At 49.8% G+C, this 288,358-nt stretch overlaps 3 long non-coding RNA genes across 3 annotated transcripts; all 3 read right to left on the bottom strand.

Annotated features, from left to right (window-relative positions):
* Positions 1-64,562: 64,562 nt before the first annotated feature.
* Positions 64,563-259,264, bottom strand: LOC139361568 (uncharacterized). The gene is made up of 5 exons (XR_011619120.1): positions 258,707-259,264; positions 163,094-169,235; positions 87,785-94,822; positions 74,757-74,939; positions 64,563-66,811 (listed from the first exon to the last, which is right to left on the bottom strand). It is a non-coding gene; the product is annotated as an uncharacterized lncRNA (long non-coding RNA).
* LOC139361566 (uncharacterized) lies at positions 181,740-206,001 on the bottom strand. Its single transcript, XR_011619118.1, has 3 exons — positions 204,645-206,001; positions 182,687-182,804; positions 181,740-181,962 (listed from the first exon to the last, which is right to left on the bottom strand). It is a non-coding gene; the product is annotated as an uncharacterized lncRNA (long non-coding RNA).
* On the bottom strand, positions 214,864-253,154 carry LOC139361569 (uncharacterized). The gene is made up of 3 exons (XR_011619121.1): positions 252,957-253,154; positions 244,208-244,242; positions 214,864-215,114 (listed from the first exon to the last, which is right to left on the bottom strand). It is a non-coding gene; the product is annotated as an uncharacterized lncRNA (long non-coding RNA).
* Positions 259,265-288,358: the final 29,094 nt, after the last annotated feature.

Below are 288,358 nucleotides of genomic sequence, written 5' to 3'. Positions count from 1 at the left end.
CTTGTCCACCTGGGCAATTAAAGTACTGGGAACCCAACCGCGGGCGGGTGCCTCCCGACATGGGAGCTGTCTTTTTTATCCAGGGCCCTGTGGCGCTGCAGACCCCTGCCGCCAGTCTGAGCTCACAAGGAGGTACCGGAGGGCTCTGCTGGGGCATGGAGGTCCCTGAGCAGGTGGTCACTTATTGCTTGTGGAGTGGTCCATGGCCTGTGAGTTTATTCTCGGGGTTTGTGTGGGCGAGGTTAACCAGTTCACAGCTGGGCACTTACCCCTTACACAGGTGACACTAGTTAAAGTGGAATCTATATTAGCTCACACGGGAGTGTGTGAGGAGCTGGGAGGGTGGGGAGGCTTGGCCCTAGCACTAGATCCCGGTCTCCTGACGTTTCTGCGTCTTCCAGTTGAGGGGCCGTCAGGGCCGCTGTGGGTCCTGAAAATAGTGGATGCCATATGGACCAGGGGATGCGGAAGCCTCTAGAGGCTGCGGGAGGCAAGGAGACGGTCGCTTCCCCAGAGCCAGCCCTGCCGCCACTTCGACGTTAGATGGTGGGACCTGTTTTGGACTCCAGCTTCCAGAAATGTGAGAAAATAAGTCAGTGTTTAGGGCGCTAAATTTGGGGTGATTTAGTGGAGAAATAGAAAACTAGCCCACAAAGGTGCACGCATTGAAATGTGCTCGGTCCAGGTGTTCACAGTGGTGTGAGGGGGATGGCATCGGGGTTCTGGGAACTGTGCAGTTTTACTGAAGGAAGGGGGCTCGCCACGCCTTTCCTCATATAACGGAAGGTATGTATGCCTGCCACACTGCCCAGGAGACAGGGACTAGAATTCTGACTTTATTTCTTATGGGAACCAAGCCACAGTCAGAACACGGTGAGGGCCGAGACGAGCTTCCTACAGCCTGAACTGGGAAGAGGAATCGCAAGTAGTTTGTGTTTTTCTACACAGACCTGTCCTTTTCAGGTTTTGTTACGTTTTGGAAAAAGGGAGAAGCCAGGCACACCTCGGCGAGGGACAGTGTTTCTGGAGGTGGTGCGGCTTCAGCCTGAACGTGGCCGTGTGGTTGGGAGGCTCAGAAACTGCCCTCCAAGGGCACTCATCTATTCCTTATTGCAATAATACCTCGTTTACAGAAATCCACAGAAATTACAGTGTGGGAGGCTTCTGGTCTGGATGGGTTTGTGTGGACCGAGGTCACGGGGTGTTGTCCCAAGTGCTAATCCTGATCTGGCAGAGGCTCTGTTCCCAAATAATTATTCCACAGTTTCAGAGCCTATATCTGAGTGATAGTCTTTTAACTTTGTTGCATAAAAGGAAACAAAGTATGTCTTGAGGGTCCAAAAATCCATGTGGTAATCATGGCTGTAAACTCATACCTGGGGCTTTGGGATGGAGTGAAAACCACCGTCACCTGGCGTGGACGCTGCGTGGTATTTTTAGCGTGGCGGCCTGCTCGTGCCTTGAACTCTATCTGCAGTGTGAGCAACAGCTGTGCATTTGAGAAATGTGGACAGGTCAGCTTGCTCCTCCAGGGGCCTGCAGGCATCCGGGTGAGGGGCCTGGGATGAGGCCACATCAGTGGGAAGGAGCTTGGTTGTGTCAGCAGATCTGTCTGTCTCTACAGGCCCGCAAGCCAGCCAGAACCCAGTTTTCCTTTGGTTATCTAATGCCAGAAAAAACCTGTTTCTTAGAGATTCTCATAATTTATATTAATGAACCATTTCACCGTACATAAAATGTTATAAATGCATGAGGCTTTACAACTTGGCAGATGTGTTACTCACATGTCGTTGTATCAAACTGTTGAAGATATTTGTTTCACTTGAAGGTTTTTAACATTTTATGTGCAAAGCAAATGCCAGTAGCATTTTGCAGGAGTATTTTGGAATTTTAAACACAGTGGGATAGTGCTGGGTCTCTGGGATACTGGTGAGGTGGACGTGACCTCAAGCTCTTGTAGCTTGCAAGCAGGATTGCTAAATTGTCACAAGTGCAGTGCTGGAAAGTCAAAGTGGATTTCTGTAAATGAGGTATTAGTGCAATAAGGAACAGATGAGTGCCCGTGGAGGGCAGTTTCTGAGCCTCCCAGACACCCCAGGAGGAAGCGGTGGACGGGGGCAGTTACCCACCAGAACCTGGACGGTGAAGCTGGGTTTGCTGGTGGCCCTGCTTGGCAGGTCATTACGTGCAATAAGAAACAGGTGAGTGCCCTTGAGAGCGGTTTCTCGGCCCCCTTCAGAACCGCAAGTAGAAGACGCTCCAAGATGGGTGGTGGGGGTTCGGTTAATCCACAGGAGCCTGGATGGTGGAGCTGGGTTTGCTGGTGGTCCTGCGTGGCAGGTCATTACATGCAATAAGGAACAGGTGACTGCCCTTGAGGGCGGTTTCTCGGCCTGCTTCGGAACTGCAAGTGGAAGACGCCCCAAAGTGAGGGGGGGCTGGTGGTCGGTTATCCAGTGGGGCCGGATTTGCTGGTGGCCGCTGCGTGGCAGGTCACGGCGTGGAGCGATGGGAGGGGAGTGGAGTGGGAATAGAGGATGCACCCTCCACAGCTACTGCTGGGAGTTGGCTGTGGTAGCAGAAGGGGCATAGATAGAGGGATTCCCATCAGGGGCAACACGACTGGGGTCCCACGTGTGGTGGGTGCCGAGGTGTGGCTATAAGTAATCTCAGTCTGCACAGTCATCCTGGTGAGTGGGTTCAGTTACCTTCCCATCTCACATTTGAGAAATCTCGGGGGCTCACATCACAGCTAGGTGGGTTGGAACTAATGTCTCAGGCAGGACGTTTGCCCCAGAGCCCAGATCTTACCTGCCCCCGCTCTTTTCAGTCCACCAAGCTTGTAGAGAGGGTTGTGTGGTGGTGGGTGGCGGCTGAGAAACACAGTAGAAGGCGGGGAGGAACTGAACCAGGCAGGAGACACAGGCAGTGCTTGGGAGGTCTGCACGGGGTGTGGGTGTGGGAGACACCTCTGGGCCAGTGAACCCCGTTCTGTGCTCCTGGCTTGCCCAACCTTGGCCCTCAGCCACATGCTGCGTGCTTTAGGTGAAATCTCAGTCGCTCGTGTGGTGCGGGCATCTTTTCTCCCTGGCTTTGCCTCTCTTTAAATCACGGAGTCTCAGTGTGGATGGCGGGGCGGATGGTGGTCCATGGAATTTGCCCTCCACCTCCCCATCCTTGTCCTGTCCTGTCTGGCCTGTTACCTGAATCTGTGTCTCTTCAGAGCCTGCAAATGAGTGGAGGCCACGACAGCCTCTCGCTGACCGACCTCTCAAACTTTTATTCATCAGAATAGTGTTAAATGCCGATTCCTAGGCACCCCCATTGGACTCTACGCCTGCCTAGCATGGGTACTTTGGGGAAGGTAGAGGATTACTGGGCTGTTCCAGGGGGGAATTTGCATTGTTGAATGTCTATTGTGTTCCTTCCAGCACTCTACTTTCCACGCACACCTGGCATTAAACCTGGAAGACCTCTGGGTGCTGTGCTGGTGAGGAAGCCCTGGCTGGACGAGGGGCTGCTGGGGCTCGGACTTGATTCTTGGGCTGGGGGCTGGGGGCTGGGGGCTGCGGGCTTATTCTCTTCAGTGGGTCTGCTGATGGGATGCCCTGAGAAGTCCTGCTGTGCACTCAGGGGAAGGTGCAGAGACAGGCTCAGAAAAGACAGACCATGGATTTAAAAATTCCTACTGGAAAATCTTTTATGAGCAAAGTAATTTGCATCTAACTGAAGACAATCATTGCTTGAATAATTGGTTTGTTTACAAAGTTGGTCCTATGAACAGATTAAAGTTTTCATTCATGCCTTATCTATAATGTGAATAGGAGCTATTACCGCAACTTAAATTAGCTTTAAATTTCGTATCAGATTGCAGTCCAGATTACAAACGGCTGCTTGATAATCTAATTGATAAAACGGAGGAATTTAGTGCTTGGAACCCAGAGTGAAGGGAACAGAATTGTTTTGGTTTCTCGAAAGGGTGTTGACTGAGTGGTGACCTGGGGTGAAGAGAAGTGGCTAGAGTCATTACACTCGAGGAGATGAACTGCCCCCGCCTTTCTCAGCTGTCTTCTGGACAAAACAAAGGGTGATAAATGGAAAAAATTCAGCACTGAGTTCGTCTATGCCCTGAGCTTCTCATCCTGTCATTAATGGGCTGTATCTGTGAAGCCTCCATACAGGCACAAAGGAATTAGGCTAGAGTAAGGCGGCCGGCGACCTCTGGCGTCTGGACCGCGTGTCACTTCCTAAAGCCCTTTTGGGTGAAATGACAGTGGCAATGTCGTTGTTCAACGACATTGAGGAGTGTAATCTCACGTATGAGATGCAGATTTTAAATGATGCAGATTTTAAACACCAAAGTCAGGAAGCTTGGTGGGAGTGGCTGTCTTCCAAGTGGTTTTCTGTGCTGCCATGGATGAGGCGTGGATGTGTCATCTGTTGGTGAGATCCACTGGTGAAGGGGCTAAGCAAACCATGGAGGTCGGGGGTGTGAAGCTGCATCTCTTCTGGCATCCCAAGTAAATACATCTTGTAAAACTTGTGAATTTGACCCTGACCCTAACCCCAACCCTGAGTGTTGAAGTCTGGTGCAGTGTCTTGAGCCCTCTTCTGCATTGAGGGTGAGTGACTGTAAATGACCGATTCCTCAGTGGTGAAAGTTCAAATGTAGCTTCCCTGAGGAAGCCAGACCTCGGTCACCTGTATCTCCATTGTAAACACTGCGGCCCCTACGCGGGTGGCTGCAAGTTTCCAGGCCTTCCTTGGAGAAGCAGCCGTGAGGTGCTTGATGATTTGATAACATCAGCCACCTTCTGTCTTCTGTCTAATCATGGTACAAATGATTCTCCTACAAGGAAATGGATCTGGTTTCTTCCCGATCGTTGGAAGAAGCAGCCTGCCTAGGGACTCCACTGTCCTCTGCACTTTCATAGCGAAGCCTGTGTCTGTCTCCAAGGAGTGTCACGTGTGTCGTGGGAATCGCTTCCTTAATTCTTCCTGCTTTTGATAGCTCGGGTAGCTCTGCCTGTTTCACCCGGGATGAGCAGCGGGTGGTCTCTGGCTGCTGTGGGACTAGGGCTTGGGGGTGCATCATCCCATCCGGTGGCCTGTCCAGGTGGGCATCATTGTCTTTTGCCTGTTGCCTGAGGCAGCTGTGATGCCATGGGGGTCATGCTTGTCAGGGCCAACCCAGTTCTTCCCGTGTACACCTCTCCTGCTGGAGTGCCTTTCCTTATGATGACTTGTTGAATTAACGTGGAGAATGCAGAGAGGCTCTGGGCCTCTCTCTCTCCCATTCTTACTCCCTGGAGCTGTGAAGCCCGAGAAGGGAGCCCATAGCCAGAGGCTCCTTTAAATTTAATTAGAATAAAGATTTGATTACATAGCTAAACACATTTGAAAAGAACTTCACAGATTAAATTCCAGATTCAACCCTTCAGGCCCAGTGGCCACGTTTCGGGGCTCAGCAGCTGTAGGTGGCTGTTGTCTTTCTGTGTTGGCTGAGCAGATTGGGGCGTTTCCAGTTCAGCAGGCAACTCTCTTGCATGGCTCTGCCTGTGGTGAGGGCACCTAGGCTGGAGAGCCTCGTGGGGATCCCTTAGGCCTCTGGCTGCAGCCAGGCTGCACGGTTCCTGTGCCCCGGGTCCTCTGCAGGCCCAGATGGATCCCACCACAGAGCCAGCACTGCTAGACTTGGGTACTGTGTGCAGACAGCAGAGGGTCACGTCCGGGCCTTGCAGGGGCTGGGGTGACTGGCCTCCTTGGCCAGGCTTCTGTTTCCGAGTCTTCAGGGGAAATGCATCCACCATCCACCATCCACACCGTGCACCAGAGGAAAACTGTAGGCTTCTCTGTGGATGGTGAATTGAGATCATGCAGAGTGACTAGGTTTGGGCTCCTGACCACCGTGGAACCTGATACCTTTAGGTGGAACCTGACATGCCTCCATGTGTACATGGCAAAGAGAATGCAGCATTGTCAGCTTGAATCCAGATGTGCTCCCGTTTTGAGGTGGAAGGTTCTGGGAGTATTGGCCATTGGTGATTGTGGTGCCGTGGAGGACTTTGAATGCAGGCACTGGTTTGGGATAACCCTGGTTTCCTGGTCCTGTATGTGGGCATCCCTGAATATCCCGGACTGGAGGAAGGCAGGGCAGATGGGAGGGTGACAAGAGGTGTCAGGTGTTTCCAGCTTTGGGGACTGATGCCATCAGATGGCCGAGATCAGGATGGTGGTGGCCAGGGACCAAAGCAGGGGTGCGTGGAAATGCCATGTTCCTCGGAGCATTGGGAGGACCTCTTGAACTCTATTCCTGGGCAACAGTTCTTCCATTCTCAGGAATCTGTGCCATTGTAATTGAGTAGCAAATTCTGTAATTGCTCTAATTACTTACTGTTAAGTCCCCATGCCAATTACCATAAATTAGCAACAGTGATAACAGTTTGCCTGGTCAAACCTTACCAAGAAAAACCAGTGGACCTAGTTTTAGTTGCCTCCAGTTCCCTCCAAATCAGATTCCTTAGCGGCTTGTGTCCCCACACTTGCTGCAGTTCCTCCTGGGCCTGGCAGGCACATTCCAGACATTCACATCTCAGCTCAGATGCAGGTGTGCACATTATTTATAGAAAATCGCACTGCGCTGTGATCGGCTTGAGCTGACGTTCTCTAGGTGGGAGGTGGAGGTTCAAAAGTTCTAATGGGATGAAATTAGAAATATGAATTTTAAAAATTCACGTGTTATGAACTCTGTTCAGTGATTTTCTCTGAAATGAGAGACTATTTGCAGATGAGGCAGTCAGCCTGCAGCTCTCCTTAAATCTGTCCTAGACCTCGATGCCATCCTTCGGCCTCTTCCTGGGTGTGGGGTGCTCTGCTTGAAGCAAAACCAAAGGAAAGAACGTGGTCTGCATCACTGCAGCCAGCTCAACGCGCACACCCACTAGGAGGGGCGTTTGATCACTTAACATTTTAAATGCATTTAACATTAAACCAGCAAGTCAGCCAGTGCTTTCTGTAAGCAAGCTGCCTGGCTCATGGGAACCTGACACTTGACTTTTTGGAAGAGAGTCCTTGCTTCTGTGGAGTCTCAATATTTGTCTCATTTCTTGAGACTCTGCTCAAAGTGATGAACGTGAGTAAATTAGGACTTTTTTTTTTTTTTTGTAAATTGGGCCACAGAGCTCTCTAGGCACAGTCAGGGGAGTAAACGGCTGTGAAAGATGCCGCCTGATGTGAGCCACGGCCAGGCACTGTGGAACCTGGGATCCCATCTCCAGCCTTTCAAAGGACACAGACGAATATAAAATGCAGATGGGAGAGTTCATAATTTGGGCATCTCTGTTCTTTTGAAATCAAAGTGCAAAGAAAAAGTTTTGCCTTGAGGTCTTAACCCATACTTGTTTTTCTCCTGAGGTTTTAAGATTTTCTTAACTGCTTTTCTCTCCCCCAATCCTTGAGGAAGTTCTATCTTCATATCTTCTTAAAAGGTATGGTTAAAAGATATGGTTAAATTCAACACTGAAATATAAAAACATGCTTTCATATTTTTCTTGAAACTGATGTATCTGACATTGGTGAAGAACTAACTGGGAGTATTGGTTTATTTTTATTTTTTTGAGACAGTCTTGCTGTGTTGCCCAGGCTGGAATGCAGTGGCACGATCTTGGCTCACTGCAGCCTCACCTCTTGGTTCACGCCATTCTCCTGCCTCAGCCTCCTGAGTAGCTGGGATTATAAGTGCCTGCCACCATGGCTGGTTCATTTTTGTATTAGTAGAGACGGGGTTTCAACATGTTGGCCAGGCTGGTCTTGAACTCCTGACCTCAGGTGATTCGCTCACCTTGGCCTCCCAAAGTGCTGGGATTACAGGCAAGAGCCACCACACTCGGCCTGGGATATTCTTGATTATAATTGTAACATATCCCTTTAATAAAAACAAAACAGAACAACAACAACAACAAAACAGCTGTCTGAAAAGTCTCGAAATTAAAGAGCTCACTTGGACAGGGATTTGGACACCAGTTGAATGGCCCAGCACACCATAGTTACATGGGCCACTCGGCCTGTTAGGTCCTTAGGGTATTTGAAGTCATATGGATATTTGCATTTCTGCCTCTGGATATCGTGTTAGTATTCGGCTAGTGTTTGAGGGCCAGGCTCAGATCCGGGAAAACAAGAGCCCCTGCCCTCACGGCACTTCTCTTCCATGTGTGTGTGTTAGGAAAATAGAAAGCATAAGATATTTTTTTCAATGAGCTGGGAAGATGGAAAAACAAGCTTAAGATGTTTACTTGTTCAGAAGAAGGGAAGTGCAAGGAACACTCAGCTTTGTTGCTGCTGAAGGAGGCCCCTGGTGGAGGCTGTTTCAGAGGTGGGGTTTCTCTGAGAAAGGTGGTAAGAGGCCAATAGGATGCCCCATCTGGTTTGCCAGAGATGGGGAAAGTTAGTATCCCCAAAACAGCTTCAGCATTCTGGCAAAGCTTTGGAAAACCAGCTACGGTGTAGGACCTTGTTGGCCGCTGGGTAGAAGGAAAACATTGCTGGTCCTGAGGACTGTACTGTTGTTCCACTGCTATAAAGAACTATCTGAGGCTGGGTAATAAGGAAAAAAAATGTTTAATCGGCATACAGTTCTGTGGGTTGTACAGGCTTCTACATCTGGGGAAACTTACAATCAGAGTGGAAGGTGAAGGGGAGGCCGGCATGTCTTCACATGGCTGGAAGGGGAGAGAGAGTGAATGGGAAGGTGCCATGCACCTCCAAACAACCAGATCTCAGGAGAACTATCATGAGGACAGCGCTTGGGGGATTGTGCTAAACCATTAGAAACCACCCCCATGAGTCAATCACCTCCCACCAGGGCTCACCTCCAACATAGGGTTAGAGTTCAGCATGAGATTTGGGTGGGGACACACAGCCACACAATGTCAGGCTTCCCATTCTTCTCCTGCACGTGCTTCGCAAATGGTTCTGTCATTGGTTTTTGTTTCTGTTGATACATAATATACGTACATATTTTCAGAGTGCATGTGATACCTTGATTCACCCCTATATTGATGAAATCTGTGTACTTGGGATGTCTTTCACTTTAAATAGTTTCTTTTCCTTGTGCTGGTTATGTTAAGTTATTCTCTCCTAGCTGTTTTGAAATACACAGTAGATGACCCACTGCCATCCCCCTGCTGATTTATCAATAGTAGGTCTCGTGTTCCCATTAGGCTGTGTGTTTGTGCACATTACCAGCCTCTGCCCATCCTGCTTATGAGTGGGCTCTGCTGGGCCCTGTTGACCACCTACTTTTGGCCTCCATGAGATCTGCTCTCAGCTCCTGCTTATGCGCCGTTTCCTTGCTTGACTCGTTTGCTTAACGTAATGTCCTCCAACTCCATCCATGCTGCCGCGGATGACAGGGCTCTCCGCTGTGTGGTGGAGTATTGCTCCTGTGTGTGTTCGGGCCACGTTCCCTTCATCCCCTGTTGACGGGCACTCAGGTGATTCCAGACTTTGGCTACTGTGGATGGAAGCTGAGAGCAGTCACTGGCTTTATACTCGGGGGACGTGAGCCACTTTGATGTTCTCAAGCAGCCTATCCCCAAAGCCCTCCGTAGAATGCCGCATTCGTTTGTACTCATGGCTTCTTCCACTAGGATGAACAGCTGGGAAGGGGCTTTGAGTGAATGCTTGGGTTTCTGTCTTTAATTGGTACCCAGCTACACTGGCCAAGTAGGGGTCCCAGTGACCCTGGACACTACCTCACATAAGGTCCAAAGATGCAGTTAGGTTCTTTTTTTAACACGCGGTGGCTCACGCCTGTAATCCCAGCACTTTGGGAGGCCGAGGCGGGCGGATCACAAGGTCAGGAGATCGAGACCACGGTGAAACCCTGTCTCTACTAAAAATACAAAAAATTAGCCGGGCGCGCTTGTGGGCACCTGTAGTCCCAGCTACTCGGGAGGCTGAGGCAGGAGAATGGCGTGAACCCGGGAGGCGGAGCTTGCAGTGAGCCGAGATCGCGCCACTGCACTCCAGCCTGAGCTGGGCGACAGAGCGAGACTCCGTCTCAAAAAAAAAAAAAAAAAAAAAAAAAAAAAAAAAAAAAATGCTTTTGACCTGGGTAAGCTATGGCATTATCAGTTAGAGTTTTTTCATATTGGAAAGGTGTATATTTTATTTTCTAAGAAGGAAAGAAATCCTCTTAAATACTCTAACCACAGATTAAATCATGTCAAGGAAAGAGGTACTATTTTGGGGGAAAATGACCCCTTCATGTCAAAGATCAAGGAGATGACTTACATTGTTTAATTGAGTTAATTATGAAATCTTAAGTGGTTTTAAGAAGATGAGCTGTGGCTCCTACAAGACATGAGACTGATACTGATTTAATGTTAGTCAGCCCTGACAGAATGTGGCTAATATTTAAAGCTTGCTCCAGTATTGCTTGATAGATTGTAAGTTAATGTAAAGATCTGTTTGACGCTTTTATTTTACAAAATATTATTGAGAAAAAGTTTGACAGCCAAGGAACGGCCTTCAACCAATTTCTTCCTAATTTCTATCACCAGAAAATTTTGTCCTGTTAATTCCAGAATTTACTTTTGGAAAGTTCCCGTAAGGAGAGCAGAGGTATTGGTGGTTGAATGGTGACTTGAATTTAGGTGAAGATCGTTAAATATTTCATAGTCATGTTTGTCTTGGTGGTTTTAGCAATTTTATATTAAACTTAGAACTGTGAGTCAAACCAAATGTGTTCTTTTGCTTTTGTGATACTCCTTTGTATGACTATACTGGTAAAGAATGATAAAATGTGTATTGGGTATTTTTTCTGTGTAGATATTAGGATTTTTAGGGGAACAAATTAATCATTCTTCTAATATACACTGCTGTGTGTTGGGTCCTTTGTATATTAGTTGAATCACTCTAATGAGGACCACTTGAAAGTCTGTTTCTATAGCAGATGTTTTATATGTTGACTTGTGTTATGCAAAATCCTTCATCCTCTAAGAAGACTAAGCAATGGGTTGGAGGAGAGATTTAATCACCCATTAGGTCTATTCCGAATGCTCAGAATTGAATGCAAGTACTAATTATGTTTTTGAAGTGAGGTGTGTGTGTGGTGGACTCCTTTTTAGGTCATGGGAGGGAGGTAAAGCAAAGATGAGATTTGCTGATGAACATTTGTGCATATGCTAGTAGAGAAGTCATATGACTTGACTGCACCTGCGTACTCTGATTTTGGTTTCGTTAGTGTCCGTAGCCACAAGCCTCAACTGCCTCTGGGACCCACCCTGAGGGGCTGTGGTGAGGGTTATTACAGAGTCGTGCGTCTTAGTGAAGGGCACAAACGGCCTTGTGGGCCTACTTTGGCTTTGTTTGAACGTCTAGATTGTTAAACTAAGTTTAACATTTTGAGGATTATAAATTGTGATTCTTGTCTAAGAAGAGGTTTCTGTTGTCTCTGAAGACAGGAGCCCCAATACAGATGGTCCCTGGCTCCCAATTGTTACATATCTGATTTTTTTTTTCAACCTTGTGATGGTGTGAACTAGTCACACTCAGTGCATTGTTTGGCCCAAGATGGGCTGCCTCTGGATGAACCCGTTGTAAGTTGAAACTATGATGTCAAATGCACTTTCTATTTAGGATATTTTCAGCTTACGCTGGGTTTATTGGAACAGTTTCATCCCATGGTAAGTCAGGGAGCATATGTGCTCATAAAAGTGGAGACAATCTCATAGATACCGTGAGATATAATGTCTCTGATGTTATAGAGATACGATGAAAACAATCAAGTGGGACTTGGAAGCCTTGGAGGGACTCACATGGGCGGCTCCTGGAATGCAATCTTGAGCGCCACTGGCTTCTGGATGTGACATCTGTACCTTCTGCTTAGCCCAGTGTTATCGGCTGCTCTCGAGGGCAGAGAGGTCCAGCGTTCCTGTGTTTAGGTATTTGAGCTGCCTTAAGAGGCTAGGTCAATTCTCACTGGTGTCTTCAGGGCTTTAGGCCTTCTGAACAAGCAGGAGGAAGCACGACTTTGTAGAGCTTTGGAAATCTCAACGGACTTCAGGGCCATCCCCTTTGGCAGGAGAGAGCCCCACTGGAGGCGAGCAGGGTGCCGTGCGGGCCTCTGCTGGGCCCAGGCATGTACGGACGTTGTGAGGGCCACAGGACACAGATCGGTCTTGGTTCACAACTGGTGTCGATGGCCACGCAGCATTTCTGCCAGGTACATGAGTGCGGGGACTTGGGTTTTGGGGTGTGCGTCCTGGTTGCCTAGTTGCTTGGAAGACCCCCATTCAGACCCCAGCCTGAGTCACCGTGACAGGCCTCCTGCTTCACACGCCACACGGAAGCCGTGGCGTCGGTCACTGACGTCCACCAGCTGTCAGATGTGCGTGTGTATCTTCCTTGGTCTCGGGATGTGTCTTGTTTTGAGGTTATAGTAAACGTTCTTTACAAGGGGTTTTGGATTTTTTATGTTGTTTGCAAGGAGGCAGCAGGGAGTGCTTGAGCAATGAGATCCCCTTTCCAACCAATACAATTTCAGATCCCAGCAGGTAATTTAGGCAGCGGAGCTGTGGGATCACCGTTCCAACCAATGAGAATTCAGATCCCAGGAGGTAATGACGGCAGCGGGGCGGGTGGCAGAACCCTGAACTGTGGCTGTTTCTGGTGTCTTGCCCCGCGGACAGAGCGTGCTGGGGCCTCTGTGGGGTGAGTGGAGCGCATGAGCTGGGTGCTGCTGGGCCCTGGCTGGCTCCCCAGCCCGTGGTTTATGCAGGACTCGTTAGACAACTTGGAACCCAGAAAGCAGCACGAGGAGAACGGGATTGTGCCTTTCTGGATCCTTGGTGCTTCCCAGTCTCAGACACTGAGTAGGCTCTGAGGGGTCTCGCCGGGAAGACTTGCACAGTCGGCCCCCAGGATGGAGTGGGGCTGCAGCGGGTCTTGCAGGAGCTGGAAGTGGGGGTGAGTGTCTCGCAAGCGGGACCTTTCAAGTGGGCCCAGCAGGATGCATCTGTGGAAATCGTGCCACCTAACGCAGGGCTGCGGCCAGCAGGACCTGAAAGGCTACAGCGGGCTGTGTTTCTGCTCTCTCTCTCGAGTCTCTGCACGGTTTTCCTTGGTTTTTGTCTGTTTGGAGGACGCTTCCCCCTTTCTTGCGCTTACCTAGCCTTCTGAGCTTCTCTGTTGAGTATGACAAAGCCCTGAGAAGGCATTTTTATCGCATAATTGTGTTATCCTGGTGGCTGGATAAATGACCTGCAAATGTGGGTGACTCAGTAGCTCTGAGGGTGTTCAATATCCAAGACAGAGGTGGGAAGGAAATGTTCAGGCAGGCATCAGAGGATCTGTTCTCTGCTTTACACTGGGGCCCTGGTTTGCTGACAGTCTTCACACTCGATCCAAAATGGGGGATAATGAAGTCTCACGGATTCGGCTTCAGCTGAGAGCTGCCTCCAGCACAGTCTTGTGTGAGTAACAGTTTCTGTGTTTGGTGCGAAGGGCGGGCGTCAGTCAGTTGATCTTATTTGTGGTGGTGCTTATGGTGGGTTTTCCGTAAGGAATGTAGACTTTATTAGCTTTGGCAAGGGAATCCTGAGTGATAAACTGGAAGAATGTCTCAGGAAATTCTGGAACCTGCAGTGAATCTGGAATCTGTATGAAATTGAGATTTGGATTCTCACGATTTCCTAATGCTACCCCGAAACCCAGTAGTTGAGACAGTCGTAGAGCTTCAGTTGTGCTGCCCCGGTTCCCCATTTTAAAAGGAACACGTTGCTTTCCTCTAGAATGTTCTGAGCTCTGAGTGCTGCCGGCAGAGTGACCAGCTCTCTGCATCAGAGGGGAAGCCAGGGCTGCGTTCACGGCGTCGCGGCAGCCGGGAGCTGACCCTGGACCTCAGGCACGTGTGATGCTGACCATTTTCTGTAAACTCCAAGGGTGTAGTGGTCTCCTTGGCCGCTTACAGTCTTCTGAAGCTTTTGATGTGTCTGCACTTTGTAGATTTTTCAGAAGTAGACAGCCTTTTCCCACACCCTTGGGCTGAGTTTCGTCAGAGGCTGGTGTGTGGGAAGCACCACACCCACATTCTGACAGGGAAGACTCTGGTGCCCAACTGAGGTCAGAGTGGAAATTTGTTCTTCCTTCCCTCCAGTCTGGTCCAGCTGCTCCCTGCTTGGCCAGAAGAAAATCATGCTTATTCAAGTCGTAGGCAAACCCCCGAAGTCAAACATTTGTCTTTTTTCTTTTTTCTTTTTTTTTTTGTTGAGACGGAGTCTCGCTCTGTCACCCAGGCTGGAGTGCAGTGGCCGGATCTCAGCTCACTGCAAGCTCCGCCTCCCGGGTTTACGCCATGCTCCGGCCTCAGCCTCCCGAGTAGCTGGGACTACAGGCGCCCGCCACCTCGCCCGGCTAGTTTTTTGTATTTCCTGACCTCGTGATCCGCCCGTCTCGGCCTCCCAAAGTGCTGGGATTACAGGCTTGAGCCACTGCGCCCGGCCTTGTCTTTTTTCTTTAATATGCCCATTTAGTTTATATGGAATGATAGCTAGAGAAATGCCTTTTAGGGGAAAATTAATTTCCTTAATTACAGAGAACTTTTTGGATAAAAATCAGGAGGCTATTTTGTAATAAGATCTAGTTAAATACTACAGTGGAAAGCTCCTTATATTTGATCTTACACTTGGGCCCTGTGTGCGTGTCCGCATGCTCGTGCTCATGACGCCAGGCGCAGATGTGAACTACAGGCACAGTACATACTTTCTGGTTGCTTCTTTGAACGTCTTATTGCTTGACCTCTCCGACTCAAATGTTGAGTTATGTTGATTCTGTTCAGAATGTTTATCCCTCCGTCTAGGGTCGAGTCGTCTTTCAGGGAGGAACCGTCTTCCTCATCTCTGTCTCCTACAGTATTGTATATTTAATAGTCAAATATTTATAGGTTACAAGGGTGACTGATCTGTTCATTAGGAGGAAAACAATGCCAATTTTCACATCATTAGAATGGACTTGTTAAATGATTGTTAGTATAATGAAGTTTCCATGGCAAAAGAGGCTTTGCATATGTGAGTGTAACGGACACTGAGATGGGGGAGGACCCTGGGTTGTCCAGGTGGGTCCAGTGTCTTCACATGTGCCTTTTGAGAAGGCAGTACGAGGGTCTGCCTCAGAGGAGGAGACCTGAGGACGAGATAGAGGCCAGAGGGCTGTGGGGGTGAGGGCAAGTGTGGGGCAGGGGCAGGGTCCGGAGGGGTGCAGGGCTGAGGCCGGGGCAGTGGTAGGAGGGGTGTGGGGCTGTGAGCCAAGCTGCATGGTGGCTTCTATGAATTGGGAGACTCCAGGCAGGAATACAAGCTACTGACCCCTTGACTTCAGCCCTGGGACTCCTGACTTCCAGGGCTGAGAGGAGGTTTGCATTTGTGGTAGTTTGTTGCAGCAGCAATAGGAAGCTAATGCATTGTATCTGTTCTTCACCTCCAAACCTTTGAAAAGTAACCCTGTTGTATTGGCCTTTTGTGTGCCCTAAATTCTAATGAGATGGTTTGTAGGAAATAATGGACACAAACGATGGCAGAACACAAAGTTGGACAGAAGCAGTGTCTTCTGTGGTTCTGTAGTTTGGGTCTGGGAAGTTAGATTTCGGTCAGAGTGTGTGGTCTTGTTCAGCGTATACCTGGAGTACTTGTTCAGAGCTCCTGGGGGAGTGGTCTTTAACACTGTTAGGATTAAAACTCCAAGCACATCAGGGCCAGAGTTCCTGAGTCAGTGTTAGGCGACCATTGAATAAGAGTTGGCATGTAGAGTCTGCCCACTTTACTAGTATGAAGCAGCAAAATCTTTTTTTTTTTATTTTTTGAGATGGAGTCTCGTTCTGTCACCCAGACTGGAGTACAGTGGCGAGGCCTCGGCTCACTGCAACCTCCGCCGCCTGTGCTCAAGTGAGTCTCCTGCTTCAGCCTCCAAATTGCATGATTTATTTTCCTGTTTTATATACTTAGTATGTGAAAACTCTGCAAACTTTATTAATACAAATGACATGCCAGAACTTAGGAGAATCTGGCATTTTCCCATGCAAATTAGTAGTGATGTGGAATTCCTGGGCTGATTTGGTTTTATAAGACATGGGGCAGATTCTTTGCCTTATTTCTGTGGAACTAACAATTGTTAATCACCCAGCACTCTTACCTCCCCCAACAGCTCAGGTGAGGGGGGTGTTACCCCCACTGTCGTGATGAGAGGCAGGAGACTGAGGCTTAGATGAGCAGGTGACACATTACTGTCCAGCCCCACCCACCCTGTAGTTTCCTGCCATGGCTCAGCTGTCTTCCTGCAAGAAAGGACAGACACCCTGGTGCTGGGTAGAATTCCTTGTGAACCCCTTTCCATCCTCCAGGGAGTTCTTGCTTTACAGTGGTGGCTCATGGGGAGTCCTCTGGCCCACTGAGAAAGTGACTCATGTTGTGACATTACTGTCTCTGTCCGGCTGCTGTCGATTGGGTGATTTGTAAAGAGACATTTATTGCTCACAGCTCTGGAAGCTGGAAAGTCCAAGGTCAAGGCAGTCCAAGGTCAAGGCACCTGCACATCTGGTGCCCCAGGGCCTGTGGTTCACAGACGGCAGCATCTCAACAGGTGTTGCGTGGCAGCGGTCGTCTCGTCAGAACTCACGTGGTGGAGGAGCAGGAGGGCTCCTCTAGGCCTCCCAACAAGGACACCAACCCCAGTCCTGAGAGCAGGACTTCCCAAAGGCCCCACCTCTTAATGTATCCCTTCGGAGATGGTTTCAGCATGAGGTTTTGGGGACATTCAGGCCAGAGCCATTGCTCTGCTGTAATGTTAGGGCTGCATGGCGTCATTACTGCAGCAGAGCCACAGCTTCTTATCTGCATTTGCTGAAGGAGGAAGACACAGGTGCCTGTGTAAGTTGGGGTTCGGTGCAAGAAGTGGAGACCCTCTGGGAATCTTTGCAGGAGGAACTTAAGGGCTTTGAGAACTGACACCTTAGGACTGTAGTTTTCTTCAGACTGTAAAAACCTTGGTGTGTGACAATACTGAACATTGCCTGAGCCCTGTGATCCTGTAAAACAGTGATTGTTAAGACATTCCCCCTCCCCACAACTGCGACCCCACTTTTACTGCAAGAAGCCCCTTCCCATGTGGCTTAGGCTGACTGGCGGATGACCATTTACCGAGGACAAGACCAGATACAGGCCTTCAAACCCCACTTCTCAGCCTTATAAGTGATTAGCTAAACTGCCTGTTCCCACTGATCAATCACTTCCCACCTTGAAATGGTTCTTCGTGGTGCAGTTGCGACTAGGGCGGTGGACTTGTCTTTGACTGTCGCCTTCCACGGAGGACAGTTAGGGTGGGCAGGAAAGAATTCTCTGCTACAGGTCTGCATTCCTGGCTGTTTCCAGAAGTGGGATTTCTGGTGCCCTGGAGTGTGGGAATGGATTTCTAGTGTCCCAGCTTCAGGTGGAGTTGAAATTGAGTGAGGCAACCCACCACACCCATCTGGAGCCAGGAACTAGAGCCATTTTTAAAGTGGCAGTTTCTCCATAAGATTACCCAAAAAATGCGCTCAGCACGTTTCTTTCTTTCTCATATGCATTTGGCCATCTAAAATGGGAATGGTGGTTTTTTAAAGCATGGATGTAGTTTTAAAATTTGAGTATTGTAAACCTTAATGTAGCTTCTTAAAATGTTTGCCTGATTATCTGGAGATTTACTAAACCTTTGGAGTGGTAATAATGAGTTGATCTATATGACTTTGCTTTCTATGATGCAATGAAAGTACTCTAATTAAAACCTCTGCAGTTGGGTCAGCAGGCGATTGGCCAAAACAAATTCTGCTTTTTGGGTTTCTTTAACCAAACAAGGGAGTAGAGTGTAGGCTGAAGTGGCAAATTCATTTCAGAGCACGCCAGAGCCCTCAATGATTCAGCAGCCTTCTCAGGTGAACATGTAACGTGCCGTGAGTCTTGGCAAGCCTGGCTACTGAAGTGTGCACGTGACACCACAGAGCCACACCTAGGAAGATGTGGTTTCTGTAACAAGCTTTGGAAAATCAAAGTTCAACTAAATTATCCAACTTTGTTACAGAAAAAGCTTAGACCAGATGGCCAAAGACCTGATTGTTTCATGGTTGAGACATGGTTATAAAATCGCCCTTACTTGGTGCCAATCAGTGTTGGTCCACAGTGATACTCCTCCAACCTCACTGAATAGTTTGGAGACTTATATGAGACTATGAAAATCTCCTTAAGGTGAAAAGGGCTCTGGGGCACCCGGGAATATCCGCACACCCGTGGCCATTCCCCTATAAGGTGGAGAGGACGGCTGGGTCACGCGGGAGCATCAGCACACCCGTGGCCATCCTCTTTAAGACGGAAAGGGCTGCTGGGGTGCCCCGCAATATCTGCACACCGGCGGCCATTGTGGCTGTCCCCCTTTCTGCTCAGTCACCTCTGTGTTCCCGCATTCAGGCTTTGGGACACTCATGAACAGCTCATCCCCTGGGCTGGTGAGGAAGGAGTGGGAGGTTGTTCTGAGGTTCTGTCACTGTCTGCCCTGTCATGAGCTGGGCAAGGCAGTGGCAGTGACCCTGGAGGAGTCTGGTCAGTGAGGGCTCCGGCAGGAAGTGCTGAGGCTTGAGGTGGCTCTGCCAGTAGTAACCAAATGTCTTCCCTCTTATTTCCATGATTCCTTCTAGTTCTGCACCTTGCACTGCAGAGTCTCTGTATGTCTATAAATACACATGAGTTACGATACAGGTGTCTCTTTCCCCTCTGTCTGCGGCTGGGCCCAGGGAGTGAAGTGCAAGACCCCCTTACTGCTGGATGCCCACCAGCACGAGGCACTGCCTGCCCTGCTGACGAATGCCTACAGCGAGTCCTGGAAGCCGCCTCCTGAGCACCTGGCCTGTTGACGGTGTATACGGGAGACAACGGAGCTCCCCTTGCCCCACCCTGAGCAGAGACTGGGGAGGCGGCGGCAGCACTGCCCCCATGGTGCATCCTTGGTGCATGCAGGAAAGTCTGTTCATGCTTAAAACACAGCCCATCCTCTCAAAAGCAGGATGACAACCACATTTACTTCTGGAATCTTAAAAAAGGGCCCGTCTCTTTGAGAGAAGAACATGGCATGTATGTGTGTACCTCCTTTGTTTTTTTTTTTTTTTTTGAGACAGTTTCCCTCTGTCACCCAGGCTGGAGTGCGGTGGTGAGATCTCAGCTCACTGCAAGCTCTGCCTCCCGGGTTAATGCAATTCTCCAGCCTCAGCCTCCCAAGTAGCTGGAACTACAGGCACCCGCCACCACGCCTGGCTAATTGTTTGTATTTTTAGTAGAGAGGGGGTTTCACCGTGTTAGCCAGGATGGTCTCGGTTTCCTGACCTCGTGATCTGCCCACCTCGGCCTCCCAAAGTGCTGGGATTATAGGTGTGAGCCACCACGCCGGGCCGTATGTGTGTACTTCTTTACAAGTCTTGCCTGACCTTCGCATTTAAAAATTAGTGAAAAACTTAAGGATGTAACTGACAAGAACTTTATAGGTTTCTCCAAGTAAAAATTTGGAAAAGTTAAGTGAACCCATAATGTGTTTTATTTCTATGAGTCCCACACTTGGATTTTTAAATGTGGGCAAAACATCTGTATGTTCTTCAGCCTGATTTCCGTGGAATCGTGAATGAAACGTGCTGAAGTTGCCGTGCGGATTTTGTTATGTGGCGGTGACAAGTGGGGCTGGTCATTAAACAACTGGAGGAACCCTGTCCTTTCTGTGCTCCTGTTGGACACTAGGCACGTGCTTGGGTGTTTTCTGTGTGTGTGGACAAGATGACGACAGAATTTCCAGATTCACACGGTGGTATCTTCTCCCTTTTCTGTTAAAACGTGTCTTCTGCTGCTTCTACATAGACCAAGTGTTTCTTTCTCTCGCCTGTCTACATAAACGCTGTTTAACAAAAACCGTATTGTAGACATGTGAAGCTGAATTCCACATGATCAAGCAGATAGAGATGACTGAGTATACTGTTTTGTGGAAGGAAGGTTTAAAATGATTTTTAGCTTTTTCCCTGAAATAGGGAATACTTTTAACTTTTTCCCTGACATAGGGAATAATGAAATGGGAAAATAATTAAATTTTCCCATGTAATTGTTAGATTATATTTAATTATTAGATTATTCATGTATTGCAAGGGAAAAAGGAACTAAATCGCCCCATGTACCCAAATGAAAATTTAAAGGGTATGAGCGAGTTCATTTGAACTCCTTTAATTTGTTTTTGTTTGTTTGTTTTTGACAGTCTCACTCTGTTTCTCAGGCTGGGTGCAGTAGTGCAATGACAGCTCACTGCAACCCCAACTTTCTAGGCTCAAGTGATTCTCCTGCCTCAGCCTCCCCAACTGCTGGGATTTACAGGCGTTAACCACCACACACAGCTTATCACCTCTTGGAGACTAGCTTTGAGTTTGGGCATTCACTGAACTATATTTTAGTTAATTCTCAAAGTTTGTCACTGTTTATCTTTAATTTGCTAAAAATCTACATGTATTGTAAAATGCGTTACATTTCCTTAGCATTCACGGATTCCCTGTTAGTGGGGCAGAGACACAGAAGGGCAGAAGGCGTTCGGACATCATCAGGGTTGCAGTTGAGTCCTTGCCCCGAACACACTGGAGCTCTGGGCTCTGTGGTCCCACGGGGGTCCTCTGTTCACTGAGGGGGACGGGTTACATGGAAGGTCCCTCCAGCCTCTGCAATTTTGCCCTTTTCAGGTTAACATCTCATCGTTGTCCTGGACAGCACTGCCTTTCGTTCACTGATCCACGAGTGAACAGCTGGTCAGTGGCCAGTGCTGCTTCCTTCAGCTGGGAGGTGGTGATGTGATAACACTTCCGTGGAATTTGGTTCTTGGTGTATTAAGGGTTCAGTTGTATGTTTATTTTAAATCTGCACCTCTGAATTGGTCTTTTGATTGCAAAGAGATTGCTTACTGGATTTGTTTCTGAATATTTGGTGGATAACAGGAGAACCTTGCTTATCTGTGTGTTCATTTAGTGTGTTTTTGCCAGGCATTTATATGATAGTGTTAGCCCTCAGCCCACTTTCTGTGTGTGGTGGAGTCATTGAAATCATTTATGTGAAGTCTCTCCTCTTTTAAGGCCAGAGGACGTGGGGTGGTGTCTCCCTAAACTAGGGGGAAATGGCATTGTTCTGCCCTCCTCCCTGGGAATGCTGGTGTTTCCAGGTCTCTGAACTTGGCTCCCACACTGGGAGAGTAGCTGTGGCTTCTGGAGCCCGTTTTGTGCGGGACTGACTCCTTCACTTGCTTTATTCCCCACTGCCTTTGCTGCTTTATGACGCAGGGATGAGGGAGTTGGGCCCGGGGGCCTTGCCTGTGCCTGAAGGGCCCGATGCAGAAAACTCCTCATGGGAAGGATGTTCCTTGAGGGCAGCTTTTGGAGTCTTTTCCTACTTTTAACTGAGAAGCAGCTATTCACATGGTTCTATTCTGCTGGTGTGTTTCAAAATAACTGGTGTAGAGTTGTGAAGATGTCCGAGACACCCATGATCCACTCCGGGCCAGTGCAGGACATTGAGCTCAGAATCCTTCAGACCATTCAGATGCCAAAGATTCTTGCTTGGTTATTCTCAAACTTATGAGAATCTAAAACGCGAGCCACGGTATGGATTTTCTTTTGAGCCCCCATGACTTTGCCTTGTATTTTGGGCATGAATGACTTCATCAAGGGGAAAGAATTTGAGGAAGGAGCCTCTGAGGCTAGGAGGGGGGTGGGAAGGGGCTGGGGGAAGAGGAGGGAAAAGGAGCTATAGAGGGAGGAGCCAGGCTGGGGCTGGGGCGTCTCCCCATGATGCTCCCCCACCCCTGGCGCGAGGCCCCAGAGACTGACTGATTTTCCCACAGGAAATGTGTATGATTGCATGTCTGTTTTGTGGGCTGGCCATTTGGATTGAGGGAATGTCTGTGTTGTGATTCCTTATTGATTCGAAGGTTGGAAAGGTTTGTGCTCAATACAGGGGTCTCTTGGTGCGATGGGAAAATGTGATCGCAGCCGCATTCGGGGTGGGGAGAGCCCTCGAGGCCCTCAGTGGTGGCCGGCGTCAGCCTTCGCTTCCCTGGGTGAGCTGCCCTCAGGGTGGGAAGGGAGGTCCTCGGTGGTGGCCGCTGTTGGCCTTCGCCTCCCTGGGTGAGGGCTGCTCCATCCCCGGCTCTCCGACTCCTTGCCTGGCACCTTCCTCGTTGGAGGCCGTGATCCATCAACTTTGTCCACGCGTGTCCTGCAGACTAATGCTGACTGGAGGTTCAGGAGTGGTCAGAAGAGGCCAGAGGAGGCCCTCGTGATGCGAAGCTAAACGTTTAATGATGGCGCTGTTGAGTGCATGAGCCGCGTCAGCCCAAGAGTCTGGGTAAGAGGGAACCCCGCGGGGTGGAGGGAAGACTGGACAGATGGGTGCTTTCCTCGGCCCCTGGGAGCCCGGCCAGGTCCACGCTCAGACCTCCTGGTTTCTCCCATATTTCCATCAATAGCAAGGGAAGGACTCGGGGCAGAAGTAGTTCAAGGGCCTCTAAAGACTTATGTAATTGTTAATAGGCCTACTTTTATGCTTTCTTACGTATTAAGAGCAAATCATGATACAAACTCATTTCTGTTTGAAGAAATCTTTACTGCTCTCATTTTTGTGGCAAGCAACATTGATTCTTTGCTTAGTGAGCGTTAGTGCCCTCCTGCCCAGTGCTGCTGCCTGGCGTGTCCTCGCACACACCTCTGTCCATTGGTCTCCATTCACCTTTCCGCCTAGAATTGTAGGAGGGGCGCTGGGATCTTAGGGCTAGAAAAAAATTCTGAAGACCACTTTTAGGGGCGGCTTTTAGTCAGGGCTTCCAGAGAGACAGCCAGCCGGGTGTGCGTGTGTCTCCAGGGCGAGGCTTGCTGCAGGGGCTACAGAGTCCAAGAAGCCCCAGGACCCACAGGCTGCAAGCTAGAGTCCTGGGAGGGTGTGGCTTGAAGACTTGAGAAGCGGAGGGTGCAGATCCCACCGGGGTCTGAGGAGCTGAGACCCAGAAGCACGGGCTGCAGAAGACGGATGTCACTGGCCCATCAGCCAGACAGGTGGAGTGAACCCAGTTTTCCCCGCCTTGCTGTTTTACTCGGGCCCTGGGTGGATAGGGTGGTGCCCCCCACACCGGCGAGGATGGGTCTCCACTCAGTCCAGAGGCAAACATGCATCTCACACAGAAATAATGCAGAACCAGCCATCTGGGCACCCCGGGCACGCTCAGGTTGATGCACAAAACCAACGCCGCGCGTGGCCCTGACATCTGCGTGTTCGCATCACTCCACACACATTGCTCAGTCATCGCCTCGGTGAGTTTGTAAGCTCGTTGTGTGGTTCTGGGGCTTTTTGTCCTTGGTGATGACAGGCTCCCCACTGCCCCAGCTCAAGTATGGAAGGTGATGGCACCAACGGCTCCTTGTTTCTCAGACACTTGAGTGGGTGCTCTGTGCAGCCAGTTTCACCTGCAGCAGCATCTGTTCCCTATGCCGATTCCATTCGGAGTATGTGCCTCCCTTCTGTTGAGGGTGCAGCCTTCTTTCAGGGAAGAACTGTGTCCTGTTCGCCTATATCGCCTGTGGTGTATCTCATGGCTGAATAAGTAGCTATAGGATACCTCGGTGGCTGAATGATAGGTTCATTGGAAGGAAAACTTTATATTTTTTTTTCTTTTTGGGATGGAGTTTCACACTCAACGCCCAGGCTGACGTGCAATGGCATGATCTTGGCTCATTGCAAACTCTCCCTCCCGGGTTCAAGTGATTCTCCTCCCTCAGCCTCCCAAGTAACTGGGGCTACAGGCTTCCGCCACCATGCCTGGCTAATTTTCGTATTTTCGTTAGAGAAGGGGTTTCACCATGTTGGCCAGGCTGGTCTTAAACTCTTGACCTCAGGTGATGCACCCACCTCGGCCACCCAAAGTGCTGGGATTACGGCCATGAGCCCCTGCACCCAGGAACTTAATACCGTTTTTTTTTTTTCCTTTAAATCGTAATGGGCTTGTTAAATGCTTACGTGTTTTTTTTTTTTAATTTATTATTATTATACTTTAAGTTCTAGGGTACATGTGCATAACGTGCAGGTTTGTTACATATGTATACTTGTGCCTTGTTGGTGTGCTGCACCCATCAACTCGTCAGCACCCATCAACTCGTCATTTACATCAGGTATAACTCCCAATGCAATCCCTCCCCCCTCCCCCCTCCCCATGATAGGCCCCGGTGTGTGATGTTCCCCTTCCCGAGTCCAAGTGATCTCATTGTTCAGTTCCCACCTATGAGTGAGAACATGCGGTGTTTGGTTTTCTCTTCTTGTGATAGTTTGCTAAGAACGATGGTTTCAAGCTGCATCCATGTCCCCACAAAGGACACAAACTCATCCTTTTTGATGGCTGCATAGTATTCCATGGTGTATATGTACCACATTTTCTTAATCCAGTCTGTCACTGATGGACATTTGGGTTGATTCCAAGTCTTTGCTATTGTGAATAGTGCCACAATAAACATACGTGTGCATGTGTCTTTATAGCAGCATAATTTATAATCCTTTGGGTATATACCCAGTAATGGGATGGCTGGGTCATATGGTACATCTAGTTCTAGATCCTTGAGGAATCGCCATACTGTTTTCCATAATGGTTGAACTAGTTTACAATCCCACCAACAGTGTAAAAGTGTTCCTATTTCTCCACATCCTCTCCAGCACCTGTTGTTTCCTGACTTTTTAATGATCGCCATTCTAACTGGTGTGAGATGGTATCTCATTGTGGTTTTGATTTGCATTTCTCTGATGGCCAGTGATGATGAGCATTTTTTCATGTGTCTGTTGGCTGTATGAATGTCTTCTTTTGAGAAATGTCTGTTCATATCCTTTGCCCACTTTTTGATGGGGTTGTTTGTTTTTTTCTTGTAAATTTGTTTGAGTTCTTTGTAAGTTCTGTATATTAGCCCTTTGTCAGATGAGTAGATTGCAAAAATTTTCTCCCACTCTGTAGGTTGCCTGTTCACTCTGATGGTAGTTTCTTTTGCTGTGCAGAAGCTCTTTAGTTTAATGAGATCCCATTTGTCAATTTTGGCTTTTGCTGCTGTTGCTTTTGGTGTTTTAGACATGAAATCTTTGCCCATGCCTATGTCCTGAATGGTACTACCTAGGTTTTCCTCTAGGATTTTTATGGTATTAGGTCTAACATTTAAGTCTCTAATCCATCTTGAATTAATTTTCGTATGAAAAAACTGCTTTAAAGTTCATATGGAACCAAAAAAGAGCCCGCATCTCCAAGACAATCCTAAGTCAAAAGAACAAAGCTGGAGGCATCACGCTATCTGACTTCAAACTATACTACAAGGCTACAGTAACCAAAACACCAGGGTACTGGTACCAAAACAGAGATATAGACCAATGGAACAGAACAGAGTCCTCAGAAATAATACCACACATCTACAGCCATCTGATCTTTGACAAACCTGAGAGAAACAAGAAATGGGGAAAGGATTCCCTATTTAATAAATGGTGCTGGGAAAATTGGCTAGCCATAAGTAGAAAGCTGAAACTGGATCCTTTCCTTACTCCTTATACGAAAATTAAATGCTTACGTTAATATTTATTTTTAAAAATGTTATCTGTGACCTTTCAGCTTTTCATAGCACTTCTCATGTGAATATTTTAAAAAGGCCCTTTAGTCGTGGGGGAGAAGGAGGTTATCCCTTTCAGCAGAGGGAGATGGAAGAACAGGCCCTGGTGGGTCTGAGCACAGGCAGTCACCCCAGCCTTGGTGTTGGCTTAGGTCTGTTCTCCGTTCACCGTAGCCGCATCCACTCTCATTGTCAGCTTAAAAATAAGCTTTTTCCTCTTTCTAATCGGAACAGTTAGTTTGTTAACCATCACATTAAGGTATCGAGAATGATGGCTTTTAGGCCTCAGATATGACACAAGTAATAAATGCAGCTGACCCTGAACAACATGGGTTTTGAGCTTCGAAGGATCACTTATGTTAATTTTTTTTCCAACCAAACCCTTATTGAAAAAACCTGGCTTTGTGGAGGGCCGACGTTTCCTACATGTGGTTCCATAGGGTGGCCGTGGGGTCCTGTGGATACGTAGATTTGGGTAAACTCGGGGCATGTTCTGGAATCCATGTCCCTGTGTATACAGAGGGACAATTGCAGCTTTTTAGAAGTTTGTGTCCTGCCTTGTCCTAAAAAGGTTCCAAGGTGGATGCAAAATTATTTCATTCCTTTGGTTTTCTTGGTGGGATATTGATGTTTATTCTTCAGTGTCTAATATCCTGAGTGAACAGAGTTACCGCTTCAGGAACAAAGCCAGTCTGGAAACACATATTGAGATATCCACCTTTTCTTCATGGTTTCACAAAAGGCCATGATCATATTTTATTCAGTTGAACTGTAGGAAACTGCCAATATTTGCTGTTTTTGGCCTACAAAATGGCAAGTTCGTACGATATTAAAAACAAAGGCTTCCTGGATGGGGAAAATAGGAATCGGTAAGAACCTGAAGTTCTCTGTCATGGCCTCTGAGTCACAGGTAAATAAACCTGCGTGAGGGGGAGTTGACTGTACAGTATTTTCCTTCTGTTTTGATACTGTCAGAAAAAGGTCAGTTCCAATGTGTTGGGTCCCTTTGCCTCAGCTTTGCTGCAGAAGGGACTTGCCATTATACCTCTTGTTCCCAGTGCCCAGGAGGCTGATGCCACATAGAAGACCTGCAGGTCGGTGGATGTGAAACAGGCATCGGACACGCTGTGCACCTTGGGACGCATCTGAGAAGTGTGTGCTTGCAGCAGATCTGAGGTGAGGGCGTATTCCATCTCCTCTCCCTTCTCTGGCTTTACAGGCCTTTGAAGTCGGTCCTGGAAAGTGAAATTAGTTAATGCTGATTTAAGCTCCAGGTCAAAGCCGGGGGGCCAAAGAGACCCGCCCTTCACTAGGGGTGTGAAGCATTGGGCCCTCCCATCAGGAGGCAGCAGGGACTCGAGAAAGCCCCACATGCCCTCCAGTTCCCTTATGTTGAAATTTTTTGTACTCGGCCATGGCGGGTCATTTTGGGAGGTGAGTAGGGGATTCACATGGGGGTGTGCAGTATTCTTAGGTGTCAGGTGCGAGAGTTGAATTTGTAGAAGCTGTGCAGATAGGAAAGGGCCTGGCAGGGAGTGCTGTTTACACGGAGCCGATTTAACGCGAGGTCTGTGCTCTGCCTGGGTCCGTGTCTGACTGCTGTCTCCCAGTCTGCAACAGGACGTTGACGTGACTTGGCGCCATCGTCCCACTCTGTGTAGATGTCTGAGGATCTGTGCGCAGCTGCTCTGTGAGAATGCGTTGTGATAATGAACTGAGAAACAGTGAACAAACCCTGAATTGGTTAGCACTGGTTCCACGGCCACTTCTGCCGTGGTTGGAGTCATTCATAATAAAGTGTGCTGGACTCCTTTGCAGAGCTCTGAATTTCAGAGGCCCTTCAACTTGGCAGCTAACCAGCTGCTTCCTTCAGAAGACATTTGAGTCCCCTTTACCTGCCAGGGTGACCCTGGGAGTTTGAAGATGAGTGAGACAAGCCCTCCGTGTCTTGTGGATTTTACTGTCCAGAGGGGAGACAGATGTGGATGGTGAAGGAGGCCCTATCAGAGGTCATCGCATGTCAGTTTTATTTCTTCAGCACTTGCTGTGTTCAGGCGGTGCCCCGGGCCATGTGCAGAGCATCTGTGGACCCTGCCCTTGGCATCCCAGGCACAGCTAGCGTCTGCGCCATCTTCATACTTGGCCTGAGTTTTGAGGAAGTTACCGAGGACGGCTTCTGCCTTTGCTGGAGAGAGTTGGAAGTCAGGGCAGCCCTCCACAAGGAGATGATCGCCAGCTGATTCCTCAAGAAAGAGAGGTGGTCCCCACATGGGTAGAGCAGGGCAGCATGTACAGACCTGGGTGTGGGTCTGGGGCATGTGCATCTGAGTGGGTTCTGCTGGGAGACAGCAGGGGTGAGGTGTGAAGGCAGTTGGAATTTACAGGATAAATTATCACTAAGGCGATGCCTGGAAAACATAAAATGGGGACTCTCTGGGGTAAACGTGGACTTAGGGTGACCCTGGGCGTGGGTGTTTTCAGGCTCTGAGGGCAGAGATTTAGGAAATTGGGGCAGAGCTAAGCCCCAGACGAGAATGAAGACCACCCTTGGGATGTTGAATGAGACAGGGGTGGAAACCCAGTGAATGTCCTGGGGGGTCAGTCCAGCAGGCAGGCAGCAGAGGAGACCGGTGTCCTCAAAGGCCCCTTGGGCCTGCCTCTCAAAGTGCTGGGATGACAGGCATGAGCCACTGCTCCCTGCTGATACTTTTAAAATTTCTAAGCTACTCTCTCTCATACCCACTCCCGTATTTTTTTTTTTTTTAGACCAGGTTTATGGGTATATTTTTTCCAAGGGAATCAAAAAGTTACCTGTTTGAAGTACAAATAACACCGTGTTTAAAAACCGAAAATGCCACTTTGCATAGAAGTTTCCAAATACCCAGTTGGTTTGAGCCTTGCATTGCAGTGTCACTACCTGCTCTTAAATTTCTACCCGATGTATAGATAGCGAGACAGGGACGGCTCGTACATCTTCAGGTTTCAATTCTACTACCTTGGGCTATATTTTCATTTATTTTGGCACAACTGTGGGTGTGGCAAGCAATGCCAGGGTATTTATTTTGAAGCGTGTCCAATAACAGTTGGGAAGATTTTCACATTTTTAGAATTTTCATAGTAATAGTTATAATTTACAAAGAATTTAAAATTGTGTAGTCATTATTTTGCTTTTTTCTAGATGTGCCCCGAAACAGGGTTGCTAACTATCATTCTACATCACAGGATTAATAACAGTACCCTTTTGGAGCAGATGCCTGTAATCAAGGAATTCTGCCTAGTCAGTTCACTTTAAGCGTGTTTAAAAGGTTTTCTTTATCCTAGTTGGCACCTGTGGCTATAGTTTGTTTTCACTGCTGAAGAATATTCCACGATGGAAGCCGTAATTCATCTGTTTTTCATATCGGTGGACATTTGGATTATTTTGGGAGGGTGTGTATGTCTATTCAGCCTTCATTTTTTTCAGGATTTTTTGTAGAAGATAATGTAACAGTGTAACATCCTCTGCTAGGGAACCAACACGAACCCTGATTACAGCCACACTGACTCTCACACAGACTCTCAGGCCTTGTTACCAACACACAGAACCATTTTCTTAAGTTGAAACACAGTAGCAGAACCTGAAGCCATGTGACCGGTTCCTCCGATCTTACACTTGGAATTCACTTTTTATTACTATGTCTGCTAATTAGGAAGCATATCAATTATACAGAAATCTGAGAATGTAAAATTATACGTTTATAACAGAAAAAACCTTATTTAATAGCCCAGAACACATGGCTATGTTTTTCCCTCATGCCCCGTCACTGTTTTCTTTGCTTGAAATGGGAAATGACACTTGAATGCGGTTTTCTAGCGACTGTTAGCCTGGCATAGTTCTTCAGAGACAGAGGATGTAAAGCACATGGAGAATTTCTGTTTGTGGAATGTGATTTCCCGGTCGCCTCATTCAGGCTGCCGCCGCCTTCCCCTCTGGCCGCCTGCATCGTGGGACGTCTGAGAAAGGTCCCTGTTTCATCCTCTGGAAATTCTGAAAAGGAAGGAGAGGAGGGTGTGCAGGGTGTGGTGCATTTGTGTTGGTCTTCCAGCTTTTATTTGGAGTCTCCGCTACCTTGGTTCCTGCCTTTATGTCCCTAGCTCGTGGCTTCATCCTTGTGTCTAACTCACAGGCAGACAGATGGAAAGGGAAGTTGTATTCAGCCAACAGCTTGATGTTATTCTCAAGGCTTAAATCGACTGGGTATTTGGAGACTTCTGTGCAAATGGGCATTTTTGGTTTTTAAACACCATGTCTTATTTGTACTTGAAATGGGGTAACTGGTTCTCTTGAAAAAAATATAGGCATAAAGCTGGTTCTTAAAAAAAAAAAAAAAAAAAGGGAGTGGGTGTGAGAGAGTGGCTTAGAAATTACACCAGTAATGGTCGGGAGTGGTGGCTTATGCCTGTAATTCCAGCACTTTGAGAGAAGGAGGCAGGTGGATCCCCTGAGGTTAGGAGTTCGAGACCAGACTGGTGAACATGGTGAAACCCCGTCTGTACTGAAAAGATGAAAATTAGCCGGGCATGGTGGCAGGCACCTGTAATCCCAGCTACTTGGGAGGCTGAGGCAGGAGAATCACTTGTACCCGGGAGGCAGAGGTTGCAGGGAGCCAAGATCGCACCACTGCACTCCACCCTGGGCGACAGAGCAGAAACTCCATCTCAAAATAGAAAAAAAACAAAAAACTAAACAAAACAAAAACCCGGTAATGAAAACCTGATTGCATCATCTGTGATGGAGATGGCGGATTATTTCATTTTTAGTGACAGGATGAATTGGATATGTTTGCAGTATTGATTTGACAAGGGAAATGGTGAGAACCAAATGTGCCGCCCAGCTTGGGCCTCGTCGTTGGCAGAAGACCGTGGCGGGCAACAGACTGGAGATTCGGAGACCGAGGGGAGAATTCTCACGCCTTGACCCTGGTGCAGTGTGTGCTTCTGGACTCCTGCTGGAGGGAGCTGCCCCTTTGCCTTGCAGGCTTTGGTGCAGTGGAGACCTTAGGACCTGCCCCTCCTGGCACACCTGTGGGTGTGGCGAGCAGTGCCAGGGCTGAGGCACAGGTGCTGAGCCCGGAACGTGGGACGGGAGAGGCTGCACACGCCGGCAGGCGTCTGCTCCAGCAGCCGGGGGTTTCCGCAAGGGGGCGGGGCGTTGGTTTTCCTCCTTGAATTTCGGTGGAGAGGGTGTCCTGGGGTGCTGTCTCTGCACTTGTGTTGCTCTGAGGTCAAGTTGTGGCCCCGAGTCCCTGTCCCTCTGCAAAGTGAGGGTTTGCCCATTTTCAGGTCAGATTTCCCTTGGGTCCGGGTCTCTAGGAGTGGGGCGCATTCCAAGGGGGCATGAGCTTTTTCAGTTTGTGTCAGGACATTTTAGGCAGAAGGAAAAGCTTGCTAAGATAATCTTACAGAAATGTTTGGTGCAGTGCCATTAACTCGTGGAATAAATGTGTAACTTTGCGTGGTGGCCCTCTGGAAAGAGATGCACTTTGAGTGCACCCTGGCCTGCTCGCTACAAGAATCGGCCGTGTCACCCCGCTTTCCGTGGGTCTGCAGGTGTGCGTGGTCCATTGCCCTGCACTGTGGCCATGGAAGGGAAGATGATCTGGAATGCTGGCGACAGTTATCGGTGCGTGTTGGTGTGTGCTGCTTTCTACAGGGGAGAACATTTCTGTTTAATAAACATCTCATCTCGATGATGACTGCAAGATATTTGAGTCTCATTCAGTAGTGTTTCTGGGTTCCTTCTGTTTTTATCTGCTTTCTAGCACTAGGCAAGTGAAGACATGGAAAGTAAAAACCCATGGAACTTGTAGAGACATGGTGTTGTGTAGGAGCAGACTGTAGCCTCTGGCTCTGTTTAAAGATTGTAGTAAACCTCTTACCTGGCACGGTCAGGGTGTAAATTATCTTGTTTAATCGAAATGTGTATGAGTCAAAGCTGGCGCCTGCATTGTTGATGAAATACCAGATTTTAAGGGAACATGTCAATGTGCTGTAAGATACCAACAAAGTTCCTCACTGAGGTTCTGCGCGGGTTCGGAGCAGCTGGGCCTTAGGTCACCAGGGTCGTCTCTGGGAGCAGATGCTCAGTGTGGGCATTAGTCACTTAGCCTTTCCAGAGCCGAGGAGCAGCTCTCTGTGGTGGTTTTTGAAACCTGTATTTTGAGTCAGTTTGTCCCACTTGACTCGAAGTTGCCGCGCGATTTCAGACCTTTGCCTCCACCGTGCGCTCGTTTTCTTGTCCCCTGATAACTGCCTCGGTTGCCCCGGCCTGACATTTGAGCCTCGTCGTTTATGGACACAGGTTCCGTGGTGGGGCAAAGGCCGCGACTCCGGCTTGCACAGTTCTGTGCCTCTCACCATGGCTTATCACATCACTCCCGGGATCTCCCGTTTAGAGGAAGAGTGTCCCTTTCCTGCAGGCCCTGTGTGGTGTGGAAACCACCCCTACCTACCTTTCTCCTGTTTGAACTGTACCGTGAAGCTATTTCTGTTCTAGTCAACCGTCAGAATTTAAGGAACAGTGATTTATGTAACTTATCACACGCTTCTGAGCAATTCTTTATGAATTTCATTCTGTTGTGAAATTATTGCAGTTTTCATGGCTATGCTGGTCTCACGTTGTGGCCCTTGAAATGAATTCCTTTCCCCATTGTTTGTTAAGGTTGTGCCTGGGAGCTGTTGAGGCCTCACCTCTGCTTAGGGCAGTGGCTTTGCTCTCCTGACAACAGGAAGAATCTTATTTAGAGCACTTCTAATGTAGTTTTTGCTTCCAGACAGAGTTACTTTTTTTCACAGAGACAGCCACTAAAGTCATAAATTATGCTCAGGATGCACACACACGGGTCAGCTGACAGAGTGGAGTCAAGAACAGATCCAAAGACGCAAAAGCAGTTCAGTGGAATTTGAGTCTTTTCAACAAATGGTGCTGGAATTATGGGACAGCCGTATGCAAAAGAGTGAAAACAGGGAGTAATTTCTGTATGAAAATTAAGGTGGGTCATAGCCCTGAATGTAAAATACCAAACTACAAAACCTGCAGAAGAAAGGGAAATTGTGGAGACCTAGGGTGAGAGCTCTTAGCCATACCATGATCCATAATCAAGGAAGAAAACAAGTAGGTAAGACTCATCAAAATTAAACTTCTAATATAAAAGACACCCCTAGGGAATTGAAGAGACACATTTTCGATAGATGGGGAGAAGATGTCCACGAACCATGCAGCCGGCAAAGGACTCGTATCCAGAATGCACAGGACTCCCACGGCTCATGACAGAGAACAAACCACCTGACTTAAAAGCGGAAGAGACCTGAACAGATGCTTCGCTGAGAAGGACGGGAGGATGGCCCGAAAGCATCTGAAATGACCTTCAGCATGACTGGTTGCACCGAGATGTGCACCGAAGCCGCAGTGAATTTGTTCACACCCCTGCTGGAGCGCCTGACTAAGGTCTTCCGACAGCCCCAGGTGCTGGTGAGGACAGGCAGTCGGGACTCCTGTGCGATGCTGGGGTTCAGCACGGTGCAGACAGCTTGGCGGTTTCTTACAAAACTGAACTCACACAAACGTGGGTCCCAGTGACCCCAATCCTGGGTATTTACCCTAGAGAAACAGAATCTGATGTTTAAGAAAAACTGTGCCCAGATGTTAATAGCGCTGTCTATAGTTGTCCAAAACAAGTTACAATGTGCCACAGCCATATGTGGAATAATAAATACCCAGCAGCCCCGAGGCCTGGCTGTTGATCACAGGACACCCTGGGTGCACCTCCAAGCACGATGCCCAGGAAATTGTGATTTTGCGAGTGTTTTGCCACAACGCTCGCAAAAGATAGACCCGAGTCATGGGAGGACACGGAGAGGGTGGTTGCTGAGAATGGGAGGGTATGCTTATGAGGCCCCGTGAGTGGGTTTGGGGCTGTTGGACTGTTCTGCTTGTGTGATGATGATTATGGGAATATTTGTGCCGAAATTCACAGAACTGAACACTGTCCACTTTACAGTAATTTTTAAAAAGTGGTAATATGCTCATTTTCGGTACTGTTTTTAATGGAAGATGGAGTTTGCAGATGATTTGTCAGGGCAAGCCTGTTTCAAGAGTTTGTAGACAATTCGTTAGGGGCCTGTCTCAGGGCCCTTGGGTTGGGTTGGGTTGGGTTGGGTTGGGTTGGGTTGAGTTGGAAAAGCCTTCTCTGTTGTGGGCAGTAGTACGAGGCGTGGAAAGGATATTGCCAAGGAAACATGTAGAATCCTTTGAGGAAACGTGTATTTCTAACTTGCTATAAGATAGAATTGGAAATTGTAATGGTTTTGTTTTCTAGAGTCTTGGTAGAATAGGGAAGACAGTGTAATAAAAGCTAATTTTGAAATGAAGAATTTTAAAGATTTTCAACAGCAATTGCTCTAGGAAGTCACCCTGGAAATGTTTTTAAAGATGTTCAATAGCAATAGCTCTAGGAAGAGTCACCCTGGAGTTGCCTCTTGAGCATTGGTTTCCTGGCTGTATCTTCCAACTTTCATTTTTAAGTTTTGCTGTGAGTTGGGGATGTGTGGGAATAGCCATCCCAGCCCTGCAGGGGGGTGCATGTGCCCCGAGGCCTGAGGCACTGTTTCAACCTAGCTTGCAACATGGGGACTCTTGTCAGTGGCTGGAGTAAGAGTACCAGCCTGGCAGGCTGGGGGGAGCCCCAGGGTGGTCTGGGCACTGTCCTCCCTGCCTGCAGGATGGCAGCTGGAGGAGCTCGAAGGCTGCCTGCCTCGTGGCTGTCAGCGCAGCAGCCCCTCCTGGCCCTGGAGCAATCTTTGGGTCCATGAGTCTCTGCACCGGGACTTGCCTCCTGGGACCTCCGCCACAGTCCTGAGGGCCCTGGTGCCACTTTCCCGGTGGGACCCAAGCCTCAGGCAGCTGCGACCCCAGATTCGGTTGCTTTCCCTGCCATCTCATTGCAGCACGAGTGCTCATCTCACTCAATGCAGAACCTCAGGTTCCTTCAAGATCCCCAGAGATGGAATCTCCCAATTTAACAAGATAGTTGGTGACAAGATTTGAGCGGCACTGATTTAACTCAGCTTCCAGAGTTTAAGTTCCCAAGACACAGTCCTGCTCCTTCCCTGGCCTCATCCTGTGTGGCTGGTGTGGATCCGGGGTTTCCGGAGGGTGGGGCTGAGGCAGGTCAGCAGCCAGGGGGATGGCTCATTATTGATCGCTCAATGCCTTGATGATAACTAGGATTAATGACCTTTATAGGGCTGTAGGTTTGGAGTATATATATATGTGTGTGTATATATATACATATTTAAACGAGGTGGACACGGTTATCACTGCATTTTTCTGACATGAAACTTGGAGAGCAGAGGGTTTAGGAAACTCCTGAAGCCACACTATCAGCGGGACTCGGGCGGTCTGGCCTTAGACCCTGCACTGTTTGCCCCTCACCACGCTGTCAGCAGACCCGGGTGGTCTGGCCTTAGAACTCACGCTGGTCGCCCCTCCCTGCCACGTTGTGGGGTTTTTCCTGCTTCTGGGCAGCATTTGATAGCTTGTGAAACAAGACCAAGACTTACTATGAGTGGATTTGCCATTATCTGAGATCCAGAACGTTTCCTGGACCTGGCGTTGCCGATGTCACGTAAGGGAAGGTAAAAACATTTTCATTGTGGTCACTGGGGCTCCTGAAATGGTATTTTTCCCAGTGAAAGTTTACTCATAAAAATCTTTTAACTCAATACTATGTGAACAGGAAGAAATGTGTTGGGCTCTAGTTAAATGTCTCAGAGCCACAGAAGTAAATGAGGGCACCTTCCGAGCACAGCCTCCCGGAAGAGGCCAAGGACGTTTGTCTGGAGGGTTTGCCATGAAGTAGGACTTGGGCAGGGCTGGTCTGCCTAGGGAGGCCTCTGCCATGATGTAGGTTAGTTGAAGTAGTTGACGGGTGGTGGCTTGAGGTCGGTGGTCCCCGAGGAAGCCCCTACCAAGGCCGGTTTCCGTGGGATGGAAAACTGCCGTTCAGTGGCTGTAATCTTGGCTTCACGGGTCTGACATAAAATCCTGCCCTCGGATACTTGGATCCCAGCCAGGTCAGATGGCCCTGAAAGGACATTCGGACTGTGATGGCTGCACCCATTCTCAGCATCTGTAGGGTCTCCTATGTATGTCTGTGTTTCCATTTTCTTTTAGCACAATTTCTCCCAGTGAAGTCGTGAGAAATAGAAGGAAAGGTGGAATGAAGATGTGATTGAGGAAAGTGTGGTGTGGTCTTCGACCTTATTTTGCCTTGGTTGGTGCTCAAGAACTCCACCTGACCTCAGAGCTGAGCGTTTCTGCCAGGAAGTCCTGCCTTTTATCCTACCTCGAGGCCTGTTGAGACACTCCAAGAAGCTTCGTTAACAAATTGCCTTTTCCTTTTACAGCAGTTGGATATATTTGCAGCAAAACAAAGGAATAACCCCCCAATATGGTGATGAAATGCATTTAAGTATAGATAGCATTCAGTCTTGAAGGGCCTGGGATTTTAATCATCTTTGGGTCATGTAACAAGTGGTGTTGGTGATTAAAATCTCCTGACAGCTTTGTTCTGCCACGTTCCTCAGTTTTGAATGATGATCTTCCTGGTGTTGTACCTTGGGAGGGGCGTTTGTGTCAGTAGAGAGCAGAGTGGTGGTTCCCAGAGGCTGCGAAAGGACAGAGGTGAGGCCCCTGAAGGACACTGGTCTTCCTGGTTTAGGGGTTTGGGGCTCAGCCACCTTCCTGTGTCCGTGTAAATTATACCCAGGATCATTTTCACTCGCCCCACTTTAGTTGAGTATTGGAGCTTCAGGATACGTGTGCCCACGTCACCTGGGCTGTGATCCTGGAGTTGGGTGAGGCTGATTCCCGGGTTTATAGAATTACTCTGGGATTATTGAAAACAGAAGCACTTGAGGCATTCATAATGCTATTTCCTGAACGTAATTTATGTTCAGTTCTTCAGAAACATTTATCTGAGGAAGCATCTATATTTTTGTTTTCTGCCACTCAGTGCTAGAAAGAATTGTGCAACACTCAAGTGAGTGGCATTATTCCTCTCCCTCCACCATGCAAGCAAGATTAAAGGTACCTCTGGCTCCCCTCAATCTTCTCATCTGCAGGGTGCCTGGCATGGCAGTGTGCTGCCTTCCGTCTTCTTTTTGGGGAGAATTAGTTGTGTTTGTGTGTACTGCTCAGCTCAGCCTCGTGCAGTTGTGTGGGTGAGGAGCTTGGATGCTAGGTGACCCTCCCAGGCCTGCCTCCCACCTCCCTAGGCCTTGTTCTAAACTGACAGATAAACAGTGTGTTTTGGAAGAGGACAGCAGCAGGGCAGGAGAGAGTTTGTTCAGACTTTCTCCTTGCACTGACGTTTGAGCCTTCATCCAGCCTGGGCACTTTTACAGAGCTGCGTTTGTGTGTGGCAAACCATTCCCTCCCAGTAACCGTGCTTTCAGAGGTTTGGAAATGTGACTTAACTCATCTTCAATTTAAAGCATACTATCAAATTTTAGTGTTGAAACTGATGTATTTTATGGCCTTTATTTGATTTCTCTTGATTTTTTTTCCCATATGAGACAGGGCATCTTAAGGGACACAGCCTGGTGTTGGCCCCCTTTCCTAAGGATGGAAGTGAATTCTGAAAGCCCTTTATGTAGGCAGCGAAGGCCTCTTTTATTTTGGCCTAGTCAGGTATATAATTCTTTTTCTCTTTGGTTTTTTTGAGACAGGCAAAAAAACCTTTTTGTTGCCCAGGCAGTGGTGTGAGCACAGCTTACTACAGCCTCAACCTCCCAGGCTCAAGTGATCTTCCTGCCTCAGTCTCCTGAGTAGCCAGGACCCACAGGCACATGTTCCATGTGTCCCCATCCCTGACTTAGTTTTGTATTTTTTGTAGAGATGGAGTTTTGCAATGTTGCCCAGGCTGGACTTGAACTCCTGGACTTAAGCAGTCCAGCTGTCTCAGCCACCCAAAGTACTGAGATCACAGGCATGAGCCACCGTGCCTGGCCAAGTGTGTTTCTAATTTCAAAATTAAGAGGACACCCATCCAGTTAATTACATCTCTATTGGAACATGCTGCTTATACTGCATTAGGAAAAATCATCCAGAACTTGGAAAAGGAGCTGGACAGACACAGCCCTTCGAGGTTGTCCGATGAACCCCTGGGGTCTTTAACTATCTGGAGGGATGTACCATGTCAGACTCACTGTTGACCGGCTGAAGCCTAGGTTTCATGAGGTTATGTGTCAGCTTGTAGTACTTTCTCTGGCAGAGATGCGAGTGACTTCTGCTCAGTGACAGGCTCATCTCAGGGACTTCATGGCCTGAGGGACGGCAGCCTGTTTGAGCTGATCGAGCAATCTCGCACTACCCTTATTTTCTGAAACGCCTATGAGTGACTTCTCACACGGTCTTTGAAGCGGCTTCATGCCCGCGCTCCTTGGTAATGATCGAATGCTTTTTTTGACCCCTCATCCCTTTCTTTGGGGTGTTCCAGTCTCAGTTCTCATGATGTGTTCTGCTTCTGCAGGAATTTCTGAAGCTGCTGAGTGTAGAAAAGCACTGAGGAGGCTGTGCTCCCACCCCTGTGAGCCTTCCAGGCATCATCCTCTCCCCTTGGTGAGGCAGCGTCCATGACACACCGAGGAGGCTGTGCTCCTGTCCCCCGTGAGCTTTCCAGGCATCCTCGTCTCCCCTCCAGGAGGACAGGAGGAACCTTTCAAACCCTTCTTAAACTTGTTTTCATGTCTTTGTTTTAACAGTTTTCTTTGCATCGTCTCCCTTATCCAGAAGTGAGGGTGAACGCCGAGTTATTCACGGGAGTCAAGAAACCACACGCAGCCCAAAGTGACGTTTGTTTCCCTGAAATGATTTGTGTGTGTTCACCTTAAAATGCAACTCAGTAAAACAGGTGTGTTTTGAGGAATGATTTTAAATTACCTAGGTAAAAATGTGACAGTTAAATTTCATCATCTGTGTGGGTGTCCACAACCCCCTTCTGTGATTGCGTGTGAGTTTGTGACTTGTGGTTATTTTTGAAGAAAGAAAATCTGTTGTTGAGGACTTCAGATGGTGTGCTGGGATTCTGTAGGGTGGACATCGGGGGCTTCAGTGTGTGGCTTCCTTGAAGAGGTTCAAATTAAGGCTGAGAGTCCCTACTCCAAAATGCTCCAAAACCTGAAACATTCTGAGCTTCCTCATGACACTCGAAGGAAATGCTCTTTAGAGCACTTTGGATTTCAGGCTGGGGATGGTCAACTGGAAAGTGAAATATTGCAAGACCCTTCTGGCCCCAGGAGCTTGGATAAGGACATGGAGGGGGCCTGTGCCAGGTATCCCTGGAGTGCGAGGCAGCCTGGGCTCTCTGACTGGTTTTTTGTAGGAGCCACAGAAGGGAAAAGAGGGTCAAAGTGGCCACGCCTGGCTCCTGAGAAGGCTGGACCAGAAGGAGGTGGATGCGGAGGACAGCAGTTGAGTCCCCAGCGTCCGGGACTCCTGTCCCTGGTGGAGTTGAGAGCCTCCTCTAGTTGTGGCCTCTCCGCTGTCAGCAGCCACTGAGGCCTGAAGGGAGAGGGGGCTGAGGAGAGGAGGAAGGATAGGCCTGCTTCTGGAGAGGGCCAGCATCGGCCTGTGCTAGCCTCGTTTGTTACTCCTGCGTCCAGTGTGCACGGCCGTGCCTCGTGGTGTAGCGGTTCCCGGGATGCACAGCGCTCTTGTCTGCAGTAACGTCTTTGTCTCCGACCCTTGGAGGCAAGTTACCTTTTTCTCCAGTGAAAAGAGGTAGAAAATCTTACAGAAATGCATTTGCTCTAATGTCTGTTTTCCGATAAGACATGGTCGCTTAGGCTAAATCTTTGTGAGGTCAAGACAGGAGGATCACTTGAGGCCAAGGGGTTGAAGACCAGCCTGGACATCATAGCAAGACCCCATCTGTATAACAGAAGTTAGCTGAGTGTGGTGGTGCGTGCCTGTGGTCCCTGGTACTCTGGAGGCTGAGGTGGGAAGATCACTTAAGGCTACAGTGAGCTGCTATTGCTCCACTGTACTCCAATCTTGGCGACAGAGCCAAGACCCTGTCTCAGAAAGAAAAGTTAAAAAAAAAATCCAGAAATGTCATTTTCTTTTAAAATCATCCCAAAAGAAAAATCGTTTTTTTCTAAGAATGTAAAGGGTAACTGATACGATTCTTTCCTTGCATTGTTTCTCCTTTTCGAATATTTACAGTAGTCCGTCCACATCGTCTCTCATCTCATTACAAAGCAGCAGGTGTCTTTGAGGTTAGTGGTGTTTCTCTGTGTCGCACCTTGGAGAACAGCCAGAATGAAACCTCTTACCACACATCGTGTGTGCACATGTGTGCACATCGTGCACATCGTTTGTAGTCCCAATTAAAATCCTCTCCAGAGACGCCTGTGCTGCTTATTATAGCAGAACTTTGGTTGTGCTGAAATGTGCATTCAGCTAATGGTTTTAAGTTCATATCTGAGATGATGCTGTATAATTCCTGAAGCATATGGGATCAGTAATGATTGAAGATAATTCTGGCTGATGTCATTTGGAGGATATTTTTCACTTCAAGTTAAAACTTCCTTCGCGATAGTCATTTTGGGATTCATTTAACTATGTGCTTTATTTCATAGCTCAAATTTTCATTAGTCATTTCATACCATAGGATTTTGAAAGCAGATTTGGCAAAACCTTTCTAACAAAATGTTTGCTTATGATGTCCCAAGGAACAGCACTCAGAATTGCTGGTAACTGTGGTACATTTTAAGGCTGATGATAGAAGTCACTTGAATGGTAAGGGCTGCTTTGTGAGGCAGATGGGGTTTGAATCCCGAGCCTCCTGATATGCAAGCCCTGACCGTGGCCTTCTCTCCTCTCCCCTGGGAGATGGGAAGGTGCCAGCATCTACCTCACAGGCCGTCCTGAGAACCTGGGACTAAGGGCTTGTGTTCCTCTTGCAGGTGGCACAGACGTGGGGGCTTGACGATACACACACTGCAGGCTGCCAGTGTCAGGGTAATCCAGTTTTAGCCATAAAGGTGGGATTTGCTTTGCTCCCCTGCAGACCAGGTGCGGTGCTGCTGTTGTAGCAGGTGTGTGGATCCTCTTGGGTGGTCCTCAGGTGGACAAGAAGTCACCGATTCGGATTCCCAGTGTTAGATGTGAGGGGACCATGGACCTCATGTGTTCAGAGGGGAGGAGTAAAAAGCTTCCCTTGTATTTCCAGAACTGTCTATCCCAGGAATGCCAAACCACTGGCTTTCACCTGACGCTATTGTAGGTGACACTGTCTGGAAATGAGGACTCATGTTCCGCATACTTGAGCCAGTACCCGTCTCCCTCCAGGGCCGTGGCCCAGCCCTCCTCATTTCGCTGGGTTGCCAGCCTGGGGATCTGTAAGCCCAGTGACGTCTCCGGTCTCGGCCCCCGCTCCCCCTGGGGACAGGAGGTGGCTTCAGGAGGCTGGTGATGAATGCCTGAATGAAGCCGACTTGTGACTGCAGTTCTGTCTAAGGGCCTCCCCGGGTGTTAGATGTCAGTAAATGACACCTGTGTGTGGATCTCATGTGATGAGAGAAACAGTGGGGGAAACCAAAGCTTGTGGAGTCTACAGGTTCTGAACTTGGAGGTGTGTGCACCTGTGTACTTGGTGAGGGGTGTGACGTCCGGAATGAGTGTGCACGTGTGTCACGTTTGTGCATGTGTGGTTGAGTGTATTTAGCAGGTGTGGGTGGAGTGAGCATGTTCATGTGTGTCGTATGTATTTGAGGGTGTGTGTGGAGTGTGTACACGCATCATATTTGGTGAGTGTATTTGAGGGTGTGTATGGAGTACATACATGCGTTTGCGTGTATACTGTTGGGTGAAGCGGTGGCATGTGTGGAGTAAGCATGCACACGTGTATGCTGTGTGTGGGGTTTCTAAGTGGTCCTCCCCTGAGCCTGCTCCTGGGCCCTGCTGTCCTGGCAGCTTTACAGTTTGGTGCGTCTTTGATTCCGGAAGATTCTGGAACCAAATTCTGAAGCTGTGATCACAAACTTGCAGCCCTGGAGGACGCTGGCCTGTGGAGCCGGCACGAGGGTCTCTGTGCTGGCCTCTCCCTGGGCTCTGTCCACAGAAGAGCATGTCCGATGATTGAGCTGTGCGGGTCTGTGGCTCCCCAGCCTCGAATCAGCCCTCGGTTCTGTCCCACCTCTGTTTTTCTTGCTGAGGGGCTCCGGGAAGTGGTGCCTGGGATGGCATTTTCACCCTGGGGTTGCTTCGCCAGCTGCCCAGGTGCTGGCTGCCTGAGCCCTGCTGCCGTCCTGGGTGGACGGGGCTGTCGCGGGGACATCCCTGAGCACCCGCGGGAAGGCAGGTTTAGGAAGTGCCAGAGGTGAGTGGCTTCCTCTCACACTTGATTTTCTGGAAAGTTCTGGGTCTCCTGTTTTTCCCTAAGGGAAGTTAGAAACTGAGTTTCTCTTTAGGGGAACGTCTTTGCAGAGTCTGCTGTTTGAATGTTCCCCAGGTGTGGAATACTCGGGGCCATATGTGTTTGGGAACATCCGTGTCCTGAGCGAATTCAGTAAGGAATGGAGAGAGGCCTCCTATCAGCTTGGCCTCTGTTTCCAGCTTGTTGAGGGTTGACGGCTGCTGGTATCCCAGGGAGAGTTAAACACTGGGCGGTGTGGGATGGGAATGTTTGCTCTGACAAGGACAGTGGGAAAGCATCTAAACAAACGTCGCTGTTCTCCGGGCTCCTCGGGGTCGAGCTTGTTTTGTGGTGTTGAGGGAAAGCTACCCTTGTTCCTGTTCCTCACCATTTGAAAGGTGTCCAGGACACGTTCCTCTGGAAAGGTGATGTGCGTGAGTGGGGGTCAGGTCGCAGGCTCCGAGGTTATTTGGGACCTGTCAACTGATTTCCTGAACACACAAGTGCTTGGTAAAGATGTTCCTGATTAGCTAAAACATTTCAAGAGGACGTGATAGCTGGTGGTTGTTTAAAGACTATCACAATTTTCCTGTTACTTTTTAAATGCCTGTTGAATAAGGGAGGTTTCACGTATTTTTCTTTTCCTGTCTGCATACTTGATATTTTGTTTTTTGTTTTTCATGTGGGTGTGCAGTTAACAGGATTTAGAAACAGTCTCAGCCCTGGGGAGACTTCAGGGCCGCCTCAGTCAGTGCTGAAGGGAGGCAGGGATTTGGGGGCTGCTACCTCCACAGGAAGGGACACCAAGGGCCAGAGGTCAGCAATCTCAGTGAGGTCACAAAGACGGGCACACCCAGCACCCTGGCCCATGTGCCTCTCCTTCACCTTTGTCTCTGCTCAAAGCTGCTCTCCTGGGTCATCACGGGTGATCTTTAGGCACGTGATTGGTTCTTGCAGAAGTGGTGTCAGGCTGTGGTCAGTGTGGGCCCTCAGGACTTCCCTGTTTTTGGCTCACATCAATATTGGGCAGTGGTGTATGTTTGCTTTGGAGTGGTAGATCCGGTGGATTTTGGCTTTGCCAACTCATTTAATACCTGTTCTCCTAGGTGCTGGGACCCTCTCCTAAGCCGCCTGTTCTCCTAGGTGCTGGAGCCCTATCATAAGCCACATGTTCTCCTAGGTGTTGTGACCCTATCATTAGCTGTGTGTTCTGCTAGGCGCTGGGACCCTATCGTAAACTGCTTGTGAGAGATCTCGGAGGTGCTCCTTATGAGGATCCGCTGCCTGACCTGAGGTGGAACAGTTGCAATTCAAAACCACCCCCCAGAAAAATTGTCTTCCATGAAACCCATCCCTGGTGCCAAAAAGGCTGGGGGACAGCTGGCCTAACGCGGGCTAAGATGTCAGTAGATTTTTGGACTTGGGCCTCAGTTGAAGAGGATTAGATTTTGAAAGGTGGGGTTTGAAGGCTTCTAAAGGGCAGGTTTTCATCTCCAGTGGGGCCTGGCCAGAACTGGGTAGAACTGACCCAGAAGCTGACAACTAGTCAGGCTGGCTCACTGCCTGTGTCCTGTGTGTGCAGCCTTGCTGTTTATTCAATTGTCTGGTGGTGGTGTGGATTCCATCCACAGCCTCAGAGTAGTGGAAGCCATTACTTCAAGGCTGACCTTATTTAACTTTATCAAAAAGACATGAAAATCATTTAGTATAAATCTTCCAGATACCTGTATCCTTTCTTTTCCCAGAGGCTTTTAAGTATTGCAACTTAAAAATCTTCAAAAATAACTTGAAAGGAAAACCTCTAAATATATTTTTGATGAGCACCCTTGAGAGCTTTAATATGTGAAGTAAATTCCCTTGACTTTTGTATTCCTAGAAACTCGTTCATGTTTGCAGATGACTTTGTATTTTGTCAACAGTGGCCACTGGTTGGTGACCATCAACACCTGCCGTGTATCATTTAGAAAGTTGGATGTGGATGTATTCACTTTTCAGACACACAAACACATGGGCTGTTTTTGGTTTTGATTTTTTTGGTTTTTTTTTCTCCCCCCAGCTGAATTCAAGAAAGGGAAACAAGCAGACAGAGTAAGTACCAGAAAGCGTCTAAGTGGCTGGGTGGGGGATCCTACTATGGTGTTGGATTGTGTTCTGCCAGACATCGCTCCTCGAAAAGCTGACCCTGAAACGGCTGGCATTGTCCTCACCCTGGGACATTCGTCTGTCTCACCAGAAAACGAAGAATCTGCCAGAGTACTGTGAGTCAAATTCAGTCAGAACTCGATTAACTAAGAGGCTTTGTCTCAAAGGCCAAAACATGAGGACACATTTTTAATTTTTAGGGAGTGCTTCATTGTGAGTCAGTTCTGATGTGTACTGCATTAGGAAACCTCTGAACTTCCACGGTCAGGCCCAGAACTCTGAGGGAAAGTGGTTGTGCCCTTCCCACTGTTTTTGTCACTAGCTGTATTGATTTCCTTAAAACCCTTTTTATATGAGTTCTATTATAGTTTGAAAAAAATTCACTAGGTAGAACTGGAAGCGTTTGCGCTGTGTTAATACTCATGACCCGTTCTGGGTCTCGGTGTATGTGTACTGTATAAATGTACATGTGTGTATGTGGTGTACACATACTACGTGTATTTCCACTGCATGTATTTACAGTGTATAGGTATGTACACTACATTTGTGTCCTACACACGTGCATGCTGTAGGCATGCATGTACATGTGTATATGTGTGTATACGGGGATGATTATATGCACACTAGTTGGACACCTATCTGTTCTACATGTGTACATACATGCATGTATTTAATGCCATATACATACCTGTGTACGTGCACCATGTGGGTATGTGCACATTATTTCTGCAGATGTATATATACATATGTGCACACAAGCATGCATGTACACTATGCACACTGAATAAACTTCTGGATATGTACACAATAATACGTATACATGCTGCATATGTACGTACACTATTGCATATGTGTATACGTTTTATACGTTAGTGTACTGATGTACATTGTATACATGTGCATATGTGTACACTGCACATGTGTATGCATGCTGTAGTGCACCTACGTACATTGGATAAGAATGTATGTTATATGCATGTGTATACATATAGCAAATAGCATACCTGTGTACATACGGATGTGCATGTGTATGCCATATACATGTACATACAGGTTATAGTATACCTGTGTACACTGTATGCATATAGACGTGTGTACATGCTCTGCATGTACATACATGTTAGCATACCTATGTACATTTGCTATATGGATGTGTGTATGCTCTATGCTTGTACACACGTAGTGAACTTGTTTGTACACTATATATATTTGGATGTGTGTACACTCTATGCATGTACCCTACATGGATCTGGATGTGTGTGCACTCTGCACGCACGTAGTGCACTTATGTACACTCCACGTATTCGGATGTGTGTACGCTCTATGCAGGTACACGTGTTACAGTGTGCCATATACGTACATTATGTGGATGTAAATGTGTGTGTGCGCTCTATGGCACCAGGAATAGGGCTCCCGCAGGGATCCAAGAACGCACCATCTCGCTGGCACCGGAGCGTGTAGGATGAAAACAGTTGTTTGTTACAACCTAGTTGAAATTTGGCAGGTTACTCTACCCTTTGCAACGATTTAGGAACAGTCACTTCATTGATGTGTGTGTTCCTGAAATCATAAACAGCTCTGTGAGGTGTGTCTCATCCCCAGACGAGAGAGGGAACTGAAACAGCAATGACTCGGTCACTTAAGTGAGGTAGAACTAACACAGCAGCTGTCTAGCTTTCCGTATTATAACTTTGTCAGCAGCTCAATGAGAAATCGGCACTCATCAGGAAATGTGTCCACTTTCTACTGTTCTTTATTCGTGGCGTATTAACTGCCTCGTGTTATTCCTCACAATGTAGCAAAATCCCTCCTAGAGTTGTGAATATAAACAGTTCATGACAAATGTAGTATCTTCTTTGTAACATTGAAAACGATATGTAAGTTCATCTTCAGATATTGTTTGGAAGGATGAGAAGGAAGATGTTTAGGACAAAAGAATAGAGAGCTTTCAAGTAAACAGGGAAAATAAGGACTTTGTGCAAAATATTTCCAAATTTGGAATTTGAGAATACTAAATCTCACATCTAAGATCATAGGTAGTTTTTTTTTTTGGGGGGGGGGGTTAAAATTAGTACTTGGTTTTCCATGCCTTTGGGAATTTCAGTCCTGATGGAGGATTGCAAGAATAATCTGATTTTTCAGAACAGAAGGGCAGTCTGTCTCAAAGGTAAATTCCAGGTTGTACCATAGAGAAATAGAAATTGCTGTCAACTTTCTGTAAGGTTCTTCAGTTCTTTCCTCTTCTGTGGTTAAAAAACCATCTCTGGGTTTAGTCTCAGCCAAGTTCCTCTTATGAGGTTGCCTTACATTTCGCACAGCTGTTGAGAGTCTTCATCATTCGTAGTTAACTTGTTAAAAGCAAAACCTTGTACTAGTTAGATCTGGGCTCCTTGAAGGCAGGGGTTTGTTTTATATTTTTAATAAGCAGCAGGGTGATGGCAGGGCTAGGGCCCTTCATCCCATCATGCATTCCTCTGAGCTTTCAGAGCTCTCACTGCATGCTGAGTGGTGTTGGCTGTTTAGGGTTTAAATAGGAAGACGAGGCTCTGCGACTTGGGACGCTCTTACTACCTTCATAGAGAGCTTGGTGACAGTTCAGCATGACAGTTTGTGCCCCTGCTGTGTATACTTTGTTACGGCCTCACAGAAAGGGTATTGATTTAAACGTGACTAATTTCTTCATGTTTATTTTTGCCTTTATTCCTAGTTACAGTCCTGATAATTTTTCTTCCTTTAAAATCTTGCTAATGGCTAGTGAATTAGTGATAAACTATATTTACGTGTTCTCTAAATCTAGCGATTTAATTGGAGGTCATTCTTCTTGCACCATGTGTCAGTGCTATGTCAGGATGGCTCAGTTTTACATTGTCAAAGGATTAACTAGAGCAGGATGCAGCCTTACTGGAAATTGCTCGTTTGTGAAATACAGGCACTTTATTTTTTGTTATACTCGAGGTGTGTTCAAATGTAAACATTTTGAGCCGTGTTAGAAGGATATACAAGATTGTAATGAAGAAAGCAGCAACTTGATCAAGTACTAGCTAATGAATTTTATGTTTTAAGTATATGGACTGTGGACCTTGGCAATCAGTTCTCATCTTGACCTTTTATTGTTTTATTAGAATCTTGCTCTGTCATCCAGGCTGGAAGGGTAGAGCCCAGGAGTACAATCTCCATTCACTGCAACCTCTACGTCACAGGTTCAAGCGATTCTTATGCCTCAGCCTCCCTAGTAGCTGGGGTTACAGGGTGTGTGCCACCATGTCTGGATAAATTATTTTTAGTAGAGATGGGGTTTTGCCATGTTGGCCAAGCTGGTCTGCAACTCCTGACCTCAAGTGATCCACCCACCTCAGCTTCCCAAAGTGCTGGGATTACAGGTCTGAGCCACCATCGCTGGCCTGACCTTCTGTTCTAATATTGGTTATTCAGTCTCGATGATAGCACCTGGTTGTATTAACTTGGGGTAGAAAGCACAATTGCAATGAATCTGGTTGTGTATATACGTGCTGACTTAGCGTTCATGGCAGCACTGTGAGGTGGGCATTGTTCCTGAAGGAAGGCCGATGGGCAAGTCGGGGCTTAGATACGGGACTTGTGGGTAATCACTGCTGTCCCATGGCTGAGATCAGGCCTGTCTGTCGCCTGTACCCTGAACTCTGAACACACAAACGAGCAACTGTCAAGAGTCGGTGCTCGAGTGTGATGTGGCCTGTGGTGTTTGCCTCGCAGCGCTGCTTTGGCTCGGGGCAACAAGGCAACAGCTCCCTCCCTCGTTCGGCTGCCTGGGAGTCCCAGGAGAACCCACTGATACCGTTTATAAATGCCGGACATCGAGCGTTCTCCTTGGTACCAGCACATCTGGAATTGGACAGCTCGGTTAGATTCTCGGCCAGCAAACCTGTACAAGAGTGTGTGAACTCTGCGTTTGCTTCGCCCGGACAAAGGTGAATTCGTGGTCACTACTGGATGGCAACAGGTGTGGCCTCAGGAGCAGCACGGAGACAGGCACCCGGGTGCAGGAAGAGCATCTGCAAGAGGGGGTGGGGAAGGTGACAGACGCAGGTGCGAGTTTAGCTGTTACCGTGGATGGGGGGTGGTTGGGTAAGACCAGATTTTCTCATTGTTGCCCCTTTCTGAAAAAGACCCTGAATTGACTTCTCTGTGGCTCCTCGTGCCTCCTTGTCAGGTTGGAGGAGACTGCTCTCCTGGCTCAGGCCCTGCTTGCGGCATCACGGAAGCTGCTGTTGCTTGCCCTGCCCTCCCTGTGACGTCCTCTGTGCTGTTGTCCGGGAACAGTTCTGCCGAGCAAGCTTGGACTCTGCTCCCTTCTGCTCTTGGATTTCCTGTCTGGAAAGCTTGTGTTCTTTCCTGATTTTTGATGATGCTGAGCTATGTTTTTGCAAGGATCACGCGTGCCTATAGCAGGGAGAAGCCCCTTTGCAATTTTAACATCTTGACGCTCTCAAGCAGAGCTTGCTATCGAAGTTGACAGCCTCCTGTGTTTTTGTTTTGGCAGAAACTGAATTTCAGTCCTAGGACAGCTTCAGCACACTTGATCCTAGCTCTTCTCTCTCACTGCTCCCCTCGTGTGTGGCAGAAATCATATGCCCTGAAGTTTACCAGTCCCTTCATTTGAAAATCAGTTAGTGTATGTGATCCTCATGAGAATTTTACTTTTTATAAAAGCAATCGCAAAGACTGGGTTTTGCGAAACCAGTGTTTTATGTGTATATTAATTGCACTCACAATAAGCTTTGTCTTCTAAATATTTCATGTTTCAGATTAGCCCTGGAATCATGCCCTGGAGTAGTTTTGCTATTCCGCTTTTATTTTTGGCTAAGGTAAAGTTGAGAACATTGTGATATTAGATGTAGTGAGTCCTTTTAGTTTCTTCTATGTCTGTTTTCCTTTAAGCCAGAACCAGCAGACTGATACAAGTTTGTGAGCACCTGGCATCTCCCAGGCCTTTCCTGGGTCTTCCCTCCGCAGTCTTGTGGACAGAGCGCAGTCATTGGTGGAAGATGAACTTGAGAATCTGTGTGTGGAATTAAGTAAATGTCGTAACTCTCTTCTGTGACAAACTGAATGACATTAAGCCCAGTAAATTGTAACAGCAGACTTTGCACATACAAAGCATTGAACACCAGGAAGGTAACCAGGCTGCGATGCTTCTGGTCCTGCACAAGACCTTCGGTATCACAGCGCATTTAACATACTGGCAGCATTGAGCGTTTGAAAATGTTGTGTATGTACCATGTCCGTGATTTTCGAGGGCCTGGATAAACACCTCTGGTTATCGCAATCTTTATCAATGGGAGCTTAAGGTTAGTACTGGGGCAGACTGTGTTTTAAAGAATTAAGGTGTCTCGAGTATGTTTCAGTTTTCCCATGAAGAAGAAACATGTCAGCTGTTCTTTCCTGGACTGTGGCTATCACAGTGCCCCACCACGGTCGGTCACATGTTTACTTCCCCTCCATTTAACCGGGCTGGGCTTGGGCCAGAGTACTTCGGTTGTCAAATGTCATATGAGGCTGAGGAACTGTCTTCTGCTTCATCATTAGCTTATGGAAACACTGTTTTCCAAAGCATACTCTCCTTTATCATTTGTGTTTATATAAAATAATGGAATGGTTATTTTAACTGTGCAGTTTCCTATGTTTGGTTATTTAATTGCAGAAAGATAATGGTTTTATTTTGCTAAAATCTGTGCTAGGAATTGTGCAAAATCTTTGTGAAATGCCCAGTTTACTAGCTTAAGTTATAGATCTTTGTATAGAAAAGAAAAAGCCTATTGCTACAAGGAGCATTGTCTTTATCGATGCAAAAAGCTTTAAACTTATTGGCCGTGTAGTAGGTAAAAATGCATCAGAATGTGACGAAAATTGAGAAAAGCATTGAAGTTTTAAAATCTGCTCTGCAGTTTTCTTCAACTCCCTTGCAAGATACTTAATTTGAATAAAAGACAGAATAAAGTGTTCCCACTGAGGAAAGTGGCAGGAGGACTGTTTAGAATGTGTTCTGAATCTGAGCAGTCCTGCCACACTCGTCTGTGATGTGGTGGTGTCCATAGTGTCACTTTTACAGAACTTTAAGAATGCCTCTGTGAATAAAATACATTTTATTCTTAGTATTTCTGTTTTGAGTTTTGAGGTGTGTAAAACGTGTTAATGGTTTCTTTCCCTTACAGAATTTGCTTGTTCTTTTTTTTTTTTTTTAAATGCCTACAAGACTCTGAAGCACATTAATCGCTTAAAAAGGAAAGAAAAAAAGGGCCAGGCGTGATGGCTCACGCCTGTAATCCCAGGGCTTTGGGAGGCCGAGGCGGGCGGATTGCTTGAGCCTCGGAACTCGAGACCCAGGGAACCAGCCTGGGCAACCTGGTGAAATCCCATCTCTACGGAAAACACACAAATTAGCTGGGCATGATGGCTGCACACCTGTAGTCCCGGCTACTCCAGAGGCTGAAGAGAATCGCTTGAGCCTGGGAGGTGGACCTTGCAGTCAGTGGAGATCACGCCCCTGCTGTCAAGCCTTGACAGAGTTGGGACCCTGTCTGAAAAACAGCAACGTTCATAACGTATGGGTGAACTGCCCGGCTGCTCTGTCTAGAGTAGAATAAATCTAATTATGTTTTTGCCTTTTATTAGCATTGAAATTTTCTTAATTATCCCTTTGTTTTCATTACATTGTAGCAATATATTGCCGCTTAGAGTCTGGAACAAGTAGGCTTCTCTGGATCAGGTTCTTACTGGATGGCTAAAACTTAGAATGATTTTTCCCTTCCTTGGATGCGACTTATAGAACTTTGCCTTTTGAGGTGATGTGCTGCATTTGATAGCGGACACAGGAATGCCCGAAGAATTCACTTACAGGGCTAAAATATACGTGCTTTGTAGTGTTTCCCTCCTAGAATGAAAACGGTACCTCTCATTTGTGGGTCGATGATGCTATTTGCTGAAAACTTTTAAAATTTTATTTATTTTATTTTTTTCAGACGGAGTCTTGCTCTGTCGCTGAGGCTGGAGTGCAGTGGTGTGATCTTAGCTCTCTGCAAACTCCGCCTCCCAGTTTCACGCCATTCTCCTGCCTCAGCCTCCCGAGTACGTGGGACTACAGGTGCCCGCCAGCACGCCTGGCTAATTTTTTGTATTTTTGGTAGAGACGGGGGTTTCATCGTGTTAGCCAGGATGGTCTCGATCGCCTGACCTTATGATCTGCCTGCCTCCTTCTCCCAAAGTTCTGGGATTACAAGCATAAACCGCCGCCCCCGGCCAAATACATGTTTGTTTACTGCCTCAGTCCTCCGTTGGGTAGCCCTGTTCTTCGTCGGATATTCAGGGAGCGGGGGCATCTTGAGTCTTGAAAGGTGTGCTCTGCGAGATGGGAATCTTCCGGCTGCTTATTTAGGGAATCCTGCCGGCTGTCATTTACTGGAGAGCGCAGTTTCCTGGCTGCCCTGGTCTTTGAGGGGAGGGAGACTGAGGGGTCATTTTCCCACCTGGACCAATGTGTTTATTAAACCTGGTTTGTGTATCATTTGGATCTTTTTATGAAGGAAAAGCTACATCTGTGACTTTCAGATGAGTGGAAGTCATGTTAAAAAAATATATATATAAATATATATATATATTGGCTACTATGGAGAAGTTTTGTCCTTGTGACCTGTGAATACAGTCACAGGAGAGCAGAATGTTCACGGTGTGGGTGCTTACAGTGTACATGCAGAGTCACATTCTTCACTAGTATAACGTTAAAAAGTGACAAATAAGAGAAAAATATTTTGCTCATTACAACGTCGGTAAGAAGCTGGCAGCACTCTTGTTTTTGGAGGGGTGTGAAGGGAATATTGAGAAAGTGTCATCAACATTAGACTCGCCCACTCTGCAAATCCTGTGCCAGCTGGAGTGAGGACCCCGTGATGGAAAGATGCACCCCTCTTCCCGGAAGGAGTTGAATCTTTGTAGCGCTCAGGACGCATGGTTCATCTCTATATAAAGGCAGAGTGTGAAACGCCGTGGAGGCTGAGAGAAGCGATGTGGTTAGCAAGTATGAGTGAGACGTTTGGGGCTTGTTAGCACCTGGCGTGTGTGCAGCAAGCTTTGCTATCTGCACATGTGTGATTCTTAGAACACTGGCGTCTGGAACCGTGGGGGCTGTGGAGGGCCCCAGCTCCTGGCGGGCTGAGGAGTTCCCTGTTACCACCAGGATAACCGTGATTTTTGAAGGCTGTCACTCAATCCCAAGTCCTGGAAGGGGGCTCCTTTCAGAGAGGAAAACACCCCTAGAGCCTCAGGCAGAATTCAGTGATTTTTCTTATAATGTTGCTTAGATTTCGCAAACATGAAACCAATAACATATTTCAGAATGCTTATGGTTCTTTTGTAACCATGGAAACAAAGTAAGTTGCAGTCGATGGACAGTTTGCGGAAGCTGAACTGCCTACATCGTGAGCACGGCGCTCTCCCTACCGCCCTGGGCCTTGCTCCGGTTTGCTGGGGAGGCTTTGCAGGGCCTCTTGTCTGGGATACCTCTCTCATGTCCCATGTTGCTACCCCTGGTCACAGCCATACTGCTGGGCACCTGCGACGTGAGGTCACTGAGTGGACACGGAGCCGCGGGGCAGCAGTTGGTCAGGAGGTGGCATCCACATGGTCCGAAACAGGTTTCTGTTCATTAAGAATGATCATTGCAATAAAAACAGAGTGAAAGAAAACTCTACTGACCTGAGAATGCGTCCGCTGAGTTGCATAGGGAAGTGCAGTGAGGAAGGTGAGGGCTGAAAGGAAATGAGGGAGGGAGAGGAAAGGAGAGAAGGGAAGCGAAAGGGGGGAGGGCGGATGGGAGTGAAGAGGGAGATGGAGGAGGAAGAAGAGAGAGGGCGGTGGGCAGGAGCCTGGGAAATGTGTCCCAGAGCCGGTTCCTGACCGTCGTGGGTGCGTCAGAGCTGATCTTCCAGGAGAGGTGGCCTGGGAGGGCTGACCCTTAGGAAGTGAGGGCCAGGGGGAGCTGATTTTTTGGCCCTCAGCGGGGCTGTTGTTGACCTGAGATACAGTCGATAGTTTTCCTGAAGAGATCGTCTGCACAGCCACCGTTTGCTGCCAGGTTGGAGACAGAAGTGCTCCTCCCCATGGATTCTTTCTAGTTTGTGGATTTTTCCCAGTTTACCTGAGCAGCCTGTCAGTGGAAATGTCGGGGATTACTAACATGTCTCCATTCTACAGAGCAGTCGACCAGCTTCCAATCCTGTAGTTGTTGGGGGCACCATTCCGGTCCTGTCAGTGCCGGCCCAGCGTGGAAGCCGCAGCCCGAGGTGCTGGGAAACCTGCGGGGCTCTCACTGCCAGGGTTCTGATGGGAATCGAGCGCTGGAAGAAAGATGTCCTTAGGGCAGAGCCTGGCGAGGAGGGGGTGCTGCTGTTGCAGCAGTACATGGAACTTCAAATGACAAATGAAACAAGCTTTATGACCAGAGCCCTATGCTCTGCGTTTCTTCAAATGGAAATGTTGTGCTGAAATGAAATTGCTGTTAATCGGTTGCCTCATGCAAGACGCAAGACGGAGGGCTGGGAGCAAAGTAGAACGTGGACTTATCTACAAAGCTTCCTCCTCTCAGACTATCATCAGTTGGATGGTGCTACACAGGAATATGTGAGAATTCGTGTGAGAAAGGTGATGGGTGCAGACCTGTGTGACCGGCAGGTGTGGGGAGAGGTTTGAGAGAAGCTTTTGGCTGAAGTGATGTCAGATGCAGGTGCTGAAGTGTGATGTCTGTCTGGATGGAAGAGCACACACGCCTCTGGGCTGCGGGAAACAGATAAAGGAGGAGGTGGGCAGACGTGAGTCGTGTCTTAGGAATGGTAGCAATTCAGGCAGACCCAGGATCAGGCTCCCACGGGGGAGGAGTGGATATCAGGACCCAGGGAGCGTGGGGCGGGGGTCATGCCCAGGCCTCTGCGGGTCTTGCTCTTGTGTCAGCAGGGCCCTGTGCTTGCCCTCCTTAAAACTTTCCTGATCCATAAAACGGGCACGACAAAATCCACCTTGTGACACTGAAGCTTAAATGAGATGATGTACATGGTGTCTTCCTTCCCTTCCTGACACATCCTAGACTCACAGCTATGGTAGCAGCGACAGACTGGATGGAATGCTGGAGCCGCTTTGCGCCTGGTGAAGCCACATGGATTTGTGCAGTGCTGGCGACTGTCTCTGAAAGCCTTTGGTCATGGCAGTGGCAGCCTGGAGTGGCTCTTGGCATACTTGAGTCTGTGGAGTGCAAGGCTGACTGGAGCTCCGAGGCCATTGATACTATCCAGGGGTGAGCTGATGAGGCCCTAAAACATGGGGGAAGGCCGAGAGGACTTGGCTGCCAGAAGCATTGTAGATTTCTGGCTTCGAGAACTGGCTGACTTATGGACATAGGAAGGTAAACCCAGATGGCTCCAAAATTGTAAGTCCAGAAGAAAGGTGGGAGGGTACAATTGCTGACTAGGTCATGGTTGCCCTGTCCCTTTGTTTCTGGCCATCGTTTCTCCTCCCTCCCCCTGCCTTTGTGGGCTGGAGGGCCTGAGCCTGCACAGCGGTCTATTTCATGATGACAATGGCCGATTATTACCCTGCAGTAAGAAGTCTCTCCATTTTATTTGGCAGCAGTAGTTAAATAAATTTAAGGAGTGATGGTGTAGTAGTATTTGTTTTATTTGTGCTTTTTTTTTTTTTTAAGTGTCATTTAACTGAATGTTATTTCCAATTTCACTGATCACTTTGAGAGGCCAAAACATGCTTTGATTTGTTATTTTGTGTTTGAGCTAGTTTATTGCCTCACAGGAATGCCAAGTATTCTGTTGTCACACATCATTAAGTATCTCAAATTGTGTTACTATAATACTTAGCTGAATTACCTCCCTTATTTTGGCTTTTAAAAATCTAAAATCTGTGTGAAACACAGGATGGTGCATCTCCATTGAGGGTTGTTTAGAAGTGTGACTTTTCCTGGCATGCTTGAGAATCAGTGACATTATTTTATAGAAACACTTTGTAACTGACAGCAAAGCTAGAAGCTCCTGTAAAGGGCAGAGTAGGCAACGTGTTATGCTTTGAGGGCCACAGAAGTCTCTGCATATATTTCTTTTGTGAAAACTTCAACGTGTAAAAATCCCTGGCCAAGGCTCGGTCGGGGATCATGGTTTGCAGACCCTTAACAGCAGTTTAGCTGAAAGCTGGTCTCCCATGCGGTGAGCAGGAGCCCACCTCATTGCTTCAGCCAGGAAGATGCTGCCCTCATGCTGGAATTTACTTCAAAGAAACTGGAAAGCTCTGGCACCGCTGCTCATTTCAATACTGTTGCAGGCTATCTAAAATACGGAGGATGCCTTGGCGTTTTGATTTTGTTACTCCTCTTGAACGGCTCTGAGATGGCTCATCGCGAGTTAGACATTTGCAGAAATGATCAAGCAGAGCTGCAGTCATCTTGCAGATAAAGTGAAGTTTTTTCTGAAAACTCGTTACAGGCTTAAATTTCTGATCCCGTTCCATCCACTGATCTTGTATGATTGGTTTCTTTTTGTACCCATTTGGGTCTATGAAGCGTCTCCCCACCGTGGTAGAAATTTAGCTCTGATATTGTGCGTGAGTCGGTATCCTCACTCCTCATCTGCGAGGAGAAAGTGCTGCAGGTCCTGTGTGGTTTCCATCCCCTCCCTGCACGCGGATGGATTGGGAGGTATTTGTGGTGTGTGAACTTGCTACCCCCAGAGCCTTCTGCTTCATTCCCTGGACCGCTTTCCTCCCTCCTCCCTCCTGACTCATTCCCCTGGACCACACTTCTCCCTCCTGGTTCACTCCTTGGGCCGAACTCCACCCTCCTCCCTCCTGGTTCACTGTCCTGGGCCCCCACGCCTCCCTCCTGGTTCACTCCCCTGAGCCCCCACGCCTCCCTCATAGTTCACTCCCCAGGGCCCCCACTCCTCCCTACTCTCCTGGGCCACATTCCTCCCTCCTGGTTCACTCCCCTGGGTCCCCAATCCTCCCTCTTGGGGGCTTGGTAGTTTCTGATATGCTTGTGCCAGCACGATAAGGCTGAGTGGCAGCTCCAGGGCTGCGGCTGCTCACGCAGCTGTGGCATGAGTGCAGAGAACTGCGGGGATGCAGCTGCCCTTGCTGTGAGGCTTCGAGTGTCATAGTCGATATGGGAAACTGGGTGGGATGTGGATGTCCCAGGAAGGGACAGGAGCCTCCCCTCAGCCTCTGTCAAACAGTTCTCAGCCAGGCGTGGTGGCTCACGCCTGTAATCCCAGCACTTTGGGAGGCCGGGGCGGGCAGATCACCTGAGGTCAGGAGTTGGAGACCAGCTTGGCCAATGTGGTAATTTTTGACGCATTAAGGATTAAGGAAAATGACTCACACTAGTTTGCCTTGCTTTTTAATTGATAATTGGTATACCCCAGTAGTCTGAACTTGTTAAGCAACCATTCTTACCGAAAGACTAATCTTTAAAAGTCTCTTCCTCTTGACACGTCTTTGGCTGCTGTAATCAAATGCAATGTAATCAGCACTGGTTAATGGCTTTCCTTGCTTGGCTAACAAATGCTCCTCAAAAACTTTGATTTCTTGTTATTTTCATTTATAATTATGTTTTAAGCCTTCTAATTTTTCTAGCTTTCCTGCAAGTTGGGAATAACTGTGATGGGTGCTTAGTTTGGGATGTTGACGTACACTCTATGCCCAGCTACTATGCCATTGTGTGAACACTGATTTCTCACTTTCTCATGAAGACTGATTTCACCTAGTTTGGTAAATTCTATTAATTTTAAGGAAGGGGGTGGAATGCAACTGCTGTTAGGAGGCTTTTCTAAGGATCGAGGAAATGTTGCCATGATTATTACCATTACAGAAGGCACATAAAAATACGTGCTGCCTTCAGTCATGATGAATCTGTAAGTCCGCATCTGTGACTGCAGAAAACGGCAGCCCCAAATCTTAAAATCGTGTGGATGCACCAAGCCCATCTGCAGGGCACTGTGGAGCAGCCTGCATTAGCCGAAGTTGGCCCACAAGCCCTGAGGGATGGTGTCTGAGTTATGATAAGGCTCTGACTTGGGATTAAACAGGCCTCCAAATAGTGTGATATTCTAAACAAAGACATGATACTGCCCAGGGAGCCCAGTGGGCACCTGTAGGCAGTGTAGGTGAGAAAAGGTTCCAAAGAAGATTCCTGCAGCTCAGCTAGGAGGATTCTGTAAGGCAGTAGACACATCAATGTTCACATAGGAGTGTTGAGCTATATTCATTCCTTTTAAGCAGCCAGGCTTGTGTGTGTTTTTAGGGGCACTCACATGGCGCCCTTTCCACCCTCATTGCCGGTTGTGCCTGTTTGATGTTGCGGACTTCTGTGTTAAGTGTGTCCACTCTCCAAATGTATCTCTGTCTCTAGAATATTTTAGAGTAGACCATTTATTGTTTAAACGCTTGTTTTTAGTGAGGAAGAAATCTTTAAAATGGGCCATACAGACCCTGCTATAAATGTTGAACAATGGCACGTGTAATGTTTAACACGTAGTGTTTAAAGTAGAAGACAGTTTAATTTAGAAATCCTGTTGCAATGCCAACTTAAATTACGACCATCTGTACACATATGGAAAAGAATGAGAGTGAAGGTACAGAATTGGAATTTTGTCTATTTTGTAGAGATTCTGTAATGTATCAGGTACAAGTCTCACTTCATGATTTAAATGCATGAAGCTGAAATTAGAAAACTTGACAAAAACATGCCTTTGAATAGTGAGCCTTTATCCTCCTTGAAATAGTGATTCATTCACTAAAACGTCCACCTGCAACTTTGTCAAATACATTTGTTGCATTAGTCCTCCAGTGAGCTCAGTTTTCCAGACAGACAGATTATTACTGTTTAAAGTTTGTCCTGATGATGTTGGTGAACAGGGAAAATCCTTTGACGTGGATCCTCTGTGTGTGTTACACATCAGACGCGGCCTGCCCAACCCTCTGCCTGTAACTGGGAACCTTGACTGTCAGGATCATTGTAGAGAACCTTGAGGAAAGCAAAACAAGCCTCTGGAGTAGCAAAAGATGTAGCTGATTTCATGCAATAAAACTTACACATTTTTCTTTAAAATGCTTCCTTCGGACCGTCAGCTTGCTGACTATCTTAGAATCGCTGTAGTCCGCTGACAGCAGTCGTGGGAACAGGTGCATGGCCTGGCTGATGCAGGAGGGTCTCAGAGTGGAGCCACACTCCTGACACCGAAGGAGGGGCTGGAGCCATCACGCTCGTGACTCGTGCAGATGGCCTTGGCTGACCTCCAGAAGAGAAAACGTCAGTATCCAAGGAGGAAAAAGTCTATTAATTTCATGAGTGTTTGCCTTCGCAATGGCTAATACCCTGAGTTTGTGGCACCTGCTGTCTCTGGAATGAGGAGTCTTCCCTTCCTGGCAGACAAGCTCTAGATGGGAACAGGAGCTGTGGTTGCTGGATTGAAGAGGTTTCCTTCTTGGGGAGGTGGTCTTCGAGCCTGACATGAAGGAAGCTGTGACTGGCGGGAAAGGGCCTTGGAGACAGTGTATTTACCAGGAGGGTTGGTGACTGAGAACCATCCTGTTCCGAGTGTTGCCATTCTGGTTCTAGAGTAAACTTGGGGAGAAACAACAGCCAAAAGCCTCGAGGAATATTCTGTGATGTTGATGACATTTGGTAGATTTGTTGCTGAGACTCTGAAATGAGAAGCCCTGGAGGTGCAGGTCTATCAGGCCGTGGGACGTGGGAGAGCTGCTGCTTCAGGGGTTGGAGTCCCCGTGCCAGAGGCTCAGTCCTGCAGAGACTTCTGCACAGTGGGCAACTGATGCCTCCGGTTGATTGTGAGTCCCCCAGATGAATACCCATGAAAGGTACCGTGTCAGCAAAGAGTCAAACTCTGTGAAGCATTCGGAGATTTATTCTGAGCCAAATGAGTTACCATGGCCCTTGATACTGCCCTCAGGAGATCCTAAGAACGTATTCCCAAGGTGGTCAGAGCCCAGCCTGGTTTTATAGCTTTTAGGGAGGCATAAGACAATCAATCAAATAAATGTAAGATGTACATGGGTTTGGTCTGGAAAGGTGGGACAACTGGAAGCAGGGGTGTCCAGGTCATAGGTAGATTCGAAAATTTCCTGATTGACAGTTGGTTAAGAGAGTTGTCAGATAAGGGGTTGTGGAGACCAAGGCTTTGTCATGTGGAGGAAATCCTCCAGGTAGCTTTGGAGAGAATAGATTGTAAATGTTTCCCATCAGACTAAGCGTCTAAGTTCTGTCTAATTCCAGAAGGGAGGTAGGGTGATGAGGCAAGTCCGACCCCCCAGCGATCATGGCCTGGACTAGTTTTTCAGATTAGCTTTGGAATGCCCTTGTCAAAAGCCGGGGCTGTTCAGATGGGCAAAGGGTCTTCGAATTCTAATGTTTTTAAAACCAGAAAGTGATTGTGTTTTTTTCTGTGGATGACAGCCAGTGTAGTAATTAATATTTTATTAGCAGATTAATTTGGAAGTCAATGTGTTTTCGAGTATGTTAATTATTAAATCATCAACAAACAGAGAAGGGCTTACTTTGAAACCAGCCTGAGACTCAAGAGGCTCATCAAAGAAAACGATGGACTTGGGAGAACTGATTCACGTGTTTACTGTGCCAAGTTTCAGACATTATGAGAAGTCTGTGCTGATACATTGTGACTTGAGAACTTAAATCTTGATGGACTCTTAAGAGTGAGGCTTTTTTTTTCTTTTCTTTTTAAATGGTCAGTGTTTCTGTCTCCTGTGTTTTGTCTTCCAGCCGCTGAGCACTTTAGCTTTGTGTTCACGTGGCCTTGTTCTCCGAACCACCTGCTTTGTGGCTCCTCTGTCCTGCCCACCTTGATCACGTCTTCCCTGCCCCGTGGGTTTTATCCCAAGGACTGTTCTCCGCTGTGTGGAGTGGAGGATCAGTGGACACTGGCTTTACCGACTCATTTTCTGTGTAGCTCCCAGTTTCTCAAAATCTTAATTGTCTTGGATTCCCTGTGAAACTGGGAGTCAGGCCTTGGGCGCAGTACTGGGGCAGGAGGGAGAGATGAGAACAGGAAGGATGGGTTTGTCAGGGGAAGGAACCCCTTGCCAAATTCCTGTGTCTGTTTTAGGTTAAAGATGAATGGCCGGATGGTGGATGTCTCACCTGCTGTGGCTGGACCTCGCTGTGCTGAACCCTGAGCAGGGGCCCCAGCAGCTGCCTCCTGCCAGGCCGGGGCCACAGGGCTGGGCTTCTGCCTCTGGGAGGGCTCGTGCCAAGGTGCAAGGGTCTGCACCGCTCGTGTGTGACCTGAGGGGCATGTGGGAAGCTTTTCTGTGCTCCTCACCTGGGAGAAGTTGAGCTCATCTGGGCTAGAGCCTCTGGGGAGGTAGGAAGGCAGAGGCCTGGAATTCCTGCTTTCCCCAGACAGCAAGAAAGCTCAGCGTTGCACCTGCTCTGAGATGCCCTCAGCAGCCATATATAGTTGATTTTAACATGACGGAAGGTGCCAATTAACCCGGCTCTGTGGAGAGCTTTGAGGAGTCCAGGCCCTGGGCCCCGGGCTTTTTAATATGTTCCTTCCTGAACAAAAAACAACAAAAGATCCCTCTGGCTGATGTCGACTGCGTGGGGTTGGACATGCCGAGCTTGGGTGGGGCTTGCCCCTGAGTTTCCTTGGTGCTCCTCCCAGCCCCCACAGACACCAGCCTCTCCAGGCCGAGGCTTGTCCTGTTTAGACCCTCGTTGGTGGGGTCTGTGGTCCTGGATCGAGGGCCCAAGCACTTCTTTCATATTATTATAAATGATTCACCAGAGATGCACGGCTGTGCCCAAACATCTCACGAGCATGAGATACAGCCAGTGTCGCTGCCGCAAGCTCATAATTCTAGTGGAAAGAGGAAATTTTACTTTTAATGTGCTCGTGTGACTCAGATGCAAATATTCAATTCTCATTAAACTTTCACGACCTTGAGATCCTCTGAGATTCCTTGGAAAGCCGTTCCTTGTCCGCACGACTAACTCTCCTGTGGAAGGAGGCTGGGGTGGTCCGCGGGGTCTGGGATCCTGCTGCGTTCTCCAGGATTCCTTAGGTTTCATCATTAGTCCCAGCTCTTCAGCAGATGGAGCTGATTGACTCTGACATTTCCATTATATTGTTCTTGTGTTGCCTCAGTTAACTTAGAATAACCAGTATTTACCAGAAATAATTGATGGCGAGATGGGAATTATTGGTGATTCCCTGACATATGGCAGCCTGTATAGATAAGCGTGTTACACGGTGTCTAATTTCTGAGATGTTGGTCCACACCTTCTCAGGAGCACACTTTCAGGGGTAGATTCCTGTGCAGGAGAAGCTGCTTTTCCCCGAGACGTGGTGGCGGCTCCTGCACTGGCATGGCAGGGTGGCTGTGTGACTGGGCAGGGCTGGACATGCTCCTGCGCTGGGCGCCCACCTCCGCCCTACATCTGTGTCGAGGGTGCCTGCCTTTGTTCCCCCAGGTCGAACTCATAGAATTGTATACCTTCCTGACACATTCTGGGGGCTGAATCTCAATCTGACACGCATGTAGGTAAATTATTGACGTGAATGACTTGGGTCCTCCACCTTCAGGGTCAGGAGGCACGAGGTGGGTTTGGAGACAGCTGCCTGGCTTCAGGAAGTTTCTCTCAGAGCCTGTTTCTTTCTCTAGCAAAGTAAATGATGCCTACCTCACCGGGCTTAACACACGCTCAGTACTCAGATGCTGTCTGATCTTTGTTATAGTTAGTATTTGGGGAACAGCGTGGCTGGTAAGAAAATGTGTTATCTTTACAATTTATACAATGTCATACAAGGCAAGCGTGAAACCGGGACACTACCTTAATCTGAAGATGCTGGTGCTTAGTCTTCTCCTCAAGCATTTTGTTGTCATTCTGGCGTGTGTCAGCCAAGTCATATGACGGTACCGCGTGCGTGATGCCAGCTCAGTTACCTTGGAATGGGGAACCTGAGGCTGCCAGGGAGCATCCCTCCTGCCTCCAGTCCTCGGGGGTTTCTCTCTCTCTCTCCTTTCCTCTGTCCCTCCCTATCCCCCAATCTTCCTCACCACTCCTGCTCCCCTCCCTACCCTCCTCACTTACTCTACAACAGAGGTCCAGACTTTGACAAATCCCAGCTGGGCCTATTTATCGCTTGGCTGGGAAAGCAGAGGGAAAGGGCCCCAGTTACTACAAAAATAGAGAATTGAAATAGAATGTGAGCTATTTTTGCGTCTTGTTTTTTATTTTATTCTGAATATAAAAGGCAAGTGTCAAACAAAATCGGTGCTAACTGCGCCACTCAGCTCCGAGTCTGCTTTGTCGGGGCTCCGTGGGTTCCCACGCCCTGGCCTTCTCCATGAGCGTCTGGACACGCCGTGGCTGTGAAAGGAGCATTCAGTTATGGTCCTTTGAATGTTCCAGAGTCATGTTTAATAAAAATCTTCACGTTTACCCACAGCCAAGTCTTGATTTAATAATAGGTACTGCAGGTCTCTGGGTAGGGCTGAGCCTCTGTTTTAGAAGCAGCTGCACCATCTGAGGGGCAGGTCCGTATGGGCTGGCAGGCGGCCTGGTCCTTGGAGCACAGGGTGTACCAGACTCAGTCCTGGCAGTGGGGGGCCTTGCAGTTCTAGGATGTAGTGATGCAACCTGTGGCATAAATAAAAAGCCTCATGTGCCCCCATGAGAAGCTGGGGCTTCCCCTCAGTAGTGTGGTGTGCTGTGTTTGTGATCGTGCAGATGTAAAAGGGTGAGGGAGATGTCTAAAAACCAGGCTCCCAAAGACAGCCCTTCATGTCTGGTGCTTTCATGTGTATATGCACACGTGTTTGACGCGTGTACACCTTCACACGTTCACCTCTTTCATGCATGTACACCTGTTCCTGTGTTCATACACCTGTTTCGCGCATGCGCCTGTTTCGCCTGTGTATGTGCCTGCGCGTTCACCCTGTATTGCGTCATACGTTGTATTTTACATATTGGGTATTTTCAGTTTGTATCGTGAGCTTGTAACGACGTCGTGAAGAAAAGAGGGGGCCCTGGCAGCCTTTGGCTCTGAGAAACGTGATGTCACGGGAACAGATGAGACAGCCCGGGTGAGGCCGGCAGAGGCCATCGTGGCCTTGGGAGTCCGTGCACATCCACTGTCTGTTGCTGTGTGACAAGTGACCCCAAAACCTAGGGGCTTAAGGCAACATAGACGTACGACTGTACAGCTTTTTCAGGTTGGAAATTCAGGGCAGCCTTGCTGAGCGGCTCTGGCCCAGTCCCCCGGGTCACTGTGAAGATGCTGTCCAGGGCTGCAGCCATCTGTAGGCTCAGCTGGGCTGGAAGTTCTGCTCCAGGATGCCGTGCTGACGTGTCTGCGGGCAGAGGCCTGGTCGTCCACACCTGGCCACTCCCCGGGGCTGCCAAGTGCATTCCTGCCCAGGGCCGCTCCTTTCCCCAGAGACGTAGCAGTGCTGGTCTTATGCCCAGCGTCAAGGTGGCCGGGTCAGGAGCAAAGACTTGTTTCCCCTACTCGGCGGCTACTCCTGCAGGGCTGGGAGACAGTGGAGGTCGCGCAGGAAGGTGTTCGCTGAAGACCGTGCTCTGTGACTTGACGGGTGTTCCTCCCAGGAGAGTGAAATGGAGACTGGACGCCGGAAGCAGCATCCTGCGTGACCCCATGTGTAGTGGGGTCACAGCAGAGCTAAGTCCTTCCTTTACAGATACTTTTCAGAGTCTACCCGCCTTTAGATTCTCTGATTAACGTGTCTGAGGAGGGTCCCAGGAGTCTGCCACCTGCCAGGCCAAGGAGGTTCCCTGCATGTGGCTCTCCCCTGACACCTTGAGAAACGTGACTCGAGAGAATCACCGAAGTTTCCTAAATGAGTCACCTGCTTTCTCTTCTCTTTGCTTTCATGCCCCCCCAGGGTAGGTCAGTCCGGTCCGCCACAGCGATACCTGCATGCTGGAGTTCCAAGGAGATTGGGGGTGTGTCGGGTCCCCCAGGGAGATTCGGTGACTGAGGATGCTGTCATAGCAGCCAACATGTCCTTATTGTTTTCACTTTTAATGAAGTTCAGTTACTAGGTTTTCTGAGGCACAATGATGTCCTTGTGAAAAATTGGTGATCAGGGAAGTAAGCAAGTGTGGGAAAATGATCCTGCCCTTAAATCTAAAAAACGATGAAACAGCAAAGAGCCCTGAAGAGCCCATGAACCTCCTCATGGGGCGGTGAGGAGACACCTCAGTAATGGCTTAAAAAAAAAGTGATAATACTGAAGAAAAGGTAAACTAAATTTTGGGTCTCCTATGGGTAAAGAGATTGTGGTTTACATTTTGGATGTATGCGTTTATATACTTATTTATTTTTCTTTGTTGGATTTAGAATTAGTTGAAATAATTGTGTTTTTTTAATTTAAAAAATTGGGGTATACGAAGTCTAATCCCTTTGTGATATTTCTGTACTGTGAGATTCCACATACAAAAGTGAAGCCCAGACTGTCTGTCTCTAATGAGCCAGAGAGAGGTGGTCATCTCCTGCAGGCCGGTCTGGTCTCCAGGCATCTGGCCATCCTCCCAGTCTTGGGCACACCTGCATCACTGGTGCTTCCTGCCAGACTGTGACTCTGCCCAGGTTTCAGGAGCACCCGGAACTGTTTTCCTAGGGGCTCCTGCTTTGTCCTGGCTCCTGGAAGCACAGGCTTTTGACGAAGGATCTCCCCACTGCCAGGTAAATTGGTGATTGCCCCACAGTCTGTATTTGTCACATGGGGCACAGAGAGTCTGGGCGTGCTGTCCTGGCCCTGGAGCCAGCTCTAGGACTGCCCGGCGGCATTGCCTCCACCCCTCATCTGGGAACACGGCGGTGGGGAGGAGAAGGGAAGCAGGGTCTTGACCCTTCTGCGTCTCGAGAACACGGGAACACATCGTCCCGTTGCCTCACACCATTCACAGCCCAAGCTTGTGTGAAGTATTATTTTATAACCTCCCCTGACAATGATGTATTTTATATAAGCAGCACATAAAGTGGTAATTTAATACCCTATCGAGCAGGATTAAACAATAAGGAGCAGATATCACTGTAGAAAAGTTACTTTATCCGGGAAACATTTATCTACTGCAGGTGGATGTGAATCATGGCTTCCTCCTCGGTGGCTCCTGATGAGCCTGTGAAATTCTGTCCTGTTCACCACTGTTAGTTATAAGCTACACCTTTCCTTCTATGACGTTAGTTACAAGCTCTACCTTTCCTTCTATGATGTTTATTTCTTGCCTGTTCAGCACTGTTAGTTACAAGCTATACCTTTTCTTCTGTGATGTATATTTCTTGAAGGCATGGACTAAATCCTAATTCCACAGTATTCGATGCACATACTCAAGAGATACTTGTTTGAATGAATAGATTAATAGAAAATAGAAGTGGTGACTTCACTTTATTTCATTATGTCAAACTTTGTCTACACGGAAAATTTTATGGTCCTTTGGAAAAACAGGGCCTCTGTGCAGGGTTGTTAGAGATTGTGAGAATGCCGCAAATGGCTCTGTGGCTCTAGGCTCACAAAGGGCTTGAGGGACTTGGTGGCGCACCTGTGTTGAAAACTGAGTTCTGCAAATCCATTGGAGTGACCTGCCAGCACCAGCACACACAGCCCTCCTTCCCAGTTGATTTCTGCACAGAGGCTTCTTCTGAATGCCCCAGGTGAACGTGGGTTCAGCCAGCACTGCTGGGCTTCCACAGCAAGCCAGGGTGCTGCAGGGACGAGAGAGAAGAGGGGCAGGACCAGGATCTTCCTGGGCCCCAGTGCCCGTGTGGGGACGCTGCCTGGCCTGGCTTTTCTGGGGGAGGTCAGGGAAATGATGGCATGGAGGGACTGTTGGTATGAGTCGCTTGCTCAAACATAGATCCCAGGTCTGTGTGGGAGGCAAAGAGAAATTTATGTGGGTATCATCAGTAACATAGCAAACATGGGCTTCTTCACTAGGGTGGCTGACCCTCTTGCTCATCTGCTGAGCAAAGGCCCGGCCCGGCCCGGCCTGGCCTTCTACGCCTCCACAGTGAGCTTTTCTCAAGCTCTGTCCACTCCATGGAGATGGCCGGAGCCAGGGCAGATATGGGGTGTTTTCCACTTTTTATTTATTTTTTCTTTTTTGAGATGGAGTCTTGCTCTGTCGCCCAGGCTGGAGTGCAGTGGTGTGATCTCGGCTCAGTGCAAGCTCCACCTCCCAGGTTCACGCCATTCTCCTGCCTCAGTCTCTCGAGTAGCTGGGGCCACAGGTGTCCGCCAACACACCAGGCTAATTTTTTGCGTTTTTAGTAGAGTCAGGGCTTCACCGTGTTAGCCAGGATGGTCTCTATCTCCTGACCTCGTGATCCACCAGCCTCGGCCTCCCAAAGTGCTGGGATTACAGGCGTGAGCCACTGCACCCGGCCAGGTATTTGTCAGTTTTTGAAAGCTACATTTAAAGAACGAAATAGACCGAACAGAATTACTTCCTTTTGAATATTTAATACTCAGTCTACCAGAACACTTAAATATAGTTAATGTATTCAAATAATAAGAAAGAACTTTCCCTCTGTTCCAAAGAAAAAGTATAAACAACCTTTTACTTGTCAGGGATTTCACTATGTTTCTAAAAAGCCAGCAAGCACTTTTCCTGAAATAGACCCATGTCTTCCTCTGCATAGACCCTATGAACATTTTAGCTACATTTCTGCTGTATCTTAATGTGATAGATTGTAGAAAATTCCTTGCTACTGGAACTTCACGATGCTTTCCTTTAAACATCAAATAGAAAGTATGGATAGTAAATCTCAGACTAGTTGCAATTATCAGTCTTGGTAGAGCTGCCACCCACAGCCTCTGTCAATTACAACAGAGTGTGTCTCCCCAGCAACCCGGATTAGATTGCGGACCAAGCCAGGCTCACCCAGGATTCAGTGCAACGTCTTTCAAAGCTGTAGTCACTGCCCCTGGAGGAGACTTGAGAATTCCTCCCTTTGATGCCTGTGCATGGCTGTTCTCAGATCACAGCAGCTGCAGCAGCATCTCAGAGGATGCCAGCAGGGGTGTCCTGGGTAGTGACACCACGGTAGGGGCCTGCAGTGTCTGAATGAAATGGGCCGTGAAAGTGAGCACCCTAGAGGAGTCCACAGCCACGTTTCAAAGGTGCAGTGGCCCGAGGTGAACCCCAGAGCACTGAGGAGCCTGGAGTTGACCTGTCACGACTTCATTGAGAGAGCTGACTGAATTCCGTACCTGTGCGGGCAAAATATGGCTGTTTGCGCTTGGCCCCTTCTCAGTCCAGGGCTAGGGAGGTTGTCTGCACAGCTAGTGGGAGCTTAACTTTGTGCACACTCGGGGTTGGGTCCCACTCCTTTCTGTGAGCCCAGGGAAGATAGACATGCCGAGCTCTCCTGGAAGAGGGCCCTGACGAGTGGAAGCTGAGCTTCAAGATGGTCGGCCTTGTGGTGTGCGTGGCGGGTTCGGAGTCGGTGTGTGCTGAGTGGGGGCCCGGCTGCTGCTGTCGCTATTGGGCTCAGCAGACGCTGCGGGGGACGTGGCTCCTGTTGTACTTGGTGGTTTTCTCCTCACAGGAGTGGGTTTCCCTGCTGTGAAGGTGTCGGGGCTGTGACAGGCAGCCTGGCAGGAGGAAGACGCTCGTGGGGTTGTGCCCCGAAGCCCCCTTCCTCTTGAGGAGCATGAAGGGGGTTTGGGACCCTGCTTCCGGCTGCGCTCCCTTGCTAGGTTCTTGGCCTCGGGGGCCAGGAGAAGCTGAGTACAGGCCTGAAACCTGGACCCCTTCCACAGCCTCCGTGGCGTTTGTGGTGTTATGCAGGACGAGGCCCTTGGAACTCCAAGCCCTACCCTGGCATGCCCGCCCACTGGGGCGTCTTGGGCACCTGCTGTGTGCTAGGCTCCGTGGTGGGGTGGGCGGTAGCAAGGGCTGTGGGGTAGAGTGGACACGGTACGCGGATGATGAGAAGCGTCAGGGAGGCAGTGAGAGTACAGCTGAGACCTGCAAGGAGGGGACTGGCTGTGGGTGTTGGGGCTCAGGGAGCTGCCTCTACCCAGAGCCACAGTGGCCAGTGAGGGCAGAGCAGGGGACCGAGGCCCAGGGAAGCCGTGTGTATGGTTCGCATCAGGTGTGCGGGTCTGCTGGGCTGTGCGGCCCTTCTCAGTCCTGGCTGGGCCTGGGGTCCCAGAGGGAACGGACGGTCTTTGCATCTCCCTCCTCTTGCTTCCCTGCTGCTTCCTGGTCAACGGATGCTTCTTTATTGCAACTCTGGCAGTTATTCTGCATATTAAGAGGAGTTTCACAAAATCATAGGGGGAGAGGCGGACTAGGGATTCATTTTTTTTTCTCCCCCTGATTTTACACGGAGCCTTCTACTACCCCTTAGTGTGGAGGCAGAGTGCAGATGCTCTACAGTTATCTATCCAGGAAGAGAAGAGCTGATGGGAAGTCACAGATCTGATCATTGCAATAGCACTGACATTTTTAAGTGGGAGAATGCTGATGTCTATAATAATCAGAGTAAAACTTCAGTAGCTTCAACATAAAGATTCTGAGATGATCTTAGAGCCATTTCGTCCCTAGATCCTTCTGCAGTGTGGAGTGTGACATCTCTACCAGCCGCTGGTCAGTGGCCGCCTGGGGGTAACTGAATGCTTGAAGTGTAAATGAGAACTTCTAATTTTATTTAATTTTAGTCAAATTTAAATAGCTCTATGGGCCGGGCACCGTGGCTCATGCGTGTATTCCCAGCAGTTTGGGAGGTCGAGGCGGGTGGATCATGTGAGGTCAGGTGTTCAAGACCAGCCTGGCCAACAAGGTGAAATCCCATCTGTACTTAAAAATATAAATAAAATAGTCAGGCGCGGTGACAGGCGCCTGTAATTCCAGCTACTCGGGAGGCCGAGGCAGAAGAATCACTTGAACTCGAGAGGCAGAGGTTGCAGCAAGCCGAGATCGAGCCACTGCACTCCAGCCTGGGTGACAGAGGGAGACTCTGTCTTAAGAAAAAAAAAAGATTTTAAAAAACCCTACATGCCCCTAGTTGCCTCTGTAGGAGACGGCATGGTTCCAGAAGGTAGACTTTGTGTTGAGGACTCTGCAGCGTCAGGCTGGAGACAGTCTCCCTTCCTAGCAGCGTGGGCCCCTGGGCTGTTCTTCTACCAGAAGGGATGGTGGCGTCTCTGGGAGGTATCTGTAGACTCAGATCTGTGTGGATTAGTGACTTGTGTTACTCACAGATACTTAATTTTATGGGTAAATGAATACCTGGACTGGCTGCAACTTCAGGGCGAGATTCGGGAGTAGGGAGTGAAAAGTGACGACGGAACCCTGGGCTTGTCCTGCTGCCCCCAGGACCCGGTCGGGGTGCCTTCTCGTCTGAAGTCCCAGCACGTGGTCAGGGTACCCCTTGCCTCTGAAGCCCCCAGGAAGTGATCGGGGCACCAATCCCCTCTGAAGCCCCAGCACCTGGTCGGGGCACCCCTCCCTTCTGAATCCCCCAGCCACCTGGTCGGGGAGCCCCTCCCTTCTGAATCCCCCAGTACCTGGTCGGGGCGCCCCTCCCTTCTTAAGCCCCCAGACCCTCCTGGCCTGCGGTGCTGCTTCTCCAAATGCTGTCCTTGGCTGTTTTCCAGGAGTCACCTGCACCAGAGCAGGCTGCGTGTGTCATTTCTTGTCGGATCTGGGGTGTCAGTGAAGCTCATTTATCTTGTCTTCCTCCTCATGTGCCGTATCTCACCTGTTGACTGTCTGAGTTTGTGTGAGTGCGTGTTGTGCGTTCTCAGGCTGTACTCGGTGCTTAGGTGACAAGAACGTCTTAGAGCAACGGACTGTCTGCTCCAAAGGACGCTGGGCATGAATCGAGACACAGTTTACTTGTGGGTTTTAAATTTCCTGGGTGTTGGAGGCAATTAAGGGGAAACAAGGTCTAAAAAAGCCCCTGCAGATGAGGAAGGCAATAATGAAAAAAATTACTCTATACACACTTAGCAGATGATTTACTTTGTAGGTGAATTTTGCATTTCGGGAACTACTAAAGCTACTGTTTGTAGGGATTCCTTGATGAGCTTCTTGTTTTCTGTCTAGAAAGTAAAGTGGATCGGTTTTGCCTTTAATGCTGACTGACTAGAATCTACTTCCTTTTCCCCCCATTCACGTTAGGGTGGGGATTGGACTGGAAGAGCTGTAGGATCTCTTTATTTCTGATCTTAAATGAATTTTTTCTTCAATGCCCGGTTCTTTGGTTTGGGAAATGTGCTCAATTTGTACCGTGCTTTAAATGTACACAATGGTCGAAATTGCTACTTTTCTTTAAAGTTAGATATAACATCTTAAGTAAAATGTCATCTATAAATCAGGCACAGTCTGGGGCCTGGAGACCCCTCTTGTCACTTCCTTCCAGCTGTGTCTTCTTCCCTGGCCACATTGCCCCTGGCCACATCTCCTCCCCAAACCACGCCGTGTCATCCGCCCACCACCTCACCTCTGGTCACAACACCTCCCTCCCGGCCACATCACCTGTGGCCTCACTGCCTGCCTCCCTCCTTCCTGGTGGCCTCCGTGGCTCCCACTGTCTGCCCTCCCGAGGGTCTGTTCAAGGCTCCTTCCCCGTTTTCCACTCCTGAGTGGGTCTCGGGGCCTAGATGTTTCACAGGATGCAAGTTTCTTCCCTTCCAGCCGTGGGTCTCTGAGCGACAACTCCAGAGAGGGCACTAAGCTCTCCTTACCTACCTGGGGGGCACTGAGCCCTGACCACCGACCACCAGGGCTTTTCTGCAGTGTGTGGGGCAGACTCATGCATGAATTGGACTAAAAAGATGCTTCCAGGAATCCTTGTTTTAAGTGCACTGGAGCAGAGATGGGGAGAGGGGACCACCTGGTTTGCTCAGAATTTGGTCCTGATCACAGCCAATGAGGCAACATAAGCACCTCCTAAATGAAGCATTCCACAGACTGATTTTACACATGACAGAAAGGCTTCACACAATGAGTGAGTTTGAGCTGCATTTGAAGGAAGAACAGGTCCCTGTAGGTGGAAATGAAAGGTAAGCGTGACCCAAGCCATCAGCAGCAGCGGGGGTGGGGTGGTGCAGACTCCCCATGGATGGTGGGCATGGCTGAAATGCAGGAGAGGGCAGGGGTGCGAAGGAACAGCAGGGCGGCAGTAAAATTCCCCTGCAGAGAGGGGACGTGACTGAGATATTATCACATGTATACAACTGAGAGATGATTTGAGGAGGATTTCTGGGAGCCTGTGGGAAGAGCACGTGGTCATCATCAGTTCTCGGGATCTCTTTTTATGAAGTGAAAATAGTCTTGCCTCTGCCTATCTTGTGAGCTGTTGTGACGATCAAATCAGATAATCTTCAGCGAGCCTTGTAAATGCTAAAGCTTATGACAGACTGTTCCAGCCCCCTTGTCTCTACCCTCCTTTCCTCCTGAGTAACGTGAACCCTGCTGGGTACCTCACTATCTGCCTGGTTTCCTCCTCCATAACGTGAGCCTTGAGTACTTGCTGGGTACCTCGCTGTGCACCTTCCTTAGTAACGTGAGCCCTGAGTATTTGCTGGGTACCTCGCTACCTGCCGTACAGCTGGCTGTAGAATTGTCAAAAGCACTTGGCTGGCACATAAGCAGAAGTGCTCGCTGGGCCTTGGGAGGGCTTTGTGACATGTGGGTGCCTTCTGTTCCCTGTTAGGCTGGAGCTGCAGGAGCCCCCCTAGACCAGATAGAGGACCAAGGCTGTGGCCTCGGGGTGGGGGCTGGGGGAGCTCCCTGGGTTTATTGTGTGGGTGAGAGCAAACTTCAGTCCCGCTGTGGCATTGGGATTCAGGGTTCCTTCTGGAATGTTCTGAGTGAGAAACAGGAAGTGTGCACAGGTGCGTCTTCTGTGGATTTTATGGTTATCTCTTGGGAGAGCACTGGTGCCTCTGAGCTATGAATCTGCAGAACCACTTCTTCCACTAACGGCCGCCTTTATATAAAGAATGACTTACAAAAGATGCCACTTCAGATGGAGGTATTTGCAGGTGTGGCCTGAAAAATGAACAAAATGACTTTCATCTCAAGGAAAGTACCTTACATTTTTCCCAATGATAGACATTTGAGCTTTCCAGTGAATATTAAAACATAAAAATCTTGTGTCCACCACTTTCTCATGTGACCAATGGTGATACTGATGTGGGGTTTTTTTTTTTTTTGGACATATAATGAAATGTGGAAGCCGCTCATAACTCTGAACCAGTATTTTCTAACCAATGTGTGATTACAAAATCGTGTGCTGGTAAAAGCCATTCAAGTGCAAGACGGACCAGTCGACCTAGAAGGAATTGGGGCAGAAAGGCCCAACGACCAGAGCACAGACTCTGTGTTGCAGACAGCCTGTACGGAAGTGCCACTTGTTACATTTGGCAGCAGAGAATACCTAAAATGATCTGAAAACACAATGAAAATACTGCTTCCTAATTGTATATCAGTATGGGGTCGGACTTTCTTCATAAACTTCAGCCATGGCTCTGCAGCCCACTGAACGCAGATGCAGGCATGAGAATCCTGCTGTCTGAGGTGCAGAGATGTTAGGTGTTTTCACAGTAGCACAAACTGTTGCCACGCTGCTGCTTATTTTGGAAAATGGTTTCTTCTTTAAGACTGTGTTAAGATGTAATGACTTTATCCTTGTAAAAGAAACTAAATTATGTTTTTTTTTTTTTTTTTTTTTTTTTTTTTTTTTTTTTGAGACGGAGTCTTGCTCTGCCACGCAGGCCGGAGTACGGTGGTGTGACCTCAGCTCACTTCAACCTCTGCCTCCTGAGTTCAAGCGATTCTCCTGCCTCAGCCTCCCTAGTAGCTGGTACTACAGGTGTTCAGCACCATGCCAGGCTAATTTTTGTATTTTAGTAGAGACGGTGTTTCACCATGTTGGCCAGGCCGGTCTCGAACTCCTGACCTCAAGTGATCCACCTGTCTCTGCCTCCCAAAGTGCTGGGATTACAGGCATGAGCAGCCACCACTCCCGGCCTGATGAGAAAGCTTTTTTGTGCTCTTTAATAAAGTGCAAAGAGTTCCTGAGACCCAAAAGTTTGAAAACCACTGGCTTAAACCGACAAAATTGTCCATGATTCTTCAGTGTATCTTCTAATCTGTTGATGGAGAGAGGACAGCAAGGGTTGCTTTACTTTTTTCCTTTCACAACTCAATGGTGCTGGGACAACTGGGGTATCCACATAGAAAAGGATGGACTGGACCCTTCCTCACCCTACACGCAAAGCTCAACATGGTTCCAATGTAAGGAGCTGACTGAGACCCATTCTGTCAGTCTGCTGGGTACCATAACGGACACCACAGACCGTGCGACTTAGACAATAGCATCTTATTTCCTTTTTTCTGGAGACTGGAAGCCTGGGATCAAGGTGCGGGCAGGGTTGGATTCTCTGGGGCCTCACCCCATGCTGTGTAGACAGCTTCTTCTCTGTGTCCTCACAGGTTTCTCTTACGTGTATGCAGCACTGAGGACTGTGTCTAAATTCTCTTAAAAGAACACCAGTCATACTGGATCAGGCCCTACTTTTAAGATCTTATGGGACCTAAATTGCCAAGTTAAAGGCCCTGTATGTAAATACAGTGACATTTTGGGTTTCCGGGGTTGTGACTTTAACATGGAATCTTGGGGGAGGGGGACAGTTCAGCTCATAACACCTTTAGGGGAGAATCCTGGAGAAACTGTTAGGTTGGATTAGGCAATGTTTCCTTGGCTGAGACGTCTAAAGCCATAACAAGCAACTGAAGGGAAAAAGACGGTATCAAAATTAAAAATGTTCAATTCAGAGGATACTATTAAAGTAAAATGACAACCCACAGAACAGGATACATTATCACGATAAGGACCTGATATCAAGAATATATTCAAAAACTCTTAATAAAAATCCAATTTAAAAATGGACAAAGGATTTGAATAGACACTCTCCAAAGAAAGACATATAAATGCCTTAAAAAGCACATGAGATGTTTAGCAGAATTCGTCATCTTAGAAATGGAAATCAAAACCACCGTGAAATAACACTTCACAACCACCGTGATGGGTGGGTAAAACCCCAGTATTGGACAGTGACATGTTGGTGAATTGGGGAAAACTGAAATCTTGATATATTGCTAGTGGGAGGGGAAGTAAAATGGTGCAGTTGATTTGGAAAAGTCCGACAGTTCCTCAGAAAAGCATGAAATCACCGTACGACCCAGCAATTTCACTCCTAGCCATATGCTCAAGAAAACTGAAAACATTTTTCCAAAAAGTATGTCATGCCTGAATCTTCACAGCAGCATTATTCATAGCAGTAGAAACAGTCCAGGTGTCTGTCAACCGGTCACTCACTGAGATTCCACTCACCTTAGACGTGAAAGATGTCAGCACCGAAGGTCACACCAAAGGTCATGCACTGTACGATTCTCCTCACAACCGGTGTCCAGAATGTGCAAATCCAGAGAAAAGGAAGTTGGCTGGTGATTGCCAGGGGCTGGTAGAAGGAAGGAGCCAGGTGCTGACTCTTAATGGGTTCAAGGTTTCTTTGGCCTGTGGTGAAAAAGTCCCGGAATTACATACTAGTGGTTGATGTGCAGCTTTTAGAATACGCTAAAAAGACTGAATTGTATTCTTTAATATTGGGGCTTTTGTGCTTTGTAAATTGCTTTTCAATTTAAAAAGGAATTCAAGAAGTTATTTGGTGTTGATATGATAGTATCCAAAACAAGTTACTATGTAACTCACGTCCCCAGAGTTAAACTTCATTTTCTGAGGATCTTGAAGTGTTTGAGGCTAGGAGACACAACGATCCTATACTGTATGTTACACCCCATCTTACTGATTTCTATCTCACATAACCATATTCAGGAAAAACCGACATGTAAATGTGAGCTGAATGCTATGTAGAGGCACATTCCTCTTACTCGGATGATCTTTAGTGGTACAGTAAGAGATGAGATCATAGCAACGTTAGTTTAGTTAGTTTAATTTCCATGGCAACAGGAATTTGGCACATGGGATGAGTTAGATCTCCCTGCACAGCTCCTAACGGGGTTGCCCATTTCTGTGTGGTGTCTGTGTATATTCTCGCTGTGGAAATAAGTGATAGCACCTGCACAAACACTTGTCCGGAAGCGCACACGAAGCTGGTGAAGGCAGAGGACAGGCGAGAGGGAAGCATGGCTCAGCCCTGGCAAAGAAGACCGTTATTCCAAACGCAAAATATTCAGGAACACAATCCTTGGGAAGACTGGTGATGTCTTTAGACCTCACCACTATCGGGTTGTATCTGTGCAGCCAGTTACCAGAGCCGCAGAACGGCGTGTGTTGGTATTGGTGTCATCACTCAACGATTCTGACTTTTCCTGGTGCTGAGGATGACTGCATATGGCAGAAGCAAAGTGCTAATCTAGCACAGGTCATCATATCCAAGTTCTTTTCTATGAAGGCGGGCAGGGTTAGGAACCACCCCACCCCACCCCACTCCCCAATCCTATAAGAACAGGGATCTGATGATCTGTGCTGTCGAGAGAGGCAGGGTTAGAACACCTCATTCCTCAATCCCATTGTTGAAAATAATAGTTGGATTGGGAGGGTTTTTACTCCTAAGGTTGAAGCCGTGCATTTCTGGAGCCTGGGCTGTCAGTCATGGTGGCTGGGGAATGCTGGGGCTGCGGTTGTCTGGCTGCCGGTAGCCCTGCTGGTGGGTCCTCCCTCTTTGACACCGTTCATTTCTGAAGCTTGCTTTCCCCGGTGTTGGAAGTAGCAGCACTGGAAGAATGGCCGCCTTCCTACAGTGAAGCTCTGGCAGGAGAGGAGAAGATACGGAGCGTCTGTTCAAGGACGTGACGTTCTGGGCACCGCACCATGCGTTCTGCTTCTCAGCTGTGCCTCCTGGTTGATGTTACCATCACCTGGCATTTCCCAGGAGGTAACTCGCGAATGCCACACTGATGGAACAGTGCGGCTCGAGTCCAGGGCCGCTGGAGCACATCAGCAAGGTCAGGCTGGACGCATGTGCTTGCTGACAGGAAAATGACAGGAAATGTCATGTCAGTTCAGGAAAATGACAGGAAATGTCATGTCAGTTCAGGAAAATGACAGGAAATGTCATGTCAGTTCAGGAAAATGACAGGAAATGTCATGTCAGTTCAGGAAAATGACAGGAAATGTGTTTGCTGACAGAAAAATGACAGGAAGACGACAGGAAAGAGGCCCATGAGGAGAGGAACCGGTAGATTCAAGGCAGTTAACCGAAGGAGCGAGCCATCACAGGCTGGGAGGACACCCCAGCCACAGTGGATGTCAGCGGTGGTGGCTGGACTCGGGGTCCGTGAATGTTGCATGATCGAACATGTTTGGTACATTCTCAGCTCCTGCCCAGGTGCCTCCCAAGCATCGGGTGTTGTGGCTCCCCACACCCTTCCCATCTGTGTGTAGCATGACCACCACCTTCCTACCGTGTGTTTGTCCTATCACGGCTGCTGTGCCTAACGGACGCTTTGCTTTCCAGCTACTTTCCTATAACCAAAGCCCTTGAACGACTTTGCGTTTCAGAGACGACAGGGTATTAGTTTTTCATGATTGCTCTGAGGATTTCTGAAAGCAAATGTAACTTACAGGATGGAAGATATTGGAGACAGTAATTATAGATGACTTTTCTCAGTTTTTTGATTGTGGTAAAGTTACACAGCACTCTATTTTTAAGTGTATGGTTTTGTGGCATTAAGTGTGTTCACACTGTCGTGCTGCGATCACCGCCATCCATCTCCAGAACTTTCTGGTCTCCCCACGCTTGAAACTCGGTCTACCAAACACTAGCTCTCCTCCCGCCCCAGCTCTGGTAAGCACTACAGGTTGCTTACAAAATAAGCTTTTTCAGTAAGAGAAGGGGCAAGGAAAAGAGCTCTAAAGACTGTCTTGAGATTTGAGGAAGTGTTTTAGGTTTTGTTGTGTGGTTCCCGGTGTAAAGGAACTATTGAAGACGTGGGAAGGCGAAGGTCTGTGATCTCAGGAAGTGCTGGGCTGGGCAGCTTCCCCACTGTGACGGGGGCACTTGCCCTCAAACCTGCCTGAGATAATCGCGTGAGGATGGTGCTGCATTGTGACAGCTCTGAACTTGGTCTCCTTGAACGTTGCCAGGTACATAAGCTTTGGCGGTTACCGTCTAGTGTCTGTGGGAGACCTAGAATTTGAACATTGTTGACTTTAGGACACACTCATTTTATAACACTCTACCTGTTCTCATCAGTAGGAAATATGCTGTGTCCTTTTTTCTTTTTTTTTTGAGAGGGAGTCTCGCTCTGTCGCCCAGGCTGGGGTGCAGTGGCCGGATCTCAGCTCACTGCAAGCTCCGCCTCCTGGGTTTACGCCATTCTCCTGCCTCAGCCTCCCGAGTAGCTGGGACTACAGGCGCCCGCCACCTCGCCCGGTTAGGTTTTTTTTTTTGTTGTTGTTGTTTTTTTTTTTTTTTTTTAAGTAGAGATGGGGTTTCACCGTGTTAGCCAGGATGGTCTCGATCTCCTGACCTCGTGATCCGCCCGTCTTGGCCCCCCAAAGTGCTGGGATTACAGGCTTGAGCCACCGCGCCCGGCCTTTTTTTTTTTTTTTTTTTTCCCCTTAATATTCTGTGTTGCTGTAACAGTAGTTGCAGCGGACGCTACTTCTGGTTCATGGTCATCACCAAACACAAGCTTCAGGAAACCGTGTGAAAAATGAAGGGGAAAGTGCTTTTCTGCAAAGGGCTTTTTTGAACATCTTGTTTTTTTCTGGAATATCTGTTTTGGTGTAAAACGTTTTCATATTTAGGGGTTTGTAACGTGTTTTATACTGGTTAGCTTTGAAACCCCATGTTTTTGCATGCCATGGGGCTGCTTTATCCTGTTATTCTATGATATAGCAGGTTGGCAAAACTATTGGTTATTTCACTTTAAAAACCAAAGCAGCTTACAGATTGAGTGTGATTCTTGTAAGAATTTAATTGTAAAATTGATTTGTGTTCAACAAGCTTACTGGAATGGCTAGATCCGTGGACAAAAAGATAAGAACATGTCAAGTCTCTGGGCCAGGAAGGACTTCCAAATAATACAAGTGATACACATTAATTTCTTAACAAAAGATTAGATTTAGTACATAACTGTTTAAAACCTCCATATTTTCTATTATAGCCATTCCACAGTGCCCATGGGGGTGGGCTGCAGGACTGCCTATGGAATCCAAGGTCTTTGGCCGTTGAGGTCCCTGCAATAAAATGGCATCGTGTTTGCATATGACATATGCACTTCCTCCTGCAGACAGTCATGTCAGGGTTGCTCGTAACAGCTATACCATGGACATACCATGCGAGTAATTGTTTAATGAATAATAAAGTCTGAACGCTTAGTACAAACACATTAAAAAATATGTTGATCTATGGTTGGTTGAATCCACAGGCCTGGAACCCGGGGAGAGAATACAAACTCTAGAAGCAAAACGAACGAAGCACTTGAGGTCAGCAGTGACGGGTGTGGGATCACACTGAATCTCATGTGTTTTGCTGTCTGTGTCACTGTGTCTCGTGTAAACGGGAATCATTTGTAGCTTAAGGTAAAATAGGTAACAGGAAACACTACAGAGTGGGCACGAAGGCGCGCCCCTCATTACCCCGTGTTACAGCCAAGCGTCTGCCTCCTAGGGAAGGATCTGTTCTGTGGGGAGACTAGATGTTGATGATTTCCGGATGTGTGAAGGGAAACTCCCTCCGAGAAGCGTGGCTTTGGCCGGAGCACATCAGACGAGAGTTAGCGTGGCATGGAGTTTCCACAGTGGCCCTCAGGCCTGCTGCTTCTCTCCTCTCCCCACCCCTGGCCCTGACTCTTACCAAGGGAGGCAAGTTCAGCTCCAGCTGAGCCCCGCACAGGGCTGTGGGTCTCTAGGGCAGGTGCCACCTTCGTCTGAACAGGCTGTGTCAGAGGAGGGTCTGGCTGTACTTGAGCTGTGAGAGATGCTCTCAGAGATCCAGCATCCTGAAAACCCAGGTGCTGAAGGTTCCTCCTCTTCCACCATCCTGCGGGGAAGGGGGTCTTATCCTGCTTCCCCTCAACCCAAGCTGACTTCTTGTCTGTTCTGTACACCTAGGTTTTCAGAGCAGTTATTGTTAATCATCTAGCAGACAAACAACCATAAGGTGACAGCCTGGGAGGGTAGACGGCGCTGGAAGGTAGTTTCCTGAATAACAGCGTTCAGTTTCCTGTTTTGCCATCATTTGACCCAAGGCCCCAAGATAATTGAAATATTGTCAGCCAAACACCGATTTTTTATCTGAGTTTTTTTTTTTTCTTTTTAAGTTATGGGTGCAAACTTATAACCAGGGACCTGACAAAAGAGAAGGATTTATTTGCAAAGTGAATGTCGGGGATGGTTGGCATTTGCCAACTCTGACTAGCAGGGACCCAGGCTGCTTCCGTTCTGCCGCCCGACTCCTGATCCTCCAGCTCCTGCCCCTGTTCCCACCAGCAGGAAGAGGAGCGGGAAGGTGCCTTTTCCCCTTTAAGGGGGTGAGGTGAGAGTTGCACCTGCCACTTAGCTAGTCCCTGGGGTGATTCTCCAGCATGGGTGGGAGTTGGGTTGGGAGGCCTGAGCCTCGTGAAGCTGGGGTTGCTGTTCCCTGAGCAGCAGGAAACTGGACTCTGGGAAGTGGGGTCAGAGGGTAGCATCCGCAGGAGGGGCCTCTCGTCCCGTTTGACATCTTCACTGCAAAAGGGGGTGTGGGCTTCATGGTCCATTGACAAATAGAACGTTACTTTTTTTTTTTTTTTGAAGCACATAGAACCCTAATTCCTTTGGCTTTTACTAAAGTGGCATTTTGTAATTCCACATGATTTCATTGATATACTCGCAGGAGAGAATGCTTCCTGTAAACCAGAAGGATCTCTGCGACAGTCCTCGATCCATAGAGAGTTCATTTTCCCAAGGTTATAGACACAGCCTTAGGAGGGGTTGAGGACACACTGCGGCAGCCTCAGGAGGTCCTGGACATGTGTCCAAGGTGTTTGGGGCACAACTTGGTCTTACACATTTTAGGGAGACGTGAGACATCAATACCTGTGAGACGTACGTTGGTTCAGTCTAGGAAGGATGGACGGCTCGAAGCGGGGAGGGATTTCCAGGTCACAGGTAGATCAGACAAATGCATTTCTGGTGCATCTTTCCAGAGGAAGCAGTCAGATCCGCATTTATCTCCGTGTGCAGATGGTGACTTTGAGTTCTGTCCTCTGTCCATGAGGAATTTCCTTGTGGATCGGTTGTGAGGGAGGTACGTGGCTTTTCCCCCCACCCCCAGTAGCTGTCTCTGTTAGGAAGAGCATGGGAGGTAGGTTTGGTCTAAGCTCTTCCTCACCTTGACGTCCCTTTAGCGTAGTGATTTTGGGGTCCTGAGATGTATTTTCAACTTCATGTTTCTGAATACACTGGCACTCTAAACAGTGTTGTAGGAGGCATCTAACTTACTTAGAAGAAGAAGAATATTTGGAAACACTTGAGCACCTTCGTCCTTGAGAGAACCAAGCCTTTGTTTAGTTTGCTTTGCCCTGAGGCTGTTACGCTGTCCCGGGCTGTGCGGCCTTAGAAAGCTGTGCCCCTGTGAGCTACTGCCTGTGGAATCTGGTGACTTTGAAGTTAATCCAGCAGCTACATATTTTGGAAAGCAGATTCCCTCTTAAAGTGTTGGTGATTATGATTCTAGCACTAGAATTTCAGTGTGTATTTTCCACCCTTCTTACTTTGTCTCCTCATACACTGAGATGCTGCTGCATTTGCTCTTAGGCTTCACGGAGGGAGGGTCAGTTCTGACCCTTTCTTAGATATTGACCTTGAACGGACAGAATCGAGATTCAGGAAAACTCTCGAGCTGTGAGAGTGTGCTGATATCTATGTAAGTGGGGTTCATGTGTCAAACTCAGGTTTAAGAAAAACCAATTCTAGGCTGGGCATAGTGGCTCACACCTGTCATCCCAGCACCTTGGGAGGCTGAGTTGGGCAGTTCACTTTTGAGCCCAGGAATTCAAGACCAGCCTGGGCAACATAGCAAGACCCTGACTCTACAAAAAATTAAATAGGACAGGTGATGTACACCTGTGGTCCCAGCTACTCGGGAAGGTAAGGCTGGAGGATGACCCAAGCCTGGCAGGTTGAGGCTGCAGTGAACCATGATAGCACCACTGTACTTATGGTGCACTGTGCCTGAGTGACAGAAGAACAACCACCCCCACACACACAAAATATCAATTAATGCAGTGGCCAGTTCTGCTGGGACCACCTGTTAAGACTACTCTGGGTCTCATGGTTTGAGAAGCGTCTGTCCGGGGTCGAGAGGGAGTAGCTTGAGGGCCTAGAAGCCAGTTCTTGTGGTTGAGCGTGATTGCGGGTGTGGAGTTGGGGGCAGGGCTCTCCACGGCATGAGTGGGTAAATGGATAGGCTTCCAGGACGAGCCCCTGTGACTTTGCCTGGTTTACATCCGTCCAATACAAATCCACAGGCTCTTACTCTAGAAGCTTCTGCAGGGCCTGATGGACTGGCCTGGGGACAGAGGGTGCCCTCAGAGCCTCATGGTGCCGTCTGGTTTAGGAAGAGCACTTAGTCACCTAGATCTAGGATTTATGGCACTACAAGGGGACTCCTCACACTCGGAGCAGCATCCATCTGCATTCTAGACTTGGTTCTAGGCAAAGAATTTTGGAGCCTGTTGGTACCCTGTGTTCTGTTTATGTGTAAAACAAGTTAGAGTTATAACTAGTTAAAACCTATCTTTAAAATTTTGTCACAGAATATGGCAGTTGTGGTGGAGCCTGGCCAGAGACCCCCACACTCAGACGCTGTTGCTTGCTGGAGTTGCAGGCGTTGCCTGCATCGGCTGCCCCTCCCGGCGTGTCTGTGTTCTTGACACGGACGCCCATCGAGGCTCGGCCTGTGAGAATCGTGCCACCGTTTGTCTCCGTGTTCCTCTGAGGTTCCGCAGACTTCACGGTCCCGTGGCAGAGCGTACGGTATCTGCTTGCATCCTGATTTCCCCAAACCCCAGGACAGACCAAGAGTTCCTTACACACAACTGCAGAGGGCCCCGTGGCGTGGATTTGCAGAGACACAGCCTTTCCCCAGCTTGGCCTTCGTCTCCAGAGTTGGCTTTAGGGTGATAGAAGCTTCCTTCAGACTGGGGGGCCTTGAAGCTTTGGTGCTAGGAATTCGGTGACCAGCACGGATGATACCCCGTTTCTCTGCATTTGTAGCAATAGTTGTTAACACGACCACGAGATGTACAGAGGAAGGAAAAAGGAGGTTTTATTTTCAGAGTAACACTCTGTGCTTTGGGAAATGTGGTCTTGGGGGAGCTGTAAGCACACGCCCCTCAGGAGGAGAGGAGGCCGCGGCATTACACGTTCCGGGGTTTGTTGGCTGTGTGTGTTCATCGGGCTCAAGGAATGTCTGAACGTTTACAGGGAAAGTGGGGTTTGTTCATCCGGTTCGTACAATGTCTGAACACTTACAGGGAAAGTCTAGCACACATGCAGTGAGTTAACCTGTAACATCCATGTTCGCCTTGGGGCAAGTGTAACATTTGAAATGAGGTGGACTGGGCGTGTCATGTACAAAGGTGAGCTGTTGGGCGCAGACGTTTATGCGCAGCCTCAGTCACAGCCAGGACTGGCTCAGGGTCTGCAGCCTGTGGCAGGAAAGGACACTCATCAGGCCATTCTGTCCAGTCGGGGCTGCCGGCAGGGTCCCAGGGTGGGGCTGTCTGGTCGACCGGCATCTGGAGTCCACCCAGGTCCAGTGGGCAGCGTTCCTCTAAACCAGGCTTCTGATTGTGGAGACTTCATGCTGGTTAACACACTGTACAGGAGTAATGTTGTGGGGCTTTGGGGTCCACCTTCCCTATGATGCCGGTTACATTTCTCTCCGGACCTCACAGCCACAGAGATTGCACCTCGTCTGACAGCAGGGGGTGCCATGTTGACATAGTAATTTATTGTATTAACCTTTTTATTACTATTTTAATAACTTTTTTTTTTCTTTTTAAAGAGATAGGGTATTGCTGTGTTACTCAAGCCAGTCTTGAACTCCTGGCCTCAAGCAATCCTCCCACCTCGGCCTCCCAAAGTGCTGGGCTTATAGACGTGAGCCAGTGCGCCCAGCCTACAGCCACGTTTTTAAAACTCAGCAGTTTAAAAATCCTATTCCTTTTACCCCCTCAAGCAGGCTGGTTGGCCTTGTGCAAACTGGGGGGTCACGATCTTAGCCCCCCTTTTATTTTTCCCTTTGGCCTCAAATTCTGATGAGAACAGCAGTTACAAAATGGGCTTTAGGTGGTCCTTCCGTTAATAAAGCCAGAATTCTCACCAGTTAGAGGTGTCTGTCCCCAGGATTCCAGAAAGCTGTTTTGAATCAAGCCCGTAGCAAATAAGTAAGGAACTAAACTCTTGGTCCTCTGCTTAGTACCAGGGGAATGGGTTAGTTGCTGATACCCTTTGATCTGTGCTCACGTGCTGCATCTCATCACGGGAAGCAGAGTCGCCCTGTGGAATAAAGCCCGGCTCAAGGTGGCGCGTCGAGACGCTTGGGGCTGTCAGTCCCTTATACAGCGGCAGACTTGGAGACTCAGTATTGCGTGCAGAGCCCAGGCAACAGGAGGGCATCCACCTTAGAGACCACATGGACGGTCGGCAAGGTGGATGTCCGGGCATATGGCCTTGACAGGCCCACTGCGAGGTGAATTAGGAATTCGTTAGCAAAGAAATCAAACTCGCCTTTGGGTCCCAACTACTTGGAAGGTTGAGGCAGGAGGATTGCTTGAGGCAGAAGGTCAAGGCCGCGATGAGCCATGATTGTAATACTGCACTCTGGACTGGGTGACACAGCGAGACTCCAAGTCAAAAAAAAAAAAAAAAAAAAAAACAAAAAAAACAAACCTTACTCTTCATAGCAAGAGGGAGAATTTATCCAAGTAACTGAAACAAAATCTTAGACGATGTAATTTCAGTGGCTAAGTGAGCTGTCCAGCCCACGTGGCTGGCTCACAGCGCAACAGAGCCAGGTGCTGCTGCAACTGCCCCCCAACCCCGATCGCTTGTGGACATTTTCTGTTTTCCCATATCTCCCTTTTGGATACGTAGCTCGCTACTTTATAGCTAAGCATCAGTAAAACAGGTTGTCTATTTTGAAAAGTAACTATTTTGTCTTTTAAGGACAGAAAATGAAGCAGGTGACAATAGCATGGCAACCTGGTGAATAGATTTAGAGGAATATTTAATACTTGGCACCACTCTGATCCCTTCTTCTCTCATGCTTAGTTACAGCTACCGCCTTCTAGGACAAAACACTTTCAGCTCTGTGAGTAGGAATTAAACATATTCTAAATCAGAAGTTTTAGTTAAGCAGTATTTTATGTGAATGCCCAGATCCTAAGTGTTCACTGTGCTGGTGTGTGGTGTTGAAGAAGGAACGAGGGCTTGGGGCCACGTCTATGGTGCAGCGTCCGGGTTCCCATATGTGAGATGAGGGCCATGAGACACGGCCTGGAAGGTTCAGACTGTGGGATTGAATGGATCTACCCAGTCCTGGAAAGCCTCAAGTCTAACTTGACTTGGGCTGGTTTTAGGGAGATGCTGGCAGCGCTGTCCACACAGGTCACTGGGAAGGGCTCTGGCACCGTCCCCGTCAGGTGTCTCATGATCAGCCCAGCTTGCTCATCTCAGAAGCTGTTGGTCGTGTTCTCGTTCCTGTTGTTCGTTGCGTGTTATTTAGGTTCTGTTCATGTGGGGACCTAGGAAGTTCCACAGTGAGAGGAGAGCCGCTGAGCCGCCTTCCTGCCTGGACACCAGCCCCACGGAGGACCGTAACTGCTTGAGGTTGGCTTCTGCCCCCGGCCTCACCTGTGGAGGCATTGATGCAGTGGTACTTTCTAAGCTCCTGGGGCACACAGTGCTGTTGTGTGGATCCACAGGCCACTGTGGCGTCCAAGCACGTGCTCCCGGAGGAGAGGACTCTGCGGGCACTGATAGTGGGAGCTGGCTGAGAGTCCAGCGAGTTGAGACTCCCTGTGACGTGCACAGCTGCCATCTGCACAGCCCCTCCTGACGCCAAGATGGTTGTGCGATAAATGCACAAAGCACATCTCCAGCAAAAAGCCGCCGAGTGTCCACATCCAGGATATCCACCACGGTGGCCTTTTGGTGTTAATACGATGAATGTGAGCAGCAGGTGGTCTGCATTGAGTGTGACTGTGCCACTGCAGTTTTGTTCTCATGTCTTGATGAGCATGAACGGTTCCTGACAAGGGTAGGTAAGGATGCTGTGACCTGAGACTCTGCAGTATTGTAGCTTGAGGAACCAAGGAGTTTTTCTGTCTTGCAAACCTGTCAGGGAGGATGTTCCAGGCTGGTGACTGCTCCATGAGGTATTCGGAGATCCAGGTTTCTTCCCGACCCCTGCTCTGCGTTCCCAGGGACACGGCTGTCCTTGCCGTGGTTGGGAATGGGTGATTGCCATGCTGGCGGGGGAGGCTTAAGGTGAGAGTGGCCCTGATTTACCTAATCTACATAATGACAGGGAGCCTGGGAGTAAAGTGTAGCCATGGCCTGGAGGATGGATGATGGATGTTGGTGAACGACTGGCTGCACTCACCGCAGCTGGCCCAGGAATGGGGAAGGATGGCTGAGTATGCCGTTCAATGGTACCTGGTTCTTTCAGATTTGACTTCCTTATGGATTTTCTGCTGTGAAGAGGAGAGAGCCTGTGGTTCTAGGCCAAGCATCTCACTCATCTCATAGCATCTTGTATCCCTCAGCCAACATTTATGTCAAGTTTTAGAAGTCCTATCAAACTGGCAAGCATTTCTCAATTTGGTTTAACCATTGGATTTTATATCTGTGTCTGCATGCCTATTTTACATCTATGTGGTTATTTGACACTCTCTAATACCTTTGTAATAGGTTCTATTTGGTGGAAGTTACTTTCAACAAACCCTTGCTGCTACTTGAATTTTCAAGGTTGCAAGTAGAAAGGAGAGAATAAAAACCACATCTTCTCTAATTTTAAAATGTGTTGTTTCTCAAATCACACCAGAAGTACAGATATTACAAATTACAAAAGCAGCCAGAATCAAGGTTAAGAGATTTCTGGGCGATTCTGGCTAATCAGCAGTATTTGCTGAGGTGTGTGCAGCAGAGCAACATGCCAAAACGCCCGGGACGGGGGAGAGATGGGAGGCCAGGCTGTGACTTCGGAGGTGTGTTGCCTCAGGGAGAGGAGCTAGATGTAGAGAGGATAAATGGCCACAGGTGTGACCACCGCCATCCTTGCCGCGGTACGGAGGCCTTTCTACAGGGGCCTTTGTGAGCTGAGTTAAAAATCGAAATTGAGAGAGTGCAATGCATTCTCAGTTTTTAAAATAAAATGCTAATAGAGAACGTTTTGTTTGTAAGAATGTAAAATGTTACATCTTTGTTTAGAATTTAAGAATAATAATTTGCTTCTGAGACCTTTGTGACTGAGATTTGAAATCTTAAGTATAGTTTTTTCTTCCATGTTTTATACATATGCACGTATACACATATATGTAAGGTATATAAAAGGAAAATAAGCATATCTGTATTCACATTTATATACACTTCCATAATGTGTATACTTCCAGTCACACTTAGGTCTAAGAGACTATGACTTGACTTGATAACCATGAGAGGGTAATCGCGCCTCCCGCGTTCCAGGCCTCACACAGCTCGTGCCAGGTTTTGGAAGCAGGAGTTTGTCTGCAGCCTCTTCGGGAAGCATGTGGTTGCCAGGATTGCCTAGAGCTCCAGGCTGTCTCCAGTCCCAGCCTCCCTGGGATAGAAGCTGCCCTACCAGGGGCCTGGACATGGACGTTAGGGCCTGGAGCCAGGGACCGCTCCTGAAGCGGGGGGCTCTCCTCACGGCTGGGCATGAGAACCGAGGATAGGAGGCGGAACCAGCCTCGGGCCAGTGCACGGCCTCCCTGAAGTGCTTGCGGGAAGCCCCAGCTGCACTTTGCTGACCCCATAGACAGCACCTCACTCTGTGAGATCCCCCTGGCCCACCCCTCAGGTTCCTAAAATGATGAAGGTTTCCTGAGCTGTGAATTTTTAGGTCTAGGCTAAAAAGTCCTGGGACAGGCTCACAGGGTTCTTTATGTAGAAATGATGAGTGTGCTGGTGACTCAGAGCAGGCACTGCACCCTCACTCCAGGGTCCTTCGTGCCAGGTGGAAACGAGCGTGTGGGTCACCCAGAGTCCCTGCATCCTCACTCCAGTCACTGCTCTTTGGTTTCTTAATTAAAAGCCTAAAAGCCTTGATAATGAAAATGCATTCTCCCCAGAGAGTCGAGTTTCCGGTTATGGAGGCTCACCTGTAAATGCCGTGCCAGGTCAAATATGCTGAGATCTGGGCCAGGTCCTGCTTCCTGCTCACGGCCAAAGCAGGTACTTCATTTGGGAGGTGACCCAGGGAGATATCTGAGAGGCCAGCCGGTCCCCGAGGGATGAATCCGCTGGCCTTCACACTCTGCTCCGGCCTCCATCAGCTCCTTTCTACCTGCAAACTGCCAGCTTTGACGTTGCCATCATTGGAGATATGTTAGGGACTTAGTATGGGTTGACACCCATAGGACCAGCAGATCGTGGAAAGGTGGGAACCAGGGCTGGGAGGGTGGTGACCACGGCCAAACTGAGAACCGTGGTGGGCTGGGAGGTCCATCTTCTGTCTAAAGTGTTTTTCAAAATATAAAACATAGTGTCTCAGGAGCATGAGAGGGCAGGCCACAGACGGGGAGAACGCATCTGTAAAAGACTCATCTGAGAAAGGCTGTTATCCAAACCGTGCAAGGAACTCTCAAAACTCAACAAGAAAATGAACAACCTGATTAAAAATGGACCAAAGACCTGGACAGATACCCCAACAAAGAAGATACACAGATGGCAAATCTACACGTGGAAAGATGGCCCGCGTCTTATGTCATAGGGCGAGGCGTCACTGTGCACCCATCGGCCTGGCCAAAACCTGAACTCCGACACCACCACGTGCTGGTGGGTGTGTGGGCATCAGGACCCTCACTCATCGCTGGAGGAAGTGGGGCAGCTCCTGTGGGAGGCAGCATGGCGGTTTTCCATGGAACTAAGCTCTCCGACCACAGGAGCAATCACAGTTCTGGCCGTTTACTCGGAGGAGCTGAAAGTTTACTTCCATGCGGAAATGTGCACACAGACGTTGACAGCAGCTTTATAATTGCCAAAACTAGAAAGCAACCAAGATGCCCTTCAGCAGGTGAATGGATAAACTGTGGTATGTCAGATACTGGGATATTATTCAGCACTAAAAAGAACTGGACCCCTAAGCCATGAAGACAAGGAAGGATCTTTAATGCATGTTGCTAAGTGAGACTCCAATCTGGAAAGGCTGCCTGCTGTCTGAGTCCAACCACAGCACAGTCTGGAAAAGGCAAAGCTGTGGAGACAGTCAGTCAGTCAGTGGCTGCCAGGGGCTGGGGAAGGGAGAGATGAATGGGAGGAGCATAGGGGATATGGAAGGTGGGAAACAACTCCAGGTGGGGCTTTCATGGGGGATGCATGCCGTTCCACGTCTGTGAAACCCACAGAGTGAGCAGCAGCAGGCCGAGTCCTCGTGTGAGCTGTGGACTGTGGGTGGTGGTGCCGTGTTGATGCGGGTCTGTCGGTCGTAGAGACATGCTGGTCTGGTGAGGGCAGGAGAATGATGGAGGCTGTGCCTGTGCTGGGAAAGGAGATAGGTGAGGACTCTCTGTACTTTCCTCTTGATTTTGCTATGAACCAAAAACTGCTTTTAAAAATGTCTATTGAAAAGACAAAAGAGTGCTGGCCAGACAACATCTGTGTGAGGGTGTGGCCTGTGTTCTACATTCAGAATTTCCGTTAGAATACACACATCTAAATTTTTCAAAGTTAAACCTTTGCATTAAGTAACTCGCTACCAAGTTACAGTATCAGCTTGAGCGCTGCCAGGATGGCCAGGATCCTGTATCCTGACAGGCTTCTCCCCTTGCAGGTGCAGTTGACGTCCATGGCCACATCCCAGTAAGCAGCAGGGCTGGAATCAGGAGTCAGGCTTTGCGGGACAGAGAGGAAGTGAGATCTGTAAGCACGTGGCTGAGGGCCGGCAGGGGGTAGCCCATGGCAGGGGGCCGGCAGGGATGACTTTTTGACCAGTTTTCCTTATCGCTGAGGCCTTCCTAGACTTGGGGAGTTGGAGTCCCCACTCTCGGGTGCCTCAGAAACCAAAGGCTGCTCGTAATCCTCAAGTTCCAGATGCCTCAGGGGAGGTACCTGGGTTGTTGGGTGCAGTTCCGTTATTTGCTGCTCGGTGGGATTTGCCCACAGCATTTCTGGTTGTTTTTAAGAGCTGATGTTTGAGCTGCTTATAATCACATATGGATGTCGATCTACCAGTAAAAGTTAAGAGCAGAATTTTAGTTCAAAGAGTTGTGAAAATGCTCAAGGTCGTGTACTAATGTATACATTACATTTGTGGAAATATCTAAAAGTCCAGGATTTATATTAAACACTTCTCTTGATTTTTGTGATATCTACCTGTCATTTTTCCATTTGATTAATAGATGTCAGAGGGCTTAAATTTTGATTGCCTGAATTCACTGAAACTAAAACTTCTTACATCAAATGTAATTGAACTGAACGTAGCCAACAGTGCATGCTTTTATAAGTACTGATTAAAATATATATAAAAACACATATCCATGAATATGCAGATGGGGGCAACATGTTAAACCGTGGAAGTAGAATTAGTATTCTTTGTTTTCTGAGAAGACAAATTTTTAAAAAGCTAAGGGGTCTTATAACTTTCTAGTTTCCAACTTATTTGCCCTAAAGTGGAAGATTGACAGCAGCAGAAGAGGAGATCCTGCGCCAGTGCAGGCTCTGGGAGAAGCGGGGTGAGTGCTGGAAGGAGCTGGCTGGAGGCAGAGCCAGGGACGTGCTCAGACAGGCCAGGACGGCCTCAGGGCACGCAGCTCAGTGAGTGAGAAAAGGTTCACATTTCTTGGAGAGCCCTTGTCTCTGCCCACGGAAAACCCAAACTCCTTCCAACGGGGATGTGCATCTCATGTAAAAGTTGTTACTCCCAGAAAGAAAGCCAGTGGATGTAGAAATTTTATGTATGCAGAAATAATTTCAAATTTGTTTCTAACCTTATCCTTTTCTTCCCCCGTCTTAATGTGTGGTGACTTTCTGCAGGTGACGCACACATCTTAGGAGAGCGCTGTATTTCAGTTGCTGTTGGCTCTGATGTGACTTTGTGGTGTCCGATGTTCTGGTTCTGAGATTCTGCCCAGAACGTGGCTCCTCCCTGCTGAGCGTTGCTTGTTGAAGGCCCGTGTGGAAACTTTCCCTGTAAGCTCGTTGACCGCAGCAGCCTTGGTTCAGAAATCTTTAGACGTCCTGAGACTCCACACAACCTTCTAAACTTTCTAACGTGACCTTTTCATTTTACTGTTCCCCACTAACTCAGATGTTTTCCAGAATGTAAGTAATCTGCTGCATGCAGGGCGGGGAGTGCCCTCCGTTGGCTCTGGGGAGAAGCATCGCTGTTTCTCCGGGTGGAGCTTCCCGCCCACCATGGTGTGCTCCAAGACGCAGCAGGGTTCCTTTGGCAGAAGTAACCGTCGAAGGCCCGTGTCTCCGTGGCATGGTGGCTGTGGGTATGCGGCCTCGCGGCCATACCGGCCCCTCCCCATCAATGGCACCACGGAGAGGAGCAGGGGGAGGCCTGGGATCTGTCTCCAGAGTCACAGCTGTGCTTCCGAGACTGCGTCGTCCGTATGTAACTAGACATGCAGAGAAAGTGTTGGAGATCAGCAGGAGACGGTGTCTGTCCCTAATGAGCTCAGGCATGCCCTTGAGAGGGTCAGGTTTCTGTGCGGCTGATCTGGACTCAGCCTGGCTGTGGCAGTGCAGGTGACTGCTGGGCTTTGGCAAGGCTGCACCCACTGTCCGTCTGAAATGGCCCCCTTCCCTAGCTCACGGTGCCAACTGGGTGCCCAGGCCTGTGTATGTGTCGGGGAAGGGGTGGGTGGGGTTCCTACTTTATTGCCGTATCCAATGGCACGCGGGGTCAGCACTCAGGAAACATGTGCTGTGTGGGTCAGCGATTGAGTTCAGAAACCTGGAAAATTCAGCAGTGTAGGCTTTGGGCATGACCCGTCCAGCCTTGGGGCTCTTTCTCTCTCTGAATTTCCTTCCATGGCATCCTCCTCATCCCAGGGGCCCCTGTCCCCGTATGGCTGTTGGCAGCTTCACAGGTTCCTCTGCCTCCCCTCCCAGGCCCTGGTGTGGCTGGGACAGCTAGTGGCTGTGCAGACCCCACAGCCAGTAGATCGTTGGTGCCAACGCCTTGGGCCTGGGTTACCTGAGTCAAGGACTCCAGTACATGGCTGAGCTCACCCCGAATGTCTGGATCAGAAGGCCTTGGGTTGCAGAAAGGTGGGAGTTCGATATCGAAGGACAGCCTCCAAAGCAGAAGGGGAAATGGCTGTGCTGGATGGGCAGCTAGAAGAGTCTGTGCAGAGCCTGGGACCCAGTGCAGACACACAGCTGACATGGGCAATGCAGTGACACGGCCACCGTGGAAGTGGGCAAAGTTATAGGCTTCAGATCGATATGGAGGGGCTGGTCTAAAACAATCCTCTGTTTCGTTTAATCCTAACAATTGCTGGCTTACAGGGTGGGGGGAGTGAGATCTGTGGTGGCCGCGAGGAGAGACAGGGATTTTAATTAAACCCCTCTTTCTGGGAGAGGGGAGTAGCCGTTTCTGTAGGGCAGTGAGCATCGTCATCTCAGGCAGCTCAGGCTGCTGTAATGAAACATCATTGACTGAGTGGCTTATGAACAACAGGAATTTGTTTCTCACAGTTCTAGCGGCTGGAAGGCAGGATCAGGGTGCCGCACGGGTGGATTCTGGTGTGGGCTCCTTCCTAGTTGGCACACACCTTCTCTCTGGCCCTGACACAATGGGAGGGTGAGGGATTTGCTGGGCCCCTTTCTGAGGCACAAATCCCATTCAAGGGTCTCCAGCCTCGGGAACTCATCACCTCCCAAAGACCTCCTAACAGCATCACATTGAGGGTGAGGATTTCAACCTGTGTTTTGGGGGGCAGGCAGGCAGTTCGTAACCTTCACCCTCTTTGTGTATTTCTGACTCAACATTGAGTCTGCCTTTGGCTCTCCAGGGGACAGAGCCTGTGTGGACACTGAGCAAGGTCAGAGCTGCAAGCATGTACACATCGGGGGCAAGGGAGCTGCCAGGGGTGTGAGAAGGGGGTTTCAGTGTCAATCGGAGCTGCTTTCCTGGCAAATGTACTCATAAGCTATCCTGGCAACATTTGCTTTTCATGAAGAGTCGATGAGGCAGTGGGGGCAGCAGGCAGTGTTGCCAGAAGCTTGGAACTGATGGGCAGCAGAGAAGGGGCAGAGGCCATGACCTTGGGGTGGTCAGCAGTGCCAGGTGTCTGCCCTCCAGGTCTCAAGTCTGTGATTGTGCAGAGACTGAGCAGACCGGGGCTTGCCGGCCAGTGTGGCTCTCATGCAGGTGATTATCGGGGTTGCTTTCTATGTAATGTTCCCTCAACCCCATCCCCCCCCCCCACCAATTTCTGTAACTAGCAGAAATGATGCTGCGTTTCCTTGATGAAGCCTTGAGTTTCCTGTGGAGATGTAGGAATAGCACGATTTGGCTCACGTCAAAATACTTTGCAGTGAAGCTGCACGGAAGAGGATTCTAGGCTTCCATTTGACGTTTTCAACAATGCCTGAGTGTTACAGGACCGTCTTGCTTGTTAAAAAGCACCAGATGAAAAAGGCTACTGGTTAATAAAGGAGACTTTTTACATTAGCACAGAGAGGGTGGCTTGAGATAAATTCAGCGTAACGTAGGTGTGTTTGTAAGCCGTCAAAAGGACCATCTCTCTGCTGGCGACACATGTTTTCCGGTATTGGTTTTGTTCTGAAAAAGGATGACTGGCATTCGGCAGAGTCATTCCAGAATTCACCTGGAAGGTGTCCACATGGTGCCTTTTCTCCTGACATTCTGGGCACCACGAGGAATCATTCCTGTCTTCAGCACTAGCAGGAGACTTTTCCTGAACACCTGCTCCTCTTTGGCGTTGTGGGTGTGAAGGGGTCAGAGTGAGCCTGTCTTCATGGAGCTTTCAGACACCATGGGGATAGTGTGGCACAAGTGTCGGGCTCAGGGGGGACAGAGGCTTTCCCCCAGAAAACAGCTGCCGATTCCAGGATGGTCCTAGACCCCTCCTCCCTCTGTTCCTCTGCGTCATGTTTGAATTAGGGCTGTTCTATCGTAGCGGGGGTGTCATGTTAACTGGAAGTGTGCTTTTTTACTGGGCAGTAAGTAAATTAATGGTACATTTTCCAAGGACAGCGAGGTTTGATTTGATGAATCCAGTGGGGGAAAGGAGAAGGGGCTTGGCTGTGTGGGGATGTGTGTGATGGGAGCAGAATGGAGCAGCCATGCAGGCTGTTGGGATGGAGGGGCCACGCCCGCATTTCCATGGGGTCCGTCGCTGTTTGTGCCACTAGACCTGAACCTCTGTCTCTACAGTAGTAACGCATCATTCACGTCCCAGCAGGCCAAGTCCTCAGGAAAATGGGGCCAAAAAGTAGAAAACCATGACCGTAGAAGGTAACAGCACATGACTGAGCTTTCTGGGTGGTGCGTCCTTGTGATAAAAACAGTCCTGAGCTGAACACCAGAATGAAAACGAACCGTCCTCCGTGCTGAAGTCGGAAGAGGTGTGCTTGGCTATCCACAGTGCCTGCCTGTTTGGGCGGTGATTACTGCAGGTCACACGTGCTGTACAGGAGGAGGGCAGTGAACTCTGGAGCCAGGCTGGCCGGGTGCAAGTCCCAGCTCCATAGCCAGCTCTGTGATCTGGGACAATTCACCTATGTCCTCTGCCTCTCGGTTTCCTCCTCTGTAAAAGGGGGGTAATAGTCGCATCTATCTGAAAGGGCTATGTGAGAATTAAACGACCTTGTAAATGTAAGGGGCTGAGAACAGTATCTGCTCTTGGTGAGCAGAAGGATGACCAGGAGGTGACCAGAAAAATACCCCTTTTGAAGCCTCAATACTGTTCCATAGTGAGCAAAGACACAGCTCCTCTATGGACGAAGCCATTAATAGTCGATCCTGGCAGGCAGAGTGCAGATTCCTTCGAATCAGAAATTTGAACTCGGGCCAATGACTGCTGTACTGATTGAGTAAATCTTAGGATTTGTTGTTAATGGTAAAGTCTACAAAAACAGAAACAGTCTGAAGGAGTTGGAGAGGGTGTGGGCTCAGCTGCAATCTCTCCTCCCAAGGCCGTTGGTTAACATCATCTCCAGCCCTGTGGAAAGACGGCAGCAGTGAAGAAAATGTCAGACAAACATTTGGTGTGTTTGTACACTTCTCCCAGAAATCCTAAATGCTTTGCATGTTTCAGCTAATAATTCATTAAAATGGATTATGCTGACCATTTTATAACCTACTTCACTGCTCTCCTGTCTAAATCCATCCCTTTGTGACACATTTTTTACACTTGGCTCATTTTTTCAATTGTGTTTGCTGTCTTACTGCCATGTAAAGGATAAACGTGCATGTCTATGTTGATTTGACTGAGACAGCTAATGCTAAATGTCTCTGTTCCTTGAAGGTTGACTTGTGATGGTGTCATTTAAGTCTCTTACTTTTTCCCCTTGAGTCAGCAAAATATTCCATGTTACTTTGAGCAAAACTTGCTCACTAGTGTTATGGAGGGTATAAAAGCAAATGGAATAAGTTTCCTGCCTTCAGGAGGATTGAAATCTCAAAGTCGGTATGACAGCATGGATGGGAGTAAGCTCAGTTTGCAGCTTTTAAAACATGGAATCTTTCCTCTGCCACTTTTAATGGTGAGACCCTGAGCAAATCATTTCCACAAGCATCAGGCTCCCCATCTATGACATGGAAGTAAAAATAGCAATCTTGACAAAATTGTGATGACTACAGACGTGTACCTAACCTCTTATTTACCGCCTCCCGATAGAAGATATTGTAACTCATCCCATTTGAGAGCAGGTGGTGATCACCCCATCCTGTGAGATTCAAGTATAATAATTATCTGGAATCCCCCATCTGCAGGTGAGGAAGACCCAGCAGCCCTCACAATGTCTTCTGGAAACTGGATTTTGTTTGAAGGGTGAACTGACTCCAAGTTTCTTCTGTTTTCACGTATTGTCCTTCCTACGTGTCTCCTGGGGTTTTTCCCGACCTCCCAATCTACATTAACCTGATAACAGCCAGCTATGTTTTCTAGAATTCCCCTAAATTGACTCATGCCAAATACTGAATACAGTAGATTGGGAGGGTTCATTAAATCACGATAGAGCATCCTAAAGAAGGAAAGTAGACACCTTTGTTCTTAAAGGGTCTTCAGCCATCCCACCCTGGAGAAGGTTGCTGATTGCCTCTTCTCCTCGGGCAGTCTTGTTACTATGCATCACTTTTTTTTTTCCTGAGATGAAGTCTCTGTCACTCAGGCTGGAGTGCAGTGTCATGATCTTGTCTCACTGCAACCTCCATCTCCTGGGTTCAAGTGATTCTCCTGCCTCAGCCTTCCGAGTAGCTGGACTACAGGTATGTGCCACCACACCCAGCTAATTTTTGTATTTTTGGTAGAGACAGGGGTTCACAATATTGGTCAGACTGGTCTTGAACTCTTGACTTCGTGATCCATCCACGTTGGCTTCCCAAAGTGCTGGGATTACAGGCGTGAGTCACCGCACCCGGCCTGCATCACTTTTTATGCCTCGTCTTCATCCTTACAGCTTCTCCTTCCTAGGGGCCTCAACTCCCAACCCTGGAGTAAGGGTCACAACTGTCCATCTTCATGCAACACAGCTTAGTTCCCCTTCTTCTCCTCCCCACCATGCCCTATGGGCTGCTTTTCTACAACCAGAATGGAGACCCAGGGAGATCTGCTAAACTAAGACAGTTCTCACCCCTGGGAGAAAAATCTACTTCCCAGTTCTCAGTCCTGCTAAACTATTGTTAAGATAAAGAAGGACCATGATAAATCCTATTGGCTAAGAGAAGAAGATTCTCCAGGTTGCCATAGGACAAGAGAGGAAGTGACAGAATCTGCAGCCATTTGGTCGAATATGTGATATGTGAGTCATTCTGAGGAATACGTTAAAATTCTGTAGTCAGATCTTGGAAAATGATATTGCCAGTAGAGGGAAGAATGTAACAAAAAACCCAGGCAGAAAACAAACAAGTGTGTGTGGAGAAGAACAATAATGTGATGTGAATGAAGGGTTCGGTGTCATGAGTGAGAAATGGCTGACCGAAAGTAGGGAGATGCAGAGAGGAAGATACCACGGGAAGACTGAACATCACATTAAGTGATTTAGGTGATTCTGCCTGCAGTGCAAATATTTTGGGCTCTGAAGTGAAGTCATCAAAAGGTTTACGTCTGTAATGGAGGATTGGTCTAGATAGCCTCTCAGATCCCACTCGGCTTTGAGATCCTTGATTCCGGGTCACACCTGCGGGTCTGGAGGGCAGTTCTTCAGGGTCATGAAGGAAGGATTCCAGGAGGCTGGAACATGAAGGACATTCAGGTGACCACATCAAGAGATCAAGTGGGGTAACAAGAGCCTGAACTAAAAGGAATGCAGTGTAAATATGAAGAAGAGGAAATGGGAAACTGACTAGAAACGATAAGTAGAGAAAAAGGGAAACGTGTGATTCCAAGGTTTAGAACAGTATTTGTAAGTTACAGTCCCACAACTTCTTGCATAAACAGTATCTAAGAGAGTCATTTTAAAAAGAAGAGCAAACTTCCAAGTTCCACTGAAAGACATCAGCATCTCTGTGGAGTGAATTGGGGAAAGAGAATGAAGAAGTCTGTTCAACTTTTAGACACACAAAATGTGAATTGAATTGCATGAGTGACACCAACAATGTGAAGATATTTAACAGGAGCTCTTTTTTCCCTTTTTGGCCTGTAGTATTTAATCCTTCTATCATCATTATCGTCCTTTCTCTAATTTAATGTCTTTGAACCTTGATTCAAAAATCCACTATGTATAGGTGTAACATGTTTGTGAGATTATTACTAGACCCTCTAGGAGGTTTCATTAACCCAGTTTTGATAGTTCAGGTAAGTCCTCCACCATTTTTTTTCCAAGTTGTCTTAGCTCTTTTGGGTTCTTTAAATTTCCAGACACATTTTGGAATCTGCTAGTTCATTTCTACTGAAAAAAAATAAAATAAAATCATGCTGGGATTTTGATTGGAATTGCATTAAACCTCTGATCCACAAGGGCAGAACTGACATCTTAACAATATTGAGCCTGCTGATCCATGAACACAGTATATCACTTCATTTATTTAGTTCTTTAATTTATCTCAGCATCACTGCCTGCTTTACAGTGCATAGATCTTACACATCTTTTGTCAGATTTAGTCTTAATATTACTTTGTAAATTTCCATTTCCAATTATTTCTTTGCCAGTGTATAAAGAGATAAATACTGCTTATGGAAAGTTTGCAAGATACAAGCTAAACACAAACTCACTTATTAGTAAGTAATTTATTATTATTAGTTTTAGTGGCTTTTTGTGATTTCAGGAGATTTTCCACACGGGTGATCACGTCACCTGCAGATACAGATAGTTTTAAATCTTATTTTCTAATAAGGGTGCATTTTATATGTTTTAACTTGCCTTATTGCACTGACTAGACTCCAAAAAAATGCTGAAAAGCAGTGAGAAAAAAGTCATCAGGTGGGATGGTAAATACAGGCCTTGTTCTTCCATTTTGACCTGAAGCACCCAGTGTGATCATTTTCTCCTTTGATTTTTCTGAGGACTTTTTGTTTCCTTTTTTTCCTTTATTTTTTAAAAATACACTTTATCTTTTAGGCAGTTTCACGTTCACAGAAAAATTGAGGGAAAGGTGCAGAGAGACCTTCTATATGCCTTCCCTTCCCCCACGTGCACAGCCTCCCCAACTAACAACACTCCTGCCCAGAAGGAGCATTTGTAATAATTGAAGAACCTACGTTGACATATTGTCACCCAGAGTCCACAGTTTACAAGAGGGCTCCGTCTTGGTGCTTGTTCTATGGGTTTGAACAAATATGTCATGACATGTATCCACCATGATAGCATCGTACAGAGCAGTTGCACTAAAATCCTAAAAATTTCCGTGTTTCACCTCATCATCTCTCCCTCTTCCCAACACCTGGGAAGCACGGACATTTTCACTCCATAGTCTGGCCTTTTTCGGGATGTCCTTTAGTATTTAGTCTCTTCCGAGGGGCCTCTTTTGTGTAGCCGTGCATGTTTAAAGTTCCTACGTGTCTTTTCATGGCTTGACAGCTCACTTCCCTTCAGTGCTAAAGAATATTCCATTGTTTGGATATATCACAGGTTATTTATCCACTCACCTAGTGAAGAACATTTTGGTTTCTTCGTTGCCTCCAAGTTTGAGCAATTATGATTAAAGCTTCTATAAATGTCCATGTGCAGGTTTTTCTGTGAACACAAGTTTTCAACTCCTTTGGATAAATACCTAAGAGTGCAATTGCTGGAGCACATGTTAAGAGGATATCTCGTGCCCATCAATGATACACTGGATACACAAAATGTGGCACGTATATACCACGGAATACTACGCAACCATAAAAAAGAATGGGTTCCTGTCCTTTACAGGGACATGGATGAAGCTGGAAGCCATCATTCTCAGCAAACTAAAAGAGGAACAGAAAACCAAACACCACATGCTCTCGCTCATAAGTGGCAGTTGAACAATGAGATCACATGGACACGGGGAGGGGAACGACACACACGGGGGCCTGTTGGGGGGTGGGGGCAAGAGGAGGGAGAGCATTAGGACAAATACTTCATGCATGCAGGGCTTAAAACCTAGATCATGGGTTGACAGGTGCAGCAAACCCCCATGGCACATGTATACCTATGTAACACACCTGCATATGTATCTAAGAACTTAAAGTAAAATTTAAAAATAAATAGGGAGTATAGTTTGGTAAGACAATGTGATAATTTTACAAACACAAAACATGTCATACGCACTTCCCCACCTCCCTCAAGTGCTTTCAACAGCATCCTGTTGCTGTTATTAAGAGAATAAAGCATCTACCATCATCTCCCAGCCCCTGCCTGCCTGCCTTCATTCTTGTCTTGTGCCACTTTCTCCCGTGTTTACTTCCTTGCACGTGCCTGTTTCCTGCTGCAAGAGGCATTCTGCACGCACCCCCATCTCTGTTTAGACCGTGGTGTCCCTACACTCCACCCCCCTCAACAAGCAACCTCTACTTCTCTCCAGACTGCAAGGGGATCATACCTTCCAGAATGCATCGGTTTTCTACCTCTCATCCCAAGATACGCCAGATTCTTTTACAGCATAAATTTAGAGAACCCCGCTTCCCTTTCTTTGGTGCGCTTTCCTCAATTCTTCATCAGAAACCCATTAGACTGATTGTCATATTAGTGCCCATTCTCCCCATCAGGCCGCAAGTTCGTGTGAGCAGGGGCCACAGTCATGTTGGTGAACCACGGTATTCTCAGTGACTATCCATGTGCTTAGAAAGTATTTGCTGAATGAGTAAATGGGTCTGCAGTTCCAACCAAAGCTAGAAGCTTGACTTTGGAAGAATGAAAGTAGATAACATCTCCAAAGCAGACCCCATAGCATGAAAAAAGAAAGGAAGAACGGAGGCAGAGCTGAAGGATGAATATTGGCACAGGAGGAGGTGAGAGTTTGATGTAGTTTGAACTACATCAAAATATTAAGAGTAGCCATTTCAGGATGACAAGAGAACAATATGTTTTTGTTCATTCTTTTCAACATTTGCCTTGAGTTTTTTGCCTTGAGTGTAGTCACTTTTGCAATCAGAGGTTACAGTGCTGGATGGAATGAGGCCATGAAGCACACACACCACCGAGTTTCTAACACAGAGCAATCTGTGAGGAAGGATGGAGACACAGGAAAGGTTCATTTTAAAGCAATGCAAGTGTTTTTTTCATAAAGGCAAAAGACATTTTTTGAAGTGTTTGCATCATACACAAGTCTGCTAAATTTGGTCAAAAAACAGAGAAAACAGTAACAGAGGAACACTTTAGCCCACAAGGAGACCAGCACACCCAGCTCGAGACCACTCCAGATGAGGAGTGGAGAGTGGTTTCCTCACAGCTGACCCACAGGATCGGGTAACACAAGCAGAAGGGAAACATGGGGACCACAGAGACATCAGACTGTGGACTTCATAGCAAGAGACAGCAACACAAACTAGCGGAGTAATTAAAAACTATGGTAAAAAGAGGTCCACATTCTATTTTAACCTGAAATCAGTGGCACGGGGACCACCACACCACCCTGCAGTTGCCTCCTCCCTCCCCCACACACAGCAGCCTCCTGGGACAACATCCTACTTCCAACTTGCAGTTGCCTCCCGTCCCACCCCCCCACAGTGGCCCCCTACGACAACATCGTACTTCCACCCTGCAGCTGCCTCCCATCCCCAACACACAGCAGCCTCCTGGGACAACTTCCTACTTGCCGGCCACAGCCTGGAGCCCCCAAAGCATGGAGGGGCTTAGCGAGCCACACAGCATTCCCCCTTCACACCTGGGAAGTCAGCCCCTCACTGAAGTGGGTCCTGCCCCCACCAGCTGTGCACGATCAGAGGTGTGAGGTTATGGACCTGGTCACCCACTGTGCAGAGAGGCGTGAGGTCATGGACCTAGTCACCCGTTGTGCACGATCAGAGGTGTGCAAGGTTCCAGACCTGGTCACCCACTATGCACAATCAGAGGTGTGAGGTGATGGACCCGGTCACCCGCTGGGTATGAATAGAGGTGTGGGTGGTTAGTGACCTGGTCACCAGCTCTGCACAATCAGAGCCATGCGAAGTTGCAGACCTGGTCACCAGCTGCACCCAATCAGAAGATTTTGAGGTTAGGGACCTGGTCACCTGCTGTGCACAGAAGTGTGAGGTTATGGACCTCGTCACCCGCTGTGCATGATCAGAGGTGGGCCAGGTTAGGGACCATGTGCGTGGTGATGGACCTGATCAGCAGCCAAGACACCTGACGTTTCCAGTGTCATCCCGGCTTCTTTCAAAACTGGAAAAGTCTTCAGATATTTCCCAAAAGCTTGTCCATCTTTGAAAACGATATGCGTGTGCACAGGTGATACCGATGACTGAAGATTGAAGATTGAAGGTTAGAGCATTCCAGCCCCATGCCCATGTCCCATCCCATCTGCGAAAACTTGAGCACAAACATCTCCCTCTCTGAAGCTCCCTGAACCCTGTGGCAGGCCTGAGACTCAGGTCCAGTGTCCTGTCAGTTACACTGAACAAAATGTAATTCAACACTGGCCATGGGCCCTGTGCTTTAAAAACCACATATAAATCTCCCAAAGAACTACAATCTATGAAAGCTTTCATGGCTAGTATTTTAGGAAGACTGATCAGTCTTGACCTAAATCAAAGCCGACACTGCCCAAATTCACTCTAACCCCAGCTTCGTGCACAGGCAGCCATCGCCTGGCCGTCAGGGTGACCAGCAGCCTGGGCACAGACAGGACCAGCGCCGGTCCCTCCCTGCACCTTAAGGGGGCTTCTGAGCTGCTGTCCATGATCAGTGATGGTGACGCCCAGAGCAGCTTTCCGGGAAAGCAGTAAACCTTTCAGGTCCTCACCTCACAAGGATGGCCATGTATAAATCAACCGCCTTTGTTACTGCCCTGCCATTCTCAAAGAGGAGATGGGTTAAACTTCTTTATCCACATGCCCAACACAAGGCACACCTGCCCCAGCACGAGGCTCATCTACTTAATCCCGGGAAACTCACACAACCCACAATCAGAGGCCGCACACAATCAGAGGCCGCGCACAATCCGAGACTGAGCACAATCAGAGACCACACACAATCAGAGGCTGCACAGAGACCACACACAGAGACCCACACAATCAGAGGCCACAAAGAGGCCAGAGGCCACAATCAGAGACTATACACAATCACAGGATGTGCACAATCAGAGGCCATGTACAGTCTCTGCAACCTCATCAGAAACTGTTTCTGACCATTCACCTGAGGCCACCAAGTTTAAATGAGAGGCCCAGGTTTTAAAAGACAGCAGGAGTTCTCTGAAGGCAAACTCCGTGCATTCCACCATCAGCACCATTTGTGCCTGTCACGGTCAGGAAGAACCACAACCACGTCTCGGTGCCCTTGCAGTGCAGGGCGCTGCGTTTCTCCCCCTTTCCAAACCCGCGGCGGCTCCTGGCGACCCAGCGCCTCTGCTCAGCCACACGCCCCCAAGGCCTTCCTCCCTCACCCCACAGGGGAGCTCCCGCAGCCGGGCTATCTGGCTCATCACTCCGATTCAGTCACTTACACCCTCATTCCAGGCTGAAAATCTCTTCTGAAAATATCCAAATCTTACCCACGTCAGGCTCCATCTTTTCCCCAGAGCTCCTCATCCCCTCCAGAGCAGCAGCCCTGGTGCCCGTGCAGCTGGGGCCTGTGGGCAGATCCGTGGGCTCAGAATGCCCAGCCCCTCAGCCCCTCTGTGTGTCCCCTTACTCCCTGCTCCCTGGCGTTAATGCCCTCCGTCTTCGATTTCCTGATAGGCAAAAGGGGGTTAATTCTAAGAGTGCTAACCGAACTGGATCACTTAACACCATGTCGGGCCCAGAATACCCCTTGATCAATGACAGGTATTGCTGCGCTGTTACCATTGCGCTGGGTCCAGGTTTCCTGTGAGCCCTTTAGGCTCTTTGCCGTAAAGGCCACTCAATGGTCCTGTCCAAGCCTGTCTGTGGCAGATGGACAGGTGAGTGGCCGATGCACACGTGTGATACTGAATGGGATCGTGCAAAGCTGGCCCCGCGTATTGTGGTCAACGTAAGAAAAAAGTCGCCCTTGCTTGCTTGCTGCTGCCCTGCGGTGTCCAGAAGGAGCCGCTTAAAGGCAACTGCGCCGCACCTACCTTCTTGGAAGGAGACGGCAAGACCAGACTGGCTGGAGCTGGGAAGTTGTGCGCTACAGATCAGGGCTGCGTAACCCAGGGAAGGCATCACTCGAAACACGTGCTGGAGGGCAGCCAATCCGACCCGACCGTCCACCTCCAGGGTCAGCCATGGGGCTCCACTTGATGTGTCATCCTGATCACCCCTCACAGAGCAAATGAGCCTTTGACTTCAGCCTGTCCTAGGTACAACATCGACTCCCACCTCCCACGTCCTGAACCAGCCTGTTCCGGGGATTGCTGTGGAGGTAGAGGAGCAGGCCCAAGACATCTAGTGGCATTTCCTGGCAAGGACACTCACCATGCTCGACCATAAAACTCGGGTCAACTGGTTTTTCGGAGGGACTGTAATTTACTTGTGGCACGCATGGATACTGATTGACCCAGGGAGGGGCACGGAGGAGGCTGAAGGAAAACCCATGGTGACTGCGCCAGGCATTCCCGCACACACCGACATCTTCAGACTGGGGCGGCGTCCTAGTCTTACAATCAAACCGAAAGCCCAGAGAAACTAGGGACCTTGTCCAAGACCAGCAACAGGTATGTGGGCAGCTGGGATTCAACTAAGTCCTTTCCTGGATCCATCCGCGCTGCTCCCTGCCCCCACTCCCACCACCCCGCCATGGCCCCCGATACACACAGCAGGTCTGAACATCAGGCACCCCGCACGCAGAGTACGGAGCAGAGCCGGCTTCCGCAGTGGGATCTCACACACATCCCACTCCCCTTCTTGCCAAATGCCTCGGGACTCTGTGCGGTCAAGTCTGCAGATGTGGCCTCACTCTGCGCTAGGAGATCTGGGTGGCCGGCAGCGTTTTGCAGAGTGCTCCTCCAGACGGGGCTCGTCGGCTGATCCATGAGACACAGGACACCTGAGAGAAGGGCCGACAAACCCCACAAAGTCGCTCCCAACATGGAGAGGACAGGACCACAGCGGGGCTCTCGCAGTCCACGCTTTGGACAGGTCTTGCTGCAAACTGTGGTGCTCGTCAGGCGCGAGGAAGTTTCCCAGGGCAGGAGCTCTAAGTGACACAGCAAAAGCGACACAGGCGATGCAGCAGGATGTACTTCAGCTCAGGGCTCAGGAACCACGGGGTGCAGCGTGGCCTGCAGCAAACCAGACACGTCAGAAGCCAATGTCCCACCTTTTACATTCAGTGACATTGAACGGAGGGAGTTATATGTAGCAATCATCTTCCTGGGGGACCCGTACAGCACGCATGACCACCGACACTGACCACGAGTCCTTCCTAGGTCCTGGGGGCTACCCCACTTTACACGCACGGTTCCATGCACAAATCTACGCGTGGCAGTTGTTAGCCCCAGCTTAGAGATGAGGAAAACGCTGCTGGAAAAGCTAAGTGAGAAAATCAGACTTCAGCACACCTGCCATCTCCAAGACCACTACTACTCTATGTGCTAGGGTCTCAAGGGTTGGGTGTGTGGCATTTTAAGTGACTAATTGTAGGTGGTTTTCTTCTCTCCTACACCTGTTTAGCCTGAACGTGCACGTACATGCTCTGCTGCAGGTGCACTGCCGTATGTAGACCAGCAATGCTCTTTCCTGCCTCGGGTTCTCGTCACTGCCTTCCGGAAAATCTCACCTGCTTTACAGCCAAGCCAGGTAGGCCTGGTCAGCCGCACAGTGAAACTCCTGCAGTGTCAGAGCTAAGTGCTGGCTGAGACTTTAACGGCGAAGACAGTGGAGTAATGGGGATAAACTGAGCAAAACTGTATTGTAACGCAGATGAACGTCTAGAAGCAAAAGAAACTGACACCCCTGAGAGCAGGCGACTGTCTCTTACTATGATGTTAATAGCAGCTTGCTGTTTCCAGTGTCTCCGTGTGCCAGGGTTTCCAGTCAGCGTTTGTGTTTATCTGCTCTTGGGCTACCTGATCAAACCTCTGCAGAGATCAGGGATATCTAAATTGACCCAGTATCTGCAGGCTGGCTGCTCAGAGGCCGTGGTGTGGAACGGCCAGGACATCGCTTAGTCATACGGGGCACAAGCATGTCACTTGCCACTCCTGTCTTTCTGTTTCATCAAACCCTCTTTTCTCCTGAATATTGACCATAGCAAAGTCATTAGCCTTTGAGATGCATTTGAAACATCAACTTGCTTTGTTCAAGAGGTTTAAGACACACATAAGTCTTTCTTGCCATGCTCAACACACACAGCCGGCCGTTTCTGAAGTCAGTGTTTCTGGAACAAAAGCCTTGGCCTGCCCCAGTGAACATTCACACTGAGCACACTGTCGCAAGGCTGCTTGGCCAACCAGCAGGGGGCAGGAGAGAGCTCCAGGGGCCACGTGGGGTCCCTGCAAAGGCGCCTCACTCCCTCAAATCAAGAGCGGTGCCTCCTGCCAATCCAGCGGCTTCCTCCAAGGGGAAGAGGCCTCTTCAGCTGCTACTGCACTGATTTCAGACGGCTCAGCCAATGGGGCAACAGATTCAACAGAGTTCCATGTTGTTTAAGGAAAACTTCTGTTACCAGGCAACCTTAGTATCATATTCAACGTAAAATACCCAAAAACATTGTTTCCAAAACAACATGCTACTAGTGCCTTATCCTTCAATGCTGCTTAAACACGGAAAAGTATGAGGAAAAAAGAGCATGGCACTTACTTCTTAAAAAATAACACCTTCCAGGTTATTTTTACCCCTATCATAAAGACTTAGAACTGTGGATTCCCTACAGGAATGTGGAGTGGGGTTGGATCCCCACACTGACCCAGCCTCACCCCAGGTCAGTCATCCCCCCACCACGGGGTTCACACCTCTCCAGGCCCTGTCACCTCATCAAGGAAAGGTGGCATCTCTGAGCTCTCTTCGCAGGAAGCACCCGAACGGGAGCTAGAGACACAGACACACCCACAACTACTTTGAAATCCTAAACATATTTAAGGACTTCATTATTAGTTTTTTAAAACTGTAAGAACAAAGTGACCCTGGTTTTAACCTCTCTGCCACAATAACACCGTGTACATCTGTCTTTTGCTATTTGTTCCTTCTCCAGCAGCTGCTGCCTGGCTGGCCGACTGCAGAAGAACAGCCTCTGGTACTCCCGGGAAGCCCTCGGTAAAAGCGTGAACACCACGATCACGTCTCAGGACGCCGCACATGTTAGGGTCGCCCACAGACCGCCATTCCCAGTGCCTAGAAGGCACTGAACGGGCCTCCTGCTCTTTGTAAATGTCAACTTTCCTAAGCTAAGTTTTCTTGAAAATTTTTAACTGCAGTCCACACGTACTTCTTTGTGTCTTGTTTTTATCCTAGAGGAATACTTTTATGGAAAATTAAGCTTGCAAGGTTGAAGGATTTTCTGAAAGTCGACTCCTAATCCTGGAAGAAAAAAAAAAATGGGCCAAATGTGGTGCTCACGCCTGTAATCCCAGCAGTTTCGGAGGTTGAGGCCAGGAGATTGCTTGAGCCCAGGAGCTCGAGACCAGCCTGGAAAACATGGCAAAACCCTGTCTCTACTAAAAATACCAATAATAATAATAATAAAGCTGGGCATGGTGACGTGTGTCTAGTCACAGCAACTCAGGAAGCTGAGGTGGGAAGATCACCTGAGCCCAGGAGGTGAAGGCTGCAGTCAGCCCAGATTTGCATCACTGCACTCCAGCTTGGGCGACAGAGTGAGACACTGTCTCGAAAAAACAAAAAGCAAAAACAACTGTATAAATCATTATAGAAGGGAGCTGGCCAGGCGCAGTGGCTCACGCCTGTAATCCCAGCAATTTGGGAGGTCGAGGTGGGCAGATCACCTGAGGTCAGGAGTTTGAGACCAGCCTGGACACTATGGCAAAACCCCATCTCTAATAAAAATACAAAAATTAGCGGGGCATGGTGGTGGGTACCTGTAATCCCAACTACTGGGGAGGCTGAGGCAGGAGAATCACTTCAACCCCGGAGGCGGAAGTTGCAGTGGGCCGAGACTGCGTCACTGCACTCCAGCCTGGGCAACAAGAGTGAGAGTCCACTTCAAAAAATAAAAATAAAAATCAAGGGAGCTAATGTTTTTCATTTAAAGGAAGGGAGAAGAACATTCAGTATTTATACCTCTCAAGCACACATCTCCAGTGGTGTCCTAAAGTATTCAAGATACACATTCCTACAAATATAGCTCAAAACTACTCACCAAGTTACATGCTAAAAGCACATGCATTGTAAGAATGCTACATTATATTTTTTGAGCATCTGTATCCAATATTTTAGCATACTGGCAGTTTTCCCTTCAGGTGCTGTATGCCTAAATTATTACATGTTTAGTCATTCATTTTAGAATTTATGACTATTATGCTTTAGGCAATAAACATAAGCTACTAAATTAATGACTTAGGGGAAAAGTTACTAAGTTAACTTGGAAGTTAAACTTTGCAAACTGAATTTGTTGGACCTCATTCAAGCTAGATGATCAGTTTTTTAAATTGTTTCCTGTGTGTTTCCCTCCAGGATGGAAATAGCTTCACTCTCATCCACTGTGCACACTGCAGCCCACGCCTCTCGTCCACCGCGCCACACTGCAGCCTGCAATTCACCCTGTACCAGGCTTTCCACACCGTACCTGAAAGTCACTAAGTATAACCAAGAAGGAAATGAAAAGCAGATAAATGACCTCCACCCCTACATCCAGCATGCAAATGTTAAACATTCAAAGTAAAACCAAAATCCCATGTTAGCTCACGATTGTAACTGGTAGAGTTATGTGCATGGCAATTTAAAAAGTCTAGTTAAGTAAAAACCTAATTGAGACTCTCAAGAAAGACATCTGCAAAGATTGACACTGAGGAGAGGACTTCACTCTGCATCCAGCCTGTTCTGGAAGCCACGGCCAAATATCAGGTTGTATAGATCCGAAAAGCAGGAAAGAACAAGTGTTGAAAGGTGTACAGTCTCAGCAATGTACAAATTCGATGTAGGATGCTCAGAAACCTTGAATTTCCAATCAGGAAACAGCAACATGAGCAAGTTTCCCAGCAGTGCCCACTTTCTACCTACGGCACGTGTAACAGTTACGCTGGCCACCTCCGGGGGAACAGAGGCTTCCTGGTCACATTCGCTCTGGCAGCCACACAGCTGGCCCCGCCAAACACCTGTCTAATACTGAGGAACCACTCTCTCCCTGGGCTTTGCTCACTCTAGCCAGGAGAGCATATTTACAGAGTACTTTACTGAGTCCTCGTTCAATGCGTCAAGCTTGTTGAAGGCAGGGCAACCCCATTCCTGGCCCAATTAAGTGAACTGAGCAGAGCAAATGCCTCCAGTTGGACGGCACTCAGTCACAACAGCAGTGGCCACTGTTCACAGGGCGCTGGCTTCGTGCCGAGAACAGTTACAAGCGTCTTCTCTCTGTCTGAGGAATGTGCACTGCAACCCTGTGGGGCCGTTTGCAACGTCCACCAGAGTTCTGAGGCAGCCAAGTCCAGGCTGTCCGTGGGCCTTGCCACGTGGCCGTCCACGTCCCCTGCAGATCAGACCTCACTGCAGGGACCACGGGTTCCAGGGCTGCCTTGAGGCACATGCTCCCTTCACCACCTCCTCCTGGCCCCTGACATCAACCCTCACCACTGCTGCCAACACTTGATTTTCTCATGGCTCCTGAGGGGCCTGTTCTGCCCTTCCCTGCTCCCTGCGTCCGGCTTGGAGGGTACCCACATCAACGCCAACGCTCACGTAATCACCAACCTTTCCACGGGACTTGATGCCTAGGAGTCTCAATATCAGAAAGTCAGATTCCTGTGCTTGTTGGAGAATTTCTTCCCATTGTACAAGTGAAGGAGATAAAATTCTAGGTGCCTGCAATAACCTCATTTCCACAACGAAGCAACTTCAGTAGTAGCACAAAACAAACAAACAAAAAAAGCTTTTTTTTTTAAACTTCTTTTATACAAGCTAAATACAATTTAATTTTTACATCCACGTTCTCATCAGCTCCCACCTGGTGAGCAGGCAAATAGTAATTTTCAAAGAAACAAATTGTTGCATAATTTTAACACTTAGCATTATCACTATTAAGCAAGAAGTATCCCAAAAATACATGATGATCTTGTTCTCACGTTCAAAAATTGATTGTCACACAGTGAAATAACACTTAATGCAAAGGAAATTTTCTTTTCAGATATCTGTTCTGGAAAAGAAAAAAAAAAGATTTCTGGCAAAGAGATAAACATTAATTATGTAACAATCCAAAATGCCTCTGGGAAAAATGATGTCATCCAATTAGTTCTTTGAAGTGTTACAAATGCAGCTGAGTTTTAATAGTAATTTCTCCATAATTATCAAAAGAGTCTTTAAAAATCTTAGTGCTGAAATAACTATAAATGGATATAATACGCAAAGCAGAAGAGTTAACATTTGGGGTAGATTTTGGCCCATATTTTTAACATATGCATAGTTGTTCACCTAGTTGAAGCTTATCCCTCTCCTCCTAGGCTCTTCAAGACTGATTTTCAAACATAGACTGGCTTTTGGTACATGAAGGCAGCTTTAAAAGATGTCAGGATCAGGCCGGGCACAGTGGCTCAAGCCTGTAATCCCAGTATTTTAGGAGGGCAAGGTGGGCCGATCATTTGAGGCAAGGAGTTCGAGACCAGCCTGATCAATATGGCAAAACCCAGCCTATATTAAATATTTTTGTAATTAGCCAAGCGTGGTGGCACACACCTATAATCCCAGCTACTTGGGAGGCTGAGGCAGGGAGAACTGCTTGAAACCAGGAGGCGGAGGTTGCAGTGAGCCAAGATCGCACCACTGCACTCCAGCTTGGGCGACAAAGAGAGACGGTCTCAAACTAGAACTTAGCCCTCAGGAAAAGCATTGAGCACCCCCCACCCAAACCAACCCAAGGAATCACATGGCAATGGTTATCATCTGATTTCGACAAATAAAGTTCTGTTCTCCCCTCTGAACACAATGGTAAACACCTGCCATCAGCCCACAGAAACTCCCAGGACCCAGTAACACTGGACTAGCAAGATCAATGGGCCACGTATGCAGGGTTCAGCAGCAGAAAGTCATGGCACCGAGAATGGTGTGTGCTCAAACCAGATTCCTTGCTTTCGGGGTGAAGGGGCTTCCCGGGAACATCTAGTCCAGTGGGATGGTTTCCACTTCCACCATGAGGAGGAAATGGGGGGTTTCCTGAGGGCACTGACAGGACCTGGGTCTCTGCCCCTTTGTCCTCTGTCCTGTTATGGGATGAGGGTGGGCTGAAGGCAGGTTTCCCCTACATCTTCCGGGCAGGAGAGATGGAGCTGACAAGTGGACGCTTTTTCCAAAACATTCCCATGTTTATAACCTGTTATCAACCTGTTTTCCCTGGAGATCAGTGAAGCAGCATCATTGATTCTCTTCCATTAGGGACAACCCGGTGTTACGGGAGGCAGGAGACGACATGCGAGCTGGTCTGAGTCAGTCACTTGTGTCTGGTCCCCAGCGTGCTCGTCTATCAAATGGGCGGCCCCACAGACCAGTGACTTTGAACCAGAGTTCCATGGAGGTTGCCCAAGGACAGGGAGGGGGAAGAGGGGGAAGAGGAGGGAGGAGGAAAGGGAGGAAGGAAGGAAGAAGGGGAGAGGAAGGAAGGAAGAAGGGGAGAGGAAGGAAGGAAGAAGGGGAGAGGAAGGAAGGAAGAAGGGGAGAGGAAGGAAGGAAGAAGGGAAGGGGAAGGAAGAAGGGGAGAGAAAGGAAGGAAGAAGGGAAGGGGAAGTAAGAAGGGGAGGGGGCGGAAGAGGAGTGTGGAGGGAGGAAGTGGAGGGAGGAGTGTGGAGGGAGCACTGTGGAGGGAGCAGTGTGGAAGGAGGAGCAGAAGGGGGGTTCTCTGAGGAGGAGGGCCAAGTTTTTGAGGTGTCTTGGAGTCAGAGGTGGCAGTGGCTTGGGCTCTAGGCCCTCTGTTGCATAGTTTTAGGCTTTAACTATTTATATTTGTGGACTCTTTAAAAGATTTAATTTGAAGGAAACCGGAGTTGGGGATACCTTGCTTCTAAAACACAATTTCTCAAGCCTGAGACTAAGTGCTAGGCATTGCTCATTCTGTTACAATCATTTCCTCCTATTTAAAATCAGCCACACACCCCCAATCTCCCTTCAGGGCAAACACCTTTTCCGAGGATCGAGCGGCCCGTGACCCCAGCCGTGGGCACGAGGAGCGAAGAGGAGACGTGTGGAGAGGGCTGCTGATGACATGAGAGGTAGAGGCCCGGCACCTCCCTGCAGGGGCTGTGCTCCTCCAGGCCTAAAGGACATCCTCGCCTCTGGGGTGAACAAGCAGCACAAACTATCAACACTTATTCCAAAAGAACAGGAAGAAAATTCAAACGAAGTTAATACAGTTACCCCAACACAACACTGCAGCAGCCCAGAAACAGGAGGGCCATTGAGCCTGAGGTGGGCGGTTCCAATAGCAGGACAGCGACGTTGGCATTAGGGCTTTTCGGCAAAGAAAAAAAAAAAAAGACACAAAAGGTAACATGGGCCACCCATTATTTCCTGCCAGTGGAAAGACACCCACAGGCCCCCAGATGCCAACGGCCCCTTGGGAACGAGCTCACGCAGCACTTCAGGTCTTCGCACGAGCAGGCACGTGGTGTCCTCAGTACCCCCGCCTGTGACACACACACCACACTTGACTCCCATACCTGAGGGTCCAGGGGAATGGCGGGAAGTTCTCGGGGGACCGGGCATCCTGTGAGGGCAATGCATGACTATGTACCTCAGAGGGGTCCCCGGGCAGCTGCTCTCTCTCTCCAAAGGATGAACTGGATCCTGACCACACCCAGATTGTGCTGGCCTCCAAGCCGAGCGCCAACATCTCACATCCAAAGGGATGCACAGATGTCTGCTGCACGTGGAGCCCAAGTCCCTCGCAGAGCTCAGGACGAACCCAGTGTCCAGGCCTGGGGCCGTCACCAGCCAGGAGAGGTGTCCGGGGCACTTCCCAGCGATGGCCACAAGAAGAAACAACTCAGGACAAAGCCAGTGTCCAGGCCCAGGGCCGTCACCAGCCAGGAGAGGCGTCCGGGGCATTTCCCAGCGATGGCCATGGGAAGTAACAACTCAGGCCCATCAGGGCTTCCTCACTATGCGGGTGTTAGAAGTAGAGACAGAGGTCCAGGTCTAGTGGCACAAACAGCGACGGATCCATGGAAATGCGGGCGTGGCCCCTCCATCCCAACAGCCTGCATGGCTACTCCATTCTGCTCCCATCACACACATCCCCACACAGCCAAGCCCCTTCTCCTTTCCCCCACTGGATTCATCAAATCAAACCTCGCTGTCCTTGGAAAATGTACCATTAATTTACTTACTGCTCAGTAAAAAAGCACACTTCCAGTTAACATGACGCCCCCGCTACGATAGAACAGCCTTAATTCAGACATGACGCAGAGGAACAGAGGGAGGAGGGGTCGAGGGCCGTCCTGGAAATGGCAGCTGTTTTCTGGGGAAAGTCTCCCTCCCACCCGAGCCCGACACTCGAGCCACACTATCCCCATGGTGTCTGAAAACTCCATGAAGACAGGGTCACTCTGACCCCTTCACACCCACAACGCCAAAGAGGAGCAGGTGTTCAGGAAAAGTCTCCTGCTAGTGCTGAAGACAGGAATGATTCCTCGTGGTGCCCAGAATGTCAGGAGAAAACAAGGCACCATGTGGACGCCTTCCAGGTGAATTCTGGAATGACTCTGCCGAATGCCAGTCATCCTTTTTCAGAACAAAACCAATACCGGAAAACATGTGTCGCCAGCAGAGAGATGGTCCTTTTGATGGCTTACAAACACACCTACGTTACGCTGAATTTATCTCAAGCCACCCTCTCTGTGCTAATGTAAAAAGTCTCCTTTATTAACCAGTAGCCTTTTTCATCTGGTGCTTTATTAACAAGCAAGACGGTCCTGTAACACTCAGGCATTGTTGAAAACGTCAAATGGAAGCCTAGAATCCTCTTCCGTGCAGCTTCACTGCAAAGTATTTTGACGTGAGCCAAATCATGCTATTCCTAAATCTCCACAGGAAACTCAAGGCTTCATCAAGGAAACGCAGCATCATTTCTGCTAGGCACAGAAATTGGTGGGGTGGGCATGGGGTTGAGGGAACATTACATAGAAAGCACAACGCGATAATCACCTGCATGAGAGCCACACTGGCCGGCAAGCCCCGGTCGGCTCGGTCTCTACACAGTCACAGACGTGAGGCCTGGAGGGCAAACACCTGGCACTGCTGACTACCCCAAGGTCGTGGCCTCTGCCCCTTCTCTGCTGCTCATCAGTTCCAAGCTTCTGGCAACACTGCCTGCTGCCCCCACTGCCTCATCGACTCTTCGTGAAAAGCAAATGTTGCCAGGATAGCTTATGAGTACATTTGCCAGGAAAGCAGCTCCGATTGACACTGAAACCCCCTTCTCACACCCCTGGCAGCTCCCTTGCCCCCGATGTGTACATGCTTGCAGCTCTGACCTTGCTCAGTGTCCACACAGGCTCTGTCCCCTGGAGAGCCAAAGGCAGACTCAATGTTGAGTCAGAAATACACAAAGAGGGTGAAGGTTACGAACTGCCTGCCTGCCCCCCAAAACACAGGTTGAAATCCTCAGCCTCAATGTGATGCTGTCAGGTGGTCTTTGGGAGGTGATGAGTTCCCGAGGCTGGAGACCCTTGAATGGGATTTGTGCCTCAGAAAGGGGCTCAGCAAATCCCTCACCCTCCCATTGTGTCAGGGCCAGAGAGAAGGTGTGTGCCAACCAGGAAGGAGCCCACACCAGAATCCACCCGTGAGGCACCCTGATCCTGCCTTCCAGCCTCTAGAACTGTGAGAAACAAATTCCTGTTGTTCATAAGCCACTCAGTCAATGGTGTTTCATTACTGCAGCCTGAGCTGCCTGAGATGATGATGCTTACCGCCCTACAGAAACGGCTACTCCCCTCTCCCAGAAAGAGGGGTTTAATTAAAATCCCTGTCTCTCCTCGCGGCCACCACAGATCTCACTCCCCCCACCCTGTAAGCCAGCAATTGTTAGGATTAAAGGAAAATGAGGATCGTTTTATACCAGCCCCTCCATATCGGTCTGAAGCCTGTAACTTTGCCCAATTCCACGGTGGCCGTGTCACTGCATTGCCTATGTCAGCTCTGTGTCTGCACTGGGTCCCAGGCTCTGCACAGACTCCTCTAGCTGCCCATCAGCACAGCCATTTCCCCTTCTGCTTTGCAGGTTGTCCTTCAATATCCAACCCCCACCCCTCTGCAACCCAAGGCCTTCCGATCCAGGCATTCGGGGTGGGCTCAGCCATGTACTGCAGTCCTTGACTCAAGTAAACCAGGCCCAAGGCGTTGGCACCAATGATCTACTGGCTGTGGGGTCTGCACAGCTACTAGGCTGCCCCAGCCACACCAGGGCCCGGGAGGGGAGGCAGAGGAACCTGTGAAGTTGCCAACAGCCATATGGGAACAGGGGCCCCTGGGATGAGGAGCATGCCATAGAAGGAAATTCAGAGAAAGAAAGAGCCCCAAGGCTGGACGGGTCATGCCCACAGCCTACACTGCTGAATTTTCCAGGTTTCTGAACTCAATCGCTGACCCACACAGCACATGTTTCCTGAGTGCTGACCCCGCGTGCCATTGGATACGGCAATAAAGTAGGACCCCCACCTCCCCCATCCCCGACACATAAACAGGGCCTCCGTCCTGGCGGGAAATCAGGCCTGGGGGCCCAGTTGGCACCGCGAGCTAGGGAAGGGGGCCATTTCAGACGGACAGTGGGTGCAGCCTTGCCAAAGCCCAGCAGTCACCTGCACTGCCACAGCCAGGCTGAGTCCAGATCAGCCGCACAGAAACCTGACCCTCTCAAGGGCACGCCTGAGCTCATTAGGGACAGACACCGTCTCCTGCTTATCTCCAACACTTTCTCTGCATGTCTAGTTACATACGGACGACGCAGTCTCGGAAGCACAGCTGTGACTCTGGAGACAGATCCCAGGCCTCCCCCTGCTCCTCTCCGTGGTGCCATTGATGGGGAGGGGCCGGTATGGCCGCAAGGTCCCATACCCACAGCCACCCTGCCACAGAGACGCAGGCCTTCGACGATTATTTCTGCCAAAGAACCCTGCTGCGTCTTGGAGCACACCATGGTGGGCGGGAAGCTCCACCCGGAGAAACAGCGATGCTTCTCCCCAGAGCCAACGGAGGGCACCCCCCACCCGGCATTCAGCAGATTACTTACATTCTGGAAAACATCTGGGTTAATGGGGAACAGTAAAATGAAAAGGACACACTAGAAAGGTTAGAAGGCTGTGTGAAGTCTCAGGAGGTCCAAAGGTTTCTTAACCAAGACTGCTGCGGTCAACGAGCTTACAGGGAAAGTTTCCACACGGGCCTTCAACAAGCAACGCTCAGCAGGGAGGAGCCACGTTCTGGGCAGAACCTCAGAACCAGAACATCGGACACCACAAAGTCACATCAGAGCCAACAGCAACTGAAATACAGCGCTCTCCTAAGATGTGTGCGTCACCTGCAGAAAGTCACCACACATTAAGATAGGGGAAGAAAAGGATAAGGTTAGAAACAAATTTGAAGTAATTTCTGCATACGTAAAATTTCTACATCCACTGGTTTTCTTTCTGGGAGTAACAACTTTTACATGAGATGCACATCCCCGTTGGAAGGAGTTTGGGTCTTCCGTGGGCAGAGTCAAGGGCTCTCCAAGAAATGTGAATCTTTTCTCACTCACTGAGCCGCGTGCCCTGAGGCCGTCCTGGCCTGTCTGAGCACCTCCCTGGCTCTGCCTCCAGCCAGCTCCTTCCAGCACTCACCCTGCTGCTCCCAGAGCCTGCACTGGCCCAGGATCTCCTCTTCTGCTGCTGTCAATCTTCCACTTTAGGGTAAATAAGTTGGAAACTAGAAAGTTATAAGACCCCTTGGCTTTTTAAAAATTTGTCTTCTCAGAAAACAATACTAATTCTACTTCCATGGTTTAATATGTTGCCCCCATCTGCATGTTCATGGATATGTGTTTTTATATATTTTTTAATCAGTACTTATAAAAGTATGCACTGTTGCTACATTCAGTTCAATTACATTTGATGTAAGAAGTTATAATTTCAGTGAATTCAGGCACTCAAAATTTAAGCCCTCTGACATCTATTAATCAAATGGGAAAATGACAGGTAGCTATTACAAAAATCAAGAGAAGTGTTTAATGTAAATCCTGCACTTTCAAATATTTCCACAAATGTAATGTATACATTAGTACATAACCTTGAGCATTTTCACAACTCTTTGCACTCAAATTCCATTCTTAACTTTTATAGATAAATCGACATCCATATGTGATTTTAAGCAGCTCAAACATCAGCTCTTAAAAACAATCAGAAATGTTGCGGGCAAATCCCACCGAGCAGCAAATAACGGAACTGTACCCAACAACCCAGGTACCTCCCCTGAGGCATCTGGAACTTGAGCATTACAAGCAGCCTTTGGTTTCTGAGGCACCCGAGAGTGGGGACTCCCAACTCCCCAAGTCTAAGAAGGCCTCAGCGATAAGGAAAACTGGTCAAAAAGTCATCCCTGCCGGCTCCCTGTACCACGGGCTCCTCCCTGCCCGCCCTCAGCCACGTGCTTACAAGATCTCACTTCCTCTCTGTCCCGCAAAGCCTGACTCCTGATTCCAGCCCTGCCGCTTACTGGGATGTGGCCATGGACGTCAACTGCATCTGTAAGGGGAGAAGCTGGTCAGGATACAGGATCCTGGCCATCCTGGCAACGCTCAAGCTGATACTGTAACTTTGTAGTGAGTTACTTAATGCAAAGGTTTAACTTTGAAAAATTTAGATACGTGTATTCTAAAAGGGAAATTCTGAACGTAGAACACAGGCCACACCCTCACACTGATGTTGTCTGGCCAGCACTTTTTTGTTTGCCTTTTCAATAGACGTTTTTAAAAGCAGTTTTCGGTTCATAGCAAAATCAAGAGGAAAGTACAGAGAGTCCTCACATATCCTTTCCCAGCACAGGCACAGCCTCCATCATTCTCCTGCCCTCACCAGACCAGCATGTCTCTACGACCGACAGACCCGCATCAACACGGCACCACAACCCACAGTTCACAGCTCACACGAGGACTCGGCCTGCTGCTGCTCACTCTGTGGGTTTCACAGACGTGGAACGGCATGGATCCCCCATGAAAGCCCCACCTGGAGTTGCTGCCCCACCCTACACACCCCCTATGCTCCTCCCATTCATCTCTCCCCTCCCCAACCCCCTGACAGCCGCTGATTGTTTTAGTTTCCACAGCTTTGCCTTTTCCAGACTGTGCTGTGGTTGGACTCAGACAGCAGGCAGCCTTTCCAGATTGGAGTCTCACTTAGCAACATGCGTTTATGATCCTTCTGTGTCTTTTCATGGCTTAGGGGTCCAGTTCTTTTTAGTGCTGAATAATATCCCAGTATCTGACATACCACAGTTTATCCATTCACCTACTGAAGGGCATCTTGGTTGCTTTCTAGTTTTGGCAATTATAAAGCTGCTGTCAATGTCTGTGTGCACATTTCCGCATGGAAGTAACTTTCAGCTCCTCCGAGTAAACGTCCAGGACTGTGATTGCTCCTGTGGTCGGAGAGCTTAGTTCCACGGAAAACCGCCACGCTGCCTCCTACAGCAGCTGCCCCACTTCCCCCAGCGATGAGTGAGGGTCCTGATGCCCACACACCCACCAGCACGTGGTGGTGTCGGAGTTCAGGTTTTGGCCAGGCCGATGGGTGCACAGTGACGCCTCGCCCTATGACATAAGACGCGGGCCATCTTTCCACGTGTAGATTTGCCATCTGTGTATCTTCTTTGTTGGGGTATCTGTCCAGGTCTTTGGTCCATTTTTAATCAGGTTGTTCATTTTCTTGTTGAGTTTTGAGAGTTCCTTGCACGGTTTGGATAACAGCCTTTCTCAGATGAGTCTTTTACAGATGCGTTCTCCCCGTCTGTGGCCTCCCCTCTCATGCTCCTGAGACACTGTTTTTTATTTTAAAAAAGACTTCAGACAGAAGATGGACCTCCCAGCCCACCACGGTTCTCAGTTTGGCCGTGGTCACCACCCTCCCAGCCCTGGTTCCCACCTTTTCACGATCTGCTGGTCCTATGGGCATCAACCCATACCAAGTCCCTAACATATCTCCAATGATGGCAACGTCAAAGCCGGCAGTTTGCAGGTAGGAAGGAGCTGATGGAGGCCGGAGCAGAATGTGAAGGCCAGCGGATTCATCCCTCGGGGACCGGCAGGCCTCTCAGATATCTCCCTGGGTCACCTCCCAAATGAAGTACCTGCTTTGGCCGTGAGCAGGAAGCAGGACCTGGCCCAGATCTCAGCATATTTGACCTGGCACGGCATTTACAGGTGAGCCTCCATAACCGGAAACTCGACTCTCTGGGGAGAATGCATTTTCATTATCAAGGCTTTTAGGCTTTTAATTAAGAAACCAAAGAGCAGTGACTGGAGTGAGGATGCAGGGACTCTGGGTGACCCACACGCTCGTTTCCACCTGGCACAAAGGACCCTGGAGTGAGGGTACAGTGCCTGCTCTGAGTCACCAGCACACTCATCATTTCTACATAAAGAACCCTGTGAGCCTGTCCCAGGACTTTTTAGCCTAGACCTAAAAATTCACAGCTCAGGAAACCATCATTTTAGGAACCTGAGGGGTGGGCCAGGGGGATCTCACAGAGTGAGGTGCTGTCTATGGGGTCAGCAAAGTGCAGCTGGGGCTTCCCGCAAGCACTTCAGGGAGGCCGTGCACTGGCCCGAGGCTGGTTCCGCCTCCTATCCTCGGTTCTCATGCCCAGCCGTGAGGAGAGCCCCCCGCTTCAGGAGCGGTCCCTGGCTCCAGGCCCTAACATCCATGTCCAGGCCCCTGGTAGGGCAGCTTCTACCCCAGGGAGGCTGGGACTGTAGACAGCCTGGAGCTCTAGGCAATCCTGGCAACCACAGGTTTCCCGAAGTGGCTGCAGACAAACTCCTGCTTCCAAAACCTGGCACGGGCTGTGTGAGGCCTGGAACGCGGGAAGCGCGTTTCGCAGGGTCCCTGCTCACATACAAAAGCAAGGCTAAGAGCAGATAAATTATTTAATTACCCTCTCATGGTTATCAAGTCAAGTCATAGTCTCTTAGACTTATTTGTGACTAGAAGTATACACATTATGGAAGTGTATATAAATTGAATACAGATATGCTTATTTTCCTTTTATATACCTTACATATATGTGTATACGTGCATATGTATAAAACATGGAAGAAAAAAACCATACTTAAGATTTCAAATCTCAGTCACAAAGATCTCAGAAGCAAATTATTATTCTTTAACAAAGATGTAACATTTTACATTCTTACAAACAAAACGTTCTCTATTAGCATTTTATTTTAAAAACTAAGAATGCATTGCACTCTCTGTTTCAATTTTTAACTCAGCTCACAAAGGTCCCTGTACAAAGACCTCCGTGCCACGGCAAGGATGGCGGTGGTCACACCTGTGGCCATTTATCCTCTCTACATCTAGCTCCTCTCCCTGAGGCAACAGCACCTCCGAAGTCACAGCCTGGCCTCCCATCTCTCCCCCGTCCCGGGCGTTTTGGCATGTTGCTTTGCTGCACACACCTCAGCAAATACTGCTGATTAGCCAGAATCGCCCAGAAATCTCTTAACCTTGATTCTGGCTGCTTTTGTAATTTGTAATATCTGTACTTCTGGTGTGATTTGAGAAACAACACATTTTAAAATTAGAGAAGATGTGGTTTTTATTCTCTCCTTTCTACTTGCAACCTTGAAAATTCAAGTAGCAGCAAGGGTTTGTTGAAAGTAACTTCCACCAAATAGAACCTATTACAAAGGTACTAGAGAGTGTCAAATAACCACATAGATGTAAAATAGGCATGCAGACACAGATATAAAATCCAATGGTTAAACCAAATTGAGAAATGCTTGCCAGTTTGATAGGACTTCTAAAACTTGACATAAATGTTGGCTGAGGGATACAAGATGTTATGAGATGAGTGAGATGCTTGGCCTAGAACCACAGGCTCTCTCCTCTTCACAGCAGAAAATCCATAAGGAAGTCAAATCTGAAAGAACCAGGTACCATTGAACGGCATACTCAGCCATCCTTCCCCATTCCTGGGCCAGCTGCGGTGAGTGCAGCCAGTCGTTCACCAACATCCATCATCCATCCTCCAGGCCATGGCTACACTTTACTCCCAGGCTCCCTGCCATTATGTAACTTAGGTAAATCACGGCCACTGTCACCTTAAGCCTCCCCTGCCAGCATGACAATCACCCAGTCCCAACCACAGCAAGGACAGCCATGTCCCTGGGAATGCAGAGCAGGGGTCGGGAACAAACCTGGATCTCCGAATACCTCATGGAGCAGTCACCAGCCTGGAACATCCTCCCTGACGGCTTTGCAAGAGAGAAGAACTCCTTGGTTCCTCAAGCTACAATACTGCAGAGTCTCAGGTCACAGCATCCTTACCTACCCTCGTCAGGAACCGTTCATGCTCATCAAGACATGAGAACAAAACTGCAGTGGCACAGTCACACTCGACGCAGACCACCTGCTGCTCACATTCATCGTATTAACACCAAAAGGCCACCGTGGTGGATATCCTGGATGTGGACACTCGGCGGCTTTTTGCTGGAGACGCGCTTCGTGCATTTATCGCACGACCATCTTGGCGTCAGGAGGGGCTGTGCAGATGGCAGCTGTGCACGTCACAAGGAGTCTCACTTGCTGGACTCTCAGCCAGCTCCCACTATCAGTGCCCGCAGAGTCCTCTCCTCCGGGAGCACGTGCTTGGACGCCACAGTGGCCTGTGGATCCACACAACAGCACTGTGTGCCCCAGGAGCTTAGAAAGTACCACTGCATCAATGCCTCCACAGGTGAGGCCGGGGGCAGAAGCCAACCTCAAGCAGTTACGGTCCTCCGTGGGGCTGGCGTCCAGGCAGGAAGGCGGCTCAGCGGCTCTCCTCTCACTGTGAAACTTCCTAGGTCCCCACATGAACAGAACCCTAAATAACACGCAACAAACAACAGGAACGAGAACACGACCAACAGCTTCTGAGATGAGCAAGCTGGGCTGATCATGAGACACCTGACGGGGACGGTGCCAGAGCCCCTCCCGGTAACCTGTGAGGACAGCGCTGCCAGCATCTCCCTAAAACCAGCCCAAGTCAAGTTAGACTTGAGGCTTTCCAGGACTGGGTAGATCCATTCAATCCCACAGTCTGAACCTTCCAGGCCGTGTCTCATGGCCCTCATCTCACATATGGGAACCCGGACGCTGCACCATAGACGTGGCCCCAAGCCCTCGTTCCTTCTTCAACACCACACACCAGCACAGTGAACACTTAGGATCTGGGCATTCACGTAAAATACTGCTTAACTAAAACTTCTGATTTAGAACATGTTTAATTCCTACTCACAGAGCTGAAAGTGTTTTGTCCTAGAAGGCGGTAGCTGTAACTAAGCATGAGAGAAGAAGGGATCAGAGTGGTGCCAAGTATTAAATATTCCTCTAAATCTATTCACCAGGTTGCCATGCTATTGTCACCTGCTTCATTTTCTGTCCTTAAAAGACATAATAGTTACTTTTCAAAATAGACAACCTGTTTTACTGATGCTTAGCTATAAAGTAGCGAGCTATGTATCCAAAAGGGAGATATGGGAAAACAGAAAATGTCCACAAGCGATCGGGTGGAGAGGGGGGCAGTTGCAGCAGCACCTGGCTCTGTTGCGTTGTGAGCCAGCCACGTGGGATGGACAGCTCACTTAGCCACTGAAATTATATCATCTAAGATTTTGTTGCTGTTACTTTGACAAATTCTCCCTCCTGCTATGAAGAGTAAGGTTTGGGGGGTTTTTTTGTGTGTTTTTTTTTTTTTTTTTTTGACTTGGAGTCTCGCTATGTCACCCAGGCCGGAGTGCAGTATTACAATCATGGCTCATCGCAGCCTTGACCTTCTGGCTCAAGCAATCCTCCCGCCTCAGCTTTCCAAGCAGCTGGGACCCACAGGCGAGTTTGATTTCTTTGCTAACGAATTCCTAATTCATCTCGCAGTGGGCCTATCAAGGCCATATGCCCGGACGTCCACCTAACCGACCGTCCGTGTGGTCTCTAAAGTGGATGCACTCTGGTTGCCCGGGCTCTGCACGCGATGCTGAGTCTCCAAGTCTGCCGCTGTATAAGGGACTGACAGCCTCGAGCGTCTCGACCTGCCACCATGAGCCGGGCTTTATTCCACAGGGCAACTCTGCTTCCCGTGATGAGATGCAGCACGTGAGCACAGATCAAAGGGTATCAGCAACTAACCCATTCCCCTGGTACTAAGCAGAGGACCAAGAGTTTAGTTCCTTACTTATTTACTACGGGCTTGATTCAAAGCAGCTTTCAGGGATCCTGGGGACAAACATCTCCAACTGGTGAGAATTCTGGCTTTAGTAACAGAAGAATCACCTAATGCCCATTTTGTAACTGATGTTCTCATCAGAACTTGAGGCCAAAGCGAAAAATAAAAGGGGGAGGCTAAGATCGTGACACCCCAGTTTGCACAAGGCCAACCAGCCTGCTTGAGGGGGTGAAAGGAGCAGGATTTTTAAACTGCTGAGTTTTAAAAACATGGCTGTAGGCTGGGCGCACTGGCTCACGTCTATAAGCCCAGCACTTTGGGAGGCCGAGGTGGGAGGATTGCTTGAGGCCAGGAGTTCAAGACTGGCTTGAGTAACACAGCAATACCCTATATCTCTTTAAAAAGAAAAAAAAGGTTATTAAAATAGTAATAAAAAGTTTAATGCAATAAATTACTATATCAACATGGCACCCCCAGCTGTCAGATGAGGTACAATCTCTGTGGCTATGATGAGATCTGGAGAGAAATGTAACTGGCATCAAAGGGAAGGTCAACCCCAAAGCCCCACGGCACTACTCCTATACAGTTTGTTAACTAACATGAAGTCTCCTCCACAATCAGAAGCCTGGTTTAGAGGAACGCTGTCCACGGGACCTGGGTGGACTCCAGACGCTGGCTAACCAGACAACCCCCCCCGGGACCCTGCCGGCAGCCCCAACTGGACAGAATGACCTCGTGAGTGTCCTTTCCCGCCACAAGCTGCAGACCCTGAGCCAGTCCTGGCTGTGACTGAGGCTGCGCATAAACGTCTGCGCCCAACAGCTCACCTTTGTACATGACACGCCCAGTCCACCTCATTTCAAATGTTACGCTCGCCCCAAGGCGAACATGGATGTTACAGGTTAACTCACTGCATGAGTGCTAGACTTTCCCTGTAAGTGTTCAGACATTGCACGAACCGGATGAACAAACCCCACTTTCCCTGTAAACGTTCAGACATTCCTTGAGCACGATGAACCCACACAGGCAACAAACCCCGGAACGTGTAACGCCGCGGCCTCCTCTCCTCCTGAGGGGCGTGTGCTTACAGCTCCCCCAAGGCCACATTTCCCAAAGCACAGAGTGTTACTCTGAAAATAAAACCTCCTTTTTCCTTCCTCTGTACATCTCGTGGTCGTGTTAACAACTATTGCTACAAATGCAGAGAAACGGGGTATCATCCGTGCTGCTCACCGAATTCCTAGCACCAAAGCTTCAGGGCCCCCCAGTCTGAAGGAAGCTTCTATCACCCTAAAGCCAACTCTGGAGACGAAGGCCGAGCTGGGGAAAGGCTGTGTCACCGCAAATCCACACCACGGGGCCCTCTGCAGTTGTGTGCAACGAACTCTTGGCCTGTCCTGGGGTTTGGGGAAATCAGGATGCAAGCAGATATCGTACGCTCTGCCATGGGACCGTGAAGTCTGTGGAACCTCAGAGGAACACGGAGACAAACGGTGGCACGATTCTCACAGGCCGAGCCTCGATGGGCGCCCGTGTCAAGAACACAGACACGCCGGGAGGGACAGCCGATGCAGTCAACGCCTGCAGCCCCAGCACACGGCAGCGTCCAAGTGTGGGGGTCTCTGGCCAGGCTCCACCACAATTGCCATATTCTGTGGCAAAATTTTAAAAATAGGTTTTAACTAGTTATAACTCTAACTTGTTTTACACATAAACAGAACACAGGGTACCAACAGGCTCCAAAATACTTCACCTAGAACCAAGTCTAGAATGCAGATGGATGCTGCTCCGAGTGTGACGAGTCCCCTTGTAGTGTCATAAATCCTAGATCTAGGTGACTAAGTGCTCTTCCTAAACCAGACAGCACCCTGAGGCTCTGAGGGCACCCTCTGTCCCCAGGCCAGTCCATCAGCCCCGGCAGAAGCTGCTAGAGTAAGAGCCTGTGGATTTGTATTGGACGGATGTAAACCAGGCAAAGTCACAGGGGCTCGTTCTGGAAGCCCATCCGTTTACCCACTCATGCCATGGAGAGCCGTTCCCCCAACTCCACACCCGCAGTCATGCTGAACCACAGCAACTGGTTTTAGGCCTTCAAGCCACTCCTTCTCACCGCTGAACAGACCCTTCTCACACCGTGAGGCCCAGAGTAGCCTTAACAGGTGGTCCCAGCAGAACTGGCCACTGCATGAATTGATACTTTGTGTGTGGGGGGGTGGTTGTTCTTCTGTCACTCAGGCACAGTGCACCATAAGTACAGTGGTGCTATCATGGTTCACTGCAGCCTCAACCTGCCAGGCTTGGGTGATCCTCCAGCCTCAGCTTCCGAGTAGCTGGGCCCACAGGTATACATCACCACTCCTATTTAATTTTTTGTAGAGTCAGGGTCTTGCTATGTTGCCCAGGCTGGTCTCGAATTCCTGGGCTCAAAAGTGAACTGCCCACCTCAGCCTCCCAAGGTGCTGGGATGACAGGGGTGAGTCACTATGCCCAGCCTAGAATTGGTTTTTCTTAAACCTGAGTTTGACACATGAACCCCACTTACATAGATATCAGCACACTCTCACAGCTCGAGAGTTTTTCTGAATCTCGATTCTGTCCATTCAAGGTCAATATCTAAGAAAGGGTCAGAACTGACCCTCCCTCCGTGAAGCCTAAGGGCAAATGCAGCAGTATCTCAGTGTATGAGGAGACAAAGTGAGAAGGTGGAAAATACACACTGAAATTCTAGTGCTAGAATCATAATCACCAACACTTTAAGAGGCAATCTGCTTTCCAAAACCTGTAGCTGCTGGATTAACTTCAAAGTCACCAGATTCCACAGGCAGTAGCTCACAGGGGCACAGCTTTCTAAGGCCGCACAGCCCGGGGCAGCGTAACAGCCTCGGGGCAAAGCAAACTAAACAAAGGCTTGGTTCTCTCAAGGAGGAATGTGCTCAAGTCCTTCCAAATAGATTCTTCTTTTAAGTAAGTTAGATACCTCCTACAATACTGTTTTGAGTGCCAGTGTGTTCAGAAACATGAAGTTGAAACTACATCTCAGGACCCCAAAATCACTACGCTAAAGGGACGTCAAGGTGAGGAAGAGCTTAGAGCTAACCTGCCTCCCATGCTCTTCCGAACAGAGACAGCTACTGGGGGGAGGGGGAAAAAAAGCCACGTACCTCCCTCACAACCGATCCACAAGGAAATTCCTCATGGACAGAGGAGAGAATTCAAAGTCCCCATCCGCACACGGAGATAAATGCGGATCTGGCTGCTTCCTCTGGTAAAGGTACACCAGAAACGCATTTGTCTGATCTACCTGTGACCTGGAAACCCCTCCCCACTTGGAGCCGTGCCTCCCTTCCTGGACCGAACCAACGTACATCTCATATATATTGATGTCTCACGTCTCCCTAAAATGTGTAAGACCAAGTTGTGTCCCAAACACCTTGGACACATGTCCAGGACTTCCTGAGGCTGCCGCAGTGTGTCCTCAACCCCGCCTGAGGCTGTGTCTTTCACCTTGGGAAAATGAACTCTCTATGGGCCGAGAACCGTCTCAGAGATCCTTCTGGTTTACAGGAAGCATTCTCTCCTGCGAGTATATCAATGAAATCATGTGGAATTACAAAATGTCACTTTAGTAAAGGCCAAAGGAATTAGGATTCGATGTGCTTAAAAAACAACACAAAAATAACGTTCTATTTGTCAATGGACCATGAAGCCCACACCCCCTTTTGCAGTGAAGATGTCAAATGGGACGAGAGGCCCCTCCTGAGGATGCTACCCTCTGACCCCACTTCCCAGAGTCCAGTTTCCTGCTGCTCAGGGAACAGCAACCCCAGCTTCACGAGGCTCAGGCCTCCAAACCCAACTCCCACCCATGCTGGAGAATCACCCCAGGGACTAGCAAACTGGCAGGTGCAACTCTCACCTCATCCCCTTAAAGGGGAAAAGGCACCTTCCCGCTCCTCTTCCTGCTGGTGGGAACAGGGGCAGGAGCTGGAGGATCAAGAGTCGGGCGGCAGAACGGAAGCAGCCTGGGTCCCTGCTAGTCAGAGTTGGCAAATGCCAACCATCCCCGACATTCACTTTGCAAATAAATCCTTCTCTTTTGTCAGTTCCCTGGTTATAAGTTTGCACCCATAACTTAAAAAGAAAAAAAAAAAAAAACCTCAGGCAAAAAATCGGTCTTTGGCTGACGGTATTTCAATTATCTTGGGGCCTTGGGTCAAATGACGGCAAAACAGGAAACTGAACGCTGTTATTCAGAAAACTACCTTCCAGCGCCGTCTACCCTCCCAGGCTGTCACCTTATGGTTGTTTGTCTGCTAGATGATTAACAATAACTGCTCTGAAAACCTAGGTGTACAGAACAGACAAGAAGTCAGCTTGGGTTGAGGGGAAGCAGGATAAGACCCCCTTCCCCGCAGGATGGTGGAAGAGGAGGAACCTTCAGCACCTGGGTTTTCAGGATGCTGGATCTCTGAGAGCATCTCTCACAGCTCAAGTACAGCCAGACCCTCCTCTGACACAGCCTGTTCAGACGAAGGTGGCACCTGCCCTAGAGACCCACAGCCCTGTGCGGGGCTCAGCTGGAGCTGAACTTTCCTCCCTTGGTAAGAGTCAGGGCCAGGGGTGGGGAGAGGAGAGAAGCAGCAGGCCTGAGGGGCACTGTGGAAGCTCCATGCCACGCTAACTCTCGTCTGATGTGCTCCGGCCAAAGCCACGCTTCTCGGAGGGAGTTTCCCTTCACACATCCGGAAATCATCAACATCTAGTCTCCCCACAGAACAGATCCTTCCCCAGGAGGCAGATGCTTGGCTGTAACACGGGGTAATGAGGGGCGCGCCTTCGTGCCCATTCTGTAGTGTTTCCTGTTACCTATTTTACCTTAAGCTACAAATGATTCCCGTTTACACGGGACACAGTGACACAGACAGCAAAACACATGAGATTCAGTGTGATCCCACACCCGTCACTGCTGACCTCAAGTGCTTTGTTCGTTTTGCTTCTAGAGTTTGTACTCTCTCCCGGGGTTCCAGGCCTGTGGATTCAACCAACCCTAGATCAAGACTTTTTTTTAATGTGTTTGTAGTAAGCATTCAGACTTTATTATTCATTAAACAACTACTCGCATGGCATGTGCATGGTATAGCTGTTACGAGCAACCCTGACATGACTGTCTGCAGGAGGATGTGCATATGTCATATGCAAACATGATGCCATTTTATTGCAGGGACCTGAGTGCCCACAGACCTTGGATTCCATAGGCAGTCCTGCAGCCCACCCCCATGGGCACTGTGGAATGGCTATAATAGAAAATATAGAGGTCTTAACCAGTTATATACTAAATCTAATTGTTTGTTAAGAAATTAATGTGTATCACTTGTATTATTTGGAAGTCCTTCCTGGCCCAGAGACTTGACATGTTCTTATCTTTTTGTCCACGGATCTAGCCATTCCAGTAAGCTTATTGAACACAAATCAATTTTACAATTAAATTCTTACAGGAATCACACTCAATCTGTAAGCTGCTTTGGTTTTTAAAGTGAAATAACCAATAGTTTTGCAAACCAGCTATATCATAGATTAGGATAAAGCAGCCCCATGACATGCAAAAACATGGGGTTTCAAAGCTAACCAGTATAAAACACGTTACAAACCCCTAAATATGAAAACGTTTTACACCACAACAGATATTCCAGAAAAAAACAGGATGTTCAAAAAAGCCCTTTGCAGAAAAACACTTTCCCCTTCATTTTTCACACGGTTTCCAGAAGCTTGTGTTTGGCGATGACCATCAACCAGAAGTAGCGTCCGCTGCAACTACTGCCACCACAACACAGAATATTAAGGCATTAAAAAAAAGGACACAGCATATTTCCTATTGTTGAGAACAGGTAGAGTGTTATAAAAATGAGAGTGTTCTAAAGTCAACAATGTTCAAATTCTAGGTCTTCCGCAGACATTAGACGGTAACCGCCAAAGCTTATGTACTTGGCAACGTTCAAGGAGATCAAGTTCAGAGCTATCACAATGCAGCACCATCCTCACGCGATTATCTCAGGCGGGTTTGAGGGCAAGTTCCCCCGTCACAGTGGGAAAGCAGACAGCAAAACCTAAAACACTTCCTCAAATCTCAAGACAGTCTTTAGAGCTCTTTTCCTTGCCCCTTCTCTTACTGAAAAAGCCTATTTGGTAAGCAACCTGTAGTGCTTACCAGAGCTGGGGCGGAAGGAGAGGGTAGACCGAGTTTCAAGCGTGGGGAGACCAGGAAGTTCTGGAGATGGATGGCGGTGGTCGTGGCACCACAGTGTGAACACACTTAATGCCTCCAAACCATACACTTAAAAATACAGTGCTATGTAATTTTACCGCAATCAACACACTGAGAAAACTCATCTATAATTACTGTCATTTCCAATATCTTGCACCCTGTAAGTTGCATTTGCTTTTGGAAATCCTCAGAGCAATCTTGAAAGACTAATACCCTAATCATCTCTGAAACGCAGGCAAAGTCGTTCAAGGGTTTGGTTATAGGAAAGTAGCTGGAAAGCAAAGCGCCCGTTAGACATGGCAGCCGTGGTAGCACAAACACATGGTAGGAAGATGGTGGTCATGCTACACACAGATGGGAAGGGTGTGGGGAGCCACAGCACCCGATACTCGGGAGGCACCTGGGCAGGAGCTGAGAATGTACCAAACACGTTCGATCATGCAACATTCACGGACCGTGAGTCCAGCCACCGCCACTGACATCCACTGTGGCCGGGGTGTCCTCTGCCACAGAGATACACAACCTGCCAAGGATAGTGTACAGATTAAATGTCAAAGCACAGACATGCTCAGGTCCCGCTGTTCACATAGAAGCAAACACAACACATTTCCCAGACCCCAGCAGCATGACTCTCCACTTGACTGCAACCCGGTCCCATTTATTCTCGAACCCATCTCTCCCGGACCCCACAGCATGACTCTCCACCTGACTGCACCCCATCCTGTGCATCCTTGCATCTGTGTCTCGGCCCTTACTCACTCCCTCACTTCCTCGTTGGGTCAGGAACCAAAAGTCCACTGTGTCCCTGGTGCACTGAGCTTTGTCAGGGGCCTCTGGGCCGCATGCTGGGATACGCAACTAGGAACTCCCAGTGCACACGTTGGTCTCCTGCAAGACGCTTGGCTCTTATGTGCGGGAGCCGGGAGCCGGCACCCACCCCTACAATTGACTGCACTCTTAGAAAAGTCACAGAAGGCCCCTCACCAACCCAGCAGCACCCTGAGGCCACATCCCACTTGCCTGCTGGCTCCTGAGCCTCCCACCCTGTGATGACCCGCTCCTTCAGTTCCCCGCCTTGAATCCACTGGTTCCTCTCCCCATGGGCCTCTTTCCTGTCGTCTTCCTGTCATTTTCCTGTCAGCAAGCACATTTCCTGTCATTTCCCTGAAATGACATATTTCCTGTCATTTTCCTGTCAGCAAGCACATGTATCCAGCCTGACCTTGCTGATGTGCTCCAGCTGGCCCTGGACGTGAACCGCGCTGCTGCGGCTTTCCATCAGTGTGACATCTGCGAGTTACCTCCTGGGAAATGCCAGGTGATGGTAACATCAACCAAGAGGCACCGCTGAGAAGCAGAACGCATGGTGCGGTGCCCAGAACGTCACGTCCTTGAACAGACGCTCCGTGTCTTCTCCTCTTCTGCCAGAGCTTCACTGTAGGAAGGTGGCCATTCTTCCAGTGCTGCTACTTCCAACACCGGGGAAAGCAAGCCTCAGAAATGAACGGTGTCAAAGAGGCAGAACCCACCAGCAGGGCTGCTAGCGGCTGGACGACCGCAGCCCCAGCATTCCCCAGCCACCATGGCTGACAGCCCAGGCTCCAGAAATGCACAGCTTCAACCTTAGGAATAAAAACCCTCCCAAGCCAACTATTATTTTCAACAATGGGATTGGGGAGTGGGGCGTTCTAACCCTGCCTCTCTCGACAGCACAGATCATCAGATCCCAGTTCTTATAGCATTGGGGAGTGTGGGGGGGGGTGGTTCTAATCCTGCCCCCCTTCATAAAAAAGAACTGGGATCTGATGATCTGTGCAAGGTCAGTACTTTGCTTCCGCCACATGCAGTCATCCTCAGCACCAGGAAAAGTCAGAAGCATTGAGTGATGATACCAATACCAACACGTGCGGTTCTGACAGCTCCGGTAACTGGCTGCACAGATACAACACAACAGCAGTGAGATCCACGGACATCACCAGTCTTCCCAACGATTGTGTTCCTGAATCTTCTGCGTTCGGAATAACGGTCTTCTTTGCCAGGGCTGAGCCATGCTTCCCTCTCGCCTGTCCTCTGCCTTCACCAGCTTCGTGCACGTTTCCGGGCAAGTGTTTGTGCAGGTGCTATCACTTATTTCCACAGCGAGAATATACACAGACACCAGACAGAAATGGGCAACCCCATTAGGAGCTGTGCAGAGAGATTTAACTCATCAGATGTGCCAAATTTCTGTTGCCATAGAAATTTAACTAAACTAACGTTGCTATGACCTCATCTCTTACTGTGCCACTAAAGATCATCCGGGTAAGAAGAGTGTGCCTCTGCATAGCATTCACCTCACGTTTACATGTCGGTTTTCCCTGAATATGGTTATGTGAGATAGAAATCAGTAAGATGGGGTGTAACATCTAGTGTAGGATCGTTGTGTCTCCTAGGCTCACACACTTCCTTTAAGATCCTCAGAAAATGAAGTTTAACTCTGGCGACGTGAGTTACATAGTAACTTGTTTTGGATACTGTCTCTTTCACCATCTAAATATCAACACCAAAGAAGTTCTTGAGTTCCTTTTTAAATTGAAAGGTATTTAAAAACCATAAAAGCCCCAATATTAAAGGGTACAATTCAGTCTTTTTAGCACATTCTCAAAGCTGCACATCAACCACTAGTATGTAATTCTGGGACTTTTTCACCATGGGCCAAAGAAACCTTGAACCCATTAAGAGTCAGCACCTGCTCCTTCCTTCCGCCAGCACCTGGCAATCGCCAGCCGACTTCCGTTTCTCTGGATTTGCCCATTCTGGACATCTGTTGTGACAAGAATCGTACAGTGCATGACCTTTGGCGTGACCTTCGGTGCTGACATCTTTCACGTCCAAGGTGAGTGGAATCTCACAGTGAGTGACCTGTTGACAGACACCTGGACTGTTTCTACTACTACAAATAATGCTGCTATGAAGATTCTTGCATAAGATTTTTTTTTTTTGTAAAAATATTTTCAATTTTCTTGGGCATATGCCTAGGAGTGAAATTCCTGGGTCGTATGGTGATTTCATGCTTAACTTTTCTGAGGAACTGCCAGACTTTTCCAAATCAACTGTACCATTTTACTTCCCTTCCCACTAGCAATATATCAAGATTTCAGTTTTCCCAAATTCACCACCAAGTCACTGTCCAATACTGGGATTTTACCCATCCCAGTGGTTGTGAAGTGGTATCTCAGAGCTTTTGATTTCCGTTTCTAAGATGACGAATTCTGCTAAACATCTCACGTGCTTTTTAAGGCATTTATATGTCTTTCTCTGGAGAATGTCTATTCAAATCCTTTTTCCATTTTTAAATTGGATTTTTATTAAGAGCTTTAAAATGTATTCTTGATATCAGGTCCTTATCGTGATAATGTATCCTGTTCTGTGGGTTGTCTTTTTACTTTAATAGTATCCTCTGAAATGAACATTTTTAATTTTGATACCGTCTTTTTCCCTTCAGTTGCTTGTTATAGCTTTAGACGTCTCAGCCAAGGAAACATTGCCTAATCCAACCTAACAGTTTCTCGAGGATTCTCCCCTGAAGGTGTCATGGGCTGAACTGTCCCATTCCCCGCCCCCCAAGATTCCCATGTTAAAGTCACAACCCCAGAAACTTAAAATGTCACTGTATTTAGATACAGGGCCTTAGCGTGGTAATTTAGGTCCCATAAGATCTTAAGAGTAGGCCCTGATCCAGAATGACTGGTGTTCTTTTAAGATAATTTAGACACAGTCCTTAGTGCTCCATGCACATAAGAGAAACCTGTGAAGACACAGAGAAGACGCCATCTACACAGCATGGGGTGAGGCCCCAGAGAATCCAACCCTGCCCGCACCTTGATCCCAGGCTTCCAGTCTCCAGGAAAAAGGAAACAAGATGCTATTGTCTAAGTCGAACGGTCTGTGGTGTCCGTTATAGTACCCAGCAGACTGACAGAATGGGTCTCAGTCAGCTCCTTACGTTGGATTCATGTTGAGCTTTGCTTGTACGGTGAGGAAGGGTCCAGTCCATCCTTTTCCATGTGGATACCCAAGTTGTCCCGGCACCACTGAGTTGTGAAAGGCAAAAAGTAAAGCAACCCTTACCGTCCTTTCTCCATCAACAGATTAGAAGATACACTGAAGAATCATGGACAATTTTGTCAGTTTAAGCCAGTGGTTTTCAAACTTTTGGGTCTCAGGAACCCTTTGCACTTTATTAAAGAGCACAAAAAAGCCTTCTCATCAAGCCGGGAGTGGTGGCTGCTCATGCCTGTAATCCCAGCACTTTGGGAGGCAGAGGCAGGTGGATCACTTGAGGTCAGGAGTTCGAGACCGGCCTGGCCAACATGGTGAAACCCCGTCTCTACTAAAATACAAAAATTAGCCTGGCATGGTGCCGAACACCTGTAGTACCAGCTACTAGGGAGGCTGAGGCAGGAGAATCGCTTGAACTCAGGAGGCAGAAGTTGAAGTGAGCTGAGGTCACACCACCGCACTCCGGCCTGCGTGGCAGAGCAAGACTCCGTCTCAAAAAAAAAAAAAAGTAACAATTTAGTTTATTTTACAAGGATAAAGTCATTACATCTTAACACAGTCTTAAAGAAGAAACCATTTTCCAAAATAAGCAGCAGCGTGGCAACAGTTTGTGCTGCTGTGAAAACACCTAACATCTCTGCACCTCAGACAGCAGGATTCTCATGCCTGCATCTGCGTTCAGTGGGCTGCAGAACCGTGACTGAAGTTTATGAAGAAAGTCCAACCCCATACTGATATACAATTAGGAAGCGGTATTTTCACTGTGTTTTCAGATCACTTTAGTTATTCTCTGCTGCCAAATGTAACAAGTGGCACTTCCGTACAGGCTGTCTGCAACACAGTCTGTGCTCTGCTCGTTGGACCTTTCTGCCCCAATTCCTTCTAAGTCGACTGGTCCGTCTTGCACTTGAATGGCTTTTACCAGCACACGATTTTGTAATCACACATTGGGTAGATAACACTGATTCAGAGTTATGAGCAGCTTCCACATTTCGTTATATGTAAAAAACCAAACCAAACCAAACCAAACCGCATCAATATCATTAATCACATGAGAAAGTGGTAGACACAAGACTTTTACATTTTAATATTCGCTGGAAAGCTCAAATGTCTATCATTGGGAAAAATGTAAGGTACTTTCCTTGAGATGAAAGTCATTCTGTTCATTTTTCAGGCCACACCTGCAAATACCTCCATCTGAAGTGGCATCGTTTGTAAGTCATTCTTTATATAAAGGCGGCCGTTAGTGGAACAAGTGGTTCTGCAGGTTCATAGCTCAGAGGCACCAGTGCTCTCCCAAGATAACCATAAAATCCGCAGAAGACGCACCTGTGCACACTTCCTGTTTCTCACTCAGAACATTCCAGAAGGAACCCTGAATCCCAATGCCACAGCGGGACTGAAGTTTGCTCTCACCCACACAATAAACCCAGGGAGCTTCCCCAGTCCCCACCCCGAGGCCACAGCCTTGGTCCTCTGTCTGGTCTAGGAGGGCTCCTGCAGCTCCAGCCTAACAGGGAACAGAAGGCACCCACATGTCAGAAAGCCCTCCCAAGGCCTGGCGAGCACTTCTGTTTATGTGCCAGTCAAGTGCGTTTGACAATTCTACAGCCAACTGTATGGCAGGCAGCGAGGTATCCAGCAAATACTCAGGGCTCACGTTACTGAGGAAGGAAGGTGGACAGCGAGGTACCCAGCAAGTACTCAAGGCTCACGTTATGGAGGAGAAAGCCAGGCAGATAGTGAGGTACCCAGCAGGGTTCACGTTACCGAATAGGAAAGGAGGGTGGAGACAAGCGGGCTGGAACAGTCTGTCATAACCTTTAGCATTTACAAGGCTCGCTGAAGATTATCTGATTTGATCTTAACAGCTCACAAGATAGGCCGAGGCATGACTGTTTTCACTTCATAAAGAGAGATCCCGAGAACTGATGATGACCACGTGCTCTTCCCATAGGCTCCCAGAAATCATCCTCAGATCATCTCTCAGTTGTATACATGTGGTAATATCTCAGTCACGTCCCCTCTCTGCAGGGGAATTTTACTGCCGCCCTGCTGTTCCTTCGCACCCCTGCCCTCTCCTGCATTTCAGCCATGCCCACCATCCATGGGGAGTCTGCACCACCCCACCCCCGCTGCTGCTGATGGCTTGGGTCACCCTTATCTTTCATTTCCACCTACAGGGACCTGTTCTTCCTTCAAATGCAGCTCAAACTCACTCGTTGTGTGAAGCCTTTTCCAGCCATCTCAACCGTCATGTGTAAAATCAGTGTGTGGAATGCTTCATTTAGGAGGTGCTTATGTTGCCTCATTGGCTGTGAGCAGGGCCAAATTCTAAGCAAACCCGGTGGTCCCCTCTCCCCATCTCTGCTCCAGTGCACTTAAAACAAGGATTCCTGGAAGCACCTTTTTTGTCCAATTCACGCATGAGTCTGCCCCACACCCTGCAGAAAAGCCCTGGTGGTCGGCGGTCAGGGCTCGGGACCTCGAGGTGGGTAAGGAGAGCTTAGTGCCCTCTCTGGACTTGTCGCTCAGAGACCCGCGGCTGGAAGGGAAGAAACTTGCATCCTGTGAAACATCCAGGCCCTGAGACCCACTCAGGAGTGGAAAATGGGGAAGGAGCCTTGAACAGACCCACGGGAGGGTAGACAGCAGGAGTCAGAGGCTACCAGGAAGAGAGGGAGGCAGGCAGTGAGGCCAGAGGTGATGTGGCCGGGAGGGAGTTGATGTGACCAGAGGTGACGTGGTGGGGGGATGACACGGCGTGGTGGGGGGAGGAGATGTGGCCAGGGGCAACGTGGCCAGAGAAGGAGACACGGCTGGAAGGAAGTGACAAGAGGGGTCTCCAGGCCTCAGACTGTGCCTCAATTATGGATGACATTTCAATTAAGATGTTGTATTTAACTTTAACGAAAAGTAGCAATTTAGAACCATTGTGTACATTTAAAGCACGGTACAAATAGAGCCCGTTTTCCAAACCAAAGAACAGTGCATTGAAGGAAAAAGTAATAGCTCACCAAAAACAAAACAAAACAAAACAAAACAAACAAACAAACAAACTAATTAAAGAAAAAATTCATTTAAGATCAGAAATAAAGAGATCCTACAGCTCTTCTAGTCCAATCCCCACCCTAACGTGAATGGGGGGAAAAAGGAAGTAGATTCTAGTCAGTCAGAATTAAAGGCAAAACCGATCCACTTTACTTTCTACTTGACAGAAAACAAGAAGCTCATCAAGGAATCCCTACAAACAATAGCTTTCGTAGTTCCCAAAATGCAAAATTCACCTACAAATTAAACCAACTGCTAAGTGTGTATAGAGTAATTTCTTTCATTATTGCCTTCCTCATCCCCAGGGGCTTTTTTAGACCTTGTTTCCCCCTAATTGCCTCCAACACCCAGGAAATTTAAACCCCACAAGTAAACCGTGTCTCGATTCATTCACAGCGTCCTTTGGAGCAGGCAGTCCCTTGCTCTAAGACGTTCTTGTCACCTAAGCACCAAGCACAGCCTGAGAACGCACAACACGCACTCACACAAACTCAGACAGACAACAGGTGAGATATGGCACGTGAGGAGGAAGACAAGATAAATGAGCTTCACCGTCACCCCAGATCCGACAAGAAGTGACACACGCAGCCTGTTCGGGTACACGTGATTCCTAGAAAACAGCCAAGGGCAGAATTTGGAGAAGCAGCACCGCAGTCCAGGAAGGTCTGGGGGCTTTAGAAGGGAGGGGCGCCCCGACCAGGTACTGGGGGATTCAGAAGGGAGGGGCTCCCCGACCATGTGCTGGGGGATTCAGAAGGGAGGGGTGCCCCGACCAGGTACTGGGGCTTCAGAGGGGATTGGTGCCCCGATCACTTCCGGGGGGGTTCACAGGGGAGGGGTACCCTGACCACGTGCTGGGACTTCAGACGAGAAGGCGCCTCGACCGGTTCCTGGGGATGGCAGGACAAGCCCAGGGTTCCGTCGTCACTTTTCACTCCCTACTCCCGAATCTCGCCCTGAAGTTGCAGCCAGTCCAGGTATTCATTTACCCATAAAATTAAGTATCTGTGAGTAACACAAGTCACTAATCCACACAGATCTGAGTCCACAAATACCTCCCAGAGACGCCACCATCCCTTCTGGTAGAAGAGCAGCCCAGCGGCCCACGCTGCTAGGAAGAGAGACTGTCTCCAGCCTGACGCTGCAGAGTCCTCAACACAAAGTCTACCTTCTGGAACCATGCCGTCCCCTACAGAAGCAACTAGGGGCATGTAGGGTTTTTTAAAATCTTTTTTTTTTCTTAAGACAGAGTCTCCCTCTGTCACCCAGGCTGGAGTGCAGTGGCTCGATCTCGGCTTGCTGTAACCTCTGCCTCTCGAGTTCAAGTGATTCTTCTGCCTCGGCCTCCCGAGTAGCTGGGATTACAGGCGCCTGTCACCACGCCCAACTAATTTTTTATATATTTAAGTACAGATGGGATTTCACCTTGTTGGTCAGGCTGGTCTTGAACACCTGACTTCACATGATCCACCCTCCTCGACCTCCCAAACTGCTGGGAACACACGCATGAGCCACGGTGCCCGGCCCATAGAGCTATTTAAATTTGACTAAAATTAAATAAAATTAGAAGTTCTCATTTACACTTCAAGCATTCAGTTACCCCCAGGCGGCCACTGACCAGCGGCTTGTAGAGATGTCACACTCCACACTGCAGAAGGATCTAGGGACGAAATGGCTCTAAGATCATCTCGACATCTTTATGTTGAAGCTACTGAAGTTTTACTCTGATTATTATAGACATCAACATTTTCCCACTTTAAAATGTCAGAGCTATTGCAATGATCAGCTCTGTGGCTTCCCAGCAGCTCTTCTCTTCCTGGACAGAGAACTGTAGAGCATCTGCACTCTGCCTCCACAGTAAGGGATAGTAGAAGCCTCCGTATAAAATCAGGGGGAGAAAAAAAAATGAATCCCTAGTCCGCCTCTCCCCTTATGATTTTGTGAAACTCCTCTTAATATGCAGAATAACTGCCAGAGTTGCAATAAAGAAGCATTCCTTGACCAGGAAGCAGCAGGGAAGCAAGAGGAGGGAGATGCAAAGACCCTCCGTTCCCTGTGGGACCCCAGGCCCAGCCAGGACTGAGAAGGGCCGCACAGCCCGGCAGACCCGCACACCTGATGCGAACCATACACATGGCTTCCCTGGGCCTCGGTCCCCTGCTCTGCCCTCACTGGCCACTGTGGCTCTGGGTAGAGGCAGCTCCCTGAGCCCCAACACCCACAGCCAGTCCCCTCCTTGCAAGTGTCAGCTGTGCTTTGACTGCCTCCCTGATGCTTCTCATCATCATCTGCGTACCGTGTCCCCTCTACCCCACAGCCCTTGCTACAGCCCACCCCACCAGGGAGCCTAGCACACAGCAGGTGCCCGAGACGCCCCAACGGGCGGGCATGCCAGGGTAGGGCTTGGAGTTCCAAGGGCCATGTCCCGCATACCACCACAAGTGCCGCGGAGGCTGTGGAAGGGGTCCAGGTTTCAGCCCTGCACTCAGCTTCTCCTGGCCCCCGAGGCCAAGAACCTAGCAAGGGAGCGCAGCGGGAAGCTGGGTCCCAAACCCACTTCCTGCTCCTCAAGAGGAAGGGGGCCTCGGGGCACAACCCCACGAGCACCTTTCCTCCTGCCAGGCTGCCTGTTACAGCACCAACACCTTCACCGCAGGGAAACCCACCTCTGTGAGGAGAAAACCAAGTACCACAGGAGCCACGTCCCCCGCAGCGTCTGCTGAGCCCAATAGCGACAGCAGCAGCCGGGTCCCCACTCAGCACACACCGACTCGGAACCCGCCACGCACACCACAACACCGACCATCTTGAAGCTCAGCTTCGACTCATCAGGGCTCTCCTTCCATGAAAGCTAGGCATGTCTATCTTCCCTGGGCTCACAGAAAGGAGAGTGACTCAGCCCCGAGTGTGAACAGAGTCAAGCTCCCACTAGCTGTACAGACAACCTCCCTTGCCCTGTCCTGGGAAGGAGTCAAGCGCAAATAGCCATCTTTTGCTCACACAGGTACGGAATTCAGTCAGTTCTCTCAATGGAGTTGTGACAGGTCAACTCCAGGCTCCTCAGTGCTCTGGGGTTCACCTCGGGCCACTGTACCTTTGAAACGTGGCTGTGGACTCCTCTAGGGTGCACAGTGTCACGGCCATTTCATTCAGATACTGCAGGCCCCTGCCGTGGAGTCAGTACCCAGGACACCCCTGCCGGCATCCTCTGAGATGCTGCTGCAGCTGCTGTGATCTGAGAACAGCCATGCACAGGCATCAAAGAGAGGGCTTCTCAAATCTTTTCCAGGAGCAGTGGCTACAGCTTTGGAAGACGTTGCACTGAATCCTGGGTGATCGTGGCTTGGTCTGCAATCTAAACCTAGTTGCTGGGGAGACACACTCTGTTGTAATTGACAGAGGCTGTTGGTGGCAGCTCTACCAAGACCAAGAATGGCAACTAATCTGAGATTTACTATCCATACTTTCTATTTGATGTTTCAAAGGAAAGCATCGTGAAGTTCCAGTAGCAAGGAATTTTCTATAATCTATCACACATCAAGATATAGCAGAAATGTAGCTAAAATGTTCATAGGATCTGTGCAGAGGAAGAGACGGGTCTATTTCAGGAAAAGTGCTTGCTGGCTTTTAAGAAACATAGTGAAATCCCTGCCAAGTAAAAGATTGTTTATACTTTTGCTTTGGAAACGGAGGGAAAGTTCTTTCTTATTATTTGAATACATTAACTGTATTTAAGTGTTCTGGTAGATTAAGTATTAAACATTCAAAAGGAAGTAATTCTGTTCAGTCTATTTCATTCTTTAAATGTAGCTTTCAAAAACCGACAAATACCTGGCCGGGTGTGGTGGCTCATGCCTGTAATCCCAGCACTTTGGCAGGCCGAGGCAGGTGGATCACAAGGTCAGGAGATTGAGACCATCCTGGCTAAAACGGTGAAGCCTCGTCTCTACTAAAAACGCAAAAACCTAGCCTGGTGTGGTGGCAGACACCTGTGGTCCCAGCTACTCGAGAGGGTGAGGCAGGAGAATGGCGTGACCTGGGAGGCGGAGCTTGCACTGAGCCGAGATCACACCACTGTACTCCAGCCTGGGCAACAGAGCAAGACTCCGTCTCGAAAAAGAAAAACAAAAAGTGGCAAACACCCCGTTGTCTGCCCTGGCTGCGGCCATCTCCACGGAGTGGACAGAGCTTGGGAAAAGCTCACTGTGGAGGCCCAGAAGGCCGGGCCTGGCCTTTGCTCAGCAGATGAGCAAGAGGGTCAGCCACCCTAGGGAAGAAGCCCATATTTGCTATGTTACTGATGATATCCACATAAATTTCTATTTTGCCTCTCATACAGAACTGGGATCTATGTTTGAGCAAGCAGCTCATGCCAACAGTCCCTCCATGCCATCATTTCCCTGACCTCCCACAGAAGAGCCAGGCCAGGCAGCGTCCCCACACGGGGACTGGGTCCCAGGAAGATCCTGGTCCTGCCCCTCTTCTCTTTCATCCCTGCAGCACCCTGGCTTGCTGTGGAAGCCCAGCAGTGCTGGCTAAACCCACGTTCACCTGGGGCATTCAGGAGAAGCCTCTGTGCAGAAATCAATTGGGAAGTAGGATTATGTGTGCTGGCAGGTCACTCGAATGGATTTGCAGAACTCAGTTTTCAACACAGGTGCCGCCACCAAGTCCCTGAAGACCTTTGTGGGCCTAGAGCCACAGAGCCATTTGAGGCACTCTCACAATCTCTAACAACCCTGCACAGAGGCCCTGTTTATCCAAAGGACCATAAAATTTTCCATGTAAACAAAGTTTGACATAATGAATTAAAAGTGAAGTCACCACTTCTATTTTCCATTAATCCATTCATTCAAACAAGTATCTCTTGAGCGTGTTCATCAAATACTGTGGAATTAGGATTTAGTCCATGCCTTCAAGAAATATACAGCACAGAAGAAAAAGTATAGCTTGTAACTAACAGTGGTGAATAGGCAAGAAATACACATCGCAGAAGGAAAAGTATAGCTTATAACTGTAACAGTGGTGAACAGACAAGAAATAAACATCATAGAAGGAAAGGTAGAGCTTATAACTAACATCATAGAAGGAAGGTAGAGCTTGTAACTAACGTCATAGAAGGAAAGGTGTAGCTTATAACTAACAGTGGCGAACAGGACAGAATCTCATAGGCTCGTCAGGAGCCACCGAGGAGGAAGCCATGGTTCACATCCACCTGCAGTAGATAAATGTTTCCCGGATAAAGTAACTTTTCTACAGCGATATCTGCTCCTTATTGTTTAATCCTCCTCGATAGGGTATTAAATTACCACTTTATGTGCTGCTTATATAAAATACATCATTGTCAGGGGAGGTTATAAAATAATACTTCACACAAGCTTGGGCTGTGAATGGTGCGAGGCAATGGGACGATGTGTTCCCGTGTTCTCGAGACGCAGAAGGGGCAAGACCCTGCTTCCCTTCTCCTCCCCACTGCCCTGTTCCCAGATGAGGGGCGGAGGCAAGGCCGCCGGGCAGTCCTAGAGCTGGCTCCAGGGCCACGACACCACGCCCAGACTCTCTGCGCCCCATGCAAGAAACACAGACTGTGGGGCAATCACCAATTTACCTAGCAGTGGGGAGCCCTTCATCAAAAGCCTGTGCTTCCAGGAGCCAGGACAAAGCAGGAGCCCCTAGGAAAACTGTTCCGGGTGCTCCTGAAACCTGGGCAGAGTCACAGTCTGGCAGGAAGCACCAGTGATGCAGGTGTGCCCAAGACTGGGAGGATGGCCAGATGCCTGGAGACCAGACCGGCCTGTAGGAGATGACCACCTCTCTCTGGTTCATTAGAGATAGACAGTCTGGGCTTCACTTTTGTATGTGGAGTCTCACAGTACAGAAATGTCACAAAGAGATTAGACTTCGTATACCCCATTTTTTTAAATTTAAAAAACACAATTATTTCAACTAATTCTAAATCCAGCAAAGAAAAATAAGTATATAAATGCATGCCTCCAAAATGTAAACCACAATCTCTTTACCCATAGGAGACCCAAAATTTAGTGTACTTTTTCTTCAGTATGGTCTCATTTTTTTTTAAGCCATTACTGAGGTGTCTCCTCACTGCCCCATGAGGAGGTTCATGGGCTCTTCAGGGCTCTTTGCTGTTTCATCATTTTTTAGATTTAAGGGCAGGATCATTTTCCCATACTTGCTTGCTTCCCTGATCACCAATTTTTCACAAGGACATCATTGTGCCTCAGAAAACCTAGTAACTGAACTTCATTAAAAGTGAAAACGATAGGGACATGTTGGCTGCTATGACAGCATCCTCAGTCACCGAATCTCCCTGGGGGACCCGACACACCCCCAATCTCCTTGGAACCCCAGCATGCAGGTATCGCTGCGGCTGACAGGACTGACCCACCCTGGGGGAGGCATAAAAGCAAAGGGAAGAGAAGGCAGGTGACTCATTTAGGAAACTCAGGTGATCCTCTCGAGTCACATTTCTCAGGGTGTCAGGGTACCAGCTACATGTAGGGAACCTCCTTGGCCTGGCAGGTGGCAGACTCCTGGGACCCTCCTCAGACATGTTAATCAGAGAATCTAAAGACGGGCAAACTCTGAAAAGTATCTGTAAAGGAAGGACTTAGCTCTGCTGTGAGCCCACTACACGTGGGGTCACGCAGGATGCCGCTCCCAGCGTCCAGTCTCCATTTCACCCTCCTGGGAGGAACACCCGTCAAGTCACAGAGCACGGTCTTCAGCAAACACCTTCCTGCGCGACCTCCACTGTCTCCCAGCCCTGCAGGAGTAGTCGCCGAGTAGGGGAAACAAGTCTTTGCTCCTGACCCGGCCACCTTGACGCTGGGCATAAGACCAGCACTGCTACGTCTCTGGGGAAAGGAGCGGCCCTGGGCAGGAATGCACTTGGCAGCCCCGGGGAGGGACCAGGTGTGGAGGACCAGGCCTCTGCCCGCAGACACGTCAGCACAGCATCCTGGAGCAGAACCTCCAGCCCAGCTGAGCCTACAGATGGCTGCAGCCCTGGACAGCATCTTCACGGTGACCCGGGGGACTGGGCCAGAGCCGCTCAGCAAGGCTGCCCTGAATTTGCAACCTGAAGAAGCTGTACAGTCGTACGTGTACTTTGCCTTAAGCCCCTAGGTTTTGGGGTCACTTGTCACACAGCGACAGACAGTGGATGTGCACGGACTCCCAGGCCACGATGGCATCTGCCAGCCTCACCCGGGCTGTCTCATCTGTTCCCGTGACATCACGTTTCTCAGAGCCAAAGGCTGCCAGGATCCCCTCTTTTCTTCACGACGTCGTTACAAGCTCACGATACAAACTGAAAAAAAACAATCTGTAAAATACAACGTATGACGCAATACAAGGTGAATGCGCAGGCGCACACACACGCGAAACAGGCACAAGTGTGAAACAGGCGCATGCACAAACAGGTGTACATGCGTGAAACAGGTGCACGCGTGAAGGTGTACACTCGTCAAACAGGTGTACATAGACACATGAAAGCACCCGACATGAAGGGCTGTCTTTGGGAGCCTAGTTTTTAGACATCTCCCTCACCCTTTTACATCTGCACGATCACAAACACAGCACACCACACTACTGAGGGGAAGCCCCAGCTTCTCATGGGGGCACATGAGGCTTTTTATTTATGCCACAGGTTGCATCACTACATTCTAGAATTGCAAGGCCCCCCACTGCCAGGACTGGGTCAGGTCCACCCTGTGCTCCAAGGACCAGGCCGCCTGCCAGCCCACACGGACCTGCCCCTCGGATGGTGCGGCTGCTTCTAAAACAGAGGCTCAGGCCCACCCAGAGACCTGCAGTACCTGTTATTAAATCAAGACTTGGCTGTGGGTAAACGTGAAGATTTTTATTAAACATGACTCTGCAACATTCAAAGGACCATAACTGAATGCTCCTTTCGCAGCCACGGTGTGTCCAGACACTCATAGAGAAGGCCAGGGCGTGGGAACCCACGGAGCCCCGACAAGGCAGACTTGGAGCTGTGTGGCGCAGTTAGCACCCATTTTATGCTGATACTTGCCTTTCATATTCAGATTAAAATAAAAAATACGCAAAAGTAGTTCACATTCTATTTCAGTTCTCTATTTTTGTAGTAACTGGGCCCCTTTCCCTCTGGTTTCCCAGCCCAGTGATAAATAGGCCCAGCTGGGATTTGTCAAAGTCTGGGTGTCTGTTGTAGAGTAAGTGAGGGGGGTAGGGAGGGGAGCAGGAGTGGAAAGGAGGAGTGGGGGATAGGGAGGGACAGAGGGAAGGAGAGAGAGAAACCGCCGAAGGCTGGAGGTAAGAGGGTTGCTCCCTGGCAGCCTCAGGCTCCCCGTTCCAAGGTAACTGAGCTGGCATCACGCATGCGGTGGCATCATATGACTTGGCTGACACACGCCAGAATTACAACAAAATGCTTCAGAAGACTAAGCACCAGCACCTTCAGATTAGGGTAGAGTCCTGGTTTCACGCTTGCCTTGTGTGACATTCTATAAATTGTAAAGATAACGCATTTTCTTACCAGCCATGCTGTTCCCCAAATACTAACTATAATAAAGACCAGACAGCATCTGAGTACTGAGCGTGTGTCAAGCCCCGTGAGGAAGGCATCATTTACTTTGCTAGAGAAAGAAACAGGCTCTGAGAGAAACTTCCTGAGGCCAGGCAGCTGTCTCCAAACCCACTCCGTGCCTCCTGACCCTGAACGTGGAGGACCCAAGTCATTCACGTCAATAATTTACCTACATGCATGTCCGATTGAGATTCAGCCCCCAGATCTAATCATCTCTATGCAGGAATGTGTCAGGAAGGTATACAATTCTATGAGTTCGAGCTGGGGGAACAAAGGCAGGCACCCTCGACACACATGTGGTACGGAGGTACGCGCCCAGCACAGGGGCGGACAGGAGCAGGTCCAGCCCTGCCCAGTCACACAGCCACCCTGCCATGCCAGTGCAGGGGCCGCCACCGCGTCTCGGGGAAAAGCAGCTTCTCCTGCACAGGAATCTACCCTTCAAAGTGTGTTGCTGAGAAGGTTTGGACCAACATCTCAGAAATCAGACACCGTGTAACACGCTTATCTATACAGGCTGCCTATGTCAGGGAATCACCAATAATTCCCATCTCGCCATCAATTATTTCTGGTAAATACTGATTATTCTAACTGAGGCAACACAAGAACAATATAATGGAAATGTCAGAGTCAATGAGCTCCACCTGCTGAAGAGCTGGGACTAATGATGAAACCTAAGGAATCCTGGAGAACGCAGCAGGACCCCAGACCCCGCGGACCACCCCAGCCTCCTTCCACAGGAGAGTTAGTCGTGGGGCAAAGGAACAACTTTCAAGGAATCTCAGAGGTTCTCAAGCTCTTGAAAGTTTAACGGGAATTAAATATTTGCATCTGAGTCACACGAGCACATTAAAAGTAAAATTTCCTCTTTCTACGAGAATTATGAGCTTGCGGTGGCGACACTGGCTCTCATGCTCGTGAGATGTTTGGGGGCAGCCGTGCGTCTCTGGTGAATCATTTATAATCATGAAAGAAGTGCTTGGGCCCTCGATCCAGGACCACAGACCCCACCAACAAGGGTCTAAACAGGACAAGCCTCGGCCTGGAAAGGCTGGTGTCCGTGGGGGCTGGGAGGAGCACCAAGGAAACTCAGGGGCAAGCCCCACGCAAGCTCAGCATGTCCTACCCCATGCAGTCGGCATCAGCCACAGGGATCTTTTGTTCTTTTTTGTTCAGGAAGGAACATATTAAAAAGCCCGGGGCCCAGGGCCTGGACTCCTCAAAGCTCTCCACAGAGCAGGGTTAATTGGCACCTTCCCTCATGTTCAAGTCAACTATATATGGCTACTGAGGGCATCTCAGAGCAGGTGCAACACTGAGCTTTCTTGTTGTCTGGGGAAAGCAGGAATTCCAGGCCTCTGCCTTAATACATCCCCCGAGGCTCTGGGCCCAGGTGAGCTCAACTTCTCCCAGGTAAGGAGCACAGACCAGCTTCCCCCATGTCCCTCAGGTCACACAGGAGCAGTGCAGACCCTTGCAACTTGGCACGAGCCCTCGCAACCCACCCTAGAGGCAGCAGCCCAGCCCTGTGGCCCCGGCCTGGCAGGAGGCAGCTGCTGGGGCCCCTGCTCAGGGTTCAGCACAGCGAGGTCCAGCCACAGCAGGGGAGACATCCACCACCCGGCCATTCATCTTTAACCTAAAACAGACACAGGAATGCGGCAAAGAGTTCCTTCCCCCTGACAAACCCGTCCTTCCTATTCTCATCTCTCCCTCCTGCCCCAGTACTGCACCCAAGGCCACCCAGCACTGTGCCCAAGGCCCGATTCCCCGTTTCACAGGGAATCCAAGACAATTATGATTTTGAGAAACTGGGAGCTACATAGAAACTGAGTCGGTAAAGCCAGTGTCCACTGATCCTCCACTCCACACAGCGGAGAACCGTCCTCAGGATAAAACCCACGGGGCGGGGAAGACACGATCAAGGCGGGCAGGACCGCGGAGCCACAAACCTGGTGGTTCAGGGAACAACGCCACGTGAACACAAACCTAAAGTGCTCCACAGCTGGAAGACAAAACACAGGAGACAGAAACGCTGACCGTTTAAAAGAAAAAGAAAAAGAAAAAAGCCTCACTCTTAAGAGTCCATCAAGATTTAAGTTCTCAAGTCACAATGTATCAGCACAGACTTCTCATAATGCCTGAAACTTGGTGCAGTAAACACGTGAATCAGTTCTCCCAAGTCCATCGTTTTCTTTGCCGAGCCTCTTGAGTCTCAGGCTGCTTTCAAAGTAAGCCCTTCTCTGTTTGTTGATGATTTAATAATTAACATACTTGAAAACACATTGACTTCCAAATTAATCTGCTAACAAAATATTAATTACCACACTGGCTGTCATCCACAGAAAAAAACACAATCACCTTCTGGTTGTAAAAACATTAGAATTCGAAGCCACTTTGGCCATCTGAACAGCCCCGGCTTTTGACAAGGGCATTCCAAAGCTAATCTGAAAAACTAGTCCAGGCCATGATCGCTGGGGGGTCGGACTTGCCTCATCACCCTACCTCCCTTCTGGAATTAGACAGAACTTAGACGTTTAGTCTGATGGGAAACATTTACAATCTATTCTCTCCGAAGCTACCTGGAGGATTTCCTCCACATGACAAAGCCTTGGTCTCCACAACCCCTTATCTGACAACTTTCTTAACCAACTGTCAATCAGGAAATTTTCGAATCTACCTATGACCTGGACACCCCTGCTTCCAGTTGTCCCACCTTTCCAGACCAAACCCATGTACATCTTACATTTATTTGATCGATTGTCTCATGTCTCCCTAAAAGCTATAAAACCAGGCTGGGCTCTGACCTCCTCGGGAATACGTTCTTAGGATCTCCTGAGGGTAGTATCAAGGGCCATGGTAACTCATTTGGCTCAGAATAAATCTCCAAATGCTTCACAGGTTTGACTCTTTGCTGACACGGTACCTTTCATGGGTATTCATCTGGGGGACTCACAATCAACCGGAGGCATCAGTTGCCCACTGTGCAGAAGTCTCTGCAGGACTGAGCCTCTGGCACGGGGACTCCAACCCCTGAAGCAGCAGCTCTCCCACGTCCCACGGCCTGATAGACCTGCACCTCCAGGGCTTCTCATTTCAGAGTCTCAGCAACAAATCTACCAAACGTGATCAACATCACAGAATATTCCTCGAGGCTTTTGGCTGTTGTTTCTCCCCAAGTTTACTCTAGAACCAGAATGGCAACACTCGGAACAGGATGGTTCTCAGTCACTGACCCTCCTGGTAAATACACTGTCTCCAAGGCCCTTTCCCGCCAGTCACAGCTTCCTTCATGTCAGGCTCGAAGGCCACCTCCCCAAGAAGGAAACCTCTTCAATCTAGCAACCACAGCTCCTGTTCCCATCTAGAGCTTGTCTGCCAGGAAGGGAAGACTCCTCATTCCAGAGACAGCAGGTGCCACAAACTCAGGGTTGTAGCCATTGCAAAGGCAAACACTCATGAAACTAATAGACTTTTTCCTCCTTGGATACTGACGTTTCCTCTTCTGGAGGTCAGCCAAGGCCATCTGCACGAGTCACAAGAGTGATGGCTCCAGCCCCTCCTTCGGTGTCAGCAGTGTGGCTCCGCTCTGAGACCCTCCTGCACCAGCCGGGCCATGCACCTGTTCCCACGACTGCTGTCAGCAGACTACAGTGATTCTAAAATAATCAGCAAACTGAGGTTCCGAAGGATGCATTTTAAAGAAAAATGTGTAAGTTTTACTGCATGAAATCAGCTACATCTTTGGCTACTCCAGAGGCTTTTTGTTTTGCTTTCCTCAAGGTTCTCTACAATGATCCCGACAGTCAAGCTTCCCAGTTACAGGCAGAGGGTTGGGCAGGCCGCATCTGATATTTAACACATACAGAGGATCCACATCATAGGATTTTCCCTGTTCACCAACATCATCAGGACAAACTTTAAGCAATAATAATCTCCCTGTCTGGAAAACTGAGCTCACTTGAGAACTAATGCAACAAATGTGTTTGACAAAGTTGCAGGTGGACATTTTAGTGAATGAATCACTATTTCAAGGAGGATAAAGGCTCACTATTCAAAGGCATGTTTTTGTCAAGTTTTGTAATTTCAGCTTCATGCATTTAAATCATGAAGTGAGGCTTGTACCTGATACATTACAGACTCTCTACAAAATAGACAAAATTCCAATTCTGTACATTCTCTCTCATTCTTTTCCATATGCATACGGATGGTGGTAATTTAAGTTGGCATTCCAACAGGATTTCTAAATTAAACTGTCTTCTACTTTAAACACTACGTGTTAAACATTACACATTCCATTGTTCAACATTTATAGCAGGGTCGGTATGGCCCGTTTTAAAGATTTCTTCCTCACTAAAAGCAAGCGTTTAAACAATAGATGGTCTACTCTAAAATATTCTAGAGACAGAGATACATTTGGAGAGTGGACACACTTAACACAGAAATCCGCAACATCAAACAGGCACAACCGGCAGTGAGGGTGGAAGGGGCACTATGTGAGTGCCCCTAAAACACACACACAAGCCTGGCTGCCTAAAAGGAATGAATATAGCTCAACACTCCCATGTGAACATTGATGTGTCTACTGCCTTACAGAATCCTCCTAGCTGAGCTGCAGGAATCTTCTTTGGAACCTTTTCTCGCCTACACTGCCTACAGGTGCCCACTGGGCTCCCTGGGCAGTATCGTGTCTTTGTTTAGAATATCACAGTATTAGGAGATCTGTTAAATCCCAAGTCAGAGCCTTATCAAAACTCAGACACAATCCCTCAGGGCTTGTGGGCCAACTTCGGCTAATGCAGGCTGCTCTACAGTGCCCTGCAGATGGGCTTGGTGCATCCACACGATTTTAAGATTTGGGGCTGCCGTTTTCTGCAGTCCCAGACGCGGACTTACATATTCATCATGACTGAAGGCAGCACGTATTTTTATGTTCCTTCTGTAACGGTAATAATCATGGCAACATTTCCCCGATCCTTAAAAAAGCCTCCTAACAGCAGTTGCATTCCACTCCCTTCCTTAAAATTAATAGAATTTACCAAACTAGGTGAAATCAGTCTTCATGAGAAAGTGAGAAATCAGTGTTCACACAACGGCATAGTAGCTGGGCATACAGTATACGTCAACATCCCAAACTAAGCACCCATCACAATTATTCCCAACTCGCAGGAAAGCTAGAAAAATTAGAAGGCTTAAAACATGATTATAAATGAAAATAACAAGAAACCAAAGTTTCTGAGGAGCATTTGTTAGCCAAACAAGGAAAGCCATTAACCAGTGCTGATTACATTGCATTTCATTACATTGCATTTGATTACAGCAGCCAAAGACGTGTCCAGAGGAAGAGACTTTTAAACATTAGTCTTTCAGTAAGAATGGTTGCTTAACAAGTTCAGACTACTAGGCTACACCAATCATCAATTAAAAAGCAAGGCAAACGAGTGAGAGTCATTTTCCTTAATCCTTAACGTGTCAAAAATTACCACATTGGTCAAGCTGGTCTCCAACTCCTGACCTCAGGTGATCCACCCACCCCGGCCTCCCAAAGGGCTGGGATTACAGGCATGAGCCACCATGCCTGGCTGAGAACTGTTTGACAGAGGCTGAGGGGAGGCTCCTGTCCCTTCCTGGGACATCCACATCCCACCTAGTTTCCCATACCGACTGTGACACTCGAAGCATCACAGCAAGGGCAGCTGCATCCCGGCAGTTCTCTGCACTAACACCACAGCTGCTTGAGCAGCCATAGCCCTGGAGCTGCCACTCAGCCTTATCGTGCTGGCACAAGCACAGCAGAAACTACCACGTCCCCAAGAGGGAGGAGTGGGGACCCAGGGGAGTGAACCAGGAGGGAGGAATGTAGCCCAGGGGAGTAGGGAGGAGTGGGGGTCCTGGGGAGTGAACTATGAGGGAGGAGTGGGGGCTCAGGGGAGTGAACAAGGAGGGAGGCATGAGGGCCCAGGGTAGTGAACCAGCAGGGAGGCGTGGGGGCCCAGGGCAGTGAACCAGGAGAGAGGCGTGGGGACACAGGAGAGTGAACCAGGAGGGAGGAGGGTGGAGTTTGGCTCAGCGAGTGAAACAGGAGGCAGGAGTTCGGCTCAGGGAGTGAACCAGGAGGGAGGAGTGTGATCCAGGGAGTGAACCAGGAGGGACGTGTGTGGTCCAGGGGAATTAGCCAGGGAGGAGGAGGGAGGAATGTGGTCCGGGGAATGAACCAGGAGGGAGGAGTGCAGTCCATGGGAGTAGGGAAGAGTCTGGTCCAGGGGAGTCAACAAGGAGCCTTTGGGGGTAGCAAGTTCACACACCACAAATACCTCCCAATCCATCCGCGTGCAGGGAGGGGCCGGAAACCACGCAGGAGCTACAGCGCTTTCTCCTCACAGAAGAGGAGGAAGAATATCGAATCATGCATGAAATCAGAGCTAAAGTTCTAACACGGTGGGGAGACGCTTCACAGATCCAAATGGGTGCAAAACAAAACCAATCATACAAGATCAGTGGATGGAACGGGATCAGAAATTTAAGCCTGTAACAAGCTTTCAGAAAAAACTTCACTTGATCTGCAAGATGACTGCAGCTCTGCTTGATCATTTCTGCAAATGTCTAACTCGCGATGAGCCATCTCAGAGCGGTTCAAGAGGAGTAACAAAATCAAAACGCCACGGCATCCTCCGTATTTTAGATAGCCTGCAACAGTATGGAAATGAGCAGCGGTGCCAGAGCTTTCAAGTTTCTTTGAAGTAAATTCCAGCATCAGGGCAGCATCTTCCTGGCTGAAGCAATGAGGTAGGCTCCTGCTCACCGCATGGGAGACCAGCTTTCAGCTAAGCTGCTGTTAAGGGTCTGCAAACCACGATCCCCGACCGAGCCTTGGCCAGGGAACCAGAAGTGATTTTTACACTTTGACGTTTTCACAAAAGAAATATATGCAGAGACTTCTGTGGCCCTCAAAGCATAACACGTTGCCTACTCTGCCCTTTACAGGAGCTTCTAGCTTTGCTGTCAGTTACAAAGTGTTTCTATAAAATAATGTCACTGATTCTCAAGCATGCCAGGAAAAGTCACACTTCTCAACAACCCTCAATGGAGATGCACCATCCTGTGTTTCACACAGATTTTAGATTTTTAAAAGCCAAAATAAGGGAGGTAATTCAGCTAAGTATTATAGTAACACAATTTGAGATACTTAATGATGTGTGACAACAGAATACTTGGCATTCCTGTGAGGCAATAAACTAGCTCAAACACAAAATAACAAATCAAAGCATGTTTTGGCCTCTCAAAGTGATCAGTGAAATTGGAAATAACATTCAGTTAAATGACACTTAAAAAAAAAAAAAGCACAAATAAAACAAATACTACTACACCATCACTCCTTAAATTTATTTAACTACTGCTGCCAAATAAAATGGAGAGACTTCTTACTGCAGGGTAATAATCGGCCATTGTCATCATGAAATAGACCGCTGTGCAGGCTCAGGCCCTCCAGCCCACAAAGGCAGGGGGAGGGAGGAGAAACGATGGCCAGAAACAAAGGGACAGGGCAACCATGACCTAGTCAGCAATTGTACCCTCCCACCTTTCTTCTGGACTTACAATTTTGGAGCCATCTGGGTTTACCTTCCTATGTCCATAAGTCAGCCAGTTCTCGAAGCCAGAAATCTACAATGCTTCTGGCAGCCAAGTCCTCTCGGCCTTCCCCCATGTTTTAGGGCCTCATCAGCTCACCCCTGGATAGTATCAATGGCCTCGGAGCTCCAGTCAACCTTGCACTCCACAGACTCAAGTATGCCAAGAGCCACTCCAGGCTGCCACTGCCATGACCAAAGGCTTTCAGAGACAGTCGCCAGCACTGCACAAATCCATGTGGCTTCACCAGGCGCAAAGCGGCTCCAGCATTCCATCCAGTCTGTCGCTGCTACCATAGCTGTGAGTCTAGGATGTGTCAGGAAGGGAAGGAAGACACCATGTACATCATCTCATTTAAGCTTCAGTGTCACAAGGTGGATTTTGTCGTGCCCGTTTTATGGATCAGGAAAGTTTTAAGGAGGGCAAGCACAGGGCCCTGCTGACACAAGAGCAAGACCCGCAGAGGCCTGGGCATGACCCCCGCCCCACGCTCCCTGGGTCCTGATATCCACTCCTCCCCCGTGGGAGCCTGATCCTGGGTCTGCCTGAATTGCTACCATTCCTAAGACACGACTCACGTCTGTCCACCTCCTCCTTTATCTGTTTCCCACAGCCCAGAGGCGTGTGTGCTCTTCCATCCAGACAGACATCACACTTCAGCACCTGCATCTGACATCACTTCAGCCAAAAGCTTCTCTCAAACCTCCCCCACACCTGCCAGTCACACAGGTCTGCACCCATCACCTTTCTCACACGAATTCTCACATATTCCTGTGTAGCACCATCCAACTGATGATAGTCTGAGAGGAGGAAGCTTTGTAGATAAGTCCACGTTCTACTTTGCTCCCAGCCCTCCGTCTTGCGTCTTGCATGAGGCAACCGATTAACAGCAATTTCATTTCAGCACAACATTTCCATTTGAAGAAACGCAGAGCACGGGGCTCTGGTCATAATTAAAAGCTTGTTTCATTTGTCATTTGAAATTCCATGTACTGCTGCAACAGCAGCACCCCCTCCTCGCCAGGCTCTGCCCTAAGGACATCTTTCTTCCAGCGCTCGATTCCCATCAGAACCCTGGCAGTGAGAGCCCCGCAGGTTTCCCAGCGCCTCGGGCTGCGGCTTCCAAGCTGGGCCGGCACTGACAGGACCGGAATGGTGCCCCCAACAACTACAGGATCGGAAGCTGGTCGACTGCTCTGTAGGATGGAGACATGTTAGTAATCCCCGACATTTCCACTGACAGGCTGCTCAGGTAAACTGGGAAAAATCCACAAACTAGAAAGAATCCATGGGGAGGAGCACTTCTGTCTCCAACCTGGCAGCAAACGGTGGCTGTGCAGACGATCTCTTCAGGAAAACTATCGACTGTATCTCAGGTCAACAACAGCCCCGCTGAGGGCCAAAAAATCAGCTCCCCCTGGCCCTCACTTCCTAAGGGTCAACCCTCCCAGGCCACCTCTCCTGGAAGATCAGCTCTGACGCACCCACGACGGTCAGGTACCGGCTCTGGGACACATTTCCCAGGCTCCTGCCCACCGCCCTCTCTCTTCTTCCTCCTCCATCTCCCTCTTCACTCCCATCCGCCCTCCCCCCTTTCGCTTCCCTTCTCTCCTTTCCTCTCCCTCCCTCATTTCCTTTCAGCCCTCACCTTCCTCACTGCACTTCCCTATGCAACTCAGCGGACGCATTCTCAGGTCAGTAGAGTTTTCTTTCACTCTGTTTTTATTGCAATGATCATTCTTAATGAACAGAAACCTGTTTCGGACCATGTGGATGCCACCTCCTGACCAACTGCTGCCCCGCGGCTCCGTGTCCACTCAGTGTCCTCACGGCGCAGGTGCCCAGCAGTATGGCTGTGACCAGGGGTAGCAACATGGGACATGAGAGAGGTATCCCAGACAAGAGGCCCTGCAAAGCCTCCCCAGCAAACCGGAGCAAGGCCCAGGGCGGTAGGGAGAGCGCCGTGCTCACGATGTAGGCAGTTCAGCTTCCGCAAACTGTCCATCGACTGCAACTTACTTTGTTTCCATGGTTACAGAAGAACCATAAGCATTCTGAAATATGTTCTTGGTTTCATGTTTGCGAAATCTAAGCAACATTATAAGAAAAATCACTGAATTCTGCCTGAGGCTCTAGGGGTGTTTTCCTCTCTGAAAGGAGCCCCTTCCAGGACTTGGGATTGAGTGACAGCCTTCAAAAATCACGGTTATCCGGGTGGTAACAGGGAACTCCTCAGCCCGCCAGGAGCTGGGGCCCTCCACAGCCCCCATGGCTCCAGACGCCAGTGTTCTAAGAATCACACATGTGCAGATAGCAAAGCTTGCTGCACACACGCCAGGTGCTAACAAGCCCCAAACGTCTCACTCATACTTGCTAACCACATCGCTTCTCTCAGCCTCCACGGCGTTTCACACTCTGCCTTTATATAGAGATGAACCATGCGTCCTGAGCGCTACAAAGATTCAACTCCTTCCGGGAAGAGGGGTGCATCTTTCCATCACGGGGTCCTCACTCCAGCTGGCACAGGATTTGCAGAGTGGGCGAGTCTAATGTTGATGACACTTTCTCAATATTCCCTTCACACCCCTCCAAAAACAAGAGTGCTGCCAGCTTCTTACCAACGTTGTAATGAGCAAAATATTTTTCTCTTATTTGTCACTTTTTAACGTAATACTAGTGAAGAATGTGACTCTGGATGTACACTGTAAGCACCCACACCGTGAACATTCTGCTCTCCTGTGACTGTATTCACAGGTCACAAGGACAAAACTTCTCCATAGTAGCCATATATATATATATATATGTATATATATATTTTAACATGACTTCCACTCATCTGAAAGTCACAGATGTGGCTTTTCCTTCATAAAAAGATCCAAATGATACACAAGCCAGGTTTAATAAACACATTGGTCCAGGTGGGAAAATGACCCCTCAGTCTCCCTCCCCTCAAAGACCAGGGCAGCCAGGAAACTGTGCTCTCCAGTAAATGACAACCGGCAGGATTCCTTAAATAAGCAGCCGGAAGATTCCCATCTCACAGAGAGCGCCTTTCAAGACTCAAGATGTCCCCGGTCCCTGAATGTCTTACAAAGAACAGACTACCCAACTGAGGACTGAGGCAGTAAAGAAACATGTTTTCGGCCGGGTGCGGCGGCTCACGCTTGCAATCCCAGCACTTTGGGAGGACGAGGCAGGTGGATCACAAGGTCAGGAGATCGAGACCATTCTGGCTAACACGGTGAAACCCCCTTCTCTATCAAAAATAAAAAAATTAGCCAGGCATGGTAGCGGGCACCTGTAGTCCCAGCTACTCGGGAGGCTGAGGCAGGAGAATGCCATGAAGCTGGGAGGTGGAGTTTGCAGTGAGCCGAAATCGTGCCACTGCACTCCAGCCTGGGTGACAGAGCAAGACTCTGTCTCAAAAAATTAAAATAAATAAAATTTAAAATGTTTTCAGCAAATAGCATCATCGACCCACAAATGAGAGGTACCGTTTTCATTCTAGGAGGGAAACACTACAAAGTACGTACATTTTAGCCCCGTAAGTGAATTCTTTGGGCGTTCCTGTGTCCGCTATCAAATGCAACACATCACCTCAAAAGGCAAAGTTCTATAAGTCACATCCAAGGAGGGGAAAAATCATTCTAAGTTTTAGCAATCCAGTAAGAACCTGATCCAGAGAAGCCTACTTGTTCCAGACTCTAAGCAGCAATATATTGCTACAATGTAATGAAAACAAAGGGATGATTAAGAAAATTTCAATACTAATAAAAGACAAAAACGTAATTGGATTTATTCTACTCTAGACAGAGCAGCCGGGCAGTTCACCCATACGTTATGAACGTTGCTGTTTATCAGGCAGGGTCCAAATTCTGTCAACAAGGCTTGACAGCAAGGGCGTGATCTCCACTCACTGCAAGGTCCACCTCCCAGGCTCAAGCGATTCTCTTCAGTCTCTGGAGTAGCCAGGACTACAGGTGTGCAGTCATCACGCCCAACTAATTTGTGTGTTTTAAGTAGAGATGGGATTTCACCAGGTTGCCCAGGCCGGTTCCCTGGGTCTCAAGCTCCCAGGCTCAAGCAATCCACCCGCCTCGGCCTCCCAAAGGGCTCGGATTACAGGCGTGAGCCATCACGCCCGGCCCTTTTTTTTTTTTTCTTTTCTTTTTAAGTGACTAATGTGCTTCACAGTCTTGTAGGCATTTAAAAAAAAAAAAAAAGAACAAGCAAATTCTGTAAGGGAAAGAAACCATTAACACTTTTTACACTTCTCAAAACTCAAAACTGAAATGCTAAGAATAAATGTATTTTATTCACAGAAGCAGCATTCTTAAAGTTCTGTAAAAGTGATACCATGGACACCACCACATCGCAGATGAGCGTGGCAGGACTGCTCAGGTTCAGAACACATTCTCAACAGTCCTCTTGCCCCTTTCCTCAATGGGAACACTTTATTCTGTCTTTTATTCAAAGTAAGTATCTTGCAAGGGAGTTGGAAAAAACTGCATAGCAGATTTTAAAACTTCAATGCTTTTCTCAATGTTCGCCACATTCTAATGCATTTTACTGACTACACGGCCAATAAGCCTAAAGCTTTTTGCATCGGTAAAGACAATGCTCCTTGTAGCAATAGGCTTTTTCTTTTCTATACAAAGATCTATAACTTAAGCTAGTAAAATGGGCATTTCACAAAGATTTTGCACAATTCCTAGCACAGATTTTAGCAAAATAAAACCATTATCTTTCCTCAATTAAATAAGCAAGCATAGGAAACTGTACAGTTAAAATAACCATTCCATTATTTTATATAAACACAAATGAGAGAGTAGAGTATGCTTTGAAAAACAGTATTTCCATATGCCAACGATGAAGCAGAAGACAGTTCCTCAGCCTCATATGACATTTGACAACCGAAGTACTCTGGCCCAAGCCCAGCCCGGTTAAATGAAAATGAAGTAAACGTGTGAGTGACCATGGTGGGGCACACTGATAGCCACAGTCCAGGAAAGAACAGCTAACATCTTTCTTCTTCATGGGAAAATCGAAACATACTCGAGAGACCTTGATTCTTTAAAACACAGTCTGCCCCAGTACTAACCTTAAGCTCCCAACGATCAAGATTGCTATAACCACAGAGGTGTTTTTCCAGGCCCTCGAAAATCACGGACATGGTACATACCCAACGTTTTCAAACACTCAATGCAGCCAATTTGTTAAATGTGCTGTGATACCGGAGGTCTTGTGCAGGACCAGAAGCGTCGTAGCCTGGTTACCTGTCCTGGTGTTCAATGCTTTGCATGTGCAAGACCTGCTGTTACAATTTACTGGGCTTAATGTGATTCCGTTCGTCACAGAAGAGAGCTATGACATTTACTTAATTCCACGCACAAATTCTCAGGTTCACGTTCCACGAGTGACTGCTCTGTCCACGAGACAGCTGAGGGAAGACCCAGGAAAGGCCTGGGAGATGCCAGGTGCTCACAAACTGGTATCCGTCTGCTGGTTCTGGCTTAAAGGAAAACAGACATAGAAGAAGATAAAAGGGCTCACTACACCTAATATCACAATGTTCTCAACTTTACCTTAGCCAAAAATAAAAGTGGAAAAGTAAAACTACTCCAGGGCATGATTCCAGTGCTAATCTGAAACATGAAATATTTAGAAGACAAAGCTTATTGTGAGTGCAAGTAATATACACATAAAACACTGGTTTCACAAAACCCAGTCTTTGCGATTGCTTTAATAAAAAGTAAAATTCTCATGAGGATCGCATACATTAACTGATTTTCAAATGAAGGGACTGGTAAACTTCAGGGCATATGATTTCTGTCACACACAAGTGGAGCAGTGAGAGAGAAGAGCTAGGATCAAGTGTGCTGAAGCTGTCCTAGGACTGAAGTTCAGTTTCTGCCAAAACAAAAACACAGGAGGCTGTCAACTTCGATAGCAAGCTCTGCTTGAGAGCGTCAAGATGCTAAAGTTGCAAAGGAGCTTCTCCCTGCTATAGGCACGCGTGATCCTTGCAAAAACATAGCTCAGCATTATCAAAAATTAGGAAAGAACACAAGCCTTCCAGACATGAAATCCAAGAGCAGAAGGGAGCAGAGTGCAAGCTTGCTCGGCAGAACTGTTCCCGGACAACAGCACAGAGGACGTCACAGGGAGGGCAGGGCAAGCAACAGCAGCTTCCGTCTCGCCGCAAGCAGGGCCTGAGCCAGGGGAGCAGTCTCCTCCAACCTGACAAGGAGGCGCGAAGAGCCACAGAGAAGTCAATTCAAGGCCCTTTTCAGAAAGGGGCAACAATGAGAAAATCTGGTCTCACCCACCCCCCACCTGCCACGGTAACAGCTAAACTCGCACGTGCGCCTGTCACGTTCCCCAACCCCTCTTGCAGGTGCTCTTCCTGCACCCGGGTGCCTGTCTCCGTGCTGCTCCTGAGGCCACACCTGTTGTCATCCACTAGTGATCGGGAATTCACCTTTGTCCGGGAGAAGCAAACGCAGAGTTCACACACTCCTGTACAGGTTTGCTGGCCGAGAATCTAACTGCACTGTCCGATTCCAGATGTGCTGGTACCAAGGAGAACGTTCGATGCCCGGCATTTATAAACGGTATCAGTGGGTTCTCCTGGGACTCCCAGGCGGCCGCATGAGGGACGGAGCTGTTGCCCTGCTACCCCGAGCCAAAGCAAGGCTGAGAGGCACACACCACAGGCCACATCACACTCGAGCACCGACTCTTGACCGTTGCTCGTTCGTGTGTTAAGAGTTCAGGAAGCCGGGCGCGGTGGCTCAAGCCTGTAATCTCAGCACTTTGGGAGGCCGAGACGGGTGGATCACGAGGTCAGGAGATCGAGACCATCCTGGCTAACACAGGTGAAACCCCGTCTCTACTAAAAATACAAAAAACTAGCCGGGTGAGTTGGCGGGCGCCTGTAGTCCCAGCTACTCGGGAGGCTGAGGCAGGAGAATGGTGTAAACCCGGGAGGCGGAGCTTGCAGTGAGCTGAGATCCGGCCACTGCACTCCAGCCTGGGCGACACAGCGAGACTCCGTCTCAAAAAAAAAAAAAAAAAAAAAAAAAAAGAGTTCAGTGTACAGGCGACAGACAGGCCTGATCTCAGCCATGGGACAACAGTGACTGCCCACAAGTCCCGTATCTAAGCCCTGACTTGCCCATCCATCCTTCCTTCAGGAACAATGCCCACCTCACAGTGCTGCCATGAACGCTAAGTCAGCACGTACATACACAACCAAATTCATTGCAATTGTGCTTTCTACAACAAGTTAATACAACCAGGCGCTATCATTGAGACTGAATAACCAATATTAGAACAGAAGATCAGGCCAGGGATGGTGGTTCAGACCTGTAATCCCATCACTTTGGGAAGCTGAGGTGGGTGGATCACTTGAGGTCAGGAGTTGCAGACCAGCTTGGTCAACAGGACAAAACCCCATCTCTACTAAAAATAAATTATCCAGACATGGTGGCACACACCCTGTAACCCCAGCTACTAGGGAGACTGAGGCATAAGAATCCCTTGAACCTGGGAAGTAGAGGTTGCAGCGAACGGACATCGTACTACTGTGCTCCACACTTCCAGCCTGGGTGACAGACCAAGATTCTAGTAAAAAAATAAAAGGTCAAGATGAAAACTGATTGCCAAGGTCCATGTTCCATATACTTCAAACATAAAGTTCATTAGCTGGTACTTGATCAAGTTGTTGATTTCTTCATTACAATCTTGTATATCCTTCTAACACGGCTCAAAATGTTTACATTTGAGCACACCTCGAGTGTAACAAAAAATAAAGTGCCTATATTTCATAAATGAGCAAGTTCCAGTAAGACTGCATCCTGCTCTAGTTAATCCTTTGACAATGTAAAACTGAACCATCCTGACACAGCACTGACACATGGTACAAGAAGAATGACCTCCAATTAAATCGCTAGATTTAGAGAACACATAAATATAGTTTATCACTAATTCCCCAGCGATTAGCAAGATTTTAAAGGAAGAAAAAGTATCGGGACTGTAACTAGGAATAAAGGCAAAAATAAACAAGAGAAATTAGTCACGTTTAAATCAATACCCTTTCTGTGGGGCCGTAATAAAGTATACACAACAGGTGTGCAAGCTGTCATACTAAACTGTCACCAAGCTCTCTATGAAGGTAGTAAGAGCGTCCCAAGTCGCAGAGCCTCATATTCCTATTTAAATGCTACACAGCCAACACCACACTCGGCACGCAGTAAGAACTCTGAAAGCTCTGAGGAACGCATGATGGGATGAAGGGCCCCAGTCCTGCCATCACCCTGCTGCTTATTAAAAATATAAAACAAAGCCCTGCCTTCAAGGTGCTCAGATCTAACTAGTACAAAGTTTTGCTTTTGACAAGTTAACTACGAATGATGAAGACTCTCAACAGCTGTGCGAAATGTAAGGCAACCTCATAAGAGGAACTTGGCTGAGACTAAACCCAGAGATGGTTTTTTAACCACAGAAGAGGAAAGAACTGAAGAACCTTACAGAAAGTTGACAGCAATTTCTGTTTCTCTATGGTAGAACCTGGAATTTACCTTTGAGATAGACTGTCCTTCTGTTCTGAAAAATCAGATTATTCTTGCAATCCTCCATCAGGACTGAAATTCCCAAAGACATGGAAAACCAAGTACTAATTTTAAAACCCCCCCAAAAAACTACCTATGATCTTAGATGTGAGATTTAATATTCTCAAATTCCAAATTTGGAAACATTTTGCACAAAGTCCTTATTTTCCCTGTTTACTTGAAAGCTCTCTATTCTTTTATCCTAAACATCTTCTTTCTCATCCTTCCAAACAGTGTCTGAAGATGAACTTACATATCGCTTTCAATGTTAACAAAGAAGATACTACATTTGTCATGAACTGTTTATATTCACAACTCTAGGAGGGATTTTGCTACATCGTGAGGAATAACACGAGGCAGTTAATATGCCACGAATAAAGAACAGTAGAAAGTGGACACATTTCCTGATGAGTGCCGATTTCTCATTGAGCTGCTGACAAAGTTATAATACAGAAAGCTAGACATCTGCTGTGTTAGTTCTACCTCACTTAAGTGACCGAGTCATTGTTGTTTCGGTTCCCTTTCTCGTCTTGGGATGAGACACACCTCACAGAGCTGTTTATGATTTCAGGAACACACACATCAATGAAGTGACTATTCCTAAATCACTGCAAAGGATATAGTAACCTGCCAAATTTCAACTAGGTTGCAACAAACAACTGTTTTCATCCTACACTCTCCGGTGCCAGCGAGATAGTGTGTTCTCGGATCCCTACAGGAGCCCTATTCCTGGTGCCATAGAGCACACACACATTTACATTCACATAGTGTACGTATATGGTACACTGTAACACGTGTACCTGCATAGAGCATACACACAACCGAATACGTAGAGTATACATAAGTGCACTACATGCGTACAGAGTGCACACACATCCAGATCCATGTGGTGTACATGCATAGAGTGTACACACATCCAAATATAGTGTACAAACAAGTTCACTACGTGTGTAAAAGCATAGAGCATACACACATCCATATAGCAAATGTACATAAGCTAACATGTATGTGCATGCATAGCATGTACACCCATCTATATGCATACAGTGTACACAGGTATACTATAACCTGTATGTACATGCATATGGCATACACATGCACATCCATATGTATATAGGTATGCTATTTGCTATATGTATACACATGCGTATAGCATACACTCTTATCCAATGTACGTAGGTGCACTACAGCATGCATACATATGTGCAGTGTACACATATGCACATGTATACAATGTACATCAGTACACTAACATATAAAGCGTATACACATATGCAATAGTGTACATACATATGCAGCATGTATATGTATTAGTGTGTACATATCCAGAAGTTTATTCAGTGTGCATAGTGTACATGCATGCTTGTGTGCACATATGTATATATACATCTGCAGAAATAATGTGCAGATACCCACATGGTGTACGTACACAGGTATGTATATGGCATTAAATACATGCATGTACGTACACATGCAGAACAGATAGGTGTCCATGTAGTGTGCATATAATCATAGTGACCATAGATACACACATATACACATGTACATGCATGCCTACAGCATGCACGTGTGTAGGACACAAATGTAGTGTACATACCTATACATTGTAAATACATGCACAGTGTAAATACACGTAGTATGCGTTCACCACATACACACATGTACATTTATAGAGTACACATATGCCGAGACCGAGAACAGGTCTTGAGTATTAATACTGCGGAAACGCTTCCAGTTCTACCTAAGTGAATTTTTTTTCAAACTATAATAGAACTCATACAAAAAGGGTTTTAAGGAAATGAATAAAGCTAGTGACAAAAATCAGTGGGAAGGGCACAACCACTTTCCCTCAGAGTTCTGGGCCTGACCGTGGAAGTTCAGAGGTTTCCTAATGCAGTACACATCAGAACTGACTCACAATGAAGCACTCCTTAAAAATTAAAAATGTGTCCTCATGTTTTGCCCTTTGAGACAAAGCCTCTTAGTTAATCGAGTTCTGACTGAATTTGACTCACAGTACTCTGGCAGATTCTTCATTTTCTGGTGAGACAGACGAATGTCCCAGGGCGAGGGCAATGCCAGCCCTTTCAGGGTCAGCTTTTCGAGGAGCGATGTCTGGCAGAACACAATCCAACACCATAGTAGGATCCCCCACTCAGCCACTTAGACGCTTTTGGGTACTTACTGTCTCCTTGTTTCCCTTTCTTGAATTCAGCTGGGGAGAAAAAACGAAAAAATCAAAACCAAAAACAAACAGCCCATGTGTTAGTGTGTCTGAAAAGTTAATACATCCACATCCAACTTTCTAAATGAGACACGGCAGGTATGATGGTCACTGAACAGTGGCCACTGGTGAGAAAATACAAAGTCTTCCGCAAACATGAACGAGTTTCTAGGAATACAAAAGTCAAGGGAATTTACTTCACATATTAAAGCTGTCAAGGGTGCTCATCAAAAATGTACTTAGAGGTTTTCCTTTAAAGATATTTTTGAAGATTTTTAAGTTGCAATACTTAAAAGCCTCTGGGAAAAGAAAGGATACAGGTATCTGGAAGATTTATACTAAATGATTTTCATGTCTTTTTGATAAAGTTAAATAAGGTCAGCGTTGAAATAATGGGTTCCACTACTCTGAGGCTGTGGATGGAATCCACAACACCAATTGAATGAACAGCAAGGCTGCACACACAGGACACAGGCAGTGAGCCAGCCTGACTAGTTGTCAGCTTCTGGGTCAGTTCTACCCAGTTCTGCCCAGGCCCCACTGGAGATAAAAATCTGCCCTTTAGAAGCCTTCAAACCCCACCTTTCAAAATCTAATCCTCTTCAACTGAGGCCCAAGTCCAAAAATCTACTGACATCTTAGCACCTGTTAGGCCAGCTGTCACCTAGCCTTTTTGGCACCAGGGATGGGTTTCATGGAAGACAATTTTTCTGGGGGGTGGTTTTGGATTGCAACTGTTCCACCTCAGGTCAGGCAGCGGATCCTCATAAGGAGCACCTCTGAGATCCCTCACATGCAGTTTACGATAGGGTCCCAGCTCCTAGGAGAACACACAGCTTATGATAGGGTCCCAGTGCCTAGGAGAACATGCGGCTTACAAGAGGGTCCCAGCGCCTAGGAGAACACGCGGCTTATGATAGGGCCCCAGAACCCAGGAGAACATGCGGCTTACGAGAGGGTCCCCGCGCCTAGGAGAACAGGTATTAAATGAGTTGGCAAAGCCAAAATCCACCGGATCTACCACTCCAAAACAAACATACACCACTGCCCAATATTGATGTGAGCCAAAAACATGGAAGTCCTGAGGGCCCACACTGACCACAGCCTGACACCACTTCTGCAAGAACCAATCACGTGCCTAAAGATCACCCGTGATGACCCAGGAGAGCAGCTTTGAGCAGAGACAAAGGTGAAGGAGAGGCACATGGGCCAGGGTGCTGGGTGTGCCCGTCTTTGTGACCTCACTGAGATTGCTGACCTCTGGCCCTTGGTGTCCGTCCTATGGAGGTGGTAGCCCCCAAATCCCTGCCTCCCTTCAGCACTGACTGAGGCGGTCCTGAAGTCTCCCCAGGGCTGAGACTGCTTCTAATTCCTGTTAGCTGCACACCCACATAAAAAACAAAAAACAAAATATCAAGTATGCAGACAGGAAAAGAAAAATATGTGAATCCTGCCTTATTCAACAGGCATTTAAAAAGTAGCAGGAAAATTGTGATAGTCTTTAAACAACCACCAGCTATCACATCCTGTTGAAATGTTTTAGCTAATCAGGAACACCTTTACCAAGCACCTGTGTGTTCAGGAAATCAGTTGACAGGTCCCAAATAACCTCAGAGCTTACGAACTGACCCCCACTCACGCGCATCACCTCTCCAGAGGAACGTGTCCTGGACACCTTTCAAATGGTGAGGAACAGGAACAAGGGTAGCTTTCCCTCAACCCCACAAAACTAGCTCAACCCCGAGGAGCCCAGAGAACAGCAACGTTTGCTTAGATGCTTTCCCACTGACCTTGTCAGAGCAAACGTTCCCTTCCCACACCACCCAGTGTTTAACTCTCCCTGGGATACCAGCAGCGTTCAACCATCAACAAGCTGGAAACAGAGGCCAAGCTGACAGGAGGCCTCTCTCCATTCCCTACTGAATTCGCTCAGGACACGGATGCTCCCAAACACATATGGCCCCGAGTATTCCACACCTGGAGAACATTCAAACAACAGACGCTGCAAAGACGTTCCCCTAAAGAGAAACTCAGTTTCTAACTTCCCTTAGGGAAAAATAGGAGACCCAGAACTTTCCAGAAAATCAAGTGTGAGAGGAAGCCACTCACCTCTGGCACTTCTTAAACCTGCCTTCCCGCGGGTGCTCAGGGATGTCCCCGCGACAGCCCCGTCCACCCAGGACGGCAGCAGGGCTCAGGCAGCCAGCACCTGGGCAGCTGGCGAAGCAACCCCAGGGTGAAAACGCCATCCCAGGCACCACTTCCCGGAGCACCTCAGCAAGAAAAACAGAGGTGGGACAGAACCGAGGGCTGATTCGAGGCTGGGGAGCCACAGACCCGCACAGCTCAATCATCGGACATGCTCTTCTGTGGACAGAGCCCAGGGAGAGGCCAGCACAGAGACCCTCGTGCCGGCTCCACAGGCCAGCGTCCTCCAGGACTGCAAGTTTGTGATCACAGCTTCAGAATTTGGTTCCAGAATCTTCCGGAATCAAAGACGCACCAAACTGTAAAGCTGCCAGGACAGCAGGGCCCAGGAGCAGGCTCAGGGGAGGACCACGTAGAAACCCCCCACACAGCATACACGTGTGCATGCTCACTCCACACATGCCACCCCTTCACCCAATACTATACACGCAAACGCATGTATGCACTCCATACACACCCTCAAATACACTCACCAAATATGATGTGTGTACACACTCCACACACACCCTCAAATACATGCAACACACATGAATATGCTCACTCCACCCACACCTGCTAAATACACTCACCACACACGCACAAACGTAACACACCTGCACAATCATTCCAGACATCACACCCCTCACCAAGTACACAGGTACACACACCCCGAAGTCGAGAACCTGCAGACTCCACAAGCTTTGGTTTCCCCAATGTTTCTCTCATCACATGAGATCCACACACAGGTGTCGTTTACTGACATCTAACACCCGGGGAGGCCCTTAGACAGAACTGCAGTCACAAGTCGGCTTCATTCAGGCATTCATCACCAGTCTCCTGAAGCCACCTCCTGTCCCCACGGGGAGGGAGGCCGAGACTGGAGACATCACTGGGCTTACAGATCCTCAGGCTGGCAACCCAGCGAAATGAGGAGGGCTCGGCCACGGCCCTGGAGGGAGATGGGTACTGGGCTCAGGTATGCGGAACATGAGTCCTCATTTCCAGACAGTGTCACCTACGATAGCGTCAGGTGAAAGCCAGTGGTTTGGCATTCCTGGAATAGACAGTCCTGGAATTACAAGCAAAACTTTTTACTCCTCCCCTCTGAACACATGGGGTCCATGGTCCCCTCACATCTAACACTGGGGATCCGAATCGGTGACTCCTTGTCCACCTGAGGACCACCCAAGAGGATCCACACACCTGCTACAACAGCAGCACCGCACCTGGTCTACAGGGGAGCAAAGCAAATCCCCCCTTTATGAATAACACTGGATTACCCCGACACTGGCAGCCTGCAGTGTGTATATCGTCAAGCCCCCACATCTGCGCCACCTGCAAGAGGAACACAAGCCCTTAGTCCAGGGCTCTCAGGACAACCTGTGAGGTGGATGCTGGCATCCTTCTCATCTCCCAGTGGAGAGGAGAGAAGGCCAGGGTCAGGACTGGTGTATCAGGAGGGTCGGGGTTCAAACCCCATCTGCCTCACAAAGCAGCCCTCACCGTTCAAGTGACTTCTATCATCAGCCTTAAAATGTACCACAGTTACCAGCAATTCTGAGTGCTGTTCCTTGGGACGTCATAAGCAAACATTTTGTTAGAAAGATTTTGCCAAATCTGCTTTCAAAATCCTATGGTATGAAATGACTAATGAAAATTTGAGCTATGAAATAAAGCACAGTTAAATGAATCCCAAAATGACTATCGCGAAGGAAGCTTTAACTTGAAGTGAAAAATATCCTCCAAATGACATCAGCCAGAATTATCTTCAATCATTACTGATCCCATACGCTTCAGGAATTATACAGCATCATCTCAGATATGAACTTAAAACCATTAGCTGAGTGCACATTTCAGCACAACCAAAGTTCTGCTATAATAAGCGACACAAGCATCTCTGGAGAGGATTTTAATTGGGACTACAAACGATGTGCACAATCGTGGTAAGAGGTTTCATGCTGGCTGTTCTCCAAGGTGCGACACAGAGAACCACCACTAACCTCAAAGACACCTGCTGCTTTGTAATGAGATGAGAGACGATGTGGATGGACTACTGTACATATTTGAAAAGGAGAAACAATGCAAGGAAAGAATCTTATCAGTTTCCCTTTACATTCTTAGAAAAAAACGATTTTTCTTTTGGGATGATTTAAAAAGAATGACATTTCTGGATTTTTTTTTTTTTTTTACTTTTCTTTCTGAGACTGGGTCTCGGCTCTGCTGCCAAGATTGGAGTACAGTGGAGCAATCACAGCTCACTGTAGCCTTAAGTGATCTTCCCACCTCAGCCTCCAGAGTACCAGGGACCACAGGCACGCACCACCACACTCAGCTAACTTTTCTGTTACACAGATGGGGTCTTGCTATGTTGTCCAGGCTGGTCTTCAACCCCTTGGCCTCAAGTGATCCTCCTGCCTTGACCTCCCAAATATTTAGCCTAAGCGACCATGTCTTATAGGAAAATAGACATTAGAGCAAATGCATTTCTGTAAGATTTTCTACCTCTTTTCACTGGGGAAAAAGGTAACTTGCCTCCAAGGGTCGGAGACAAAGCTATTACTGCAGACAAGCGCTGTGCATCCCGGGAACCACTACACCACGAGGCACGGCCATGCACCCTGGATGCAGGAGTAACACACGAGGCTAGCACAGGCTGATGCTGGCCCTCTCCAGAAGCAGGCCTATCCTTCCTCTACTCCTCAGCCCCCTCTCCCTTCAGGCCTCAGTGGCTGCTGACAGGGGAGAGGCCACAACTAGAGGAGGCTCTCAACTCCACCAGGGACAAGAGCCCCGGACGCTGGGGACTCAACTGCTGCCCTCTGCGCCCACCTCCTTCTGGTACAGCCTTCTCAGGAGCCAGACGTGGCCACTTTGACCCTGTTTCCCTTCTGTGGCTCCTACAAAAACCAGTTCAGCGAGCCCAGGCTGCCTCACACTCCAGGGACACCCGGCACAGGCCCCCTCCATGACCTTATCCAAGCTCCTGGGGCCAGAAGGGTCTTGCAATATTTCACTTTCCAGTTGACCATCCCCAGCCTGAAATCCAAAGTGCTGCGAAGAGCATTTCCTTCGAATGTCATGAGGAAGCTCAGAATGTTTCAGGTTTCGTAGCATTTTGGAGTAGGGACTCTCAGCCTTAATTTGAACCTCTTCAAGGAAGCCACACACTGAAGCCCCCGATGTCCACCCTACACATCCCAGCACACCATCTGAAGTCCCCAGCAACAGATTTTCTTTCTTCAAAAATAACCACAAGTCACAAACTCACACGCAATCACAGAAGGGGGTTGTGGACACCCACACAGATGATGAAATTTAACTGTCACATTTTCACCTGAGTAATTTAAAGTCATTCCTCAAAACACACCTGTTTTACTGATTGCATTTTAAGGTGAACACACACAAATCATTTCAGGGAAACAAACGTCACTTTGGGCTGCGTGTGGTTTCTTGACTCCCGTGAATAACTCAGCGTTCACCCTCACTTCTGGATAAGGGAGACGATGCAAAGAAAACTGTTAAAACAAAGACATGAAAACAAGTTTAAGAAGGGTTTGAAAGGTTCCTCCTGTCCCCCTGGAGGGGAGACGAGGACACTTGGAAAGCTCACGGGGGACAGGAGCACAGCCTCCTCGGTGTGCCATGGACGCCGCCTCGCCAAGGGGAGAGGATGATGCCTGGAAGGCTCACAGGGGTGGGAGCACAGCCTCCTCAGTGCTTTCTACACTCAGCAGCTTCAGAAATTCCTGCAGAAGCAGAACACATCATGAGAACTGAGACTGGATCACCCCCAAAGAAAGGGATGAGGGGTCAAAAAAAGCATTCGATCATTACCAAGGAGCGCGGGCATGAAGCCGCTTCAAAGACCGTGTGAGAAGTCACTCATAGGCGTTTCAGAAAATAAGGGTAGCGCGAGATTGCGCGATCAGCTCAAACAGGCTGCCGTCCCTCAGGCCATGAAGTCCCTGAGATGAGCCTCACATTGATCGAAGTCACTCGCATCTCTGCCAGAGAAAGTACTACAAGCTGACACATAACCTCATGAAACCTGGGCTTCAGCCGGTCGACAACAGTGAGTCTGACATGGTACATCCCTCCAGATGGTTAAAGACCCCAGGGGTTCATCGGACAACCTCCAAGGGCTGTGTCTGTCCAGCCCCTTTTCCAAGTTCTGGATGATTTTTTCCTAATGTACTATAAGCAGCACGTTCCAGCAGAGACGTCATTAACTGACTCTGGGTCCTCTTAATTTTGAAATTAGAAACACACTTGGCCAGGCACGGTGGCTCATGCCTGTGATCTCAGTACTTTGGGAGGCTGAGGCAGCTGGACCGCTTAAGTCCAGGAGTTTGAGTCCAACCTGGGCAATATTGCAAAACTCCATCTCTACAAAAAATACAAAAATAAGTCAGGCATGGGGACACGTGGAACATGTGCCTGTGGGTCCTGGCTACTCAGGAGACTGAGGCAGGAGGATCACGTGAGCCTGGGAGGTTAAGGCTGTAGTAAGCTGTGCTCACACCACTGCCTGGGCAACAAAAAGGTGTTTTTTTTTTGTTTGTTTTTGTTTTTTGCCTGTCTCAAAAAAACCAGAGTATAAGAATTATATACCTGAGTAGCCCAAAATAAAAGAGGTCTTGTGGAACAACCTGAAACACAGCTGCAAATTCTGGCAGGGCCTCCCCTGGCTTGATTTGTGGTGAGTGCAGGACCGCTCTGAAGGATAGGACCCCAGGCTCATTCCGAGACTAGACCTTACAGTACAACTTCCCTTCGCTGGAAGGAACACTGGCCTTGGATCCTGGGACACCCTGGGGCAGTGCCACCATCCCGAGGCCGCCATGGCAGAAGCAGGCCCTACTATCAGGAAGCCTGGGACATCCTGGGGCAGTGCCACCAACCCGAGGCCACTGTGACACAAGGGGGCCCTGGTGCCACTGAGAGGTTGCACAGCAGGTCCAAGCCCAGGCCAGGACTGAAGAGGCTCCACATCCTTTCCATCCCTCCAGCTGAGTCCACAGATGTCTTGGAGCAGAAATGCATCACCCTCAATGTCCACGGGTAAGTTTTTGGACACAGAATCTGGAAGCATAAAAGATGGTTCTGGGCTGGTTGGTTGCCGGCTCGGATCTGTCCTCTTTCCACACAAAACCTGGCTCACACCAAGCAGCGTCTAAGTCCTGGAAGACTTGCTAAACACAAGTGCAGTTACAAAGCGGAGAAACTGGAGGGGGCTGGGCTGGGCTGTGCTCCATTGGCACCAGCGTTTCTCAGGAAGACCCCGGGCATTACAGGGTCCAGGGGAAGGGCTTCCTGGGATCCAGGACATGGAACAAGAACCCATTTCCCGGCCCTGTTGAATATGAATCGGCTAAGGGCCAATTCCCTCGGAGGACTGAGCACCGCCCCACAACACCTTGGTATGGGTATGTTATTATATACGTTGGTATGGGTATGTTATTACCCATACCAAGGTAATAACAAGCCCGTTACCAGCAGGAGGCCGGTGATGAAGACATGAGGACCAGATGAGCACGAGGGATCCTGACAGATCATCCCTGGCACCGAGCAAGGGGCGGACAGTACCCCCTGTTCCTGATGCATCAGCCCTGGCACTGAGCGAGGGGTGGCAGCACGGCCTGTGCCCCTGCAGATGCAGAGGGATGTGAGGGGGGTGCAGGCTGTGCTTGGAGGCTAACTCAACCACCTGCGCTTGCACTTCCGTTCCTCATGGCAGGGAGGTGAGGCACAGGCAGCATTAGGGCTCACCTTGCCCCCGGGCTGCACTTTTTTCTGCTTATGAGTCGTGCTCGCTTTACATGGACAGACATAGCTATAATAACGGTTCCCTGATTATTTCGCTGCCTACATAAAGGGCTTTCAGAATTCACTTCCATCCTTAGGAAAGGGGGCCAACACCAGGCTGTCTCCCTTAAGATGCCATGTCTCATATGGGGAAAAAAAAATCAAGAGAAATCAAATAAAGGCCATAAAATACATCAGTTTCAACACTAAAATTTAATAGTACGCTTTAAATTGAAGATGAGTTAAGTCACATTTCCAAACCTCTGAAAGCACGGTTACTGGGAGGGAATGGTTTGCAACACACAAACGCAGCTCTGTAGAAGTGCCCAGGCTGGATGAAGGCTCAAACGTCAGTGCGAGGAGAAAGTCTGAACAAACTCTCTCCTGCCCTGCTGCTGTCCTCTTCCAAAACACACTGTTTATCTGTCAGTTTAGAACAAGGCCTAGGGAGGTGGGAGGCAGGCCTGGGAGGGTCACCTAGCATCCAAGCTCCTCACCCACACAACTGCACGAGGCTGAGCTGAGCAGTACACACAAACACAACTAATTCTCCCCAAAAAGAAGACGGAAGGCAGCACACTGCCATGCCAGGCACCCTGCAGATGAGAAGATTGAGGGGAGCCAGAGGTACCTTTAATCTTGCTTGCATGGTGGAGGGAGAGGAATAATGCCACTCACTTGAGTGTTGCACAATTCTTTCTAGCACTGAGGGGCAGAAAACAAAAATTATAGATGCTTCCTCAGATAAATGTTTCTGAAGAACTGAACATAAATTACGTTCAGGAAATAGCATTATGAATGCCTCAAGTGCTTCTGTTTTCAATAATCCCAGAGTAATTCTATAAACCCGGGAATCAGCCTCACCCAACTCCAGGATCACGGCCCAGGTGACGTGGGCACACACATATCCTGAAGCTCCAATACTCAACTACAGTGGGGCGAGTGAAAATGATCCTGGGTATAATTTACACGGACACAGGAAGGTGGCTGAGCCCCAAACCCCTAAACCAGGAAGACCACTGTCCTTCAGGGGCCTCACCTCTGTCCCTTCCCAGCCTCTGGGAACCACCACTCTGCTCTCTACTGACACAAACGCCCCTCCAAGGTACAACACCAGGAAGATCATCATTCAAAACTGAGGAACGTGGCAGAACAAAGCTGTCAGGAGATTTTAATCACCAACACCACTTGTTACATGACCCAAAGATGATTAAAATCCCAGGCCCTTCAAGACTGAATGCTATCTATACTTAAATGCATTTCATCACCATATTGGGGGGTTATTCCTTTGTTTTGCTGCAAATATATCCAACTGCTGTAAAAGGAAAAGGCAATTTGTTAACGAAGCTTCTTGGAGTGTCTCAACAGGCCTCGAGGTAGGATAAAAGGCAGGACCTTCCTGGCAGAAATGCTCAGCTCTGAGGTCAGGTGGAGTTCTTGAGCACCAACCAAGGCAAAATAAGGTCGAAGACCACACCACACTTTCCTCAATCACATCTTCATTCCACCTTTCCTTCTATTTCTCACGACTTCACTGGGAGAAATTGTGCTGAAAGAAAATGGAAACACACACATACATAGGAGACCCTACAGAGGCTGAGAATGGGTGCAGCCATCACAGTCCGAATGTCCTTTCAGGGCCATCTGACCTGGCTGGGATCCAAGTATCCAAGGGCAGGATTGTATCTCAGACCTGTGAAGCCAGGATTACAGCCACTGAACGGCAGTTTTCCATCCCACGGAAACCGGCCTTGCTAGGGGCTTCCTCGGGGACCACCGATCTCAAGCCACCACCCGTCAACTACTTCAACTAACCTACATCATGGCAGAGGCCTCCCTAGGCAGACCAGCCCTGCCCAAGTCCTGCTTCATGGCAAACCCTCCAGACAAACGTCCTTGGCCTCCTCCGGGAGGCTGTGCTCGGAAGGTGCCCTCATTTACTTCTGCGGCTCTGAGACATTTAACTAGAGCCCAACACATTTCTTCCTGTTCACATAGTATTGAGTTAAAAGATTTTTATGAGTAAACTTTCACTGGGAAAAATACCATTTCAGGAACCCCAGTGACCACAATGAAAATGTTTTTACCTTCCCTTACATGACATCGGCAACGCCAGGTCCAGGAAACGTTCTGGATCTCAGATAATGGCATATCCACTCATAGTAAGTCTTGGTCTTGTTTCACAAGCTATCAAATGCTGCCCAGAAGCAGGAAAAACCCCACAATGTGGCAGGGAGGGGCGACCAGCGTGAGTTCTAAAGCCAGACCACCGGGGTCTGCTGACAGCGTGGTGAGGGGCAAGCAGTGCAGGGTCTAAGGCCAGACCGCCTGGGTCCCGCTGACAGTGTGGCTTCAGGAGTTTCCTAAACCCTCTGCTCTCCAAGTTTCATGTCAGAAAAATGCAGTGATAACCATGTCTACCTCGTTTAAATATATACACACACACACACACACACATATATATATATATACACATACACACACACGCACATATATATACTCCAAAACTATAGCCCTATAAAGGTCATTAATCCTAGTTATCCTCAAGGCATCAAGCGATCAATAATGAGCCATCCCCCTGCTGCTGACCTGCCTCAGCCCCACCCTCTGGAAACCCCGGATCCACACCAGCCACACAGGATGAGGCCAGGGAAGGAGCAGGACTGTGTCTTGGGAACGTAAACTCTGGAAGCTGAGTTAAATCAGTGCCGCTCAAATCTTGTCACCAACTATCTTGTTAAATTGGGAGATTCCATCTCTGGGGATCTTGAAGGAACCTGAGGCTCTACATTGAGTGAGGTGAGCACTCGTGCTGGAATGAGACGGCAGGGAAAGCAACCGAATCTGGGGTCGCAGCTGCCTGAGGCTTGGGTCCCACCGGGAAAGTGGCACCAGGGCCCTCAGGACAGTGGCGGAGGTCCCAGGAGGCAAGTCCCGGTGCAGAGACTCATGGACCCAAAGATTGCTCCAGGGCCAGGAGGGGCTGCTGCGCTGACAGCCACGAGGCAGGCAGCCTTCGAGCTCCTCCAGCTGCCATCCTGCAGGCAGGGAGGACAGTGCCCAGACCACCCTGGGGCTCCCCCCAGCCTGCCAGGCTGGTACTCTTACTCCAGCCACTGACAAGAGTCCCCATGTTGCAAGCTAGGTTGAAACAGTGCCTCAGGCCTCGGGGCACATGCACCCCCCTGCAGGGCCGGGATGGCTATTCCCACACATCCCCAACTCACAGCAAAACTTAAAAATGAAAGTCGGAAGATACAGCCAGGAAACCAATGCTCAAGAAGCAACTCCAGGGTGACTCTTCCTAGAGCTATTGCTATTGAACATCTTTAAAAACATTTCCAGGGTGACTTCCTAGAGCAATTGCTGTTGAAAATCTTTAAAATTCTTCATTTCAAAATTAGCTTTTATTACACTGTCTTCCCTATTCTACCAAGATTCTAGAAAACAAAACCATTACAATTTCCAATTCTATCTTATAGCAAGTTAGAAATACACGTTTCCTCAAAGGATTCTACATGTTTCCTTGGCAATATCCTTTCCATGCCCCGTACTACTGCCCACAACAGAGAAGGCTTTTCCAACCCAACCCAACCCAACCCAACCCAACCCAACCCAACCCAACCCAAGGGCCCTGAGACAGGCCCCTAACGAATCGTCTACAAACTCTTGAGACAGGCTTGCCCTGACAAATCATCTGCAAACTCCATCTTCCATTAAAAACAGTACCGAAAATGAGCATATTACCACTTTTTAAAAATTACTGTAAAGTGGACAGTGTTCAGTTCTGTGAATTTCGGCACAAATATTCCCATAATCGTCATCACACAAGCAGAACAGTCCAACAGCCCCAAACCCACTCACGGGACCTCATAAGCATACCCTCCCATTCTCAGCAACCACCCATCTCCGTGTCCTCCCATCCCCCGGGTCTGTCTTTTGCGAGTGTTGTCGCAAAACACTCGCAAAATCACGATTTCCTGGGCATCGTGCTTGGAGGTGCACCCAGGGTGTCCTGTGATCAACAGCCAGGCCTCGGGGCTGCTGGGTATTTATTATTCCACGTATGGCTGTGGCACATTGTAACCTGTTTTGGACAACTATAGACAGCGCTATTAACATCTGGGCACAGTTTTTCTTAAACATCAGATTCTGTTTCTCTAGGGTAAATACCTAGGATTGGGGTCACTGGGACCCACGTTTGTGTGAGTTCAGTTTTGTAAGAAACCGCCAAGCTGTCTGCACTGTGCTGAACCCCAGCATCGCACAGGAGTCCCGACTGCCTGTCCTCACCAGCACCTGGGGCTGTCGAAAGACCTTAGTCAGGCGCTCCAGCAGGGGTGTGAACAAATTCACTGCGGCTTCGGTGCACATCTCGGTGCAACCAGTCATGCTGAAGGTCATTTCAGATGCTTTCGGGCCATCCTCCCGTCCTTCTCAGCGAAGCATCTGTTCAGGTCTCTTCCGCTTTTAAGTCAGGTGGTTTGTTCTCTGTCATGAGCCGTGGGAGTCCTGTGTATTCTGGATACGAGTCCTTTGCCGGCTGCATGGTTCGTAGACATCTTCTCCCCATCTATCGAAAATGTGTCTCTTCAATTCCCTAGGGGTGTCTTTTATATTAGAAGTTTAACTTTGATGAGTCTTACCTACTTGTTTTCTTCCTTGATTATGGATCATGGTATGGCTAAGAGCTCTCACCCTAGGTCTCCACAATTTCCCTTTCTTCTGCAGGTTTTGTAGTTTGGTATTTTACATTCAGGGCTATGGTCCACCTTAATTTTCATACAGGAATTTCTCCCTGTTTTCACTCTTTTGCATACGGCTGTCCCATAATTCCAGCACCATTTGTTGAAAAGACTCAAATTCCACTGAACTACTTTTGCGTCTTTGGATCTGTTCTGGATTCCACTCTGTCAGCTGACCCTTGTGTGAATCCTGAGCATAATTTATGACTTTAGTGGCTGTCTCTGTGAAAAAAGTAATTCTGTCTGGAAGCAAAAACCACATTAGAAATGCTCTAAATAAGATTCTTCCTGTTGTCAGGAGAGCAAAGCCACTGCCCTAAAGCAGAGGTGAGGCCTCAACAGCTCCCAGGCACAACCTTAACACACAATGGGGAAGGGAATTCATTTCAAGGGCCACAACGTGAGACCAGCATAGCCATGAAAACTGCAATTTCACAACAGAATGAAATTCATAAAGAACTGCTGAGAAGTGTGTGATGTTACATAAATCACTGTTCCTTAAATTCTGAGTGTGATAAGTTACATAAATCACTGTTCCTTAAATTCTGATGGTTGACTAGAACAGAAATAGCTTCAGGGTACAGTTCAAACAGGAGAAAGGTAGGTAGGGGTGGTTTCCACACCACACAGGCCTGCAGGAAAGGGACACTCTTCCTCTAAACGGGAGATCCCGAGAGTGATGTGATAAGCCATAGTGAGAGGCACGGAACTGTGCAAGCCGGAGTCGCGGCCTTTGGCCCACCACGGAGCCTGTGTCCATGAACGACGAGGCTCAAATGTCAGGCCGAGGCAGTAATCAGGGGACAAGAAAACGAGCGCACGGTGGAGGCAAAGGTCTGAAATTGCGCGGCAACTTCGAGTCAAGTGGGACAAACTGACTCAAAATACAGGTTCCAAAAACCATCACAGAGAGCTGTTCCTCGGCTCTGGAAAGGCTAAGTGACTAATGCCCACACTGAGCATCTGCTCCCAGAGACGACCCTGGTGACCTAAGGCCCAGCTCCTCCGAACCCGCGCCAAACCTCAGTGAGGAACTTTGTTGGTATCTTACAGCACATTGACATATTCCCTTAAAATCTGGTATTTCATCAACAATGCAGGCGCCAGCTTTGACTCATACACATTTCGATTAAACAAGATAATTTACACCCTGACTATGCCAGGTAAGAGGTTTACTACAATCTTTAAACAGAGCCAGAGGCTACAGTCTGCTCCTACACAACACCATGTCTCTACAAGTTCGATGGGTTTTTACTTTCCATGTCTTCACTTGCCTAGTGCTAGAAAGCAGATAAAAACAGAAGGAACCAAGAAACACTATTGAATGAGACTCAAATATCTTGCAGTCATCATCGAGATGAGATGTTTATTAAACAGAAATGTTCTCCCCTGTAGAAAGCAGCACACACCAACACACACCGATAACTGTCGCCAGCATTCCAGATCATCTTCCCTTCCATGGCCACAGTGCAGGGCAATGGACCACGCACACCTGCAGACCCACGGAAAGCGGGGTGACACGGCCGATTCTTGTAGCGAGCAGACCAGGGTGCACTCAAAGTGCATCTCTTTCCAGAGGGCCACCACGCAAAGTTACACATTTATTCCACGAGTTAATGGCACTGCACCAAACATTTCTGTAAGATTATCTTAGCAAGCTTTTCCTTCTGCCTAAAATGTCCTGACACAAACTGAAAAAGCTCTTGGAGCTGCCAAAGACTTCAGTATCCCCTTAACTATTGTCATGCACGCACGTGTGAAGAGACCACCAAACAGACTTTGTGAGCGCAACATGGCTGTTTATTTCACCTGGGTGCAGGTGGGCTGAGTCTGAAAAGAGTCAGCGAAGGGAGGTAAGTGTGTGGCCGTTTTATAGGATTTGGATAGGTAAAGGAAAATTACAGTCAAAGAGGGCTTGTTCTCTGGCGGACAGGAGTGGGGGTCACAAGGTGCTCAGTGGGGGAGCTTTTTGAGCCAGGATGAGCCAGGAAAAGGAATTTCAAAAAATAATAATAATAATAATCGCTTAAAGCAAGGACCGGCCATTTTCACTTATTTCTGGTAGAATGTTATCAGTTAAGTCCAGGCAGGGCATTTGCACTTTTGTGATTCTTCAGTTACTTCAGGCCATCTGGGAGTATATACGTGCAAGTCACAGGTGACGCAATGGGTTGGCTTGGGCTCAGAGGCCTGACAACCATAGTCTTTACTTTTAAGGTGTGGGGTAAGATCATATAATTCCCAACTAAGCTCCTGATGCTGTGTGTGTCATCTAGCAACAGCATGTTCCATTCCTGGATTACATTTGACTCAAGAGTCCACAGTGAGAACGATTCCTGGTGAATGAAACAGCAGGCAGGAGGGTGATTCCGCTGGGCAGCTCTTCACACACAACCCAGGAGCTGAGGGGAGAGGAAGAGGCCCACGCACGTCCACCGTGCTCACGCCCCCTTGGAATGCCCCCCCCACCTAGAGACCCGGACCCAAGTGAAATCTGACCTGAAAATGGGCAAATCCTCACTTTGGCAGAGGGACAGGGACTCGGGGCCACAACTTGACCTCAGAGCAACACAAGTGCAGACACAGCACCCCAGGACACCCTCCCCACCCAAATTCAAGGAGGAAAACCAACGCCCCGCCCCCTTGCGGAAACCCCCGGCTGCTGGAGCAGACGCCTGCCGGCGTGTGAAGCCTCTGCCGTCCCACATTCTGGGCTCAGCACCTGTGCCTCATCCCTGGCACTGCTCGCCACACCCACAGGTGTGCCAGGAGGGGCAGGTCCTAAGGTCTCCACTGCACCAAAGCCTGCAAGGCAAAGGGGCAGCTCCCTCCAGCAGGAGTGCAGAAGCACACACTGCACCAGCGTCACAGCGTGAGAATTCTCCCCTCGGTCTCCGAGTCTCCAGTCTGTTGCCCGCCACGGTCTTCTGCCAACGGCGAGGCCCAAGCTGGGCGGCACATTTGGTTCTCACCATTTCCCTTGTCAAATCAATACTGCAAACATATCCGATTCATCCTGTCACTAAAAATGAAATAATCCGCCATCTCCATTACAGATGATGCAATCAGGTTTTCATTACCGGGTTTTTGTTTTGTTTAGTTTTTTGTTTTTTTTCTATTTTGAGATGGAGTTTCTGCTCTGTCGCCCAGGGTGGAGTGCAGTGGTGCGATCTTGGCTCACTGCAACCTCTGCCTCCCGGGTACAAGTGATTCTCCTGCCTCAGCCTCCCAAGTAGCTGGGATTACAGGTGCCTGTCACCATACCCGGCTAATTTTCATATTTTCAGTACAGACGGGGTTTCACCATGTTGACCAGGCTGGTCTGGAACTCCTACCCTCAGGGGATCCACCTGCCTCCTCCTCTCAAAGTGCTGGAATTACAGGCTTAAGCCACCACGCCCAACCATTACTGGTGTAATTTCTAAGCCACTCTCTCACACCCACTCCCATTTTTTTTTTTTTTTTAAAGAACGAGCTTTATGGCTAAATTTTTCCCCAGAGAACCAGTTACCCATTTCAAGTACAAATAAGACACGGTGTTTAAAAACCAAAAATGCCAATTTGCACAGAAGTCTCCAAATACCCAGTCGATTTGAGCCTTGAGAATAACATCAAGCTGTTGGCTGAATACAACTTCCCTTTCCATCTGTCTGCCTGTGAGTTAGACACAAGGACGAAGCCACGAGCTAGGGACATAAAGGCAGGAACCACACCAAGGCAGCCGAGACTCCAAATAAAAGCTCGAAGGACCAACACAAATGCACCACACCCTGCACACCCTCCTCTCCTTCCTCTTCAGAATTTCCAGAGGATGAAACAGGGACCTCCTCAGACGTCCCACGGTGCAGGCAGCCAGAGGGGAAGGCGGCAGCAGCCTGAATGAGGTGACCAGGAAATCACATTCCACAGACACAAATTCTCCGTGTGCTTTACATCCTCTGTCTCTGAAGAACTATGCCACTCTAACAGTCGCTAGAAAACCGCTTTCAAGTATCATTTCCCATTTCAAGCAAAGAAAACAGTGGTGGGGCATGAGGGAAAAACATAGCCATGTGTTCTGAGGTATTAAATAAGGTTTTTTTCTGTTATAAACATATAATTTTACGTTCTCAGTTTTCTGTATAACTGATAGGCTTCCTAATTAGCAGACATAGTAATAAAAAGGTGAATTCCAAGTGTAAGATCGGAGGAACCGTTCACATGATTTCAGGTTCTGCTACTGTGTTTCAACTTAAGTAAATGGTTCTGTGCGTTGGCAACAACGCCTGAGAGTCTGTGTGTGAGTCTGTGTGGCTGTAATCAGAGTTCGTGTTGGCTCCGTACCAGAGGATGTTATACTGTTACATTATCTTCTACAAAAAATCCTTAAAAAAATGAAAGCTGAATAGACATACACACCCTCCCAAATAATCCAAATGTCCACCGAAATGAAAAACAGATGAATTACGCTTTCCATCACGGAATATTCCTCAGCAGTGAAAACAAACTATAGCCACAGGTGCCAACTAGGATAAAGAAAACCTTTTAAACACGTTTAAAGTGAACTGACTAGGCGGAATTCCTCGATTACAGGCATCTGCTCCAAAAGGGTGCTGTTCTGAATCCTGTGATGTAGAATGATAGTTAGCAACCCTGTTTCAGGGCACATCTAGAAAAAAAAACACAATAATGACTACACAATTTTAAATTCTTTGTAAATTATAACTATTACTATGAAAATTCTAAAAATGTGAAAATCTTCCCAACTGTTGTTGGACAAGCTTCAAAATAAATACCCTGGCATTGCTTGCCACATCCACAGGTGTGCCAAAATAAATGAAAATATAGCCCAAGTTAGTAGAATCGAAACCTGAAGATGTACGAGCCGTCCCTGCCTCGCTATCTATACATCGTGTAGAAATTTAAGAGCAGGTAGTGACACTGCAACGCAAGGCTCAAACCAACTGGGCATTTGGAAACTTCTATGCAAATTGGCATTTTCGGTTGTTAAACACGGTGTTATTTGTACTTCAAACAGGTAACTTTTTGATTCCCTTGGAAAAAATATACCCATAAACCTGGTCTAAAAAAAAAAAAAATACGGAAGTGGGTATGAGAGAGAGTAGCTTAGAAATTTTAAAAGTATCAGCAGGGAGCAGTGGCTCATGCCTGTCATCCCAGCACTTTGAGAGGCAGGCCCAAGGGGCCTTTGAGGACACCGGTCTCCTCTGCTGCCTGCCTGCTGGACTGACCCCAGGACATTCACTGGGTTTCCACCCCTGTCTCATTTAACATCCCAAGGGTGGTCTTCATCCTCGTCTGGGGCTCAGCTCTGCCCCAATTTCCTAAATCTCTGCCTTCAGAGTCTGAAACACCCACGCCCAGGGTCACCTTAAGTCCACGTTTACCCCAGAGAGTCCCAATTTTATGTTTTCCCAGCATCGTCTTAGTGATAATTTATCCTGTAAATTCCAACTGCCTTCACACCTCACCCTTGCTGTCTCCCAGCAGACCCCACTCAGATGCACATGCCCCAGACCCCACACCCAGGTCTGTGCATGCTGCCCTGCTCTGCCCATGTGGAGACCACCTCCCTTTCTTGAGGAATCAGCTGGCGATCATCTCCTTGTGGAGGGCTGCCCTGACTTCCAACTCTCTCCAGCGAAGGCAGAAGCCATCCTCGGTACTTCCCCAAAACTCAGGCCAAGTATGAAGATGGCGCAGACGCTAGCTTTGCCTGGGATGCCATGGGCAGGGTCCCCAGATGCTCTGCACATGGCCCGGGGCACCGCCTGAACACAGCAAGTACTGAAGAAATAAAACTGACGTGCACTGACCTCTGATAGGGCCTCCTTCACCATCCACATCTGTCTCCCCTCTGGACAGTAAAATCCACAAGACACGGAGGGCTTGTCTCACTCATCTTCAAACTCCCAGGGTCACCCTGGTAGGTAAAGGGGACTCAAATGTCTTCTGAAGGAAGCGACTGGTTAGCTGCCAAGTTAAAGGGCCTCTGAAATTCAGAGCTCTGCATAGGAGTCCAGCACACTTCATTATGAATGACTCCAACCACGGCAGAAGTGGCCGTGGAACCAGTGCTAACCAATTCAGGGTTTGTTCACTGTTTCTCAGTTCATTATCACAACTCATTCTCACAGAGCAGCCGCGCACAGATCCTCAGACGTCTACAGAGTGGGACGATGGCGCCAAGTCACGTGAACGTCCTGTTGCAGACTGGGAGACACCGGTCAGACACGGACCCAGGCAGAGCACAGACCTCGCGTTAAATCTGCTCCATGTAAACAGCACTCCCTGACAGGCCCTTTCCTATCTGCACAGCTTCTACAAATTCAACTCTCGCACCTGACACCTAAGAATACTGCACACCCCCATGTGAACCCCCCATTTACCTCCCAAATTGACCCGGTATGGCCGAGTACAAAAAATTTCAACATAAGGGAACTGGAGGGCATGTGGGACTTTCTCGAGTCCCTGCTGCCTCCTGATGGGAAGACCCAATGCTTCACACCCCTAGTGAAGGGCGGGTCTCTTCGGCCCCCCGGCTTTGACCTGGAGCTTAAATCAGCATTAACTAATTTCACTTTCCAGGACCAACTTCAAAGGCCTGCAAAGCCAGACAAGGGAGAGGAGATGGAACACGCCCTCACCTCAGACCTGCCGCAAGCACGCACTTCTCAGATGCGTCCCAAGGTGCACAGCGTGTCCGATGCCTGTTTCACATCCACCGACCTGCAGGTCTTCTATGCGGCATCAGCCTCCTGGGCACTGGGAACAAGAGGTATAATGGCAAGTCCCCTCTGCAGCAAAGGTGAGGCAAAGGGACCCAACGCAATGGAACTGACCTTTTTCTGACAGTCTCAAAACAGAAGGAAAATACTGTACAGCCAACTTCCCCTCACGCAGGTTTATTTACCTGTGACTCAGAGGCCATGACAGACAACTTCAGGTTCTTACCGATTCCTATTTTCCCCATCCAGGAAGCCTTTGTTTTTAATATCGTACGAACTTGCCATTTTGTAGGCCAAAAACAGCAAATATCGGCAGTTTCCTACAGTTCAACTGAATAAAATATGATCATGGCCTTTTGTGAAACCATGAAGAAAAGGTGGATATCTCAATATGTGTTTCCAGACTGGCTTTGTTCCTGAAGCGGTAACTCTGTTCACTCAGGGTTTTAGACACTGAAGAATAAACATCAATATCCCACCAAGAAAACCAAAAACATGAAATAATTTTGCATCCACCTTGGAACCTTTTTAGGACAAGGCAGGACACAAACTTTTAAAAAGCTGCAGTTGTCCCTCTGTATACACAGGGACATGGATTCCAGAACACCCCCCGAGTTTACCCAAATCTACGTATCCACAGGACTCCGCGGCCACCCTATGGAACCGCATGTAGGAAACGTCGACCCTCCACAAAGCCAGGATTTTTCAGTAAGGGTTTGGTTGGAAAATAATTAACATAAGTGATCCTTCGAAGCTCAAAACCTATGTTGTTCAGAGTCAGCTGCATTTATTACTTGTGTCATATCTGAGGCCTGAAAGCCATCATTCTCGGTACCTTAACGTGATGGTTAACAAACTAACTGTTCTGATTAGAAAGAGGAAAAAGCTTATTTTTAAGCTGACAATGAGAGTGGATGCGGCTACGGTGAACGGAGAATAGACCTAAGCAAGCACCAAGGTTAGGGTGACTGCCTGTGCTCAGACCCATCAGGGCCTGTTCCTCCATCTCCCTCTGCTGAAAGGGATAACCGCTTCTCCCCCACGACTAAAGGGCCTTTTTTAAATACTCACACGAGAAGTGCTATGAAAAGCTGAAAGGTCACAGATAACATTTTTAAAAATAAACATTAATGTAAGCATTTAACAAGCCCATTATGATTTAAAAAAAAATGGTATTAAGTTCTTGGGTTTGGTGGCTCATGGCCGTAATCCCAGCACTTTGGGTGGCCGAGGTGGGTGCATCACCTGAGGTCAAGAGTTTAAGACCAGCCTGGCCAACATGGTGAAATCCCTTCTCTAACGAAAATACGAAAATTAGCCAGGCATGGTGGCAGACGCCTGTAGCCCCAGTTACTTGGGAGGCTGAGGGAAGAGAATCACTTGAACCTGGGAGGGAGAGTTTGCAATGAGGCAAGATCGTGCCATTGCACTTCAGCCTGGGCGTTGAGTGTGAAACTCCATCCCAAAAAGAAAAACTAAGTATAAAATTTTCCTTCCAATGAACCTATAATTCAGCCACCGAGGTATCCTATAGCTACTTATTCAGCCATGAGATACACCACAAGAGATATAGGCGAACAGGACACAGTTCTTCCCTTCAAGAAGGCTGCACCCTCAACAGAAGGGAGGCACATACTCCGAATGGAATCGGCATAGGAAACAGATGCTGCTGCAGGTGGAACTGGCTGCACAGAGCACCCACTCAGGTGTCTGAGAAACAAGGAGCCGCTGGTGCCATCACCTTCCATACCTGAGCTGGGACAGTGGGGAGCCTGTCATCACCAGGGACAAAGAGCCCCAGAACCACACAACGAGCTTACAAACTCACCGAGGCGATGACCGAGCAATGTGTGTGGGGTGATGCGAACACGCAGATGTCAGGGTCACGCGCGGCATTGGTTTTGTGCATCAACCTGAGCGTGCCCGGGGTGCCCAGATGGCTGGTTCTGCATTATTTCTGTGTGAGATGCATGTTTGTCTCCGGACTGAGTGGAGACCCATTCTCGCCGGTGTGGGGGGCACCACCCTATCCACCCAGGGCCCGAGTAAAACAGCAAGGCTGGGAAAACTGGGTTCACTCCACCTGTCTGGCTGATGGGCCAGTGACATCTGTCTTCTGCAGCCCGTGCTCCTGGGTCTCAGCTCCTCAGACCCTGGTGGGATCTGCACCCTCCGCTTCTCAAGTCTTCAAGCCACACTCTCTCAGGACTATAGCTTGCAGGCTGTGGGTCCTGGGGCTTCTTGGACTCTGTAGCCCCTGCAGCAGGCCTCGCCCTGGAGACACACGCACACCCGGCTGGCTGTCTCTCTGGAAGCCCTGACTAAAAGTCGCCCCTAAAAGTGGTCTTCAGGGTTTCTTTCTAGCCCTAAGATCCCAGCGCCCCTCCTACAATTCTAGGCGGAAAAGTGAACGGAGACCAATGGACAGAGGTGTGTGCGAGGACACGCCAGGCAGCAGCACTGGGCAGGAGGGCACTAACGCTCACTAAGCAAAGAATCAATGCTGCTTGCCACAAAAATGAGAGCAGTAAAGATTTCTTCAAACAGAAATGAGTTTGTTTCATGATTTGCTCTTAATACATAAGAAAGCATAAAAGTAGGCCTATTAACAATTACATAAGTCTTTACAGGCCCTTGAACTACTTCTGTCCCCTTGTGTTTTTATAGAAAATAAGCCTGAGGTTAAAGAGAATAACGTCACTGGCCACAGCTGGGGCCACGCGAGGACACAGCTTATACCCCTGAGGTCCGTGGGTGCCCCATATCCTTCCCTTGCTGTTTATGGAAATATGGGAGAAACCAGGAGGTCTGAGCGTGGACATGGCCGTGCTCCCAGGGGCCGAGGAAAGCACCCATCTGTCCAGTCTTCCCTCCACCCCGCGGTTTCCTCTTACTCAGACTCTTGGGCTGACGTGGCCCATGCACTCAGCAGCGCCATCATTAAACGTTTAGCTTCGCATCACGAGGGCCTCCTCTGGCCTCCTCTGACCACTCCTGAACCTGCAGTCAGCACTAGTCTGCAGGACACGCGTGGACAAAGTTGATGGATCACGGCTTCCAATGAGGAAGGTGCAGGCAAGGAGTCGGAGAGCCGGGGATGGAGCAGCACTCACCCAGGGAGGCGAAGGCCAACAGCGGCCACCACCGAGGACCTCCCTTCCCACCCTGAGGGCAGCTCACCCAGGGAAGCGAAGGCCGACACCGGCCACCACTGATGGCCTCGAGGGCTCTCCCCACCCAGAAGGCAGCTGCGATCACATTTCCCATAGCACCAAGAGACCCTGTATTGAGCACAAACCTTTCCAACCTTCGAATCAATAAGGAATCACAACACAGACATTCCCTCAATCCAAATGGCCAGCCCACAAAACAGACACGCAATTATACACATTTCCTGTGGGAAAATCAGTCAGTCCCTGGGGCCTCGCGCCAGGGGTGGGGGAGCATCATGGGGAGACGCCCCAGCCCCAGCCTGGTTCCTCCCTCTACAGCTCCTTTTCCCTCCTCTTCCCCCCGCCCCTTCCCACCCCCTCCTAGCCTCAGAGGCTCCTTCCTCAAATTCTTTCCCCTTGATGAAGTCATTCATGCCCAAAATACAAGGCAAAGTCATGGGGGCTCAAGAGAAAATCCATACCGTGGCTCGCGTTTTAGATTCTCGTAAGTTTTAGAATAACTAAGCAAGAATCTTTGGCATGTGAATGTGGTCTGAAGGCATCTGAGCACAATGCCCGGCACTGGCCCGGAGTGGATCATGGGTGTCTCGGACATCTTCGCAACTCTACACCAATTATTTTGAAACACACCAGCAGAATAGAACCATGTGAATAGCTGCTTCTTAGTTAAAAGTAGGAAAAGACTCCAAAAGCTGCCCTCAAGGAACATCCTTCCCACCAGGAGTTTTCTGCATCGGGCCCTTCAGGCACAGGCAAGGCCCCCGGGCCCAACTCCCTCATCCCTGCGTCACAAAGCAGCAAAGACGGTGGGGAATAAAGCAAATGAAGGAGTCAGTCCCGCCCAAAACGGGCTCCAGAAGCCACAGCCACTCTCCCAGTGTGGGAGCCAAGTTCAGAGACCTGGAAACACCAGCGTTCCCAGGGAGGAGGGCAGAACAATGCCATTTCCCTCTAGTTTAGGGAGACACCACCGCACGTCCTCTGGCCTTAATAGAAGAGAGACTTCACATAAATGATTTCAATGACTCCACCACACAGAGAAAGTGGGCTAAGGGCTAACACACCCATATAAATGCCTGGCAAAAACACATTAAATGAACACACAGATAAGCAGGGTTCTCCTGTTATCCACCAAATATTCAGAAACAAATCCAGTAAGCAATCTCTTTGCAATCAAAAGACCAATTCAGAGGTGCAGATTAAAAATAAACATACAACTGAACCCTTAATACACCAAGAACCAATTTCCACGGAAGTGTTATCACCTCACCACCTCCCAGCTGAAGGAAGCAGCACTGGCCACTGACCAGCTGTTCACTCGTGGGTCAGTGAACGAAAGGCAGTGCTGTCCAGGACAACGATGAGATGTTAACCTGAAAAGGGCAAAATTGCAGAGGCTGGAGGGACCTTCCAGGTAACCTGGCCCCCTCAGTGGACAGAGGACCCCCGTGGGGCCACAGAGCCCAGAGCTCCAGTGTGTTCAGGGAAAGCACTCAACTGCAAACCTGATGATGTCCGAATGCCTTCCGCCCTTCTGCGTCTCTGCCCCACTAACAGGGAATCCGTGAATGCTAAGGAAATGTAACTCATTTTACAATACATGTAGATTTTTAGCAAATTAAAGATAAACAGTGACAAACTTTGAGAATTAACCAAAATATAGTTCAGTGAATGCCCAAACTCATAGCTAGTCTCCAAGAGGTGATAAGCTGTGTGTGGTGGTTAACGCCTGTAAATCCCAGCAGTTGGGGAGGCTGAGGCAGGAGAATCACTTGAGCCTAGAAGGTTGGGGTTGCAGTGAGCTGTCATTGTACTACTGCACCCAGCCTGAGAAACAGAGTGAGACTGTCAAAAACAAACAAACAAAAACAAATTAAAGGAGTTCAAATGAACTCGCCCATACCCTTTAAATTTTCATTTGGGTACATGGGGTGATCTAGTTCCTTTTTCCCTTGCAATACATGAATAATCTAATAATTAAATATAATCTAAATTATATGGGAAAATTTAATTATTTTCCCATTTCATTATTCCCTATCTCAGGGAAAAAGTTAAAAGTATTCCCTATTTCAGGGAAAAAGCTAAAAATCATTTTAAACCTTCCTTCCACAAAACAGTATACTCAGTCATCTCTATCTGCTTTATCATGTGGAATTCAGCTTCACATGTTTACAATGCAGTTTTTGTTAAACAGCGTTTCTGTAGACAGGCAAGAGGAAGAAACACTTGGTCTATGTAGAAGCAGCAGAAGACACGTTTTAACAGAAAAGGGAGAAGATACCACCGTGTGAATCTGGAAATTCTGTCCTCATCTTGTCCACACACACAGAAAACACCCAAGCACGTGCCTAGTGTCCAACAGGAGCACAGAAAGGACAGGGATCCCTCCAGTTGTTTAATGACCAGCCCCACTTGTCACCGCCACATAACAAAATCCGCACGGCAACTTCAGCACGTTTCATTCACGATTCCACGGAAATCAGGCTGAAGAACATACAGATGTTTTGCCCACATTTAAAAATCCAAGTGTGGGACTCAGAAATAAAACACATTATGGGTTCACTTAACTTTTCCAAATTTTTACTTGGAGAAACCTATAAAGTTCTTGTCAGTTACATCCTTAAGGTTTTCAATAATTTTTCAATGCAAAGATCGGGCAAGACTTGTAAAGAGGTACACACATACGGCCCAGCGCGGTGGCTCACACCTATGATCCCAGCACTTTGGGAGGCCGAAGTGGACAGATCACGAGATCAGGAAACCGAGACCATCCTGGCTAACACGGTGAAACCCCCTCTCTACTAAAAATACAAACAATTAGCCAGGCGTGGTGGTGGGTACCTGTAGTCCCAGCTACTTGGGAGGCTGAGGCTGGAGAATTGCATGAACCCGGGAGGCAGAGCTTGCAGTGAGCTGAGATCTCACCACCGCACTCCAGCCTGGGTGACAGAGGGAAACTGTCTCAAAAAAAAAAAACAAAGGAGGTACACACATACATGCCATGTTCTTCTCTCAAAGAGACGGGCCCTTTTTTAAGATTCCAGAAATAAATGTGGTTGTCACCCTGCTTTTGAGAGGATGGGCTGTGTTTTTTTTTTTCTTTTTTTTTCTTGAGACAGAGTCGCACTCTGTCGCCCAGGCTGGAGTGCAGTGGCCGGATCTCAGGTCACTGCAAGCTCCGCCTCCCGGGCTTACGCCATTCTCCTGCCTCAGCCTCCCGAGTAGCTGGGACTACAGGCGCCCGCCACCTCGCCCGGCTAAACAGACTTTCCTCTATGCACCAAGGATGCACCACGGGGGCAGTGCTGCCGCCGCCTCCCCAGTCTCTGCTCAGGGTGGGGCAAGGGGAGCTCCGTTGTCTCCCGTATACACCGTCAACAGGCCAGGTGCTCAGAAGGAGGCTTCCAGGACTCGCTGTAGGCATTCGTCAGCAGGGCAGGCAGTGCCTCGTGCTGGTGGGCATCCAGCAGTAAGGGGGTCTTGCACTTCACTCCCTGGGCCCAGCCCCTGAAAGAGGGGAAAGAGACACCTGTATCGTAACTCATGTGTATTTATAGATACACAGAGACGCTGCAGTGCAAGGTGCAGAACTAGAAGGAATCATGGAAATAAGAGGGAAGACATTTGGTTACGACTGGCAGAGCCACCTCAAGCCTCAGCACTTCCTGCCGGAGCCCTCACTGACCAGACTCCTCCAGGGTCACTGCCACTGCCTTGCCCAGCTCATGACAGGGCAGACAGTGACAGAGCCTCAGAACAACCTCCCACTCTTTCCTCACCAGCCCAGGGTACGAGCTGTTCATGAGTGTCCCAAAGCCTGAATGCAGGAACACAGAGGTGACTGAGCAGAAAGGGGGACAGCCACAATGGCCGCGGGTGTGCAGATATTGCGGGGCACCCCAGCAGCCCTTTCCGTCTTAAAGAGGACGGCCACGGGTGTGCGGATGCTCCCGCGTGACCCAGCCGTCCTTTCCATCTTACAGGGGAATGGCCACGGGTGTGCGGATATTCCCAGGTGCCCCAGAGCCCTTTTCACCTTAAGGAGATTTTCACAGTCTCATATCAGTCTCCAAACTATTCAGTGAGGTTGGAGGAGTATCACTGTGGACCAACACTGATTGGCACCAAGTAAGGGCGATTTTATAACCATGTCTCAACCATGAAACAATCAGGTCTTTGGCCATCTGGTCTAAGCTTTTTCTGTAACAAAGTTGGATAATTTAGTTGAACTTTGGTTTTCCAAAGCTTGTCACAGAAACCACATCTTCCTAGGTGTGGCTCTGTGGTGTCACGTGCACACATCAGTAGCCAGGCTTGCCAAGACTCACGGCATGTTACACGTTCACCTGAGAAGGCTGCTGAATCATTGAGGGCTCTGGCGTGCTCTGAAATGAATTTGCCACTTCAGCCTACACTCTACTCCCTTGTTTGGTTAAAGAAACCCAAAAAGCAGAATTTGTTTTGGCCAATCGCCTGCTGACCCAACTGCAGAGGTTTTAATTAGAGTACTTTCATTGCATCATAGAAAGCAAAGTCATATAGATCAACTCATTATTACCACTCCAAAGGTTTAGTAAATCTCCAGATAATCAGGCAAACATTTTAAGAAGCTACATTAAGGTTTACAATACTCAAAATTTAAAATTACATCCATGCTTCAAAAAACCACCATTCCCATTTTAGATGGCCAAATGCATATGAGAAAGAAAGAAACGTGCTGAGCGCATTTTTTGGGTAATCTTATGGAGAAACTGCCACTTTAAAAATGGCTCTAGTTCCTGGCTCCAGATGGGTGTGGTGGGTTGCCTCACTCAATTTCAACTCCACCTGAAGCTGGGACACTAGAAATCCATTCCCACACTCCAGGGCACCAGAAATCCCACTTCTGGAAACAGCCAGGAATGCAGACCTGTAGCAGAGAATTCTTTCCTGCCCACCCTAACTGTCCTCTGTGGAAGGCGACAGTCAAAGACAAGTCCACCCCCCTAGTCGCAACTGCACCACGAAGAACCATTTCAAGGTGGGAAGTGATTGATCAGTGGGAACAGGCAGTTTAGCTAATCACTTATAAGGCTGAGAAGTGGGGTTTGAAGGCCTGTATCTGGTCTTGTCCTCGGTAAATGGTCATCCGCCAGTCAGCCTAAGCCACATGGGAAGGGGCTTCTTGCAGTAAAAGTGGGGGCACAGTTGTGGGGAGGGGGAATGTCTTAACAATCACTGTTTTACAGGATCACAGGGCTCAGGCAATGTTCAGTATTGTCACACACCAAGGTTTTTACAGTCTGAAGAAAACTACAGTCCTAAGGTGTCAGTTCTCAAAGCCCTTAAGTTCCTCCTGCTAAGATTCCCAGAGTCTCCACTTCTTGCACCGAACCCCAACTTGCACAGGCACCTGCGTCTTCCTCCTGCAGCAAATGCAGATAAGAAGCTGTGGCTCTGCTGCAGTAATGATGCCATGCAGCCCTAACACCACAGCAGAGCAATGGCTCTGGCCTGAATGTCCCCAAAACCTCATGCTGAAACCATCTCCGACGGGATACATTAAGAGGTGGGGCCTTTGGGAAGTCCTGCTCTCAGGACTGGGGTTGGTGTCCTTGTTGGGAGGCCTAGAGGAGCCCTCCTGCTCCTCCACCACGTGAGTTCTGACGAGACGACCGCTGCCACGCAACACCTGTTGAGATGCTGCCGTCTGTGAGCCACAGGCCCTGGGGCACCAGATGTGCAGGTGCCTTGACCTTGGACTGCCTTGACCTTGGACTTTCCAGCTTCCAGAGCTGTGAGCAATAAATGTCTCTTTACAAATCACCCAATCGACAGCAGCCGGACAGAGACAGTAATGTCACAACATGAGTCACTTTCTCAGTGGGCCAGAGGACTCCCCATGAGCCACCACTGTAAAGCAAGAACTCCCTGGAGGATGGAAAGGGGTTCACAAGGAATTCTACCCAGCACCAGGGTGTCTGTCCTTTCTTGCAGGAAGACAGCTGAGCCATGGCAGGAAACTACAGGGTGGGTGGGGCTGGACAGTAATGTGTCACCTGCTCATCTAAGCCTCAGTCTCCTGCCTCTCATCACGACAGTGGGGGTAACACCCCCCTCACCTGAGCTGTTGGGGGAGGTAAGAGTGCTGGGTGATTAACAATTGTTAGTTCCACAGAAATAAGGCAAAGAATCTGCCCCATGTCTTATAAAACCAAATCAGCCCAGGAATTCCACATCACTACTAATTTGCATGGGAAAATGCCAGATTCTCCTAAGTTCTGGCATGTCATTTGTATTAATAAAGTTTGCAGAGTTTTCACATACTAAGTATATAAAACAGGAAAATAAATCATGCAATTTGGAGGCTGAAGCAGGAGACTCACTTGAGCACAGGCGGCGGAGTTTGCAGTGAGCCGAGGCCTCGCCACTGTACTCCAGTCTAGGTGACAGAACGAGACTCCATCTCAAAAAATAAAAAAAAAAAAGATTTTGCTGCTTCATACTAGTAAAGTGGGCAGACTCTACATGCCAACTCTTATTCAAAGGTCGCCTAACACTGACTCAGGAACTCTGGCCCTGATGTGCTTGGAGTTTTAATCCTAACAGTGTTAAAGACCACTCCCCCAGGAGCTCTGAACAAGTACTCCAGGTATACGCTGAACAAGACCACACACTCTGACCGAAATCTAACTTCCCAGACCCAAACTACAGAACCACAGAAGACGCTGCTTCTGTCCAACTTTGTGTTCTGCCATCGTTTGTGTCCATTATTTCCTACAAACCATCTCATTAGAATTTAGGGCACACAAAAGGCCAATACAACAGGGTTACTTTTCAAAGGTTTGGAGGTGAAGAACAGATACAATGCATTAGCTTCCTATTGCTGCTGCAACAAACTACCACAAATGCAAACCTCCTCTCAGCCCTGGAAGTCAGGAGTCCCAGGGCTGAAGTCAAGGGGTCAGTAGCTTGTATTCCTGCCTGGAGTCTCCCAATTCATAGAAGCCACCATGCAGCTTGGCTCACAGCCCCACACCCCTCCTACCACTGCCCCGGCCTCAGCCCTGCACCCCTCCGGACCCTGCCCCTGCCCCACACTCGCCCTCACCCCCACAGCCCTCTGGCCTCTATCTCGTCCTCAGGTCTCCTCCTCTGAGGCAGACCCTCGTACTGCCTTCTCAAAAGGCACATGTGAAGACACTGGACCCACCTGGACAACCCAGGGTCCTCCCCCATCTCACTGTCCGTTACACTCACATCTGCAAAGCCTCTTTTGCCATGGAAACTTCATTATACTAACAATCATTTAACAAGTCCATTCTAATGATGTGAAAATTGGCATTGTTTTCCTCCTAATGAACAGATCAGTCACCCTTGTAACCTATAAATATTTGACTATTAAATATACAATACTGTAGGAGACAGAGATGAGGAAGACGGTTCCTCCCTGAAAGACGACTCGACCCTAGACGGAGGGATAAACATTCTGAACAGAATCAACATAACTCAACATTTGAGTCGGAGAGGTCAAGCAATAAGACGTTCAAAGAAGCAACCAGAAAGTATGTACTGTGCCTGTAGTTCACATCTGCGCCTGGCGTCATGAGCACGAGCATGCGGACACGCACACAGGGCCCAAGTGTAAGATCAAATATAAGGAGCTTTCCACTGTAGTATTTAACTAGATCTTATTACAAAATAGCCTCCTGATTTTTATCCAAAAAGTTCTCTGTAATTAAGGAAATTAATTTTCCCCTAAAAGGCATTTCTCTAGCTATCATTCCATATAAACTAAATGGGCATATTAAAGAAAAAAGACAAATGTTTGACTTCGGGGGTTTGCCTACGACTTGAATAAGCATGATTTTCTTCTGGCCAAGCAGGGAGCAGCTGGACCAGACTGGAGGGAAGGAAGAACAAATTTCCACTCTGACCTCAGTTGGGCACCAGAGTCTTCCCTGTCAGAATGTGGGTGTGGTGCTTCCCACACACCAGCCTCTGACGAAACTCAGCCCAAGGGTGTGGGAAAAGGCTGTCTACTTCTGAAAAATCTACAAAGTGCAGACACATCAAAAGCTTCAGAAGACTGTAAGCGGCCAAGGAGACCACTACACCCTTGGAGTTTACAGAAAATGGTCAGCATCACACGTGCCTGAGGTCCAGGGTCAGCTCCCGGCTGCCGCGACGCCGTGAACGCAGCCCTGGCTTCCCCTCTGATGCAGAGAGCTGGTCACTCTGCCGGCAGCACTCAGAGCTCAGAACATTCTAGAGGAAAGCAACGTGTTCCTTTTAAAATGGGGAACCGGGGCAGCACAACTGAAGCTCTACGACTGTCTCAACTACTGGGTTTCGGGGTAGCATTAGGAAATCGTGAGAATCCAAATCTCAATTTCATACAGATTCCAGATTCACTGCAGGTTCCAGAATTTCCTGAGACATTCTTCCAATTTATCACTCAGGATTCCCTTGCCAAAGCTAATAAAGTCTACATTCCTTACGGAAAACCCACCATAAGCACCACCACAAATAAGATCAACTGACTGACGCCCGCCCTTCGCACCAAACACAGAAACTGTTACTCACACAAGACTGTGCTGGAGGCAGCTCTCAGCTGAAGCCGAATCCGTGAGACTTCATTATCCCCCATTTTGGATCGAGTGTGAAGACTGTCAGCAAACCAGGGCCCCAGTGTAAAGCAGAGAACAGATCCTCTGATGCCTGCCTGAACATTTCCTTCCCACCTCTGTCTTGGATATTGAACACCCTCAGAGCTCCTGAGTCACCCACATTTGCAGGTCATTTATCCAGCCACCAGGATAACACAATTATGCGATAAAAATGCCTTCTCAGGGCTTTGTCATACTCAACAGAGAAGCTCAGAAGGCTAGGTAAGCGCAAGAAAGGGGGAAGCGTCCTCCAAACAGACAAAAACCAAGGAAAACCGTGCAGAGACTCGAGAGAGAGAGCAGAAACACAGCCCGCTGTAGCCTTTCAGGTCCTGCTGGCCGCAGCCCTGCGTTAGGTGGCACGATTTCCACAGATGCATCCTGCTGGGCCCACTTGAAAGGTCCCGCTTGCGAGACACTCACCCCCACTTCCAGCTCCTGCAAGACCCGCTGCAGCCCCACTCCATCCTGGGGGCCGACTGTGCAAGTCTTCCCGGCGAGACCCCTCAGAGCCTACTCAGTGTCTGAGACTGGGAAGCACCAAGGATCCAGAAAGGCACAATCCCGTTCTCCTCGTGCTGCTTTCTGGGTTCCAAGTTGTCTAACGAGTCCTGCATAAACCACGGGCTGGGGAGCCAGCCAGGGCCCAGCAGCACCCAGCTCATGCGCTCCACTCACCCCACAGAGGCCCCAGCACGCTCTGTCCGCGGGGCAAGACACCAGAAACAGCCACAGTTCAGGGTTCTGCCACCCGCCCCGCTGCCGTCATTACCTCCTGGGATCTGAATTCTCATTGGTTGGAACGGTGATCCCACAGCTCCGCTGCCTAAATTACCTGCTGGGATCTGAAATTGTATTGGTTGGAAAGGGGATCTCATTGCTCAAGCACTCCCTGCTGCCTCCTTGCAAACAACATAAAAAATCCAAAACCCCTTGTAAAGAACGTTTACTATAACCTCAAAACAAGACACATCCCGAGACCAAGGAAGATACACACGCACATCTGACAGCTGGTGGACGTCAGTGACCGACGCCACGGCTTCCGTGTGGCGTGTGAAGCAGGAGGCCTGTCACGGTGACTCAGGCTGGGGTCTGAATGGGGGTCTTCCAAGCAACTAGGCAACCAGGACGCACACCCCAAAACCCAAGTCCCCGCACTCATGTACCTGGCAGAAATGCTGCGTGGCCATCGACACCAGTTGTGAACCAAGACCGATCTGTGTCCTGTGGCCCTCACAACGTCCGTACATGCCTGGGCCCAGCAGAGGCCCGCACGGCACCCTGCTCGCCTCCAGTGGGGCTCTCTCCTGCCAAAGGGGATGGCCCTGAAGTCCGTTGAGATTTCCAAAGCTCTACAAAGTCGTGCTTCCTCCTGCTTGTTCAGAAGGCCTAAAGCCCTGAAGACACCAGTGAGAATTGACCTAGCCTCTTAAGGCAGCTCAAATACCTAAACACAGGAACGCTGGACCTCTCTGCCCTCGAGAGCAGCCGATAACACTGGGCTAAGCAGAAGGTACAGATGTCACATCCAGAAGCCAGTGGCGCTCAAGATTGCATTCCAGGAGCCGCCCATGTGAGTCCCTCCAAGGCTTCCAAGTCCCACTTGATTGTTTTCATCGTATCTCTATAACATCAGAGACATTATATCTCACGGTATCTATGAGATTGTCTCCACTTTTATGAGCACATATGCTCCCTGACTTACCATGGGATGAAACTGTTCCAATAAACCCAGCGTAAGCTGAAAATATCCTAAATAGAAAGTGCATTTGACATCATAGTTTCAACTTACAACGGGTTCATCCAGAGGCAGCCCATCTTGGGCCAAACAATGCACTGAGTGTGACTAGTTCACACCATCACAAGGTTGAAAAAAAAAATCAGATATGTAACAATTGGGAGCCAGGGACCATCTGTATTGGGGCTCCTGTCTTCAGAGACAACAGAAACCTCTTCTTAGACAAGAATCACAATTTATAATCCTCAAAATGTTAAACTTAGTTTAACAATCTAGACGTTCAAACAAAGCCAAAGTAGGCCCACAAGGCCGTTTGTGCCCTTCACTAAGACGCACGACTCTGTAATAACCCTCACCACAGCCCCTCAGGGTGGGTCCCAGAGGCAGTTGAGGCTTGTGGCTACGGACACTAACGAAACCAAAATCAGAGTACGCAGGTGCAGTCAAGTCATATGACTTCTCTACTAGCATATGCACAAATGTTCATCAGCAAATCTCATCTTTGCTTTACCTCCCTCCCATGACCTAAAAAGGAGTCCACCACACACACACCTCACTTCAAAAACATAATTAGTACTTGCATTCAATTCTGAGCATTCGGAATAGACCTAATGGGTGATTAAATCTCTCCTCCAACCCATTGCTTAGTCTTCTTAGAGGATGAAGGATTTTGCATAACACAAGTCAACATATAAAACATCTGCTATAGAAACAGACTTTCAAGTGGTCCTCATTAGAGTGATTCAACTAATATACAAAGGACCCAACACACAGCAGTGTATATTAGAAGAATGATTAATTTGTTCCCCTAAAAATCCTAATATCTACACAGAAAAAATACCCAATACACATTTTATCATTCTTTACCAGTATAGTCATACAAAGGAGTATCACAAAAGCAAAAGAACACATTTGGTTTGACTCACAGTTCTAAGTTTAATATAAAATTGCTAAAACCACCAAGACAAACATGACTATGAAATATTTAACGATCTTCACCTAAATTCAAGTCACCATTCAACCACCAATACCTCTGCTCTCCTTACGGGAACTTTCCAAAAGTAAATTCTGGAATTAACAGGACAAAATTTTCTGGTGATAGAAATTAGGAAGAAATTGGTTGAAGGCCGTTCCTTGGCTGTCAAACTTTTTCTCAATAATATTTTGTAAAATAAAAGCGTCAAACAGATCTTTACATTAACTTACAATCTATCAAGCAATACTGGAGCAAGCTTTAAATATTAGCCACATTCTGTCAGGGCTGACTAACATTAAATCAGTATCAGTCTCATGTCTTGTAGGAGCCACAGCTCATCTTCTTAAAACCACTTAAGATTTCATAATTAACTCAATTAAACAATGTAAGTCATCTCCTTGATCTTTGACATGAAGGGGTCATTTTCCCCCAAAATAGTACCTCTTTCCTTGACATGATTTAATCTGTGGTTAGAGTATTTAAGAGGATTTCTTTCCTTCTTAGAAAATAAAATATACACCTTTCCAATATGAAAAAACTCTAACTGATAATGCCATAGCTTACCCAGGTCAAAAGCATTTTTTTTTTTTTTTTTTTTTTTTTTTTTTGAGACGGAGTCTCGCTCTGTCGCCCAGCTCAGGCTGGAGTGCAGTGGCGCGATCTCGGCTCACTGCAAGCTCCGCCTCCCGGGTTCACGCCATTCTCCTGCCTCAGCCTCCCGAGTAGCTGGGACTACAGGTGCCCACAAGCGCGCCCGGCTAATTTTTTGTATTTTTAGTAGAGACAGGGTTTCACCGTGGTCTCGATCTCCTGACCTTGTGATCCGCCCGCCTCGGCCTCCCAAAGTGCTGGGATTACAGGCGTGAGCCACCGCGTGTTAAAAAAAGAACCTAACTGCATCTTTGGACCTTATGTGAGGTAGTGTCCAGGGTCACTGGGACCCCTACTTGGCCAGTGTAGCTGGGTACCAATTAAAGACAGAAACCCAAGCATTCACTCAAAGCCCCTTCCCAGCTGTTCATCCTAGTGGAAGAAGCCATGAGTACAAACGAATGCGGCATTCTACGGAGGGCTTTGGGGATAGGCTGCTTGAGAACATCAAAGTGGCTCACGTCCCCCGAGTATAAAGCCAGTGACTGCTCTCAGCTTCCATCCACAGTAGCCAAAGTCTGGAATCACCTGAGTGCCCGTCAACAGGGGATGAAGGGAACGTGGCCCGAACACACACAGGAGCAATACTCCACCACACAGCGGAGAGCCCTGTCATCCGCGGCAGCATGGATGGAGTTGGAGGACATTACGTTAAGCAAACGAGTCAAGCAAGGAAACGGCGCATAAGCAGGAGCTGAGAGCAGATCTCATGGAGGCCAAAAGTAGGTGGTCAACAGGGCCCAGCAGAGCCCACTCATAAGCAGGATGGGCAGAGGCTGGTAATGTGCACAAACACACAGCCTAATGGGAACACGAGACCTACTATTGATAAATCAGCAGGGGGATGGCAGTGGGTCATCTACTGTGTATTTCAAAACAGCTAGGAGAGAATAACTTAACATAACCAGCACAAGGAAAAGAAACTATTTAAAGTGAAAGACATCCCAAGTACACAGATTTCATCAATATAGGGGTGAATCAAGGTATCACATGCACTCTGAAAATATGTACGTATATTATGTATCAACAGAAACAAAAACCAATGACAGAACCATTTGCGAAGCACGTGCAGGAGAAGAATGGGAAGCCTGACATTGTGTGGCTGTGTGTCCCCACCCAAATCTCATGCTGAACTCTAACCCTATGTTGGAGGTGAGCCCTGGTGGGAGGTGATTGACTCATGGGGGTGGTTTCTAATGGTTTAGCACAATCCCCCAAGCGCTGTCCTCATGATAGTTCTCCTGAGATCTGGTTGTTTGGAGGTGCATGGCACCTTCCCATTCACTCTCTCTCCCCTTCCAGCCATGTGAAGACATGCCGGCCTCCCCTTCACCTTCCACTCTGATTGTAAGTTTCCCCAGATGTAGAAGCCTGTACAACCCACAGAACTGTATGCCGATTAAACATTTTTTTTCCTTATTACCCAGCCTCAGATAGTTCTTTATAGCAGTGGAACAACAGTACAGTCCTCAGGACCAGCAATGTTTTCCTTCTACCCAGCGGCCAACAAGGTCCTACACCGTAGCTGGTTTTCCAAAGCTTTGCCAGAATGCTGAAGCTGTTTTGGGGATACTAACTTTCCCCATCTCTGGCAAACCAGATGGGGCATCCTATTGGCCTCTTACCACCTTTCTCAGAGAAACCCCACCTCTGAAACAGCCTCCACCAGGGGCCTCCTTCAGCAGCAACAAAGCTGAGTGTTCCTTGCACTTCCCTTCTTCTGAACAAGTAAACATCTTAAGCTTGTTTTTCCATCTTCCCAGCTCATTGAAAAAAATATCTTATGCTTTCTATTTTCCTAACACACACACATGGAAGAGAAGTGCCGTGAGGGCAGGGGCTCTTGTTTTCCCGGATCTGAGCCTGGCCCTCAAACACTAGCCGAATACTAACACGATATCCAGAGGCAGAAATGCAAATATCCATATGACTTCAAATACCCTAAGGACCTAACAGGCCGAGTGGCCCATGTAACTATGGTGTGCTGGGCCATTCAACTGGTGTCCAAATCCCTGTCCAAGTGAGCTCTTTAATTTCGAGACTTTTCAGACAGCTGTTTTGTTGTTGTTGTTGTTCTGTTTTGTTTTTATTAAAGGGATATGTTACAATTATAATCAAGAATATCCCAGGCCGAGTGTGGTGGCTCTTGCCTGTAATCCCAGCACTTTGGGAGGCCAAGGTGAGCGAATCACCTGAGGTCAGGAGTTCAAGACCAGCCTGGCCAACATGTTGAAACCCCGTCTCTACTAATACAAAAATGAACCAGCCATGGTGGCAGGCACTTATAATCCCAGCTACTCAGGAGGCTGAGGCAGGAGAATGGCGTGAACCAAGAGGTGAGGCTGCAGTGAGCCAAGATCGTGCCACTGCATTCCAGCCTGGGCAACACAGCAAGACTGTCTCAAAAAAATAAAAATAAACCAATACTCCCAGTTAGTTCTTCACCAATGTCAGATACATCAGTTTCAAGAAAAATATGAAAGCATGTTTTTATATTTCAGTGTTGAATTTAACCATATCTTTTAACCATACCTTTTAAGAAGATATGAAGATAGAACTTCCTCAAGGATTGGGGGAGAGAAAAGCAGTTAAGAAAATCTTAAAACCTCAGGAGAAAAACAAGTATGGGTTAAGACCTCAAGGCAAAACTTTTTCTTTGCACTTTGATTTCAAAAGAACAGAGATGCCCAAATTATGAACTCTCCCATCTGCATTTTATATTCGTCTGTGTCCTTTGAAAGGCTGGAGATGGGATCCCAGGTATTTACTTGGGATGCCAGAAGAGATGCAGCTTCACACCCCCGACCTCCATGGTTTGCTTAGCCCCTTCACCAGTGGATCTCACCAACAGATGACACATCCACGCCTCATCCATGGCAGCACAGAAAACCACTTGGAAGACAGCCACTCCCACCAAGCTTCCTGACTTTGGTGTTTAAAATCTGCATCATTTAAAATCTGCATCTCATACGTGAGATTACACTCCTCCGAACAACGACATTGCCACTGTCATTTCACCCAAAAGGGCTTTAGGAAGTGACACGCGGTCCAGACGCCAGAGGTCGCCGGCCGCCTTACTCTAGCCTAATTCCTTTGTGCCTGTATGGAGGCTTCACAGATACAGCCCATTAATGACTGTATGAGAAGCTCAGGGCATAGACGAACTCAGTGCTGAATTTTTTCCATTTATCACCCTTTGTTTTGTCCAGAAGACAGCTGAGAAAGGCGGGGGCAGATCATCTCCTCGAGTGTAATGACTCTAGCCACTTCTCTTCACCCCAGGTCACCACTCAGTCAACACCCTTTTGAGAAACCAAAGCAATTCTGTTCCCTTCACTCTGGGTTCCAAGCACTAAATTCCTCCGTTTTATAAATTAGATTATCAAGCAGCCGTTTGTAATCTGGACTGCAATCTGATATGAAATTTAAAGCTAATTTAAGTTGCGGTAATAGCTCCTATTCACATTATAGATAAGGCATGAATGAAAACTTTAATCTGTTCATAGGACCAACTTTGTAAACAAACCAATTATTCAAGCAATGATTGTCTTCAGTTAGATGCAAATTACTTTGCTCATGAAAGATTTTCCAGTAGGAATTTTTAAATCCATGGTCTGTCTTTTCTGAGCCTGTCTCTGCACCTTCCCCTGAGTGCACAGCAGGACTTCTCAGGGCATCCCATCAGCAGACCCACTGAAGAGAATAAGCTCGCAGCCCCCAGCCCAGGAATCAAGTCCGAGCCCCAGCAGCCCCTCGTCCAGCCGGGGCTTCCTCACCAGCACAGCACCCAGAGGTCTTCCAGGTTTAATGCCAGGTGTGCGTGGAAAGTAGAGTGCTGGAAGGAACACAATAGACATTCAACAATGCAAATTCCCCCCTGGAACAGCCCAGCAATCCTCTGTACCTTCCCCCAAAGTACCCATGCTAGGCAGGCGTAGAGTCCAAGGGGGGTGCCTAGGAATCGGCATTTAACACTATTCTGATGAATAAAAGTTTGAGAGGTCGGTCAGCGAGAGGCTGTCGTGGCCTCCACTCATTTGCAGGCTCTGAAGAGACAGATTCAGGTAACAGGCCAGACAGGACAGGACAAGGATGGGGAGGTGGAGGGCAAATTCCACAGACAACCATCCGCCCCGTCATCCCCACTGAGACTCCGTGATCTAAAGAGAGGCAAAGCCAGGGAGAAAAGATGCCCGCACCACACGAGCGACTGAGATTTCACCTAAAGCATGCAGCATGTGGCTGAGGGCCAAGGTTGGGCAAGCCAGGAGCACAGAACGGGGTTCACTGGCCCAGAGGTGTCTCCCACACCCACACCCCGTGCAGACCTCCCAAGCACTGCCTGTGTCTCCTGCCTGGTTTAGTTCCTCCCCGCCTTCTACTGTGTTGGTTTCTCAGCCGCCACCCACCACCACACAACCCTCTCTACAAGCTTGGTGGACTGAAAAGAGCGGGGGCGGGTAAGATTTGGGCTCTGGGGCCAACGTCCTGCCTGAGACATTAGTTCCAACCCACCTAGCTGTGATGTGAGCCCCCGAGATTTCTCAAATGTGAGATGGGAAGGTAACTGAACCCACTCACCAGGACGGCTGTGCAGACTGAGATTACATATAGCCACACCTCAGCATCCACCACACGTGGGACCCCAGTCGTGTTGCCCCTGATGGGAATCCCTCTATGCCCCTTCTGCTACCACAGCCAACTCCCAGCAGTAGCTGTGGAGGGTGCATCCTCTATTCCCACTCCACTCCCCTCCCATCGCTCCACGCAGTGACCTGCCACGCAGCGGCCACCAGCAAATCCGGCCCCACTAGATAACCGACCACCAGCCCCCCCTCACTTTGGGGCGTCTTCCACTTGCAGTTCCGAAGCAGGCCGAGAAACCGCCCTCAAGGGCAGTCACCTGTTCCTTAGTGCATGTAATGACATGCCACACAGGACCACCAGCAAACCCAGCTCCACCATCCAGGCTCCTGTGGATTAACCGAACCCCCACCCCCCACCCCCCACCTTGGAGCGTCTTCCACTTGCGGTTCTGAAGGGGGCCGAGAAACCGCTCTCAAGGGCACTCACCTGTTTCTTATTGCACGTAATGACCTGCCAAGCAGGGCCACCAGCAAACCCAGCTTCACCGTCCAGGTTCTGGTGGGTAACTGCCCCCGTCCCCCGCTTCCTCCTGGGGTGTCTGGGAGGCTCAGAAACCGCCCTCCACGGGCACTCATCTGTTCCTTATTGCACTAATACCTCATTTACAGAAATCCACTTTGACTTTCCAGCACTGCACTTGTGACAATTTAGCAATCCTGCTTGCAAGCTACAAGAGCTTGAGGTCACGTCCACCTCACCAGTATCCCAGAGACCCAGCACTATCCCACTGTGTTTAAAATTCCAAAATACTCCTGCAAAATGCTACTGGCATTTGCTTTGCACATAAAATGTTAAAAACCTTCAAGTGAAACAAATATCTTCAACAGTTTGATACAACGACATGTGAGTTACACATCTGCCAAGTTGTAAAGCCTCATGCATTTATAACATTTTATGTACGGTGAAATGGTTCATTAATATAAATTATGAGAATCTCTAAGAAACAGGTTTTTTTCTGGCATTAGATGACCAAAGGAAAACTGGGTTCTGGCTGGCTTGCGGGCCTGTAGAGACAGACAGATCTGCTGACACAACCAAGCTCCTTCCCACTGATGTGGCCTCATCCCAGGCCCCTCACCCGGATGCCTGCAGGCCCCTGGAGGAGCAAGCTGACCTGTCCACATTTCTCAAATGCACAGCTGTTGCTCACACTGCAGATAGAGTTCAAGGCACGAGCAGGCCGCCACGCTAAAAATACCACGCAGCGTCCACGCCAGGTGACGGTGGTTTTCACTCCATCCCAAAGCCCCAGGTATGAGTTTACAGCCATGATTACCACATGGATTTTTGGACCCTCAAGACATACTTTGTTTCCTTTTATGCAACAAAGTTAAAAGACTATCACTCAGATATAGGCTCTGAAACTGTGGAATAATTGTTTGGGAACAGAGCCTCTGCCAGATCAGGATTAGCACTTGGGACAACACCCCGTGACCTCGGTCCAAACCCATCCAGACCAGAAGCCTCCCACACTGTAATTTCTGTGGATTTCTGTAAACAAGGTATTACTGCAATAAGGAATAGATGAGAGCCCTTGGAGGGCAGTTTCTGAGCCTCCCAACCACACGGCCACGTTCAGGCTGAAGCCGCACCACCTCCAGAAACACTGTCCCTCGCCGAGGTGTGCCTGGCTTCTCCCTTTTTCCAAAACTTAACAAAACCTGAAAAGGACAGGTCTGTGTAGAAAAACACAAACTACTTGCGATTCCTCTTCCCAGTTCAGGCTGTAGGAAGCTCGTCTCGGCCCTCACCGTGTTCTGACTGTGGCTTGGTTCCCATAAGAAATAAAGTCAGAATTCTAGTCCCTGTCTCCTGGGCAGTGTGGCAGGCATACATACCTTCAGTTATATGAGGAAAGGCGTGGCGAGCCCCCTTCCTTCAGTAAAACTGCAGAGTTCCCAGAACCCCGATGCCATCCCCCTCACACCACTGTGAACACCTGGACAGAGCACATTTCAATGCGTGCACCTTTGTGGGCTAGTTTTCTATTTCTCCACTAAATCACCCCAAATTTAGCGCCCTAAACACTGACTTATTTTCTCACATTTCTGGAAGCTGGAGTCCAAAACAGGTCCCACCATCTAACGTCGAAGTGGCGGCAGGGCTGGCTCTGGGGAAGCGACCGTCTCCTTGCCTCCCGCAGCCTCTAGAGGCTTCTGCATCCCCTGGTCCATATGGCACCCCCTGTCTTCAGGACCCACAGCGGCTCTGACGGCCCCTCAACTGGAAGACGCAGAAACGTCAGGAGACCGGGATCTAGTGCTAGGGCCAAGCCTCCCCACCCTCCCAGCTCCTCACACACTCCCGTGTGAGCTAATATAGATTCCACTTTAACTAGTGTCACCTGTGTAAGGGGTAAGTGCCCAGCTGTGAACTGGTTAACCTCGCCCACACAAACCCCGAGAATAAACTCACAGGCCATGGACCACTCCACAAGCAATAAGTGACCACCTGCTCAGGGACCTCCATGCCCCAGCAGAGCCCTCCGGTACCTCCTTGTGAGCTCAGACTGGCGGCAGGGGTCTGCAGCGCCACAGGGCCCTGGATAAAAAAGACAGCTCCCATGTCGGGAGGCACCCGCCCGCGGTTGGGTTCCCAGTACTTTAATTGCCCAGGTGGACAAGCCGCGCCGCATGCAACCCCATCACCAGAATAACGGCTGCACGTGGCGAGTGCACGGGTGGCCACCACTCAGCCCAGCTGGCCGCGCTAAGCACATCACCACCGTGACGCCCAATCAGACTCAACTGCTGGAACAGTCCCGGCATCGGCCCCCAACAACATTCTGGATCACAATTCAGAGTAGTGATTGCGATCAGGGCCACACGTGGCTGAATGTTTTTACAGGAGGACGCCACAGCTGGACTGACGCCACAGCTGGATCTGGCTGGACTGAGAGCATTTCCCACTGGACATTCTTACAACACCATTTTATTTGCGCTTTATTAAACTTCTATGGCTTTTTTCTGCTTATCTACTTTATGGGAGTGTTTCTTGTTCTTATGACTGCGGTGATACTTCAAGCTACAACTATCAATGTGTAAATTAGTTTGGAAGTCGCCTTATCATTAAACATTTCACAAGCAAGCAGTCAGAGGCACCTAACCCGGAGGCCTCTTTTCTTCTCTGAGCCAAAGCTACCTTGGACTCAAAGAAAACGGCACATGGAGAGGGGCTGGATCTCCAGCACCCATTCCTAGGGAGCCTCCTGGGGAGAAGATATGGAGGGAGAAGCCCTGGGTTATGGCACTGTCGTACTAAAGAAAAGTCTATTTGGGTAATGTAAGCACCAGACTTAAGAGATTAAGCAAACCATGAAAAGAAACCACTAACCACAGCTTCTCCAAAACAGAACTAAACTCCCTTTAGTTTGAATTGGAAAAGCAGAAGTGATGATCAGGATACAAAAAAAAAAAAAAAAAAGAAAAAAAGAAATGACACAGTATCTGAACACAGGAGAATAATCAAGGGCCACTGTCTCTTCCTGTGTCAGTGGGAGCCTCGCATCTAAGCTGGATTTAGAAGGTTGCTACTTTGGACTGAAAGGTATCCCCAACTCTAGTTTGTAAGCAAGTGGAGCAGAATGCTTCAATTATTTCAAGGTTTAGCGGTAAAGCTCTGCAACTCTCACAACCATTTTAATTGGTGTGAATTTTAAAGTGACTCAATCTGTTGGCTGGAGTATCTAACGGCTTAACCACGGGGTCACGTTGGAAAATTTTTCCAATTGCTTTTGTTTTTCCTACTGAAGATGCATTTGAACGTTCTTGTAGTTTGCAGTTGGCTGGTTCTGATGTTTGGTCCTGAGGAGGCCCAAGTATCCGTAGAGGAAGAATCTGAAACCTCAAGCCACTCGAGTGCTGTCTGGGCAGATGGAGACCCCAACCCGAGGGCCACTGACGGGCTCAGCATGGGCGCAGGGCCGCCCGCTGCAACAGGCCACGTATTTGCCGGTTACAAAACATCATAAGCACACACCCCCAGGTGTGCACACACGCTCTGTACACATCTGTCCCTATCAACACCAGCACACACCCCCAGGTGTGCACACACGGTCTGTACACGCTCACGTCTGTCCATGCCAACAACAGCATACACCCCGAGGTGTGCACACACGCTCTGTACACATCTGTCCCTGCCAATGCCAGTACACATCCCCAAGGTGTGCACACACATTCCATACGCGCTCACATCTGTCCCTGCCAACGCCGGCATACACCGCCAAGGTGTGCACACACGCTCTGTACACACTCACATCCCTCCCTGCCAATATGAGTACACATTCCCAGGGATGCACACAGGCTCTGCACATACTCATGTCTGTCCCTGCAGCCTGAGTCAAACAGTCACAGAGAGGCAGAGAAGGAGGAAGAAGGATGCGATGGGCACTAAGGTCCTGGGCCAGTTCCCCTCCCTACCTCGGGAGAGACCCCTCATGTGATCCTGCCATCACTCACCCTTCCGCCTCCATCCTCCATCCTCCCACAGGGATCAGGAGGATGCCCACTGCACAGAGCTGTGATGAGCATGAACAGAAGATGGCAGGAGCTCACGCCAAGGTGCTGAGCACGGGGCCTACGGAGTGCTTCTTTCTGCTGTGGCTGACATCATCAAACAGAGACTGACACAGCTTCTGCAGAGAATGCCACTTGCTAAGAAACTGAAACGTGTGACCTAGGAGCCTGTGAAGGTCTAAGAACAAACCAACAAACCAAACGGTTTTGTTTGTTTTTCAAACACCATAGCCTGTTTTTTCTTTTTTTTCATGCTCTACCTTGGGTATCATTTAGTTTAATTTCAAAGTAAGTCCAATAATTACACAAAATCACAGGACTGAGCATGGAGCATTGTTTCACTTCATGTCCTCCAGCCTTTAGGACACATTAAGGAAAGACATGATTCCAGGATTCCCATTAGAAAGGCTGCCCTGAGGCACCTGCTGGGGCAGCCAAATTGCAGCTGTTGATGCTGCCCCCAAGCTGCTTGGATGAAGCAGAAGATTCCGGAGGTCTCCTTTCTTCTGCCCCTTGTCCAGGAGAGAAGGTGGGGGGAGAAAGGTGAGAGAAGATAGGAAGAAGGAGGGGGGAAGGAGGGAGAGAGGAGGGGAGAGGGAGGGAGAGAGGAGGGGGGAGGGAGGGATAGGGAGAGGGAGGGAGGAGGGGCATGTTCCATCCACCAAGGCAGCTACACTGCAGAGAGAATGGAGGGTGTGTTGCCTCTCAGGACAGCAAGTTCAAGCTGTTTATAATTGTTAGCATAAACAGTGACCAGCTGAGGACAGGGCTGTCATTGGAGTTGACGTTTTATTTTCATAGTTGATATTGGGGACCTGGACCTAAAGCACCGTGCCTTGCCCTTTTGCCAGATGGGCCTATGCTTCTCTATACTTGAGTCTATTTGACTAAATACCCGATATTGACTAGGAATTATGACGTGTAGGATACCCCTTACCACAGTAACGTCAAACTCATATTCTAAATGCAATTTATTCAGGGACTGGCTTCTAACTCTGGGTGGGAATGTTAAGCTCAGTCCAGTTCAATTCAGTAAGCATTTATCAAGAAACTCCTAGACCAAGAGCTCTGTTAGACACTGGGTATGGGGTGATGGGGATATGAAGATGTGGAATTAGAACTCGAGAAGCTCAAATGTTTCCATTTAATTCCCTAATGCAATTACTAAGCTTCAACCTGATGGCTGTAATGTCTAAATTCACTTTTTCTTTATTCCAGTTCTACATAACAAAGCACAAATAATCACAGAGGAATGATTCTGTGTTGGACTATTCAGTGGACAGAGAAGAGCATTCTGACCGGCGTGAGACACTGTCTTCCTTCCCAGGGAGCCCGTGAGGTGGCTGCACAGAGCACACGCGTGAAGATTCAGGAACACGAGCATCAGGTGATGGGAGGGGCACGGAGGCAGCACCAGAAAGATGCCTGCCGAGGGGCCGCTGCAGCCAGGCTGGCCGGGAAGGTCACGGGAGTGGGCGCAGGCATCTCCCTCCAGCCGCACTTGGTTTTCATGAGGACGCGTGCACGGAAGGGGATGACACCGAAATGCTGTGGCGCTGAGGGGAGGAAGGGAGGGACACAGGGCCGACGGCTGGCCCCCACCCCTTCCGTCCCTGCCCCTATGAACGCTGCCAAAATCAGCCCCAACGGGGAGAAATGAGGTGGGTGAAAGAGGTGGACAGACGTGGCTTCCATGGAATTCACAGATTCCAGTCATTAAAAATCCCTTCTGAGTTTTCACCTGGAAAACTTTGCCAATGTACTTAGGGACAAGAGGCGGAAGATGAAGCCAACACAATTGGGCTCAAACTGCCACCCTTCTCCTTCTCTCTTCATCCACCACCCTCCCTGGGCCCCTGAGTGTGAGAACCAGGAGCTGCACAGCCCAAGGGTGCAGCCCCTGACCAGAGGAGGGAGCCGCACGGCGGGGCCCCCAGCACGTGGATGGCAGGATCTGTGCTATGTCAGTCCCAGGGCCCCAAGCAGAGAAGGCCTGGGGCTCCCAGCTGAAGTTTTGCTGTCTACTCTCTCACCAAAGTCAAGAAGGACTGAGTGGGACCAACGCTGCATCTGGCGACTCCTCAGTGGCTGCCGATGTGGTCCTCACGCTGCAGGTGAGACCCTCTAGGGAAGCCCAGAGAGTGGCGAGAATCACAGCCAGGAGTGCTCCAGTTGCCCCAAAACTCCAGCATAGCCTGAGGAAGGCAGCGCCCGCTCAGATCCCCGTGCAGGCTTGTGTGGCACACTGGTGAGGCACACAGCACCAGAAGATGGCACTTTAAGTGGCTTTGTGGGGTGTAGGAACACAAAGTGTGGTCTGGAGTGGCTCAGAAGTCACTCCCACCAGCCTGTGGGACCCGGACGGCCCCTTTGGACGTGGCTGGAGTCTCTCCAGGGCGGGCTCCAAAGTCCCAAGGATGAGCTGAGCGTCGGTCTTGCTCTGAGGAAGGCCCCTGACAAGTATCCTGAACATGCAGGTACACAGCTGGCTGACTCATCTGAAGGGACCTGCTGAGTTACGAGCTAGGGACAGCTAGAGAAAACTGCATGAACCTTTGTGACTACTCACAGGTAGGTAGCTACTGCCTGAGACACAAAGGTAAAGAATTAACCTGAAACTGCATATTATAAAACTTATTTTTAAATGATGGCGCTTAATTGAAAAGACTCCCAAAGAATACTGCATTAGAAAGTGACAGAGTGAAACCGTGAGGCTGACCACAGGAGTCCCTGGAAATTTCACCAAATGTTGTGTCAAAACTGAGAAACAGAAGAACTGCACCTGATGAAACATTCCATTAATCACTCGAGTCCTCCCCACATACGAAGCTATGTAAAAAGTGTTCCCAGAAGGTAAAGTGAGCAGGAGGGCTGTGAACACACAAAGAGAGAGCCACTTCGTCCACGGACCACAACAAAAGAAACGCTAATGAGTGCCGACGACACGCTGGAGTCCAGGGCTCTGGGCGCAGCTGGGACGGGGACACTCAGGGTCCCACTGTCCAGATGGGAAACCAGGGTGGAAACACCAGGGAGCCTGTCCCAGGGTGCAGAGCTAGTGAACAGTGGTTCATACTGCGACAATCCCAGCTGCCAGGCTCTGGGGCTCCTCGGGACAGAATCCTGTTGACTTCACTCTGGGGTGCGAGAGGCGGCAGCATCCCCCAAAGGCACCTGGAGAAGTGGTGTTACCCTCCATCCCCTGTCCCCGGCGTTACCCTCCGTCCCCCTGTCCCTGGTGTTACCCTACTTCCTCTGTCCCCAGTGTTGCTCACCATCCTCCTCACCTCCAGGCCCCTCTCCCTATCCTCCCTCGTTTTCCTGTTCAGCCAGAGCACATCACATGTCTCTTCCCTTTTCAAGAGGCTCAGCTGCACCCAGAGGCATTCCAGCCTATTCAGGATGGGGCACACACCCTGGGGAAATGCCAGCACAGGGCCGGAAGGGCCTGAGACCCTCTCACTGTCGCCCAGGAAGGATGGAACAGCCCACGGTCATGCTCATTGTCAGGCAGGATGAAAACTTCTGTGTCCGAAATGTTCTTTTCACTGGAACGGTTCGGACCATTCGTGAACGAATCAGTTAAATACCAGCAAGTGCCATTCCCACTTATTCTCTGGCTACAGTTTTCCACCCACCAGCAACCACACTCCTAGGAATTATCCCTAACGCAGAATCAGCGCCTTGTGCCTTTAGGAAAACCTCTTTCTCTCCAGCTTTGTCCTCCTTCCACAAAAGGTGCCTCTGACTGCCTCACTCGCTGTACCAGGATTTCACTCGGCTATGGAGGAAAATCTGCGTGGGGCTCAGAGGTGGGTGGTCCCTGCATGGGCAGCAGGTCTGTGACATCCTCCGAGGAGCCTGGCCCAGGCCTGCCTCACACGCCAGGACTCTGCCTTCTGGCCCTCGGGCCCCCGAAGCTGCTTTCCCTCCAGGTGTCCTGCCCCGGGCAAGAAGGCCGGACAAGGGCCCAGGGCTGCTGTGGGTCGGGAAAGCCTCCTGACACCTCCCACTCCAGGACCCCCCATCAGCATCCCAGCATCTGGACCTGTGTCACCAGCCGCTCCGCCGTACAAGAGAATTGGATTTTCAGCTGGGTGTGCTGCTTCCCTAAACAAAGTAGGGTGTTGTTACTCAGGAAAAAGGAAAAAATTGGCATCTTCTTGGCAACCCCGCGACATCCAGCCACCGGTTCTCACCATCCCAGAGATGTCCATCCAGGGCAGATAGTGTCTTCAACCAAGCGCCACTGACCCAGAAGTGCAGTAATTAGTACACTTTCACCAGAATCACCCACTCCTTCACCTTTACACCCAAGAAAAACATGTTTGCCAGGCAAATTAGATGTCCAGGAGGTGTAAGGAAACCCCAAGCCTGCTTTAAGCCTCAGACTTTTGAGACCGTTGAGGGCTGTGCGCACAAGAGCAAGGCTGCACCCGAAAGCTCTGCTCCTGCCAGACGTCATGGACAGACCACATGGCTTAGCCACATGGACCCTTCCAGGACTTCACGAGAGGGACCTCCGTGGTACATGCAATGATGTGCACTTCGTTCAGCCTCGAACAGACCACGTCCTCGTTACAGGGTCGGTGGTCCACCTCCTGCCATCAGCCCCCCACCTCACCGAGGGTCTGTGTCTGCATCTGAAAGAACTTTGCTGTTTTACCTGGGTACGAAAATGCAGCATCGCGATGTTTAAAGGTCTTTAAATATCAACACTCCGGGTGCAGTCCTTGTCACTTTAATGCGGTCACTCGATGCAGGCCTCACTCACAACTCTGAGGTAGCTCATACCTTCCCTACCTAACCAAGGAAGAAACGAAGGCATGGAAGGTGCAGCTCCTAAGGAGCAGATTAGGATTCAAACCAGTGAACTTCGTCACATGCTGACCTACCTCTCAGGCTGAGATAACGTTGAAAATTAACCAGGTAGAACAGCGTTCCATAAATCAGCTGGAAATGGTCCTTGTGCATGGGCCTGTGGTTACTCCCTGAAGAACAAGACCATTAGCCCAAAAATCCACCTGTGTCACACTCAAATGTTTACATATACAACTATTTTTAAAATAACCCAATCAAGCATGTTCACAGCCATTTAGAGCCATATAGATTGTCTGCTTCGCTGACAATCAACCCAAGACCTCTGTCGGCAAAGGCCACGGTGCCGGGTCCAGAGAAGGCGGGACAGAGACACAAGCAGACACAAGCAGGAACCTTTCCATCCCTGGGAGCCTCGCTCTGATCGGTCCGTGAGGACACGGTACAGACCGTGGGGCACAGGCAGACGGTAGGCCAGGAGAAGGGGCTGCATTGCCGGGAGGCAGTGCTTTGAGCTCTAATGGATGGAACACTGCTAACCAGTGAAGGTGGAGAGAGGGCACACGTCTGAGAGCATGTAGAGGCAGCAAAGCACAGCCAGCCTCGGGGAACCAGAAGCCACAGGGACATCAGGTTGGGTGCTGCTGTCTGCCGGCCACCGGCTGGGGGACTGTACTGGGCCTGGAGGGACATCCCTGACACTCCCCACCAGATGCCAGGGGCACCCCCAGCCCCAGGTGAGAACCACGGATCCCATGGTGAATGAGGCCAGCCTGTGGGAAGTGGGGCTGGGACAGCTCTGTACAGCTTAATAGGAAAGTTGGGTTCTATTTTGTGGGGTTTTGGTCACGCCGATGGCTAGTCATGGCTGTCCGTCAGGAAGTGATTTGAGGATAGACTAGAGAAGGGGCTGCCAAGACCAGCGGAGCATTCGCTGTCTGGGTCCAAGGAAAAGGAAATAAAGGCTGGCGATGTGACAGTGGGGGGGAGCACAGAGCAAAGGAACTGGTGGAGACACAGGGCTGGCCCCGCACAGGGCTTTGAGCAGCTACCCGGGGGTCGTCCTATTAATTCTCCTCATGGCCCCAAGAGGCGGCTGTGAGGATCCATCTCCTGAGGACAGAACTGCTCCAGAGCCACACAGCGAGGATCCACAGAACCAAGATCCGGGCCAGCTCCAAAGCGGGTGAACTTGACCCCTCAGCCATGGTCCTAAGACAGGGATCGGAGCCCCCTGGACACACAGACACAGGAACTGCAGGAAGGGGAAACGGATGCCCCGGACCAGTGGCGGGACCCAGGGTTTCAGCCCTCCAGGGCCACTGGGACCAGCCACTGCACAGGTGGACACATGATGCTTTAACTCGCGCTGGGGGAAGGAGCCCTCACTCTCAGGGTGGAGACCGCAGCTCGATCAGGCCGGCCTCCCTGCTGGGCACAGCCTGAGCCACACAGGATGCTGAGGTGCCCCAACGTTGGGGTGCTCAGAGCCACTCAGCTGAGATCGTGGTGCTTTCTGTAACCACCCTCGTTTCTTCACGGTATAGATCTGGACTCCATCCTTTGCAATGTGTGAGGTTCTAGGAAGAGGCTGGCCAGCTGGGGAAGTGTCCTGGGCTCTGTCCCAGTGATGACGAACTTGGCTCCCCACAAGGGCGGCCTGTTCACCACAGTGACCCCCGGGGACCACGCCTGCACCCACCTTGCTGAAGATAATTCACTTCTCATCCGTGAAAGAATAAAGCTAGACTAACTCAATTTCACACTCACTTCCAACTTTAACAACTTGTGTTAGGAAATCAAAGACAAGGACTCTGACCACGTCACAAACCCAGGAAGCAAAATCCGAGACTAACGGAATGATGCCACCTTCGCAGTTCCGAGCTTTACTAGTTGTTTTTCTTTTCTGGTCTGTTTTTCTCTTTTGGTTTAAATAATTAAAGACCCTTGTTGACAAGAAAAAAAAATTCTCTATGAAACTTAAAAAAGTGGTTCTAATTAAACATTTAAACATTCTTCCATATGCTTTATAAACAGTTGAAATTACAGCTCTACTTAGTGTTAAGTACTTTAACCAAATGAAAGGTTAATTATACAGACTGGCAATTATAAAAAATAAGGCTACATATTCGTGGCATCATGAATAATTAATAAGAACCGTTTGATTTCATTCAGACCAGGGATTCTGTGCTAATAGGCTCTTAGCTGTCTTGAAATAACGGTGAAATTTTAAAATTACTTTTGTACTTAAACACGTCCCCAAAGTGAAGCACAGCGGTTAACATCCATCATGGTGCCCAGCAGAGCGACCCGCCCTACTATGGCCGACACCCTGATTCCCGAGGGCTGCATCCCGGGGCTGTACTAGTGCAGAGAACGTTCAGGAAACAGACCAGGTGGCAGGAGGGGGTCTTGTCCTCAAGGAACCCCATGAGTCTTGCTAGGGGGACAAACAGCGAGAGAATGAAACCGGCAGCCACGGAATCTGGACAGCGATGCCCAGGCCCCGCCATGCATAACCCCTGCCTGGCACCTCCCTGAGACCCGTCTGGCACAGGCAGCGGCAGGGTCCGGCCCTTGGAGCGCAGGGATGGCAGAGCAGGGCCATCAAAGCGGGTGGCATGCCGACAGCGGCTTCTCCGCAAGAGCTCCTGGCTCTCAGGGAGCTGAGGGCTCCTCAATGGGAAATTCTGGCTGAGCTCCAGGGGAAAGCGGGTGGGAGGCCTGTCTCCTCTGCCCCCATCTCCTCTGCCCCAACCCTGGAAGAGGGTCAGATATCAATGCTAACTCTTGTGCTGACTCAATTAAATCAAACAATTCAGAAAACAAACTTGCTTTAAGTATTAATTTCCTAAAAAGAACTAACATGAATTCAAATAATTCACATAATTAAAATGATTTTAATTGTTAATTTAATTAAAACATCTCCGTTTTCACAGCATCATGTACCTTGGTACTTTCTCCTTATTGCATTTCCCATCTTCCAGCGCAGGTTTCCTTCCACCCAGGGCAGCAGCGACTCTGGTGTCTCGGGTATTCCCAGGCTTCCGTCAGCCCCTGGGGGGCTTACAGTTCTGCAGCGGTCTCCATCCTCATTAATCTGCATAAGAACATCCGTCCGCAGGGATGTCCTGTGGCCCCGTGGCCACATCTGACGTGCAGCTAAACGCTGGGCGTGTCGCCTGGTGACAGCAGATGACACAACTGTGGGCAAGGTAGCACCTCTGGGCGCCGACACTCTCGATGACTTTTTTACAAGACCATTCTTTAATGGGTGAACCCTGACAGGAAACACTAAAGATTGTTTTTAACTATTTTTATATCGAGACAAATCTTTGTCAAACGTTCACTCAATGCTAAATGTCACTTCTCCAGCCAACCCCTTTAAGAATACCTAAAACTTAAGACTGGAATGACGCTTTCAAACACATACTCTACTCATGCATTCCCGGGAGCAGAGAGCAGCTTAATGTTTTCACGCTACACAGGCATGAAGTTTGGCGAAGGCATTTTAATATTTTTACCTGAATATTTTAATAAAATCAAAAGATCATTTTCACTCTAATACTCTACTTAGAATCTAATTTTCCATTAAATAAACAGTCAATGTTCAGTAACCCACATGCTGATAAACTTTTGAAAACTTTAGAAAGTATTAAGTATAATCAAAGATTACTTTTAATTTTCGAGGTGGTAAGAGCCTGTGTCAGGGAACAGAGTTGACATTGAAGAGATAAAAGCACGATGATTTTCTTAAAGAAAAGCGAAATTCGTAAAAGAGACCAGGTGATTATATAAAGAAACACAGAATCCGTTTTCAGAAATGGCAAACATTGACCACAGAACACCAGTGTTGCCCGTGATGAAAGAAACAGTTAAAAGGAAGAATTCACGGTGGCCCAGCATAGATCAGGTGTGGGAGGACAGAGACGTGATGAAATGATCCTCCTTCTAACTTCCCAGAAAGGCACAAATGGCCAGCACTGTAACTGAAGACCACGCAGGCACCAGTGTGAACTCAGACTCCATGGCCAGCACCGTAACTGGAGACCACATGGGCAATGGTGTGAACTCAGACCCCACGGCCCGCACCGTAACTGGAGACCACACGGACACCAGTGTGAACTTAGACCCGACGGCACGTGCCTGGGCTGCTCCAGCCACCACCAGAACCTGTTCTGCAGCTGAACTGGAAGCTGATTCTGGAAGGAACTGAGGAGCATGAGGACGAGATCCTTCTACCTCAACAGGGATCAATTTTTTAATGATTTCTTTCTTTTAGAAAACTGTTAATAAAATACTTTGTTCTAAAATGACCAGGATTTCAGCAGCCTCTACATTCCTTCATGTCAATCAAAGCTTAGGCACGTGGGTTACTTCACTGTTCGTGACACCCTTTTGAAATAAAACCCGGGGCCGCCTGTGTACCCAAGAGCCTGGGCACTGAACATTCAGACAAAACGTCCAGGGCGAGAATGTTCACGTCCCAGCGGTGCGGTAGAGTGGATGGGGGGAGTTCGAGCCACAGGTGGCCACGCCTCCCCTGCCTCCGGCCAGTGCCCACTGCTCACGCACTCCTTCCTCGGCCCATCCTGAGCCACGGGGCCCTCGCGTAACCAAGGCCGCTGCGGTACCTCCAGGAACAAACTGGTTACAGGTGGACTGCTCTCTACGCAACGTACAAAGATTGTTTTTAAAACTGCTCGTCTCTGGAACTTATCCCAGTAACAGGCTAGATTAAGAAAACTGACTAAAAACAGTAGGAAGAAAAACTCACTCTACCCGTTGAGGCAAGAGAAATGCACACAGCCTCTGAAATAACTACAAAGGAGTTTTCCTGGGTTAGGTACGAGGTGGGGTGACCCTACCCCATAGCGGGGCGATGGCACATGGTGGGAACCAAGGAACATCTCCGAGTAAATGTAGGAAAATGCACTCAACTCCCAAACAGAGAGAGAAACTGCTTTTTTCCTTAAAAGCTTCTCTCTTTTATTCTCAGAAAGACTCTCTTTGGTGTCTTGACTGCTGAAGGGACAAGCCTGTCATCCCCAGAAAGCAGCCCTGGACAGTCTCCAGATCCTATGGCCCTCAGGCCCACCTTGCCTACTGATGATCCCACATTACGAAACCTAATCATCAGAAGAAGCCTCCCAGTCCGCAGCTCACCAGTGACATTTTATTCAGGGAAATGCTAATAAAAACCTGGGGCTCTGTGTAAACGCTGTCCCCTAGGTACTGAGGCTCCACACAGATGGCACACAGGGAGACAGGCCTCACCCCTTCCTGGTGCCCCATGTCTCTCCTCACATTTTATTAGCTGAGTTTTGTGGCGGTTTGTTACTTTTAACCTGACTGTCCAAGGCAGCTGCACTAAACTAATTGTCCAGGACAGATCCACTCATAATGACCATCAGCTCAGAGTTGGAAGTAGCACTGGAGAATGAGGTGGTGTCAGGGCACTATGCTTCCCTGCCCTCTTTTCCAGGGATGCCAAATAAGTTTCTGCCATGGCTGATGATGTCAGCACTACACTAACATTAGTTCAACGGCAGGCCACCAATTAATACTTAATGAACAATGCCCTTAAGAGCAAAACCCCATCTCTGCCAAAAATACAAAAAATTAGCTGGACGTGGTGGTGAGCGCCTATAATCTCAGCTACTGGGGGACTGAGGCAGGAGAATTGTGTGAACCCAGGAGGCAGAGTTTGCAGTGAGCCGAGATTGCACCATTGCACTCCAGCCTGGGCAACAAGAGTGAGACTCCATCTCAAAAAAAAAAAAAAAAAGAAAAGAAAAGAAAGAAAGAAAGAAAGAAACGATTCTCATGACCCTGTCAACATCTTCAGTTTTTCCCAAGGATAGTGTAAAATTATCACACACAACGTAAACCCAATTAGATCAACGTTCTCTCCTCACCAATCCATACCTAAATCCATATTTCAAAATGGTCCCCAATTTTTCACAATTTAAGAAGACTGAGAGGAATAACCATGAACAAGCAAGGTTTACACAGACGTCAGTCTTCCCAACTCTCGCTCAGGAGCTCACCCCAAACTCCTCCTGTGGAATCAGCCCGGACAACAGTTCCTGGTGGCCGCACAAGAACAGAGGGTCCCACGAACCCACGACAGACCCCACCATTCAGCCCCAGGCAGAGGAGGGAGGTGGACGGTCACGAAAGACAGAAAAGCAGGGAACTGTGATTCTTCTGAGTTAATGCAGGTGATTGGGCCAAAAAACAAGGCACATCCACCTGTGAATGGGGTGAGCTCCCAGCTGGCTGTGCAGAGGCTGTAGATATGAAGGAACTCACTTCCCTGCACACTGAAGTGCATGAGCATCTCCACATCGACCGCACCTGGGCTCTGCTCGCCCCTCACAAACTAAGATGACAGTGGCTGCTTCTGGACAGAATGTCAAGGACAGATGGACAGACATCCTGGACAGACACTGTACAGAGACCAGGGGCTGGGAAGGGGGAAGCGGCACAGCCTTGGGGCCAGCAGGGGCGAGGCCAGGAAGCCTCGGTGAAGGCCTGCATCTCCTCATCCAACAGAAGCAGGAGGGGCCACCCAGTGAGGGCTGCAGCTGCGGTGAAGTGGCCAGTGGGACATAGCAGGAGGCCATGACCAGCCTTACCCCCAGCCCAGGAGGAGGGGCCCAGCTGCGGGCACTGCCCCGGGAGCCAGAATCCTGAGCCCCCAGGGAAGGTGGGAAATTGCCCCTGGGCTCTGGGTGCTCAGGCTGGAGGTGGTGAGACCTCGAGGCCCTGCAGTCGGGGAGGTGAGGGCAGAGATGGCCAAACTGCAGCTCAGTGAAGGGCTTTGTCAGGAAAGGCCCTCAGAGGCTGCCTCACCAGCCAGGGGGAGGTTACTTCCAGCCCAGAGGCTCAACAGGGCCCTCGGTGGTGATGCTTAACCTTGTCCTCTGACAGAGGACCATCGAGACAGAGTCACTCAAACCTCTGCCAAGCTCTGCACCCAAATGAAGCTGTTGCCACAGACGCTGAGGCAGGTAGTGCTCATCTCAACTCTGTACAAGTGGTTTATTTAGCCAGTTCTCCAAATTCTTAATGACAAACCACACTAAACGTGTGTTTTCAGTATCACCTATGCTCATAGCTATGTATAAAATAACTATCACAAGGAAAACTAGGTGGTGAACCCAGGAGGAGGAAATCCCCACGACGAGTCGAGAGAACACCAACGGACCGTTGGCTCTTCCCGGCTGAACCCAAGAGGACTTGGCTGGGCTCACTTCCGTTCTAATTTCCAGATTTATTTTTACTTTCCCACATTTTCATTATGAAAATGTTCAAACATATTTAAAAAGTGGAAGAACAGTACAACGAGTGGTCAAGTTTTCTCCACGTGGAGCTCCAACAACTGCTAACATTTCGTTAGATTTGCTTTCTCACTCTCTCTGTAGATCAGACAGAGAGACAGATTTGTTTCTTCTCTGGAGCCACTTGAAGGTGAGAGGCTCCTGCTGCCTCACCGAGTCCTCAGGCACACGTTCCCTAGGAATAAAGGCCCCTCTGCAGCCGCAGTACCATCATCGGCAGACAAGAATGATTTCAGAGCATCGTTGTCCAGGTTATGTTCAGGTAGCACAATCGTTCCGAAAACGTCTTTTCTATCCGGGCCACACACTGTGCTGAGTGACTCTCCTTCCCCGTCTTAGTCAGGGACAGCCTCGCACCCCTTTTATCTGTGATCTTCACTTTTCGAGAAGATCATTGCATTGTCCTGCAGAATATCCCCTACCCCAGAGGCATCTGTTTCTAGGGCCATCATTAAATTCCCTACTATGCACCTCCATTCCCTGTAAACAGGAAGTTTCAGTCTCGAGGCGCGATCACCTTCTGTCAAATGCTTCTCGGCAGCTTCCGGGTGAGGCTGCTGCTTCACGAGGGGCGCGAGCTCCTACTCCTGGTCACTGACGGCACGGCCGCGACCAGCACCACACCCCGAATCAGAAACGTCTGGAGGGGCCGCGGGCAGCCGAGACACCTGGAGGTGTGAACGGCACAGGCGTGGGGCAAGAACAAGGTCAAATCATAACGGAACGTCTGATTCCAGACACTTCCACCTGGGTAAGATGGTGACATCTCCCTAGCAAGTATCTGAAGCCAGAAAGCATGACAGAAAATTCACGACCTGCCTTCGTTCACCCAGGCTGCTCTAACAACACACCACAGGCTGGGCAGGGGCTGGCAAATGACACAAGTTCATTTCTCACAGCTCTCAGTCTCAGTCTCAGGCTGGGAAGTCCATAGTCAAGGCCTGACAGGTTTGCCTGGTGAGGGCTTCCTGGTTCATAGACGGCGCTTCTCACTGGGTCCGCACACCATGGAAGGAGCGAGGGAGCTCTCTGTAGTCCCTTTTTTGAGGGCACAAATCCCATTTATGAGACCCTCACGACCTCCTCACCGCCCAAAGCTCCCCCTCCTAGCACTATCTCCTCGCGGGTGAGGATTCCAACTTGTGAATCTTGGGGAGACACAAACATTACAAAAGCCCATCATTTAATTTTTTTTAAAGGCATTTTTGCTTCTGCAAAGTCTCAAGATAAAATCAAAAGAAAGAGGTCTGAGTCAATCCACACAGTTCTCCCAAAAAGGGAAGTGATCAATTGCCACCACTTTTTATCCGAGACCTGCTGGGTGCCCCGGTCTGCATGACTGATTCTAAAACGCCATCCTCTCCTCTGCCATTCAGAGGTCAGAGTCAGTCCAGAGCTTAACACCAAGGCAGAGCTGACTGAATGACACCAGCTAATCCAGTAAGACAAGCCAAGACTCCTGCCCAAGGCCTAATCCTTCCCCCAGGGAAACATGGAAGGGCCAGACACCTGGCAGCCCTTCCTTCCTGCTCTAAAGCCCCAGAGACACAGCGCCGGCCAGGTGTGTGCCTGGGGCAATGCACAGTAACGTCAGCTGGGCACCGAGTCTGAGAACATGTTATCAAGTAAAAATGAAAACAAGACTGCTGAGAAAAGTTCATGCTTAATCACCTCTGGGCTAAATTCTAAATACAATGTTATTTCAGAGCTAGGTGGAAGTAATTCCTTAAAAATGTATATGAACAGTGACTAGCAACCAGGGTGATAAGTACTCAATATGTGTTTGATGAATAGATGAATTTTTAAAATTTATGAAAAGAGCACGCTCTATTTAGGAGAACTCTATTTAATTGGATGTCCTAACTATACAGTGGTTCCTTCGTGCTGACAGCAGAGTTTGTTTCAGTTAACTCAAAAAATGGTAAGTCACTCTAACAGAAAACCAAAAGGCTTTACAGAGAGTCAGATTATGGTGCCAATTCAACCGTGCATGGCAATTTCACCTTAATATTTAAATTCTCGAAGCACCATACTCAGAAAACAAGACATAACATACATAAATGCATCGACTAAAGCACCATCATCTAGAATTTGACAAAGTTTGACTGTGAGTTTCAAGAAAAGGGCTGATGAGGCCAAGAAGTTCCTTCCCCTCTCCCCTTACCTCCCATTTTGGTGACCAACTTAATGCAGAGAAATTCCTGTTTCAGGTTTGCACACATTGGAACAATCCTGGTATCTATTCCCCCAAGACACCAACAGGCTGAAGTCTGCAGGGTGCACATATTGAAAAATCACAGGAGCACTAGAGTGGCGGAAAGAGGTGCCCGTGAAGACGTCATCCTTTCTAAGACAGGGTCTGATTCCGCCTCCGGGCCCTTTTGCAAAAAGCCATTGGTACAAATTCATAGCCACCAGGAGGAAACACGCAAAAGACCCCACTGCCCTCCTGGCTTCCCAGAAGGCCTCAGAAGGATGAGACATGGAGCCTGCGTGCAATCCTGGACCCTCTTCCCTGCATTCAGTTTGACATGTGTCACTTGTTTGACTGACGGAGGTCCCACAATGGGCACAAGGAGACCCGTCAGGTCAAGAGGGTGCTGCCCGGCTCATGGTCCACACATGCGGACCTGTCAGGTCAGGATGCCCGGCTCATGGCCCACACGTGGGGATGCATCAGGTCGGGAGGGTGCTGCCCGGCTCACGGTCCACACATGGGCATGCGTCAGGTCAGGAGGGTGCTGCGCAGCTCTCAGTATCAGCCACATATGCATTCTCCACTGAAGCCACTGCATGAAACCACTGCATGAAGCCACGCTGGAAGCACTTTCTGGCAGGTTTAGGAGGCTCGTGTCCAAGGTCATTAAACACATGGCAAGCTCGCCTTGGAGGCATTTTACTTTGCTTATGACAATGAAGCATTCTCATTGCACTGAATAGAGCACGCTTTCTTGTTCAGTGCCTCGTTGAAATAGGCATTTTGTACCTGTCTTACAGATTACATCAAGGCCCTAATACATTTAGACCCTTGTCTCAGGTACACACAAAGCAGCGGCATCTCTAGAACATGTTTTGGACCACGGGAGGAAACCAAATCGCAGCATTATCCATTGATGTTGCTTAAAGTGTATTTCCAAATGTGTCTCCCGAGCCCGGCCTGTGTTCACGGCTTCCGCTGACCACACGCCATCTGCTGGGCACTCTGTGCACTTTCTCTCACACCCGCCACGCCTGTGGTCCTGTGCCTATCCCGCCACACGTCCCCACGTGGCTAAATCTCCCACACTCACCACGCCTGTGGGCCTGTGCCTATCCCTCCAGGCGTCCGCATCTACCACGTGGCTAACGCACACTTCCTACAGGCGGCAAGTGCCTGAACATCCCCACGGCTGGAGGGGCTTTGGGTAGGTTCTACAGAACCCACAGACAGGCATGGCCACCCCGCCCACGGCCACCAGAGGCTTTGCTTTGTCTCTAGAGGTGCCCTTCGATGAGGCGACATGGCAGATGACCCAGTGTTAGGTAATTAAGACTCAGGAAATCACGGCCGTCTTACCTTTAGAACTCACCTCTCTCCCCAGCACTATATCGCGAAGGGTGGGTCGCCAGAGTTGGGGAAGAGATGCCCAAGGCTCCCTCCTGCCCTGACAAGCTGGGACACTGCTCCCCTCTGTTGGTTTCTCACCGCACCTCAATAAACTGAGCTCACAGCAAGAGGCAGGCATGGGCTGAGTAGAAACACACAGCAGACCCCGAGTGGGCAGGACGGAGGACGAGGGTGCTCGCGGAGACGAGGGTGTGCCCCAGGAAGAAGGTGCACGCGGGGTAGAGGGTGCGCGCGGGGAAGAGGGTGCACAGGCCCCGAGAACCTGGTGGCAGCAAGGCCGGTCAAGGCTGAACTCCAACAGAGGCAGCAGCAACGGTGTTGGGCAAGTCACAGAGAAAGCACCACCCAGAGGGGCTGCATGAACCAGCAGCGACCCCAACCCAACGTGCTCATCGGACTGGGCACACGCACACGCTGTGGACACGTGTGAATATGTTCCACTTAACGTGATGTTACATAATAATCAACAATGTTAACCCCACGACTTCATTACATGGCATCTGGCACATTGAGACTTTTTATTCTGTCTCTCTTCCTATACAAAGAAGTGGAAAATAGGTCCAAGATCATTCACAACAAATTATTGCTAATTGAAAAAAAAAAAAAATTCCTACCCTCACCTTGGAGGATCTCAAGGCAACACCTCGTTCTTTGAGGTCATGGTTGGGACCCTCTCCGGACCCCTAGATGGGTCTGAAACTGCAAGGAATCCCCAAATGGGCAGTTTTGGGGCCAGCACAGATGCCAGCCACACATCCAGGCAGGTCTTGGCAGGTTGCTCCGTGACTTCGGCTGGGTCACTAACCTTTTCTTGCACTCAGAACCTGCCAGGAACGAGGGCACTGGCCCGCACGTCTCTGCTCCCAAGGCTACATCCCCTATGTTCCGCTGCACTCTGGGTTCCATGCCTTAGATCCCAGGCACCTTAAAGTTGACGTTTCCCCACCAGCCCTCATGAAGTTGATACTCAGATAACGTCCTTCCTCTCCCACCTGGTCAGTACCCGGGGAGAAAGGAACCCGGGTCTCAGTTTGATTTTCTGCCAGTCCATCGAAAAAACAACTGGCCAGCAGCACTGGTGCACAGCACTGCCAGGTTACCCGTGACGAAAACAAAGCAAAACGAGATATACTCAAGTCAGCTGCGGCAAGTGCTTCTACATCCCTGCTCCAACAAGGAAAGACAGGAGGCCAGGAGTGTGGCTCACGCCTCTTGTCCTTCCTTGTTGGGTCAGGGGTACAGAAGCATTTTGGGAGACTGAGGCAGGACAAATGCTTGAATTTGAGACCACCCTGGGCAACATAGCAAGACTCGTCTCTACAAAAAAAAAAAAAAAAAAAAATAGCCAGGTATGGTATCGTGCCTGTAGTCCCAGATACTCAGGGGGCTGAGGTGAGACGATCACCTGAGTCCAGGAGGCAGAGGTTGCAGGGAGCCAAGATTGCACCACTGCACTCCAGCCTGGGCATCAGGGTGAGACCCTGTATCAAAATAAAGAAAAAACAAAAAACAAAAAAAAGATAAGAAATACAGGAGACCACTAATAATTCCAAATAGTGCCTCCTAATTTGAAATCTTTTCCAGATATGGTGAAGGAAATCATTTTTCTTCCTACGCCCATTCTAAGGAAACGTTTCTATTTTTCTGCTATACAATTTGGTAACCTGCCATTTCAGATCCTGGCCTCTTTAAGCAGGACTTGCTGGAGTGCCAACAAAGCAGAGCTCTGAAACCTCAGCATCCTCAGCATCACCCTGGAGGGCAGGTGAAGGATGCTGGGCCTCCACCTCCAAAAGTCACACTGGGGTGGGGCAGATCTGGGGTGAGGCAGGGTTTGCATTTCTAGTCTAGGGCCACACCACCCTAAACACGCCCATCTCATCTAACGCATACCAGAGGGAGAAGCCACGTAGGGCAAGTCACAGAGCAAGCGTCCAGGCACCAGGTCACCAGTTGTCTATTTAAATGCAAACCCGTCAAACAGCTTAAGTCAAACAGGTTCACCCTCCTAACACATTGGCCAACACAGCTAGTGATAAATATCACTGCTGTTAGACCTTCTGCTCACTGATGACCAGAGCAATGGCCTGAAACATCAAAGCTGAAGGGTGTGTGCCACGGTCAGGGCTCTGAACACCCCCATCCCAGGCCATCTCACACGGGTGCCTTCACTGGCACCGGGGTCTCACAGACCAGCTCCACGCTCACACTTACTGGGACGCAACCACCCTTTCAGCCCTTCATGCATCTGTACCCTATAGCAGTGTTCAAGGGAGGCTAATTTAAGTAAGAAATGTAATATGGACATCTGTGAACTCTTCCTCCATATCCACTGAGTGGCCGTCCAGAAACAGAAATATTAAAAAGAAAAAGAAGATTTAAGAGTCAAACACAGGGCCGGGTGCAGTGGCCCATGCCTGTAATCTCAGCACTTTGGGAGGCCAAGGCGGGTGGATCACATGGGGCCAACAGTTTAAGACCAGCCGACCAACATGGCAAAATCCTGTCTCTACTAAAAATACAAAAATCAGCCAGGCATGGTGGCACATGCCTGTAATCCCAGCTACTAGGGGGGCTGAGGCAAGAGAATTGCTCGAACTGAAAGGCAGAGGTTGCAGTGAGTGGAGGTTGCGGTGAGCCTAGATCATGACACTGCACTTCAATCTGGATGACAGAGCAAGACTCCGTCTCAAAAAAACAAAAACAGGCCAGGCACAGTGGCTCACGCCTGCAATCCCAGCACTTCAGGAGGCCAAGGCGGGTGGATCACAATGTCAGGAGATCGAGACCATCCTGCTTAACACTGTGAAACCTCGTCTCTACTAAAAACACAAAAAATTTAGCAGGGCGTGGTGTGGGCACGTGTAGTCCCAGCTACTCGGGAGGCTGAGGCAGGAGAATGGTGTGAACACGGGAGGTGGAGCTTTCAGTGAGCCTGGATCGCGCCACTGCACTCCAGTCTGAGTGACAGAGAGAGACTCCATCTCAAAAAAAATAACAACAACAACAACAACAACAACAACAACACAGAAACTCGTGGAACAAGCCCTTGCCCCACTCCATGTCAGCTGTGCTGTGCCACCCAGGAGCATGCCAAGCTCAAAGAGTCATCCACCTGCCTTGCGTAAACGATGTCACTACTCGAATCACAGAGACTCAGATTCCCTAGCCCTCGCCATGTGCATGTCACTCACAAGCAGGCATGAGGACCCCCGCAATTCACAGGGAATCCCTCTGGCCATCTGATGACCATCCATTCATAAATAAAAAGCATTAATTCCAGCGGGGTTGCAGAGGTGTATACATCAATACTTGTTACTGTTCACAAATGTTCCACTTGCGGATGGAGTGACGTTACAGAATTGGGAAGAACTTCACAGACATACGAGGGGTGCATTTAAGGAAAAAGTGTAAGGAAAAGGTGAGAAAATGGAATATGCTAACCTCTGTCTTTTCATCACCCTCTAAATCTTATGATTCCAGTTCTGTTCATTCTGCAGTGAAAAATAACAAGTGATTCACACTCAGACACAAGGTGGCTTAGGAAACTATGGCTGTTTTACAAAGATGAAACAATTTCGAAGATCAGGATTCCATGAACGTACTTACTTAAAGAGAGAAGAGACTGGGAGTTACACATCAACTTACCAAGGCTGTCCCGAAGTCCAGGAGCCCCTTAGGAGAACAGAGAATGTGCAGTCTCCACAGACCAATGCAGGTGGCTGGGCCCAAGAGTGGGGACGGGTAGGCTGCAGGAGGCTTGCAGAGGGAGCTGTACCACCAGCCTCTCGCAGAAATTCCTAATTAAACCCTGACAGCAACTCTGTTTAGTGAATTGTCTCCTGGTCACTAAGAAGAATGAAGCTGTTGAAAGCCTACAGCCAACCCTCTGGATAACAGTTGAGATGTATTTTAGAGAAGGAAATGATCCTGTCACAATCCCAGTCCTGCCCACAGCTGCAAGCACGTCCTGGGAGTGCGGCTTCTTGCTCTGTCAGCACCAGAGCCCACTGTAGTGCCACACGGGTTCTGCCCGACGTTCCCACTTCAGGGAGTCTGGGCAGGTGCAGCTGAAACACCCAGGGGGCAACCCCCACACTCACTTCTCAAAAGTACATGCAGAGGCAGACAGAATGAAACACGGCCCCCAAACCTCAGACGTACGGTTCAGCAACACGGCCCACCATAGAGCCACATGGGATTTGCCCGACGCCCCCAATTCACAGAGTCTGGGCAGGTCCAGCTGAAACAGCACCTGGGGGGCAACCTCCAACCCCACTTCTCAAAAGTACATGCAGAGGCAGACAGAATAAAACACGGCCCTCGAGCCCCAGACATAAAGTTTGGCACGGGCATCTGTGAAACAAGAACAAAAGTCGCATGGGAAAGTGAGCACAAAAATGAAAAAAATAACAGAATTACAGTGAAGATGGATGAGATGGGGAGGATTGCGAGGAAGTTGAGAAAGGGACTGAGGACCTGAAGGGGGACATAAGGGCTGGACATTCCCGACAAGGTAACAAACACACCTCTGGATGAGGTTGGACATCATCTTCATTATGGAAATAAAGGGGAAAAGCCTGAAAACATCAGTTTCCTACCAAGAAGCAAAAATCAAACTGGCTTCAGATTTCTCCTCTACAACACTGGGTTCCAAAAGATGAGGATGTGGCATCCGTGGGGTCTTGAGGGAGAGCTGGCACAAACGTCCCAGAGCTGCCGTCTCCAGAAGCAGCTGAAACAGCCTCAGATCCAGCAAACTCTTGTCTTGAAAAATCTATCAGAGTACACCCCCTTATCAAAGGGACGCGTGGCTGCAGGGGTTGTGGTGTAAGGCAATTTAGAAATCTTACTCCGTGCAGACCCTAAACTTGGGAGGCTGCTGGTCACACCCTGGGAGGACCTCAGCCAGCGGGAAGCCCTGTGCCTCCTCTCTGCTCCATCTCTAATGCCAAGAAACATTTTATGCATAATATTACGTTATTTCCAATTTGTTAAATTGTATCTATTAAGTCCATAAAGAGACCAAGAAAATGTATAAAAACATTGATGACTTCACGGTGGTATTATAATTAATTTTTAAACAAAACATGTTGTCTAAATTTTCCAGACTGAAAAAATACTCTTTTTAGCAAGAAAGGTGCTTTTAAAGTCACCATAAACAATTATATATCCATCCTACGAACGTGGTCTTAAAACAAAAAGTGAAGAGCAAAAACAGCAGAAGGAAGTGCATGAATATGTTGATAACGTTTATCTCTGAATGGGGGCGCTGTTTTGCCTTCCATTTCCCTATGCTTGAAGTGTCACCTCTGTAATGTAATAATAGAGCAAACACCATAGTTGAGGAAACACTGCTGCCCACTAGGACATAAACCAAGTCTCCTCCAAAATGCTGCGACCCCAACCTCTGATTTTATCTTTTAAATCAGCTCGGTTTTCTCCCCAAAAAAGAAGCATATTGTATCATTACTCTTTAAAGTTAGGTGACTTAACAGGCATACAGACTTAAACACCTTCTGGAAAGGTGATGTGTCAAGTTTAACTAAGATTTGTTTTGTTCTGAAAAGAGCAGGGGCACGTTCCCAGGTGAGGGGACTCCAGGAAACACTGGCTGTGTCCGATGGGCCCTCACCTGGAGAAACAAGCGCTCGACGCCTCCACCCTCCACCCGGACTCAGCAGGAAAGGGATGCAGAGCTGAAGACAGACTCATTTATAAAAACCCCAACGGCTGTTTCCAGGAGCTACTCACTGTCCCGTGCCGCTGCACCCTGCCCCCCTGTGCAGGTACCGGAGCTGCTGTCCAGGCTTCCCCAGGCTCTCCACGCCTCCTTCCACCCCACGCCAACCTGCACCACCCAACTCCCCACCGTCTCTTACTGACCACCGGCCTCAATTCCCGCATAGCCTGGAAACTGCAAAGCTGCCTGGCAGCAAGAGGGGACGGGCAGCGAACGCACCAGCCAGGTGGCACCTGCTTCCACCAGACTGCAGGGTCACAGCCCCTGCCTCATGGAGCCGTTGTTATGCACAACTACACTGGGAAATCAATGCAGCTTTAGCTTTACTTTGGTGCTAAATTAACTTTATAACACTTGGTTATAACATCCATTAATTTTTACAGCAATTACTAAAATAACAACTCATAATGCATTCATTTACCATATTCAGAAAAGCAACTGAAAAACCAAACACACAGCAGAATTTTATAGGACTGTAGTAGTTTTTGTTAGGTTGTCAAATTATTTTAAGCTCAAAATTAAAGTAATTAAATCTGTGACTCTCAACTGGGGGAGGTGGGCACACACAGAGAGGGGAAGTTAAAATCCTTTTTTTCTTCCAAACCTCACACAGACCCACTCGGCTGGTCATTCCCATTGCTGGAATTATGTCCTGTTCCTTAGGTTAAAAACAACTGCCTTCATGCCTATTAAAAATAATGTTTCTTCCTTTCCTGAGTGATTGTGAAATGAGCCATGGTGGCAAGGTAGGCACGAACCGAGGGAAACTGAGTCCATGCCCACATTTGATGGTGGGCAAGAACAGAAGGAAATTGGGTCCATACCCACATTTGATGGTGGGTGAGAACAGAAGGTAACTAGGTCCACATCTATATTTGATGGTGGGCAAGAACAGAGGGAAACTGAATCCGTGTCCACATTTGATGGTGGGCAAGAACAGAGGGAAAGTGTGTCCAAGTCCACATTTGATGGTTAGCAAGAACAGGGGGAAGCTGGGTCCACGTCCACATTTGATGGTGGGAAAGAACGGGGGAAACTGGGTCCACGTCCACGTTTGATGATGGGCGAGAACACGGGGAAACTGGGTCAAAGTCCACATTTGATGATGGGCGAGACCAGGGGGAAACTGAGTCCACATCCACATTTGATGGTGGGAGAGAACAGGGGAAAACTCGGTCCACGTCCACATTTGATGGTGGCTTTTAATGCACTGCAGCCTGTGTCCCCTTGACCTTCACGAATTTTCAGGTAGTAAGAAAGCAATTTTTCTTACTGGAAAGGAGAAAACTAAGTGGCTGCAAAGTAATATAATTTCCTTAAAGCAAAACAACAGAGAACCAACTTTGACTTTTTCCACATTACCCAGTAATTCTAAGACCAAAGGTTTTGTCATGTTACAGCAAATGCCGTTCATTAGGGGGAAATTGGAAGTCAGAACAGTGTGTGCTATTCAAATTCTCAATGAATAATTCACTCAAATGGGTTCAGAGTGCTACAAAATGAAATTAATTTGTTTTTAGTTTAACCCCAAATCCCCAATCCCTGGCCAAATGATCCTCTATGTATCCTACATAAAGGACAGGGTCTTTCTGGCAGAAAACCATTAAAAGTTTTTATTTGCAGTAAGAGAAGCATGCCTTCTTATCAAACAGGTGCATGGCCCCCTTGCGGGGGGGTCACCCATCACCTGCATCCCCGTGTGTCACGGTGTTGCCGCACACCATTAACGCATCAAAATGGAAAAGGAAATGTAAGCAGTGTTTGCTGTCCAAAGTTCACGTCAACAACTCCTTATTATGAAGGCACTTCTGAGCCTTTCCTCCTGCATCTGGGAGCTGCCAGCAACCCAGTTCCAGGAGAGAAAATAGCTCGACACCTCCTGCAGCCCATGGAGTCCTCTTGTTGGGACAAGGTCCCCCCAGGAGAGAGGAGCCCCCAGCAGGGTCAACACTGGAGGTCCTGGGGGTGGGTGGTGCTGGGGAGGCCATGCGGGGAGGGCTGTTCCCTGTTCCCTTCCCCTCAGGAGACAGCTGGCCCAAGGTGACACAGGACCGGATGGGATTTCAGGGTCAGGGACCACGGAGCCCGGGGCTGTGGACCACACCAGCCCAAAGCCACTGCATGCCCCAGACCGGGGCTGTGGACCACACCAGCCCACGGCCACTGTATGCCCCAGACCAACACGAGAAGAGTGCAGACCAACAACATCTTCGTCTACGGTAGGTGTCACGGTTATCGTTCCTAAGAGAGTCCACGGCCACTTCTACCAGGTGCCCTCCACTCTTCCCCTGCCCCAGCTGGTCCCCCTGTGACAGCCGTGTCTTTGAGAACGGGGTGTGGAGCCAGGGGGAAAACACAAAATAAACCACCTGCTACTAGAAACAGCCTCGCTGTCCTCAGGGAGCCGGTCCCGGGGCCAGCCTCGCTGTCCTCAAGGAGTCGATCCCGGGGCCAGCCTCGCTGGACTCAGGGAGTCGGTTCCAGGACCCCATGGACACCAAATCCAGGCACATTCAAGCCCCACAGGTGGACCTGCCGAACCTGCGTGTACAAAGAGTCGGCCCTCCGACACGCGTTTCACATGGCAGGAACACTGTATTTTCTGCGTGTACAAAGAATCAGCCCTCCGACATGCGTTTCACGTGGCAGAACACTGTATTTTCTCCCTGAGTTTGGTTGAAAAAATCCACCTATAAGTTGACCCGCAAAGCTCAAGCTTGTGTTGGACAAGAGTCAACTGTACGCAATTGACACTGATTCCTACCAACAATATCCAAATCTTACCATGACCAGCACGATAAAGAGAATGAGCAAAATTTAAAAACTAAAGCAGAGTTTTTTCCTGCTAGTTGGGGCACTGCGAATCCCCTGTGGGAAAGACCACACTGGCTGCTGACCAAACTCCATCGGCCTCTTCCTCCGTCCTGAGGGCATCTTCCTCCATCCTGACAGCAGCCTGGGCTTACCTCAGTCCCAGGGCGGGGGAGGAGGACGCACTGTGCACCCTCCCAGCTCTCCTCCGCCCCTTCCCTCAGGCTGGCCCAAGAGCAGCCTGGACAGTCAGGTGCTGGGGACACCGAGCTGCCCCTCCTCGGCCCACAACCTCAGGCCACTTGTCTCATTTGTGACTGAGAAACAGAGCTGCAGCTGCAGGCGGGAGGCGGGACACGCTGGGATCTACCCATGGCCAGGCCGAGCTGCTCTGATCACTCAAGCTTCACTTTCATCACTTGCTCTACCAAATAAACTAGAATAAAATATGCCACTTCCTCCTTTGCACACACTCCCAAGCCTCCCATCCCACTTCCCGGCGCTGACCCCATAAGAACACTTTCTGTGCCTTTCCAGGTATTTTCTATCCTCCTCAAGCACAGAACCACATTCAGAGTGAATTTTTTTTTTTTTTTTTTTTTTTTTTTTTTTTTTTTTTACAGAAATGGCACCAGGGCAGATGATGTTTTTTTGTACCATTTCTTTAGTTTCTTGGGCATTTTCCGCACCAGGACAGATGGGCTCTGCTCTCCTTCCTCCCCACCGAAGGCTGCCTCACAGCAGCCACACACAGAGCCGTAAGCCCTCGCAAGACTGTGGGTGTCTCGGGGTGCCCCATGTCCCCAAAGACCAAGGGGTCACAGATCCACACTGTCCAACAACACTTCAGACATGGCCTCGAGCCTGGGAACCCTGCTGGCCAGCCCAGGCCAGCAACAGAATAGAGGTGTGAGAGGTAACATTTGCACTTCTTAAAAAAAAAAAAAAAAAGGCAGATATTCAGTGCCACATTTAAAATGATCATGGTGGCCAGGCACAGTGGCTCATGTGTGTAATGTAAGCACTTTGGGAGGCCAAGGTTGGCAGATCCCTTGAGGTCAGGAGTTCAAGACCAGCCTGGCCAACACGGTGAGACCCCTGTCTCTACTAAAAATACAAAAATTAGCTGGGCATGGTGGCAGGCACATGTAATCCCAGCTACTTGGGAGGCTGAGACACAAGATTCTCTTGAACCCTGGAAGCAGAGGTTACAGTGAGCTGAGATTATGCCACTGCAATCCAGCCTGGGTGACAGAGCAAGACTCTGTCTCAAAAATAAAAATAATAAATAATAACAAAAGAAAAAATATATATGCATTCCTAGTCCCTTGGAGCTGCAGCAACAAAGCTGGTGATATATTTTGGGTGTTTCTAATCAATGTTTTCCATGAGCTACACTGCAAGTCTCAACCTTGACCCTGCTACAGTAATCATCTATTACAAATTAAAACAAGAGCCATAACTCTGTCTCCTACTAAAATATTCTAACTGAGACATGTTAACAGAATACATTTCTTTGGGTGAGAAAGTATCCACCAGGGTGGGGAACAGACGGCCCACCGATTGTGCTGTGGCCCTAACCACCAAAGACTCATGAATCATCCACAGCAAGGCTGGTGACTCAAAAAGAACACTAAATTGCTCTTTGACATCAATTCTTAAACCTTGAGAAACCAAAGTTCTCTTTGTAACAGACTTGAAAAAGGATGAAGTCAGAAGTAGCTCAGCAGAGATGCACCAACTCTTACCTGGGAGAGACACTCCTTGCTAATCACGTCTGGATTAACGGATGTGCTAAAAGCATCTCTTCCAACAGAGACACAGACTGCAAACAGGAATGCCATGAACACCTTCCCCAGATAACCCAGTCCTCACCCATCCACCCCTCAGGAGGTCCCCAGACAAGTCCAATAAGGAAATCACCCCACAGCAGATTCAGGTGCAGGCAGTGAGGGTAGTGGCGTCAGGGAATTCCGCCGTAAACCTTGGCAGCACGCAGGGAGGTGTACCCAGCTGGACAGGTGAAGTCAGAAGTGCAGGATGATCTGGCCATTCCAAATGAGCAGGGCATAACAATTTTGTTAAAATGAAACCCAGCCTTTGAAAAGGCCTGGACTTCCCACAATGTGTGGTATTTATAGTGTGGACGGCACTGTAGAGAAGTTATCAGAGGGTTCACGATGGCAAGATCCACGGAGGCTCTGCCATGTGCCAGGCATGAGACAACAATTCACACAAAACACCTCATTTCACCCTACACAGAGTCCACAGACTGTTCCACAGTCTCCCAGGTAAGAGTTGGTGCATCTCTGCTGAGCTACTTCTGACTTCATCCTTTCTCAACTGCTTCATGTTTCACCCTACACAGAGTCCACAGACTGCTCCACATTTCACCCTACACAGAGTCCACAGACTGCCCCACATTTCACCCTACACAGAGTCCACAGACTGCCCCACATTTCACCCTACACAGAGTCCACAGACTGCCCCACATTTCACCCTACACAGAGTACAGAGACTGCTTCACAGAATACTACCAAAGGGGACCATCAAATGATCCCCAAGAAGTAATGAGCGCCTTAAAAGTAAGAAAGCCAACCTCCTCCCCCTCTATTAACTTCCTCTCCTCATTTCCGCGGAACCAAAGAAATATGAAGGGCCAGTGACGCCCCACTGAAGAACGCTCTCCTGGTGGTTACACTCTGTACATAGGGAGCACAACCCTGCTCCGTGCTGCCTGAGGCTACTATTCTATACTACACTAGTACGATCTGTTTGTTCTATTCTATACTATTCCATTCTCTATGATAGAATACTACAGCTTCACTCCATACTATAAAATGCTGTACTATCTGTTCTATTCTATTCTATTTTCTTCTATACAGAAAGGAGTTAGCCAGCTTGCTTTAGGCAGACAGTAAGGGAAGGGTCCCAGAGAGCCTCCAGCCCATGTTTTGTGCAGATAGGGGGACTTGCACGGGGGGGCCCTCCTAAACATGCTCACAGCAGACTAAAGGTCCCCATGCACACGAGGGAATGGGGTGGAACCACCAGATATTTGCTCCTTAGACAGCGAGACCAGCCCCATCAGCTTCTATATAAAAGCCCTTGTAGTCAACTGGGAAGGGGGCGACCAGCAATCTGCTCTCAGGACCCCTCTTTTCGCTGAGAGCTTAACTTTTAGCTTAACGAGTTCCACTGCACTCACTCTTCGATGTCCCCGTGCCTGTTTCTTCCTGGTCATGAGACAAGAACCTGGACCCAGCTGAGCTAAAGAGCAAAACTCCTGCATCAGTGCTACAGAACACTATCCTCTCTGTTCTGTGCCATGCGACTCTACTATTCCACACCACACTACGTAATATTAATACTATGCTGTGTGTTCTAATCTAGATTGTATTATGCTATGCAATACTACGTCATTAGTTCAACTGAATACTCTACAATACTATCCCACTTGTTCTATTCTAGACCATGTAATACGATTTTTCCTATTGTATACTATACTACATAATGTTACACTGTTTCTTCTATTCTATGCTACCCTATATAACATTATGCTATTTGTTCTATTCTGCGCTACTCTATATAATTATATTCTGTTTGTTCCATTCTATACAATACCTTGCATCATTTTACCATGTTCTACGATACAAGAGTAGAGTCAGTTATACTTTCATAATCTTTTCCAAGCTCTTACCCAGTAAGAAATGTGATGTTTTACTATGCCTCACATAAATGCACATTTCATGATAATCAATGCCATTTCCTATGGTTGTAGAATTCTGTCTCTATGATTCTACTGATACGGCTTCTTTGGGCTTTTCTGTAAGTCCTTTGCAGTGTCTGGTTTCCTAGTGAAAAGATGACTAAGGTCCCGATAAGATCCTACAAAACCAGCATTCACACAGGCTCACCTGTGTGCACACTGCTGGACTCCATGTTGAAGGAGTGACAGGAAGACAGACGGCTGTCGGTGGATGGAAGGCAACAAGCACAGAGTAGATTCCAGAACTGAGACATGTACCAAGGCTCTGGCACAGCTGAGGGTCGATCCCAATTCTAGCCTCTCACAGAAAGGCAGAGGGGACTTAGCACAAAGAGCACGGAACTTTGTTTAATAAAGCAAATGCTTACCATCCACTGTGAGGAGCTCAAGGAGAAATGGCAGTAGGCTCTACTAATGATACTGCTTTAAAAAATGGAAGGGAGAGGGTACATTTTCACATGGGCCATGTGGAAAGTTGGCTGGACCTGCCGCTGGACCTGACACTGGACCTGCTGCTGGACCTGCCCCTGGACCTGTCGCTGGACCTGCCGCTGGACCTGTTCCTGGACCTGATGCTGGACCTGCCGCTGGACCTGATGCTGGACCTGACGCTGGACCTGCCCCTGGACCTGCCACTCGGTCTGCTACTGGACTGCTAACAAATGCTGCAGATTTTTATGTAGAAAAAAGTACAATGCGTCTGAGAGCAGCTGTCCCAGCTCTGGATGAAGCCGGCAGAAAAAGGAAGCAGCAGAGACGCTGGTATCATTCAGTGGGCAGAGTCAATGACCCTCCTCTAAGTCCAGCAAAGCTCAACCTGCATGTCTGCAACTAGAAATACCAATCATAAGCCAGACCTCCTGGCAAATACCATTGACCTGCTGTAATTCTGTGTGGTGTATTATGTCCCATGTACAGGAAATCATTCACAAAGCCTTTAACCAGGAAGTACTAACATGACTTTTAATGCAATATAACAGCTTTGCACCCATTTAACATATATTTAACCCCAGTGGTATATTTAAATATATATTTTATAGAACATCAGGCATGTTTACCTAATGGCTCGAACTTTCACAATGTCTCTCTCCCTGAGAGGACAGCGGAGGATCCCATGCACTGTCTCCAGGAACATGCCCCTCCCAGAGAGGATTCACAAATCAAATGTGCACATGCATGCATGCACAGACACATATCACACACACACACACACACACATGGACACGCACACCTATATGCAATACATACATTCACACATGCACACACGTTCACATAATCACATAATACCACCACATAACAGATGCGTACACATACACACAACACTCAAACACACGCACACAAACATACAACATTCAAACACACACGCACAAGCATACACACAACACTCACACACACATGCATATACATACACATTCTGACACACATACATACGTAAGTGCGTAGACATAACATGCACAAATATACATGTATAACTATATACACATGAGCATCCATGCATGCCTACTTGCACATATGTGCAGTCGTGCCTAAACATGTAACACATGCACACACATACATGCAACACAAATACACATGCACACATATACACATGCATGCACATGTACATTACACACAAAGGCACACATACATGCACAACACATATACATGCAATACACACTTTCATACACATAAATGCAAACACACATACATATATACATCCCTCAAAGACCCCATTATTCAATTCTAAACAAAGTGGTTTATCCCCCAAATGTACCTTCCCGTAATTAATAAGCTCTACTGCACATTTCTTGTTTCAAATAATGAGGTCTCACACACAGCACACACACATTTATACTCCAATACGTGTGAACATATAAATAGAAATAGGCACACGTGCACGAAGACCCTCTTCTGTAAAGGTATTCTCAAACTTGAACTGAACGAATTCTGCTAATTATAGTCAGAGTCAGCAAAGATATATATTTGACCTCGGAATGAATATACTCGTTCTTTTCGTTACCCCTGGCAACAGCAAGAATGTAAAACAGTTGTGCGATATCATGTCACTTATTCAATCCCACTTCCTGGGATCTGACCCACTTGGAATAGCGTTTCTGTCTGAGTGATTTCCTTCTGACTAAAATCATGAGACAATTCCTTCTCTTCCTGCTTTCTCTTTCCCAGGCCTTTTCACTGCCCTTTCGTCATCTCAGAAATAAATCATACTTGTCAAAATGGAACGCAAAGAAACAGCCTTAGGAGAGAATCCCACAATGGAATGGACCCAAGAGAGGAAAAAATATTCTTTTTGAAAATGTACAAAAGGAAAAGTCAAGAGGCCTGGGTTCCCTCTCATGACAGAAACAGACGTCAGCATAGCAGGTCGCTCAGCACAGTTCAGCTCTGTGTATGAAACAGAGATTCTAGTCCTTGTCCCTGTTTCAAGCTCTGTGTATGAAATAGATTCTAGCCCTTGTCCCTGTTTCATGATGTTGCAGTGAAGGTAACAAAACAGACAAAGGGCACAGGCTGCAGAAAAGGATTTTAAAAGGATGACTTTTAAAATGTGAGCCTGCTTTTCAAGGGCACAATGAGGACATTTTCAAGTATATTAAAGCTGATTTATAAGAGATAGGTATAAAGACTCTACAAGGTCGTTAGACTTTAGACTTACAAAGAAAACAAATCACATTCTCCTAGCATCACCAGTCAGGTGTTCCACAAATACTAAGAATAGCCACTGCAACGGGGTCCACTATGAGGGGTCAAAACATAACCCACGAAGCATGGCCGAGAGCTCCTATAACCTGATTTCTAGGAATCTAATTTTAAACATCCTCACAGCTAGCACATCACAAAAATACAGAGCTCCAAATGCTGTAACACAAGTGCTAACAACACCTAGCCAAAAATATACGAGGCATTTCAGGCAAAAATCCCAGAATCAGAAGAACACAAGTTTTCTAAGTTCTTCAAAAGCTGGTGCTGGTTGAGGCTCTTCTGCAGACTTCAACAAAAGACACGCTAGAATTAGCCATTGACGGTAACCCTGAGTCAACACGCACAGTGTTCAGAAAAGCACAAGGCCTGCTCCGGCTTGAGACCCCTGGGAACTTTCTCTGGACCGCACCGAGTGGACGACTTTGAGAACTCAAAATAACTAACAACCAGTCCATGAACAGAGAAAGAAGACTGCAGCCTCCCTGGGGACCTGGCTCCATGCCTGCCCCCTTTCTTCCGGATACCTTTGCCCTTCCTGGCTCCCTCCTCCACCTGGAGATGCTCTGGGTTCAGGCCCCTCTCCAGTTGTGTCTCGGTCCACAGCTGGCTACCTGTGTGAAGCACCAGGCCTTGAAGGACCATCTCCACCTGCTTCCTGCACTTCCCACCCACTTCCACCATGACACCCAGGCTCTGGCTGCTCTCAGGGATCAGGGCCGCCAGGCTCCCCTCACAGGCTCCAACTGGAGTCCTGCCCCCTGGTTTTCAGCAACACTTGGGACTTTCTCCTGGAAACTCTCAGCTCTGGGCTTTAGTGAACTGCGCCATCCAGCTCTTCTCTGGACTCTAAGCAGGGCCTTCTCTGGGTCTTCCAACCCTTCCTCCATTTCCAAATGTGGGCTTTCCTTTGGCCTCCTCTCTCCAGACATGCACGCCTCACACTCTGGCTACTTGACCTGCACTTCTACCTAAGAGGCTCCCAAATGCTCCCTGCTCCAGATTTTCCCCAAGCCTCCTCCTGTATTTCCAAACTTGCAGCTTGCAGTGGTGTCTCTAAGTATCTCTGAGTCAGGTCCACACTTGCTTCTCCTGATTTCCGGCAAAGCGCAACGGCGACCTCGGGGTGCAGACTCGCAGCTTCATCCGCCTTCCTGTACTCCCTCTTCCCCTCCTGACCCAGGCACCGAATTGCTCAGCTCACTGGCTGCCTTCTCTCCTCCTCCGGCCACGGCGAGTGCCCTGCATGAGCCTGCCCTGTCACCCCCCGGCTCCATGGCATGCCGCACATCAGAGACACGATTCTCTCCGAAACCCTCAGTGGTTCCCTAGTATCCCACAGGTAAGGACTTCCACATTCTGGCCCCAATCTAACTTTCTGGCCTCAGATATGCACATGCATATTTTATCTATGCAAAGAGAGTACAGGCCTCACACCCGCTCTCATTCCTGGGCTCCTAGTTCCTCTTAAAGGTGCTGTATGAGGTACCTATGCACTTTCCAAACACTAACTGAATATGCGCTTGGAGAACACTTACTTGATAATTTTGTGGCATTGCCGGATAACGTGGACAAAGTGAGAACTACGCAGGTGTGTGGATGCTGCCTTGCCCAGACCTCACTTACCCAGACACTCCCAGATGCTCAAGGTGACCAGCCCTATTGGCGCACAGGCAGGCGCAGGCTGCACCCCCACAGCTGGGCCCCGCGAGCTGAACTATAATTACGAAGCTGCTGTTTGCTCCTAAATCTGTTTATGCTGGTGCATTTGTTACACATTACTGAAACCAATAAAGTATGACTCCAAAGAGAGAATAATTGTATGAAAACTAAGTTGGATGCCTTTCAAAGACTTAATATAGGGGAATTTTTTTTTTCATTTTAATCTTTTTAAAATTGCTATCAAATTAGGTATGGGCAAAAAATATATACAATGTTTGAGGAAATAATTTTTAACGGTTTCATATCTAACATACCTTGCTTCTCTTGTGTTGCCTATTCTCTTCTAGAAGAATAAAAACTGTGGCAGGCCTGCGATGGCTGTGGTTGAGGAAAGAGGCCACAGCCACAGCCAGCAGAACCATGCTCAGCAGCAGCCTAGCCCCGCGTGGAAGAGGCGTGAACACTCTCGGGAGAGGTGGATGTGCACTAACGGTTCCCAGCTCTGACCTCTTTATCTGAATGTGGTGATTGGTTTTATCTGAATGTCAGACAAAAGGGTGTCTACGTCCAGGAAAGACTCTAAACACTCTGGACGCTGCTGCGGCAGATGGTGACCTTGACCCAGTGATACCACTCTCCAGTGGGCAGCCAACCCAGTCTCCTAATCGTAAAGGACATTCATAGCAACACTACGAAAAAGAAACACTACTGTTCTGACCCAGAAAAGTGAAATGTAAAACATAAAATACACAGGTTCTAACTAAGAGGCAGACAGACCGGGCACGGTGGCTCACGCCTGTAATCCCAACCCCTTGGAAGGCCAAGGCGGGTGGATCACTTGAGGTCACGAGTTTGAGACCAGCCTGGTCAACATGGTGAAACCCCATCTCTACTAAAAATGCAAAAATTACCCGGATGTGGTGGCGGGCACCTGTAATCCCAGCTACTTAGGAGGCTGAAGCAGGAGAATTGCTTGAACCTGGGAGGTGGAGGTTGCAGTGAGCCGAGATCACGCCACTGCACTCTAGCCTGGGCAACTCCTTCTCAAATAAAATAAAATAAAATAAAATAAAATAAAATAAAATAAAAGGCAGACAAACAAAGGAGATTTCCTCTGATCTTAAAAACAGAAGTATTTGTTTCACAGCGTGGATAATTGAAGATCTGCATAGAAATCACCTAGGGTCCCGCCCTCCCTCACAACAGACTGGGATAGAGGGAAGGAGGGCAGGAGGTGGGCCCCTTGTCCACGAGAGCCTCCTCCCACCCCATCCCCTTCCTCAGGAGGGCGGCCTGCCCAGTGCAGGCTCCCTTCTCCCCAGGTAAGACCCTGGCGTCTCTACAGGAACACCCACCTCCCTTCCCTGCAATCCACTCCAGCTGCTCACGGCCAGTCAAGCGGGGCACTCTTCAGAGAGGAGCAAACGGTTTGGAGGACAGCCTGAACTCCAACGTCCCAGGTGTGGCTTGCCAGGAAGCACAGAGGAAGGATGCAGGTCCCGAGAAGGAGGAGGCGCAGGAGGACGATGAGAGAGAAGAGAGAGAGACAAGAGAGGCAGACTGCCCAGCCGGGGGCTGAGCACAGGATCTGGCTGAGGCCCACTGGGGAGGGGCAGAGGCAAACAGGCTGCTGCTTCTAGGCTGCTCGGGAAGATACAAGCTTGAAGGGGCTGCAAGGCAGGACTCACTGAGGAGCAGTCATGTGGATGCCACGCGTCTCACATGGCACACACTGACATGCAACTCACATGCAACACAACACAACACGCATGTACAATGGGCTTATACAACACTGACAACACACACTGCACACAAACACACACAACCTATACAACACATACCCAATACATGTGACTCACAACACAATGTGCATTTATAACACACTCATACGACACACAACCAATACATGCAACTCACAACACAACATGTGCGTACAACACACTCATACACACATACAGCACACGTAACTTACATACAACATAACACGCACGTACAATGCACTCATACAGCACACACAACACACAACTCACATACAACACGCACATGCAACACACTCATACAACACACAACACTCATACAACACACAACACACGTAACTCACAACACAACATGCACACACAACACTCATACAACATACATACAATACATGCAACTCACAACATACACACACAACACACTCATACAGCTCACGTACAACACATGCAACTCACGTTCAACACAACATGCACGTACAACACACACAACACACGCAACTCAACACAACATTCACGTACAACACACTCATACAACACAACACTCATACAACGTACACACAATACATGCAACTCACAACACAACATACACATACAATACACTCATACAACACATGCAACTCACGCGTAACACAGCATGCACGTACAACACACTCATACAACATATAACACATACAACATGCACACAACACACGCAACTCAACACAAATACATGTACAATTCACTCACAACACACAACACTCATACAACACACAACACATGCAACCCATAAACACATGTACAACACACTCATACAACACACAACACTCATACATCACACACAATACATGCAACTCATATACGACATACACATACACACATACAACACACAACACTCATACAACATACAAAGCATGCAACTCACAAATACACGCACAACACACTCATACAACACACAACACTCAAACGTACAATAAGTGCAACTCAACACAATATGCACATACAACACACATACAACCCATGCAACTCACATACAACACAACACACTCATACAACACATTCATACAACACACACTATACAGATTCTAAGTATGAAATAGAAAACAGCACACGCACAGTTTCTAAATTTGATGAAAACTTTTTTCAAGAAAGTCGTCCAACATCCAAACTGGTACCATGTCCTCATTTTCAGTTGCTGTTCAGATTCAAGCATTTTTATCATCTACTCTATGAATTATAATAATACAGCATAAACCCATTTTTCATTTTACACCCACTTTAGTGTGGGGTACTCCAAAACAGGGGCCAGGAGCCTCAGAGTCGTCCCTCGGAACAAAACACAACCGACACTCAGAGGCCAGGAAGGGAACTCGGGGGGTGACACACACTCTCTCATCTGCAGAGCTCTGCTTCAAATACTTTACACGTAACCAGGCTGGAACGGGTTGGTGAGGGTACAGACATGGCAAACTGAGAAGAAACTGGCAGGTGGAGAAAGATCAGTCAAAATCCAAGGAAAAATGCTGAACATTTTCCACAAATAGTTCACACAACAGATGATACTCAGGCTACTGAAAGTTTATTGAGAGGGGTCTTGCTCCAAAGAAAAAGTTCTCTCCCAAAGTTATCAAAGATTCACAGCAGGCACCTGCCCCCAACACACCATCTTCCGAGGGCCTAGGAGTCAAAAAGAAGGTAAGACAGTAGTAAGGGTACAGGGAGAGGAGAGCGGGAGGGGACCGAGAACTCGGAACCAAGAGATGGGCGGACACTGAATGCCTGACTCCAAGGTTATCACCTCAGAAAACAAGTCTGTTTAAGTCCGTAGTAACAGTGTTAGTACTTTCACTGAACCTGCACTCAACACTGGAAAACCTCCCTGTGTTATAAAGACGATCTGAAAAATAACATTAATTCACAATGTAGAGTGATGATTCAGCCACAGAAAATAAAACTGACATAATCCACTACAAGTCACACTATGTCTTTCTTTAAGACTGGTTTATGATGCAGAAAAGAGGCAGTTTGAGATCTAAAATACTTAAACTGGCAAACACCTTGTTTCCCTGAATTCTCACAACCGTGGCACCAGCTAGAGTAAGACAGAGTGGTTTTCAGAGCTTCCAGAACAGCAGAACAGATCAATCATAAATATGCAAAAGTGATCTGAAAACAGAATTAATTAATATTCCACGTTTTGGCTTAAACTAGTCATGTGATTTCCAATAAGTGGGAAACATTCACACCAATTTTTATAAGAAAGTTCAATGTGAACACATAGTACAGAACATTGCCTTTGTTTTGGAATTTATTTATTTAATATGACAATTTCATTTGTATTTAGTTATTCTTGATGTTGAATGCTCATCTTTATTAATGATGAGCTACCCATTTTCTGACTGAGGAAACAGAAAGTTGTCACTGCCTAACAGCAATACTCAAAACAGCCTGTATGAAAGGAAAAGGTATATCTGTGTGCACACAGATGCATACATATGCATACACGTACCTATACATGTACACACGCGTGTACATATGTGCACACACATACACACATACACATGTGTTCATGAGCACACATGCATGCACACATATACACATACATGCATACACACGCATATGCACATACACATACACTCATATACACACGTACACATGCACACACATACATGCATATACACGTGCACATGGACACGTGGACACGCACATACACACGCATACACACATGCACACACATGCATGCGTACATGCATACGTAAGTATCATCTCAGGTACGTGGATTCAAAATTCTGATGCAAACAAGAATAATTACAAAACAAGGTAGGGTGTCAACAAGTGAGAATTGAGATGAAAGTTCTGATATGTTCCAGAGACAATACGGGAGGTCGTCACATCACATAAATATCTTACCCATTTTAAACGTGACAATTCCTGCCAACATCGGCCTGGATTAAGATGATTTCATTGACATAAGGAACAGAAAATATAGTATTTATTCTAATGAGATTCTGTAATCATTACATTATTTTCACAATTATAAGTAATCACTAAATAACTTCCTCCCAAGGGTCTAAAAATAAAAATAAGATAACAAAAGAAAGTCACAGTCCTGAGAGCTTTATCATGCAAATCACAACTGTGAAAATCAAGCATGTTTTTGAGACTATGCCCTCCTCAAATATCCTTCATGGAATTTTGTACCAGTAATGGCTGGTAATTAATTGTTATACCAGCTGGAAAGTATATCATTGGGGGTACGTGAAGTAAACATGTAAAGAGAAATGAACACACACACTTGAACCCAGGCCTCATTTCACAACTGTTTCCTACTTTCGATTTGCTTAGTTTACCTCATGAGGTACCTCGAGGAGAGAAAGCAGAGCTGGGATCTGCCCCGAGGCTGCTTCGGGAAGAGCTGGGTGGGTACCAAGACCCTCAGACCGAGGGCTGAGCTGCGTGGCTATGACCCCATCACTGCAGCTCCCCAAGCGTGTGTCCCTGTGTGTCACGCAAACCCCTGCCACACAGGTGACACACGCCACACGCCTGACACAGGCTCAGCACACAGGGAGCGATCAGTAAGTGGTGACTAGAGAGAAGTGACGGCCTTCAGCGTGGATGGAGAAAACAGGCCACAGACTCACAGAGGAAACGCCACAGATCCACAGACGGAGAAAACACCACAGACGCACGGACGGAGGAAACACCACAGACGCATGGAGGGAAGAAAAGTGCCACAGACGCACGGAGGGAGGAAAAGTGCCACAGACGCAGGGACGAAAGAAACGCCACTGACGCACGGATGGAAGAAACGCCACAGACGCATGGACGGAGAAAACGTGCCACAGAGGCACACACGGAGAAAACAGTCCACAGATGCACGAACAGAGGAAACGCCACAGACGCACGGACGGAGGAAACAGGGCAGAGACGCCCATACACCAGTGTGGAACGTCGGACAGGAACGTCCCGGCCATGCACTGTCCACTCCCCCTAGAGACTTCCCACCCCAGAGCACTCAGGATGGCTGTGGAGCTCCTGCCACGCACCCCAGAGGCGAAGCTGGGGAGCCAGAGATGAGCAGGTTCACGTCCATCAAATGAAGCTGCAATCCCTGTAATAACTGGAGGTCACTATTAAACAGAAGGGCACTTCACTTGGAATAAAAGCACTCTGCATAAAAGAACTAAAGATTGGCTGGAGACAGCTTAGAAACCGTCACCATTATTCTTGTTAGTGACAGCGAAGCTTCAAGAGTGGTCACTTTTCCTGTAGAAATCCCACAGAGGTGATTCCTGGAACCCATTTAGAATATTTCTTTCCCAGAAACCACACAACCAAGAACTTAATAGTGCCGTCTCTTGACCAGAAAGATTCAGATTTCTGATGAAACTAAACCCTGTCCAGTCTCCTGATTCTAGAAGATGCTGTACAGAAAAGCTAACTCAAAGGGGTCTCATTTCTTTTGTCATCCACGACACATAAAAAAATTTTTTAAATATACAAAAAATGTAGGAATTGTACAGTGAATACCCATGTGTCTACCCCCTGGATCACAGACTAGATTTAAATGTAAAGTTCTAAAGGTTCCCAGCTAAGGAAATGTGCAGTGTAAGCCTCTACCTGGTTAGAACCAAGGGGAATGGAATGAGCTTTCCCCAGCCTTGCTGCTCAGCTGGGAGGGGCTGCCACAGCTCAGCCACCCCACCCCAGAGCACCCAGGATGGCTGTGGAGTTCCTGCCACCCACCCCAGACGTGAGGCTGGATCCCCATTCGCGGTGTTAAGAATGAGCCAGCCTTTAGAGGCCATGTGGTCTATACTTGAATAGAAAATGTTCCAGGAAACTAAAGATTCCAATGCGTGCACTGAATTCCTAACCATTTGAAACCCAGGCTCCTCATCTATACACGAATAACAACGCTCTCTCCTGGGAAAGCATTTCAGAAGGACGAAAAAGGATCCACATGAGAGCAGCTGAAAACTACAAGGCATCATGCAATTATAAGCCTTTTTCTATATCTTTGTTTCAAGGAATGTCAGCATTCTAAATATTGCAGTTCATCCCACATCACCTTTCAGGAGCAAATCATAACGATCAAAACTATCAGCAGAATCACTACCAGCTCAGTCGCCATGTGCTTCTTCTTCCTGCATGACAATTCCTGCAGAACGATGGGACCATCCAAGAATGGCTCCCTGCCATCATGTGCCCATTCTCCTTCCCCAGGGGGCTATTCCTGTACTCACGGGGCATGGGAAACCTGTATAACGCCACCAGAAAGTCCTTGTTTGACTTACACACTTCCCAGAAGGGCTGATTTTATCCAGAATCCTAACTGTGTCAAACACTAAACCTAAGAAATCATCAAGAAACCAAGGAAATGTAAGGCCATGTCCTGCCCCGGGTGCATGGCTACTAGGGGAGAAATAGAAAATGAGACATGAAAGGAAACTTTTAAGATATTCAGACCATCACTGGATGATTCCAGGAACCCATTACAGATCATTGCTGTTCCTTATAACAGGAAAGAAATTCTAAAATCCCAACAGGCATGGTGAGTCCCTCACTTGCATGAAGTCAAAATAATAATCCATCACTCTCTTCAAAAGGACAAAAGAAAAACTCTACTTCCTCTTCATATTAATTTGTGTACAAGCGACTTAAGTGAGAAAATCTTAATGTCTGGACTGTGATATCAATAGCAAAATAATCCCAAGATTCCCAATTAAAAGATAGAGACGGCCTGAATGAATTTAAAACAAGAAAAACCGACTATATGCTGCCTACAAAAAACTCAGTTCAGCCGCAAAGACACACATAGACTAAATGTGAAGGGATGGAAAAACACATTCCACATTAATGGAAATCAAAAGTAAGCAAGAGTAGCCATATTTATTTCAGATCAATCACAATTTAAGTCAAAAACTGTAAAAAGGAGACAAAAAAGTAATTATATAATAAAGAGATCAAAATAGCAAAAGGATATAACAATTACGAGTATATGTGCACCCAACAACAAAGCACTCAGATATATAAAGCAAATATTAGTAGATCTAAATAGAGAGAGAGGTCGGGCGCGGTGCCTCACGCCCATAATCCCAGCATTTTGGGAGGGATGTGGAGGCAGGTGGATCACCTGAGGTCAGGAGTTTAAGACCAGCCTGGCCAATATGGTGAAACCCTGTCTCTACTAATACAAAAAATTAGCCCAGCATGGTGGCACATGCCTGTAATCCCAGCTACTTGGGAGGCTGAGGCAGGAGAATCACTTGAACTCAGGAGGTGGAGGTTGCAATGAGTTGAGATTGCACCTCTGCCCTCCAGCCTAGGCAACAAGAGCAAAACTCTGTCTCAAATAAATTTATATATACATACATATGTATAGAGAGAGACAGGGAGACACCAACACAACAATAGTAGGAGCTTCAAAATCCCACTGTCAGTACTGGAGGTCATCTAGACAAAAAATAACAACAAAACATCAAATTTAAAGTCCAGTGTAGACCAAATGGACCTAACAGACATTTACAGAACATTTCATCCAACAGATACAAAACGCACATTCTTCTCAGCACATGGAACATTCTCTAGAATCCACCACATGCTAGGCTACAAAAGAATTCTCAATACATTTTTTCTAAAATTGAAATAACATCTAGGATATTCTCAGACTCTAACAGAATAAAGCTATAAATCAACAACAAGGAACAGACACTTCTCAAAAGAAGACATTTATGCAGCCAATAGAGACATGAAAAAATGCTCATAATATAGAATGAGACCACCACTTCTCCTGTTGTCTTTCCCAGCTTTTCCCCGTCTCCCCTTTTCCCTAGTTTATAAGACAGGAGAAGGGGGAGAAAACAAAAAGTTAGAAAGAAACAGAAGTAAGATAAATAGCTAGACGACCTTGGCACCACCACCTGGCCCTGGTAGTTAAAATAATAATAATAATATTAACCCCTGACCAAAACTACTAGTGTTATCTGTAAATTCCAGACATTGTTTGAGAAAGCAGTGTAAAACGTTTTGTTCTGTTAGCTGATACATGTAGCCTCCCATCATGTTTTGTCTGAGGCTAGTCCTGCTACAATAATCACTCGCCATCAGAGAAATGCAAATCAAAACCACAATGAGATACCATCTCACACCAGTTAGAATGGTGATCATTAAAAAGTCAGGAAACAACAGGTGCTGGAGAGGATGTGGAGAAATAGGAACACTTTTACACTGTTGGTGGGACGGTAAACTAGTTCAACCATTGTGGAAGACAGTGTGGTCATTCCTCAAGGATCTAGTACTAGAAATACCATTTGACCCAGCCATCCCAATACTGGGTGTATACCCAAAGGATTATAAATCATGCTGCTATAAAGACACATGCACACGTATGTTTATTGCGGCACTATTCACAACAGCAAAGACTTGGAACTAACCCAAATGTCCATCAATGACAGACTGGATTAAGAAAATGTGGCACATATACACCATGGTATACTATGCAGCCATAAAAAAGGATGAGTTCATGTCCTTTGTAGGGACATGGATGGAGCTGGAAACCATCATTCTCAGCAAACTATCGCAAGGACAGAAAACTAAACACCGCATGTTCTCACTCATAGGTGGGAAATGAACAGTGAGATCACTTGGACACAGGAAAGGAAACATCACACACTGGGGCCTGTTGTGGGGAGGGGGGAGGAGGGAGGGGGGAGGGATAGCATTAGGAGATATACCTAATGTAAATGATGAGTTAATGGGTGCAGCATACCAACTTGGCACGTGAATACATATGTAATAAACCCGCACATTGTGAACATGTACCCTAGAACACAAAGTTTAATTTTAAAAAAAATCAACAACAAGGAGAACTTTCAAAACTGTATAAATACATAGAAATTAAACAATATGCCCTTGAATAGCCGATGGGTCAATGAAGAAATTAAGAAGGAAATTTAAAAATTTCTTGAAATAAATGAAAACAGAAACACAACATATCAAAGTTTATGGTATACAGCAAAAGCAGTATTAAGAGGAAAGTTTATAACAATGAACTCCTACATTTAAAAAACAGATTTAAAATAAACAACCTAACAACGAACTGCAATGAGCTAGAAGAGCAAGAACAAATCAAATCCAAAAGTGGTAGAAGAAAAGAAATAACAAAGATCAAAGAGGAACTAAATAAACTTGAAACTAACAAATATAAAAATGAAGAAAAAAATGTTGGTTTTTTGAAAAGATAAATAAAATAGACAAACCATTAGCTACACTAAGCAAACAAAAAGAAATCCGAAAGAAATAAAATTAGAAACAGAAAAGGAGAATGACAGTTGATACCACAGAAATACAAGGGATCACTACAGACTATTTTGAACAACTATATGTCAACAGATTGGAAAACCTAGAAGAAATGGATAAATTCCCGGACACGTACAACCTACCAAGATGGAACCAAGAAGAAACGGAAATCCTAAAACAGACCAATAATGAGTAACATGTATGACTAAGTAATAATAAAAAGTCTCCCAACAAAGAAAAGCCCAGAACTAGGTGACTTCGCAGCTGAATTCTACACATTTTTGTTTCAATTCTTCTCAAACTATTCCAAAAGTATTGAAGAGGAGGGAATCCTGCCAAGTTCATTCTTCAAGACCAGCATTACCCTGATACCAAAATAAGACAAGGACACAATAAAAAGAGAAAACTATAGGTCAATATCCCTGATGAACACAGATGCAAAAATCCTCAACAAAATACTAACAAACTGAATCCAACAGCAAATCAAAAAGATTATACACCATGATCAAGTGGGATTTATCCCACGATGCAAGGATTGCTCATCAAACACAAATCAATAATCATGCTACATCACATCAACAGAATTAAGGACAAAAACCATAATATCATTTCGATAGATACAGAAAAAGCATTTGATAAAATTCAACGCTGCTTCATGATAGAAAGTCTCAACAAACGAGGCACTGAAGGAAACATACCTCAACACAATAAAGGCCATATGTGACAAACCCACAGCTAACATAATGGGGAATGGGGAAACACTAAGAGCTTTTTCTCTGAGATCTGTAACAAGACAAGGACGCCCACTTGTGCCACTCCTATTCAACACAGCACTGAACGTCCTAGTCAAGAGCAGTCAGGCAAGAGAAAGAAATCAAGGGCACCCAAAGTGGAAAGGAGGCACTCTAATTGTCTGTTTTCAGACAATGTGCTCTTATATATTTAAAAAAAAAAAAAGACTCCAGCAAAAATCTCTTTGAACTGATAAACAAATTCAGTAAAGTTACAGAATACAAAATCAACATATAAAAATCAGTAGCATTTCTATAGACCAACAATGAGCCAGTGAAAAAAGAAATCAAGAAAGCAATCCCATTTAACTACAAAAATATAAAATAAAAATAAAAATACCTCAGAAGAAATCTAACCAAGAAGGTTAAAGATCTCTATGAGGAAAACGATATTCTACCCTCGGAAGGTAGAACAGTGGCTTCTAGAGACAGGAAAGGGCGGCGGGAAGGCAGAAAGGGAGAGGTTGTCTAATGGATACAAAATTACATCTAGATAGTAAAAATAAGGGTTAGTGTGCTATAGCCTTGTAGGGTGACTATAGTTTACAATTTATTGTATATTTTCAAGCAGCTAGAAGAGAGGATTTTAAATATTCCCAGCATTAAGAAATGACAAATGTTTGAGATGATGGACATGCTAATTACCCTGAGTTGCTAATTACACACGAAAAACATGTATTGAAATATCATACTGTATCCCATGGATATGTACTATAATGTGTCCATTAAAAATAATAATTATTAAAAACCCAAGGGTCATTTCTCATGTGTCCTATGTCAGTGTTGTGGTCCATTGGTGGACACCTAGCCATTTGCAAGTAAGACTATAGTCACTTGAGCTGAAAGCAAATGAATCGTCACAAAAATTACCACTGGCACCAAGTCTTCTTTCCAGAATTTCCTGCCCACAGCACTGCCACAGTCACTGTGGGCAGGAAAGACACACTAGCACCCAAGTTTCAACCCCAGTACAGTTGATGCTTTTATTTCTCTGGTTTGGAATAGGTGTGTGTTCATAATTTACGTTTACTCCAACTGTCCCCTTGCTTAAATAGCTTCTTAAGGATAACTTCCTCTTACTAAATCCCAACAGCTTCTGAGCATCCGTTATATTCTCCAAAGTAAATAAAAAGAGAAAACGTGTTGAAAGCCTGATAATGTTCACTTAAGAATCCAGCATGATGTACAGCTTGAAATGGCTACTCCACCTTGTTCCTTTACATGACTTTTAAAGTAGCCCCAGTTATTATACATAATTGAAGTCATAATTTCTGCAATACCATTAGGTCCATGAACGGTGGGGCCAGGGGACTTCAAAGTCTGTCTCCGATTTTTTTTTTAAAAAAAGGAAAGCTCATGAGAGTAGGTAATGAAAATAAATATTCACACAACTCGGAACAGGGGATGGTGAAACATAAAACTCCAGCCTGGCACAGGTGTCCAGCCAGTGAGGGTGGGGACACAGACTCATACGGTCCCCACAATCCCTCAAAAATGCCACAGACAGGTGGGTGGCCTGAGACAGAGCCAGGCTCCGAATTCCGGGAGCTGTCTGGCTCATGTGCACCTCATGTGGTCCACAGTGCACGAGGATGCCCAACGTCACCAGTCCCGGTGCAGAACACAAGAATGCCCCATGGCATGAGCCCCCGCTGCACAGCATAGCCCGAAGGTGCCAGCTCAGACTCCTACACACGCTGGTCACCAAGGCACTGCCCTCCAGGAAGGAGGACCCCAGAGGTCGTGGCAGGGTGAGGTTCTGCTCTTCATCATCCGCGAGCAGAGGGGAAAGTCCCAGCAGACATTTGGGGAGCCTCTACTCGTGGTTCTGGGACTCTGAGTGGAGGTTCAAAGATGTCCCCAGGTACGCCAGACTCAAACCTAAAAAAGACCCATTCTTCCAGATATGCCCAGACTGGAACCTATATAGGCCATCCTTCCTAGCTTTTCTCTGGAAAAGCAGGCTTAAAAGAGTATCGACTAAAAGGGGCCACCAGGAAGACAGAAGTCCTATCTTTAAAAAAAGATTTTTTTTTTTTTTAAAAAGAGGCACTGAGGCTCTGACCCATCTGAGCACAGAGTACATGCTCGGCAGCCTCTGTCAGAGCAGAGCAAGTACACACATGCTCTCCGTGCCCTGTGCTCCCAGCACCTGTGCTCCCCGCACCCATGCTTCACACGCTCGTGCTCCCCACACCCGTTCTCCCCGCACTGTGCTCCCTGCGCCCATGCTCCCTACACCTATCTGTGCTCCCCATGCCTATGCTCCCTGCAGCCGTGCTCCCCGCACTGTGCTCCCTGCGCCCATGTCTGCTCCTCGAGCTCTCTTCCACTGGTTTCCTCTGTACATCCCTCTTGATAGTCACTGTCACCTCGAATCACCTGGCTAAATGGAGGTAAAGAAAAAGTCTAGAGTAGCACATTGGAGGACAGAGTGGAAGTGGCTATTTACCAAGCAGGGCTATGAGATGAGCGCATCTGATCCCCATTAATCCTGACGGTCAGTTGATTAGCCCTGTTCAACAGCTGGGGACACTGAGGTGTGGAAGGACGGGCTTGCTTACCCCAGACGATGCTGACAGTGTGGGCCCAGCCCAGTCCCACAGCCACCAGGAGGAGCCTCCTCACTGGGCAGGCGCGGAGGTGCAGCCCAGAGAACGCTTGGGACCCCGGCACAGACTCCTCAGGAAGGAAACAGAAAGGCCCACAGAGACTCAAGCAGCACAGAAGAAGGTCACCCACAAGTTAAAAATAGATGTTTGTGCTTTACCGTCCCAGAGTGCTAAAAATCCAACCCACTCACACGCACAGCCTGACGTGAGCCTGGCCTCCTGCAGCACTGGGCTAAGCGAGAGACGTACCTGCCTCTCTCCCGACAATAGCAGACTTGGCAGCTATTCTTCAATGTACTTGACACGCTTCCGTGAGGGATTAAGCGACACTCTGTCGACAATGGCTAAGTTTAGTCCTGACACAGCCAACCATCTAGATCTGCAGTGAACAAACAACTTACTTTGGATGATTCTGCCACTAACAAAGACCCTGAATCTCCCACCAAAGCTTAGTGACACGACTTACCTTTCTGTTTTCATTTCAGGTACACTGGCCCACATGATCTAATTTACCTGCTGATAATGCCTTGGAAAGACCACCAGGGGGCCCCACACCATTTTCAGCTTTAGAGGGATGTGAATTTCCCTTTGATGAGAAAGGTGATGGGGAAATAAAACAAGGATCCAAAACAGATGCCTGTGTGTTTCCTGGGAGTGATAAAGTCAGGAACTGCCTCTGTGTGTCAGGCGAGGGAGTAACAGAGACAATGGCACCAACTCCTGAGACAGAGGACCTGATGCATGGTGCAGCCACCGCCTGTGGCCAAGGAAATTCCAGGGAATGTAGACCCCAGTTGTATGGTACAGCCACCATGTGCGACCACAGAAATTCCAGGAATGCAGACCCTCAGTCACATGGTACAGCCACTATCTGCAGCCACAGAAATTCCAGAGAACGCAGACCCTCAGACACATGGTACAGCCACTATCTATGGCCATGGAAATTCCAAGGAATGCAGACCCTCAGTCACATGGTACAGCCACCATATATGGCCACGGAAATTCCGAGGAATGCATACCCCAGTCGCATGGTGCAGCCACAGCCTGCAGCCACAGAAATTCTGGAGAACGCAGACCCCAGTCGCATGGTACAGCCACTACCTATGGCCATGGAAATTCCAGAGAACAGAGACCCTCATTCCCATGGTACAGCCACCACCTATGGCCACGGAAATTCAGGGGAACGCAGACCCTCAGTCACATGGTACAGCTACCACCTGTGGTCACAGAAATCCTGGGAAACACAGACTCCAGTCGCATGGTGCAGCTACCACCTGTGGTCACAGAAATCCTGGGGAACACAGACTCCAGTCGCATGGTGCAGCCACCACCTGCAGTCACGGAAATTCCAGGGAATGCAGACCCCAGTCACATGGTACAGCCACCATCTATGGCCACGGAAATTCCAGGGAACATAGACACCAGTCGCATGGTGCGGCCACCACCTGTGGCCATGGAAATTCTGGGGAATGCAGGCCCCAGTCTCTAAAGTATGAACTTCACTGCAGTGAATGTGGAAGAGTTTCTCTCTGTGCAGAGCTCAGTATCCAGAAGGGGAGATGGCCCCAGGAATGCCTTCCTCCTCTTCAGAGCTCAGGGCCTAGGGCTGACACCCTTGGGAGGGGTCCTTGTTCAGCAATTGTGCCTGTGGAGGGTCCCCCAACACTCACCGTGCACCTCCTAGGAGCAGAGGCTACAACAGGGAGCCAGAGACCAAGCTCTGCTCAGACAACAGTGAGCTGATGGCCTTCCACTCTAAGTTCAACAGGGACCCAGGGACCAAGCTCTGCTCAGACAACAGTGAGTTGATGGCCTTCCACTCTAAGTTCAACAGGGACCCAGGGACCAAGCTCTGCTCAGACAATAGTGAGCAGATGGCCTTCCACTCTAAGTTCAACAGGGACCCAGGGACAAAGTTCTGCTGAGACAACAGTGAACTGATGGCCTTCCACTCTAAGTTCCAACTGCATGGAATGTGTATTCCATGAATGCTTGTTAAATGAATGATTCATATAAGGTCATCTGTGCTGACCTTTGCTGGTCTGCTGACTGTGAGCTTCAGAGCATAGGCCTCATTCCTGGAGCAGCCAGCTCTTCCCAGAGCGACGGCCGCTGCAGGGCAAAGCCCAGAGCTTGTCCTGCAGCAACACACTCAGGACCCTGCGCTGGGCACGCTGGGGGCCTCTCCAGCAGAAGATCCCCAGCCCTGACCTTGCAATACCAGTGAACCCCAGGGGAGTCCCAAGTGCTCAAAATCATGTAAATGTCCATTGTGATTTAACATATCAATTTTAGAAGAAAGGGCATATTGCCACCTCCCTCCTCAAACTAGGGACTATAAATCGATCCATCACCCTAACTGAGACTCTGCCTTAAATTCTGCTAAAACTACCATCCAAACACTCAAATTTACATTAGCGTTAAGGGAAAAAAAAAAAACTAAACCAAACACCTGTAAGAAACGGTCAAGTAACCTGTGATACATCAACCCAAAGATTAAACATGAAAACAATGAAGTAGCAAGATATTAAAAGAATATAAACTCTATGTACATCATGGCCCAAGGTTCTAAAATTACACAGAGACAAAGACTGGAATGGAAGGGGGATATGTTTACAGATACATTTTTTATTTTTTAATTTTTAATATTACTTCTCTAATGTATGATTTGACTAACCAGATAATTCAGCAAAAAATAAAAAATTAATTATGCCTATAGATAAATATGTAAAGAATCCTTTTCTTTGATGCCAATGGAATTAGTTTGGGTCTGACCCACAGTCTTCAATCTTTTAATTAAGACACAAAAATCATCTTTCAAGCTGTTAGGAAAAAAAGAAGGAAAAGATTGAAAACCAGGAGCCCAGAAGAAAAGGACTCGCTATGTATCACAGCGTCTCTCCACGCCTCTCCACCCCGGACAGTGCTCCCTCTTTCCCCATTTTCATACCTACTGCACAAAACACTTAGTAAAGAACTATCTCAATTCTTGAGTCACACAGCACAAAGGGCCAGTGTCGCTGCCAAACATACCCTGCAGCCCCAAAACGAAGAGGCAACTGGTTCCTTCCTTCCTCAGTGAAGGAAGAATGAGAGGCTGCTGGTTGTCATTTTAAATCTCACACCTCAATGTCTTAGCACTTTCCTGCTTTGTTGGTTTCCAGGGCTTATTAAAATTAACCCCCCCCCCCCCCCCCGCGGATATTGAAGAAAGAAAGCAGGACGGTTGTGCAGGCTTCCAAGAGGCAGAGCCCTGCTTCCGCGGCCACCTCCGTCTTTCTACCCACAGCAGCCGGGTTTACCAATTAGTCTCCCTTAAAGAGCAGTTTATGCTCATCGTGAACAAATGGATGCAATTGCTTCTTTTGAGATGCAGCAAGTTTTGGGCCCTTAGCAAAAAAAAGAAAGAAAGAAAGAAAGAAAGAAAGAAAGAAAGAAAGAAAGAAAGAAAGAAAGAAAGAAAGAAAGAAAGAAAGAAAGAAAGAAAGAAAGAAAGAAAGAAAGAAAGAAAGAGAGAGAAAGAGAAAGAAAGAGAGAGAGAAAGAAAGAGAGAAAGAAAGAGAAAGAAAGAAAGAAAAAAGAAAAGAAAAGAAAAGAAAGAAAGAAAGAAAGAAAGAAAGAAAGAAAGAAAGAAAGAAAGAAAGAAAGAAAGGAAGAAAGAAAGAAAGAAAGAGAGAAAGAAAGAAAAAACAGGGCACTGGCACAACAGTCATAACCTCTGCTTTGCACACACAGAAGGAAAGTTAAAGCCCTGGAGGCGGAGGCGTTCGGAAAGGGAAGGTGGAAGTAGGAAGGACGCCCACGGGATAGAGTGGTCAGAAACAGACCACCTCACCAAAGGGCGCCTTAGACGTTCCAGAGGACAAAATGCCCCTCTTTCCAGGGTAAACACCCATTTGCCAAACTCAGCCAGTGACGGCAAGCAGGAGTTTGCTTTTTTTTTAAGGCGTCTGAGTAACGATGACAAGAGCAAGAAATGAGCTTAATAATGGGACTGACAGGGCCCTGGGCTGGTGACTCTGCTGATGTGCACAGCATCAAAACCCAGGTTCCTCAGTGCGCTCCCTCTGCAGTTCAGGACAGCACTACAACTCACCCCATCAATCACTGCTTAAAAAATCAGTTCTAAAAAAAGACGACCCATTTGAAAGCAGCCGGAGGAGGAAGACAGAGAGTGTCTCACAGAATCCAACCGCTTGTAGCCTCGGAACCATAACAAGAATATGAAACTAGCGGGTCCAGTGTGAGCCAGAACAGAGACGCCGTCACGGCTCTCAGGAGGCTGAGCAGGAAGCGCATGGCTCAGGCCCTGCAACGCCCTAAGGGCGCCTGGAGCAGCCCACAGGCCTGTGTCCTTCGTGTGGGTTCACCTTCCTAGTTTCCTGGGTAAATTCAATGTACAGCATTTATTCGCCAAGAAAAGAACATTCAAATCAAACTACCGTCATAACTCTGAAGGGCTCTTAACACTCCAGTCCACACGTTCAAAAGCCCACAAATATCAGTGCTGCCACTGTGTAGGTAACAATGTTTTGGATGCATCATGCACGTAACCAGTAACGATGTTTTCATGTTTTCCGTAGCCGTCTCATTCAGGATACTAAAATGATCTGTGACGACTTGATACTTAGTTATCTGTGATTTTCAGATAGATTTAACAAGGCTACCTGGCCAAGAAGGCCTCACCCTCCTGAACCTGGGCACCGGTGCCCCTACGTGCACCCGGGGCCTGGGGAGCGCAGTCTCCACCACCTCTCGCTCTTCAATGTTAAATGTCCTCCCGGAGCGCCTGCGTCGTGGGCCCAGGCTCGGCCCCTCCTGGAGAGCCCTTTCCACATTACAGGACAGGGGAAGCCCAGAGCCCGCGCTGCGGCGCCGCTGACGTCCCGGAGTCCCCGCTTCCTGGTCCTTCCCGTCCGCGGAGGCTGGCGGGGAGGGCCTGGGACCCATTTTAGTTTTCGGTTTTGTCACGAGCCGGAAGGCGACAGCACATGCGAGCGCAGGAAACCCTTTTTTAAAATCTTCCAACGGAAACGCGAGGGGCTGCCGGACTGCCTCGGAGACGCTAGGCGGGAACCCAGAGCACCCCTGCCGTTTCCCGCATTGCAGCAGCCGGGACCCCGCCCACGCCGCGGGGGGCCCGAGGCGACAGGAGGCCCGCCGGGATCCGGCCGTTTCTTCCTCGACAAGCTGGGGGGTGGCGTGGGGCGGAGTTGGGGGGCGGGGGCAACTTAAGTGATCGCGCTGTACCCAGGATTCGGAGGGGAAGCCCGGCGCCATCCTACAGCTCAGAGGCAGAACGACCCCGGAAGGTGCTCCAGGCGACCCCCTCTACCAGGCTCAATTTAAAACATAAACCGGAGAGGGTGGAAAGCTCACTATTTTCCGAATGGAGGTTCCTATCGCCATGTTCCTTCCTCCTCCGCCCCACCCGGCAAGGACCCCGGGGCTGCCTTGCCGGCTCCCGCCGCCCCGCAGGTACCCCTGCCGCTCCCGGGCACGGGCTTCTCCCCAGTTCTTCCCGTCGCTTCCCCGCTCTTCTCCCCAGTTCTTCCCATCGCTTCCCCACCTTTCCCCGGGTCCTCCCATCGCTTCCCCCTCTTCTGCCCGGTTCCCCCATCCCCTTTGCCCTGTTCTCCCCTTCTCCCTCTTCTCCCCTTCTCCGTCCGTCCCTCCCTCGCCACCCGGAGGGGGGCGCGCACCTTGAGCATGTCCCCCGCTGGTCAGCACGCCGATGGCCTTGCCGGCCCCGGAGAGGTGCTCCAGGAACTTCCGCAAGGAGCCCTTGGGGGCCCGGGAGTCGTCCGCGTCCAAGGCGAGGAGGCCGAGGGCAGCCGCTAGTCCGGGTGCGCAGCAGGCAATGGAGACCCTGCCGGCGCGCGCCCGACTCGGAAAAGCTGCCCCGCCCGCGCCCCCGCCCGGCCCTAGCGTCAAAGGGTCTTGACGGGCGGGGCCCAAGCGCACAGGAGGGGCTGCGGGGGTGGGGCGCGGCTAGGGGCAGGGGCAGGGGCAGGGAAAGGGGCAGAGAAAGGGGCAGGGGCTGGCCGGGGCCGGGTGTGGGCAGGAGGACCTACGCAGGGGTCGTCGTAGGTGGCTGCCGCGCTAGCGGTGGGTGAGGTCGCGGAGGCGGGGGTAGCACCACAAGTGGGCGGGGTCCCTGGGGGTGGGGCCGCGTTGCCGGTGCGCTAGCCTCGCGGGTGGGTTGGAGGACTCTGGTTGGGGCCTTTAGAGATGCCCGGAGCGCCACAGGTGGGGGCAGGGGCAGCGACCGGGGGAGGGGAGACCGCAAGGGGGCGGGGTCACATCGTTCGCTGGGCGGGCCAAGGCAGGGCGGAATAGAACGCCGGGAGCATCTCCCGGGGCGGGGGGGGGGGGGGGCAAGGGAGACCGTGAGTGGGCGCGAACGCCGGGGCCGGTGGAAACCCCGCACTTGCGGGGAGCGCCGATGGCGGGGCGGGGTGGAATTGGGGCGCGGAGACCCCACCTGGACGCGGAGGCTCGCGGCAGGCCCGGTAGATCCGGCTGTTGTCAGCGCCGAGCCCGGCCGCGCGCACAGCTTCTTGTTGGAGGCAGGATTCCTCCTGGGGCTGCGCTAGGAGCCTCTGCGCGCGGCTTCCTCGATCCCCGCCCCCACGTTTTCTCTGCAGCCTGAGGTCGGGAAGGACGCACGGAGAGTGGATCCTCCAGGTGGTGGGAAAAGCTGAGCGCGGCGAGCTTAGCTATGACGAAGCTGCGATTTCCCGGGTCCACGGGGTCTGTGGCGCTCCCGGGCCCCCAGCTCGTCCCGTGGGGAAAAGAATCCTTGGGGTGGGGGAGAGTATCGGGGCGCTACCCTCAGAGACGCCTGGGCGCGCGAAAGTCAGAGTGGGATAGGAGGAGGCGCAACGGGACTGACCTGGCGGGGAGGCGGGACGACCCTTCCTCCCTACGGACAGGCGCGCTGCTGTACGCTGTGCCGACCTCGGCTGACTTCACCGGCCAACTCCACGTGCTGAAATACGCACATCCAAAGCGCTGTGCCAGTTGCCCATCCACAGCTTAACAGCCTGGTGGCAGTTACCTGCGATGGGACAGGGAGCAGCCCCTACAAAAGCACGGGCTTATGGGATCCCGGTTCCTTCAGTGCTCACCCCACGAAGAAGGGCTCCCAAACGGCCCCACTCGAGGGCTTTCCGGAGGATGGTCCTGCGCAGTGGGTGTTTGTTGAACAGATAGGAAACAACAAAAGAGACTAAGAAGAGGTTTGTTCTATGAACCCGGGAAAGTGAAGCAATCGCAAAGGAGAGTCTCACCAAAGGGCAATCCTGGGGAAAAGATGGAGAGGCATGGATTTTTCTTGGATGTGTGCCTCATCCTGGGGCTCATCCCGCTGAGCATCAAATATTCATTGCAAAAGAGGAAAAAAATATATATGCTGCAGACAATGCTGGATGGTCTAATCTCTCCCTTGGCCAGAATTAACGGCGAAATTCCTAACCCCTCGTGGTCCTCAGAATCACCTGTCCTATGCACACCCCCATTAAACCACTGAAGTCCAGTTTCTGGGAGCTCAGCCAGGAAATGTGTATTTTTAAACAAACCACCTAGGTTATCCTGATGAATGCAAAGTCAGAGAGCGCTGCTCTCATGCAGTGAACCTGAGCATTATTCTATTAATTAAAAGGGAGAGGCGAATCCTGGCTGTCTTAAGGTGACAGTTGAGTGGCCTTTGCCTTCTGGCGGGCAGAAGAGCAGACCGAGGCTCTAAGCACCTGCACCCACAGCTGGGCTCAGGATCTGTGCTGGAGAATAGAAGGGCTAATTTAATTATTCATGCCTTTTTAGAGCATGTTACATGTGGAGAAGGTGGGCCACACTGAATTTTATTTTAGCCAAATACCCGTTATCTCCTTATACAATTGATATTTTTATATTGAACATTAGGGGATTGGTCATTTGTCATCAAATTGTCTGTAATACAGAAAATGATAGATACAACCTAACAGTTCAAACATGATGAGTTAAATAAATGATGGTAAAAATATGCGCTGCAATAATATTTAGTTGCTGTTACCGCTACAAAGATATGTGTCTACTGACATGGAAATATGTTCAGGACATACAAATAAGTGAAAAGGCAGGCCTAGACGCAGTGCGAGCCTGTGTGTGAGTGCGTGCGTGTGTGTGTGTGTGTGTGTGTGTGTGTGTGTGTGTGAGTCTGCATACATATGTAAATGTTTCTGAGCATTTTATTTCCTTTCTTTTGCTTAGTATAGGCAATGCCATTTTTCTCTGCGATGAACAGGTATTGTTTAGGGAATAGAAATAGCTAATGAAAAACAATAAAATTTAGAGTGTCAAGACCCCCAAGGTTACGGATTATGTTCAAAAGTTTGTCTGTGTATAAGGGCTGGGGTCAGGGTGGTCACTGACGGTCCTCACACATCTGTTCTTATGAGTTTGGCCCATTGCTCAGTCAGTCAGGGAATTAACATATATTAATATATACCTGTAGCAAAGATGGAAAAGAATAGCTATGGCTTTTTTTTTTTTTTTTGAAAGACATGTATTTCAATGTTGCTACAACTAGAGTTTTTTGTTTGTTTTTTTTTTTTTAACTTTGGCCTTAGCAATGAATCTTCTAATTTAAGAGGAAGATATTACATGCCGTGCTGACCGTACAGCTTCCACCCAGTAGGACCTGAGGTGTGTGCTTGTTCTTTATTGTCCCTTGACAGATTACTCCAAAGGCCCACACCAGCACACACTTATACCCCAGGAATGATTACTCCTTGGGCCAGGAGTTCAGGCAGGCTTCACTGGGCCCTCTGCCCCAGGGGCTCTCCAGGGCTGCAGCAGGTGTCTGCCTAGGGCTGCTGTGTCTTCTGAAGGCTCAGGCTCATCAGGGGAGGAGCTGCTTCCATGCTCACTTCTGTGTTGCTGGCAGGATTCTGTTGCTTGCAGGCTGTTGGACTGAAGGCCCCAGTCTCTCTGTGGCATCAGCTTCAGGTTGCCCTCTGCCCTGGGCGGGTGACTGGCTTTGCCAGAACTAGCACCTACCAAGAGCCAGGGGGAGAGTTCCAGTGGACAGAACCTCAGCTCCTCCCAATCCAATCTCAGGAGAGACCGCCATCTCTTTTGCCTGGTTCTATTCATCAGAAGTGAGCCGCTGAGTCCAGCCCTCTTCTAGGGTCTGGCTGTGAACACTAGAGACAGCGGCCAAGGGGAGCCACTTGGGAGGGTGGTGCTGCCTGGGACCTGCCTAGGACAAGGTGAAGGAGAACATGCATAGGGACAGCTGCCCTTCCCACTTCCCCTCAGTGGTGAGCGCAGGAGTTGCCGATGTGCCCTAAAGGAGTTCTGGCATCCCAGGAGGGAAGCAGCTCCCAGCCATGAGGACACCATGACCCAGTGCCCCAGCATGTGGGGCTGCACATCCCAGGGCTACCTGAGCTGCAGCCTCTTCCCCTTCTCTGCTGTCTCGGCCTGTGCATGGAGTGGGCATCTCAAATCTGCAGGGGCCAAACTGAGCTCAGGCCTCTGCACCCCCCACACAACCCCCCATCGCTCAGTCTTCCTTACCTCAGCTCCTGGTGACTCCATCCTCCCAGGGGCTCAGGCTGAAGCCTTGCAGTGCTCTTCCACCCTGGCATCTAAGTCCCTCAGGAAAGTCCCCATTGGCTCTTCATTGCATCTGGAGCCACTAGGGCCAGGCCACCACCTTTGACCTGGACCGAAACAGGCTCCCTCCTCATCCCCTGCTCTGCCCCAACCTCCACCCCACCTCCATGTCTCGGGTGTCCTCAGCTTCAAAGTCAGGGTGCACCTATCAGGATGTAATTCAGGCATCTTCTCTGCTGACTCGGAGTCACAGACCCCACACAAGCCACACTGGCCTGTCCTCTGGTCCCTTCAGATCCTGGTGCTGCCCAGAGGCCCATGCAGGCACCCGACAACCTCAGGCCTAGCCTGCTCTTTCCTCAACCCAGGCCCTCCTCTCCCTACCGACTCTGCCCACTTTCCACAGGTCTGTCCTGCAAGGTCTCCTGCACGGTGAGGCCTCCCCAGATCACCCTCTTAGAAATTTTGGGCTCCATGCACACTCCTGTTCCCTCCCTGCTGCTCTTAAAACATCCTCGTCAGTGTCACATATGGGGCATTTCACCTATCTGCTGGGCTTCTCGAAAGGTCCCCTGGCTGAACTGTGAATGCCGTGGATTCAGAGATCTTTCACTATTCCCTGCTGCAGTCCCAGGGCAACAGCAGAGCCCAGGACAGAGTGAACCTGTCATGGGTGCTGCTGAATGAATGAATGAAGGAGGGAGTGAGTGAGTGAGTGAAGGAGTAAATGAGTGAGTAAATGAGTGAATGGGTGAGTGAGTGAGTCAGTCAGTGAATGAGTGAGTGAGTGGATGAGGGAAGGAGAAATGAGTGAGTGAGTGGGTAAATGACTGAATGAGTGACCGTGAGTGAGTGAATGAATTGCCAAGGGAGTCAATGAGTGAATGAGTGAGTGAGTGAATGGGTGAGTGAATAAGTGAGTAAGTGAATGAATGAGCGTCTTAGTGAATGAGTGAGTGAATAAGCAAGTGAATAAGTGAGTGAATGAGTGAGTGACCGAGGGAATAAATGAGTGATGAGTGAGTGAGTGAGTGAATGAATGAGTGAGTGAGTGAATGAATGAGTGACTTAGTGAATGGGTGAGTGGGTGAATGAGTGAGTGAACAGATGAGTGGGTGAGTGAGTGAATGGGTGAGGGAAAGAGTGAGTGAATGAGTCAGTGAGCGAACAAGTGAATGAGGGAGTGAAGAATTGAGTGAGTGAATGAACAAGTGAGTGAGTGAATGAGTCAATAAATGAGTGAGTGTGTGAGTAAAGGATGAGTGAATGAGTGAGTGAAGAGGTGAATGAGTGAGTGAATGAGTGAATGATTTGAGTGAGTGAATGATTGAGTGAATGAATGAGGAAATGAGTGAGTGAGTGAATAAGTGAGTGAATGAGTGAGTGAATGAGTGAGTGAATGAGTGAATGGGTGAGTGAGTGAAAGGGTGAGTTAGGGAATGACTGAGTGAGTGAATGAGGGAATGAATGAGTGAATGAATGGGTGAGTGAATGAGTGAGTGAGTGAGTGAATGGGTCAGTGAATGAGTGAGTGAATGAGTAAATGAATGAGCAAGTGAGTAAAAGGGTGAGTGAATGAGTGAGTGAGCGAGTGAAGGAGTGAATGAGTGAATGAGTGAGTGAGTGAATGAGTTAACGAGTGAATGAATGAGTGAGTGAATGAGTGAGTGGGTCGCTCAGAGGAGATGAGGACCGGAGTTGCCCTCTGACTGCTACAGTAGACAGGAGCTGAAGGAGTCTGAAGGGTGGGATGTGCTCACGCGGTACATACACCCTGCTCCACACATCCCCAGAGAAACCTAGTCTCACCAGAGGGGTCGCTTGAGAATTATTAGTAACAACCTTTTTCCCAATATTTCATATATGCAGGATGATTTCTTACTTTCCTTGAAAATGCCAATCGTTTTTTGGACTTGGAATTCTCCACTGCTGGTCCACGCCACTGTATTCTCCCATAGGGGTATCCCCCGAGTTGGAGAAAGAGTCATTCCCAGGAATGGGTAAAAGCCAGAAGGGCATCATCAGGTGGGGCACCTTCTCCTATCATCCTCCCCTTCCTGTCTGGGTTACCCTGAGTGACTTGGTTTGGAGGTCTACAAAATGCGGACATATCAAATTTAGATAAAAGCCTAAGCAGTTTAAGAGGTTGCAGTGCTAGCAGGAAGGTCTTTGGCTCCCGGCACCCTCCTCCTGTCCAGTCTCTGCTGGACCCAGGACTCTGACTCCACCTTCGGCCTTGGGGGTTTCCTCCCTTCCTTCCCAGCCACTGAGCCGGCTTGGGCTAATCTGCAACCGCAGAGGTGCAGCCCTCCTCCTTTCCTCCTGCCTCTTCCTCTCTTCTCACTTTCCTTCTGCTTCTTTCAGGACTTTGGAAAGTCCAAGAATAAGCAAAACTGTAGACCAGAAAACGCTGCCTTGAGCCCATTCCCCTCCCAGCAGCTTCCCTTCAGACTCCTTGATCTTGAAAACTTATTTTGCTTCGTATCTAGATGCTAAACTTTATATAGAAAGCAGGTGGGGTTGGTTTCTTGGCCGGGTACAGGGACTCACACCTATAACCCCAGCGCTTTAGAGGCCAAGGGGGAACGATTGCTTGAGGTCACATGTTTGAGACTAGCCTGGGCAACACAGGGAGACCTCGTCTCTACAAAAATTCAAAAAAAAAAATTGCCTGGAGCGATGGCACATCTGTAGTCCCAGGTACTTGGGAGGTCGAGGCAGGAGGATCACTTGAACTCAGGAGTTTGAGATAACAGTGAGCTATGATTATATCACTGCACTCCAGTTTGAGTAAGAGAGTGAGACACTATCTCCTAAAAAAATAAAAATAAAAAGTGCTGGAGTCCAAGCCCACAGCCAATTGCGACATGTAGATCTTTTATTTTTATAATCCGCCTCTCTTGTCTAAGTGCCAAATGACACTTTCATTGTGTGCAACTACTTCCACTTTTGACTGGCTTCTCTTTCCTTATGTATTAAGAATCAGGTTGCATAGAGTTCTGAGAAAATAAAATAATAAATCAGCTGCGTGCCATGGCTCATGTCTATAATCTCAGCACTTTAGGAGGCTGACACAAGGATTGCTTGAGACCAGGAGTTTGAGACCCGCTTTGGCCACATAACGAGATCCTGTCTCTACAAAAAATAAAAATAAAACGTTAGCAGGACATGGTGGCACACCTGTAGTCCCAGCTACTCAGGTGGCGGAGGCCTGAGGATTGGCTCGAGCCTGGGAGGTTGAGACTGCAGTGAGCCGTGATCATACTACTACACTTTGGCCTGAGTGACACAGTGAGACTCTATTTCTAAATAAATAAATAGTATAATATAATATAATATAATATAATATAGTTTAAAAACAGATGGAAGCTTCCCAAGACTTTGATGCAGAAACAGGTTGCCCTGAACCAATTAAAATTAATGTCCAAAAACCGGAAAGAAATGAAAAAAGAAGTTGGATTATTTCTGTAAAGTATGAGGCCACTACAAGTTTTACTTTCTCTAGGACATTTTCTCAGTGGTGTCAACTGAAGTCCACTTCACAGAATGACTTCATCTCCTGAGCACATTGGAGAACGATGATTAAAGAGACTTCCTGGCACTCCCGATATTTTTAGTGTCACATGGAAGCAGCAAGAGTCATATGTGTGAAATAGGTGGTATTAAAAGCGGAAGACATTGGTTTGTTCTTTCATGAACATCATCGGAACATTTCTCTAACGACTAGCGTTATGTCAGAAAATGGGGAGAGAGAGGTGGTTGTTTATTGGCAAATAAGTTACATAAATTTCCCAGTTAGAAAAACAATCATGATTTTAGCCTTGTCAGATGAAGTCAGATATGCCCTATGCTTCAGTTATGGAATGCTACCTCTGAATATTGATTGACAAGTATCTTCCACAGACCTGTGATCTGTCGCTGTGTATAAGCTTGAATTCATAACTACCAGTCCTTGAAGCTCCCTTGCTTCCTGCACTGAACTGAAGTGGCTCCCAACTGAGGCATTCAAGGGAAAACTCACTGAAATATTTGAAACCACCGCCATGAACAAGAATGCTCTTCCTGTATGCTAGGATGTACATCCAGAGGGTTATCTCGTTAGTTGTATATGCCAGCATCCCGCAGGATCTTTTACCTTTTTTGGGTGTGAACTTCGAGATTCTGATGTAAGCTGCAGACCTCTTCCTCTTCCAGGCGGGTTGGAGGAGAAGGCTGTACTGGAGGGGAAGGCTGGGCTGGAGGAAAAGAGTGGGCAGGAGGGAAGGGTGGGCTGGAGGGAAAGGGTGGGCTGGAGGAAAATGGTGGGCAGGAGGGGAGAGAGGGAACCTGTGGTCTTCCTCAGGTTGCAAGAGAAAGAGAGCAGATGGGGAAGGATCAGTTACGTCTTCATCTCACATGCGGTAAATCAGTCCTCTACATAAGCCTTTATATAAGATAAGGTGAACATAGACCAGCTTCCTGTGGAGATGTAGCTATCTGCAGCTATCTGCTTAGGAACAAAAGGAAATGCAGTTTCTTGCATGATTCCGCTTCCAACTTAATGATTTTTTTCCGTTTTGGCTGTGAGTTGGGGTCCCGAGGCTTTATTTTTCCCTGTGCACTATATTGTATGTGAAAATTGTTGTTTGGGACCTAAAGTTGTTTACTTACTCCATCTGCATCCGTTAGCTCCATTTCCATTTGGAGTGGCTTCTGGAAGGCTGGAATTGAAATCCACCAGTGACCATTTCAAGGTGTTCCCAACATTGCCTGGGAACAAGGAGCCCGGATACGCTTCCCTGTGGATGCAGGTCAGTCATCATAACGCACAGAGATAGCGTTGACCCCAGCCTGGAGCCATTGTCCTGAAAGGGGATTCTTCTCAGCTCGGGCCCGAGACTGATCCCTGAGAAGCGGCTGCTCCATCCCTGAACCCTTCCTGCTTATGTCTCCTTACTTCCTAGTGATCACGGCATTCAGGCTCAGAATGCCGCAGGCCTATCCCACTGGAAGCTGCCGAGGTGCCTCCTGCCACTCAGGACGCCCGGCACAGCAGCAGGATCAAGGGACCAGCAGGGAAGAGGCTGCAGTGATTTGGGGGAACAGCCCAAAAATCACCTGGAGCCTGGTGGCAGGTGGTCCCACCTCCTCCCCAATATTAGGTCCCAGAGAAAATGACAATATGAGCAGCTCATGTCACCATTATTAGCAGAGTCTTTTTATTCTTTCCTTAATTTTTTGCCATTAAATGGAGCTCTATAGGCCCATTTTCTTTTTTTTTTTTTTTTTTTTTTTTTTTTTTTTTTGACAGAGTCTTGTTCTGTTGCGCAGGCTGGAGTGCAGTGAAGCGATATTGGCTCACTACAAGCTCGGCCTCCCGGGTTCACGCCATTCTCCTGCCTCAGCCTCCCGAGTAGCTGGGACTACAGGGCCCCATCACCATGCATGGCTAATTTTTTGTATTTTTAGTAGAGATAGTGTTTCACTGTGTTAGCCAGGATGGTCTCGATCTCCTAACCTCGTGATCCACCTGCCTCAGCCTCCCAAAGTGCTGGGATTACAGGCATGAGCCACCCCGCCAGGCCTATAGGCCCATTTTCTGCTTTTAATGCCACCAGTACATGAAATTCCAGAGCTGCTTCTGTGAAACATACTTTCATTTTCATTATTTTATTATTCATTACATTAATTCTAGTATTTTATTCTCTTTGTTTTTTTAAGAAGAACTTCAGCGAGAGAGGGGCTATCCCTGCTGCCTTGTGGCTGCAGAAGGAGAGAGAAGGAGCCTCTCCTAAAAAGGGTTTCATGAAAGCCCTGAGGCGAGATACTCACTTCAGAGGGTTCAGGACAAGGACACTCACTTTGTTCTGTGCGGTGTGGAGACACGGGTGAGCGTTCCTCAGTGACACCAACTGGTTCCCTCTTGTCCTCAGCTGCCAGTGCCCTGGGACATGTCATTTGGACAAAACCATTTTCCATGTCCTGCCATCCATTCCACGGAGGCAGGAGAAAAGGGTCTGGAGGCAGGAACATAAGGCCGATTCACCTTGACTTCCGAGAACGAAATGAAATGGAAACTCTTGCGGTGTGACAAGAAATATCCTCTCCATTTACACAGGGCTTACACCGAGTACATGACTTTGTAATTTTACTTCATCCTCTTCATTTACGTAGGGTACACACCAAGTAACCAATGGAAACCTCGAGAGGGGATTTAAGCCCTAGAAACTTCAGTAACGGGCCCCCTGTGCTCAGGCGCTCTCACCCTGTGGAGCGTGCTTTCATTTTCCGTAAATGTCTGCTTTGCTGCTTCATTCTTTCCTTGCTCCATTTTTGCATTGCGTCCAATTCTTGGTTCAAGGCACCAAGAACCTGGACACTTTCAACCAGTAACAATATCTTAATATCTTGTTTTAAAACTGAATTCTGTTTTTCATCTGTTCACCTAGTTTTTAGAAAATAACAATGAAATACCAATTGGAGCTTACCACAGCTTAATAGGAGGGTCACTATGAGCTATACAACAGGTTTGATGTTTAAAAGTTTGCAACATTTTTTATTGCTCTTTCATTTACAAACTACAGTAAACTTTTAGTTTTTTATGTTTAATTATGAAATATATGACACCTAAGAGTCTATAAAATTTGGCTGGGCATGGTGGCTCATGTCTGTAAGCCCAGCACTTTCGGAGGCTGAGGCAGGTGGATCATTTGAAGTCAGGTGTTCAAGACCAGCCTGGCCAATGTGGTGAAACCCGTCTCTACTAAAAAAATACAAAAAGTTAGCTGAGCATCATGGCAGGCACCTGTGATCCCAGCTACTCGGGAGGCTGAGGTGGGAGAGTTGTTTGAACCCAGGAGATAGAAGTTGCAGCAAGCCGAGATCGTGCCATTAAACTCTAGCCTGGGCTACATGAGCAAAACTCCGCCTCAAAAGCAAACAAACAAACAAAACTGAATGCATAATCTGATAGATTAATAATTGCGCTGATGTCATCATGCATTAGCATCGAGTGTCTTGAAAGGCTACAATACGCCCTTCTTTGATCACCTGGGTCTCCCTTCTTCACCCAGACATAGGACTAATGTGTTAATGTTTGTCTTGCTTTTCATAAGTTATATCATTTCTCTGTATATTATTCAGCCATGTCATATGTTATAGTTTGTGAACTGTATGTGGAATAGCAGTGTATTTTTCAGTAATTTCCTTTGTTCACTGTAATTTTTCATTGCTGATGCTTCTAACGGCAGTTCATTTTCACAGCTGTATCATATTCCACAATGTGACTATGCCAGCTTTTTTCCTTGATAGAGATGTATTTGGGTGGCTTTCAAGTGTTTTCTATGTCTACAATCACTGCCTAAATATTCTTACCCCGTATGTGTCTCTTGGAGAAGGCAGTGCAAAGGCATTTCTGGGGCAGACATGCCTGAGAAGGCAAGTGTGAGGCCACAGAGGGGCGTGTCTAGCTTTTTATGAAATACAGTCTCTTAACGGGAGCTACAGCAGTGGATACTTTGCCAGCAGTTGATCTTTTCCACATTTTGGATTTTTGTGGCTCTGCTCAATTTGTTTCTTGATTTATTGGATGTATCCACAGTACTTTGTTTACTTATGTTTTGTAACTTTTTGCACGGGGACTTATCTTTCTTGGAATTTTAAGTGGGGAGATATTTTGAGGACAGGGTTGCATTGTTTCAGCAAAGATGTTCACTCACATGGGGTAGAGGTGAAGTTAGCAGCCGCCTGGTGCCACGTCGATTTGACCCATGCTCTCGAGGTCTTCCAGCATGAACTCCTGGAGGACTGTTTCTCATCGGTTCTCAGGGTCAGTGGTTTTCCCTCCACCCAGCACCAATGCAGGGACAGCTGCTCTCCTTGCTGCTCCTGCTCTGAGGTGGGCTTTTATTTTAAGTCTAAGATGTCAGATTTCTGACCTCATTTTGGAGAGACATCCGGTTTTGTTTCTGATGCCCCATCCTCTGTGCAACTGTCTAAACAGAAAAATAAATTCCACTTTGGTTCCCGCCAATTCCTTATCGACTGCTGTGGATTCCATCCTTCAATGCCAGCCCAGTAATGCACTTACAAAGATGCATTTTTGTAGGTTTTACCCAACATCTCAGTTGTTTTCGTTGGGAAAGCTATTTAGTGTCCCTTATGTTGAAAGTTGGAAGCGCCTGGCAGCACTATAGGTGAGAGAGCTGCTCTTCCCCCTTTTCATCATCTTCACGCTGGGTCCAGGCCTTCTTGACTCTGTGATTAAGATGCCACAATGGGCCGGGCATGGTGGCTCATGCCTGTAATCTTAGCACTTTAGGAGGCCAAGGTGGGTGAATCACCCGAGGCCAGGGGTTCAAGACCAACCTTGCCAACATGGTGAAACTCCATCTCTACTAAGAGTACCAAAAATTAGACCGGCATGGTGGTGGGTGCCTGTAATCCCAGCTACTCTGGAAGCTGAGGCAGGAGAATCGCTTGAACCCAGGAAGTGGAGGTTGCAGTGAGCTGAGATCACGCCATTGCACTTCAGCCTGGGCAACAGAGTGAGACTCCATCTCAAAATAAATAAATAAACAAAAAAATAAATAGCTGCTATGGCCTCTGAGCTGCTTGCTCTGCCTCTGGCATCCATTCTCATGCCCCACATTAGCAGAGATGCACTCACACCCAGTGGGAAGGCAGGGCGACTGAAGGACTGTTATTATTAACAAGAAAGATAAAATAATTCTGAGGATAATGTATAATTCTGTTTCCTAGAAATATAAAAATGCTCTGATAAATTATTAGAATTAACAAAATTCAGTTTAGCACTCATGTTCCAAATGATCACCAACTTTAATATGCCAATAGTAGCAAGACTAAATAATAAGAGGGAGTGAGGGGGTTCACTCACAAGGGCCAGGCCTCTGCAGAGAGGGCAAGAAGGTCGACTCACTCTGCAGCTTCCTGGCCCATCATCGTTTTCCATGGTGAGAGGCTTATGGGGCCTGGCCCTCCCTCTCCTGCCTGGGGCCTCCAGCTTATTCTCAGGGCTGGGCAAGGAATAAGCCCCATTTAGCTCATTTCCTCACTTGACCTTCTTCTGGACTGAAATGCATTTGCTTTCCGAGTGCTCATCAGGGAGCCGCACATAGAAGCCCTTGTTTTCTCCCCACTGCTGACTGATTCTGGGTTCGAAAATGCCCCCATTCCCCTGACTCCTTGGACACTGCATCTTTAGCTTTCACTCCAAGATTTTGATCTCAGTTAAGGATTCAGAAACTCTCTTTTTAAACTTTATTCTCAGATTGGTTTTCTAAAAGTCAGGCCAAAAAAAAAAAAAAAGACACATAAAGTGGGTGAGTCAAGTGTGAGTGTAAAGTTCCGCGGATGAAGCCGAGCATACACGAACCTCTGTGAGGGCGGCGTCTGTGCTCAGGAGTCATGTTCATCCCAGAGCTTCCCAGGACACAGACCTAAACAAAAGAAAAAAAAGGAGGAAGTAAATGCTAAGATTAGAAGTAAATGCTTAGAAGTAAATGCTAAGATTCTCCATAAAATCCCATTTTTTTGGTGAATGGGGTTTTCCCTTAATTTCTAGGCATTTGGCATCATGGAAATAGAACAGCAGCATCTTCTACCTGCATGGCCGAGCTTTTTCAGGTGGGCAGAATAAACCAGGACAGTATACAGATCAGAGGGCAGGTTGGCAGGTGTGGATGACCACAGAGTATATGGGATGATCCTAAGGGGCCTTTCTACCATGATGTGTATGGGATGCAGGGAGGGGACAGAGAAGCAGGCAGAGAGACAGGGGGCGGGGGAGAGTGGGAGAGAGAGAGAGAGAGAGAAAGGGGGAGATAGAGAGGGAGAAAGGGAGGGAGGGAGAGACAGAGAGAGGGAGAGAGAGAGAAAGGCATGGATAGAGGGATGGAGGGAAGGACATAGAGAGGGAGAAAGAGAGAGAGGGAGAGAGAGAGGGAGAGAGGACCAATTCACCACTTTTGTCCAAAAAACCAGGCCAAAGGTCTGGAGCCCGAGCGTACCTTCTCTAAAGGGTTTTGGAGCATATTGTTTTTAATTCCCTTATTCCTGCAGCTCTTCTAGAATATGACCATCTTCTGACTGTTCTATTCTTTTCTTTCTTTCTTTCTTTTATTAAATACACTCCTACAATTTGAGCTTGTTTTCCTATCTTATAAGCTATATCCTGGCAACATTACAGGAATGAGTCTAATTTTATTGTTTTATTTATTTATTTAAACATTTTGCTTTTTCTTTAAGAAAGATTCTAGAAGTGCAATTTCTGGCCCATGGATGCAATTGTGAGGACATTTGTGAAGCTCTTGTCCAATGCCAGTCCAGAAGGCTGGTCCCGAGAAGGCTCCTTGAGAAAGAGGGGGTCTGCTGCACAGCTCCCGGTAGGCACCTGTGCCATTGATCTGGGTTGGCAGGATGCCATGCTCCACAGGTGGCCTCACAGCCTGGGAACTGGGTGTCCTAGAAGAGCCCTGTGGTCCTACTTTGCCCCTCCTGCCACAGTTCCTTCTTCCCTGATGTCATTCTGCTTCTAGGAGGACTTCCTTTTGGTTCCTGTGACCTGGCCTTCTGTTTGATTCGTTACTGAGCAGTCTTAGTTCATTCAGGCTGCTAAGACAAAGTGCCATAGACTGGGAGGTTTATTTTATTTATTATTCATTTATTTATTTATTTATTTATTTATCTTGAAACGGAGCCTTACTCTGTTGCCCAGGCAGGAGAGCAGTGCTGTGATCTCAGTTCACTGCAAGTTCCAACTCCCGAGTTCCAGTGATTTTCCTGCCTCAGCCTCCCGAGTAGCTGGGACTACAGGTGCCCACAATAATACCTGGCATTTTCTATCTTTTTTTGTATTTTTAGTAGACATTTGGTTTCGTCATGTTGGCCAGGGTGGTCTCGATCTCTTGACCTCTTCATCCACTTGGCTTAGCCTTCCAAAGTGCTGTGATTACAGGCGTCAGCCACCGCACCTGGCCTAGACTGGGTGATTTATGAAAAACGGATAATGATTTCTCACAGTCTGGAGGCTGCAAGTCCAAGGTCAATGGAATGGCAGACTCAGCATCTAGCGAGGGCTGCTTTCTGCTTCATCGAAGGAACCATCTCACAACACCCTCCCATGGTGAAGGAGCAGGCCAGCTTACCGGGGTCTCTTTTACAAATATCATTCTGGCTCCCAGAAGCCAGGGGGGCGGGCCGGGGGTGGCGGCTGGGAGCCCGATCGCGGGGGGTGCCTGCACCCCCGGCGATGGGGCTCCCAGAAGCCAGGGGGGCGGGCCGGGGGTGGCGGCTGGGAGCCCGATCGCGGGGGGTGCCTGCACCCCCGGCGATGGGGCTCCCAGAAGCCAGGGGGGCGGGCCGGGGGTGGCGGCTGGGAGCCCGATCGCCGGGGGTGCCTGCACCCCCGGCGATGGGGCTCCCAGAAGCCAGGGGGGCGGGCCGGGGGTGGCGGCTGGGAGCCCGATCGGGGGGCGTGCCTGACCCCCCGGCGATGGGGCTCCCAGAAGCCAGGGGGGCGGGCCGGGGGTGGCGGCTGGGAGCCCGATCGGGGGGCGTGCCTGACCCCCCGGCGATGGGGCTCCCAGAAGCCAGGGGGGCGGGCCGGGGGTGGCGGCTGGGAGCCCGATCGCGGGCGGTGCCTGACCCCCCGGCGATGGTGCTCCCAGAAGCCAGGGGGGCCGTCCGGGTGTGGCTCCTGGCAACCTGATCTGGATATTTGGAAGAGTATCACAAGGGGTTTTCCAGTGTCTGTAATTCTGAGATTAATATCTGTCTCTCGGCCTTGGAATATTGAGAAGGATGAAACAGGGTGAATGTCCACCCTGTGTCACATTGCGAGTAATATCAGCCTGTCCCCTCCATGGGTATTATTAACAATATCCCAGACTGGGTGTACGCCTCCTGCTGTACAGAGTGCAATATCATCCTCTCCCTCCCAGGATAGTAATTACAATATCACTGGGCGGGAGCACACAGCCTGTGAATTATTATCATCCTCTCCAACTCCGTATACTAGGAACTATATCTCAGAAAAACTGTCCCCTCAGTGCCATATTCGGACTAATAGCAAAGGCTTCTTCCGGGAATATTAGGAGCAATATTACCGCGTAGCTATCCATCCATTGCTATAATTGGAGTCATGTGATACTCTACCCCCGTTCATATTAGGATCAGTGTCACGTGGTGAGTGTACACCTACTGCGATATTAAAACTAAAGTCCTGCTTTCCGACCCTGGTTATTAAGAACAGCATCACAAGTAGGTTTACACTTCCTGTGGAATGAGGAATAATAATATGATTATTACTCATCAATGATCGATTTTAATAATTATCAATGATACTAAAAATTCATAAGATACCATTATTAATTATGGATAATGATTTTCAATACATGATTATGCCTGCTTTCAATTAATTATTAATATTAATGTCATCAAATAATATTATTAGTTCCTAATACTAATCATTATTGTATTCCCAGCATCACTGGGTATTGATTTAAGTCACATTAATTGCTAATACCATAATATTATTATTAATAGTGATATTACTAACAATTATGATTACAAATGGTTAACCTTTTAAACCAGTATTCATTTTTACTCTCTTTATTGTGATCATTAATAACAATAATTATTATTAATATTAATATAATTATGAATATTAATGATTAATAGACCTGCTCCTGATGTAAACCCGGGAGAGGACGATGTTAATTTCTATATCACAACGGTGTACACCCCACGTGACAGAGTTTCCAACTTCTGCTTGGGACAGGAGGATATGACAATCAGTTTCACTGGAAGTAGAAATAACGGTGGGATACTGTTCTGAATATTCAGGGAGGAAGAGGCTGATGTGACTCCTAATACAGAGGGGGGTTACTCCCTCTGAGGGTGTGCACACTGGGGGTGTACAATCGTCTGAGAAGGAGTTGAAAATTTTCCGATGGGGAGATGATGTTACTCAGAATATGAGAAAGAGGCTGGGGGTCCACAAGGCTCCCAGAAGCCAGGGGGGCGGGCCGGGGGTGGCGGCTGGGAGCCCGATCGCGGGGGGTGCCTGCACCCCCGGCGATGGGGCTCCCAGAAGCCAGGGGGGCGGGCCGGGGGTGGCGGCTGGGAGCCCGATCGCGGGGGGTGCCTGCACCCCCGGCGATGGGGCTCCCAGAAGCCAGGGGGGCGGGCCGGGGGTGGCGGCTGGGAGCCCGATCGCCGGGGGTGCCTGCACCCCCGGCGATGGGGCTCCCAGAAGCCAGGGGGGCGGGCCGGGGGTGGCGGCTGGGAGCCCGATCGCGGGGGGTGCCTGCACCCCCGGCGATGGGGCTCCCAGAAGCCAGGGGGGCGGGCCGGGGGTGGCGGCTGGGAGCCCGATCGCCGGGGGTGCCTGCACCCCCGGCGATGGGGCTCCCAGAAGCCAGGGGGGCGGGCCGGGGGTGGCGGCTGGGAGCCCGATCGCCGGGGGTGCCTGCACCCCCGGCGATGGGGCTCCCAGAAGCCAGGGGGGCGGGCCGGGGGTGGCGGCTGGGAGCCCGATCGCCGGGGGTGCCTGCACCCCCGGCGATGGGGCTCCCAGAAGCCAGGGGGGCGGGCCGGGTGTGGCGGCTGGGAGCCCGATCGCCGGGGGTGCCTGCACCCCCGGCGATGGGGCTCCCAGAAGCCAGGGGGGCGGGCCGGGGGTGGCGGCTGGGAGCCCGATCGCCGGGGGTGCCTGCACCCCCGGCGATGGGGCTCCCAGAAGCCAGAGGGGCGGGCCGGGGGTGGCGGATGGGAGCCAGGGGGCGGGCCGGGGGTGGCGGCTGGGAGCCCGATCGTGGGGGGTGCCTGCACCCCCGGCGATGGGGCTCCCAGAAGCCAGGGGGGCGGGCCGGGGGTGGCGGCTGGGAGCCCGATCGCGGGGGGTGCCTGCACCCCCGGCGATGGGGCTCCCAGAAGCCAGGGGGGCGGGCCGGGGGTGGCGGCTGGGAGCCCGATCGCCGGGGGTGCCTGCACCCCCGGCGATGGGCTCCCAGAAGCCAGGGGGGCGGGCCGGGGGTGGCGGCTGGGAGCCCGATCGCGGGGGGTGCCTGCACCCCCGGCGATGGGGCTCCCAGAAGCCAGGGGGGCGGGCCGGGGGTGGCGGCTGGGAGCCCGATCGCGGGGGGTGCCTGCACCCCCGGCGATGGGGCTCCAGAAGCCAGGGGGGCGGGCCGGGGGTGGCGGCTGGGAGCCCGATCGCGGGGGGTGCCTGCACCCCCGGCGATGGGGCTCCCAGAAGCCAGGGGGGCGGGCCGGGGGTGGCGGCTGGGAGCCCGATCGCGGGGGGTGCCTGCACCCCCGGCGATGGGGCTCCCAGAAGCCAGGGGGGCGGGCCGGGGGTGGCGGCTGGGAGCCCGATCGCGGGGGGTGCCTGCACCCCCGGCGATGGGGCTCCCAGAAGCCAGGGGGGCGGGCCGGGGGTGGCGGCTGGGAGCCCGATCGCGGGGGGTGCCTGCACCCCCGGCGATGGGGCTCCCAGAAGCCAGGGGGGCGGGCCGGGGGTGGCGGCTGGGAGCCCGATCGCGGGGGGTGCCTGCACCCCCGGCGATGGGGCTCCCAGAAGCCAGGGGGGCGGGCCGGGGGTGGCGGCTGGGAGCCCGATCGCGGGGGGTGCCTGCACCCCCGGCGATGGGGCTCCCAGAAGCCAGGGGGGCGGGCCGGGGGTGGCGGCTGGGAGCCCGATCGCGGGGGGTGCCTGCACCCCCGGCGATGGGGCTCCCAGAAGCCAGGGGGGCGGGCCGGGGGTGGCGGCTGGGAGCCCGATCGCGGGGGGTGCCTGCACCCCCGGCGATGGGGCTCCCAGAAGCCAGGGGGGCGGGCCGGGGGTGGCGGCTGGGAGCCCGATCGCGGGGGGTGCCTGCACCCCCGGCGATGGGGCTCCCAGAAGCCAGGGGGGCGGGCCGGGGGTGGCGGCTGGGAGCCCGATCGCGGGGGGTGCCTGCACCCCCGGCGATGGGGCTCCCAGAAGCCAGGGGGGCGGGCCGGGGGTGGCGGCTGGGAGCCCGATCGCGGGGGGTGCCTGCACCCCCGGCGATGGGGCTCCCAGAAGCCAGGGGGGCGGGCCGGGGGTGGCGGCTGGGAGCCCGATCGCGGGGGGTGCCTGCACCCCCGGCGATGGGGCTCCCAGAAGCCAGGGGGGCGGGCCGGGGGTGGCGGCTGGGAGCCCGATCGCGGGGGGTGCCTGCACCCCCGGCGATGGGGCTCCCAGAAGCCAGGGGGGCGGGCCGGGGGTGGCGGCTGGGAGCCCGATCGCGGGGGGTGCCTGCACCCCCGGCGATGGGGCTCCCAGAAGCCAGGGGGGCGGGCCGGGGGTGGCGGCTGGGAGCCCGATCGCGGGGGGTGCCTGCACCCCCGGCGATGGGGCTCCCAGAAGCCAGGGGGGCGGGCCGGGGGTGGCGGCTGGGAGCCCGATCGCGGGGGGTGCCTGCACCCCCGGCGATGGGGCTCCCAGAAGCCAGGGGGGCGGGCCGGGGGTGGCGGCTGGGAGCCCGATCGCGGGGGGTGCCTGCACCCCCGGCGATGGGGCTCCCAGAAGCCAGGGGGGCGGGCCGGGGGTGGCGGCTGGGAGCCCGATCGCGGGGGGTGCCTGCACCCCCGGCGATGGGGCTCCCAGAAGCCAGGGGGGCGGGCCGGGGGTGGCGGCTGGGAGCCCGATCGCGGGGGGTGCCTGCACCCCCGGCGATGGGGCTCCCAGAAGCCAGGGGGGCGGGCCGGGGGTGGCGGCTGGGAGCCCGATCGCGGGGGGTGCCTGCACCCCCGGCGATGGGGCTCCCAGAAGCCAGGGGGGCGGGCCGGGGGTGGCGGCTGGGAGCCCGATCGCGGGGGGTGCCTGCACCCCCGGCGATGGGGCTCCCAGAAGCCAGGGGGGCGGGCCGGGGGTGGCGGCTGGGAGCCCGATCGCGGGGGGTGCCTGCACCCCCGGCGATGGGGCTCCCAGAAGCCAGGGGGGCGGGCCGGGGGTGGCGGCTGGGAGCCCGATCGCGGGGGGTGCCTGCACCCCCGGCGATGGGGCTCCCAGAAGCCAGGGGGGCGGGCCGGGGGTGGCGGCTGGGAGCCCGATCGCGGGGGGTGCCTGCACCCCCGGCGATGGGGCTCCCAGAAGCCAGGGGGGCGGGCCGGGGGTGGCGGCTGGGAGCCCGATCGCGGGGGGTGCCTGCACCCCCGGCGATGGGGCTCCCAGAAGCCAGGGGGGCGGGCCGGGGGTGGCGGCTGGGAGCCCGATCGCGGGGGGTGCCTGCACCCCCGGCGATGGGGCTCCCAGAAGCCAGGGGGGCGGGCCGGGGGTGGCGGCTGGGAGCCCGATCGCGGGGGGTGCCTGCACCCCCGGCGATGGGGCTCCCAGAAGCCAGGGGGGCGGGCCGGGGGTGGCGGCTGGGAGCCCGATCGCGGGGGGTGCCTGCACCCCCGGCGATGGGGCTCCCAGAAGCCAGGGGGGCGGGCCGGGGGTGGCGGCTGGGAGCCCGATCGCGGGGGGTGCCTGCACCCCCGGCGATGGGGCTCCCAGAAGCCAGGGGGGCGGGCCGGGGGTGGCGGCTGGGAGCCCGATCGCGGGGGGTGCCTGCACCCCCGGCGATGGGGCTCCCAGAAGCCAGGGGGGCGGGCCGGGGGTGGCGGCTGGGAGCCCGATCGCGGGGGGTGCCTGCACCCCCGGCGATGGGGCTCCCAGAAGCCAGGGGGGCGGGCCGGGGGTGGCGGCTGGGAGCCCGATCGCGGGGGGTGCCTGCACCCCCGGCGATGGGGCTCCCAGAAGCCAGGGGGGCGGGCCGGGGGTGGCGGCTGGGAGCCCGATCGGGGGGTGCCTGCACCCCCGGCGATGGGGCTCCCAGAAGCCAGGGGGGCGGGCCGGGGGTGGCGGCTGGGAGCCCGATCGCGGGGGGTGCCTGCACCCCCGGCGATGGGGCTCCCAGAAGCCAGGGGGGCGGGCCGGGGGTGGCGGCTGGGAGCCCGATCGCGGGGGGTGCCTGCACCCCCGGCGATGGGGCTCCCAGAAGCCAGGGGGGCGGGCCGGGGGTGGCGGCTGGGAGCCCGATCGCGGGGGGTGCCTGCACCCCCGGCGATGGGGCTCCCAGAAGCCAGGGGGGCGGGCCGGGGGTGGCGGCTGGGAGCCCGATCGCGGGGGGTGCCTGCACCCCCGGCGATGGGGCTCCCAGAAGCCAGGGGGGCGGGCCGGGGGTGGCGGCTGGGAGCCCGATCGCGGGGGGTGCCTGCACCCCCGGCGATGGGGCTCCCAGAAGCCAGGGGGGCGGGCCGGGGGTGGCGGCTGGGAGCCCGATCGCGGGGGGTGCCTGCACCCCCGGCGATGGGGCTCCCAGAAGCCAGGGGGGCGGGCCGGGGGTGGCGGCTGGGAGCCCGATCGCGGGGGGTGCCTGCACCCCCGGCGATGGGGCTCCCAGAAGCCAGGGGGGCGGGCCGGGGGTGGCGGCTGGGAGCCCAAGCCCGATCGCGGGGGGTGCCTGCACCCCCGGCGATGGGGCTCCCAGAAGCCAGGGGGGCGGGCCGGGGGTGGCGGCTGGGAGCCCGATCGCGGGGGGTGCCTGCACCCCCGGCGATGGGGCTCCCAGAAGCCAGGGGGGCGGGCCGGGGGTGGCGGCTGGGAGCCCGATCGCGGGGGGTGCCTGCACCCCCGGCGATGGGGCTCCCAGAAGCCAGGGGGGCGGGCCGGGGGTGGCGGCTGGGAGCCCGATCGCGGGGGCTGCCTGCACCCCCGGCGATGGGGCTCCCAGAAGCCAGGGGGGCGGGCCGGGGGTGGCGGCTGGGAGCCCGATCGCGGGGGCTGCCTGCACCCCCGGCGATGGGGCTCCCAGAAGCCAGGGGGGCGGGCCGGGGGTGGCGGCTGGGAGCCCGATCGCGGGGGGCTGCCTGCACCCCCGGCGATGGGGCTCCAGAAGCCAGGGGGGCGGGCCGGGGGTGGCGGCTGGGAGCCCGATCGCGGGGGCTGCCTGCACCCCCGGCGATGGGGCTCCCAGAAGCCAGGGGGGCGGGCCGGGGGTGGCGGCTGGGAGCCCGATCGCGGGGGCTGCCTGCACCCCCGGCGATGGGGCTCCCAGAAGCCAGGGGGGCGGGCCGGGGGTGGCGGCTGGGAGCCCGATCGCGGGGGCTGCCTGCACCCCCGGCGATGGGGCTCCCAGAAGCCAGGGGGGCGGGCCGGGGGTGGCGGCTGGGAGCCCGATCGCGGGGGCTGCCTGCACCCCCGGCGATGGGGCTCCCAGAAGCCAGGGGGGCGGGCCGGGGGTGGCGGCTGGGAGCCCGATCGCGGGGGCTGCCTGCACCCCCGGCGATGGGGCTCCCAGAAGCCAGGGGGGCGGGCCGGGGGTGGCGGCTGGGAGCCCGATCGCGGGGGCTGCCTGCACCCCCGGCGATGGGGCTCCCAGAAGCCAGGGGGGGCGGGCCGGGGGTGGCGGCTGGGAGCCCGATCGCGGGGGCTGCCTGCACCCCCGGCGATGGGGCTCCCAGAAGCCAGGGGGGCGGGCCGGGGGTGGCGGCTGGGAGCCCGATCGCGGGGGCTGCCTGCACCCCCGGCGATGGGGCTCCCAGAAGCCAGGGGGGCGGGCCGGGGGTGGCGGCTGGGAGCCCGATCGCGGGGGCTGCCTGCACCCCCGGCGATGGGGCTCCCAGAAGCCAGGGGGGCGGGCCGGGGGTGGCGGCTGGGAGCCCGATCGCGGGGGCTGCCTGCACCCCCGGCGATGGGGCTCCCAGAAGCCAGGGGGGCGGGCCGGGGGTGGCGGCTGGGAGCCCGATCGCGGGGGCTGCCTGCACCCCCGGCGATGGGGCTCCCAGAAGCCAGGGGGGCGGGCCGGGGGTGGCGGCTGGGAGCCCGATCGCGGGGGCTGCCTGCACCCCCGGCGATGGGGCTCCCAGAAGCCAGGGGGGCGGGCCGGGGTGGCGGCTGGGAGCCCGATCGCGGGGGCTGCCTGCACCCCCGGCGATGGGGCTCCCAGAAGCCAGGGGGGCGGGCCGGGGGGTGGCGGCTGGGAGCCCGATCGCGGGGGCTGCCTGCACCCCCGGCGATGGGGCTCCCAGAAGCCAGGGGGGCGGGCCGGGGGTGGCGGCTGGGAGCCCGATCGCGGGGGCTGCCTGCACCCCCGGCGATGGGGCTCCCAGAAGCCAGGGGGGCGGGCCGGGGGTGGCGGCTGGGAGCCCGATCGCGGGGGCTGCCTGCACCCCCGGCGATGGGGCTCCCAGAAGCCAGGGGGGCGGGCCGGGGGTGGCGGCTGGGAGCCCGATCGCGGGGGCTGCCTGCACCCCCGGCGATGGGGCTCCCAGAAGCCAGGGGGGCGGGCCGGGGGTGGCGGCTGGGAGCCCGATCGCGGGGGCTGCCTGCACCCCCGGCGATGGGGCTCCCAGAAGCCAGGGGGGCGGGCCGGGGGTGGCGGCTGGGAGCCCGATCGCGGGGGCTGCCTGCACCCCCGGCGATGGGGCTCCCAGAAGCCAGGGGGGCGGGCCGGGGGTGGCGGCTGGGAGCCCGATCGCGGGGGCTGCCTGCACCCCCGGCGATGGGGCTCCCAGAAGCCAGGGGGGCGGGCCGGGGGTGGCGGCTGGGAGCCCGATCGCGGGGGCTGCCTGCACCCCCGGCGATGGGGCTCCCAGAAGCCAGGGGGGCGGGCCGGGGGTGGCGGCTGGGAGCCCGATCGCGGGGGCTGCCTGCACCCCCGGCGATGGGGCTCCCAGAAGCCAGGGGGGCGGGCCGGGGGTGGCGGCTGGGAGCCCGATCGCGGGGGCTGCCTGCACCCCCGGCGATGGGGCTCCCAGAAGCCAGGGGGGCGGGCCGGGGGTGGCGGCTGGGAGCCCGATCGCGGGGGCTGCCTGCACCCCCGGCGATGGGGCTCCCAGAAGCCAGGGGGGCGGGCCGGGGGTGGCGGCTGGGAGCCCGATCGCGGGGGCTGCCTGCACCCCCGGCGATGGGGCTCCCAGAAGCCAGGGGGGCGGGCCGGGGGTGGCGGCTGGGAGCCCGATCGCGGGGGCTGCCTGCACCCCCGGCGATGGGGCTCCCAGAAGCCAGGGGGGCGGGCCGGGGGTGGCGGCTGGGAGCCCGATCGCGGGGGCTGCCTGCACCCCCGGCGATGGGGCTCCCAGAAGCCAGGGGGGCGGGCCGGGGGTGGCGGCTGGGAGCCCGATCGCGGGGGCTGCCTGCACCCCCGGCGATGGGGCTCCCAGAAGCCAGGGGGGCGGGCCGGGGGTGGCGGCTGGGAGCCCGATCGCGGGGGCTGCCTGCACCCCCGGCGATGGGGCTCCCAGAAGCCAGGGGGGCGGGCCGGGGGTGGCGGCTGGGAGCCCGATCGCGGGGGCTGCCTGCACCCCCGGCGATGGGGCTCCCAGAAGCCAGGGGGGCGGGCCGGGGGTGGCGGCTGGGAGCCCGATCGCGGGGGCTGCCTGCACCCCCGGCGATGGGGCTCCCAGAAGCCAGGGGGGCGGGCCGGGGGTGGCGGCTGGGAGCCCGATCGCGGGGGGTGCCTGCACCCCCGGCGATGGGGCTCCCAGAAGCCAGGGGGGCGGGCCGGGGGTGGCGGCTGGGAGCCCGATCGGGGGGCGTGCCTGACCCCCCGGCGATGGGGCTCCCAGAAGCCAGGGGGGCGGGCCGGGGGTGGCGGCTGGGAGCCCGATCGCGGGGGGTGCCTGACCCCCCCGCGATGGGGCTCCCAGAAGCCAGGGGGGCCGTCCGGGGGTGGCTCCTGGCAACCTGATCTGGATATTTGGAAGAGTATCACAAGGGGTTTTCCAGTGTCTGTAATTCTGAGATTAATATCTGTCTCTCGGCCTTGGAATATTGAGAAGGATGAAACAGGGTGAATGTCCACCCTGTGCCACATTGCGAGTAATATCAGCCTGTCCCCTCCATACCGCGTAGCTATCCATCCATTGCTATAATTGGAGTCATGTGATACTCTACCCCCGTTCATATTAGGATCAGTGTCACGTGGTGAGTGTACACCTACTGCGATATTAAAACTAAAGTCCTGCTTTCCGACCCTGGTTATTAAGAACAGCATCACAAGTAGGTTTACACTTCCTGTGGAATGAGGAATAATAATATGATTATTACTCATCAATGATCGATTTTAATAATTATCAATGATACTAAAAATTCATAAGATACCATTATTAATTATGGATAATGATTTTCAATACATGATTATGCCTGCTTTCAATTAATTATTAATATTAATGTCATCAAATAATATTATTAGTTCTAATACTAATCATTATTGTATTCCCAGCATCACTGGGTATTGATTTAAGTCACATTAATTGCTAATATCATAATATTATTATTAATAGTGATATTACTAATAATTATGATTACAAATGGTTAACCTTTTAAACAGTATTCATTTTTACTCTCTTTATTGTGATCATTAATATCAATAATTATTATTAATATTAATATAATTATGAATATTAATGATTAATAGGCTTGCTCCTGATGTAAACCGGGAGAGGACGATGTTAATTTCTATATCACAACGGTGTACACCCCACGTGACAGAGTTTCCAACTTCTGCTTGGGACAGGAGGATATGACAATCAGTTTCACTGGAAGTAGAAACAACGGTGGGATACTGTTCTGAATATTCAGGGAGAAGAGGCTGATGTGACTCCTAATACAGAGGGGGTTACTCCCTCTGAGGGTGTGCACACTGGGGTGTACAATCGTCTGAGAAGGAGTTGAAAATTTTCCGATGGGGAGATGATGTTACTCAGAATATGAGAAGAGGCTGGGGGTCCACAAGGCTCCCAGAAGCCAGGGGGGCGGGCCGGGGGTGGCGGCTGGGAGCCCGATCGCGGGGGGTGCCTGCACCCCCGGCGATGGGGCTCCCAGAAGCCCGGGGGGGCGGGCCGGGGGTGGCGGCTGGGAGCCCGATCGCGGGGGGTGCCTGCACCCCCGGCGATGGGGCTCCCAGAAGCCCGGGGGGGGCGGGCCGGGGGGTGGCGGCTGGGAGCCCGATCGCGGGGGCTGCCTGCACCCCCGGCGATGGGGCTCCCAGAAGCCCGGGGGGGCGGGCCGGGGGTGGCGGCTGGGAGCCCGATCGCGGGGGCTGCCTGCACCCCCGGCGATGGGGCTCCCAGAAGCCCGGGGGGGCGGGCCGGGGGTGGCGGCTGGGAGCCCGATCGCGGGGGCTGCCTGCACCCCCGGCGATGGGGCTCCCAGAAGCCCGGGGGGGCGGGCCGGGGGTGGCGGCTGGGAGCCCGATCGCGGGGGCTGCCTGCACCCCGGCGATGGGGCTCCCAGAAGCCCGGGGGGGCGGGCCGGGGGTGGCGGCTGGGAGCCCGATCGCGGGGGCTGCCTGCACCCCCGGCGATGGGGCTCCCAGAAGCCCGGGGGGGCGGGCCGGGGGTGGCGGCTGGGAGCCCGATCGCGGGGGCTGCCTGCACCCCCGGCGATGGGGCTCCCAGAAGCCCGGGGGGGCGGGCCGGGGGTGGCGGCTGGGAGCCCGATCGCGGGGGCTGCCTGCACCCCCGGCGATGGGGCTCCCAGAAGCCCGGGGGGGCGGGCCGGGGGTGGCGGCTGGGAGCCCGATCGCGGGGGCTGCCTGCACCCCCGGCGATGGGGCTCCCAGAAGCCCGGGGGGGCGGGCCGGGGGTGGCGGCTGGGAGCCCGATCGCGGGGGCTGCCTGCACCCCCGGCGATGGGGCTCCCAGAAGCCCGGGGGGGCGGGCCGGGGGTGGCGGCTGGGAGCCCGATCGCGGGGGCTGCCTGCACCCCCGGCGATGGGGCTCCCAGAAGCCCGGGGGGGCGGGCCGGGGGGTGGCGGCTGGGAGCCCGATCGCGGGGGCTGCCTGCACCCCCGGCGATGGGGCTCCCAGAAGCCCGGGGGGGCGGGCCGGGGGTGGCGGCTGGGAGCCCGATCGCGGGGGCTGCCTGCACCCCCGGCGATGGGGCTCCCAGAAGCCCGGGGGGGCGGGCCGGGGGTGGCGGCTGGGAGCCCGATCGCGGGGGCTGCCTGCACCCCCGGCGATGGGGCTCCCAGAAGCCCGGGGGGGCGGGCCGGGGGTGGCGGCTGGGAGCCCGATCGCGGGGGCTGCCTGCACCCCCGGCGATGGGGCTCCCAGAAGCCCGGGGGGGCGGGCCGGGGTGGCGGCTGGGAGCCCGATCGCGGGGGCTGCCTGCACCCCCGGCGATGGGGCTCCCAGAAGCCCGGGGGGGCGGGCCGGGGGTGGCGGCTGGGAGCCCGATCGCGGGGGCTGCCTGCACCCCCGGCGATGGGGCTCCCAGAAGCCCGGGGGGGCGGGCCGGGGGTGGCGGCTGGGAGCCCGATCGCGGGGGCTGCCTGCACCCCCGGCGATGGGCTCCCAGAAGCCCGGGGGGGCGGGCCGGGGGTGGCGGCTGGGAGCCCGATCGCGGGGGCTGCCTGCACCCCCGGCGATGGGGCTCCCAGAAGCCCGGGGGGCGGGCCGGGGGTGGCGGCTGGGAGCCCGATCGCGGGGGCTGCCTGCACCCCCGGCGATGGGGCTCCCAGAAGCCCGGGGGGGCGGGCCGGGGGTGGCGGCTGGGAGCCCGATCGCGGGGGCTGCCTGCACCCCCGGCGATGGGGCTCCCAGAAGCCCGGGGGGGCGGGCCGGGGGTGGCGGCTGGGAGCCCGATCGCGGGGGGCTGCCTGCACCCCCGGCGATGGGGCTCCCAGAAGCCCGGGGGGGCGGGCCGGGGGTGGCGGCTGGGAGCCCGATCGCGGGGGCTGCCTGCACCCCCGGCGATGGGGCTCCCAGAAGCCCGGGGGGGCGGGCCGGGGGTGGCGGCTGGGAGCCCGATCGCGGGGGCTGCCTGCACCCCCGGCGATGGGGCTCCCAGAAGCCCGGGGGGGCGGGCCGGGGGTGGCGGCTGGGAGCCCGATCGCGGGGGCTGCCTGCACCCCCGGCGATGGGGCTCCAGAAGCCCGGGGGGGGGCGGGGGCCGGGGGGGTGGCGGCTGGGAGCCCGATCGCGGGGGCTGCCTGCACCCCCGGCGATGGGGCTCCCAGAAGCCCGGGGGGGCGGGCCGGGGGTGGCGGCTGGGAGCCCGATCGCGGGGGCTGCCTGCACCCCCGGCGATGGGGCTCCCAGAAGCCCGGGGGGGCGGGCCGGGGGTGGCGGCTGGGAGCCCGATCGCGGGGGCTGCCTGCACCCCCGGCGATGGGGCTCCCAGAAGCCCGGGGGGGCGGGCCGGGGGTGGCGGCTGGGAGCCCGATCGCGGGGCTGCCTGCACCCCCGGCGATGGGGCTCCCAGAAGCCCGGGGGGGCGGGCCGGGGGTGGCGGCTGGGAGCCCGATCGCGGGGGCTGCCTGCACCCCCGGCGATGGGGCTCCCAGAAGCCCGGGGGGCGGGCCGGGGGTGGCGGCTGGGAGCCCGATCGCGGGGGCTGCCTGCACCCCCGGCGATGGGGCTCCCAGAAGCCCGGGGGGGCGGGCCGGGGGTGGCGGCTGGGAGCCCGATCGCGGGGGCTGCCTGCACCCCGGCGATGGGGCTCCCAGAAGCCCGGGGGGGCGGGCCGGGGGTGGCGGCTGGGAGCCCGATCGCGGGGGCTGCCTGCACCCCCGGCGATGGGGCTCCCAGAAGCCCGGGGGGGCGGGCCGGGGGTGGCGGCTGGGAGCCCGATCGCGGGGGCTGCCTGCACCCCCGGCGATGGGGCTCCCAGAAGCCCGGGGGGGGCGGGCCGGGGGTGGCGGCTGGGAGCCCGATCGCGGGGGCTGCCTGCACCCCCGGCGATGGGGCTCCCAGAAGCCCGGGGGGGCGGGCCGGGGGTGGCGGCTGGGAGCCCGATCGCGGGGGCTGCCTGCACCCCCGGCGATGGGGCTCCCAGAAGCCCGGGGGGGCGGGCCGGGGGTGGCGGCTGGGAGCCCGATCGCGGGGGCTGCCTGCACCCCCGGCGATGGGGCTCCCAGAAGCCCGGGGGGGCGGGCCGGGGGTGGCGGCTGGGAGCCCGATCGCGGGGGCTGCCTGCACCCCCGGCGATGGGGCTCCCAGAAGCCCGGGGGGGGCGGGCCGGGGGTGGCGGCTGGGAGCCCGATCGCGGGGGCTGCCTGCACCCCCGGCGATGGGGCTCCCAGAAGCCCGGGGGGGCGGGCCGGGGGTGGCGGCTGGGAGCCCGATCGCGGGGGCTGCCTGCACCCCCGGCGATGGGGCTCCCAGAAGCCCGGGGGGGCGGGCCGGGGGTGGCGGCTGGGAGCCCGATCGCGGGGGGCTGCCTGCACCCCCGGCGATGGGGCTCCCAGAAGCCCGGGGGGGCGGGCCGGGGGTGGCGGCTGGGAGCCCGATCGCGGGGGCTGCCTGCACCCCCGGCGATGGGGCTCCCAGAAGCCCGGGGGGGGCGGGCCGGGGGTGGCGGCTGGGAGCCCGATCGCGGGGGGCTGCCTGCACCCCCGGCGATGGGGCTCCCAGAAGCCCGGGGGGGCGGGCCGGGGGTGGCGGCTGGGAGCCCGATCGCGGGGGCTGCCTGCACCCCCGGCGATGGGGCTCCCAGAAGCCCGGGGGGGCGGGCCGGGGGTGGCGGCTGGGAGCCCGATCGCGGGGGCTGCCTGCACCCCCGGCGATGGGGCTCCCAGAAGCCCGGGGGGGCGGGCCGGGGGTGGCGGCTGGGAGCCCGATCGCGGGGGCTGCCTGCACCCCCGGCGATGGGGCTCCCAGAAGCCCGGGGGGGGCGGGCCGGGGGTGGCGGCTGGGAGCCCGATCGCGGGGGCTGCCTGCACCCCCGGCGATGGGGCTCCCAGAAGCCCGGGGGGGCGGGCCGGGGGTGGCGGCTGGGAGCCCGATCGCGGGGGCTGCCT

The sequence above is a fragment of the Macaca nemestrina genome, unplaced genomic scaffold, assembly GCF_043159975.1.
Source record: "Macaca nemestrina isolate mMacNem1 unplaced genomic scaffold, mMacNem.hap1 Scaffold_62, whole genome shotgun sequence".
Lineage (NCBI taxonomy): Eukaryota > Metazoa > Chordata > Mammalia > Primates > Cercopithecidae > Macaca > Macaca nemestrina.
The sequence above is the reverse complement of the archived record's forward strand: the minus strand, read 5'-3'. Positions and strand labels throughout refer to the sequence as shown.